Source organism: Dipteris shenzhenensis, chromosome 20 (genome assembly GCF_047967505.1).
Source record: "Dipteris shenzhenensis isolate YYH24624 ecotype China chromosome 20, Dip_SZ_1.0, whole genome shotgun sequence".
Lineage (NCBI taxonomy): Eukaryota > Viridiplantae > Streptophyta > Polypodiopsida > Gleicheniales > Dipteridaceae > Dipteris > Dipteris shenzhenensis.
This window is the reverse complement of record NC_141615.1, coordinates 35,464,393-35,740,384: the sequence shown is the minus strand read 5'-3', so window position 1 is coordinate 35,740,384 and position 275,992 is coordinate 35,464,393. Positions and strand designations below refer to the sequence as shown.

At 44.8% G+C, this 275,992-nt stretch overlaps 1 protein-coding gene and 1 pseudogene across 1 annotated transcript; both read left to right on the top strand.

The window, feature by feature from the left end:
• The first annotated feature begins 79,444 nt into the window (after positions 1-79,444).
• On the top strand, positions 79,445-233,310 carry LOC147889585 (indole-3-acetaldehyde oxidase-like). Its single transcript, XM_087391277.1, has 10 exons — positions 79,445-79,583; positions 79,700-81,442; positions 92,377-92,636; positions 92,786-92,995; positions 93,112-93,330; positions 101,093-102,058; positions 131,808-131,903; positions 132,018-132,116; positions 199,797-199,986; positions 232,978-233,310. The coding sequence occupies exons 1-10, from the start codon at positions 79,445-79,447 to the stop codon at positions 233,196-233,198; spliced, it is 4,143 nt and encodes a 1,380-aa protein (XP_087247403.1). The 3' UTR covers positions 233,199-233,310.
• Positions 233,311-250,303: 16,993 nt separating this feature from the next.
• Positions 250,304-250,969, top strand: LOC147889584 (uncharacterized; annotated as a pseudogene).
• The last annotated feature ends 25,023 nt before the right edge of the window (positions 250,970-275,992 follow it).

The following is a 275,992-nucleotide window of genomic DNA, read 5'->3' as shown; positions in this document are numbered from 1 at the left end:
TGGAAGTTACGGCTTGTCAAAGATTGTGTGAAGAAAAGGAGGGGCCTTGATGATGTGGCAGAGCCTATTCACATGCAGCTTACAAATTTGTTGCTTAGGTGGCACTTAAATAATCCTAACCCCTAACCATGGTTATTTATTTTACCATTGACCAAAGTAAGGTTAAACTAACCTTAGTAAGACCATAGACTACTTCTAACTAACCTTGGTTATAACTACCACGTGTCGATTGTGGAACCTTAGGAAAGAGAAGGATAAGGTCGGTGATGTCAGTGGTGCACTGTGGACGAAAGCCAGCTTGCTACTTGATTTTGGACCTGTTGCTTCTGCTGCTTCTTCACCCTCTGCATTGTTGCATGCCTCCGGTGGAAATCAGACGCCCTCATCTCGACCTTTACACACACAAGCGCAATTTACTCCAGCATCACCTCTGCGATGAAGCATGGTTGCAAGCCATTCGATGGAGCGCTGGCAGGTTAGAGAGGTGTTGTGTGTGGTTGTGAGGTCATTGATACGGACTCAAGTCTGCTAGTGTGGAGCGATGTCCCATCCAAACTCTGTACGACTGCAATTAATCATGCAAAGGCAGGGGTGGCCAAAACTGTGCAGGTTATTTGCATGTAGCCAAGAGCTTTACGTGCACAGAAGGTCGTTGGAGAAGCGTTGCTCATGGGCGCTGAAGCTGTTTTGAGGTAGTTGATGGGTGTAGCTTCGTTGTTGGTCATGGTGGAGATGGAGCCCATGGAGAAGCACTACTAGCAGCTATGAGGGCTGTGGACATTGTGTACTGGCAGAAGGAGCCACTACAGATCCAAGCTAGAGGTCGCTGGCAGAAACTCATTGAGTCAAGGCAGTGGGCTGGATTGAGTTTGCAGAGGTTGCCCATCAAATTACAGCAAGACAATGAAGGCCTACCTGGGATGAATAGCACCACCAATATTCATCAAGGAGGAGAGCTTGCATGCAATGAGCTGCGGTTTGAGTCTGCATGACAGCGCGAGGTTTGAGAGTCAAAGGGGGAGCATGGGTACTCTCCTGTCTGCAAGAGGGGTTCCTTGCCTGAGTTGCTTGATTCTGAATCCTGAATAAGAAGGCTGCAGGAGTGCTTCCATTGGCTGTCGACGCAACCAGAAAGGAAATTGCAAGCTTGGCAGCAGGCTATTGGCTATGTGTAGCTAGTGACCTTTAGGATAGGTCTCTTGATATGAGATGCCTTAGGTAGAGTCGTATTGAGCTGAACTGCTTGTTCGGTTGAGGCTTTGAACTGTGGGAGGATTGCTCACTGGGCCGATCATAGACTAGGATAGAGAGATATAGTCTCTCTAGAACATTCCTCACACTCTCACTAATCTCCTTCTCCAAGATCTCTCAAGAAGAAGTGCAATGAACGGAATTCTCTCAAGAAGTTGGATTTCTCTCGCTCTTTCTCTCAATGAATTGTCACAAGAACTCTCGAGATCTAAAATTAATCTTACATTCTGAAACTAATCTAGGAATGGGAGCAATCCTAGTGAACTACTAATGAGCTAAACCTATGCTCTGATACCATGACAAAGTGCAGATCGTACTAGCCTAATCTATCACTTAATGAGCATAAATATCATGGAGGATCAAACCAAATACGAAAAGCCATGGGGAGAGAGAAAGGAAGTATGAAACACTCAATCTATTGCAAAATGTGTGTGTTCAACAATACATGATAGGCTTCTTATATAGAGAGAGCCTTTACAATAGTCAAACCATGTGGGATCCTCTCATCCACATCTCTCCTTGTGGATATCCTCAATCTACATCTCCACATCATGTAGTCCACATCCTAGGGTGGCTACTTTAATTCTTTCCTATACCATGTTTTAGCCCTTTAATCTATGTGCTCATGGCACCATATCTCAACACAATGTACTTAACATTGACATAGACATAGAATGAGAGTGGAAAACTAATTGAGATTGTGGAGATTGGAACTAGTTCCATTATCCACAAATTCTCATGGATTAGGATGGCTCTGAGGGTCCAAGTTAAAATAATTCCTATGCATCCCATTACCAAAGCTCAAGGTCTAGTAGTTATCTTATAAATCCTAAAACAAAATATTGGACTAGTGACAAAATAACAAGGAGGTACATTAACAATTATATGAATTACCATTGCCAATCTCCAATTTAATATATATCATATCCAATCTCACTAGTTCAATTCTTTTAGTTTAGCATGGCACTGCTGCCAATCTACTCCTGTATGTTTTAATCCAAAATATTTTATTACATGACTTTTTTTCGAAATAAGTGAACTTGTCACATAATTTGTCCTTGCAATCTCCATTTTAATATGTATCATAGCCAACTTGTCCCATGAGAGGTAAAAGAAAATGAGAGGTGAGGAGTTCTCTCATGCATTTGTGACATGTTTCTTTAAGAATCTATTAGCTATTCTAATATGTGTTTAGCTATTATACATTCTAATTGTTCCATATCCTAACACTAGGGAACAAATTTAAATCAACACACCTTGATAAGAATAATGCACCATGGTAATGAGTGCTTCTATGTGCAGTTACTAAAGTAGATGACTTTAAATTTTGAAATGTAAGAAATTTGAAATTTTTGGTAGTAGGTGCTACCAGCATGCTGAGCGAGACCTCTTAATGTCTATAAGGAAGAATTTTTGGGGCAGCTCCTTGGAGTCTCATACAAACTTTGTATACAATGTGTTGTCAACAACTTGGTATCGTGACTATGCTAGGAGCATATGCTACAACTTGAGGGTAAACGATCAGGATGCGTATTATAGAGCATGGTACGAGATGCATGGAATCCCAAGGACATCATTTTATTGATATAGGGAGCAATTTGAGAGTGGTGTGCAATGATATGTGCATGGGAATTCTGGGATTGTGAGGAGGAGCAAGGTGCACATAGGTATGGGGAGGGCTCTCATTCAACACTGTGTGGATAATAGCACAGAGCGTATGCCTCACAAGAGTAGAACCATGTAGGATGGTTCTAGAGAGACACAACAAGTGATACCTAAATGTCATGCATGAGGTCAACACATCGCTTAATCAATGTAGTTATTAGAGCCTATCCACATACACATTTGGCAAGATTTGGAAATCAGACTTAAAAAATGTAGCCCTTGCTAAGACAAGTGAATTCTTTAAATGTAGCTTGTGCAGTCAGATCAAGGCTCAATTGATAGCCATGAAAAGTCAAGATGAGTGCAATTCATTGATGGAGGAGAGAAAGATGCATACTAATAAGGCAACAGAGTTGCAAGAACTTGTACTATGCATGTCGTAGGTACTCCAAGATGGATCCAAAAAAGTATGTATGCATAATGCATGATAAGATGGACCAAAAAAAGACGGCAATTCCAAGACTTCAAGTGAGGCCCAAGGACACTGATTCCGCATGGCAATTATAGGTTTCACTCATTGGAATGATTACCCATGGGCATGGACAAGGTCATTATGGACACCACCCTCAATGGCTTGTGGCCATCTGATCCCAATCTAACAATTGGGTCGCGCTGACATGAGCTCTGCAATAATGGATTTGCACTTGAACATATGCTGGATGCGAGGGATTATGGCAAAATGTCATAGAACCTTATGAGGCACATCCAAAGTTTTGAGATCTACTCTATATCTTGCCTTGCCAACAAGTAGGACACTCTCTTGCCTCCTTATGTGGTCCACGAAACAGAACACAATAATTAATGCACGCATGGATGCGCTTGTAATCCAACCCTCCAAGAGAGGTCACATGTTCCCTTGCCGTATCTCGAGGTCATTATTTATTCTACCTTGGAAGCATTTTAGACAATAGCCTGCATGTGAAGACCATAAATGAGAAAAAGTATTCTAGTAATTGACCCACTAGCATAGCTCACCATGTTTGCAAATAGAAATTCAAGCTTACTTGAGTAATGCATTCAAACTTGCATTTCTCCATCCATAGATGGTTTGCAAGTTTAGTAACTCAAGGGAGGCACACATAATAGAGAATGTGCACCCCTCAAACACTAGTGTTGATGCTATAGTAAAAAGATCATCTTGCTCCATGCTATGATCCCTACCTGAGGACTATGATGGGAAAATAAATCTCACACCATATCATCGCACTTCTCCTCCTCCACAAGAGGTAATGGTGGAGGGATACTATCACCATCACTCCCATGCATCCATAATGGTCCCTCTTGAAGATCCCACCGCATATTGCCAACACTTTGCATCCTCATGATGAGCATAGGGCAACATATGCGGGTGTGGCACTGCATCTTGTATCAAATTAGAGAAAGATCGTATATCAAACACTTGAACACCCCATAGGTATCTCAATCAACCTCAATGCTTTAACACATTCCATGGTGTTGACTCTGTGCCAACATGAACTTATGAAGAAAGAGAAGGTGTAACAACTTTGTGATACAACTTTGTGTTACAACTTCTAAATACAACTTTGTGTAACAACTTTGTGTTACAACTTCTACATGTAGAGAGAGAATGTGTTACAACTTTGTGTTACAACTTTGTGATACAACTTTGTGTTACAACTTTGTGATACGACTTTGTGTTACATGCAGAGAGAGAAGCTCTCCAACTTGTATAAATACCCCATAATGGAATGAAGCCCACACTCTTTGGGGCATTGTGTTGAGTCTACTTTGGTATTCCAAGCATTTGTCTCAAGTGTTTATGCTTCCTTGCACTACATGTCCAAAGCATGTCCTAACCTTGCAACTCCTCCTCCCCTCTCCTCCAACCTTGCAACCCATCCCATCCCTCCTCCTCCTTCCTCTTTCTCCTCCTCCTCCTCCTCCTCCTCTCTTCTCCTCCTCCCTCCTCCTCCTCCCTCCTCTCTCTTCTTTCACCCATGCTCTTACACCTTCTTCCTCTCCCACTCCTATGCTCCCCTAAACCCTTTGTTCCTCAACCCTTAAAACTCCATGATCTATGAGGGAGACGAGTTCTCCACCATGTACTCTACCCTGAACCCTGGAACCTCCTTCTGAACCCTGGAACCTCCTTCTAACCCTTAAACTCCTCCTAAACCCTACAACCCCCAATGAACGTGAAAGCCTTCATTACCTCAACAAAGATGATTTACGTTCCCTTTACACATGCATGCACTTTGTTTGCTTGCCACACTTAAGCCTACGTCTCTCACCGGAACATGACTCGAGGTCCTAAGCTACACGTATACTACAACTGACAATTCCAATATATCTGTAGGTGACAAAAAGCCTCGGAACCCTGCAAACATAGAATACCCAGCTCTTCCTACAAAAGCAATAGGAAAGAACAAACATTTGGCACCGCTGCCGGGGAGACTAGCGTCTCAAGTAGTGAGTAAACATACGTAGGTATGTGTAAAACAAGACACTACTTTGAACTTTCACGAACATAACACTCAAGGGCAAGGAGAGCAAAATTTTTTTCCCATTTCTAGCCAAACATATCAACCCCAAGCATCAACCTTGGGTTACTACCTTAAGAAATTTTCTTAATTTCTTAAATAGAAGCCACATGATATACAATTAGGCTAGGTAGTGGACACGGATGCATAGAGCTTGCAATTTTGATCATTTTACTTTTTTCAGAAAAGCAAAACCGAGCTCTCCATAAAGAGTTATGGCTCAGGAAGAGTTTAGGGTTAAACCCTAAACCTAAAATCAAATCCTATAAAAACCTACTCCACCCCCTCATTCTTCATCGTTTCACTTTTGGCCTCCATTCTCTGCTTCATTCTGAGCCCCACGCAAGACACTCCTCCCTCTCCATTGACCACCCCACTCCCTCGCATGTATGACTTCGAGCTCTCATGAACCTAGCCTTCCACCCCCCGTTTTTTGTTCCCCCTCCCCCTCCCCTCCATCTCCACCTCCCCTCCCTCTCCTCCTCCCATCTCCACCCCCCTCCCTCTCCCCTCCATCACCACCACCTCCCCCCTCCCCCCCTCCATCTCCACCACCACCTCCCCCCTCCCCCTCCCCCTCCATCTCCACCTCCCCCTTCCCCTCCCCCCTCCCCCCTCCATCTCCACCTCCACCTCCCCCCTCCCCCCTCCCCCCTCCATCTCCACCTCCCCCTCCCCCTCCCCCCTCCCCCCTCCATCTCCACCACCACCTCCCCCCTCCCCCTCCCCCTCCATCACCACCACCTCCCCCCTCCCCCCCTCCATCTCCACCACCACCTCCCTCCTCCCCCTCCCCCTCCATCTCCACCTCCCCCTCCCCCTCCCCCCTCCCCCCTCCATCTCCACCACCACCTCCCCCCTCCCCCTCCCCCTCCATCTCCACCTCCCCCTCCCCCTCCCCCCTCCCCCTCCATCTCCACCTCCCCCTCCATCTCCACCATCACCTCCCCCTTCCCCCTCCCCCTCCCACCTCCACCACCCCCACCACCTCCCTTTCACTCTCTCTCTTTCTTTCTCTCTCTATCCCTCCCCCTTTCTCTCTCTATCTCTCTCTCTTTCCCTCCCCCTCCCTTACTCTCTCTCTCTCATTTTCTCCCCATCCCCCTCTCTCTCTTTTCTCTCTCCTCTCTCCCCCTTCCCCCCCTCTCTCTCCTTTCTCTCTCCTCTCTCCCCCTCCCCCCTCTCTCTCTTTTCTCTCTCCTCTCTCCCCCTTTTCCCCTCTCTCTCTCTACTCTCTCCTCTCTCCTTCCTTTCCCCCCTCTCTCTCTCTTTTCCCTCTCCTCTTTTTCCCCCCCCTCTTTCTCTCCTCTCTCCCCCTTCCCCCCCTCTCTCTCTCACTCTCTCCTCTCTCCCCCCTCATTCTCTCCCCCACCCCCTCTCTCTCTCCCCCCCTTACCCCTGTCAACCCCACCCCCCCCCGCCCCCCTCTCTCTCTCTCCCCCACCCCCTCTCCTCTCTCTCCCCCTTACCCCCTCCCCCGAACCCCCTCTCCCCCGAACCCCCTCTCTGTAAACCGTCCTGCCCCCTCTCTCTAACCCCACCCCCGCCCCGCAGTGGTGCACACAGCGCCGCCCCGCCCCCTCTCTCTAACCCCCCACCTGCCCACCCACCACTCCCCCAACCCCCGCTCATTGCACCGCGGTGGCGCCCCACAGAGGCGCCACCGCGGCGCCTCCGCCCGCGGCGGCGCGCCGCAGTGCCCGCCTACGCGATGCCCTCCGCCCGGCGCCTGCACCACCGCCCGCCCGCGCGCCCCCCACGTCCCACGCTCATAGCCCCCCACCCCCTCTCTCTAACCCCCCGCCCCCGCCGTGGCACAGACAACGCCGCCCCCCCGCTCACCCCACTCCCCAACCCCGCCCTGCCAGCGGCCGAGCCGCCAGCGACGATGCCCGTGCGCCCTCCCCCATCGCAAAGCCCCCTCTCCCCTCACCCCCTCACCCCTCCGCTCACGCTGCCCCCCGCTCACCCCATTCCCTCGCCCCGCCCGGCCAGCGGCCAAGCCGCCAGCGGCGACGCCCGCGCGCCCAACCCCCTCACCCGCGCCCCCGGCCGCCGCACCCCCTCCCCCACGCCGCCCCTCCCCCCCTCTCCCCCGAACCCCTCTCAGCGCCACCCCCTCTCCCCCGTTCCCCTCGCCCTCACCGATCCCCTCACCCCTGCACAGAACCCCCCTGCGAAAAACCGCCCCCCCCGCGCAAAACCGCCCCCCTTCGCAAAAACCACCCCCCTTGCGAAAAACCGCCCCCCTGCGCAAAACCGCCCCCTGCGAAACCACCCCCCGCGTGAAACCACTCCCCCCCACGCGAAACCACCACCCCCCCAAAAAAAAAAAAAAAAAAAAACCTAACCTAAACTAACCTCCGGTTAGTTACTAACTACGGTTAGGTTAGTTAGTTAACCTAGGTTAGGTTAAGTTAGTCGATTAACCCTAGGCTAGTTAGTCTAACTCAGTAGATTAGGTTAAGCTAGGTTAGTTGGCAGCAACCTAGACTAGGTTAGTTTTGCCTTTGGTTCAGTTAGTTTAACCTAACCTCAGTTAACTTAACTGTAGTTAGTTACACTAACTAAGTTAGACTATGGTCAGTCTAACCCTCACTAGGCTAGGTTAGACTAACTGATTAGCCTCTAACTAGACAAATAGGTTAGTGAGTCTAACTAGATCAACTTGGTTTCAACCCCTCAGTTGGACTTAAAGTCCATTCACACCACCATTAGGACCCCCCAAACGCAAAATTTACCCCTACTTTAACCCCTCGAAACTCATCCGTTTGGGACCCAAATTGAACCCCGTTTGAACCCAGATTTCACACACAAAAACACCACGTTACAGAGTATTTTTCCAGCCCATTTCACACCATTTTGCATCCCTAGCACACGTTCATTCGCGCCCCCATGTGGGCCTTATTTTGCACAAATTCACTCGTATTTTCACGCCGTGACCTCCGATTAACGATCCGTCTGCACCGGCACATTTCCCTACACACGTAGGACAATCTTAGGTACATTATTAACACGATGGTCCCTACAGAAACTAACACCACTCTAACTCTCCTAACAACACCACATCCACACCCGCACTTGGGGTAGCGACACCCTTGGCAAATCACGCACAATCTGCATGCAGTTATGTTTCGGCCAACGACTTCGACTCCAACTCTCACCCCATCCGCAACTAACTCCACTGCAACAACCGCCCCCGCCAATCCTCTACCCCGAATCCCCCCCTGAGATTCAACAACTCCCTTTAACTCCTCCACGCCCCAACATGGCTGGACACCGTCATGACCATGATGGGGATATCGAGCTCGATGTAGAGGCTAACAACTTCTTCAATCGATGAAATCACAACAATCAAGGCCGACGCCGCTTGGAAAAACTGGAACTTCCCAAATATAATGGTAGGGGAGACCCAGCTCGCTTCCTCCAGCATTTTGATGCCGCATGTCGAGCAGGTGGTGATCAATCCCATGAAACCAAGGTGGCTTGGTTTCCAATGGCCTTAATTGATGAAGCGTCAGAATGGTACCTTGACCTTCTCGTGGAAGAACGCGCCACATGGGACCTACTTCAAACTGAATTCAAACGTCGTTTTCAAACAGAGAGGCTGCAAGACGATCCCGGTCTCCAACTCAGCAAGATCAAACAAGGCCGGAGGGAAGATGTACGCACATACCTGGGAAAGATGAAGAGATTGATCGCCAAATGTGACCCATGCCCAGATGCAAAGTACCTCACGGCATGGTTCATAGCAGGTCTAAGAAAGAAAATCCGCAAGGATATGAAAAAGATAAGTAGCTATGAAACATTCAGTGCTGCTCATGCGGCAGCCATTAACATCGAAGATGGCATGACAGACTCAAACACTAGCAGTGATGATGCCAGATCAAATACACGAGATAAACGCTCGAAAAAAGGTAAATCAAAGGACACTACCAAAACATCCAATGATTGCCTAGAGGCCATGACCTTGAAGCTGAAAGAAGATATGATGCAGGCCATGGATCAAAAACTCCACTTGTCTCAACCGCCAACTCAAACATATCCACGGCGAGAAAATGTCTGGTGCCCACACTGCTTGGCAAATCATATAGCAAATAAATGCCTAGTCCTAAGAGCAAGGATCACTGCACAAGCAAATCCACTGCCACGGTTGTGGTGCCATATCTGTGTTGTCGGCGGCCACGATGAGAACAGTTGCATCTTCAACATGCGCAACAATCCGCCTTGACCACCACAATACCAAGCGGCACCCATGCCAGTATACAGGCAACCGGCACTTGCATAAGCGCCCCCAGCTCCAACGCTAAATCCTGTTCCCGTTCGGACACAAGTCCCACAACTACTCAGGAGTCCGAATCCACGACCGTATCCAAGAGCACCAAATCCAGCTCCTCAGGCAGTTCCAATACATCAATTACAAGCCGAGGAAGTAGACTCACTATTTGAGTATGAAGCAGAGTACCCAGTGTACTATGTAGAAGGTGCAGAGGGTCTCATACCAGGTTATGCAAATCAAGTACGACCCAACACATATCAAGCACCAATCAAGTGTTACGGTTGTGGAGAAAATCATCGGATCGCAGAGTGCCCTCATCGTGGTAGCCCCGCTACTTTCCAACCACTCTACAGAGATTGTGGCATAGGACATGCCTGTATGGATTGTCCCATGAAAAATAAGGTCCCAGAATAAACAGAGGTTAAGCCTGACGTCCCCATCGACATCATTGGGGTGGACCATCAAAGTCTGGGTCCGGCAAGTCTAAGGTCACAACCTATCAATGTAATTACATGCCAACAGAAAGAGGCCACGAAGGACCTTATCATTCCAATCCAACCGAAGCGACTTCTGAAAAAGAAAGATCAAGTGCCTCCACCTCCGCCAAGCAATGAGCAGCCGAGCTCATCCACATCAACTCCCGAGCCTCAAATAAAAGAAGCTCCATACCCGAATGCAGAGGTGGAGAAGGCTCGTTTTCAGGTACTTCAGCAATGGGTCCAAAATGAACAAGCTCAATTTGAGGCTCAGAAACAAGCTCAAGACCCAATCCATGACTTGGGGCTTGAAGGAGCTACACTCTCTAGCATCCTGAGTTGCCCTATGTCAATTCCCATCGGAATCCTCTTACGGAATTGTCCCAATCTCTGGGAGAGTTTCAAAGGATGGATTGAACTCGCAAATCCCCCTCCACCTATGAACGACATTGAAGATATCCCTGTGCGGATGGGTGAGAGAGATGACATACGCAACATCACTGGGCCTTTGATCCACAAGGCATATAATGAAGTCCAAGCCATAGTGGATGGTGGAGCAGGTGTCAATGTCCTTTCAAAGGAGCTCTACGAAGAATGGGGTCTCCCACCAATGCAAAAGGCTAATTTCAACATACGCCTTGTCGATGATTCACGGGCTAAACCCTTGGGAATAGTGAATGGCGTGTCCACAAAGATCGCAGGAGTCCGCTTTTCCCTTCAATTCACAATCTTGGATCTCCCCAAAAAATCCTATCAAATCTTACTGGGACGTCCTTGGTTACGGGAAGCATCAGTCCTCCATGACTGTGATAGACTGACAATCCAGAATCAAGACACTGCAGTCAGGGTGAATGTGGGGACAGGAGCTATTAAACCAATTGTGCCTAGAGCATTGGATGACACATCTTCCACGACAATATCGAGCAAATCAGCTCCCTTGCAACAGTATGCCATAGCAGGTGACTCACAAAGCAATGTCAATAACTGGATACAAACATTGGCAACCATCGACAACTGCCATTCATTACACCCCATCTTCTCACAGATAGATGCTAATGCACTACAGGTCGATCCTCCATCGACACATGAAGAACCAATCGATCTAGAGATGCCATTCTTTATGGCTGACCTCGAATGGGATAATGAACCTAAAGAAGATACCCATACCGATGATGACTCAGATTTTGGGACCTTGAAACAGAGGCTGCGAATGCTGAAATTGAAGATCAAATCTTTGATAATGACCTAGCCATTCTGCATGCCCTAATGGCAGTCAAGCTCCCAAAAGTTGAACCTCCGCAGTTGAATAACAGCAGAAGATCCCGCAAGAAAGCTGCAGGAGGAAATCGTAGAAAAGCCAAGGCCGAGCACTTCAATGAATTCGAACGAGTCCAATCAAGGATCGTCGAATTGTACCTTGCAAAGTCAGCTCCCTCAAAATCAGAACCACCGCCTCTTAAATGGTCCCCTGAGCGACTAGAAGGAGTATGTGCAGCACATGAACCCTTACTTGGAAACACCTTACCAGTGGAAAAGTTACCCCACAGTTCCCAACGTAAGAAGTTTCGGAAATATAAGCCACATGTGCGGATGAAGTTCGATCAAGCGACTTCAGAAAAAGAAAGAAAAGAAGAGCCTAACAAATTAATAAATGCAACTATGCCACCCAGTACACATGACACATGTCAGGCTAGTTCAACCCCATCAGAGGCCGATCTTCGAGAAGTGCCGGAATACTTCAAGAATTATACAAGTGGCAGTGCGCCAATAGCAATGCCAAGACCACTCAGAGAATCTGAAGTTCAAGAAACCGATAGCATTGGAGAAACTCCAATCTATGAGGGACCGGCAAAAACATGCACAATAAACCTCGCCCTTGAAGGGGAGGAAGAAAAATTGGTTTTCATTGGGAAACAGCTCCGTCAAGAAGATGAAATCAAACTCAAAGAACTCGTGATGGAATACCGTGACTGCCTAGCATGGTCATACAAAGAGATGAAAGGAATTTCACCAGAAGTGGCAGTACACACGATACTATAAGGGAAGGTGCTCACCCTAAGGTATGTGGACCTTATCGCACAAATCCTAAATATGGCACCATGGTTTATGACGAGCTGGAAAAACTCCTAGATGCCGGATTCATCTACGAGATAGAACACACTGATTGGGTTTCACCCATTGTCATTGTGCATAAACGCAACAAGAAGCTCAGAATATGCGTAAACTTGAAAAATGTGAATGCCGCCACAATTAGGGATCATACCCCCTACCCTTAACGGAAATAGTGTTGGAAAAGGTGGCAGGATCCAAAATATATAGCTTCTTGGATGGCTTCAGTGGCTATAACCAAGTGCAAATTGCTCCTCAAGACTAATCAAAAATGGCATTTGCTACAGAATGGGGTATTTTTGCATATAGAGTCATGCCATTCGGCCTTTGTAATGCCCCGGCCACATTCCAGCGAATCATGTTCACAGCTTTCAAGTCATTTTTGAATAAGTTTTTATAGGTGTTCTTGGATGATTTGTGCATCCATTCAAACAAACAGACCACTTCAAATGTCTTGAAGAAGTACTAATCAAATGCACGGAGTATGGCATCTCCCTAAATCCAACAAAATGCCAGTTCATGGTCACCCACGGAGTTGTTTTGGGACACATCGTCTCTCAACATGGGATTGCAATTGACATGGACAAAATCAAAATCATCATGGAATTGCCTCCTCCTACAAATTCCAAAGGTGTACAGGTCTTTATGGGACATGCCGGCTATTATAGAAGATTTATATTGTGGTATGCCATGATAGCTAGACCACTTTACAAATTATTAGTGGAGTTCTTATGGACCGAAGAGTGCGACCAAGCCTTTGAGCTTTTAAAAAGTGGCGCCTAATCACAGCACCCATCCTTATATCTCCCAATTGGGATATTGATTTTCATGTTCATACTGATGGATCCAAGTATGCAATTGGGAGTGTGCTTTGTCAACCTGGTGAACATAAGAAAGACTACCCCATCTACTTCGCCAGTCGACAACTCAATGATGCAGAGATCAACTATACAACCACAGAAAGAGAAGCCCTAGCAATGGTGTATAGTGTAAAGAAATTTCGGCACTATCTACTCGCAAATGATTTTGTCTTCTACACCGACCATCAAGCATTGCTTTATCTTGTGAACCGTCCATGTACCACAGGAAGAATAACCAGATGGCTCCTCTTGCTGCAAGAATTCAACTTCAAAATCGTGGTCCGCAAAGGTGCCCAACACTACATTGCCGATCACATGTCTCGAGTCAAGATAGGAGAAGAAGCCACTGGAGTAGAAGACGACTTACCAGATGCCACACTATTTCAAATAGATGCTGTTCCAGAACGGTGTGGAGATATCATTGGGTACTTGATGGTAGGAAGACCACCCCCTGACATGAAAGCAGTAGATGCCAGAAAATTGATTCTAAAGGCTGCACCCTATCAACTCATTGCAGGACAACTATACAAGATGGGCAAGGACCAGATATTAAGAAGATGTGTAATGCCTCATGAGATCCTGCCAATCCTGAGTGAAGTCCATGAAGGCATTGCAGGAGGACACTTCCAAGGGGAAGCCACAGCAAGAAAAGTTCTCCTCGTAGGCTACTGGTGGCCAACACTGTGGGCAGATGCCTATGAATATGTAAAAGGCTATGATGTATGCCAACGGACTATTAAACCACAACACAAAGACTTCAATCCCCTAACACCAATTGTTGCACAACAACCATTTGAAAAATGGGGGATTGACTATGTGGGTCCCATACATCCAGCAGCAAAAGGAACACAGGCACGCTACATCATTGTGGCCACTGATTACTTTACAAAATGGGCTGAAGCTAAAGCAGTCAGAAAGGCATATGCCAAAAGCACAGCAAGATTCTTATACGAACATGTGATCACCCGATTTGGATGCCCCATTGAAATTGTGTCGGATAGAGGCACACATTTTGTCAATGAGGTAATCCAAGAACTCTTGTCTGGCTTCATGGTCATCCATAGAAAAAGCACACCCTACTACCCCCAAGGGAATGGACTAGCAGAATCCACAAACAAAATCATATGCAATATCCTCACCAAGGTAGTAGAACCACAGCGTTCTGATTAGGCAAAGAAACTGAATGCATCCTTATGGGCATACAGAACCACATTCAAGGTCAGTACAGGGAACACACCTTTTCAATTGGTGTACGGCCTTGAAGTTGTGGTCCCACTCGAATTTGTAATACCAAGTCTACGCATCGCACAGGAACGCATGGGTGATCATGAGTTTTTAAAAGAAAGGCTCTGTCAGTTGGAAAAGCATACAGAGACAAGACTAGTCGCTTATCATGCCATGACAACAGAAAAACGCCGAAGAAAGGCATGGTTTGACAGGAATCTGAAAGCTAAAGACATCAAGGAAGGCGACTTAGTCTTGTTATACAATGCCAAAGTACACAAGGGAAAACGGAAGTATCTAGGTCAAGGACCCTACCGAGTACGAAAGATGAATCCCATTGGAGCTGTGCTACTTGAAACACTAGATGGAGTCCAATTCAACACAACAATAAACGGGAGCACTACTACATCAACACGCAAGCCATCCCTGACAAAAACGAAGATTTGGGAAACCAAGTCTTCCTTAGTTAGGATTAGATTGTATCACGAGCACTCACTTGCATATGTACATCTTTGCACATATAGGTAGCATCAATCAATTTTACCTAGAGCTCAAAAGTGATGAATGAGTTCTAGCTACCCTATGAAAATCCCAGAAAAAAAAAGCATATAGTTAGTCCCTACTTAGCTACTAGGTCACGTGCACTCACACGCTTTCGCTTACACATAGATGATTGCATGAATAATTGTACCACACACTTTCATTCCACACTCTCAAAAGATGTATAAAAAAAGATCTCTCTCCCACACACACACATAGAAAGGTCATACCGGCATGCCAATCAATCTAATGATCAATGGTACACTACATGTACATGGATGCAGGTTTAGAAAAGATGCCGCCACTAAAGAGGATGCGTAGAAAAAGCCCACCGCCTCAACCACGGGACCCCCTCCAAAGTTTGTAGCCATCTACATCCTCTCAACCACGGAGACCACAGGCATTCGTGGTCCAAAGTGATAGCTCCGAAGAAGATTCAGTGCATGACCAAGCAGAAAAAATGCCACCCCAGTCACAACCGGCCTACACAACCGTTAACAAGGCCCAATCATTAGAACTTGTCTGGCCACCCACATCGACTTATGCTCTTTCCCAAGAAGCAACATCTTACTTAGAGCAACGGGGTCTAGGCAGTTTGCATGAGAGCCTCAAATCCTTGGAGGACAGTCCTATCCTAACCACCTACAGGCAACATTGATCGCTTCCTTCGCCAAAGTGCCATATTCTGTAAAACATTAGAATTCATTCTGGAGGTCCCATGTGACCTTGATTCCCATTTGCCTCCACTCAGCTTTAATCCCAATGAAAGGATTGATGCTCAGATTACCAGCCAACTCTATCAAAGAGTGATCTTCTTGGAGGCATGCCACATATCTCTGTTCGAGCAAATGGTGGATACAGGCTACCTGGAAACTCGGCAAAAATTGTATGGTGCTAAGGCTCTATAGCAGGATCGACTGGCACGACACAAGTTCCACAACCACTGGACTAAAAACATGGCAACCTAGGTACGTGATCGCAATAAGCCATAACCCGAGGACGGGTAATAAAATGGCTCCGGGAGTATGTTGACTCTGTGCCAACATGAACTTATGAAGAAAGAGAAGGTGTAACAACTTTGTGATACAACTTTGTGCTAGATACAACTTTGTGTTACAACTTTGTGTTACAAATTTGTGTTACAACTTCTACATGTAGAGAGAGAATGTGTTACGACTTTGTGACACAACTTTGTGTTACGACTTTGTGTAACAACTTTGTGTAACAACTTTGTGTTACAACTTTGTGTTACAACTTCTACATGTAGAGAGAGAATGTGTTACAACTTTGTGACACAACTTTGTGTTACAACTTCTACATGTAGAGAGAGAATGTGTTACAACTTCTACATGTAGAGAGAGAATGTGTTACGACTTTGTGACACAACTTTGTGTTACAACTTTGTCTAACAACTTTGTGTTACAACTTCTACATGTAGAGAGAGAATGTGTTACAACTTTGTGTTACAACTTTGTGATACGACTTTGTGTTACATGCAGAGAGAGAAGCTCTCCAACTTGTATAAATACCCCATAATGGAATGAAGCCCAGACTCTTTGGGGGCATTGTGTTGAGTCTACTTTGGTATTCCAAGCATTTGTCTCAAGTGTCCATGCTTCCTTGCACTACACATCCAAAGCATGTCCTAACCTTGCAACTCCTCCTCCCCTCTCCTCCAACCTTGCAACCCATCCCATCCCTCCTCCTCCTTCCTCCTTCTCCTCCTCCTCCTCCTCCCTCCTCCTCCTCCTCCTCCTCCTCTCTCCTCCTCCTCCCTCCTCCTCCTCCCTCCTCTCTCTTCTTTCACCCATGCTCTTACACCTTCTTCCTCTCCCACTCCTATGCTCCCCTAAACCCTTTGTTCCTCAACCCTTAAAACTCCATGATCTATGATGGAGACGAGTTCTCCACCATGTACTCTACCCTGAACCCTGGAACCTCCTTCTGAACCTTGGAACCTCCTTCTAACCCTGGACTCCTTCTAAACCCTGGAACCTCCTTCTGAACCCTAGAACCTCCTTCTAACCCTTAAACTCCTCCTAAACCCTACAACCCCCAATGAAGGCGAAAGCCTTCATTACCTCAACAAAGATGATTTACGTTCCCTTTACACATGCATGCACTTTGTTTGCTTACCACACTTAAGCCTACGTCTCTCACCGGAACACGACTCGAGGTTCTAAGCTACACGTATACTACAACCAATAATTCCAATATATCTGTAGGTGACAAAAAGCCTCGGAACCCTGCAAACATAGAATACCCAGCTCTTCCTACGAAAGCAGTAGGAAAGAACAAACATTCCTCCTCCTCCCTCCTCCTCCTCCCTCCTCTCTCTTCTTTCACCCATGCTCTTACACCTTCTTCCTCTCCCACTCCTACGCTCCCCTAAACCCTTTGTTCCTCAACCCTTAAAACTCCATGATCTATGAGGGAGATGAGTTCTCCACCATGTACTCTACCCTAAACCCTGGAACCTCCTTTTGAACCCTTGAACCTCCTTCTAACCCTGGACTCCTTCTAAACCCTGGAACCTCCTTCTAACCCTTAAACTCCTCCTAAACCCTACAACCCCTAATGAAGGCGAAAGCCTTCATTACCTCAACAAAGATGATTTACGTTCCCTTTCCACATGCATGCACTTTGTTTGCTTACCACACTTAAGCCTACATCTCTCACCAGAACACGACTCGAGGTCCTAAGCTACACGTATACTACAACCGACAATTCCAATGTATCTGTAGGTGACAAAAAGCCTCGAAACCCTACAAACATAGAATACCCAGCTCTTCCTACAAAAGCAGTAGGAAAGAACAAACACATGGATACAGTCGCATCCCATTCTCTGTACTTTGAGATGTGATTGAGTGTAATTCTACGTGCACGCTACATGTTTCCTTGACATCAATCACACCTACATTTGATTTTTTGCTCAACCACATTTCTCGATGGTGGATACGGAGGGATTCATCCTCACTGGAGGTACTTGTTGAAGATGAAGACGTTCTACAAATAAACAACCCAAAAAAGTGCTTGCAAATTTAATCAGAAAACTCTGTAGCACATCTGTAGGTGCCTCTGTGTTGTGGAATGCATCTATAGGTGCATCTAAAACACAGTGTCTACAGACACACTGTTAGATGCATGGACTGGTTTTTAAACCTACATTTCACTCTTCCACACATGCAAACCTTTCAATACACTCATCTCCAAGCATACACACTCATCTCTAGGCACACACACTCATCTCCAGGCATACACACTCATCCCCTCTGGGGGGTCATTCATCTTAACCCTATCACATGAGTTCAACAGAAGGATATTTTTAATTTCTAAAATTTACAGAATTTAACTTACATAATGGATTATTTAAAATGATTCCAAAATTTTTTTACAGATTTGTATAGAAAAAGGGTAGATTTTATTAATGTAAAATCTACATGTAAGGGATTTTACAAACAAGCCTTGAATGCACATGATATAGAGAGTTTATACATAGTGACCCCGCCGAGCTCATCCCCAAGCATACAAGAGAAGAGGGTAAAGAAAGAAGCCACAAGAGAAGGAGAGGAAGCTTTGAAGAAAGACAAGAAGCTTTTTATACCTCTATCCAAGGTAAGTCTCTTGTCAGTTGGTTTTCTCTCTCAATCTATGATGCTTCTTGTACACTTTGAAAGTTGTTCTCTTCATATTCGTCCTTTGTCGCATGTAGGAAAGAATGTTTTTTGGTACTTTTGTCCTTTTTGGGGTCGAGCGTCTGTCGTTATCAGCTTTTCGTCCAGATTTGTTTGTTGGAGCGCATCTAACAGCATGCCAAAAGTTTTTATAAACTATGTAGTCGCACCTATAGATGCATTGTTAGCCGCATCTATAGATGCGCTCCTATAGTACAGTTCTACATATAGCACCGATCTTTGCTTCTACTTTTGCTTTTGCTTCTCCTTCTCCTTCTCCTTCTCCTTCTCCTTCTCCTTCTCCTTCTCCTTCTCCTTCTCCTTTTCCTTCCCCTTCCCTTTCGCATCTCCCTTCTCGTTAATCCATTCTCCCTTCTCCTTCAATTCTCCCATCCCCCTTCTCCTTCCATTCTTCCTTCTCTTTCTCTTCTCTTTATTAATCCTACCTTTCTCCTTTCCCTTGCATGCATGTTTAAGTCGAATTTTCAATGCCTTAAGCATTATTGAGGAAATAAGGGATTGCATGAATGATGGAAATAAGGGATCGCATGAGGGAAATTGGACTGCAGCATGAGGGTGGGATAAAGAAAGAGGGCATGCATGATGGAAATCACGGGATTGCATGAGGAAAATTGGGAAATTGGCATAACTCTTTTATATATGCATATGGAAAGAGGGCATGCTTGATGTAAATTGGGAAATTGGCATAACTCTTTTATATATGCATATGGAAAGAGTGCATGCTTGATGAAAATTGGAAAATTGGCAGAACTCTTTTATATATGCATATGGAAAGAGGGCATGCATGATGAAAATCTTCTTCTCTTCTTTTCTATAGTTCATCACGTGGCTAGGAAGCTCTTTAGGAGCCACACCTGACCCTCGGGATGCCTTATTATAGCAGTTATATAACATTTTGGGGAACCATCCAACTCCATAGGAGCTATACACATACATTACAAGCACTCAAAACACCATCCATAAGTTGGCCGTACAGACTCCAACCACCCCACACCCACATCAACTGAGATTACTCTTGTGCTAGGCTATCTGGGAGTCCCTTCTCTGTGATCATAAGGAGTCCCTTCTTCCCTATGGTCTAGAGTCCCTTCTCCCCTATAGTCTGTAATCCCTTCTCCCCTATATTCAGGAGGCCCTTCTAGATCACAGAGCTACCAGCATAGTTCCGTGCAGTTGAGAGTCCCTTCTCCAAAGGTGAGTGCCCATCGTACTAGCTCGTCACGACAAGGAAACAGGCGTAGTAGCAAGGAGAGCTCTAGGGGATGCATGGCATAGTGCTTTGGGGGTAATGGTGGAGTGTGGAGGATTCAGATAATGCATACATGCTAGAGGGTGATGGTATGATCTTCTATGACATCACTGTGTGACGGGCGGCATCTTGATGGATGCATGGGGGAAGGACATCATGGCCTTCATGCACTCTATAGTTGCTAACAACTTTAAAAATTGCTTTATTCCATTCAAAGAGGAGAAGAAAAGTTTGGCTAGTGATACCATCAATGCTATACGCTCTAGGTATCCCAATCCCTCCAATGTTGAGTTCACATAGGAATGGACAAAGTCAAAGATTACCATTATCCTTGCCAATAAGAGATCTTTGCTTTAGAGGTAGGCACTAGCCAAGATTATCACGAGAGAGGGAGGTCAACCACCAAGGGGCCATCCCCACACTGCTCATAAGCACGAGTGGAAGAAAGCGATGAAGGCAGCGAGGGCAGACCCCAGTCTCCAACATGTGGAGGCACAAAGGATCTAGATGGAGCAATATGGAAATGTGCATTTTGGAGTAGGGGGTATTGCATCATGGAAGGCCCAATTTATAGGTATCAATCTTGAATTATATTGTGTTTATGTGGTATATTACGAGGTTGTTTCCTTGTACTAACCCCTCTGCAAATTGTGTCATCTTGCAGCTTAATATCATGGGCAAATACCCTACTCCTGCCAAGAAAGCTTACCATCATGGAAATTGCAGACATACATGGAGGCACTTCTATAATGAGGGGTTGATTACTGAGGAGCAGTATATCCAGGCTACTAGAGCGCCCCCTTGGGGTATATAAAAGTACTTAAATAATGTCAATGTTTTAAATAAAGATTTTATTTTTTATACATTGATACATGTTGTCCCTCCTTTACAGGCCCCTAGGGATATTCAGGAGGAAGAAGGCGAGGATACTAAGGACGAAGAAGGCGATGATGAAGAAGGCAATGAAGAAGGGAGTGAGGACATCGATGCCTTAGATTAGTCATAGGAAGTAATGCTAGAATTAGTGCTAGCTTCTATTTTTCGTTCTTGAAGCCCAATATTGGCTTGGCTTCATGCCTCTCTTGTATATACACTCCTCTTATTTTTTGTACTTGAAGCCACAGGTGGCTTGGCTTCATGCTATATGTATATACAAGCACTTTTTGGACTATGAATTAATATACACTCCTCTTATTTTTTTGGCATTCGATTTCCTTGTGCAATGTTCTATCAATGAATGCCTTGTGAACTAAACATTTTGGAGTTGTAATGTTTTATTCGGAATCATAATCTTTGGCTATAGACATGCATGGAATTGTGCAAATCAAAATGGGGTTGGCTGTAAGAATTGAATTGCACACTGTAGAAATGGGATTCCTGCAACCACATAGCATACACATTATTATGTTCAACCACATAGAATTCCTACATCTATTAGCACGTCTTTTCTATTTTTTTTATAAATTTCTACAGTGTATCTAATGGTGCATCTATAGGCACATCTTCAGGTGCATCTGTCTATTATATAGATGCGCCTATAGATGCGGGTCTATAGATACACAAATAGACACACAAATAGATGCACCCATCACTTTTTTAAAAATTCAAGAAACGCATTTGTTCGTGCGTCTATGGATGCATTATGTTGTTGTGTATGAGAACAATTAACCAATAGTAGGGAAAAACCATACACCACTGCTTGCATGAACAGATTTGGGAACCTCCATTTCCGCACAAGGAATCATTTGAGCCTTTAAACATATATCCTTAGCTTCAAATCCATCTTTGAAATTATTGTCTCACACACAAGAAACTTTATTGTGTTTGTCGCTTGTAAGATTCTTCATGTGAGAAGCGGACTGCAAATTATTTTCTTCTCTAATGTCTCCTCTAGCACTTATTCCCTTTTCAAAGCTTCCAGTAACATGTACGCTTCCTATGTTAGACAAAGATCCAATAATTAAACAACCTATATTTTGACAATAGAGTTTTGCGCAAATATGCCTTCAAATCCAATAGGTCAAACATTTTGACTATGTGACTATCATTATTGGGCTGACTAACAACCAAGCAACGATGCAAACGCACAGCAAAAAGTGATATAGGCACACTGTGACTAGAGAGATTCCCAACAATGAGAGATGGAGTCTGGAGGCAGGACAAAGTAGAAGATACTTCTCAAATGATTCAACGCGACTGATGTTAGAGATCTCAAATAGGTTCTCTGAATATATTGACTCAGCAGACTCAAATGATTCATCCATAAGTGAGCATTGTGAAGATTATATTTGTGTATGTGTTTGAAGATCGTTACCAATTACAATCTGGCTGCTAATTACATTTGGGACTCGAGAAATTCTCTCATGAATAATGTTGGGTATCCTACGATCTCCCATAAGCTCCAGAGAGCCATCTAAATGTGGGTATCAATATTGGGTTGAGTAACGACCAAGCAACAATGCGGATGCATGGGAAAACATGATATAGACAAACGGTGAATAGAGAGCTTGCCAATAGCAAGAGATGGAGTTTGGATGCAAAACAAAAGAGCAAGCTAAATGTGATATATACAGACGTTGGACGATGACCAAAGATATCATCCCTACCTCAAATAACTGACTTTGCCTTGTCTATGTAGGTTTTCTTTGATTTTGCCATGTTCATAAGACCTTTCAATAATAACAATCATTGTATGAACACATAGAAGGCAACAAATTATTCAATCATAGTTTTGAAAGGAATTATGAAATACCACTGACCCCTCTCAGACTCCCCACTACTGGTATCCATAGACTTGCCAGATCCTTCAGATCCATCTCTAGAAAGAACCTTCTTTGGTCGCGACATGGCTGATAGCACCTCCTCACCAAAGAAACCACGGATGAAAAAACACATGCAAAAACCAACGGATGCAAAATTGCACGGGCCAAGTATGCATGAAATCATCATTTTATAGAAGAACCAATTCGCTCCCATTTTGGACACCACATGGTCCTACCCATCACTTTCACTTTTCATCTAGGATCGTGAACCATACCTTTCCTTCTAAAGATCAAAGGACTTTGTCGTCCAAGAAGATCCCATCCCCACAACCTCATCCTTCATAAAGAAAGGCAAGCTCATCATCCATGACATCAAAGGTGCTTCCATGCTCGCTTCCATGCATCTCATTATCATTGCGTCAAATAATGTCCTCATCCACAATATCAAAACCATAATGAATTCCTAGGAGAACACAATCCACCAAGGATAAATGAGAAGAAGTTAAGACACATGGCATCGCCCCATGCAATGCACATGCACAATCCATGAAGCACATGTGGCGTTGTCATGCAAAAAATAGAAAATCCCTTTAAATAGAATTTAACTGATCATTGTTTTACACTCTCACACCTATAATTCACTTATACATACCCTCTTTCTAATGTAATGTAATTCCTTTGTTGAGTAATAATAACAATTTTCTTAATTTTCCATTCTTTTAATCATGGGTGTGGAATACCCTCGTGCTTTTGTATGGGTGCGGACTACCCCCCAATTTACAATAACTACCATTAATAACTTTCTTTCATAACGGCGTGGAATACCCCCCTTGTAATCTATATATATATATTTATCTATTTAAAATAAAGTAAATAATCTAAGTTTCTCTTGTAAGGCAGGATCCCCCCTTGTTAATTTTAATTTTTGATGGCCTAGTTTTTAAAATCAATAGAATCTTGATAGGAGTCTTGATCTATGTAGTATAAGTAATAACAAGTTGGGTTACATGCATTGTTGAGAGATATGGTGCCATGAGCACATAGATTAAAGGGCAAAGGTATGTGATAAGGAATGTATTAAAGTAGCCACCCTAGGATGTGGACTACATGATGTGGAGATGTGGATTGAGGATATCCACAAGGAGAGATGTGGATGAGAGGATCCCACATGTGTTGACTATTCAAAGGGCACTCTCTATATAAGAGGCCTATCATGTATTGTTGAGTACAAGGGAGAAATGCACATTCACTCAAGATTCTGTTTATGAGTCCAAGCTAATCTATCTTGGAACCTAATTGACTTGAGGTACATTTCATGAGCATTCTCTTCATCATGTTTCCACATAGGTTCCATCCACCTTAGAGCGCTCCATGGATCCTAAGGCATGCATGTTTTCTCATGGTATCAGAGCTTAGGTCTAGTATCCTAGATTAGTTATATGCACGCCTTATGAACTTGTGAGTTCTCCTAGGTTAGTTTTAGTTTTAGAGTGAGAGATTTATGTTCTCTTCGTGATTGAAAGATTTGTGAGGGTTCTTCTTCTTCTTCTTAGGGAGAGAGAGACAGTTTTGTACTATACTTCTCGAAAGAGGGAGAGAGATTCATCGCCTAAAAGCGTATCTACACGAAGCTTGCCTCACAAACAAAGCAAGCCGGCAGACTTTGACAAGTTCAACAAAGCAAGAAGTGCGGGACAAAACACAAGTCAAATGATTCCATCAGTGCCAATCTGTAGCAAGTGACAAGCGAGATCTGCATACGCAGCCCTCAAGACACAATCTACTATTCTTGGCCTATTTACAAACTCCAATGTACAGCGATCACGCAGGTAGCATACTACTACGTCTCAAGCAAGCAAACAACAAAGGCACACATGACTCGAGTGATAGCAGTGCAACTAAGCCGTCCTACGACCTAACAAGCAAGAAGTGCGACTAGTAAATCACCTATGCACGAGCAGCAGCCAACCAAGCGAGCAGCGAGCACAGCAGCAGAACCCGTCAGCTTACTAAGATGGACAATGGCTCTACGGCTCTTGCGATGCCATCAACACCCGTGTGCAGTGCTACTTGCTTTCGGCAGCAAAAGCCAAAACCAGCCAAGACTGGTTGCTCCGAAAGCTCCTAAGGCTGCCAAGGCCCCAAAGCCTACGTGACTATAGCTCCTGGTTTCCAACATCCAACCGACTAAGCATGGACACAGCAGCACTGACGGATTGTACGCACACAAAGGCAGACTCGGACAGTAGCACATCTAATGACAGACTTTATCACATGCAAGCAGTCCCTCTACATTGGCAGTGACTCCAGCCCGACGGCCTAGCCAACCACAACCAGTAGCGACCATCTAAGAGCAGCCAGCGCTCCTGCTTCATATATGGCTCAACAGACCTCTAGCAATGAAAAACTCCAGTAGCATACATCGGCCAACCAGCGACTGCGTCTACAGCCCAAAGCTCTAGCCTCCTTCCATAACATACCTCTCCAATCGACGTCCGCTCCAAAAGCCTCGCCAGATCAACAATTTGCAATGAACAAAGCAGCCCTACTACTCGACTGCGTGAAGCAAAGAGCAGCTAGGAGGAAGTATCTGATCGGGTCGCGGCGTCAGCGACAACGACAAAGAAATAAAAATTCACCCGAAACCTTATCCTCCTCCATGTTTCTAATTTTTTGACATGTGGCAGACTTAAATGAACCATGATTCAGTGCTTAGAACCAGGATGGTTAAGTTAGCACGGTTAGGTTCACTTGCTTGGTTTATTTGTACCATGGTTACGTTTGTGTAGTCTTGGGTTAAAGCTACCTCCTTAGCACACAGTGCCAGCAAGGAACACTTGCCTCTCCACAAGCACAGTCCTTCTTGTGCATGTGACTCCATATGCCCCCTCTTCTTCACAAAAACTTCGATAGGCTATAACTTGCAATCTAGGAGGAATTTGCACATGCTCCAAAAAAGAAAAGTGATCGTCTTTTCAAGCTCTACACGTTTGTCAAGTCATAATCATTGTATGCAATTAGACACTGCCAATATTGAAAGAAATCAATTGGTAAGACCTTTGCAACAAATGACAAATCAATGCATGAATGCAATAAGCATACCGAAAGCACAAGTGCATGAGATGACCATAGCACGAAGCATGGCATCCACACATAAAGCATTAAGGCACATGGAAGAACAAAGCATCATGCATGAAGCTACGTCAAGAGAAAAAGCGAACGCCATCGACATCAAGCATTGAGAAGCAACATCCTTTCCACCTATAGCCCATATGTTTGTAATCAAACCTGACCACCTGAGAGTAGCTATGAAAGCACCCAGGGGAGGTATTGACATGTAAAAGCCACACTTGACCACCTTAAGTAGCAATGCAAGCACTAAGGGGAGGTGATGGAATGTAACTCACATCTGACCACCTTGCAGTAGCCAAAGGATTATGGCACCAAGGGGAGGTGTTGAGAGATATGGTGCCATGAGCACATAGATTAAAGGGCAAAGGTATGTGATAAGGAATGTATTAAAGTAGCCACCCTAGGATGTGGACTACATGATGTGGAGATGTGGATTGAGGATATCCACAAGGAGAGATGTGGATGAGAGGATCCCACATGTGTTGACTATTCAAAGGGCACTCTCTATATAAGAGGCCTATCATGTATTGTTGAGTACAAGGGAGAAATGCACATTCACTCAAGATTCTGTTTATGAGTCCAAGCTAATCTATCTTGGAACCTAATTGACTTGAGGTACATTTCATGAGCATTCTCTTCATCATGTTTCCACATAGGTTCCATCCACCTTAGAGCGCTCCATGGATCCTGAGGCATGCATGTTTTCTCATGCATTACCTATCTTCCCTCACAAAACTATGAGGTTCTAACACATTGTCTTGTCTGGATGGTGGTAGGTAAGTGGGCCCTAACCTCATAGCCTCGACTCCAATTAACTAGAAAAGAATTCAATGCATGAGGCTAGATGCTAGGCATGGCGATGCTTGAGGGCCATGGAGGAAAAGGGAACGTGAGGGAAGAAGCGTTAACATAGATCGGGAAAAAATATTAAGAGGGGTGGGAATGAAGAGAGGGACTATGGCACAAGGGGGAAGGAAGAGGGGGAAGAGGAGCATGTACATGATGGGAGGTGGAATGTAGAGATGGAGACATCAAGGGAAGAGAGTCATGCTTTATTGGAAAGATGGGGGGGGAAATCAAAGTACTAGCTAGGTGGCTTTACAAGATTGAGCATGTTCCATCAAGGAATAGCCCCCTCCTTTTATAGCCAAGAGAGGGGTTCTCTCCCAATAAATGCATCCTCCCACATGCATGGTGTGTGTGGAAGAGTGTCCCATGTGGGCTAGGCGGTTACGCACTCTCAATTGTGTGCGACAACCCTTTGCCTCATTTTTCCACATACATCAGGCCCCATATCCCAAGTCTAAGATACTCCCTTGGCCTCTTCCCAATTTTATAATATGTTCAAACATCTAGGAGGACAAGTGGAGGGTTGGCACAAGGAATCTTGCCACCTCATCCTACTTTCCCATTATTTAACTTGCATTCTTGGACTTTCTACACCCCCCCCCACATGGGCCTATCCTACATGGAGGGAATAATCCAATATAATATCTATCTCCACCTATTTTATATTACTTCTCCCCTGGCCCTTGGGCCATATCTCACTAAATGCAGGCATGGGACTGCCTAGGTGGAGGGGTGGTGCATGGAGGACCCATGCCACCTTATCATTTTATATTATTACTACCATGGATTATGTACAACACACCTTATGGTTCCTCTTACATGGAAGGGTGGCACATGGTCATGCCTTGCCACCTCAACCCTGGGCCTTATGCACACCATATTTTATTATACTATTGCCACACATACAAGCACACACACATATTTATGCCTTTTACTTTGGTCAAATTTATCCATAACAATTCCCCCCCCCCCTAGGCAGAGACTATACAACATTTCCATGGCTCGGACCATCATGCACAAAGAAAGGCTTGAGACAACGCTTGTTGATCACCTTCTTGCCATATGGCTCATGCAGCTCCTGAACTTGTACAGACCCATAGCTATGTTCCTTGATGACCCAGTCCACAGTGGTAGGAACTTCTTATCCATTTGGTGGTCCAATCTATTATCAAAGCATAGCACAACATCCCCCTTAGCAAAGTATCTTTCCCATCCCTTGCGAATTTTAGCATCCATGCGGGCCTTTTGTCGGTTCTTTCGGATCTCTGTTTGATGGAGTGTAAGGCATCGGGTTTCATCTAGCTTCTCAAGTTGTACCAACCTAGCCTCTACATGTTCATCTTCTGTCATCCTCTGTTCTCGTGCCACCGGAATCTCTATCTCTAGTGGTAAAACTACCTCAGTACCATACATCAACTCAAAAGGAATGTGACCTATAGACATTTTATGAGTGATGTTGTAAGCCCACACAGCTTCAGTGACCTTCTGATCCCACTGGCTCCTATTCCTTTGGCCACTTTTCCCATGGATTTACAAAGGAGGCCATTGGTCCACTCCGTTTGTCCCATGGACACTGGATGATAGATGTTAGAAGTGCGGTGATCAATACCCATGCAATCCATGAGCAACTCCACTGCTTCATTTAAGAATGCACTCCCATGGTCAGATACTATTTCCATGGGTGTCCCAAACCTTGTGCAGATATGTTCAAATATGAAATTTGAAACTGCCTTACCATTTGCAGTGGGCAGGGTGATAGCTTCAGCCCACTTAGTGACATACTGAGTGGCTACCAAAAGATACTTCTTTTTGTAGGCAGTCATGGGTAGGGGCCCAACAAAATCTATTCCCCACTTCTGAAACGAATGGATGGACATCATTGGGTGATGTTGCCCAAGATGGATTTCCTTCCTACCAAAGAATTGGCATGGTTCACAAGTTTTGCAATACATAGTGACATCCTTGAACAAGGTCGGCCAATAGTACCCAGCGTGTAAAATCTTCTTAGCTGTATAGTCACCGGCATAGTGGCCTCCACAAAATCCATCATGATAATGCTTCAATACCTTAGGTACTTCATTTGCATCAATGGCCCGTCTTAGTACCCCATCCAGGCCTTGATGGTATAACACCCCATCAAAGAGAGTGTAGCGCCTACTATCTCTACGGATTTTATTTCTCTCATAGCTAGTACTTTTTGGAGGAAGCGGTCAGAAACCTATAGATACCACCATACAAGGGATCCCCAACTTTTATGGCCACTACAAGGGTTACATCGAGGCACTCCTCTAAATCAATCAAAGCATTCTTCAAGTTGGAACAAGCCCCTTTTACAATTTTAAAAGAAAAATCATATTCTTGTAAAACTGCCAACCATTTGGAACTGGCCCATGGGATTTGGTTATTGAAGAACCTGATTTGCAAGACCATTGCTGCAGATCATGATGAAGGACTTTCTAGCCACATAATGCTTAAATTTCTCAATGCAGAACACCAAAGACAAAGCATGCTTGTCAGCCTCAGAGTAGTGTCGTTCAGTTTCGAGCAATTGTCGAGAAGCAAATCGAATGGGATACATGAACCGATCCTCCCCTTGCTGGAGAAGAATACCCGCCAGAGTGTGCTCACCAAACCCAAGATTGATATAGAAAGTCTTTGACCAATCAGGATTGCATAGAATGGGTTCTAAAGCTAGAGCACTCTTGATTTATACAAACCCATGATCACAATCCTCATCCCAAGAGGAATCAACTCCATCTTTTAATAGCGTAGTCTTGGGTCGCATCAAAGTAGCATATTGATCAATGAAGTGGCAATAGTATCCTGCTAGATTGACAAATGAGCGTACCTGGCATTTGGTTGTTGGCGAGGAGAGCTTGAGGATAGCTTCTACCTTCTCGAGGTCAGGCTTGACACCCTTAGATGAGACAATATGTCCCAGTAACCTCCTTTGAGTGGCTCCAATGGTGCATTTATTAGGGTTGAGGCTGCCATTTGCATCATTGACCCTTTGGAAGGTCAACCTAACCTTCATGACATGATCCTTACATGCCGAGAATATACAGAAATTGTCTAAAAACACCTCCAAGAAAACCCCCAAATAAGGAGCATACACCATCTGCATAAATCTTTGAAAGGTAGCAAGAGCATTGGTCAGGCCAAATGGCATTACTTTGAATCCAAATGTCCCCCAAGGTGTGGCAAATGTGGTTTTAAGCACATCCTCCTCAACAATTCTGATTTGATAAAACTTGGAGTAACCATCATAGAAAGTATACATCTCATGACCACTTACCTTCTCAAGAATGAGGTCTTGAAAGGGAAGAGGATGATGGTCCCTCTTGGTGGTTGCATTGAGTTTCTTATAGTTGATGTAGACACGCCACTTGTTGTTTTTCTTTGGGGTGACTACCACTGGTGAAACCCATTTAGTATTGTGAACCGAAACAATAAACCCAGCTTCTACAAGTTTCTGCAACTCCGAGTGCAAAGCATTGGTCTGTAGGGGCCCTAATCTTCGATACTTCTAAGCCATAGGCTTTGCATCAAGCTTCAGCTCTATCTTGTCTCTATGGCAGTTACATGGCAAAGGCGGTGGTAGCTAGTTGCGAAGAGGTCAAGGAAATCTTTGAACATTTCTAGGAACTTATCTTTCTCACTTGGAGTGAGGTCTAGGGAAAGCATAGATTCAACCTGTTGAGGGCTAGTTGTTACCTTTTCTATAGGTGGTGGGATCATAGACACCCCCATCATGTAAACTTCCTCCCTTGAGAACTCCTCCCCCTCATCTAATTCTTCCATAGATTCAAACACCAAGGATGAGAGAGTATCACTGTCTTGCTCCTCTTCTTCTTCTGGTTCTGTGGCACCTGGTTGCTGCACCGGGATCTTCTCCTTAGAAGCACCAAAAGACATGTGTCTTGTCTTCCAATAGCTGACTGCATCACTCTTTCTCAACCGTGGTCTCTCGGGTATGGCTGGGTAACTCTTGCCTGTATCTTCGATGTCCACTATAAAGAAATTGACGGTGGTGGTCAACCCATTGACAGTGATGGGCAAATCCTCAATGACAAGGTGGCGAGTTGTCAACCATCTACTACCTTGATTCGAGTGGAGGAACGCCTTGTGCATTTCAAATTCAATTTCTTCATGATTTGAGGCACCATGATATTACATGTAGCTCCCCCATCAACACACACACTTTTGACATGGCAATTATCTATGATGGCATCTATTGTATGTGGGTGCCGATCAATTTCTTCAGAGATAGAAGAGACCTCTCGTACCTTTCCATTTTTCTTGCTCCTCCTTGTTGAGAGCCCTTGCTACAACTCACATCTCACCTTAGGGCTTAATGCTATTAGTTGAGGGAGCGTGATGCTCAAAGACCGATGAGCAAGGTCCTGAATGACCGAATAATCCTCTTGCCCTGAGCCAATGGGAAAATCCAAGGGTGACCACTTACTCCTATGAGATATTTTAGTTTTCTCTATTGGTGGGTCTGCCATCTCAGCATCTGAGGGCTCAAAGAAGGATAGCTTCTTCTTGGGGCGGCCCGATCCACGGTTTGGAGAGGGGTCCGAGGTGGTATGACTTCTTTTCTTGAGGTCAAGGATCTCTACATCAGAATCCTTGGTGCCTGATTCACTCAGAAGATTCACCCTTGGAATATTGGGACATTCTGTGCGATAAGGATCCTTATGGTGGCACTCGTAGCACACAACATTGGCACGTTCTCTGGGAGGGTGATTGGCTTGATTTCTGATGCCCACCATCTCAAGCTGAAGATCTCATTCAGGGCCTTGGCTAGGGCATTGACTCTGGGTTCCTTAGTACGAGAGGCCAGGGGAGTAGGAAGGGGGGGGGCTCATGGGCGAGGCTGGGGAAATCTTCCAGGTAGAGGTTGAGGATATACTCCTTATTGAGGGTAAGCATATAAGGGAGGACCATACATTTGAGGTGGAGGCGGTGGATACATCCTTGATGAGGGGTGGGGGTATGCCCCTGAGTTAGACCCCCCAGGTTGTTGTTGCAAGAATTGAGGGGGTTGCAGTGGGACAATCATCTTCTTTGAAGCAGGGCTAGACTGAACTTTATCAAACTTTTGAGCAATCTCATGTGCTAGCACCATAGTTTGTGGATTCTTCCATTTAAACTTGAGGTGAAATTCATCACTTGCTCCTGCTACAAGGTAGCCTAGCACATGCTGAGTCATTCCAGCTGGAAATCTAGCATTGTCCTCCTGCGTGGCAATTAAATGGTCCAAGAGCACAGTCGCTCAATCCACTTATCGACGCGCCATTTCACCTTCTAACTACTTGAAGTTTGCCACTTGCAAGTACACATTCTCTGGCTCCTCTTCTTTGCCAAAATACTCAATCATCGCTGTTGTTAACCTTGGCCAGCTTTGGCGAACATCGTCAGCCTACTTCTCATACCATACTTGAGCCAAACCCTCTAAAAATGTGGGAAGAACCAACAGCCATCTATCTTCAGTAAGAAAGTTGAGAGAAACACAACGGTGCTTGAAGGCCACAAGATACTCATTTGTATTTTCTTCAATCTGTCCACAGAACACGAGAATGTTAGCCATGCTTGAAAATTGGAAAAGAGAGAGTTGAAATGAGGCTTACCTATTGGCAAACAATGGAAAGAGGTAGCTTGAACTGAAAATCAGGTGAAGATACATCCACAAAGCACACATAAGCAGGGTAGGGTGTGATTGGTGTATTGTGAAATACTACATGGGAAGAATCTTCAGCATAGAATAGCTCATAGACAATCTTAAAAGAACCAACCCTCATGATATCACATCCATCTTTACAAGTGAGGGTTAGAGACACGGCACCGCATGAGGTTGTTCATCAAGGCAAACAAGAATGCCATGACATGTAAACAGTTGGAGAGCTTGCACATCACCTTCAGCTTCTTCCAGTTCTTGTAATCGCCATGCTATTTCTTCAAGGGGTGTGCGGTCTGGCATTCTTCTTTTGAGCAATGTCCTTGAGGACCTTTTTGATGATCTTTCAAAGTTGGTAAACTCGTATCAAATATGCCCAACACTTAGTTTCATGATGACCACAACCTTTGCATTCCTTACAAATGATCACCCTCCTTTGTGGCTTGCGGCTTTGTTGGGGTGGTGCTTCCACTCGCTTCATGCATGATTGAAGTACAAGCTTCACGTGCCAAGAAATCAGCAACTATATTTTGAGCTCGAGGGATATGCTGAATTTTTACCTCTTCAGATTGTTGGCAAAGTTCCAATGCTTGTTGATGTCATGGAACCAAGCCTTCGCTTCGCACCTTCCACCTTCCACTAACTTGTTCACACACGAGTTGAGAATCTCCTTGCACCTCAAGTTTCTTGATGTGATGTTCTTGCGCCTTTTTTAGCCCAAAAATGAGTGCTGAGTACTCAGCTTGGTTGCGAGTACTTGCTGGTGCAAACTTGCTATAACAATAGGAGCCAAGATGTCATCACACCAAGACTAAAATTTGGACATCCCAAGTTTCTCAGTAGTCCAAGATAGGTAGAAGGAGAGGGTGGGAAGAATTCAATACATGAGCAAGACATTCAGCACCAAATAAACTTGCAATCCTTTGTTGATAGTTTATCTTTAGACCAAAAATAATTACAACTTGAAGCTAAAAATAAGGCACAAAAGGTTGATTAGGTACAAAGGGATTCCTTGGTTGAAACATTACCAACCATAGCCGAGCCCTAGAAACCTTTGTAATGAGATCGAGAAGAAATCATTCAAGACGAGCTTATCCACAAGAATTAATAAGCAGATGTGCCAAATCTCCTCCCAAGCTTTCTGTTCGCAATGTACACGTGTGCCAGAAGACACAGGAACCCAGGAAAACAATCGTGATCTATCTGCGATGCACCAGAAGACGTAGGAACTTAGAAAATAGTCGCAATTCATGATCTGTTTGCGATGCGCATATGCATTAGCTGCAACCAGGGAGCATGCGGGTGTTGCAGATGTGCATGACCGGTTTTGCAGGTGCGGTCAACCAAAAGCCGCATGGCACTTCACAGAAGACGTGCAGGAACCCACAAGATGCACAGGAACCGCAAGCTAAAGGCATAGGAATCCAAAAGATGCATAGGAACTACACGCTAAAGGCATATAAACTGAGAAAATCTACAGTTGTAGAGATGGAGAACTGCGAGCAAAAGATACACGGATTGGAGGCACAGAAGCAAAGAACTACACACAGAAGGTACTGCAGAACTACACCCAGTCGTAGGAGTAACAAATTTTACACCACTAGCCATGGAGATTTTGATCCCAGCAGCCACACCAATTCTATTAACTAGAAAAGAATTCAATGCATGAGGCTAGATGCTAGGCATGGCGATGCTTGAGTGCCGTGGAGGAAAAGGGAACGTGAGGGAAGAAGCATTAACAAAGGTGGAGAAAAAAGATTAAGAGGGGTGGGAATGAAGAGAGGGACTATGGCACAAGGGGGAAGGAAGAGGGGGAAGAGGAGCATGTACATGATGGGAGGTGGAATGTAGAGATGGAGACATCAAGGGAAGAGAGTCATGCTTTATTGGAAACATGGGGGGGGGAATCAAAGTACTAGCTAGGTGGCTTTACAAGAATGAGTGTTTTCCATCAAGGAATAGCCCCCTCCTTTTATATCCAAGAGAGGGGGTCTCTCCCAATAAATGCATCCTCCCACATGCATAATCACTTAATAGATTGTATGGGTTTTGGGCTAATGCATAATCGAGTGTCACTTCTTTTTGTGATGTTTCAAGGTGATGATGGAGACAGAGAGAGGGGGGGGGGGGGATTGTATGTTCTACCTTCTTAGAATCCATGTTTCATAAGAGTGGCTTAGAATGACCATTTGTAGGGACTTTTAGGGCCACCTTATTCTACGTGAGCTCGCCCCTAGTGGACCTTGCAAATCTTCTCCGACTTGCCCATAGAGAGCTTCAAATTTGTGCACATGTAGAATTAAGAGAGAGAGAGAGGGGGGGGGGGGAGAGATAGACAAACAAAAATAGAGATGCAAATCATTTTATTCAAACTTGCACATGGATGCTGCAAATCATCTTATTCCATGAAACTGCAAAGCAAGTTTTTAATGTGTGTATAAACCCTTTTTAAGGAAGCTTTCTAGTCTTTCCTAGACATGATAGGCAATGATATTTGATGATCCTCAAATTGAGCATATATACCATTTTCTCTGTCTGTCTCCCAAAGTAGAATAGGTGGTATCTTTAGTGATATAACATTCCATCAGAGAACTAGCAGAACAAGTGGTATCTTCAGTGATATAACATTCCATTAGAGAAGAACTAACAGGTGGTATCTTCAGTGATATAACATTCCATCTTGAGTCATACAACATTCCATCAGCAGAACAGGTGGTATCTTTAGTGAACTAGCACCAACTAATAGCATAGTATTGCTAGGTGGGGATGTTGGGGAAGCATTACAGCTTCAGCCTAGCATCCACAAGTGCCTAAGTATTTGTCATTTGGCCCAAGCGTGTTGACTTTGATAAATTAATAATGCTAGACTGATTTCAGAGTTTACTCCATGCTATCCATCATTAGTTACATCAAAGGATAGAGGGGATAGAAGGCTACATAAAACTTGATAAATAACTGTGTTTTGTTCATATCTCCTTCTTGCTTGAACTTCCCTCTCCTTAGAGAGGGAAAGATTGTCGCTACAACCTCCTTTTCATCGACATAATTGGCGATTATTCCAGAATCCCTTCAATTTCAATAAGTGATACAAAACCAAGTTATAAAAAGCAATCTACTGTCTCTATCCACAATCTAAATGAAGCACCTTTTAATAAAGTTATACAATTAAAGTTATAAAAAGAAATTTACTATCTCTCTCCACAATCTAAATGAAGCACCAACAATAAAATTATGATTTCCATATTAGCACCATATTAGATAAAATGGGATTAAAGTTGCACTTTGGGAGTTTTGAAATTGGGTGGATTTCATTAAATTTGGGAAAAGATTCATTGATTGTGGGAATTTTGCCAATATTGAAATATACTGTTATTTGGAAATTCTAATCATTATGAAAAACTTCATTGGTTGTGAAACATTTCATTGGGTATAACAACTGGAACAAAGCATTTGTTGCAGAGTTTTAAAATCATGTATTTGGTGGTGTTAAGAAACACCGTTTCAGGACAACATGTATATTTTACTTGAGGTGTTAATAAACACCAATTGGTGGTGTTAACAAACACCAGGGAAAGTGAACCACTAGAAACAAAGTAGTTGTTGGTGAAAGATAGCTTCTAAAAAATTGTCATATTAATAATATGCAAATATGCATCGATAGGATAACAACGATTGAGAAATATCACATGAGAACACATATTGAAATGGAAGTTTGGGAGATCAAGAAGGAGAAAATGATCACCGATTTTTTATGCTTTGATACCAAGCAAGCTCTCCTATGCTTTGATTCATACATTCTGTGAAATCTTAATCTTCTTGGGTCTATTTATGGCTTTTGATGTCCACGACCAAGACCATCGCATCAATACACTCCCACACCTGTGGATCCAACCTATTCTTTGCCCAATACTTGTTCCAGTAGTCAACATAGGCATCTACATCACTGAGCCCCTTTCTCTTAACTGATGGTGCCCAATACTGAATTAATAATTTCTTGAAGTTAGGAGATGTAGCATCCATCTTGGCACTTGAGATGGCAACCCCAAGCCATATGGGGTATATCGGGGTTGATGGCCTCACCAAGACAAAGTCACCTTTCTTAACATCCACCATTGGTCTAAACTCTTCCCTTGGCTTACCTTTTAGAGGCCCACAATAGAGATCTTTCCATTGCTCATAGCCTTGGAACTCATTAATGCAAGTATCTATATCCTCCTCCTCACATCAAGCGATTGTGTTCTTGGCCAAAAAGCTCTATACACTCCTATCTCTAGATGTTTTCCTATTCAAGCTCATCGACCATGGTTTTCCAATAGTCTATCATTGGCCTACTGTAGGACTCATACGATGCATTATTTCCACTTGCACATCTCTCCCAAAACTTAATGTAATCCTTTAACCCTGATATTACTTGCAAGTGATCTCTCACAAATGCAGCCATTGGCAGTATATCCGGGCAACCTATAGGCAACAATGGTCAACCCTTACTATGATCTTTCTTCCACAGCTCAATTCCCCCTTCAATGGGCATCTAGTTTGGTGATTTTGGATGCACCTAATCTGCATCATAGGTCTCTCACCTTGCATGGAAAATCGAAATTGTAATGGATTTGACCAACCAACATTTCTTGCCCATGACATAGGTAGCCGTCCACATAATCCTTGAAGTCAGGAATCCGTACAAGAAGAAATGGTGCTGGAGAAGCTAATGTACATTTTTTGAATGTATTCAAAAGATGAGGGAAAGTGAACGTTTGTCCTACTTGCAAACTCTCAAAGAACCTACTGAACATTGCATCAATGTCCTCATGTGTGTGCCCTACCATCAAGAAGCCCAATTGAACTGTCTTGAAAATGCCCCTTGCTACAAGAAGAGAAAGGTATGAAAACATGTATCTATTTTGGTTCTCAGACCTACAATTATCTAGTTGGAGTAGCAAGTTCTCTAGCAACTTTTTGTATGTTGGCTCAACACCAACACATACATCTGAAGAGGATGGATTCTTGGGAGTAGCTGATGGCAACAAATTCCTACATGTGTCTGCATCCCTTGCAATGGAAGTTGTCATGGCATCCATGGAAGACTTCAAGTCACTCTTTCGTGTACAATCTCTAGATTTTCATTTGTGATCGTGGCATCTACAATTTCAACCAAGCCAGGTCCCCTTGTGGAAATATGTGCACCTTCAAAACTGTAATGGGAGTCCAAAGTGTTTCTTAAGCATAGAGCATTCAAAAGGTGAGCATGGCTTCTTGGAATCCCATTAGTAGCAAGGTCTCTGAGGTCATGCATATCCATCCTCTCTAGATTGCGCAAATGCAAGTTCCCCTTTGGTATTAGCCCCAACCAAAGAAGGTGATATTCGAAAGAGTACACAAAAAACATAGAAAAGCAAATTCAATGCGGTTGCAAATCAATCTTGTGCTGAAGGTAAAGGTTTATTGATTTTATTTTATTTTTGCAACCTTTCTATATACCTTAGAGATGTTCACTATTGATCTTGCTTGTTCAGTTCGGTAAGCAATCCATGAGAAAGGGTGCAACTTAAAGTTGAAGTGCCAAATTACTATAAATATAAGGCCACCAATTCTATAGGACTAGGGTGCTTCAGAAGTCATAGATGCCTAGCATGAACTTACTAATACCTATGCTTTTGTTTGTAGATACAGTTTCATCCCAATGAGTTACCATTGAAAAATACATGTTTATATGTGCATGTCTATCATTTACAATAAGTTTTTGAAAGTGGAGTTTCCTCACTCACATCATACCAATGTTGTTCTCTCAAATTTGGTACCAAATAATCTTCTTCTATCCCTCTTTACAAGCATGCACATTTTGATTTGAATTAGTTGGCATAGTGGTAGACCTTTTCATTTTTGAAACAGTGAATGATTTCTTTTTTGAAGGATATCAATGTCTTTGCCTCAGTGTTCTTATTTTAAAATGTTTTGGATTTTTTATTTTCCATAAAAACCAATGATCATGCAATTAATATTATGTCTTTGAATTTTGTTTAAGAAGGGGGAGACAACAATAAAGGCGTGCTTTTTCTAAGCACATGTCAAATGAATTTGGAGCAGTTGCTATCCTATGTTCGCACTAGTTGTGCAATTTATTAGAAAAAGGCAAAGAGTATCTAAATTGGAAAGCATTAAACATTTAAATTCAAATCCATGCAAATGCATCATAGCGTGTTTTGTTTCAAAACCTTTGAATTTAGAATCTATGGAATTAGCAAAGATAGTATTTAGCTTTTGGATGGATTATTTCCAAAAACTTTTCAAACCTACTCAAATATCACTCACAAAAAGCAATAATGGCTTTTTTCATCTAGTTCAAATGTGTTGTGGGTCTCAGCAGTGACTCACATGTCCTGAGGATGTTGAAGAGATGCTAATGGAGCCTCCACTCCAAGCTACTCCTTGTGACAGCAATGCAAGGCACGAGCTATCCACAAGTGTCATTCAAGCAGCCTCCAGATTGTTGCAATGTGTTTCCATGCGAGAAAGAGGGAAGGGGGAGAGTGGAGAAGAGAGGGGAGAAGGGAGGGAGAAGCAGAAGGGAAGCAGAGAGTGAAGCAGGATGGAGTGGAAAACACAAGGGCACTACAATGCAAACAAGAGAAACAATCTCTTGGAAGAGAAGAGGGAGCTTGTATTCAAACTTGTGCAAACAACAATGAAGACCAAAGTCAACACTTTGGCCTTTTATACAAGTCACCTTTTGAAGGGAGGGATAACCCTTTTCATTTTTAGCACTCTCCTTCTCTTTACAACCAAAGGCTCATGGGTCCGTAGGGTTCCAAGGCATATTACTATTCTTTCCATCTCTCCCTACTGGTGAGAATAGCACTTGTGTTAACCATATTAAAGTGCTTGGGACAAACTTGGAATTAGGAGATGGTCCTAACCGGTTCCCAAATAGTGCTTGTGTTAGCCTCATGCCTCCTAGGCTTAGGTGATTTAAGGCTCAAACTCCCTGAGCGCCCTCACGCCTTAAGACATTTGGGGCTTGAACCCCATACATGAGGCTCAAAACCTAGAGTGGTGAGGCTTAACTCCTACGAGACACTCAATGACAACCATGCATGTTGCTTGGAATCTTTTGCCTCGAGATATTTGGGGATCAAACTCCCTGAGTTTGAACTGTACTCCTTTCACGGCTATTTTTATTGGCATGGCTATTTCCATGGACGTAGACCTGAAATGTTCATGTTGCCTACAATCTTTGGTCTTGGCTGTTAGATGGAACATATAACATGTGCCTGGAATCCTTGGACTTTGGAGTTTGAGCTATACTCCTTCCATGTGCACATTGCTTGCAATCACTGATGGCCGGGGGTCAAACTCCCTGAGCTTGTTTATTGAAGTAGATCATGCATCTCGATCGCTCTAATCACTGATTACCCTGGATTCAGCAACTGTACTTTGTGGTGGATGTTAACATGCCCCCTATCCTACTGCTGATCCATCCTCTAATTAGTCGCACTGGTGGAGGAGGTCGGTGGTGAGGACTCTTTGTAGGACAACATAGTGGTCTAGCTGTCGTGGAGTGAGGCAAGCGAGGTACGAGCAATACTTCCAAAAATGGGTGGCGTGCATATCCCCGTACATGCAAATGTGATGTCCGTGGAGATTGCGAACGCTGAGGTAGAGGCGGAGGTCCTAGAAAAACGTAGGACTAATGTTGGGATTGAAGACAATCTGGTTGTTTAGACTATGGAGGCGATCGTCTATGGGGCGACTATGAGTAGGGAGATCATGGAGGAGTAAAATGAGGAGGCAGTTGAAATGTACCGCTGCTATGATGGTAGGATCTAGAACTGAGCCGTACATGTCGTTGAATGACTGGAGGCAGAAGCAAAATCCCTCCTGAGACATGTCTTTGGGAAAGTTGTAGAACACATTTGGGTCCGTCTACTGGAGTTCTCTGAATTTGGCCCAAGTCCATCGTCATTCCATTGGCCTATACAGTGGGTGGACTCAATGACCGATGTATGCACTATGGTAGTAGCACCTAAATTTCTCCAGCTTCAAGAAGGGGAGTCGCCATCATGGCTGTAGACCAACTTCTGCATCGGTCGTTGGGACTTGAGCATCACGGGCGAGGCTGTATCCTCCTCTTCTACACTTTGGATGCTCGCATCACCAATCGTCGAAGGACTACGTGGTGAATTGTGTGAGGGGGCGCACCTCAAGAATTTTGTAGGGATGGGAGGTGATAACCCTCGAGCTGGCGCTTCCAATGATGCATTAGCACACTATCTGGCAGATCTTGAAAGGATTATATGTCTAGGAGCCATTGGACATCTTCAGGGGGAGAAGTAGGTAGGGATGGTGGAGCATTGTCATCTGCAATGGGCATGGGCTCCAACTATACTGTGCCTGTTAGCATTGATGCATTAGCTTCTTGTACAAATTTGACTGCCTTGAGCAACGTGTTGAAGGCTGCGTCAGGAAGGTCGACCCTAGCAATAGAAGAGATGGACAAGGAGGTCGTGTGATGTGCGGTGGTGGTGTTAGATGCATTAGATGAATACTCGGGTAGTGTTGTTCGAGGGAGGGGAGGTTGGGTGGCTTGTTGGGTGGGTTGGGCGGGATCCAGAGGAGGTAGTGGTGGAATTGTGATAGGGGGGGGTAGTATTTAAGAGGGTGATGGCTTCGTTTTCCTCTTGCTCGGTGACTTCCTCGGGATAGGCTACATGAATTGTTTCAAAATTGCTCACCAAGGACTCAAGTGAGTCCTGGAGAGCCTATAGCACCCTATTGAAGAGGATTATTATTCGTAGGGGGTGGTAGGTTGTGGACTAGTAGGCCGCAAGGTGCCCTTGAGATTAGGTGGTAGAGGCTTGGCCATAGGTCTGCATCTAATTGATGTCTACTTGCATACTTTTGGGTGTGCAAACCCATGGTGTGAGTTCCTTGGGCTTTGCAATTTGCATCACTTCATCGTCGGTTGGGTAATTAAGGGACTCCATGATGATGCAGCACGAGGCTTGAAAATTGAGGAGGATGGGATGGGCCGCTAAGGTCTAGAGATTGGAGGGGCGGAGAAGAGATAGCGAAGTGGGCTAGAGATCTAAAGAGAAGTATGACATCACTAAGATGGGGCATCAGTGGTCAGGGTTACGAACAAAGGATAATCTAGAGGGCGTTAGGAGGAAGTGGACTAGTGATATCTAAGTGGAAAATGAGGTTTTTTGCATGAATTGCATCGAAGTGTATTTGGAGGTTTTGGGGGATGGTGCGTGGTGCAATTGTGCATGTGGCAAACTGCCTCGCTGTACATTCGAAACTCTAGTTGCTCTTGGTCTTCCAAGCCTGACTCCTCTATTTGGTCAAGAGTGCAATGGCATTCATTATCAGCTTGGAGGGAAACTGTAAGTTCCCTTTCTTATGCCAAGAGATCCTATAGAGATCGGATCTATCATTCCTAGTGCTCTTATGATCAGGCGTACTACACCTCTACCTGTGCTTTTGTTTTAGCATTGGTCATAGGCTCGACTCTACCTTGTCGGCCTGGTCCATGAGCATTTGGACCAGGGTTTCGCTTGTGGAGAGGTTGTCTTTGAGCTTTATAAGAGCTAGCTCAAGCTCCTTAGCTTTTTCTCGGTACTCCTCCGCTCTCTGTACTGTTTCTTGTCCCATGGCCTGGGCTACAAAACTATTATGGATTGGCTGTCATGTGTAGAGAGATATGCCATAAGGATACTAGCTGAGAGTTGTGAGGCATGTTCCTTCCTCCTTTGCAGAATTGTGTGGGCAACCTATGGGAGTTGTGCCAAAGATTTTTTGTTCCATCAGGTCCACACGTGATAACTGCTCGGTCGACATGTGACTATAGCCACCTGATGCCCTATATTGGGGAGTGTTGCAAAACTGTAAGGCCTCTACCAGTCCTACCCATGGAGAGGAAGAGGTGCCAGTGGCAAAAGATGTGGTCTCTTGAGGGGTTGTGGATACTGAGACATAGGGCACAATGGGGGTGGTCGGTGTGGCTTTGGCTCCTGGATGGATGCCAATGGTGACTGTTTTGTCACCCTGGAGGTCTTCGATGAGAATGTGCTCCTCGCAAGCCCATTTGCCCTTGTTTTGAGAGTTTGCTTTGCTAGATTCGTAATTGTTGGTGCATGAATTTTTGCATCTGGCAGTCCTCATATTGTCTGAGCAGCTGACTATGTCCAGTTGCACATGAACGGCCAAAGTGATATTGGCATTGTCCTCTCTCTTTTGGGCTTGACCTCAGTCTCTTCAGGCTCTATTTGTACTAGCCCAGTGGTGGATTTTTTGGCTAGCCTAAAGTCGATTGGTGGTTGCTAACATAGCAAGTAGTAGAGAACTAGCATGTATAGCATGGGATTTCCAATTCCTTCCCCATGGGTGTAGAGGTTGTCCCTCATTTGGCTACAAAAGTAGTCAGCCAATTGGTCTCCTGGGGCTCGTCCATGCACAGTACGATATTTGGCACGAGGGACTGATGGTGTGGTCTGTGAGCTTGACTTGTGTGAGCCATTGCAAGGTTCTTGCTAGCCTTTCCACCTCAGGCTTGTGAATGGCTATGAACTAGAGTTGGCCCTTGCTCTTCTAATGGTGATAGTGATAGGTCGTTTTGATCCAGCTTTTTCTTTTTGGAGTACTTCTCATCAATGACCAAGAGGTTAAAGGCTACCCGTACCAAGCCCTGATTTATTTGGTAGTGGTGGGGATTGCCTGCTGCATCGCACAAGATGCCAACAAAGGTGTTGTTGTTGTACACATGGGGGAATTCTGCCAGTAGCTTCATGTTCAAGTGGCATGGGAGCCGGTCGACCACTCTGCTCAAGGTAGCAATTCTGAGTGCATTCTCCACCGTCTTCTTCCTCCACATCATTCCTAAATGGGCCACCGAAATCAGCCACTACTTGAATGAATTACCCTTATGTTGATCTTGGTGGGGCAATCAACACTTGGTTGTAACCTAAAAATTGGTCTAGGAAGCTATACGCTTCCTTTTCAGCTACCCTTTCTAGAACATGTTCACATACCCAATACGGTCGCAGGGCTCTTGTGAAGCTTCTTCTTCCATGGACAACATGTCCTCGAAGCTGTATAGCCTCCTTCCTCTTAGAGATTCTACAACACTGGGTCTTCTTGGAACATCTTGGTGTGCCCTACTTTGACAATGTGTGCATTACAAGAAATGCTTAGAACCCCACTTTATTTAAAGAACAACGTCAAAGTGAATCACAAATGGCTTGAACACATCCATGAGCTTCATGGGGCAATGAAGCAAATCTCCAAACAATGCATGTAATCACAAGTGAAGGAAACCCAGAGCCTAAACATGAAAAAGACACCTTGGTCCATGGCATTTAAAAAGGCCAACAATTTATTGACTTTGAGAACAAACCAATAATCTTAGCCTCCTCTTAGCCTTTTCAAAGACAAACAATGTGAAGAAATGGATTTCCCAATCTCTAGAGGTAGTTACTCTGCTCATGATTAGATCATAGAGATGATGTGCATTGAACTCTTCACTATAGCTTGTAAAATCACGCACTGCATTTCATATCTAGCTTGTTTTTTAGTTCATCTAGGTATGAGCATCAGGAGGGTTCAAAAATTTATGAATGATTAACCACTATGGATCAATGTTTGCTTGGGTGTAGATGATTAATCGCAGAACTATTTTTTAGGCCATTTTGGGGCTGTGACGCGATGTGCTCCTGGGTGAATATTTGAATTTTGTGCCATCGAGACCCACGCTCTCGCGAAAAAATTTCTCAACATCATGAAGGTGCATTGATGTAATAATGAGACACAATCTATTTGTTCAAAACACCGCATAGCTCGACACACGGCATCTCTACACTGCTTCACACAGTGCAGTCTCTAGCCTATGCCACCTGATCACTTATCATCGCACATCCTTTTGCCGTAGCTTTGCCACCTATCACTAGGCACCGCACCCATGCATATCATTAAAATTGAAGGTTGGCTTGGAGCACCATGCTAGTTCTTGGCATAATAATTGGATGCAATCTATGATTATGAACACTACTGCAGTGCAATCTCTGGCCTGACCACCTATCATCGTGCAGCCTTTTGCTGCATCTTTTCCCATAACCCATGCAAATCATAGGTTGGCTTGGAGAGACCACTGTGCTAGTTTTTGGCGTAATAATAATGAGATGCAATCTATCATTTTGAGCATCGCCTCAATGCAATCTTTGGCCTGATGACATGTCTCATTGCCTAGAATTCAAGGTTGTCTTAGAGAGACCACCGCACTAGTTCTTGGAGTTATAGCTCAGTTACCTATTTTTATGTATTACAGGAGGAGGTCTATGATGACCAGCACACTGGCAAATAGAAGGAGATCTATGAAAGCCACCACGCTAGTTCTTGGAGGTATATATTTGTGTACCAAGGAAAATGTATTCCATTGTGCAACCAAGCAAAATGCAATTGATGATATGGCCCTTGAGGGGTCCCCTTTAGGGGCAAGGGCCATATCGACATGCCATTTCTGTCTAGTGGCATCCTAGATATTGTATAATACACATCGATATGGCCCTTACCCCTAGAGGGGACCCCTCAAGGGCCATATCATTAATTTCTCTTTTTGAAAGTTTAATGTATTTTTCTAGATGTACCTCCATGCAACCACAATGGTGGGGTCGTTGGAGTTATTTTAGCACTATTTTGGTCCATAAACCAAGGAAATTGTAGTCCTTCTTTCTTGGTATTTAAGTCCTTGTTGCAGTAAATATAAATGATGGCAAAAGTATAATGTATTGAGTGAAAATTGAGCAAAAGAGATTACAATGTACATCTACGTCCAATAACAGGTTCTGAATAGGTTATATCAAAATTATCAACTTATACTGAGCAAAAATTAAACAGAGGATCTTACATTTATAAAAACTCAACAATGGCTGAGAACTTTAAAGGCCAAAAGATTACAGCTAGTAGCCACAAGCATTCAAAAATAAAAGTTCACAACAGTGCATACTGAGAGCCTCAAATTGAACAAAAAGAGAACATAAATGTAATAAAAATGCAGCAATTACTAAGAACCTTAAAGACCAAAACATTAAATCCAGTGAGCCAAAATATCCTTGAGAGCCTTAAAGGCCAAAAGATTACATCTATCCATTGCTAAGAGCCTTGTTTGAGCAAGAGTCAATTTGTACAACTCAGTTTTTCACCAGTCTAGCTTATTGTATTAAAAATTTTTAAGGAGCGAAAGAAGGATACAATGGAGAGTTCGAAGACCATGCACATTGCTAGAACTCCGATTATGGCCCCCCCAACAAGTCGGGAGTACTCTGCGAAGCCTTGGTGACATTATTTTTTTGATTCGACCCCATTTCGAGGCCCGTTTGGCGGAAGTTTTCCATAGGCACTAAGAAAAGCGCCTTGTTTTTGTTGTGCGACCACTGTTCTGCAGATCGATGAAAAGTTGCCATAGAAATTGCATCGTATGCCTGTGCATAGAGATATTGGGAGCGACTGAATCATTCTTATTGCCTATTGATGCAAAATCGTCACTAGGAAGTGACTCTGTGGTCAAATACCACTTTCGTTAGTTTTGCATATTTGCCCTTGTGAGGCAGAAGTTGTGTTTTTTGCAGTGATAGAATATTTTTTTAGTGTTCTATAATGGCGTCTGATGCTCTTTCACAGGTTGTCACTGAAAAGCTTGACAAGAACAACTTCCAAGCATGGAAGTTTAGAATGACGAATTTCCTTAAGGGAAAAGGCTATTGGGAGTTCATTACTGGAGCTGAACAAGAACTAGTTATTCCTAATGTTCCCAATCAACAGGAGTTGCAGGCATTTAAAGGCTGGCATGAGAGAGCCAGAAAAGTTATGTACTGGCTGTCTATCAGTATTTTAGATTCTATGATTGTGCATATTCAAGATGCAAGCATGCCGAAGGAGGCATGGGATACTTTGACAAAAATGTATAGCACAAATACGCAAGCCAGGAAAATGCAACTCAAGCAGGAGTTGCATAATGTGCAGAGATAAAATATGAGCATCAATGACTACCACATGAAGGTGAAGAAGATTGCAGATGCACTTGCTTCCATTGGGTCGCCAGTGGAAGATGATGATTTAGTTTCTATGAACTTGAATGGTCTAGGAAAGGATTATGCATAGTTTTGGACATCCATTGCCATCCGTGAGAATTTTCCTGATTTTGGGGAGTTATTGCTCTTCTAATTTCTGAAGAGTAGAGAAATGGTGGTGCATCTTCTCCAGGAGGAACTTCAAAAGAAACTGTCTTCTACGCAAATGCTAGAAGAGGTAGAGGCAGAGGTAGAGCAGGCCGATCTGGACACCGTGGCAAAAATCAAAATATGCAGTAAATTCAGGAAAACCAGTCCTATGGAGGAGGACGTGGTAACTTTAGAGGCAGGGGGAGCCAAAGAGGTCGTGGTGGATGGTAGAGAGGCCAAATTGCAAACAACAATGTTGAATGCTACTACTATGGTAAAATGGGTCATATGGTTAAAGATTGCTATAAAAAGCAAAATGACATCATCACTAGAAAATTGCAGCAAGGCAATTATGCATCCTCTAGTAGATAGGTGGATGATAGAAATGAGCATCTGTTTATGATGTAGCACATGACCAATTCTATGACGAGTGCAAAAGAAAGCAATGATGTGTGGTAAGTTCACTCAAGTGCATCCAAACCACATGATAGGTCATGCAGAATGGATGGAGGATGCAAGGAAAATGGAAAGACTAAGATTTGTGGAGACTATTCATGATACTACACATCCTATTATGCAGATTGGTAAAATTCCTTTGTCTATGTAGGATGGAAAAAAGAAATACGTGTTTGATGTATTTCATGTCCCGAATATCACTTTTGGGGTTTCCCACAAAAAAAAAGTGTGTGTGTGTGTACTGGCTGTTGGCCTTCACATTAATTTTTAGAAATCCCGTTTGTTTCCATTGCACTCTAAGGATTGGCACAGATTGCTTTGGTTCGGGGAAATTGTTCCATCAACTCAGTTGATTTATCATCTTGGATATCCTCTAGGTTGGAGCATTACTCGCCAAAAATAAATTGATTGAGTTCTCACTAAACTGAAGAAAAAATTGGAATATTGAAAGTTGGCTACTTGGCCGTTGCATGTCCGCATTGTTCAGTCAAGGCCGAGTACAAATCTGCATGCTTTGCTTCTTGCAAAGCAGTGTGGTTGAGGAGGAATTTGGGGGACATGGGTGCAGTGCAGAACAAGCCCATGCAGTTATCATGTGACAATCAGAGTTGCATGGCGATTGCAAAGAACCCAGTGTTCCACGCTCGCACAAAACACATTGAGATTCAATATCACTTTGTACGCGAGCTCATCATGGATGGAGAGGTCGACTTGGTGTACTGTCCGACTACAGAGAATGCTGCGGACATCTTCACAAAGGCTCTTGGAAGAGACTTGCTGGAGAGGCATCTTCATCGACTTGGCATTGGACCGAAAAAGTAAGTTCACTTGCGGGTGGACATTGAGGGGGGGTGTTAGATATCAATGCTCCACTCTCATGTAACTACACGGGAACCAACTAACTCTACTTGTAAGCCCCCCATATGAGGAGAAGGCATTTGAGTAGCTCGATTATCTGGTAGGTCCTAGTATGGACACCAAATGGGGGCCATGTATGGCTTGATGGCTGGACAGCTTCAGATAGAGTTGGCACACTGCCAACTAGGCTACATGCAAGTGCGAGAAGGCATCCCTTGACTGACCGCACTGAGGGTGGACGGAGCATTTCCGGGGGCAGCCCACTCTCGAGTTGCGGGGCCCATTTGGAGCCTCAAATGATCCCGGATGGCTGTGGGCCGAACAATGACCATAGGGCAATTGCTCTCTTTTGCACACCAGTTCTATCGTATGGTCGGTGGCCTATTTCAGGACCACCGTTTTGGGCGGACTGGGTCAGCCACAATCGACTACTACTGGTGGCTATATAAGAGCAAGCCCGTGAAGCCCATTTTATCACTGGCTACAACAATCTTGATTCCTTAGCATTCAGCCTCCGTCTTCTACTGTTTCCAGCATGCCATCGAAGCTTCTTTCATAGGAGCGCACGGCTGGGAGGCAGCGCCATCTATTGTATCAATTCTACAGTAATCAAATTTTTTATTCTCCATACTATCTTGTTTTCTCTCTTGCGTACGAGATCCTGTTATCTGTTGAGCACAGACATTGTATTATTTTCTTACAAAAGCAAAGTGTCTCACTAGTCATCAAAGGGATTATAAGTGGGATTTGAAGAATTTTATCCTCCCCCATATCCTTCTCATCCCTATGAGGCCTCTTTGCGAGGGATGCCTGCACTAGTGGTAGCACATATGTATCCACCATGATTGTATCTACATCAAATGAATAACATCTTCCACTAGCTTGGCATGCCCTCATGAGAGGGCCTGTGCCACATCCCATCTCTAGAACCAGATCTCTTGGCACACATAGCAAAGCCGAAATCATAGAGACAAATCCTGAGGAGTGCTCGAGAGCACCCCTAGCACCCTGAAGCTACGAGCTGGAAGATGAGGCACCACGAGTCTGCTCTGTCTCAGGCATGTAGTGGGTGCACATGTCATCGCTCACTTGCACCCCATGCATATCAAATAGAGAATGGCTCTTGGCCTTGAAAATGGGTGTGGAGGCTCCACTGTGACATGCAAATACCAGCATGGAAGTACGAATCTACATAAAAATACTTAAATCAGCTTCATTGTTCACTTTTCCAATTGCGAAAGGCTTTCAAAAAAGTAGATGATGCATATATCGGCATGTCCTCCCTTGATTGTTTAACGAAGCAGTACTCATTCTTGTCCAACACCATCACTCTTCTTGCTATTTGACATACCTCTCCATCAATGTCAAGCAAGGGCCTGGAAATTCATTGCATTAGTTCAAATCATAGTAGAAAGCTTAACAAATGCACATATACATATCAAGAATCCTACTAACATCTCACACCACCTGCAATGGGACAAAGCATGGTAAGCCATCTGTTGTCTCCTATGGTGGCTGCGGCTAAGGCCAAACCATACTTCACATGGTCCTCAGAAAGAATATTCCAAGGAGGTAATGGATTACTGACACCCAAGCTCTATCCTATGGGAAAGTCTAGGAAAATAAAATCTACTGCCCATTTAACTTTTCTCCCCTTTTTCTTGTATTCCATAGAAGGGTCACGTGCAAACAAAAAGAACTCATGGATCTTAGCATACATATCATTTTTTCTAGCACATGCAAAGTCCTGGCCCATCAAAATGTAGTCTCCCACAGAGCATCCGTATGTAGCCAACCCTCCATAATGCATAGCATGTTCTAGCAATAGTGGTGGACAGAAGATAAATGGAGCAACAACTTTCACTATCTTTTTTCCTGTTGACAAAAACAATCCATTGCTAAACATATGCAAGAAGCTCATCCCAAGTCTTATGCACTTCAAATAAAAAAACTCAAAGATTGATGGAATTGAAATAATACCATCTATCCCATCACCAACATCAATAGAAGGCTCCATAGGTGATGGAGATGGTGTCCTCTCCACATCCTTGGCTGTCAAGAAAAAAAGGGCAAATGAGCTCAAAATTCTTTTGATTTACAACTAGTTTGTTGACTGAACCTACCCCCCTGTAGCATGTTTCAAACACACCAAATAAACCAACCTTCCTTGCAGTCTTTCTTTTCTATTTTTTGTGTTGTTCTTCTTGGATTATCCTGATCCTTACTTATTTCTATGGTCTTTTTTGTTATAGAATATTGCTTGTACAAATCAAGCTCTCATGTAAGCACATTATCACCTGAAAAATCTAACCACCAAGGGCAATTGACAAGCTCCCACTGTGAGTGTCCATGCATGGACTTAGGATACATACAAGTAGTTGGATTGGCCATCTCTATCCAACCCTTGCAATGTCTCGAAAGCTCATCAATCTTGCCCTCATTCTTCAAACATGTGAGATATCTGAGCCATTTCTTTGCTCTTCAAAAATTAGAAGAGCAAACAATTCCTCAAAATCAGGAAATTTTTCACGGACGGCAATGGATGTCCGAAACTGTGTATAATCCTTTCCTAGACCATTCAAGGTCACATAAACTAGATCATCATCTTCCACTGGCGACCCAATGGAAGCAAGTGCATCTACAATTTTCTTCACCTTCATGTGGTAGTCATTGATGCTCATATTTTCTCTCTGCACATTGTGCAACTCCTGCTTGAGTTGCATTTTCCTGGCTTGCATATTTGTGCTATACATTTTTGCCAATGTATCCCATGCCTCCTTTGGCATACTTGCATCTTGAATATGCACAGTCATAGAATCCGAAATACTGATAGACAGCCAATACATAAATTTTCTGGCTCTCTCATGCCATCCTTTAAATGCCTGCATTTCCTGTTGATTGGGAACATTAGGAAGAACTGGTTCTTCTTCATTTCCTGTAATGAACTCCCAATAGCCTTTTCCCATAAGGAAATTCGTCATTCTAAACTTCCATGCTTGGAAATTGTTCTTGTCAAGCTTTTCAATGACAATCTGTGAAAGAGAATCAGACGCCATTACAGAACACTGCAAAAAATTCTGTCACTGCAAAAAACACAGCTTCTGCCTCACACAAGCAAATCTACAAAACTGACGAAAGTGGTATTTGACCACACAGTCACTTCCTAGTGACGATTTTGCATGAACAGGCAATAAGGATGAATCTGTATCTCCCAATATCTCTGCGCACAGGCATACGATGCAATTTCTGCGGTAACTTTTCATTGACCTGAAGAGCAGTGGTCACACAGCAAAAACAGGGCCTTTTTCTCAGTGCCTGCGAAGAACTTCCGCCTTCAAAACGGGCCCCAAAATGGCCTCGAATCAGAAAAATAAAGTCACCGAGGGCTTTGCCTTACCCGCAGCATATAATGCCCTCTCACCACACTGCAAAGGGCATCTCAATCTGAGACAATGCACTCTTGCACTTTCTGGCTGTGCTACCTGCAAAGATTTGCTCCCAAACTCGAAAAAGGAAAGCAACACTGGTCCTCTTACCAGGACACCGCAAACTTGGTTTGCTTTATTGAGCTCCTTACCATGAACCAGGCTCTGATACCATGTGAAGATAGTGGGAGAGAAGGAAGGAGTCTCACTTGCAGCTTTCTCACATACACAATGTGGGAATACACACAAAGGTGGAGGCTAAAAATAGTTTTCCTCTTCTTAGTTGTGAAAGCCAAAAGAACTGTAGTACAAAGAAATAGAAGAACCCTATATGTGGGTCTCAAACCAAACTCAGCTAACTAAGGTGGCATACTAACTGAGCCACAAACTAGAGTACATAAGGATAGCTATCATCTAGCTATTATTCATGGGCGGTGTGCCAACCGCATCTGCAACTAACAAGTCGGTGACATAAATGCACAACGGTGACCCTGGCATATCACGAGTGGAGCTCGATATCTCAACAACTAGCACTATCTAGGTTTGGGTTAGTTTGTATAACTAGCTGGTTAGTTTTGAATGGCCACTCCTAGCTAAATTTGTTGACACCTCATCTTGCCATCATGAAAACAACTTGTGGGTACTGCACGTCCCATGTTTTCAATATATACGTGATCTTTGCATTTATACATGATCTTTGCACGTCCCATGTTCTCAATATAAGATTGTAATGAAAAGATGTTTAGCTGCTATGTGGTGTCTTGTTCAAAGATTTATTGGATGGTGGCTATGTAGTGTCCTGTTCAAAGATTTATTGGATGGCGGCCACCAAACCTTGGATACTCTGCTACGTCATTGAGTTGTGAGTCATTGATTTGGATACTTTGTTGAAACTCCTTGTTGGATACTCAGCTGAGTCTCCTTCTTTCGAGTCATTTGGGTCTCCTTCATGGATACTCAATTGAATCTCCTTCTAGCTAGTCATTCGTGTTTCCTTCTTTGATACTCAGTTGAATCTCCTTCTTGCCAGTCATCCTAGCTCTTAGACAACTTGGATTGCTTTTCACTTGCTATCCATACTCGTATCTAACTATGCCATCTTTCCTTGTAATCAAGCATGGAGCTCAAACTTTGGATATCAGATATGACACAAGTAAGGTTTCTCTTTTGGAGCTGAGAGATTTCTTTCAACTATAAGACAATAATATTCTTCTGCAAGAGGAGATTGGGGACTAGAGGATGTTGGTGTCATTCATCGACCCATTGAGCTTGAAGCAGGAGAGCTTGGGTTCAAGATAGAAGCAAAGTCAGAGTGTGTTTTTTCTATCGTCATAGAGCAAATTCATGCACCTGTTTTGACATGTAAGGAGACTGTAAGTGTGATGACCTTGCTCAGATAGCTCCCACTTAGTAGTGCTTTGCATGTTGCCTTTTCCTCTACTCAGACTATAGAGCAAGTATCAGAGTTGCCAGAAAACTATAATGGTTATGTTTTGTTTGAGCTCCCACCTTGTCTTGAAGGGTCTGCTATGTTTGGAATGGACCAAAAGAATGATGGTCATGCTTGGACATTGTACTCTACTAGCTCGCAAGAGTCATTCAATAGGATGGTTAGAATAAGTAGGTGTACAGGCTACTTGAGGTGTTGCAATTTGGATTGTCCATATATGGAATGGAGTGGTCTCTACAATGAGACACAATGGAGGGGAAAACTAAGAAAAATATGTCCTGTGGGTCCAGTTGAAAGGGAATGTGGTTCCTTGCTTTGCATTCATTGCTGTCAGATTCCTATCTATGTTTCACAATGTAAAGCTTATATATATTACTGCATTCCACATGATCGTGAACATACTACAAGATGTGCCATTCATGTGGGAGTACATGAGCATCCAATTGGTGAGGGAAGTAGTTGAGGTAAATGGAGAAAAGTGGATGAAATGGTATCTGACCGTGCTGGAAAGAACCCTGCACTCTCTTGCAAAAATATCGAGGTGGATGTTGCCAAAGATATTGTTATGGAAATGATGCTTGGTGGCAAAGAGGAAGCCATATAGGATATGGATGAAGCTCCAGGTTCTGGGCTTGACTTGGTGAATAGGATGAGGCCAAGTGGTAACTTGGGTTTTCAATGGTTGCACTTTGACCATGTTCATCGGGTGAAAGGATGGTCCACCATGGGTGCCCATGTGTATGACCCTTTCATTAGGGAGCTTCTCACCATTGCAATATGTGAATTTAAGCTTGAAGATGCTGGTGCACAAGTAAAGTTATGGCAACTCATGAATGAGCAAATGTTGAAGAATGGATTCCCTTTGCCTGAATTCAGAGGGTTCATGGCAGATGGTGCGGGAGCGAATTGGATTGGAGTTAGAACAATATATAATGGTGGACCAAAAAATGTCATGGAAGGTAAAGAGAGAACATGTGGTTTTCACTGGGAGATAAGCATAGTAGAGCATACTAGAAGATGCATCAGGGGGCCATTTCAGGAAGAGCATAAGCATCTGTGTAGGAATTAGAGAAGAGCAACATCAGATAGTAGTGCAAGAATTTATAAGGAGGCAATAAAGGAATTTTGGACACCTACTCATGTTAAGGAGGATGAGTTGTCTGCCCTTGAGACATGGTTGGCATGGTGGGATGTGCGGGTTTCCCAGTGGGGAGATTTCTTCATGCAACAACATAAGGACACTGGATTTGTGCCCTCTGTGAATTTAGCTAAGACCAAGCACTCTAGCATGAGGGCTACTCATGGGTATGCTAAATACATAAGCTTATATGAGGCCACTGCAGCAGATTTGGCAATGTCTGTGCTTCAAAGTGCACACTACAAAGCTTACATGGAAGGCAAACACTTGGGAACAAGACCTGCATTGGAGAAGCTGAGAGAGAGGATTTTGATTTGGGATTCTAGAAATGTGTCAACAAAGAGACTTGTTGATGTTGCCCATGGTGTTATGGAAGAGGTTGGCCTTCACACACCTGAAATGCAAAGGCCCACAATGGAGCAACCTCAAATTAGAAAGAGAAGAGGTTCTGCCACTCCAACTACAATTAAGGAACATGACAGTCATAGGCCAGAGTATATTTATGTCTCTGCAACCAATGGGAGGGAAGAGACCTCCCACTAGAATTGTAAATGGAGATGAGATTAGCTGCAAGGAGAGTGTTGTGCATGAGAAAAATTGGGCTATCAGAAGAATAGAGCCAAGGAGTGTGGTGACATGCTTTGGATTCATTTCTGAATCTAAGTCTCGTTGTGGAGCACTCATAAATACATTGGGTCGAAGTGCAACTGAGGGTGTACCTGCACCTTGCTTCAAGGGGAGAAAACATCCTAATGGTATCAAAGAACAGTTTGTGTGGTTTTGCAATACCTCTGTTGCCCATATGTGGTGTGTTGATCAGTCTATACTTGGTGTGCCTGGCCAATCCCTAGAAGTGTGGAAGGTGACCGTCCATAACGCAACATGAAAAGGTTCAATTGAAGGAGGCAGGTTTTGTGCTTGAGGAGGATGAGAGTTTTCATGTGCAAGGACCTAATTTGTAGAGGACTACAACACCAATAGTCACGATCGGGCCAGTAGAAGGGATAACAGGATAGTGAGATGGAGATCCAAGCTAAGTAAGGAGTTTCAAGACAGGATTCAAAAAGCTCAATGTTTGATTGCAGAAGTGGTGCAAGAGAAAATTATATGTCCTAATGAAATGCATTTGTTCCATGTGCGAACAAAAAGTTCTATTGCAAAGGGCCTTACCTACACCGTGACAATTGTTGGAATTATAGATATAATTCAGCAGTGACCAATGTAATATAATAAGTTAGTTAGGGGCACTTTTCCCTCATTTAGAGGTTTTTCCCCCTAACTACAGTTAGTTCACTAACTATGGTTAGTGACTACTAAGGTTTTGTCACTATGACAAAACCTTATTAACTCCACTTTGAGTTGTACTCTTTACACTCTATTTTGCAACTACAGCTTCTAAGCTTTCGACTCTCTCACTCTCTCTAGCTCTCACTCTCTCCATTTCCTTCATTTGGTATCAGAGCCAGTCCAAGAGCCTGGTGCTCCTTGCTCCCTCTAGTTCTAACCTCAGCCTCGACTTTCAGCCTACGCAAATCTGCCCGTACAGTCCGTACGACTGTACGGAATTCTTTCGCCTGCCGTACGATTTCGCCTGCCATACAGCTCCGAGCTTCCGTACTTCGCCGTACCTCGCCGTACCTCGCCGCACCTACAGCCATACCTCGTCGTACCTGCAGCCGTACTGCGCCGTACCTGTAGCCGTACCTCGCCGTACCTGCAGCCGTACTTCGTCGTACCTGTTTGTCGTGGAGCTCCTGTATCTGCTCGCTGTACCTGCGCAGGGCCGTACAAGTCGACCGTACAGCTCTTGCTTCCCGTATTGTACGGCCTGTTCCGTACTTTCCGTACAGTACGTCCAATCAGTATAGACCGTACAGCTTGGACTTACCATCTGTACTTGCAGATATAGACCGGTTGTTGACAACCTCGGGTGGTTTGGTGCAGTTGTTTTGGAGTACATTTGGGGCATTTTTTTGCATATTGCAGCCATTGCAATTATTGTGCAATTTTGGAGCTACATCTGGAGAAAAATTGGAAATATAGTCTAAAATTTGGGGCTTTTGTCTTAAAATTGCAGATTTGGGGCTTTTAGCATTATTACCCCTTTCTGGCTGCAATTTCTAGCCACAAATTGGGGCTTTTGTGTTTGGAGAGCATTTTTTGGAGTATTCAGTACATACTGCCTTTCTTGAAGTGTTTGGAACACTTTTGGCAGATTTTGGAGAGTGTTTTATGCTTGGACAGATTTCTGACAACTCAAGTGCAGAAATCTAAGTTGCATATACAGCCCGTGCTTGGGTGTGGTTTTTGGGAGTTGTGCATTTTATTCCCAGTAAGGGAATTCTGCTTTGTATCTGCTTCAATCTCTTTTTCAGATATGGCCCATCAAAATCAGAATGATTTTCAGTTCGGTGGTCTTTCTCAGGAAGACAAATTGGATGGTACCAACTACTCCCTCTGGAGTTTCATGGTACGTAATATTCTGATTTCTCGCAATTTATGGGACTATGTCAATGGGAATGAAATCCGACCAGCAGATATTGCACCTGCTACCCCTCCTCAGCAAGGAGGTGGAAGAGGTCGTGCACATGGTGCAGCTGCAGGACAAGTTGTTGGTGCAGCTACAGTCAATACTCCTGAGCAAAAGAGATGGGATTCACGGGATGCCTTAGCCTTGTCATGCATCTCTCTTTCAGTGAAAAGATCAATCATTCCGCATATCCGGTCGTGTAAGACCTCCAGGGCAGCGTGGGATATTTTGGAAAGCATGTATGCAGCACGGAATGATGCCAGGGTATCTTTTTTAAAAAGAGAGTTGAGCAATACACATATGGAGGAGGGTGACTCCATGTCAGCCCACCTCACTAAGCTACAGGATCTCAGAGAGCAGTTGTTAAACATAGATGAAATTATTCCTGATTCAGAGATGATTACAACCACTCTGAATTCTCTTCCTGAGTCTTATCTCAGCTTTCATACTTCGCTGAATTTATCATTGAGGGGGGGTGCAAATCCTCTTTCTTTTCATGAGCTGATAGGACTCCTGCTTCAGGAAGAGCAAACCAGGAAAAATTTGGCTTCACGTGCAGGTGAACAAGCCATGCTCTCAAAATTCAAATCAAAAACAAAGGGACAGGCAAAAACAGTAGCAAATCAGCCTTCCAGTGGGTCAGGACAGCCTTCACAAAAGGCTAAAAGTGATGCAAGCAAGCCCAAAAAGAAGGGTTTTTGTCACTACTGCAAAAAGCCAGGTCATCACATAGCAGAATGCAGGAAAAGGATTGCAAAGGAAAAGAAAAACAGCTCAGGAATGGCTGTTTTAGATTCAGCCCCTTGTGCATCTGACAGTGGGGATGCTGCAGCCAACTTTGTTGGTCAAGATTATGCCTTTTTATCTTGCATTTCTGATTCTAGGTTGGCTGTTCCAGATGCTCGGGATAGTACAGCTTCTTGCAGTGATGATACATATGCATTTTTGACTTGCAGTTTTGACTCTCCCTCAGATGCATCTGCTTTCAGTGTTGATGAAACACTGAACACATGGTATTTTGACAGCGGTGCATCCAAACACATCACTTCGAGGAAGTGTCTTTTTACTTCCTTGCATCCACCCCCTGTTGGTAAGAAAGTCACTTGTGCCAACAACTCCTCATATTCAGTACGTGGCACAGGAGAAGTTGAGCTCACTGCAATTGATGGCTCAATTTTCAGACTTTCTGATGTCTTATATGTGCCTGGCATAACCAAAAATCTCCTTTCAGTGTCCACTCTTAACAGAGGGGGATTTCAGGTCATCTTTGAGGATGACAAATGTGCTGTCCGGGACAGGGAAGCTAACTATGCCTTAATGTTATCTGGTACTCTGCTGCGTGGGCTTTTTCAGCTTGATATTTTTGAGAAAAGAGCAGCTCATGCTTTGGCAATTTCTACCCCTACAGTTGCCATGCAAAATGCAGAATTATGGCATGCCAGATCTGGCCACATGCATTACAACAGCTTAATGACACTTCAGAAATTTTCAATGGTTGATGCATTGCCACCTCTTGAGATACCTCCTCCACATGCCTGTGAAGGGTGCATTTTAGGTAAAATGCATAGATTTCCCTTCAAGAAGGATGGTTCAGTTAAAGCTGTTCGCAAATTGCAGCTTATACACAGTGATGTCTGTGGTCCCATGAGGACTCCGTCATTGGGTGGTCATCTCTACTTTGTCACATTTATTGATGACTACTCCAATTTTACTTGGGTTTATGGGCTGAAAAAGAAATCTGAAGTGTTCACAGTGTTTAAACACTTTTCAGCCATGGTTGAAAATGAAACCGGGCTCAAGATACAGACATTACGCACGGATAGAGGTGGGGAATACCTATCTGCAGAATTTGATGCTTTCCTCAAACAAAAGGGTATTGTGCATCAGCTCACAGTCAGGCTGACTCCTCAGCAAAATGGCAAAGCTGAGAGGAAAAATAGAACCCTCATGGAGATGGACAGATGTATGCTGAAAAGCAAACACATGCCTCATAAATTCTGGTTAGAGGGTTTGATGTGTGCCAATTACATTTTGAACAGGGCTCCCACTAAGGCTTTAAAAACAAAAACTCCTTTTGAGGTCTGGAATGACAGGAAGCCTTCAGTGGATCACTTCCGAGTCTTTGGATGCCTTGCCTATGCACATGTGCCAGTTGAATTTAGGCACAAATTGTCAGATAAAGCCATTAAATGCATATTTGTTGGATACAGTGCAGAAAGCAAGGGGTATCGTCTCTACAATCCTGCTACACGCAAAATCATTGTAAGTAGAGATGTGATATTTTCTGAAAATTCAGCTTACACTCAGGCTGATTTTCAAATGCCTTCACCTTCAGAAGATGTCTTTCAAGGGTTGCTACCCATTGATTTGGGTTCCCCTGCTGATTTTTCTGATCCAAATCAGAATTTACAGCAACCTTCAAATGCTTCAGTTCTGCCACGGGATGTCATGCCTCCTCCACAGGAAGTGGAACAAGTGGTACAGCAAGAAATTGCAGACATACATGCAGCAAAAACAGTCCCAAACTGGCTGTTACAGACTCTCCGGGAGAGTAAACTTGATGCTCCGTTACCTGGCAGGACACGCAGTGCAGCAAGGCACATGGAAGGTGCTAATTCAGTGGAATCAGCATATGCAGGTACTCTCCTTGTGCAGTCCATTGCAAAAAATCAGACTTGGGATGTTGTGGACTTGCCACAGGGTAAACATGCTATTGGCACACGATGGGTATTTAAAGTCAAACGGAAGCCAGATGGCTCCATTGACAGATATAAAGCCAGGCTGGTTGCTAAAGGCTATGCTCAGAAAAAGGGCATAGATTATGAGGAGACTTTTGCTCCTACATCCCGGATGACTACCATCCGATCAGTAATTGCAATGGCTGCACATTTTGAGTGGAATGTTCATCAATTGGACATCAAAACAGCCTTCTTAAATGGGGACTTGCTGGAAGAGGTGTATGTCAAACCACCTCCGGGTTTTGGAATTACAGCAAATGCACTTCAAGTCTGCAAGCTTAATAAAGCTTTATATGGGCTGAAACAGGCCCCTCGTGCATGGTATGCCAAGATACATGCCTTTTTGACCAGCAAGGGGCTGCACAATAGTCCTACTGAGAGCACCCTCTACATCAAGATGGATGGGGGGGAAATATTAGTCATCCTTCTTTATGTTGATGACTTACTGCTCACAGGGTCTAATGACGACAAAATTGCAGATTTCAAAACTGATTTGCAGACCCACTTTGATATGTCAGATTTGGGGCTGCTTCATTTTTATTTGGGGATCCAGTTCTCTCATGAGAGACGTGGCACTGTTATGTCTCAGTCCAAGTATGTTCAGAAACTCTTGGACAGATTTAACATGCAAGAGTGTAAGCCCATATCTACTCCTATGGAACCGGGGCTGAAACTCACAATGCATGATGCAGGAGAATCAGTTGATGCCACACTTTACAGTCAAGCTGTTGGATGCCTCATATATCTCTGCAATACTAGGCCTGATATTCAGTTTGCAGTATCTCAGGTGAGCAGGTACATGCACAGCCCCAAAACTATGCATTGGCAGGCAGTTAAGTGCATCTTCCGTTATTTGCAAGGCACCAAGTCTTTTGGCTTACTATTTCCCAGGGGGGGTGACTTGCAGATGCATGCCTACAGTGATTCAGATTGGGCTGGTGATTATGACACTAGGCAGTCCACTAGTGGCAATTGTTTCTTTTTGGGAAAATCTTGCATTTCATGGCTGAGCAAGAAACAATCTACAGTGGCTACCTCATCATGTGAAGCTGAGTACAGGGCAGCTTTCACAGCAACAGTTGAATGTGTCTGGCTGAGACGTTTATTTGCTGATCTTCATCTGTCTTTGGAGGGTCCTTCTCCAATTCTCACTGATAGTCAGAGTGCCATTGCAGTGGCAAAGAATCCAGTGTTTCATGCTCGCACGAAGCACATTGAGGTTCACTATCACTACGTCAGAGAGAAGTTGCATGCAGGAGAGATCAGTATGATCTTTGTGTCCACACATGACAACGTTGCAGATATTTTCACCAAAGCACTACCACGTGAGAAGTTCGAGGCATTTCGCAGTGCCCTGAACTTATATCAGTTTGGTGATTGATTAGCCTTGTACATGACATTGGCACTGCAGGGGGGTGTTGGAATTATAGATATAATTCAGCAGTGACCAATGTAATATAATAAGTTAGTTAGGGCCACTTTTCCCTCATTTAGAGGTTTTTCCCCCTAACTGCAGTTAGTTCACTAACTATGGTTAGTGACTACTAAGGTTTTGTCACTATGACAAAACCTTATTAACTCCACTTTGAGTTGTACTCTTTACACTCTATTTTGCAACTACAGCTTCTAAGCTTTCGACTCTCTCACTCTCTCTAGCTCTCACTCTCTCCATTTCCTTCAACAATATCAAAGTTTCCACGGTGTTCTTGCAAGGACTTCATTCAACAAGATGCAAAGAAAGGGGTGTATATTCCATGCAAACACATGTACTTTGTCTTCATTGGTGTTTTGCAATTGAGTGACAAAGTGCATCAGTTTATGCATCAGGTATCTCTTACAAAAGTTGAATTGTTTCAACCCCTTAGTTCTTGTAGAAACCAGCCAAGTGTGTCACATCCACTTGGTTGAACTTTGGGACTATTTTGCATAAGCTTACCTTTGTAGTTGTTAAGGAATCCAAGCAACTGTTTGCTGCATGCTTGGTTGATTTTTTGAGATTGGGTTTATCTTTGAAAAACCATTTTGTACAATTGGCATATCTATTGTGTCAATTTGGGACATATATACAAGTATATTAAGCTCTCGAGCGGCTTCGGAATGTATTTGGGGAAGCTTTGGATTATCTTTGGGAACTTTTGGAAGCATATTGTATGGTCAAGCTATTTTGGATAATGCTACTTAATTAATGTTATTTGGTCGATGCTGTTAGACTTGTTAAAAATTTATGCTTGTAGTATTAGTTAGATGCTTAAATCAGATGCTTAAAGGTTTCCTGTTTCCTATCTTTAAGAAAGTATTGAATATATCATGGATTGAATTGCTCTATTGAGGACATTGCTACCTTTCCTTTTTTTTGAATGCTAAGAAATAATTTTTTCATTTTCCAAATTATAAGGGTGCCGTTTCATTTCTATGTAAGAACATATTTTATTCAAAGTCAAATGATACTTTTGCAACATAAATATTTGCATTGAAATGTGGAAATCAATAGCCATGTTCGCTCGAACCTCCACCTTGCTCGAACGCAATCGCTTGAACTTTGGCAATCCTCAGAAGGTTCTAGTAGGATGGAATATTGGTAAGTTCAAGTCGTAGCAAATAATATTTGCGGAGGTCAGGTCTCTTACTCTGGCAGTATGTAAGACCATGCTAACCAATTTCAAGGGTAAAAATGAGGGTAGATCCAAATTGTCAACTCAATTAGTGAACTAAATGTATTGGGCATTAACCTTTAAAAAAACATAGAGTACCATGGAAATAGAAATGATGGTGCTAACTAGAAAAGTCAATGATGCAACATTGAATATTAAATATGAGCAAGACTGTAAGGAGGGTGAAAAATCCAAGTAAGAGTACAAATACGCCAAGAAACCACAATATAAAGCAAAGCAAGCACAAGCGAAGGCAAATCAAGAACATGCTAGGTGGTGTAGACAGGTCACAGAGAGAGAGTTCATGCCTTTATAGCCCAAACAAGTTCTATAAAAATGTTTGTCCAAATGTAAAGGTAGGGAAGCGAGGAAGTAGAGAGCCATCTTATGTAGCTAAAACATCAGCGGACACTATGTAAAGAATACAAAGGGTAAGACCAAAACTCCATGGAAAAACATTTAAAGACTCAAAAATCCAAAAGAGTAACCCTTAACCAATGGTGATAAAAGCATGTAGGATGAATGCAATTATGAAAAGATAATGAGAAGAAATTGATGAGGAGGAGAATTTGATGTGTCAAGAATAACATAGAATAGAAGGTCATACAACCCATGGTTGAGGTGGCAAGTTTTCCCTTATGCCCACCTATCCATGTTAATTTCCCAATATCAATAGGAGGTCATTCAACCGGTGGCAAGTTCTCCCTTATTACCACCTATCCATGTGGATTTCCTAATATGTGGTTGGTTTTGGCTAGTCCAAGGGATAATATTATAAATTTGGAGAAGTAGGATGAGGTGGAAAGCATCTTTGTGCCCTCCATTTGCCATCTTTTGTGTCATTTCTACATTTTTTTACTAGTAAAAGATCCATGCATATATGATCACTGTGCCGGTTCAATTGGAACTCCAAATCTTGTAATAATGTTTTTGTATAGAAATTTTGCCACACTACTGGCCTTGTTATCTATGAGGGCAATAGCTTTGACCCACTTCATGAAATTATCAATTGCAACCAAGATATACTAGTTTTGTGTGTACTTTGCTGGAGGTTTGATTGGACCAATAAAGTCAAGTCCCCCTCTTGGAAAGGGTTCGAGTGGCAGGATCACTTGGTGTGGCATCCTATCAACATTCGTGGGTCTTCCATCCCTTTGGCATGTTTGAATAATGTTGGCCACCATAGGCCAGCTTGCATAATTTTTCTTCTTGTAATATCTCCTAAGAAGTGACCCCCTACTATCCCCTTATGAGCCTCAGTTAGGAAATATTTTTGTTCATGGGTAGGTACACATCTTTTGATCACTTGATCAATGCCTCATTTATACAACACTCCTACAATCACTAGCTACTTTGTAGTACTAGTTTCTTTTTTTGATCTCGAGTCAATGATTCTAGTATGAGACCATTAGTTAGGAAGAAAAGCATCTTGTCATACCAATCTAGTGGTGCTTCCATGCAAACTAGAAAGATGTCTGCATCAGGTAGGTCATCAGAAATACCTATAGGAGGTTCTCTTTGACTACATCATGATGTCACCCAGGTGTATGAATGATGTGGTAGTCTCTTCCTCTTTGACTTGTTTGACATGATTATGATTCATCCGATACCTTTGTTGCACCACTAGCATGGCATGTTAGTTTGGGGTTGATCTTGTGCTATCAGAAGGAGGGATCAACACCCTTTACATCGGTGTAATGAAAAGCAAAGACATCCTTGAATTTCAGTAAGAGTTTGTGTAAATCTACTCTAAATTTTTGTTCCAATTCTGCACTGACATAGACTAATTTTGGGTTGTCAGGCAAGCCTAGATCGATCTCATCTAGATCATCCTCCTTCACCCTAGAGCTCTTGCTCATGTGTTCTGAAAATGCTCTTTCTGCCTCAAGAATAGCCTTACTCTCTGTTATGTCTAATGGATTTGTGAATGCACTAGTTTTAAGAACTAGTCTGTTTGGCATTAGTACCATCTGATTTCTGAGTTTGATTGGTGGACTGTTGTCCATTTTGCATCTCCCTGTGAATTTTGTTGGTCGGACTGGGTCCCGCCTGAGGATTATTATCAGTTGTGTACTGATCCATAATCTTAACTACATCTATCTCAAAAAGAGGTACTAGAGATGGGTTTCTTTGTAAAAAATACTCTTCTTCATCTTCTTTGAGCTTGATAACCATGCTAACTCCTTCGGCCTAAAGTGGCTACATCATTCTAGGGATTGGATGCTTGTGTACCAATGGAATCTTGTATTTCTTCTTACCTCTAAGGATTGTAATTTGATCTACCCCCCAGTCTTGCTTCACCTTAGCAGCTTTGAGCCATGCTCATCTGAGCAACATTGGGTAGGTGAGGAGGTAATGGGTTGAACAGTCGCCTCTTGGTTGCTAAACAGATTCCTGTGGCCAAGTGAGTCCCACAAGTAGTCTGGATGAAGACCTCAATTGGGCTGAGTGTTTCCCATGCCAGGTTCATCTTCCTAGAACTCGGAGCTCTAGATAGAATCTGATGAAGAGCTGACATCCCTAGGAATAGTAATCAAAATCCTCCGTACTATTATTGGAATATTTAGAGATTGTTCTGTCTTTTGATTTATCTTTAGCTTATGGTCGGGCTCTCTCTCAAGTGTAGTAAGATTCTGTATTTTCCTGGTGTGACATTCGATTTGAGACTTTCCATGAGAGACTGGTGATACTCTATCAAGTGTGCCATAGTGTCTTGTTGTTTGCTTTTCTACCATGGAGACTCATCAACCCAAACTGGTCAAATGCCTATAGTGATATCTTTCGATCACCTTCCGCCACCCTTGTTTAGATGAAGATGTTGTATTTCTACACCTTCTCTGTCTGATAATGGTCAATGGTGCTGTTGTATGTTGGAAGGACTTCACGCATTGTTTTTGCTCGTGAGCTTTGCAGCATAGTTGCTTGTCAGCCTAGAGTCGAAACTTGTTCTGAGCTGCTAGGTGGTTGGTCTATCACAACCAAAATAATTTTAGGTCGTTCGGAGGTAGGATCGCTAAATCTATTAAGGGAAGAACTTACCTAGAACGGAAAGATGTATCAACTATGTAAGGCAAAAACAAAAGGTAGACAAACACAAGTTGGACTGTGTATTAACTCAAAAATATATCATTCAAGGTAAAAGTAGACATAACAAAGAAAGAAAGGACCAAAAACATTTCTTCTTCCAATAACCAACATTACAAATTGCTCTTCTCCTCATAATATTCAACTAATTAAGAGAAAGAGAGTTGTTACACGTATCATATTACCATGACTATTGTTTTTAAAAGTCCAAACAGTTATAATTGCCTATATTGCTTTTTTACTTACTACTACTATTACCTATGTTGATTACAAAAGTGTGTTCCACTTGGTGTCGGGAATGAGAGCAACATTATTCATAAACAATGCAACAAAAGGACATAGTCTATGTCATAAGTGACCCATTAGGCTCTAATTTTACCAAGTTAGGGACCACTTAATCGATCCAAGGGTGGATTGGGGTGGATCTACATCAAAAAAAATCTTTCCCCTACAATGCATGATCAAGATCTATGTGACCAAATGAGGGAGACATCACCATCTGCATGACCATTTATCTCCTTGTAGTGACGTTGCAACATAATTACATTACAAGTCATTCAAATCTTTTTGGGTTAAGACAAACTCTATGTGTGTTTTTTTTAGTACACGTTCTTACTTTGAGCCTCTTGACATACAAGTCTTGAAATGTCAGAGCTCTTCTTCTAGTCCTTATGTCAAAGTTCTCAATGACAGATCTTAGCTATAGCCTCGGGGGGGTCACTTAGTGTAATTTGTCTATATCGCATGCGTTCAAGGCTTCTTTTCTAAATCCCTATGTAGCCTATTTCTAGTATTTCCTAGTATCCCCTCTGTAAATTTTGGGAAATTTTATAAATCCCCTTCTGTAAGTATATTTATTTTCCTAGAGGAATTTTAAAAGTCTTTATGTAAGTCATACACTACTACTTTTGGCATCACTTTAGGTAGGATGAGATATTTAGAATGTAAGATATCTTCATCACCTGCATTATTTGAATCTACACAAAAAATTGAGGTACCGACTGCAATAATGGGCAATGCATAAGTTTAAGCTGGGTTTGTGTCTTGATGATGCCATAAGGCAAGAGAAACAAAGAATAAAGACATATGTGCAAAAATTAAGAGGAACAAATATCAAACAAGACAAATCATGCGTGCCGTACACCAAGAGCAATGAATTGTGCAAAGTCACTTGAAACATGTAAAGAGCTCAAGAAACAACCTTTATAAAAATACTACATGAAAGATTGGGAGCCTTTATAAATGTTGTATATCTTTCAATTTTTTACAAAACCATATGTATGGGTGTTTCAGCTAGGAGAAGAGATTATAGATTAGCCAATTTTACAAAGCATTCGATGATGATATATAATATTTATTTCTTGCCAAATACAAACATCTAGAGCTTTCTTTTGTGAAAGATTGGAAACTTGTTTAAATGATGTATATCTGAGACTTAGTAATTTCTTCCATGTCTTTATTGTTAGAGAAGAGAAAACTAAAACACCATGCTTTTGGCCACATTCATGATTGGCCTTGCCACTTTTTCCATGTCTTGATTGTTAGAGAAGCAAAAGATGGAAATATCATTCTACTTTGTCACATTTATAGAAGACCTTTCCACTTTTTTTCTTCCATGAAAACCCTGACTAAGTCATATCAAACCATGGTATTAAAACCATAGAGGCTACATTCATACAACATCTTGTTGTACTCAATGCCAAAATAGCATTTTCAAACTTACTTTATGGCATTCATATAAACAAAAGTACCCAGGCGGTTGCAAAGCATCCAATTGTGTGATTCAAGGTCCTGCAAAATAGTAATTAAAAAAATCCATCAAGACAAAATCAAACTAAACTCAACGCATAGTAATAATAGTAATAAATCTAGCTTTTCTCATATCAAAAATACTACAAAGAAGAAGCCCCTACCAAGTGCGTTTAATGCCCCTTTATAAAGTCATTGAATACATTCCAATCATTCTCATCTAAAGTATACTTATTGCTATTACACTCATAGGTGAGGTTTGCCAATGCAATTATGCTCTCAATATTTATCATGTCAAGGTCTGTAAGGTCATATGTGAAGCATCTTGAACCTTTTGCCTTTTGATACCACCCAAGCTAAACTTCTACTCCAAAAGGTCTATTTGAAAGGTTGAACCTTCTCTTATATTCCACATACCCCCACCATCATTTCTCCTCATTTTTTGAACTCGTCCAAGGTTCCATATAGCTTGTGTTTTCTTTTTGTGCAAAGATCTTGGATTGCATTTCCTTTTGCTTTTCCTTGTTTTGTGTTCTTCTTGAAAGAATACGGCACAATAGGAACCTATTCCAAATAGGTTCTCATTTTATGTAGCAAGAGGTATATCTTCCTTAGAGTAGTATACTCCTTGGCGAACCCTTGTGAGTCTATCTTTAGAGAGTGTGGGATTTCCATTAAGTTGGCTTACCAATGTGGACTTGAACAAAGTTTTACCATCAATGGTAACAACTGGGCTTACTGCTTCTTGTTCATCTAGGAGATAATCCACCACATGTCTAATTTCACTTATGGAGGCATCGTTGTCATTATCATCTATTTCTGACACATGATCTGCTTGTTGGTCTTCTTCTTCAGAATTAGATTCTTGTGAATATGCATCTACAAATCCATTTGACCAAGGTTCTATCCACCACTTCATATTCTCACCCTTTCGCTTCATATGCAAACTTTCACACCTTTCTTGAGCACTTTTCAGTCCCTTCTTCAATGCTTCGATGATTTTATCATCAGTCGACACACACTCATAGTCTCCTAGATTAGCTTCTCGCATGTTCTCTTTGAGATTCAATTCTCTCCAGACATGTTCTTGCTTCTTATGTGCCCTTGTAAATAGAAAGCATCCATCCACATGAATGTCAGTACCTCCATTATTTAACATCACCTTAACATGATACTCTATAAACCAATACTTCCCACCAAGAAAGGCTTTATCTTGACATACTTGTTACCTACTTTGACCTTATGGCTCCAAAGACCGCAACATAGCAAGTCAAAATTTACAAAAAAAGATTTATTTTCTCTGTTAAAGCTTGAATCGATGGAGAAAGCACTCGTACTTGGGCTTCCAGTTTTTGTTGAAACCAAAAAGTTGCTAAGAGTTCTTTGCTTTGGATCATGCTCCTTATCCTTTCGAGGATGCCCTTGTAAGCCAGTGAGTGCTCTCTTTGGATTTTCATCTTTTCTAATGAGCGACTTGATATGAGAGTTTGACTTTGTGTGTTCATTGAGAACCATGTACAAATCTGATCTTGGAGGACATAAACACAGCCCTACATCATCATATTTGCACCGCACGTTCACCAAGCTTTTGTCCTTAAAATCATGTATTGTAGCTTCAACAACCTCAAAATCCCAACCTGTTGAAATGATAGGAGATGAGTAAGAGACTAATGTAAGAAGATGGCAGATACTAATTGAGGAATAAGGGAACAAATAATACCTTCATCTGTCGACATAAAAGAATTCATCTTCTCTATCATATCTTCTATCTCTCTTTTGTCATCCTTTGTCGGTTGATGCACTACTTTGGGCATATCTTCTTTTCGTAGTCCTTGAGCAACCATATACTTGAGCTCATGCTTTTTACTTTCTAATATGTGAAATCTCATGAAGTTAGAGAAGCAATTGTATGCTGCATGCTTGCCTTCTATCAATCCTTTACCATAAAGCTCATTACACTAATGACACCAAATTCGCACATGGGGCACCCCATTGAAGTCCTCAGAATGCAACTCAAACTTATCATCCCTTGATACTACCATTTCCTTTGGCTTTGATCTAACTCTATCAGATTCAAGTTGCCAAAGTTCAAGAATACTTGGGCTCGGTAATCTACTAGAAAGCTTTGAAGACATGTGCACTTGGGCATCAAGACTTATGTCATCAACTGGTTGAGTGCAATGTCTTTTACATGGATAAGGAGTTTCCTCTATGCGGCATAGACTTCTCCTAATGTGCACTAAGAGTTGATCATTGATTGTCCATTGTTCCTCTTGCCATTTGGTTATTGTATATTCATCCTCAACAAACTCAAAGGGTTCCAATAGAAGCTCATCACCTTCAACTTGTTCACAAATATGAGAGAATGTGGGATGACCTGTGTCTCTTGTCACCCTAGCAACACCTAATTCCTCCTTATTATCATAGTCAATCACTTGAATCCTGAAAAAAGATGCCATGATAGGAGACCGATGTACTTCAAAAGAAAATGAGAACCTTAATTATAACCTCCCCTCCACTTGTGTGTGCATGACCTGCAAAATTTAGATTGCCAATGTGTGCATGACTGGTGAGTTTAAATTTGACCATTATAATAAAAGTTTGTGTGCATGACTCAAGGGTTTGAGTTTAACCATAATAAACACAAACTCTTCCCAAGTTAATACACAAATATAAAATTTTGGAAAAAAATAAAAATACATTCTAAGACACTTTACACTTTATTAAATTCAAATACTATAAACACATATACTAGTATTCAAAATGCATTGAAAGAGTAACATTATAGTTTATAAACATAATTGTCCAAGAGTAGCTTTATAATAAAATCAGATTTAAAAAATTGAGGCATCATCTCAATTGCAGGCCGCAAATAGGCATGGGGTTGAGTGTTAAATCTTGCTAGTCGATTATTCATCTAAGCCAATGTCATTCTATTTTGTTTTTCCACAAACATATAGTTAGTTGCATTGAAATAAATCTGCCACAACTTGCCACTCCATGTTGACTATTTTGTGTAATCCTCTTTGAAGTATTATTCCTTACACTCCTTATAAAAATTAATAACCTCTTTAATCATGTATCCCATGGCAAACACATCTGATTCTTTACTGTAAGCATTGGTGTTCTCAGCGTCGATTATTTCTGGAGCTTGCCAAGGTTGGAGTCAATTTTGTCTTATTGTTGTACTCTTCTTGATCTTATAAGTCACATCATCCATATTTGAAGTACGCTTCACAAAATTAACAGCTTCTCTTGATTCACTATATCAAAGTAGCAATCCCCAATCAATGATGCCAACCCGTGGACTATGATCCTTGGTAAAATCTAGCATGACATTGAAAGGGTGTAGATCACAATGTATAATGCCTTCTTGGTGTACAGATGCTAATGCATCAACCAATGTGTGTATGATGTCTAGGTAAGCTTCCACAAATGCCTTTAATCTTGTAAGCTCTACATCACTTAGTATTGGATCTGGTTCTCTCCTAGTGACTCCATTGCCTTTCAAGCATAACACTTGCTTTCTAAAAGTCCCTTTCTCAAAGGGTAGCTACATCATCATGTCTCCAATAGTCCCTCCATTGAAGTATGGAAAAATGTTGATCCAAGGTAAGCTTCTAGTAAATCCTATGCATCTGACAATCCCTAGGTGTAATATTTGCATTCCATACTCTTTGTCAAATGACTTTAAGGTGTGAGATATGTTCCCTTTGTAGTGCTTCGCCGCATAAGTAATACTTCGAGGAAAGAAAGAGATGCCATTAAAAGTGACTTTAAAGCACATTCCAAATGAGCCAGCACCAATATTCTCACCCTCCTCTATAGCCTCATGGGGGACACCTAATACAATTGAAAAATCACCATTCCTAAATGAATGTGCTTTGTGGGAAGCATCCCCGTGACTACCCTCAGTAGCTAACCATGCCTCAGAAGTTGGATCACATGAATGTTTTAATTGCTCATATCACACTGTCTTCGAAATAGTGAAATGTGAATCTATTAGGAGCCAAGTCATCTTGCAAGTCTTCTGCACATTTCTTCATATTTCCTATGATGCCTTCATCGGGACAGTTCAAATTTCAATTGATCCCACATTTCATTTTTTATTTTTAAAACCATAATTTTTCCATATTTACATAGGAGAGCACAAGGGATCCAAGCGTTCAATCAAGAGATTTGGAATTGCAACTGCATTATCACAGGTTACCAGGCGTTGAATATCACAAAGCACTTTATAATATATATTTATATATTTATAACACTTAGCACTAGTGACGGGACATAGTCACCAGTTTCACATAACATCACATTGCTATGAAGCTCCCACCAATATGTCTCAATGTGAGTTAGTGGGTTGAAGTCGTGGGAACAATTTGGCCAAATATCTCCATCTAAATCTTTAGCCTCATTTTGCAAGAACATCAAATGCAATATGATCGGCTCCAATCTCTAGACTTTGTATCCCTCCCTACTTTTACACCTAACATCGCTACCCAAATTCCCAATGTTAGGATAGGATGCTTCTTTACAATCGATGATGAAGGCGAATTTCAATTCCTTACCAACTTGCAGAATTCGACACTTAATAAAATCTATTTGGGATGGCAGCCATTTGACATGGCAGCCCAGCTGTAGGGCTGCCTACCTTCCTTAATAGCTGCCCTCCTGCATGCTTGCAGGGTAGAGCAAGGGAAGATGCCCCAAAAACAAATAATAAATCTATTTGACATACTCATCTCAATGTATTTGGCATAGTAAGGGCTTTTTTCCATGACGACCAAGTGCAACGTGAGCCAAAGCAATGGTGGGAGTGGGGTGGTAGGATGGTTCAATCCACACGGGCATCTGGATTGTGGAGAAATATGGTGGGATGGTTCAGCGGGCATCTCAATGGTGGAGAAATAAGACCTTCATTGTTGACAAAATATGAAGAGGGGAGAGGAGAAGAGTGGAGATGAGGAGAGAGGGCATAGTTAGAGAGCACGCCACAACTGACTAATTGTACACTAGATTTAGTTGAAAATGTAGAATATATACAAACCCATTTAGGGTTAGGGTTAGGGCATCTAACCCTTTCCTTTATAGCACTCTATATGTGTTAGTGATATGCACATATAATCACCTGATGTTGAGCGTGGTCTCTCAACACCTTCCCTCAAGATCAACATCATGAAGTAACCCTTTCCTCAAGATGATGATTCTGGGGAATTGAAGAAGGACTGAGTGTTACACTCCATCACACCCCTTTAATGGGAATGTCCTTCCTCTGTGTCAAAAACCAAGAGCTTGTCGGTGTTTCTCGAAAATCTCTTTACTGAGTGGTTTGGTAAAGATGTCTTCAACATTCTCTTTGCTATCACTCTTTCTCTGATGAAGTGCTCTCTGACATCAATGTGTTTTGTCGTGGAGTGATATACTGGATTCTTGGCCAATGCTTGAGCCGATTGATTATCATAGCATATTGTTGTTGGCTTTGATTCATCAAAGTAATCTATTTCTAATAGTAGTCTTCTGAACCATATAGTCTCACATGCACCTGTAGTGAGTGCCCTATTTTTTGCTTTAGTCAAAGACAAAGAAGCAGTTGGTTGTTTGTTTGACAACCATGATATAGCACCTTGACCAAGGAAAAATGCATATCCCTATGTGGATCTCCTGGTCTCATGATCTTTGACATAATCACTATCATAGTATCCATGCAACCTTGAATGACTTCCACTATATTCTATTCCAAACTATCTCATACCTTTGATGTATCTCAAGACTCTTTGGCAGCATTCCAATGAGACTATTTTGGATTTGATCAATGTCCATAACCAACCACTATTTTTAATAATATTACCTAGAGACATCCATCTTTGATTTTTGTATCTATTTGATTAGCTCTTTATGAAAGAGAAATAAAAACCCACCTGACCAAGTCCTAACTACAACATCAATAATATTGCAATAAATACCAAGTCATGCTCATGATACATAAGATATAATTTGCTACTAACATCTATACCAAACCTAGAGGCAGTTTGCACTAGAACTATCTTTAATGTGCTTGTAATACGCTTTTACTTTGAGATCAATAGGTTTAAAATATGTAAAGTCATCACCATAAACATAAGCAATTTTCATAAAGGACTAGTGCTGACACATATCAAAATGACAAAAATGGATATGCACTAATGATGCATCAACTAGTGCAACCGATAATTAATACCTTCTTTGACTTTAATATCCATTTGATTTGTTCCCAAATGAAAGAAAAATAAAAGCCCACCTAATAATACAAGAGAAATAAAAACACACGTAATTATAACAACAATAATATTGCAATAACTACCAAGTCATGCTCATGAGACATAACACACAAACTAATGCTAAAGTAATCTAAAATGACACACAAACTTCTTTTAAAGTAATAAAGAAAGACTAACCATTATACCAAACCAAGAGGCAACTTGCATGTTATCTTTGAAGGCTAGCGGGAGGTGTAGCATATACGCTACCATGTCTCAGCAGGAGCTCGACAGATAGTATAGCATACATGCTACAACAAATATCAAACAAGCAGGGAAGAGCAACAAACAACAAATAGGAAGGGATGAGGAGGAGGACGACGACAAGATGTTGGAGTGTTCATTTAACTCAAACTTTTGTGAACTCCCTTGCAATATGGATGAGTGTTCTTACAAAACATTTTTCTCAATAGATCACAACACTTGGGTTTCAAAAATTTGAAAGTTTTTCTTTAGATTTTAACGATAAAATATAATTAAGTTGCTTAAAATTTGCAGGTTTTACAAAAACATTGAGAAAATGTATTTTACAGGTGATGATGAATGTTCATTGAATGAAGAAATGGATGCTTTGTACAAGAATAATACTTGGGAATTATGCGACCTTCCACCAGGAAAGAAGGCCATAACAAACAAATGGGTGTACAAAGTGAAGTACAATCCAGATGGAAGCATTCAATGATACAAAGCCATACTAGTTGCAAAAGGATTTGTACAACAATATGGTCAAGATTATGATGAGACTTATGCTCCAGTAGCACAGATGGATTCCATATGATTAATGATATCACTAGTGACACTCATCAGATGGAATGTGTACCAGCTCGATGTCAAGAATGCATTTCTCAATGGTTACCTAGACGAGGAAGTCTACATGCAACAACCAGCAGGTTATGTTGAACTAGGAAAAGAGAATCATGTTTGCCATCTCAACAAAAGTCTCTACAGCTTAAAGCAAGCACCCAGAAGTTGGTACAATAGAATCGACAAGTATTTTGATGATCTGGGATACATGAAATCCAATGCAGATCATACTCTCTACTACAAAGTTCAAGGGAAAGACATTACTATTGCACTTTTCTACATAGATGATCTGATTATGACCAAAAGCAAGGATAGCTTCATCAAGAAATTGAAATAAGAATTATCTGCAGAGTTTGACATGAAAGATCTTGGACTTATGCACTATTATCTTGGTATTGAGTTTTGGAGAGACTCGGACATCACCTTTATGAGTCAGCTCAAATATGTTGACAGTGTCCTGAAGAAGTTTCATATGGCAGATTGCAAGATTGCAGCCACTCCCATGGAACAGAGTTTGAAACTTACAAAAGACTCAGAAAAGCCTACAGCTAATGACAGGTACTACAAGCAACTCATTGGATCTCTTATATATATCTGACTATGACATGGCCAGATATTTGTTATGCAGTAAGTTCACTGAGCATAGTTTCTTATGTTAACCCCTTATATGGATTGCTTGTGTTTATGGTAATTACTTTTTCTTATTTCCAAGTGTACCTTCTTTCATAATATATCTTTTTTGTTCCTTTTAAAGGACCCATGATTCAACTTTCAATAAAGAATAATAATTGAATATTCTCACCCATTGGCTTACTCATATTTCATGCATTTACCTTGTGTGAATGTGATGTCACAAAGAGTGCATGTGCAAATATAAATCTAGTGAGATCCCAAGGAGTTTGAATCATGTGGTAAGGATAGTTGTGTGAGTTGAATGGGACTAGGAAGTGCACCTTGAGCGTTGATGTGCACAACGTGGTGGCGATTGGGGCAATCAATGAGGAAGGAATTCATCTTATCTTATAGACTTATTATATATCAAAAGGAAGTGAAATTGATAATATGGTATCTACACATATAGATACTCACAATGGCAAGGTAGGATAGATCTTTTAGCTACTTAATAGAATACGTGATTGGAAAAATTAGATTAAATAGGTTAACTTAGGATGGTTTTCCATCAAGGCATAAATGTTCCACTAGATTATGACACCCATAGGTAAAGCATGGTCTTAAGATAGACCACCTTCTCAGGATATTTTAAAGTCTTTAGAAATCAAGAGAAAGGGAGGACGATTTAGGACAGTTGCACTTTGACAACATTCAGACGAACATGCTGACCCCCTTTGTTCCTAGTAATATATACATATATTTTCCCAGGGATTAAAATTTAAGGACAATGGAAAATTAACATAAATAGTTCAATAGGAAACTAACCGATGAAAGTATGTCCTAAAGTGGAGGAATTGTGATCCGTGAGGGCAATCATGTCTAGGGTCTTAGCACATGCTTAGAAATAGGATAGAAATGGGAAAAGATAGTCCCATGACATATGCAAATGTATTTCTATCCTAGTCCCATCCCACCATGTGCTAAAAGTCAGAAGAACTAGGGATGGGTCAGGTGGGAGAGGACACATGGCATCAATTCATGCATTTAGGAGGACGGGACAAGCACACATATGATCATTCCATGCTTTCTAATCCCTAAAAAAGGGGATTCCATTCAAGCTAAAGGTCTATCAATGATGGCCCAAAGAGTGGTGGTTACCATCCTACTCCCATCTTAGACCACATAATTTGAGGTGGGAGTATTGATGACAATAGATTCCTATCTCCCACCATGTGCTAAAAGTCAGAAGAACTAGGGATGTGGGTTACGTGGGAGAGGACACATTGCATCAATTCATGTGTTTAGGAGGTTGGGATAAGCACACATATAATCATTCCATGCTTTTTAATCCCTAAAAAAGGGGATCCCATTCAAGTTCTAGGGTCTATCGAGGATGGAGAAAGAGTGGTGATTCCTATCCTAAACCCATTATAGACCACTTAGTTTGAGTTGACGATTGATTCCTATCCTAAACGCATCCTAATCCCATCCATGTGCTTAGGGCCTTCGTTGCTACCAATGCTAGAAGGTCAACAATGCAATGCTCAAGCTAGTATTGAAGAAACCGGTCCTTGTGAGAATTTTAGACTGGCATGGATGAAGCCTACAAGGATGTTGAATGCACAATGACTAGCATTGATGAAGCCTACAAGGATGTTGCAGGCTGTTTTATCTAGTTGCATGCAAGACCAAAGTTTGCAAAGCAACGATTCATGATGCTTAGGCATCATCATGCTATGCCAATAGACCCTCAAACAAAGTTGTTGCCTTATGTTAGAATGACATGTGTTGATGCAGCATCGTAGAAGCATGGGTTTGCTGCTAGGTAATTACTAGTGGCATGGGGTGTAGTGCTACAAGCAAGCGCGAGGAAGCCCATTGGCATGTCGCTAGGTTTCAAGGGCTATTTTTTAAATTTCTCATTTGTGAATATTATATGATTAAAAGACACCCTTGACTATACAAATCTTTAACTTTTTTCCTAAATGTTGTTTATGATGTCCCTTAGAATCCCTAGACTATTGTATGATTAAAAGACACTCCTTTTCTATACAAATCTATAAGTCTTTTTCCAAATGTTTTTAATGATATCCTCTATAACTCTTTTTTCCAAATGTTTTTTATGATATCTTTTGTAGCTATATTAAAATTATGATTGACGCAAGAGGGCTAGTGCATCAAAGGTTTTAAAAAAGAAAATGGCACCCCTCCCTCCTGTAAGAAAATAATACAATGTCTGTGCTCAATAGATAACAGGATCTCGTATGCAAGAGAGAAAACAAGATAGTATGGAGAATCAAAATTTTGATTACTGTAGAACTGATACAATAGATGGCGCTGCCTCCCAGCCGTGCGCTTCTGTGAAAGAAGCTTCGATGGCATGCTGGAAACAGTAGAAGACGGAGGCTGAATGCTAAGGAATCAAGGTTGCTATAGCCAGTGATGAAATGGGCTTCACGAGCTTGCTCTTATATAGCCACCAGTCGTAGTCGGTTAGGCTCAATTGGGTGGCCGACCCAGTTCGCCCAAAACGATCAACTGGGGGTTGGTCCCGAAATAGGCCACCGACCATACGATAGAACCGGTGCGCAAAATAGAGCAACTAACCTATGGTTTCCGTTCGGCCCACAACCATCCGGGATCATCTGAGGCTCCAAACGGGCCTCGCAACTCGAGAGTGGGCTGTCCCGGGAAATGCTCCGTCTACCCTCAGTGCGGTCAGTGAAGGGATGCCTTCCCACACTTTCATGTAGCCTAGTTGGCGGTGTGCCAACTCTATTTGAAGTCGTCCAGCCATCAGGCCACACATGGCCCCCATCTGGTGTCCAAACCAGGACCTACCGGATAACCGAGCTACTCAAATGCCTTCTCCTCATATGGGGGGCTTACAAGTAGAGTTAGCTAGTTCCCGCATAGTTACATGAGAGTGGAGCATTGATATCTAACACCTCCCTTCTTGGAGGCAGCTACTATCTGGTCATTCATAAACCTTTTAATTGATTGAATGCTTGTGGTACTCGCCTCCTCTGTAACTATATAAAAATATGATTTAAAATTTCCTTTTTGTTGAACTCACTCGAGCGTCACAAGCCTATGCAATAGACACAGCTACTATTCCTATTGCATGGTAGTCCACAATAGGTAAAAGACTTGTCCGCCGAGACATGGTAGTGTGTATGCTATACTACCCGCCAGCATTCAAAATATAATTATGTATGGTAGTGTGAAAGGACTAGCTTATGTGCGCCGTGATATTCGATGCTCGGTAATGTAGAGCTAAGGACCCATGCTCATCTGGTGCATGGGGGCTGGTTACCGGTGACAATGCACTTATGATCCATATCAGTGTTCACAGAAAACCTATAAATAATATACAATGAGCCTGCAAGATTTTCATTTCCACATGTAAAATATATTTTCCCAAATTTGTAAAATCTGTAAAATTTTAAGCTTTAAAATTTGAAGAAAAACCTTCAAAAATTTCGAAACCTCCTTGTCCTCACCTGTTTGTTTTTTGTTGCTCCTCCGCGCATGTTTACTGTTTGTTGCAGCGTGTATGCTATATCATTCGCCGAGACATGTATGCTATATCCCCAGCCTTCACAATAGTGACTACCTGGGTGGGCAGGATGGCAATATGAAAGGACTAGCTTACGTGCTTCATGATATTCGGCGCTCGGTACTATGGAGCGGGGCGGCTCATCTTGTCAATAGGTGCCCACGATGAGTTTTAATGGTCATCAGTAAAAGATGACGGGGACATGGATAAGGATACAAGGTAAGCTTAATGGCCACTAGGGGCATCTGCCCTTGCTCTACCCTACAAGCAAGCAGGAGGGCTTGAACGTGGGTTGTGGTCGAGGAAGGTAGGCAGCCCTACCACTGGGCTGCCATGTCAGATACATTTTATTAGAGGGCATTCCCATGTATATGAGTTGGAGTGTCGAGTTCTATGGGAAGGCAAGGAATAGCAATTTCCCTTGTTGTAAAGAAGCATCCTATCTTCACGCCTAACATTGGCGATTTGGGCGATGATGGGCGTGAAAGTAGGGAGGGAGATGAATTCGAGAGATTGGAGCCAGTCATATTGCATCATCCGATGTTCCTAGAGAGCAAGGCTAGAGATTCGGATGGAAGTGTTTAGGCGAATTGTTTCCCATGACGAACTCGCTTGCTCACTCACTCACTCACTCAGAGTGAGCCATATTGCAGGGAGCTTCATGAGAGTGAGCCATAATATTGGAGGGAGCTTCACGGGAATGTGGTGTGATGTGAAACAGGTGAGTACAATAGTGTTGAGTGATATGATAATGAACAAAAAAAAAAGAGAACAAGATTGAACCAGGTTCAATTGGCCCGCCTTGTAGTTTTGCTGTCAGGACAGGATGTTCTCTCAGGTAGTACGGAGCACTAGTGGGGGGGGTTGTTGCTGAAAATGTCTCACATGCATGCACAAGCGAGAGGCGGATTGGGCGACATTTGGAATGGTGTACGTGTAAGGGAACTCAAAAACTAAAGCCCCCAAAAATAATTTTCTCTTTGGTTGGAGTCGTTCACTAAGACCTACAAACGGAAGGCCAAAAAGAAAGATATTATATAAGAATATGAGGTGGTAAAAGCCTAAAGGTGACAAATAGAAAAGAGAGATTATTTATTATGATAAATAGAAATAGAAAAGAGAGATTATTTATTGTGATAAATAGAACTCCAGAGGTTAGGTAATGTTTTCTTTAAAGTTTATTGTATAATCCTTGCCTTTTAATAATGGGACTAGAATGTACTAACAACACATGGCAAGAAAAATATCATATGCATATGTGATAGAAAAAGTTTCAAATCAATATCCAAATAGGAGAGACATTGAATTGGATAACTTGTGGGGAGCAAAACTTCAAAGAATATCCTATACTTTGGAAAATCAATTTAAGGGAGAAATGTCCTTGTAAAGGTATCTAAAAGTTCGAGAGAATACTTGGACATGGTTGTTACCATGTGACATCAGAGCAGCGACAATTCAAATCCAAATTGAATCAATCCAACTGCAACTTTTGTTGTGAACTCCCGTGCAAAATATTGTGAACTGCAACGTACCTCCTCTCGTCGTCGTCGTTCTCCTCCTCCTCCGTCGCCCCTGCGTTGCTCCCCTCCCTCTCTTCTCACAATCTTCCGCCTCCATGGATCCCCCCCGCCCCCTCGTCTTCTCCCTCAATGGTTCCCGCATCGAGCTCCCGTCCGTCGATCCTTCCATCACTCTTCTCTCCTTCCTCCGATCCCGCACTCCTTTCACTGGAACCAAATTCGGCTGCGGTGAAGGTACGTACTGCCTGCGCCGCCATTCTACCTGTTTGCTTCCCAGCTACAACTCCTCCATCTCGCCGGCTCTTGTTCCGACCATCCTTGCTCTCTCTAACGCCTTGCTTTGCCCGCAGGTGGCTGTGGCGCTTGCGTCGTTCACCTCTCCAAGTTCGACGTCCACACCAAACAGATCGAGGAGTTCGGCATCAACTCGTGCCTAGCTCTGCTTTGCTCCTTGCATGGATGCGCCATAACCACGACTGAAGGGCTTGGAAGCACCAAAGATGGGTTTCATGCAGTTCACAAGAGACTTGCAGGGTTTAACGGATCACAATGCGGCTTTTGTAGCCCAGGAATGTGCATGTCGATCTATACAGGCCTGCGCCGCGCCGAGGCGAGGAAGAGACTTCGAGCAGAAAACCCCTCCACGTCAGATGACACTCTACCCGTCTACACTTTGTCTGATCTCAACATGGAAACGGCGGAAAAGATGATTGTCGGAAACATATGCAGATGCACTGGATATAGGCCCATTCTCGACGCGTGTAAAAGTTTTGCATGCGACGTCGATATGGAAGATCTGGGGTTGAATGTTTTCTGGCCGCTGGGCAAACCTGCAGATGCTCATCTCTTGCCTGCATATGACCCAGCATCCGATCCTTCCTTTCCTCGATTTCTTTTGGAAGAATTAGATAGAGAACGACTTCCAGGAAGCTTGCTACAACCACCTTCTTTGAACTTTCGTTACGTAGATGGGAATCAAGGAGAACCCAAGTACTGGGTGACTCCTTCAACACTAGAGGGTGTTTTTGAGGCCATAACCGCTCTAAAAGGAGGAGGCGAAATGAAGCTCGTGGTTGGTAATACTACTGCCGGGCTTTACAAGGCATTCAAGCCACAGATTTTTATCGACATCAGCCGGATCCCTGAGTTATTAACGTTGAGACAGACAGCAGATGGGTTGGAAGTGGGAGCTGCGGTCACGATAGAGAAGGTTATAGATCATTTAGAAGCAAAGTTTGCTTTGTCCCCTGATCAGGAAGCTTACAACGATTCTGTCTTCTATGGCATCCTTTCTCATCTGAAACTCGTTGCCAATCCTCATGTGCGTAGCAGGGCCAGCGTGGGTGGAAACCTGATTATTGCTCAGCAGTTCTCATTCGAATCTGATCTAGCAACTATATTTCTCGGTGCAGGGGTGACAATACAATGTATTTCTTCGTGTAGAGGGCCAGTCGCATTGACCATGGAAGAGTTCTTGCAAATGGGTTCACTTGAACCTGGTACACTTCTGCAATCCATTTTCATTCCATCCCACACGACGAACAGCAACCATGGTGATAGAATGTCTGTATACAAGTCCTATCGTGCGGCGCCTCGTCGGTACGGAAATGCTTTGGCATACATAAACGCAGCTTTCCTGGCAGAGATTTGTCTTGCATCACAAGAAGCCGCTAATCAACAGGGCTCGCACATTGTGACAAAAGTGACATTAGCTTTTGGTGCATTTGGTCATAAACACGCTGTTAGAGCAAAAGCCGTTGAGGAGATCCTAGTGGGAAAGGCCATCACTCCTATGCTGCTGCTTACAGCCAGTCACTTGCTTAAGACAAAAGATGTGGTTCCTGACCCAGGAACGCGCAAGGCTGCATACAGGTCAAGTGTGGCGGTGGGATTTTTTTTCAAATTTTTCGGTCCATTCTTGGGCGATTCGTTGTTACTCCCGATCACTTTGAAAGACAAAGGGTCTATGGAAGAGTCAACGACTATACAGAACCTAAACGTTACATCAGGAAAGCAAAAATTTGAGGTATCTGACGAGTTCTTTCCTGTGGGCCAGCCAACACCCAAGTTGTCTGCAGAAATTCAAGCGGCAGGTAATGAAGAAAAAGAATTCAACCCGGTCACCTTCCTCGTGTGAGGGGGTGGTCGTGGCTTTAGATTTCAAGGAATCAAGATAAAATTTTGACACTGTAGGTGAAGGACACGCCCATTGAGTGAGAATCGTTAATTATCCTTTTCACGTCAGTTTTCTTCAGTAATACCATGCGACCTTTCCGAGGTTATGCAGTGCTCCTTGGACAGAGAATTGATGATTGTGTGGCTTTTGTCGAGACCTCCCTCGTAGTGACAGAAAGTAATCTAGGTGCAAAGTCAAACAAACTTAAGGCCCAACACATCAAAGACTTAGAGATGAGACTGATTTTAGCCTTCGTCTTAGAGGGGCGCGTATATCTAAAGAACAATTTGGTCTTATAAGCGCAGCGGACCCAGAGTTCAGTCAAATGAAGGTCGAAAAGTTTTACGATGCACTTGCAAGGGGGAAATTTCCAATTTTTTTTTTTCTTTTTTCTTGTGGACTCCAAATGTTTATAAAGTATTAGACACCCATCGGGCTTTAAGCCCAAACAATTCTTCATGATGTTAGGCAAGGTTAATCATTCAAGATGCTAAGGATCAGCCTACTTTGGGGAAAACCAGGACCAGCACTCAGAAAAATCAGAAAAAGGTCAATTTTGCTTTGATGATCTCAGTGATGGAAGCTGAAAATGAGCATCAGAGCTTCAAGGATGCTCAGCATAATCTGTTGGAATATGAAGCCAAAGTGAGTCTAAAATGAGTGTTCTAGGTGTGTTTTATAGTCTAGTGAGTCTTAAACATGCCACGTGTCATATTGGGAGATATCCCAGGGTATATAGTATTGTACTTGTCTATTATCTAATACATCAGTCAACATCAAGCTATCTACATGTGAGTATTTTGGTTATCATTGCCTAGCACTTGTTCTTTCATTTTCTTTCCATTTTGCCTTTTAATTATGCTTTCCATATTTCCATTCCGTTCCTAGTTAGCTTGGCATTCTCCTACCACCATGTCTCTTCATATGGTATCAGCGCCATGTTCCTAGCCCTGCTCTCTCTTTCCCTTTCCCTTCCAAGAGGTTGAGGTGAGGGAGGCTAATGAAGCTACTCTAGCTCCTGTCCTTGGAAGGCTGCCCTCTTCTCCCTTGGGCTCTCTTCTCCATGCCATGATCTGCCACCTCTCTTCTCCTTCCTTCAGCTACATCTTTCTGTGACTTGCGGACGATGTGACGCTTCTATCCGGATCTAGAAGTAGAATCATGGCTTTGTGTCTTCCTTGCAAGAAGCGACGAAATTTGTTTCTGCGCGCGAATTTCGTTGTGGAGCTCAATGATTTGACAGCCCAAGCATGATGTAGCCAGCTCATCCATCCTCTTCATCGTTGATCTTTGCTTCAGCCCACCATTTGCTCCTTCTGCCTGATATTCTCTTGGAGCTGCTGCCCACAAGTTGGTGCCAGTATTCTGCCCGTCATTCTCTTGGAGTTGCTGTCCTTCTACTTCTGTCTGCCATGAAGAAGTTCCAGACTTGCTCCAACTCATGAAGAGCTTATCAAGGTGATCTTTCCATAGTTACACGTGCATTTCTACTCTTTTCCAGCCATGGAGCCTTCCAAACTTTGGTGAAGACTCCCGAGCTAGATGTGAATTCTCCGATACTACTCCAACACACTTCACTACAGTGATCTCTCTTATTAGTGCATTACATCGAGCTTGATGTAGACCACTCTACATCAACAAGTGACTTCTTCAACATTGCTTATTCGATCCATGCCTGAGGTACTTCGCATTGATTGACTTCTCGATTGGTCGTGGTAACTGAGCCTTCTACTTCAACATTGGTGACTCTCCTTCCGGCATTTTGAGAGTCACCAAGTAGCTGCCCCATGGACTTCACTGACATCTTTATTGGGGCATTTCTGCATAGTGCTTCATCGACATCTTCATTGACACACATGAATGGGCACTCATATGTGCCACCAGTTGCTTGGAGGACATCTCTTACTCCTAAGAGATTTATTTTTATTATTCCTACAACTTGATGTATTTTGGGGTCCTCTCCCCTGGGTAGTCCCCCTAAAATGATATGTATTGAGTGTTTGATTGTCATTGAGTCTAAAGGTCCTCTGCCTTGGATAGTCCTCTTCAAAAGATGTATTGGTTTTCCTATTTTGGTATGTGGCTTCCTAACATGTCCTGTTATGAAGCCAAGGGGGGATGTACTGTGTTTTGATAGATTTAGAGGGGGATGTATTGTGGGAGCCATGTATTGGCTTTGATAGGTCTCGTTATCAGGCTTGGCCGAGTTCCAGGATGTTGGTGTATTCCTAGACCTATGAGCTGGTCATGTAGCCATGCTATAACTTGAGTCTCTGAGCATGTTGAGTCTCAAGCCATGAGAGTGCTTGGATCAACCTCTGAACACGCTCAGACTTTAGCATCTGAGTTACATAGGGTGCACAGTTTGATGATTGTCAGTGTCATGTGCTGTTCTTGGTTCCATTCCAGTGGTCTCTCACCTTGCCTTCATGGGGGGGTGTTGGAATATGAAGCCAAAGTGAATCTAAAATGAGTGTTCTAGGTGTGTTTTATGGTCTAGTGAGTCCTAGACATGCCACGTGTCATTGTGAGTATTCCATAGACATTGTGACTTTCTAGAGTCTAGTGGCATACTATATAGTGTTGTACTTGTCTATTATCTAATACATCAGTCAACATCAAGCTATCTACATGTGAGTATTTTGGTTATCATTGCCTAGCACTTGTTCTTTCATTTTCTTTCCATTTTGCCTTTTCATTATGCTTTCCATATTTCCATTCTGTTCCTAGTGAGCTTGGCATTCTCCTACCGCCATGTCTGTTCATAATCCGGCATGGCAGAAAGCTATGGAAGTTGAGATTAAATCCATTGAGAAGAATGCCACATGGGACTTGGTTGATGCGCCCATTGGGAAAAATGTGGTTGGCACGAAATGGATTTATAAGGTGAAATACCATTCAGATGGCACAGTTGAGAAATACAAAGCCCGTTTGGTTGCTAAGGGGTATGCACAAGAGGAGGGGATAGATTATGAGGAGACTTTTGCTCCAGTGGCCAAGATGACCACCTTTCGTTTTGTCATCTCTCTTGCTGCATTTTATGGTTGGTTAGTGTACCAGATGGATGTCAAAACCGCTTTCCTCAATGGAGATCTTAAAGAGGAGGTCTATGTATATCATCCCGAAGGTTTTGAGGTGAAGGGACAAGAGCACAAGGTATGCAAGCTCAGGAAGGTTCTATATGAGTTGAAGCAAGCACCTCGTACGTGGTATCAGAAGAGACATCAGTTTTTGCTGTCCCAAGGCTTCGTAAACACTCATACAGAGAGCCAAATCTGTATGTTCTGCAGCAAAAATCAAAATTGGTTATGTTGGTACTATATGTGGATGACATCATACTCACTTGCAGGAAATTACAGCAGTGCAGTCCGCTTTATGTCACAACTTTGACATGACAAATTTGGGCCTATTGCATTATTGTCTTGGCATTGAGTTTTGGCAGAGCCATGATGGGATTTCTATGTCACAGACAAAGTATTTGCAGAAATTTAAAATGGAGAATTGTAAGCCTGTGGCTACTCCATGGGAAAAGGGACTCAAGCTGAGTAAGCATGATACTGCTGAAAAGTTGGATGGCACTTTGTACAGGCAGTTGGTTGGCAGTTTGATATATCTATGCTCCACATAGCCTGATTCAGCCACTACGGAGTTAATGTGGTTAAGGAAGCTTTTGCATGACTTGCATCATGCACAGGATGGCAAAGCAAACTCTATCTTCTGTGAGAGCCAGAGTTGCATTGCCATAGCCAACAATCTTGTGTTTCATGCTCGCATGAAACACATTGAAAATCATTATCATTATGTATGGGATTGTATTTCTGATGGCTTTATTGATCTCATATATTATCCATCTAAGGACAATGTGGTGAACTCTATCTTCTGTGACAGCCAGAGTTGCATTGCCATAGCCAACAATCCTGTCTTTCATGCTCGCATGAAACACATTGAAAATCATTATCATTATGTATGGGATTATATTTTTGATGGATTTATTGATCTCATCTATTATCCATCTGAGGACAATGTAGCAAACTCTATCTTCTGTGACAGCCAGAGTTGCATTGCCATAGCCAACAATCCTATCTTTCATGCTCGCATGAATCACATTGAAAATCATTATCATTATGTATGGGATTGTATTTCTGATGGCTTTATTGATCTCATCTATTATCCATCTGAGGATAATGTGGCGGATATCTTTACCAAAGCCCCCAGATGAATTCATGCAACTATGGTACTTTAGGTACTGTTGTAGGGTACACCTAAGACGTTTCCAGGGTACTTTCAGCCATACCTTTGAGGGGGGATTTGTAAGACATTACAAAGAGATGGTGTTGTAGGCATAAAGTTAACCCTATGGTTGACCAGTAGTACTTGGGTACTATATATACCAAGTACTTGTATTGTTTCATTTGAACATTTCTATTGGAGCTTTCTTGTGTGTGCACTCTTGCTCACTTGTATTCACAACTTGTCTCCACTTTGTTCCTACAAGAGTATCTTAGGAAAAAGGAAGATTGTTGGGGTGGCACATCTGAGCAAAAAGGCTGCAATTAATTGATGTGAGGCATATAGAGACATTGGAAGGGCTCAGGTTTCTTTAGAGGTGCTTTGATCATAGGTGATTCACAGGAGTAGATACTTGATAGCGGTGCTTCCAGGCACATGGCTTCATCCTGTGAGCTATTCACAGACCTTCGGTGAAAGTTGGGCAACATCTACATTGGACACAATTCCACAGTTCTAGTTCAAGGAGATTTAAAGCTTGAGATCATAGGGGGAAGCATTTGTCCAAAGTTTTGTGTGTTCCATCACTCGGCTTTCATTTTCTATCGGTTCATGAGGTATGTAAAGTTGGCACACGTGTAGAGTTTGAGGAAGATTCTATTTGGCCATTAGGGACAAAGAAGCTAGCTAGGTAATTTGGGATGGCATAGTGGATAATGGAATCTACAATTTCTTGGCTCTCTCTTCTTTCATGGGTACCTCTCTTGGTGACTTATGGCATTGGATACAGTAACCTAAATGTGGATGAATTGCGACAAGCCTTCCGAGAGCACATGGTCTTACCCATGTGGAAGCAAGAAAGGAAGTTATAGTTATTGCATCGAAGGGAAGTAGAATAAGGAGGCTTTTTGGAATCAGGCTAATAGGACGGCTTTAAAACCTCTAGAGATGGTTTACACGGATGTCTATGGGCCTATGTAGCTCTAACCTCTCTACTTTATGATGTTGGCTAATAAAATCAATAGGTTTGCCTGGGTGAATTTATTGGCCCAGAAGGATCTCGCATTTACAAGGTTCTACAAATGGTGTGCTATAGGGGAGAAGGAATCCCGATTACCGGTGAAGGCTCTTCAGGTTGACAATGGAAGTGAATTTTGCTTCAAAATGCTTTTGAAAGATATTGTGCAGAGAAAGGCATTAGGAGGGATCTTGCAAACATAGGGACTTCTTTCGAGAATGGAGTGGTGTGTTGGAATATGAAGCCAAAGTGAGTGTTCTAGGTGTCTAGGGGGTGTTTTATAGTCTATTGAGTCCTAGACATGCCACATGTCATATTGGGAGTTATCCCATATACACTATGGCTTTCTAGAGTCTAGTGTCACACTATATAGTGTTGTACTTGTCTTGAGTCTTTTCATATCAGTCAACATCGGAGTCGTAGTGTTGAGTTGCTTCTCTCCCCGTGAGCTACTGCCCTCCCCCTCTCCCTCTCTCAGCCAGCCCCCTCACCCTCGCTGCCCTCCCTCTCCCCCCCCTCGCTGCTCCTCCTCTCCCTCCCCTCTCGCCAGCCCCCTGTCCCTCCTCCCTCACCCTCCCTCTCTCCTTCCTCCTCCCTCACCCTCCCTCTCCCCCCCCCCACTGCCCCCTACCTCTCCCTCCCCGCTGCCCCCTACCTCTCCCTCCCTGCCCTCCCTCTCCCCCACCTGACAGCCCCCCCGCCCCCCTCCTTCACCCCCGTCCCTCCCTCCCCCTCCCTGCCCTCCCTCTCTCCCACCCGCCAGCCCCCCCGCCCCCTTCTCCTCCCCCGCCCCCTCCCCCACCATCCCTCTCCCCCCCCCGCTGCTCTTTCCCCCCCCCCCTCCCTCCTAAAACACCCTCCTTTCCTCTCCCCCCCCCTCCCTCATTCCTCTCCCCCGCCCTCCCCACCAGCCCCCTCCCTCCCTCCTAACCCCTTCTTACAAAAAAAAGAAAAAAGGGAAAAAGAAAAATCCTCGACTACCCTCTCCCTCCCCGCCCCCTTCCTTCCTAGCTCAGCTCCCCTACGCCTCCCCCTTTGACCTACCTCCATCTCCCCCCCTTAGTCTTTCCTCTCCTTCCCTTCCCCTCTCTCCTATCCTCTCTTTCTCCTCCTTCTTGCGCCCGTGTTCTAGGGCGTCTTGGGCAGTAGTTTCACGGACAGAGCTTTTTTCAGTGTTGGAATCGGCTTTTTCACATTGATTGGCGAATGGAGCCCCATTCAGCCAATCTCCTTCACTTCCACTGGCTGTGAGAACAGTCATTTTTTCAGAAGACGAGTTGAAGCAGCTCAAGAAAGATGTGGAATTAGAGAGCTCCACATCACTTTTTGCCCGAATCTTTGGGTCACACCCTTCCAGATCACAGGCTAGAGACTGGATGCTGGCGGCATTACCAGGAGATCTCGCCCCACACCTCAAGGATATTCGACTTCTGGGACGTGGATTCTTCCAAGTGGTTTTTGACTCCCACGAGTCCACAGCCCTTGTTCTCAAAGCTAATCCCCTGGCTTTGGGTTCGAGGAGGATCTTTCTTTTACAGCTTGCCACTATCGGTCGGAGTGGTCACTAAGATCCCCCCCTTCCTGGCATGCCTTCTTCCTTGGCAGAGGCAGCTAGTGCAAACGGGGTGCCTCGTGTTAGGGTCATTGTCTCTGACCCTAACATCTCAGATGACCACATCATGCTTCAGCATCCAGACAGCTCTCTCTTCCAACAGAGAGTCGAGATTTTAGGTAGACAGGACCAATTCAGGATTTGCAAGACCCTTGGGCACTTTTCTAGAGACTGCCCAAGGAAGAGAAAAAGACCCAAGAGGTCTTTTGGTGCTGCTCCTTCACGTACTACCCTGACTGCACCTCCCCCCAGCACCTTGTACCACGCAATCCAGGACCACCAAGAGCAGCAGGGTGCCCTACTTCGCAGCACACCCAGTACCACGCTGGAGAGCTATCAGAGCGGACTCCAGGACCACCGCATGGCGCCCAATGCCCGCAGCACACCTAGTACCACGTTGGAGAGCTATCAGAGCGGCTCCCTTACCTCAGGAGGAGACCTTTGATCCTGTTCAGACATACGCCTTCCAAACTCCAGAGGTTGATGTTGCTGCAGCCCCAGACATTACGGCTCCACATCAGGAGGGGCCTTCAGATGCACCAGCCCCAATCACCTTGGTTTCTGACCGCGAGGGGGCTATAGGTAACTCTTTCCCGCAGACTGTTCTTGCCACAGTCAGGACAACAGAGAAAGTGCAAGCACAGATGAGGACTCCAGATTCCTCTTGAACCCATCCACATGCCTCCTCAGCCCCCAGCTTCAGTTCTGCTGATAGAGGCCTGGCAGGTCCTTCTCCTCCATCTTCCACGAGTGCAGGTCTTCTTCGCACTCCTCAGCCCGACTTGTTTATCAGGAACTCTTTTTCGGCACTGGCAAATTCGGCTACTTTCATGGATGAGGAATTTGTGCCCTTCTCCTTAGGGGTCCCAATCATTGGGACTCCTTTTGATAGGGCCTCCCCTTCAGCAGGTGTGGGGATTCTTTCACCTGTTGGGTTTCCTGCCCTCAGCAAGAGTGTTTCAGCCTAGGCGAAGCTCGTCTCCTCTACTAGGTCGGGTAAGCCTTTCCATCCAGCATCCTCCTGTCGATGAGGATAGTCAACTGGAACATACAGGGCCTAGGTGGAGTTCCACACCGTCGCCGTAGGTAGCTGATCCAGAATCAGCTTCATCCAGGTGTCACTGGAAGTTCTATTGATATCCTTTTTATCTAGGAACACAAGTTGGATGCCAGTGATTGCTCTAAGTCTGGCAAACTGCTTTCAGGACATACCTTCTGGTCGCCTGCTATGGGCACAATGGGAGGTACTTGCATTTCAGTTTCTCCTTCTATTCTCCCCTTGGTTGCTGGTCATGGTATTATCTCCCCCTCTAGAGCTCAATGGATCATTATTTTCATTGGAGGGCGCAAGATTGGTCTTCTCAATCTTTATGCTCCCAACAATAGAGGGGAGTAGATCTTCTTTTGGAAGGAGTTACTCTCTTGGGCCCCCATTGCAGATTCTTGGATCATTGGTGGCGACTTCAACATGGTTGAGTTGCCTTCAGACAAAAAGGGAGGCAGACAAGGTGGAATTCATTCTTTGGAGAGGGCAGCCTGGAATGCCTTTCTCTTTCAGTACAGTGGCAGGGACACTTGGTTGGATGATGCCTTTCATGTTATGCCACAGTCACTCCTGTACTCTTGGTCGAACATGAGAATACACATGCCCATCCATGCACGTATTGACAGATTTTGTATAGACGATTGGGCACTTAACAGAGGAGGATCTGAATGCATTTCCATTGGGGTTTCCACCTCAGATCATTTTCCAGCGGTGTTGCAGATTCTTGAGCCTCATCGGAGAGGATGCTTTGCCAGTGTCAAGATTCCGGATGCTTTTTATGCAGAGGAGAGCCTCATGAAGGATATTTTACAGATTTGGATTTCTCACATACAGGGTGGAGCTGCCCGCCCATCTCAGGTAGCTGCAGCCTTATCCGGAATTAGTGACTTTTATCATACAGTCGCTGATCCAGGAGATGTGAGATTCTCAGACGTGAGATTGGTATACGCCAGCAGTTAGCATCCCTTCAGAGGGAAGAGCAGAAGAGGCCCATAGATGTTTGGATTCAGGAGTGCCTTGCTGCAGCAAGGGCTCATATACAGACATTGTTGGATTAGAGAGCAGAATATGCCTTTCATGCTCCTTTTGGATTCAGATGGGTGGCAGGGTCAATAAACACTTTTTCTCTACTCATTAGATGGCTATTGTTCCTATGAGAACAATGTGGCAAAAATCTTCACCAAAGTCCTATCAGCTCCTGTTTTCACACGTCATCAACATGGCTTGGGGATCAGAGACATTAAAACAATGTCAAGGGGGATTGTAAAATGACATTGTTTCTTTTCTACTCCCATAAGTTGCTATATATACAAATGGATGAATTTGTGCAACCATGGTACTTTAGGTACAAATACTTCTAAGATCATTCCAGAGTACTTCATCCATATCATTGAGGGGGGATTTGTAGACACATACAATGATATGGTGGTGTAGGATAGACTAGGTCTTGGTCTATTTTGGTGTGTAGTAATTGGTACTATATATACAAAGTACTTGTACTTCATCTTCATTGAAGATTCTATTGGAGTTTTTGTGTGACCACATTCTTGCTCACTTGTGTTCACAACCTTCTCCATTTGTTCCTTGATGTTATATTTATTTGTGGCAGCAGAGGCTATGAGGCTACGATCTTAGGCTGACATCCATAAAGTATATGTAGTGGGACCTTGGGGAGTGGGAGTGGATTGATGCAAGAAACCATGAGAAGAGCCTTCCATTCTTCCACAAGATTGTTAGGAATGCCAAGAGATTTTTTCAGCACCAGGGGTTGGAAGCCCCCTCCAAATCCTCTCACTAGGAGGAGTTTCAAATTCATACAGATTTGCAAAAAATTTGTTGGAGACGACTATAGAAGTCTCTTAGGAACATATACTAAATAGAAGTCTTTTCTTTGGAAAAAAGCAAAAGAAGTCTCTTAAGAATAGAAAACTCGCTCTTTTTCTTTTGGTTTTCTATTCATGATGGAGGGATTGTAGTAAATCAGTGGAGGTCCAAGCTTGAGACTCCTTGCTCATATGAGCCCACATTGACTCTTTGCTGAGGTTGCCATTCAGCATTGCCTATGGGATTGCAGATAGGCTAGGGTGTCTGGAAGGGGATTGCAAGATTGAGTATATTTACTCCCTTTCATTTCTTCATGACTTGGGGCTCAATGGCTGGCTCTCTCTATCTAGATCTTGCATGTTCTATGAGATGCATAGCTCTCTTGGGCTTCTTTGGTTTGACGTCATCTGATTGTGCTATGCTTTCTGGACATTGTGCCCTCCTCTCCTTACAGACTGCCACATGCCTCGTTGGACATGTGCTGGGAGATCATAGTGGGTATGTCAGCCTGCATACTTGGAGATCCAGATGCATAGAGGCACTTGATGGTTCCCAAGCACATCATGGATCTTTATTGGATAGACATTTTACACTTTGATGGTTGTTTGGTGGAGTATGCAATGGTCTTTCAAGGCTTCTTCTATTAGTAGGATTGTCTTCTTCAGTGAGTGGAGGAGATCATTACAGGTTTGAGGTGGCACTTTCAGCCTCAACCTGGATTTTTACCGGATTTTTTGTTGAGTACGGCTTGACACTCTCTGATTTTTCTCATGCTATAGGCACTTTGGCCTTGGGGCTCTTTCCAGACTTGGTAGAAGTATTATTATGAAAAAAAGAAGCAGCAAATCAATCCACAGTAAGAATCAGCATTGACTTTCCTTTTTGTTGTGCTCACATTATTCTGGTAGTAATATTGGAAATCATAATAAAAAGGACGAGTGAGATGAGTTGCAGTGGGCTCAAAAATATCATAACTTGGTACTGCTCTTCTTGTCCTTGAATAATCCTTTGTGTGAAGCACTACGTAATTCCACACCTTCAATTTCCCTTAGTAATTTATGTTCGTATGGTAAATAAACAAGAATGCAAGTCTAATTTTAAAATATAATAAGATTTATATTGCAGGGGAGGCCATATATGTAGATGACATTCCTGCCCCAGAAAACTGTCTCTTTGCAGCATTTGTCTACAGCAAAATGCCTTATGCAAAAATCCAACATGTTGATACAACCTCAGCAATAGCCTCTGTTGGAGTGATTTCATATGTCTCTGCAGAAGATATACCGGCAGGAGGGGAAAATATTGGGGTACAGACTCCGTACGGCATTGAGAATCTTTTTGCAAGTGAATTGGTGGAGTTTGTAGGTCATCCACTGGGGATAATGGTAGGTTCTAAGAATCTCTCATTTGGAAGCCTCCAATATGTATTCTCCTTTTGACACATGGATTCATTCATACTGGATTCTGTTATAATTGGTGATAAGCTTAATTGTCATTCCATAAAATTCATATGTCCTAAATAGCCTTGCTTCAGGTGGCAGATAGTCCAGAACACGCAAAAGATGCTGCAGAAAAGGTGAAAGTTCAATATGATTGTGGGACTTTGCAATCACCAATCCTGTCTATTGAAGAGGCAGTTAGCAGGAACAGTGTCTTTACAATTCCAGAAAGCATCTTACCACAACCTGTAGGAAACCTGGATACAGGATTTGCCGAAGCAGACAGAAAAATTGAACATGCTGAGGTAGATCCAATCGTGAATACTTATGTGGAAAACTAAGAATCCATAAATTTTTAAGAGAATCTAGACTAAAAGGTAAGTTTTCTCTCAACAGTTTTGAGTTCTGGTGGTGCTCATAGGTACAAACAGGAGGACAATATTTCTTTTACATGGAAAACAATACTGCACTTGTTGTGCCAGATGAAGATAATTGTATGGTTGTGTATAGCTCATCTCAAGGTCCTGAGAACTTGCAACAGTGTATTTCCACATGCCTTGGCCTTCCATCAAATAACATACGTACCATAACCAGGCGAGCAGGGGGTGGCTTTGGAGGAAAACTCTTTAGGTCCATCACTGTAAGTTATCATGATGACGAATATAAATCTATAATATTTGCTGCTTGCAAGTCTCATATAAATCTAGGTGAAATAACATATTTTGAGTATGAGGATTGTCGTTTTATTAAAACCCTATCACCAGTTTTGGTACATCCACTGCAAACTCTGAAAGAGTTGTGTTTCCTCTTCTTTGGAAGGAGTTTAATCTTTTTTCAGCAAGTTTAGGATGGATTATGCAGTTCACCTTGTTTGTGCCATCTTCCCTCTTGCAGTATTCTTTTTTTGCAAAGGACAGAGATCTTGCTCTTCGTCATGTTGTTTGAATAGTCTTAAAAATCAGAAAAATAAATCTGACTCATGCCAGTCACATTCTAATCAAGTAGTCTGCACAAAAAAGAAGATATTGAATTAAAATCTCCTGCTCACAATGATATCATTTTCTTAGACCTTGTGTGGTATTCAAAATACATGCCTAGGGCCTAGGCTTGTAAAGGATAAATGCACAGATTAGAGATATGCTAATTTCTCCATAAGTTGGAAAGATACCATCAATGACACATGGCTCCCTCTAAGAACATTACATTATTGAACAGTTTCTTCCCCCATTAAACCATCAAGTGAGATTTAGGTGAGGGAAGAAGCTTGCTAGGACAACCCCAAGCTAACATCAAAGATCACACCTCCTCCATGTACTTTTTCTTTTCTTTTCTTTCCTTTTGTTGGGGTTGGGGGGGGGGCGTCAAAATGAACTTCTATCAAGTATGGCAAAAGAAATAGCATCAAGATAAAATCTTGTAAAAGCCTCAAATAAAATCATGCAAAAAAGAAATGAGAATGTCATAACCGATCCACAGAGTAGAAGTGCCATGAAAGCAGGGTGTTGACCACACTTGGTCCATGATGATGGCCAAAGACTTGGACCATGCCAAGGACTAGACTTTGTCCATGTCGAGATGACTAGAGTTCATGTGGTCCAAGTCGGTGACTAGCATAGTTATGGCCAATGACCAATTCCGGCTCCAAAATTTTGATGACCAAACGTTGGTGGAGCCAGAAATGGGAGCAATCCGAGATAGAAGGAGTGGAAAATAGGTGGTCTATAGGGTCATCATGATGGAAGAGCCTAGGAAGAAGCGACTGATGGGCCCAAGCTGTTCAATGTAGAAGAGGACCAACACCAAGGTACCTTGGATTCCCAAAGAGTCTGCAAATGGGTGTCATCATCCACATGGAGGAGTTATGACACCGCCAAGGGAGTTGAAGCAAAAACTAGGTGCAAAAGCCAGAGCATTGTTAGGAAAAGGAGTCAAGTTGAGTCAGTTTTGGTATGTTCTAATGAGTCCTGGTGTGAGTTTTATAGTACTAGGTGTCTAAGAGTGCCACGTGTCATATTGGGAGTTATCCCATATACATTTGATACTAAGTGTGTGTGTGCCTATCCTATAAAGGCATTGTACTTTCACTTGTTAAATAAATCAAACCTCAAGCCTCTTTGGCTATGTAAGTACTTTCCTTTGGTTGTTCATTTCTTTCTAGCATTTCATGTCCATTTCATTATGGTTGCTATCTAGCCTAGCCTAGCATGCCTCCTATCTAGTTCCATCATGTGGTATCAGAGCTTCCTTTCCTGCCTTTCCCTTCTCCATGCTCAATCTAGAGGATGAGGAAGCCCGCAAATGGAATCCATCCTCTTCTCCATGATTGAGCTCCCTTCCATTCCCTCCTTTCTCCCCATCTCTTTCTTCTTGGAGAGCTTCTCTTTACCTTAGCCTCTCCATGGAGGTGTTGGATTTGTTGGAGCTGATCTATATCAACGTGTGGGTGCTGCCCACGATTACTTATGTTGCTCCTGCTGCCTGCCAGCTACAGCCCTCGCCAGCAGCCTCAAAATCCTTCCCTTTTTGCAAAAAAGAGACTTCTATTAAGAAAGAAACTCGCTAGAGCAAGCCCTGTGTGGAAACACAACATGCTAAACATGTAATAAAAAACTCCTCAGAAAAATGAGGTAGAAAGAAACCAAGGCTGAGGCTGAAAATGCCAACTCAACCCTGTAGAAGTCTCAGCAAAGAAGAGAGAGTCTCTCCAATCCCTAAGAAAAGTAACTCTCCTGGAGGAGGCTGCTCGAGAGGATCCTTGCATGGTCGCCCAAATGGCCATCAGAGTGTGTACCGTTGACTGCAAAAAAATGGTAGAGCTAAACTATGCCTTTGTACTCCCTACAGTATCTTTTTCCTGCTCACCCAAAGCACCAAACAGAGGCACCAGACTTCCTATAGACCCTGGAAGTCACTATCTCTTACTAGTTCAAAACAAAATTCATCATCTCACTCTAATCTTGCTGGCGGTGACGGCAAATCCTTCGCTCTTCCTCTCTCATATAAGCCAACACAGACCAGATATGCTTATGCACTTCTGAATACAAGATTTCAACATGAAGATTTGCTCCAAATTCTAGCCTTCTAATAGATGGACCAAGTTCCAGAGCAGATATCCAGAGCACACAAATAACAAGTCTATCTCCCACACAATGTGACTAACACACACACACACTCTTTGAAAGAGGGGAAAGACTACACAGCCCGAAATAGACTGAACTCAGAACTGAACTTCTGTTTGAGGGGAGGGGTTCCTATCCTTCCGGAGGTGTTACCGGAGGCCAAAGGCCATTGGCGTGAGAAGCATGAGTTTTGCAATGCTCTAATGCAATGGATCGTGCAGAGCACACCGTGCAGTAGTGTGCGAGTGTCGTATGCTATACTGCAGTGAACGACGACGTACGAGTGCACCATGCTAAATGACAATCACCAGTGAACTCCACAACATAAGCAAAATAAGAAAATCCTACACTGGTGAACAATCCCCATATCAGGAAGTGACAAGAGAGATGAGAAAGTGACCGAGTTGGCCAATGTACATATCACTGGATGTGTCCCCAGGTCACAAGTCGCAACTCACAAGAATACACAAGTCGCAAATCACAAGAATACACAGGTCTATCCCCATAGTAGACAAAGGGCACACACAAGTCTCTCCGCATTCTCTCCTTGGCGAGCTCGTAGCTCTAGCCTCTATCTCTCCTCACTCTCCTCTCTTTCGCTCCCGTGCCGAATGCTGAATGCCCCTTTTTCTCTCTCTCCCTTGTCCTTCATCCTCATCCCCCGCCTTGGAGGGTCCCTTCTTCGCTGAGAATCCCCCCCCTTTCTTCCCATTGGTCATCCTCTTATCTCCTTAGCTGTTGAGGATAGCCGTTGCGCCGCTGTCTCTCTTGATGGCTTCGGCGACTTTCTGACTCCCTGACTCGCCAGCCTGATGGTGTAAATTCTCCATGTGCAGGTGAGCTGGTTCACCGCACCACTGCACCACTGTATCACTGAACCACTATGTAAATATAAATACTCCTGATTGCTCCATGTGCTAAGCTCACTCTCCATGTGCGCAGCTCTTGATGAGATCACTTTGGACACGATACTCCTGGTTGTGACCTGTGGTTGACATGTGTCGACCTGTGGTTGACAGCCTCGGACAGTACTCCTGGATGAACCCGTGTGATCGCGTGGCTAACTTGTGTTGACACATGGTCAACAGATGTCGTCATGTGGTGCGGAGAGACTTGTGTGTGCCCTTTGTCTACTATGGGGATAGACCTGTGTATTCTTGTGATTTGCGACTTGTGTATTCTCGTGACTTGCGACTTGTGACCTGGGGACACGTCCAGTGATATGTACATTGGCCAACTCGATCACTTTCTCATCTCTCTTGTCACTTCCTGATATGGGGATTGTTCACCAGTGTAGGATTTTCTTATTTTGCTTATGTTGTGGAGTTCACCGGTGATTGTCATTTAGCATGGTGCACTCGTACGTCATCGTTCACTGCAGTATAGCATACGACACTCGCACACTACTGCACGGTGCGCTCTGCACGATCCATTGCATTAGAGCATTGCAAAACTCATGCTTCTCACGCTAGTGGCCTTTGGCCTCCGGTAACACCTCCGGAAGGATAGGAACCCCTCCCCTCAAACAGTTTATGACGATCACGGTGGGACACTGCTGGTATTGAGTAGCACGAGTGAAGTGGTGATCTAGGGTCCTAGAGAGAGGTCTTATGCCGAGTAGTTCTGAAACCTTTGAAGGAGCTAGTGAGAGAACTAGGAGGTACTTGAGGAGAGTGGAGAAAGACTTCCGGCAGACCAAACTAGGTACAAGAAGCATTACGTGCGACGTAAGTTTGCGAAGCCCTCAACTCGAGCACAAAGTGAGCCCACTGGAGCAGTAGCCAGAGCAAGTAACTTCATCGACACTCTCATTGACTTGGATCAACAGGAACCCTGGTGGTCTGATCCAGACTCCAGAGAAGAAGACGTGCAAAGCGGAGAATAGGTGAAAGAAGAAGAGGGTACTAAGGACGAGGGCTCCTCAAGGACTCATCAAGGTCAAGGCAGCCCCTCTCCTCCTCCTGCAACGATGTCTTCATCAACCACCTCTTCTACCAAAGTGGTGACTCCATCTACTCTCGCCTCGACCTCTTGTGGACAAGCTGCTACCTCATCTGTTATGCATAGCTCTGGGCTCCTAGCTAATCCTTCTTCTACATCTATCCCATTGGGGGATACTTTTGCTCCAGCCATGCCTTTACCTGCCATGATGGTTTCATCTCCCTTTCCATCCACACAGGTGTTGCCTTTTCCACCACCTCCTTCCTTCCCTTCTGCCTACTCATCCATGACTTCAGCTCCGTCCCTCTCTTTCCCAAATGCTCTCCCATCCTCTTTCACCCCCACATCTTCCATGTTCTCACCCTTTCCCTCTACAACACCGAGAACCCCCACTTACGCTCTACCATCTGGGTACACTCCCTCTATGACTACATCAGTAGTGACTTCCCCATTGTGGTCCTCCACAGGAAGAGTTGTCGGGGTGGTCTCCTCCTTGGGAACACCAACACTCATTACAGCCCCATCGGGACTCCCTCCAACTCTTGCATCTTCTCCAACCTCTCGGGTGGGGATGGCCGTTCTCAGTCCCCCAGACAGAGCTAGACTTCTTGAGCTACTCAACAAGGTCCACGTGAAGACTCAAAAGTTCAAAGGCCACCTCCATGAGGATGCGGAAGCTCATGTGAGGAAGTTCCTCACAGCATGTAGAGCTAAAGGTGTGGAGAATGAGCATTCCTTCCTTCACATCTTTCCCTCGTCATTGGAGGATGCCGCGGATGTATGGTACAGTCGATTTCCTCCGGACCACTTCCAGACGTGGACAGACCTAAGGGAGGAATTCTTACGTACTTTCAAGTTGGAAAAATTCGAACACATGATTGTCCAAGAGTTATCCACTGACACCATGAAGCCTGGAGAAAGGATCTCTAAGATGTACACAAGGATGAGGGTCTTGGCGGCAAAGATGTCTGTGCCACCTAATGATGCTGTCATGAAGGGATGGTTTTTGAAAGCATTACCCCCTTCCATTGCTATAAGGTTGGTAGATAAACTCCCTGAACATGCCTCACTTCAAGACTTCCTAAAAGAAGCTATCAAGATGGAACGGTCACAGTTAAGCTTTGCCTCATCAACGAATACGACCACCCAACTCCCAAGAGAGGAGGGATCATCCGCATGGCAGCAACTCAAGAAGGAGTTAGAAGAAATCAAAGAAGGCCTGAAAGATAGAATAAAGGTGGATGGCCAATTGTCCTTTGAGACCCAAATTTGAAGTGGCGTTTGGTGCACCGAATGCAAGGGTTCTAACCATGGTTACTGGGAGTGCCCCTCCAAGCAAAAGGTACCTACTTCTACCTCATTTTGTACATTTTGTGAGATCCATGGACATGATGCCTCTGAGTGTAGGTACCTCAAAGGATTAAGGAAGCTTCTTCCAGAGTATACCTCGGGGGAACCTCTAGTTGCTGCAGTCAACAGAACGGTACCCATAACTTCTGGTCCAGTAGAAGTATCTCCTGCTCCCCCTCTTGCACGAGCATCTGAGCCACCTCCTCCTCCTGTCATGCCACCTCCATTGCTTCCGATTCCCCCTTTGCTCCAAGCTCCTGCCCCCAATTCAATTGGTTTCCCTTATTTCTATCCTCAGCCATACTATGCCCCGTACCAACCTCCTATGTCAGGAGGTGGCTATGGACCCTCTTATCAACGCGGTTGAAAGGGTGGTTTCAGAGGTGGACGCGGAGGTGCAGGCAGAGGTACAAACTTTAGAAGACCCATCATGTGTTACAGATGTGGCGAGTACTGCCACTACCAAGATGATTGTACACAGCCATTCGGGGGACCCTCTTGTACACAGTGCAACACAAACGACCACTACACCAGAGATTGTCCCAATAGAAGAGTGGAACCCGCATCCCAAGTGAATATGGTTGATGTAGTAGTGGCGGGGGAGGGCAACAATCCCCATTTGATTGGCGCAGTGTTGGGCACTGTGACATGGTCACATACAAAAGGTGACAAATGTAAGGGTGACTCAGAGTCAGCACCGGAGACCTCAACACCAATGAGTTCGACAAGTGTTCCCCCACCGAGGTAATTCTCCTCCTCCAAGATACACAGTACGCCCAGGAATAGACCACCCATGTTGGCTTCTGATAGTGACTCAGAAGCAAACTCGAAGGGCCCACAGCCAATAAGGTCAACCACTCTTGGAGTGCCTCATCCTCGGGTGATCACTCTATGCCTTTGAGGTATCAGGAGGTAGTAAAGGGTGTCACGAGAGATCTTCAATCAAGTTCTGAAGATCAAGGTAGCACACCTCAGCTTCCATCCCGCAAGTCCAGAACTGTGAGGTTTGCAACAGAAGTGACAACCCTCGGACAGTACCGGGATAAGGAGGCACGAGTAGGTCCTCCCACTTTGTCCCCAACAGCACTCAACGGAGAAGAGGCTATGGGGACAAGACCTAGTTCTGCCTAGGAAAAAGGGAAAGGAGTAATGGAAGAGAAACCACTGGAGACAATGACTCACAGTTCAGACCTACATCCACATCCTCGTGTAAGCTTCGACCCTCGGCCAGAGGCTAGGAGGATGAGGTTGCAGAAGGCTATCTAGTGTCCACCACTACTCCCTGTTTGAAGATCTTATGAGTTTCAAACCCAACCTCACTCTACGACAACTTTGTCTATTGTCCCCCCAAATCAAGCATCAGACGATTACATTTCTAAATCGCCTCCCAGGAGGTCGACACAAGGGATCTACTCCGAGTGGGCCAACACCAGAGACATTACCGGCTCAGCATGGGTCTACACCGGACCACTTCTCTGCCTACGCTGCCCTCACTTGTGAACAAAGTCCCAAGCTCACCGTGGAGATCCATGGAGTGGAGCTGAAGGACGTCTTCCTCGATGGTGGGGCGGCTGTGAACATTATGCCGAAAGGTACACTCCAAAAACTAGGGTTGAAACTAATAGTATTATTGCAACACTGAATACTAACTTTAGTACTTGTGTTCTTGCAAGTTCTCCAAGTCTTTTATTCCTACTTGAAAAACTTCTCTTACAATGTGCAATTATGTGTTCTAATATGATTGAATATTTTTTACAGGTAAAAAAATAACTAAGGGAATGTACTTGTTGGCACTTTTTTAGACTTTACTGAGGTTAGAGTTGGTTTAGCTTTTTATGAGGGACTGGAAATTAATGATACTTTCTATGAGGGACTGGCAATTTAATGATTATACATAGTCTATTCCTAATGAAAGACCTTTCTATAATATTGACATGCAATCTGCCATTAAAATTCTTTGATAAAATGATTGCGAATTCCCATGTGCTTCAGGTTGCAGCAGCATGCGCCGTGGCAGCTTACAAACTCAGGAAGCCTGTTCGGATGTCTCTTGATCGCAACACTGATGCAGTTATGATGGGTGGTCGTCACCCTGTCCAAGCATTTTACTCTGTTGGATTCAAATCAACAGGAAAGGTAACAGCTCTTCAGTTAAAAATCTTCCTCGATGCTGGTTGGTCACCAGATATGAGCCCAGCAATGCCTTATTACATGATTAAAGGATTGAAAAAGTACAACTGGGAAGCACTTGATGTCCAATTTACAGTGTGCAAGACAAATTTAGCGAGCAAAAGTGCAATGCGAGCTCCGGGAACTGCCCAGGGATCATTTATTGCAGACACTATAATCGAGCACATTGCAGCAAGTTTAGACTTGGACATACAAACAGCTTATGAACGGAACATTCATACTCTAGAAAGTTCTGCAAAGTTTTACAGTGGCATTGATATTAGTGGTGATCAATCCTACCCTCTACCTTCCCTTTGGGAACAGCTAAAAAGCAGAACTCAGCCAAGAGAGGAAAGGATTCAATATTTCAATGACAGGAACAGATGGCTGAAAAAAGGCTTAGGAATTGTACCATGCATTTATGAGTTGGACACACATACCCAACCTGGAAGAGTGAGCATACTTTCAGATGGGTCTGTAGTTGTGGAGGTTGGAGGGGTGGAGATAGGTCAAGGATTATGGACAAAAGTGAAACAAACAGCTCTGTTTGGTCTCCGTCAGCTTTGGCAACATGATACAAGTGCAGATCCTCCAAGTGTGCGAATTGTTCAGGCGGATAGTATCAGTTTGGTTAACGGAGGATTTACTTATGAAAGTACTACATCTGAAGGCAGTTGTGAATCTATAAGAAGAGCTTGTAAGATATTGGTGGAAAGACTGTTGCCAACTAAAATGCAGCTGGACAAGAACACTTCAGGGAAGGTTTCTTGGAAAGCTTTGATAACAACGGTAGGATTATAGTCATGTTTGTGACTTGATATGCAATTCAAAAGTAAGATCAAAGATATAATATATTTAGCTAATTCAAAAGTAACATCATAAGGTAGAATATATAAAAGCTAGCTAATTCTTGGAAAGCAGTAAACCAGGTGTTTGAAAAGGTATTTTTAGTGGCTCCTAAGGTCAAAATTCCATACTTTGCTTATTTAGAAAGAGATATTATGAGCATCATAAAATACATGCTGTGGCTTCAGGACCCAAAAGTCTCTGTGTACAATGAAACATAAAACATCAACAGCGCTGCAGCTTTCGAAGCACCCATCCACCTGAGAATTATGTGGACAATATACAACAATACTTCTCACATAGTCTCGTTTATAGAGATCTTGGCATGGAAAAAACTCCTCCCTCTTTCTCTCCCTTGTTGCCACAGCCTGTTTTTGTCCTCTTATCCTCCATTTCACACCCTTAGTGGGCATCCCCTTCCACTCTCTTGCCACCCACATCCAGTGTCTTCCTCTCCCGGACATGGGGGTATTGTTCCCTCTAGAGCTTAGTGGATTATTTTATTGATTGGGGGACATAAGGTTGGCTTGCTAAACCTGTACGCCGCAAACATTAGAGGGGATCGTGCCCTTCTATGGAAGAAACTTCTCTCTTGGTCCTCTATTGCAGATTCTTGGATTATTGGAGGAGATAACAACACGGTGGAGATGCCTTTAGATAAAAAAGTGGGCAAAGAAGGTGGGATTCACTCTTTGGAGAGAGCAGCATGGAATGCCTTCTTATTTCAGTTCAGTGGCAGAGATGCTTGGTATGATGATGTTTCACACTCAGCCACAGCCACTCCTATTTTCTTGGTAAAAAAGGAGGGTGCAGATGCCTATCCATGCACAGATTGCCAGATTTTATGTGGATGATTGGGCTCTGGATTTGAGGTGGGTCAGTATGCATTAGCATTGGGGTGTCCACTTCATACCATTTTTTGGTTTTTTTGATGGTTTTAGAGCCTCGTATGAGAGAACACTCTACCTATTAGGATTCCAGATGCCTTTAATGCAGAGGAGGGCCTCACAAAGGCTGTTTTGCAGATTTGGGATTCTCACATATAGGATGGACAACCTCACCCATCACATGTGGCTTCAGCCCTTATGGATATTAGTGATTATTATCACTCAGTTGCTCGCACTAGGAGATGTGATTTTCTCAGGCGAGAGGTTGGCATTCGTTAACAACTAGTAGCCCTTCAGAGAGAAGAGTAGAAATGGCCTACAGATGCTTGGATTCATCAGGAGCGCCTTGCTATAGCAATGGCTCAGCATCAGACACTATTAGATTAAAGAGCAGAGTATGCCTTTCATGCCAAAGAGTCATTTTGGACTGAGATCGGAAGCAGAATCAATAAGCATTTTTTCTCTACTCCTGGCCCTAGACATAGTAGAGAAAGTGTCTCTCAGCTTATTGACTCAGACGGCGTTCTATAGATAGATCTTGATCTTGTCATGCATATTTCAATAGATTTCTATACCTCCCTTCTTACAGCAGATCTAGACATGCAGGCCAGAGATGATGCTAGGGATTCTATTTGGCAGTGTATACCTATGTTGGTGAAACCTGATATGAGAGTCTCTATTGGTGTACATTTCACCTACACATAATTCGGGACTACTCTTTCAGTCCTTCAGAAGGGCAAGTGTTTAGATGGACTGATTCCTTCTTTTTCATTGCTTTTTGGGATCATATTGGGGATCACATTACCTTAGCCCTGTAGGGCGCTTGGGACTCCGGTGAGATGCCTGACTCACTTATGGAGGATCTCATTCATCTTATTCCGAAAGGCAGTTGCAGGACTTTTGTGTCCCAATGGAGACTTATCACTCTATTGGGCACTCTGTACAAGATTTTGGCAAAAGCAATGAGCCTTCATTTGCAGACCATTCTTCCAAACCTCAGTTATGACTCACACATAGGATTTGTACATGGCAAAAGCATATTTGATAACATCTTCTCATTTTGGGAGGCTTCTAAGTGGGCCATGCTGCAAGTCCCAAAGGTGCAACTGGCTGCAAATGTGCCTGCAAATTCCAAACAAATGCTTGCTGCAAATGCAAAGTATGACTAGCTGCTTTGAAATTCCATTGACTGCACAATGCAATCACTGCAAAAATGGCATCAACCAATCACTGCACTCTGTTGCAATTTGAAGTGCAATCCCAAACTAAAAATACACAACCCAAATCTCAAATTGCGCACCCACGAGTACTTAAATTCATCCAACGTAGCTCAAAGGCATCCACAACTATAGAGTAATTGTTGGAATATGAAGCCAATGTGAGTCTAAAATGGGTGTTCTAGGTGTGTTTTATAGTCTAGTGAGTCCTAGATATGCCACCTGTCATATTGGGAGTTATCCCATACATACTATGGCATTCTAGAGTCTAGTGTCACACTATATAGTGTTGTACTTGTCTATTGTCTATTACATCAGTCAACATCAAGCTATCTACATGTGAGTATTTTGGTTATCATTGCCTAGCACTTGTTCTTTGATTTTCTTTCCATTATGCTTTCCATATTTCCAATCCGTTCCTAGTTAGCTTGGTATTCTTCTACCACCATGTCTCTTCATATGGTATCAGAGCCATGTTCCTAGCCCTGATCTCTCTTTCCCTTTCCCTTCCAAGAGGTTGAGGTGAGGGAGGCCAATGAAGCCTAACTCCTCCTCCTTGGAAGGCTGCCCTCCTTTCTTGATCTCTCTTCCCTACACCATGATCTGCCACCTCTCTTCTCCTTCAACTACATCTTTCTGTGACCTGCGGACGATGTGACGCTTCTATCCAGAGCAAAATTAAGAATCATGGCTTTGTGTTTTCAAAAAAGTTGTAGAGACCTTAAGTACTACAAATTTCGTTTTTATATCATTGCAATCCGAGTTTTCTGTGAAAAGCTACAGCCCTTGCAAGAAGTGACGAAATTTGTTTGTGTGTGCGAATTTTGTTCTGGAGCTCAATGATTTGACAGCCCAAGCATGATGCAACCAGCTCAACATGGAGCTGTCCATCCTCTTCATCGTTGACCTTTGATCCAGCCTGCCATTTGCTCCTTCTGTCCGACATTCTATTGGAGCTGCTCCGAGCTTGTTGTGAGCTTTCCTGACTTCTCTGATTATTGCCCGATTGTCCTTGGTGCCCGAGCTTCACTTTTGACCGACTCTCCGAGTGCTCGTGACACCTCGAGCCTCTACTTCGATATCGGTGACTCTCCCTTAGCCATTTTGAGAGTCACTATGTGAGTGCTCCATCTAGCTACCCCATGAACTTCACCGACACATCTTTTGGGATATTCTTGCCTAGCGCTTCTTCGACATCGTCATCGTCTCACAGGGATGTGCACACGTTGATAGGACAAAACCTGTATCAAGTTTTTGAGCACTGTATCTACCTGTGGGTAGGCATTTTTTGAGATAATAAAGTATGTTTTGTAGGGACTTCATGGAAAATGATGAAATGCAATGTGGTTGTACCAGACTTCTAGAGCAAGGGTGTCTAGTGTGTGGTCAAGTGAAATGTTTTTGGGGTCATGTAAAGTCAAGTCATGAAGGGTTTTTTTATATTTTCCAGAGTCAATGTGCACTTGCATGTTACAGGAATTTGATATGTTATGGTGTCCATGTCAAAGGGCTTTTCATGTGTGTGTACGAGGGTGCATGCAAGTCTTACTGTGCATGCTAATGTGTGTAGGAATTGTGTGACTAAAGGTCCAAAATGTGCATTTAATGTGATTTGGGGGGAAATGTCTTGAGAGTGGTAAAATGTCACTGATGAGGTGGCAAATTATGCTGAGGTGGCTGGACTGATTAGGAAGGCATCTTGCTCATGCAAAGGTGGCTAGGTGATGGATGAAGGGATGCTTCTAGTCGATGAGCTGGACATAGATGAAGGTGACAACTTGCAAGAGGAGGATCGCAGGCTTGGGAGCACTCAAGCATGGAGAAAACACTGCACCGAGGGGTGTATGCTAATTGTCGTATGGACGATGCCTAAGGGTAGCCTTGCATCGGGTGAAGTGCGTGGGTTGAGGGTTGGAAAGAGCCGTACGGGCTGCAAAGGAGCTTTGTACGGGCTGATGCAGGGTACCGTGTACAGGAGGAGCAATGGAATGCCAGCTAATGTTGCAGATACGGCGACGTACAGACGAGCATTAAATTCTACGTACAGGCTGGTACAGAACCTCAAGCGTGGGCTTGTACAGGCTGCAAGTACGAGCTTGTTTGGGCAGTGTTAAATGCTAACTACCTGGGAGTGAGCAAAGCAATGATTACAGAAGAATGCACACAGAGGTTATGCTTGGGGGTCTTGCTAGCCATTGAGCAGTGGGCTGTGGGTTCATAGTATTCTAAGGGACTGCTTTCTGAGTTTTTTTGGGGGAAGTTCAGTTCTAAGTTCAGTCTGTTTCGGGCTGTGTAGTCTTTCCCCTCTTTCAAAGAGTCTATGTGTTCCTGTATGTGTGTTCTAGTCAGATTGTGTGGGATATTGACTTGTTATTTGTGTGCTTTCCATTTTTTCCTTATCATCTTTTTTGGCGATCCTGCTAGGGATAGGAGGAGTTTTGAATTGAGATTGGGTACTCAAGACAAAACGGCCCAGAAGAATTGGTTGGGGAATGTTGCTTGAATTTTTTTGTGATTAGGGATTGAAACTATGAAGATAAAGCCTCGCATGAGAGTGATTCATTGTGAATTATGTGGGGAGTGTGGACACAGGACAGATAGATGCCTTGATGTTGAACTTCGGGTGATACGTCTCCGTGGTAAGGTTCAAAAGGCTTTGAAAGTGATTGCTCTTAGGAAGAAGAATGCCAGTCAGATGTAGGGTAAGCTTTCTTCAGTAGAGTGATTATTTTTGCTTTCTTCCCAGAAGAGGTTGGGTGGTATTTCTGGTTGGAAGTGTGTTTGAGATAAGTAAGTTAAGAGGAGAGAGAGCTTATGAATATCCTTGATTTCACGGGTTGCCCAATGAAGACCCAAAGAGGTTTTTAGAGTGCTTGGAGTTCACAGCTCTTATTAAAGATATGAATGCTTCAGAAGTCCTTCTTCAGATTCTATCCTTTTGTCTGTTGGGAGAAGCGAGAACTTGGTTGCAAACTTTCTCTGCAAGGATGCGTGATGATCAGGGTGCTCACAGAAACCCAACTTATCCAGAGGTGAGGACAGCTTTCCTGGACAGGTTTATGTGTGTTAGAGATCCTGATGGCATTTGGAGAGAGCTATGTTTATTGCAGCAACAGCCGACTCAGTTAGCGGATGAGTATGTCGGTAAGTTCACTGTGTTGTGGAATAAATGGCAGGTGGCCTTATTACCTGAAGTTCCTTCCACAGTCATAAAAAAGGATAGGTTTGTTGCTGGTTTGAAGCCGGAGATTAGGATAAAGATTGAATGTAAAGAGCTGGTCACTTATGAGGATGCTCTCAAGGTAGCAAAAGAGAAGGAGAGGAAGCAGATAAGATTATCACAAATGATGCAAGAGATGCCAATGGTTCAGCATGTGCCTGAAATTATCTCTCATGTGAAGCCAGAAATACAGAAGCCTTGTTCTTACTTAATAGAAGTCTTTTTCATGGAAAAAAAAAGAAATACAGAAGCCTGAAGTCAAGAAGGAGGAGAATATAAAAGAAGAAATTCATGAAATGTCGGAGCTTATGAAGAGTTTGAGTTTGAATTTGATGAACGGTAGGGGAAGAGGTAGATCATCGGGTGGTTATGGTAGAGGCAGCATGCCTTCTTCAAATACTTCAGGCCCGTGGCAGGTAGGACGAGGTCAAGGGTCATTTGCACCTTGTGTCCAGTGCTTTAATTGTGGAGAGTGGGAACATTACAGCACACACTGTGATAAGCCTCCTCGTGCTGGAGGTGATGTTTATCCATTGCCAACAGGGTTGAATAATAGGGTTAGACACCTGATATATGCAATGCATAAGAGAATCCAACCTGTGATCCCCTAGCCATAACCAGATTGCCTCTAGCAATCTTCCATGCATGATCACCCAAAGAGACATGATAACCTAACCAACTGTCGAGTACTGATCTTGCTCATAGCAAGTCCTGGGATATGTCTAACCCTTTGCAAAACAAGAATAGAGCCATTAGGCATAACAAGGCGGATATCCCCATAACCATAGACATCCATAGAATGATCAATGCCCATCAAACCACTCTCCACAATGCATTCCTGATATGCATTGAACCATGACCTATGAGGGGTCATATGACATGAAGCACATGGATCTAACATCTAATCACCGAGAATGAGTACATCAGTGGCCAAGGAGGAGGTGTCAGACATAGACAAAAGAATGCCTTCATCACCGCTACTGTCAGTGGAAACCCTGGCATCCACGCCTTGAAGCTCAACATGCTTCTTCTCCTTCTCCCTGTCATTCTTAACCTTGCTCTTCTTCTTGCATTTTCTTGGCCATTTCCAGCAATACTTTTTCATGTGGTTATACTTTTCACAATAGAAACGTCTAACACAAGTCCGAGAGCTAGACTTGCTCTTGGAATTCCCCCTTGAACATGACTTGTTTCTACCAATTGATCTACCTCTAGAGTGCATATCAAGGCTGTATTTCAGCACATCAGGGCATTTCAACCCATCATGCTGTAACATAACACTATCATGGTCATACATCCAGCATATACGAGTATAGAACTCATATGAAAGCAGGCTAGACCATGTACACCATCCTGTACCTGCAAGTAGACTGACTTCGAGAGTGATGACTGAATGATAGAGCATGCTTGCTCATCCATGTCATCCCAATCACTCTGTTTAATGCTATTAGGCTTAACACCTTTGCATTGAATGGGCTTATGCTGCCTCTTCTACACTAACACATCATAAATCTGCACTTTCCAATACTGAAAGTTTGATCCATCCAACCTCTCAATATCAAAGAGGGCACTACCAGCTATAGATGCCATATCTGTGGCACAATAGCTCACAACCAAAGAGCAGTATAGTGCAATAGGCAACCCAAATGACAAAAAAATATAGTGTTGTCCAAACCAATCAGGTCTCCAAATAAACTGGCTGATCCAATGCTCAAAAGCACTCAGCCATAAAGAGGCATAAACAAGAATATATGTAGCCCAGTAACCTGCCAATGCTTGGCAATCCAAGTAAGAAATGCACTGAACCAAATGAGCAATGCCTGCTCAATCAATGGCAATAGGAGCCCAGCTCAACTATCCATAAACATCAGTGCGGCATCCACCAATGCAAATCCATAATATATCGAAATGGCATTTACTGCATCACCAATGCATCACCTCAAGTGTGCAATCCTTTGGCAACAAAATCAAGCATTCACCACTTGCCAAATGTGCCAAAGTGACTTGCCAAAATGCCAATAATGCCCTTGGACTGAAGTGAGATCCCAATCACTTTTTGTAATGTACTGTTGTGCAAGAGAAATCACATCCACTTTGGGCAAGATAACATGCTGTCCTTGTTTTTGAACAGTGATATCTTTTCACCGAAAGACCGGATGCCAAAGCTGCAAACAGCAAAGTTGTAGCTTATAAAAATATCTACAACTTGTCAGTTGACCTCAAGAGCCAAATCTTTGTGGATTCTCAGATATTCTCACCTGAAAAACAGTTTCCTCATTGGGAGACTTTTGGTATTACTGAGGATCAGCAGAGGTGCTTCTGGAGGAGACTCTGGAAATCCCACAGGAATAGAAAGATCACTATATTCTTTTGGCTTTCTATCCATGGAGGGATTGCAGTGAACCTTTGGAGGTCCAGGTTCGGAGCCGACCCTACATGCCCTCGATGCCTTTCTACTTCGGAGTCTATTCAGCATTGCTTATGGGATTGCAGACAGGCGAGGATGATTTGGATGGGGGTAGCCAGGATTTTCAGTCACTTTGCCCATTCACCATTTTTTATGACATGGGGCTCGGTGGCTTGGCTTTCTCTTACAGGACCTCAGGTTTTCTATGAGGGAGTTGACTCCTCTCGGGCCATTTCGGTTCGACGTCATCGGATTGAGTCCTGTTCGTTGGATGTGGTACCACACCTTCCTTTTACAGCTGTACATGCCTCTGTGGATACTTCTTGGGAGATTCTAGCGAGCATAGCATCCTGGCATATGTGGAGAGCCAGATGCACAGAGGCTTTGGAGGGTACTCAGGTTCATCCCTCGCACACATTGGCTAGTATCTGGACAGACATCGTATATACTTTGATGGCCGTATGGACGGGTATGCAGGGGGACTCCCGTGCAGCCTCAGCTAGGAGGGCTTCTTTCTTCAGGGAATGGAAGGATTCTCCTTTCTTCTCTGAAACTACTACAGGGTTGAGGTGGCACTTTCAGCCTCAGCCTTGGTTGTTTTCCACCTCACTCTGACGGGGTTTTTTATTTATCCTCATGATTTCATGATGTATTCCGCTTTGAGCTTGCTCTCGTGGATTTTTTCTCTTACTTAATAGAAGTCTTTTTCTTGGGAAAAAAAAAAAAAAACAGTTGCACATTGGTCACAAATAGACAGTAGACTGCAACTTTTTGTGGTTTTGCAGAGGCTGTAACTCCTGCAGCTTATACCGGATCAACTTGCTTCCAAAAGCAAAGTTGTAGTATGTTCTGTGAACTACAACTTTCCAGTTCAGCACAAAGTGCAATTCCGCACCAGGAAAGAGATATTCAGTCCTGAAAATGACTGTTTTGTCATAAAAACAGCAACAGCAGCAATTGTAATGTCCTGACCAATGGCAAACACAATGCCATAAAATCAGCCCCGAATACGGTAACAAATCAGCCCCAAAATGCTGACAAACCAGCCCTGAAACAGCTCCAAACAATGCTAATCTGACAGGATCTCAATACATCACCGTACCACCGTATGTATCCAACATAGGCAAATAACCATGCATCCAACGAACTGTCAATGTATCTCAACCAGGCATGTACCACTGTCAAAGCATGTGTCACTACCACTGTCAAAGTGATGTACCTGCAAGAAAGATATGCAACCCACTGACTAGAAAGAGAGAGCCGAGCTCTATGACAAGGGAATGAGAAAGAGAGAAACTATCTAGCATTACACCTTCGTGCTGCATTTTTCCTTTTTTTTTTTTTTTGAGAAAGACATATCTCTATTCATTTAGAGAGAGCTCGAGGACCCCCTACAGCAAGCTTAGTTGACTTCTACAACAAGCACTTCAAGCATTCACAACTACGGAGCTCATGGGAATCTTCATCGAAACATAGGCAGCAGAACAACTCTAGCTGCCCATCGACCAAAAAATGCCGAACGAGCTTCAGTGTAGCCAAGCTTTCCACAGCCTACTCTCACGACACCAGACGAACGTGGCAGCCCGCAACCTCTGCAATCAATCCTTCTGCAGCTCATCCATCAACACCTCCACCAGCCCTACTGCAGTCTTCATGGCTCACAAGCTCCAAGGCTGCACGTAGCTCCTGGCCCTGCATAGCACTTGCTACCATGGCTCCTCTACGGGCTCCAGCGACCTCAATGCCAATAGGGATGGCTACCACACAGCGATCGGTTGGCTAACTACGTCATACCGACTGTACCTCTAGCACCAAGCAGTAGTGGCTCAAGGATTCCTCGACGAAGCAGCGACCTTCAGTCCGCTCTTCAACAACCCTTAGCTCCTCATACACGGTCTTCAGTTGTCCACCATTTTCAATGGCTCACGCCTCCTTGCCCGGCATGCATCCACAGCCAATCGCCAACCGTTCATAGTCAGCAGCTACCTCAACTACAACCTCTCCACCTAGACTTTCTACAGCCAGTGCCTGTGACGCCTCAGCTCCAGCTGCAACACTTCTAGCTCCCGGCCAATGGGCCTCTCCACCATACTGGTCCACTAAGCGCCTTCCTCAAACAGGACTACAGCGACCTGCTCAGCCAACCAACACAATCTGCTCGGTCGCCTTCATCAATGATGGACTCCGACTGCCTCTATGCCTTGGAGCATTTAGTCCAACGAGCCAAACGACCTCATCCAAACAATGAGCTGCAGTGGCAATTGACGGCCAGCGTCTCTACCTCGATGGCTCATCTCTCCACGGTCTTACACAGCTGCTCCACGACCTTCTACAGAGCCAACAAAGAGTTTTACAAGGGCAGTGACAATAACAAACGAGGGCAGCTCCCGGCTCCTACACTGCATAAATTGAACAACAATCTCTACGACCTTGCTCTGATACTAGTTGAGGGGGAAGAGGGAGCACTCAGGAAGGGATAAGAGACACCGTATATGGTGGAGCAAAAGCTACTCCAGCTTATTCCTCTATCATATATATATAACTATACATGGGCAGTGTACAAGTGGGTGGGCACACTGCCCTTTACCCCAACAAGTACTACTAGTCAACCATAGGCTTGACTTTATGCCTACAATACCATATCTTTGTAATCTCTTACAAATCCCCCCTCAAAGATGTGGCTGAAAGTACCCTGGAAACGTCTAAGGTGTACCCTGTAGTACCTAAAGTACCATGGTTGCACGAATTCATCTAGATGGATATCCAACCTATGGGAGTACATGAAAACAACGTCATTGTGAATCACTTCACAACCCCCCCTGACATTGTGAGAATGTCTCTGATCCCCAAGCCATGTCGATGTCGTAAGAAAAGATCTGTTGACAAGGATTCGATAAAGATATCTACCACATTGTCCTCAGATGGACAATAGATGAGATCAATGAAGCCATCAGAAATACAATCCCGTACATAATGATAATGATTTTCAATGTGTTTCATGCGAGCATGAAAGACAGGATTATTGGCTATGGCAATGTAACTCTGGCTGTCACAGAAGACAGAGTTTGCTTCGCCATCCTGTGCATGATGCAAGTCATGCAAAAGCTTCCTTAACCACATTAACTCCGTAGTGGCTGAATTTGCAGCTCTATACTCTGCTTCACTGGAGGAAAGAGAGACTCACTCTTGCTTCTTACTAAGCCATGAGATACAAGCTGAACCCAATGAGAAGCAATAGCCAGTAGTGGACCATTTGTCGTCAATGTCCCCTGACCAATATGAGTCGGTGAAACCACTCAGCTCTAGATCACAATTTGAAGCATAATGCAAGCCAAGAGAGAGAGTTCCATGGACATATCTGAGAACCCTCTTTGCTGCATTCCAATGTGTGATCGTGGGACAATGCATGAATTGGCTCAAAAGCCGTGTGGCGTAGGTAATAGCAGGCCGTGTGGAGCATAGATATATCAAACTACCAACCAACTGCCTGTACAAAGTGCCATCAAACTTTTCAGCAGCATCGTGCTTACTCAGCTTGAGTCCCTTTTCCAATGGAGTAGCCAAGGCTTACAGTTCTCCATCTTAAATTTCTGCAACAACCCCTTCAAATACTTTGTCTGATAGAAATCCCATCATGGGTCTGCCAAAACTCAATGCCAAGACAATAATGCAATAGGCCCAAATCTGTCATGTCAAAGTTGTGACATAAAGCGGACTGCACTGCTGTAATTTGCTGCAAATCATTGCTAGTGAGTATGATGTCATCCACATATAGTACCAACATGACCAATTCTGATTTTTGCTGCAGAACATACAGATTCGGCTCTGTATGAGTGTTTACGAAGCCCTGGGACAACAAAAACTGATGTATCTTCTGATACCACGCAGGAGGTGCTTGCTTCAGCCCATATAGAGCATTCGTAGACCTCCTCTTTAAGATCTCCATTGAGGAAAGCAGTCTTGACATCCATCTGTACACTGACCAGCCATAAAACATAGCAAGAGAGATGATAGAACGAATGGTGGTCATTTGGCCGCTAGAGCAAAAGTCTCCTCATAATGTATCCACTGCTCTTGTGCATACCCCTTGGTAACTAAACGGGCTTTGTATTTCTCAATTGTGCCATCTGAATAGTATTTCACCTTATAAATCCATTTCGTGCCAACCACATTTTTCCCAATGGGCGCATCAACCAAGTCCCATGCGGCATTCTTCTCAATGGATTTAATCTCAGTTTCCATAGCTTTCTGCCATGCCGGATTATGCTAAGCATCCTTGAAGCTCTGAGGCTCATTTTAAGCTTCCATCACTGAGGTCATCAAAGCAGAAATTACCTTTTTCTGATTTTTCTGAGTGCTGGCCCTGGTTTTCCCCAAAGTAGGCTGATCCTTAGCATCTTGAATGGTTAACCTTGCCCAATGTGGAATAGATTTCTCTGCTGTACCACTCAGGGCTGCATCAACATCTTTAGTGGCCTCACGACATTGATAATTCCTCCAAACACGAGGCTGTCTATTCTCATTAATTGGCTGCAAATCTAAAACATTTGAGGGAGAGCCATCCTAAGCGCTCTGATACCAAATGTAGGAACAAAGTGGAGACAGGTTGTGAATACATTTGAGCAAGAGTTCACACATAAGAAAGCTCCAATAGAAATGTTCAAATGAAACAATACAAGTACTTGGTATATATAGTACCCAGTTACTATTGGTCAACCATAGGGTTGACTTTATGCCTACAACACCATATCTTTGTAATCTCTTACACAGGGTACAGATTCATGGTGGTACCTAGATCCGGACCCCTTCTTCTAGCTCTGGGTTCATGGAGACTTTGGCTCTATGGAGGTGTCCCTATCAGATGTTTGTAGTGGGACCCTATAGAGTGGGAGTGGATTGATGAAAGCCACCGAGAGAAGAGCATTCCCTTCTTTCCTTACACGGTTAGAAATGCCAAGAGATTTCAGCTTAGTTGTAGAGGTTGGAGGCCTCTAGAGCTCCTCATTGGGACAGCTTTTACATTTATGCAGATGTGTAGAAAAATTTTTGGAGGAGACTTTGGAAATCCATCAGAAATAGAAAAATCACTCTCTTCTTTTGGATTTCTATTCACGGAGGGATTGCGGTGAACCTGTGGAGGTCCAGGTTTGGGGCTAACCCTACATGTCCTCGTTACCATTCTGCTATTGAGACAGTTCAACATTGTCTTTGAGGGTGTAGACAGGCGAGGATGATCTAGAAGGGTGTTGCGACGATATTATGTATTTTCCATACTTCGCCCTTCTTCATGACCTGGGGTTCAGTGGCTGGGCTTTCTCTTATGGGGCCTCATGTCTTTTTTTGGGATATGATTCAGATGGGGGTTTTTTGGTTCGCCAAAACTTAGTAGAGTAATGCTTTCTACAGGATGTTGCTTTTGCTCCTTTCGGAGCTGCACATGCTTTGGTAGACATATTGGAGAGTCTTGGGAGAGAAGAGAGACATCACGACAAGAGTTGAGAGCACAAGAGAAGAACAAATTGTGTATTCTATTGATTGTGCAGATAAGTCTCTAATTTATAGAGTGGGAGAGAGGGTGTCCTAGATCATAGGCACCTCTCCTACATCAAAGGCAATCAGCCCTACATCATAGGGACTTCCTAAATCTTTGGCACCTCCTCAAGAGGGTGCCTTGTAGTGCATCACCACCTGTGTCATGGTCCTAGACACCTCATAGCACTAGGTGTGCTATACTACACACACACACACACACACACACACACACATGTGATTGTTAGATGCCCACATGCACCTTATGTTGGAATATGAAGCCAAAGTGAGTCAAAAAATGAGTGTTCTAGGTGTCTAGGGGGTATTTTATAGTCTAGTGCCACGTGTCATATTGGGAGTTATCCCATATACACTATGGCTTTCTAGAGTCTAGTGTCACACTATATAGTGTTGTAATTGTCTTGAGTCTTTTCACATCAGTCAACATCAAGCTCTTTGGTATCATGTGAGTACTTGTCCATTGCTTTCATTTCCTTTCCATTTCATTTCCATTATGCTTGTTATCTTTCCTTTCCATTCGTAGTGTTAGCTTGCTTCTCTCCCTACAACTATGATTCTTCATATGGTATCAGAGCCATGTTTCTAGCCCTGCTCTCTCTTTCCCTTTCCCTTCTAAGAGGTTAAGGTGAGGGAGGCCAATGAAGCTGCTCTACCCCCTCCTCCTTGGAAGGCTGCCATCTTCTCTCCTTGGAAGGCTGCCATCTTCTCTCCTTCCTTGAGCTATCTTCTCCTCCTACCCAAGCCTCATCAACGGGAGCTGACTTGGAGCTGATTTACCTCGCTATCAACTAGCCCCTCTTCAGCCACCTTAGTAGCCTCGCTTCCAACTGCTCCAGTCCGTTCCAAACAGATTGTACAGGTCGTACAGACTGATCTGTACTGCACGAGGGCCATACAACAGGTCGTACAAACCCTGTACCAGTCCTTGGGACTGCCGCCAACAGCTGCTGCTTCTGCCATTGCATACCAGCCCTCCGTACTGATGTGACATGCCCACCATTTGCTCCTTCTGCCCGACATTCTCTTGGAGCTGCTGCCCGCAAGTTGGTGCCCATATTTTGTCCGTCATTCTCTTGGAGCTGCTCTGCTGATTTTACAGTTTCTGTCCTTCAACTTCTATCTACCATGAAGAAGTTCCAGACCTGCTCCAGCTCATGAAGAACTTACCAAGGTTATCTTTCCATAGTTACACTTGCATTTCTACTGTTTTCTAGCCATGGAGTCTTCCAAATCAACTACCATTTCGTTCGAGAAGTTTTCTGGTAAGAACTTCCCTACATGGCAAACAAAGATGTGTCTCGTACTTATAAAAGATGGAGTATGGAATGTTGTGAATGGCAAGGAGAAAAAGCTACAATCAGATGAAAATAAAATTGCACACTGGGAGAATCTGAATGACAAAGCTCTTTCTCTCATTGGTTTGGGGTTGGGTGATGAAGTTATTCACCATTTTGATTTTGACTCCACTGCTCACGAATTATGGGCTAAGTTTGAAGAATTGTTCGGCAATAAAATCATCAATTCAAATTCTTCAAGCTGCAAATGAAGCATGAAGATTCTCTTCTTACTCACTTGAATCATATGGAATCTCTCACTCAGCTTGCTAGTCTGAAGGCCCCTATAGGAGAAGATGATCAAGTTGTTGTGCTCCTCTCGAGCATTGAGAAAAATTCTAAGTACCGAGAGATCATACCAGCATTGCATGTGACACAAATGGGTTATCATGATATGGTTGCTATGCTCATTGATCATGATAGACGGTATGCAGACACTCCGGACTCCACTATATTGTACTTCAAGGGCAAAGACAAAGGCAAATTCAAGCCTTTCAAATGCAATCACTGTGGGGAGCTTGGTCACACCGAGGATCGCTGCTTCTAGAAGCTTGCCAAGCAACAACACAAGGATCATTTTAACTTGGTTGAGGCTGCAACAAGTGAAGACGAAGAAGAAGATGATGCTTCGACACCGACTCATGCTCTTACTGCCGACATGAGAGATCTCTCTCTTTATTCAGAGGTCTATGTACTTGATGATCAAGAATTTTGTTTCTGATCTATTCTATGTGTTCTTGGGTACTTTGTCCTGGGTAGTCCCCCAAAAATGCTTGTAATAATGAGTCTTGTGTCCTTCAGTCAATAAAGGTTCTCAACCTTGGATAGTCCTCCTCAACTCTGACCCTAACAGACCACATCATGCTTCAGCGTTTAGATGGCTCTCTCTTTCGACAGAGAGTCGAGATTGCAGGTAGACAAGACCAGTGTAGTATTTGCAGGACCCTTGGGCACTTTGCTAGAGATTTCCCAAGGAAGAGAAAAAGACCCAAGAGGTCTTCTGGTGCAGCTCCTGCACGTACTACCCCGACTGCACCTCCCCAGCACCCTGTACCATGCACTCCAGGACCACCAAGAGCAAAAGGGCACCCTACTTCATGCACCCCAGGACCACTAGGGGCAGCAGGGTGCCCAAAGCCCACAGCACACCCAGTACCACGATTTAGAGCGATCAAAGCGGCTCCCTTACCTCAGGAGGAGACCTTTGATCCGGTTTAGACAGACACCATCTAGACTCCAGAGGTAGATGTTGTTGCAGCCCTAGACACTATAGTTCCACATCAAGAGGGCCCTTTAGATGCACTAGTACCAGCCCCAGTCACTTTGGTTTCTGATCATGAGGGGGCTACCGATACTTCTTCCCCACAAACTGTTCCTGCCACAGTCAAGACGACCGAGGGAATGTATGCACAGATGAGGACTCCAGATTCCTCTTCAGCCTAGCCACAGGCTTGCTCAGCCCCCAGCTCCAGTTCTACTGATAGAGGCCTGGCAGGTCCTTCTCCTCCATCTTCCATATGTGCAGGTCTTCTTTGCACTCCTCGGCCAGACCTGCTTCTCAGAAACTCTTTTTTGGCACAGGCAAACTCGACTCTCCATGGGAGGTTTTAGCTAGCATTGCAACATGGCACATTTGGAGAGCCAGATGCACTGAGGCTATGGAGGGTTCTCAGGTTCACCCTTTTGAGACCTTAGCTAGTACTTGGACAGATACGGTACACACTCTGATGGCCATATGGGCGACCATGCAGGGATCCTCTCGAGCAGCCTCCTCTAGGAGAGTTACTTTTCTCAGGGATTGGAGAGACTCTCCCTTCCTTGCTGAGACTTCTATAGGGTTAAGTTGGCATTTTCAGCCTCAGCCTTGCTTTCTTTCTACCTCATTCTTCTGAGGTGTTTTTATTACCTGCTTAGCATGTTGTATTTTCGCACAGAGCTTGCTCTAGCCAGTTTCTTTCTTACTTAATAGAAATATCTTTTTTGCAAAAAAGAAAAAGAAAGCAGGGGATTTAGGCTTTATAATCCCGCTACCAAGAAAGTAATAATCAGCAGAGATGTTCTCTTTGCTGAGAATGAGTGCATGCAGCCCGCTAGTGCAGACGTGCCACCATACGATGACACCTCTTTGGACATCATCCAGTTTGAGGATGATGAGACGGAGTCTCTTGATGCTTCCCCTTATACTTCTCATAGTTTAGATGGCTTGCCACATGTTGAGGATGGCTCTCCCTCAAATGTTTCAGATTTGCAACCAATTAATAAGAATAGACCGCCTCATGTTTGGAGGCATTATCAACATCGTGAGGCCACTAAAGATGTTGATGCAGCTCCAAGTGGTACAGCAGAGAAATCAATTCCACGTTTGGCAAGGTTGACCATTCAAGATGCTAAGGATCAGCCTACTTTGGGGAAAACCAGGGAGCAATTAAAAAAAACAAAAAAAGCTCAATTTTGCTTTGATGACCTCAGTGATGGAAGCTGAAAATGAGCATCAGAGCTTCAAGGATGCTCAGCATAATCTGGCATTGCAGAAAGCTATGGAAGCTGAGATTAAATCCATTGAGAAGAATGCCACATGTGATTTGGTTGATGCGCCGATTGGGACACGAAATGGATTTATAAGGTGAAATACCATTCAGATGGCACAGTTGAGAAATACAAAGCCCATTTGGTTGCCAAGGGGTATGCACAAGAGGAGGGGATAGATTATGAGGAGACTTTTGCTCCAATGGCCAAGATGACCACCATTCGTTCTATCATCTCTCTTGCTGCGTTTTATGGTTGGTCAGTGTACCAGATGGATGTCAAGACCGCTTTCCTCAATGGATATCTTAAAGAGGAGGTCTATGTACATCAGCCCCAAGGTTTTGAGGTGAAGGGACAAGAGCACAAGGTATTCAAGCTTAGGAAGGCTCTATATGGGCTGAAGCAAGCACCTCGTGCGTGGTATCAGAAGATACATCAGTTTTTGCTGTCTCTAGGCTTCGTAAACACTCATACAGAGCCAAACCTGTATGTTCTGTAGCAAAAATCAGAATTGGTCATGTTGGTACTATATGTGGATGACATCATACTCACTGGCAGTGATTTGCAGCAAATTACAGCAGTGCAATCCACTTTATGTCACTTCTTTGACATGACAGATTTGGGCTATTGCATTATTATCTTGGCATTGAGTTTTAACAGACCCATGATGGGATTTCTATGTCACAGACAAAGTATTCGAAGGGGTTGTTGCAAAAATTTGAAATGGAGAACTGTAAACCTGTGGTTACTTCATTGGAAAAGGGACTCAAGCTGAGTAAGCATGATGCTGCTGAAAAGTTTGATGGCACTTTGTACAGGCAGTTGGTTGGCAGTTTGATATATCTATGCTCCACACGGCCTGATATTGCCTACGCCACATGGCTTTTGAGCCAGTTCATGCATTGGCCCACGATCACACATTGGAATGCAGCGAAGAGGGTTCTCAGATATGTCCATGGCACTCTCTCTCTTGGGTTGCATTATGCTTCAGATTGTGATCTGGAGCTGAGTGGTTTCACCGACTCAGATTGGTCAGGGGACATTAACGACAGACGGTCCACTACTGGCTATTGCTTGTCATTGGGTTCAACCTGTATCTCATGGCTCAGTAAGAAGCAAGAACGAGTCTCTCTTTCCTCCAGTGAAGCAGAGTACAGAGCTGGAAATTCAGCCACTATGGAGTTAATGTGGTTAAGGAAGCTTTTGCATGACTTGCATCATGCACAAGATGGCGAAGCAAACTCTATCTTCTGTGACAACCAGAGTTGCATTGCCATAGCCAACAATCCTGTCTTTCATGCTCGCATGAAACACATTGAAAATCATTATCATTATGTATGGGATTGTATTTCTGATGGCTTCATTGATCTCATCTATTGTCCATCTGAGGATAATGTGGCGGATATCTTCACCAAAGCCCTGTCAACAGATCTTTTCTTACGACATCAACATGGCTTGGGGATCAGAGACATTCTCACAATGTCAAGGGGGTTGTGAAGTGATTCACAATGACATTGTTTTCATGTACTCCTATAGGTTGCATATCCATCTGAATGAATTTGTGCAACCATGGTACTTTAGGTACTGCAGGGTACACCTAAGATGTTTCCAAGGTACTTTCAGCCATATCTTTGTGGGGGGATTTGTAAGAGATTACAGAGATATGGTGTTGTAGGCATAAAGTCAACCCTATAGTTGACCAGTAGTACTTGGGTACTATATATATTAAGTACTTGTATTGTTTCATTTGAACATTTCTATTGGAGCTTTCTTGTGTGTGCATGCTTGCTCACTTGTTGGGATGCCAGGTTGGGTTGGGCATAGCAATTCGCTCCCGTGTTGGAGAATATCAGGAGGAAACTCATCTTTTGGAGTTCAGCCAGACTTGACCTTGCATCCAGAGTTGTGGTTGTGAACCAAGTATTGTTGGCCACTGCTTGGTTTGTTTGCTCATGTTGGTGCAGATCTAGAGGTTGTATCGCTTAGCTCATGAGACCTATGAGGAACTTCCTATGGAGCGGTTTAGATGGCACCTCAGATGTTGTAGCCAGGGTGGCTTGGGAGACCCTCATTCTCCCCACAGGAGAAGGGGATCTCAATATTATTAACCCGAGCTTGCAGTGTATGGCCTTGCTCTACAAGTTCGTAGTACGTGGATTCATGCTTGGACAAGAGCCCTTGAAGGATTTTTTCTCATGCAGCATTCAGTCTTGTGCCCCTTCTCATGGGGGAGATTGGTTGGACAGCAGCAGATGGATCTTTCCTTCAGCCCATCTCAAAACCCCACCTTCCGGAGCTCCCCGTCTGAGCTGCTCCCTGCTGCCCCTCCGTCCCGCACCCCTCTCCCCTCCCTCCCCTCCCTTCCCTTCCCCTCCCTCTTCCTCTCCCTGCCAGCCCCTCCTCCCAGGCTGCTGCTCCCTCCCCTGCTGCCCTCTCCTGCTGCCCTCCCTCCCTCCCTCTCCCGCTGCCCTCTCCCTTGCTGCCCTCTCCCGCTCCCCTCCCTCCCTCTCCCGCTGCCCAATCCCCTCTCCCCCTCCCCCTCCCCTCCCCTCCTGCCTACCCCCCGCTGCCCCTCCCTCCCTTCCTGTCAACTGAGGTTTGGTCTCCTCTGGAAGCCTATGGAAAGCTTTCCATGACCCCAATGATAACATATTCTCATTTTGGGAGGCTTCTGAGTGGGTTATGCATGAGGGCCATAGACTGGCAATTCCACTCTTGGACTTCGAAAAAGCATATGACAGGGTAAATTGGGGTTTTCTAGAGGGAACCCTTCTTCGCTTTGGATTTTCAGATTTGTGGATTAGAGGGGTTTCTGCTGTTTACAGGTCAGCCCATAGCCAGGTACCAATTGGTGGAGTCAGGGGAGACAAGGTTCAGATTTCCATGTCACTCCGCTAGGGATGCCCTCTAGCCCCCTTTCTATTCTTATTTGTGGCTGAAGCTATGACCCTCTATATTAGAGATCAAGCTGATATCTTTGGGCTGAGACTTCCGTTGAGACAGAAAGAGGAGTTGCTGGACAGTGAGCTAGCAGATGACACAGCTATTTTTTGGGATGCCACTCCACAGACACTCACCTCTTTCAAGACAGCCTTGGATTTGTTTTGCATTGTAGTAGGGGCCCACATTAACTGGAACAAATCCAATGGTTTCTGGATTAATGATGAGGACACCCCAGATTGGAGTGCTGATATCGGCTTTACTTGGATTCAGAGGGGTGTCTCCATCAGGTATCTTGGATGCCAGGTTGGGGTGGGCATTTCTCCAGCACAGCATTTCACTCCCGTGTTGGAGAGCATCAGGAGGAAACTTCTATTGTGGAGTTCAGCCAGACTTGACCTTGCATCCAGAGTGGTGGTTGTAAACCAGGTATGTTGGCTACAGCCTGGTTTGTTTGCTCTTGTTGGTGCCGATGTACAAGCAGTATCACTCAGTTCAAGAGAGCTATCAAGAATTTTTTGTGGAGTGGATTAAATGGCACTTCAGATGTGATAGCCAGGGTGGCTTGGAAGACTCTTATTCTACCCACTGAGGAAGGGGGTCTCGATATTATTGATCCAGACTTGCAGTGTACAGCCTTGCTCTGCAAGATCGTGGTTAGAGGTTTGATGCCTGGTCAGGAGCCATGGAAGGATGTTTGCTTACGCAGTATACAGACATGCACATCTTCTCAGGGAGGAGATAGGATGGACATCCCTAGATGGATCTTTACATCAGCCCATCTCAAATCTCCTACCTCCCCTCTCATGGCTGCCATTTTGAAAGCTTGGGGCAGCTTCAGAAGTACTCTTCGGAGAGTTCCACCCTCCTCTCGTAAAGAAATTGACAGGCAGCCTGTCATGTGGAATGATTGCATACTAGATGAGCATGGCAGATCACTGGGCATGTCACACCACATGCAGTGGTCTAGATGGGAGTTGGACCTTGCATCCACGGTGGATGCTTGGAAAGCTTTCAGGATGCTTCCAAAGGATCAGATAGTTCGTTCAGTTAGTCACCTCAAAGGAAGTGCAGCCAAGATGCAGCCATACCAGTGGAGTGGATGGATATAGACCATTTGCCTATCTCGGAGTCCACTTGGTTGGGGGCTTTTACGAGGACAGGTATCCCTCTGCAGGTTATAGCCTTGCAAGATGCACATGAGGATACCCTTGTCTTGCTCTTGGAGGCTCCTTTTCAGCCTGTCAGGATTGCATGATACATTGAGATGGGTAGAGACTCACAGTGGTCTCTTGATCCAGACCCCATTCTCGTGGCTCTTGGATCTTGGAGGCTTTGGTTGTATGGAGGTTCCCCTACTAGATCCTTGCAATGGGATCCAGGAAAATGGGAGTGGATAGATGAAGGGCACCGAGAGAAGAGCATTCCCTTCTTTCGTTACATGGTCAGAAATCCCAGGAGATTCCAGCTCAGTTGTAGATGTTGGAGGCCCTCTAGAGCTCCTACTTTTCAGATTTCTGCAAAGATGCAAAAAAACTTTTGGAGGAGACTTTGGAAATCCCTCAGGAATAGGAAAATCACGTTATTCATTTGGCTTACTAATCATGGAGGGATTACAGTGAACCTGTGGAGATCCAGGTTCGAGGTTGACTCACGCTCCCAGTAGATGCGCAAAGTGAAGATGATGTCGTACCAAATGGTTACCAGTATGGCCGCCAGTGGAACCTGATGCCCTCCCATCACCTGATTACAACGGGCAACCCAAATGTTCCAAGCAGTGATGTTGGCCACTATCTCCCACACACTATCCCCTTGTAGTGGCTACAGGTGAGTGCGGGATGGTGGTACGGCATCAAGGAACTCCATTCGAAAGACCTATTCACTGTGAATCCTGTACGATGGTGAGATCGGATCAATAGCAAAAGCATGCCGTCCCTCTGTGAGCCAAGCCACCATCTCCCACGTAAAGTCTCTCTGCATCCTCTGTGTCCTGGCCATAATGTAGAGCACTACCGTACAAATGCTCTGTGCCATAGAACAGCTCTATAGGTAGTGTGGGATCGTCTCTATAGCTCTGCCATCAACCCTCGTTTGCTCTAGCCGGGGTCCAATGGGTAGGCCCCCGTGAGCCACCATCCAAAAGAAGGAGACCTTTCGTGGTCAAAGACTAGACTATAATCGTGGCCAAAAGCGGCGGCTGACCACCTCCCTAGGGACATCGTGCTCCTGCCAATGTCGCTCGTTGGGTATTTTAGGTCCCCTCCTTTTATGTGTGTGTTTATTTGAATCAATAAAGGTTCTCTGCCTTCAGTAGTAACTCTAAAATGATTGCATTTGGAGCCAATAAGGGTACTCTTCCCTGGATTGTCCCCCAAAATTGATTGTATTGTTTGTATAATTCTATTGTCAATCCATTTCAGAGTAAAGGGAGTGACGAGTGATGGTCTACCCTTGCCAGTCGCAAGCTGATTGAGAGGTCAATATCATACGGGAGGTGTTGGATAGTTGGACTTGCTCTTTGCAATATTGTGTTGGAGGGGGGATTTGTCTACTCCTTGCGTGTTGGGTCTCACACTCTTTGCTCTGAGGGGGGATGTTGGAGAAATCATAGCCAAAGAGTGTGTTCTAGTGTGTACTAGGAACTAGTTCATGTGTCTATGTGTGAGAGGGTGCCATGTGGCATCTTCGGACTTATCCCATATACATATGGTACTTGAGTGTGTGTGTCCACTCTATATGAGTGCTGTACTTTCACTTGTCAAATCAATTAACTCAAGTGGAGATTTTGGTCATGTAAGTGATTTCCTTGATTCTTGCTTTTCTTTCCATTTCCATTTCCTTTCATTTCTATTTCAAGTTATGTTTCCTTACTTTTAGCGCCCTTGCCTCCTTTCCACCATCTTCTCATTCCTTTACTCTAGGTCTATAATCGTCAAGCTGCCTCGGGCTTGTGGAAGGATCACTGTGTGCGACGCCACTCTAGCCTTGGTGTTCCGTGTGCCATCGGAACCCGCCCAGAGGAAGTTACGCACCAGTCTTCTGAGCTGTCCCATGCCCCTGTGTGGAAGCACCAAGAGGAGGCAATATACCAGGACGTAGCAAGCAAAACCTGGCTGGCCACAACATCCCTGTCTGCTAAGGAGAGTTTGGCCGAGCTCCAATATAGAAGCTTACACCGAACGCTCTCTGAAATTGGGTCAATTTGATGCTCTGTCATGATATCCAGCCCCACGTGCAGCCTAGATACCTCCATGTCTTTCTGTGTGGGATCCACCTAAAGCCGAGACCAATTCCCCAGTCTTAGATCTCCTGTATCTCCTCCATGCTTGTGAAGAAGCCTACGGATTTGGTCCAGTTGATACGTGCCCCCGGATGCCTCTCACAGGAAATGCTAGAGCTCCCCTAACATTTCTAACCGTGTAACAAAAGAAGGATGCTCTTCTCTCGGTGCCCTTCATCAATCCACCCCCACTCTCTATGGTCCCACTGCAAAGTCTGATAGGGACACCTCCATAGCGTCAAAGTCTCCATGAATCCAGAGCTAAAAGAAAAGGGTTGGGATCTAGGTACCACTGTGAATTTGTACCTTGCTCCATAAAACTCACAATCCTGATCGGCTGGAAGAGAAACCCCTGAAGGATATCATCACAAGACATATGTAGCCTCCCTCTAGACTGAACATATGGCAGGGAAACCCCTGAAGGATAGCAGGATAAAGGATCCAAAGAAAGGGTATGAGGTTATAGCAACAGGCACATATGACAAAGGATTATACAAGCTTGATGCTCAGCCTTATGATCAGAAGGTATTGGCTGTAGCAAACACTTCCCAGGCTGATTTATGGCATGCCAAGTTTGGACATGCCCATCATAGGGCATTATCCTACTTGTACAACAATAATATGACTCAGGGAATGCCAAAATTACAGCAACCAGCACATAAAGTGTGTGAGGAGTGTGCACTTGGCAAATTGCATCACTTGACATTCAGTAAATAAGGCAAGAATTGGGTCAAGGCAACTAGAGTGTTGCAGATAGTGCACAGTGATGTATGTGGCCCCATGACATTCCCACATATAGAGGAGCAAGGTACTTTGTGACCTTTATAGATGACTTCCCCAGATTCACATGGATTTTTCTCATGAAGGAAAAATCTAAGGTGTTCTACTGGTTTCAGGAGTTCAAAGCTATGGTTGAGAACCAAACCAATTCTAGAATTGGAACACTCAACTCAGATAGAGGGGGAGAGTACATGTCACATGCATTCCAGGGATTTTTTAAGCAGCACGGGATTAAACATCACTTGACATCCCCTGACATACCATAGCAAAATCCACTCCCTAAGAGGAAGAATCATACTCTCATGGAGATGACGGGATGCATGCTGAAATTCAAGAGAGTCTCAAAGGCTTTTCGAGAAGAAGCAATTGTGACAGCCACTTATATTCAAAACAGATGCCCTACCAAATCTTTGGTTAATGTGACTCCATTTGAAGCTTTGTATGGCTTTAAGCCAAAGGTTAGTCATTTCAGAATTTTTGGCTCAATGGTATATGCTTTGGTTCCAAATGCACATCAGACAAAGCTTGATGACAAGAGTGTCAAATGCATTTTCGTGGGGTATAGCACTGAAAGCAGGTGATTTAGGCTTTATAATCCCGCTACCAGGAAGGTAATAATCAGCAGAGATGTTCTCTTTGCTGAGAATGAGTGCATGCGCCCACTAGTGCAGACTTGCCACCTTACGATGACGCATGATGAGGCCGAGTCTCCTGATGCTTCCCCTTCTACTTCTATGGCTTGCCACATGTTGAGGATGGCTCTCCCCTCCCTCAAATGTCTCAGATTTGCAGCAAATTAATGAGAATACAGCCTCATGTTTGGAGGCATTGTCAACATTGTGAGGCCACTGATGATGTTGATGCAGCCCCAAGTGGTACAGCAGAGAAATCTATTCCACGTTGGGCAACGTTGACCATTCAAGATGCTAAGGATCAGCCTACTTTGGGGAAAACGTGGGCCTGCACTCAGAAAAATAAAAAAAAGCTCAATTTTGTTTTGATGACCTCAGTGATGGAAGCTGAAAATGAGCCTAAGAGCTTCAAGGATGCTCAGCATAATCCGGCATGGCAAAAAGCTATGGAAGCTGAGATTAAATTCATTGAGAAGAATGCCACATGGGACTTGGTTGATGTGCCCATTGGGAAAAATGTGATTGGCACGAAATGGATTTATAAGGTGAAATACCATTCAGATGGCACAATTGAGAAATACAAAGCCCATTTGGTTGCCAAGGGGTATGCACAAGAGGAGGGGATACATTATGAGGAGACTTTTGCTCCAGTGGCCAAGATGACCACCATTCGTTCTGTCATCTCTCTTGCTGTATTTTATGGTTGGTCAGTGTACCAGATGGATGTCAAGACCACTTTCCTCAATGGAGATCTTAAAGAGGAGGTCTATGTACATCAGCCCCAAGGTTTTGAGGTGAAGGGACAAGAGCACAAGGTATGCAAGCTCAGGAAGGATCTATACGGGTTGAAGCAAGCACCTCTTGCGTGGTATCAGAAGATACATCAGTTTTTGCAGTCCTAGGGCTTCATCAACACTCATACAGAGCCAAATCTGTATGTTCTGCAGCAAAAATCAGAATTGATCATGTTGGTACCATACGTGGATGACATTATACTCACTGGCAGTGATTTGCAGCAAATTACAGCAGTGCAGTCCGCTTTATGTCACAACTTTGACATGACAGATTTGGGCCTATTGCACTATTGTCTTGGCATTGAGTTCTAGCAGACCCATGATGGGATCTCTATGTCACAAACAAAGTATTCGAAGGGGTTGTTGCAGAAATTTAAAATGGAGAATTGTAAGCCTGAGTAAGCATGATACTACTGAAAAGTTTGATGGCACTTTGTATAGGAAAATGGACTCAAGCTGAGTAAGCATGATACTACTGAAAAGTTTGATGGGCTTTTGTACAGGCAGTTGGTTGGTAGTTTGATATATCTATTTTCCACACGGCCTGATATTGCTTATGCCACAGGGCTTTTGAGCCAGTTCATGCATTGTCCCACGATCACACATTGGAATGCAGCAAAGAGGGTTCTCAGATATGTCCATGGCACTCTCTCTCTTGGCTTGCATTATGCTTTAGATTGTGATCTAGATCTGAGTGGGTCAGGGGACATTGATGACAGACGGTCCACTACTAGCTATTGCTTCTCATTGGGTTCAGCCTGTATCTCATGGTTTAGTAAGAAGCAAGAGCGAGTCTCTCTTTCCTCCAGTGAAGCAGAGTACAAAGCTGCAAATTCAGCCACTACGGAGTTAATGTGGTTAAGGAGGCTTTTGCATGACTTGCATCATGCACAGGATGGCGAAGCAAACTCTATCTTCTGTGACAGCCAGAGTTGCATTGCCATAGCCAACAATCCTTTTTTTCATGCTCGCATGAAACACATTGAAAATATCATTATGTATGGGATTGTATTTCTAATAGCTTCATTAATCTCATCTATTGTCCATCTGAGGACAATGTGGCAGATATCTTCACCAAAGTCCTATCAACAGATCTTTTCTCATGACATCGACATGGCTTGGGGATCAGAGACATTCTCACAATGTCAAGGGGGGTTGTGAAGTGATTCACAATGACATTGTTTTCATGTACTCCCATAGGCTGCATATCCATCTGGATGAATTTGTGCAACCATGGTACTTTAGGTACTACAGGGTACTTTCAGCCATAACTTTGAGGGTGGATTTATAAGAGATTACAAAGATATGGTGTTGTAGGCATAAAGTCGACCATATGGTTGACCAGTAGTAATTGGGTACTATATATACCAAGTACTTGTATTGTTTCATTTGAACATTTCTATTGGAGCTTTCTTGTGTGTGTACTCTTGGTCACTTGTGTTCACAACCAGTCTTCACTTTGTTCCTATATTTGGTATCAGAGCGCTTCCGTGTCTAGAGCCCATGCCCACGCTTGCTTCCAGACATCCACAAGCTTGGTGCTCCAGTGTGCATTCCTGGTTCTCACATTGATAGAAGTACTTGGTATATATAGTACCCAAGTACCACTTGTCAACCCTACGGTTGACTTTATGCCTAGAACACCATATCTTTGTAATCTCTTACAACTCTCCCCTCGAAGATATGGTTGAAAGTACCCTGGAAACATCTCAGGTGTACCCTACAGTACCTCAAGTATCATAATTACACAAATTCATCAAGATGGATTTGCAACCTATGGGAGTACATGAAAATAATGTCATTGTGAATCACTTCAGGCACTCTCCGAAGTGTACTTCTGAAGCTCTCCCAAGCTTTCAGAATGGCAGCCATGAGAGAAGAGGAGGGAGGTCTAGGCGAGGTTGATGTAAAATTCCATCTAGTGACACCCCGGATTGGGGTAATGATATTGGCTTCACTTGGGTACAGAGGGGCTTCTCTGTCAGATATTTGGGCTGCAAGGTTGGGGTGGGCATCTCTCCCTCACAACAGTTTGCTCCGGTGTTGGAAAGCATAAGAAGAAAGCTCCTTTTTTGGAGCTCAGCCAAACTTGACTTGGCCTCCAAGGTGGTTTGTATGCTCTTGGTGCCACTCTAGGGATTGTATCACTCAGCTTAAGAGGCTTGTACGAAACTTTTTATGGAGTGGTCTAGATGGCACAACTGATGTTACAGCCAGGGTGGCTTGGGAGACCTTGATTCTTCCTACAAGAGAAGGGGGTTTGAATATCATCGACCCAGATCTACAGTGCAGAGCTTTACTCTGCAAGTTCGTTGTGAGAGGGCTTATGCTAGGACAAGAGCCTTGGAAGGATTTTTTAATCAGATGCATACAGTCTCGCACACCCACTTCAGGAGAGGATTGGACACACAATACTAGATGGGCTTTCACCTCAGGTCTCCCTCTTCCCCTCTTATGGTTGCTATCTTGAAAGCATGGGCCAGCTTCAGGAGTACTCTTTGCAGGATTCCCCCATCCACCCGTGAAGAGATTGAAAGGAAGCCTATCATGTGGAATGACAGGATTTTGGATGAGCTTGGCAGACCACTTGGAGCTTCTCCTTACATGCAGTGGCCAAGATGGGAGAGGGGCCTTGCATCTACAGTGGGAGCATGGAAAGCCTTCAGGAAGCTTCCTGCAGACCAACAGGCCCAGATGGTTCTTAATCTTAGAGGGAGTGCAGGGAGAGTCCAACAGATTGATGCAGCCTTGCCCTTGGATTGGGTGGACACAGATGACATGCCTATTACTTGCTCCACCTAGATGGGGGCATTTTCCAGATTGGGAGTTCCTTTACAGATGATTGCTTTTCTTGGCCCACATGAGGATGCCTTAGTATTTGATGTTTCTTCGGGGGGCAGGCTGTCCAGATCCACAGACGATATCTTGTTGGAGGTACCATTTCAGCCAGTTAGGATAGTGGGCTTCATGGAGCATGGCTCTCTTTCATAGTGGTACTTGGATCCTGACCTGCTTCTCCTCGCCCTTGGCTCATGGAGGTTGTGGCTCTATGGAGGTGTCCCAACTAAGTTTTTGTAGTGGGCCTGGGGAATGGGAATGGATAGATGAAGGCCACTCTATTCAGGGCTGCTCACTCCTCGGTCGACTCTCCATAGGAGATCCTAGCTAGCATTGCAACATGGCACATTTGGAGAGCCAGGTGCACTGAGGCTTTGGAGGGTTCTCAGGTTCACCCTTCTCAGATCTTGGCCAGTACTTGGACAGATACGATACACACTCTGATGGCCATTTGGGTGACCATGCAAGGATCATCTCGAGCAGCCTCCTCCGGGAGAGTTAGTTTTCTCATAGATTGGAGAGACTCTCCCTTCTTTGCTGAGACTTCTATAGGGTTGAGATGGCATTTTCAGCCTCAGCCTTGGTTTCTTTCTACCTCATTCCTTTGAGCTGTTTTTATTACATGCTTAGCATGGTGTATTTCCGCACAGAGCTTGCTCTAGCGGGTTTCTTTCTTACTTAATAGAAGTCTCTTTTTTGAAAAAAAAAATAAATCCATCTAGTGATCCATCTAGTGCTGTCCATCCAGTCTCCTCCCCCGAGGAGGTAATCCATGTTGACGATTTCTTTGCTCCAAAAACATAAGCATGCTTTTTTGGGGTTACCTGTATTGACAAGAAGACTCAGGCATGTCGTTCAAATCTATACACATTCCTACTTATCCTGCTCTGCTTTGTGTAGTATGTACACCCTCTCATTTTGTGTACAATTATGCTTAGAAAGATCCAAATATTTTGTTGCACATTTAATGATTTTCCAGCATATAGGAAAAAGACTAGGGGATGATCATGTCAGTCCCTTTTGTATGATACAGCACTAAAATTTGCAAAAAGTATTTCTGATTTTGCTTTTGTATATGGTTGGCACTCCATAGCATTTAATGCATTCCATGTGTTTTATAGATTTTAATACTCTTGCACGCAACACTTGGTGGGGTTTTATTGTCCCTGGCATTCTTTATCTAAGAGGAAAGTGTTCTATTTTCCTTGGGGAAGAAAGTATCTTCATATTTGTGATTATTCACAGGCTTACAATCTGATTTGCTGGTTTTCTGTCATATCCCTTTAGGCAAGGTCTGCAGAAATTGATCTCTCAGCACAGATACGCTGGCCCCCACTTGAAAAGACTTGGAAATACTTAAGTTGTGCTGTTGCAGCAGCAGAGGTATAGTATTTTCTCCATGCAAAATATTAAAGATCCACACTAAAATCAAGATGTCATTATCTCTGTAAGGCCAGTAATAACGCATATACTAAATGTTTCGATTTTGTAAGACAGGTCCAAATTGATCTGTTGACTGGAGAATTGATGGTCCTTCAAGTAGATATTATTTATGATGGTGGAAAGAGCCTCAATCCTGCCATCGACATTGGCCAGGTTTCTCTTGCAAAACTCCCTGTTTTTATTCCTGGATAAGTCCTTCAGCCAGGGTGCTAGTTTGCTAAGTACCACTTGTACCTGTTCTTGAATTTTCCATTTGTCCAATTTCTACTGTGAGACATCAATGTCAGTTATCGTGATATATATATTTGGAAATATGGAAAGCCTGAAATTATTCAAGAGTAACAATCGCTACTGCTCATGCTGCTGCTCCCTGCTCCTCCTGCTGCCCTTCCTCCTTCCTGCTCCCCTCCTTGCTGCCCCCTCCCTCTCCTTCTTGCTGCCTCCTCCCTCCCCTCCCCCCTACCTGCTGCTCCCCCCGCCTCCCCTCCCTCTCTCCCCTTCACTACCTCCTGCGCTGCTGCAGCCCCCCCGCCCGCACTGCTGCCAGCTCCTCCCCCGCGCGCTGCCTGCCTGCGTGCCCCCCCCCCCCCCCCGGGCGCTATTTCTTTGCTTCCCCCCCCCCCTCTCCTCCACTCCTCCTCTCCTCTACCCTCCCCTCCTCTCCATTCCTCCTCTCCTCCTCCTGCCCCCTTCCCTTCCCCTCTCCCTCTTGCTGCCCTCCCTTTCTCCTTGCTGACTCCTCCTCCTCTCCTTGCTCAATCCTCTCTCTCCTTCCTTCCTTTCACCCTCTCCCTTCATCTGGTGTACCCCTATTTTCTTTTGTGGGTCTCCTGGGCTTCAGGAAAGTGGACGGAGTTTTTTGTGTGTTTGAATCGGCTTTTCCCACCTCGATTGACGAATGGGTACCCATTCAGTCAATCCGTTACCGCACACACCGGCCGTGAGAATCGTCACTTTCTCAAAAGACGAGCTGCAGCAGTTGCAAAAGGGTTTGGAGCATGAGTGTTCCACGACTCTCTTCGCACGCATCTATGGCTCCCACCCCTCCAAGTCACAAGCTAGAGATTGGATGCTTGCGGCGCTTTCTCAGGACCTCGCTCCCCACCTTAAGGATGTACGTTTGTTGGGACGAGGTTTTTTTCAGGTGTGCCTAGATTCCCCGAACATCACGAGAGACTTGCTACAGACTGGGTTTCTCTTTCTGGACTACAGGAGGATTTTTGTTTTTCCCTTTCAACTGGACTTTGACCCAGTTGAAGAGGACAAGCACGGAGTTTTTGTCTTCATCAGGTTCCCTGGTCTACCTTCAGTTTATCACCGGCTTCTTTCACTTATTGGCGAGAGATTTGGTGTGGTAGCAGAGATCCCTCCTCTTCCTGGCAAGCCTTCGTTGGCTACTAAGGCGGTTAGGATGGATGGGGTACCCAGGGTTAGGGTCTTTGTCGAGGACCCTAACATTTCAGATGACCACATCATGCTACAGCGACCCGATGGGTCATTCTTTTGTCAGAGGTTTGAGGTTGCAGGTCATCAGGACCAGCGCAAGATTTGCAAATCCTCTGGGCACTTCGCCAGAGATTGCCCAAAGAAGAAGAAGAGGCCAAAAAAGCAACCAACTTGTACCAGGTTACGACAGAGATCAGGAGCAGGACCTATCGCTCCACGGGCACCGCCTCAGACATGGCTCCCCCCTCCTCCTAGGGCTGCCCGAGTCCTTCCTGCACACCGCACTACCTCTGGCCCCCGGTGGGTTCTGGTCGCGGTTAGGCCCTCTACTTTAGATCATACTTTCGCTGCTCCAGAGACTACCCCTCAGGAGCCTCCGGAGGCTACCTCCGTGGAGCCTATTGTTTAGGAGCCTTCTTCTGCTCCACCACAGGATCAGTCTGTGCCTCCTTCAGCAACCCAGATTGTTTTTCTCTATGTTTGATAAGAGTTTGAGTATCAAGTGATAGCCTAGCGACTCTCACTTATTTCTATTTTCTAAGATATTGTGTGGGATTGAGAGGATGAGTGGAATGGATCATTGTAAATACCATGTGTATGAATGATAATTACCTTGGTATGGGGTGAGAGTTATTTGTGTATGGGATATTATGGGGTTTTTAGAAAAACAGGAAGAGTGAGTCATATAAAGAAGTGGGCTCATGTCCATGTGTTCCAATAATATAAGAGAGACCACATGCCAAGCATGTGGAAGGCATGTGGAGGAGTGTGGAGTCAAAAGGAATCCTTCTAGAATTCCTATGTGGAATAAGAAGGATGTGGACATATGGAAAAGAGACCCTATGGGCTCCATGTGGGGAGACTCTTGACTTTCTCAATATTTGAAGAGTCTAGAGCATCTTTTGGTGGGACACATGGCAAGAGTAGCCAAAAAGGACATGGATGGTGACATACGGGCTTATGTGATTGATGGGGAAAGGAATCTACAGGCAGCAATTGTAAATGGGTGAAGGAGGGTGACAAAATCTCTATAAAAGGAACCCTTCTCTCCCTTGTTCATCATCTCTTCCACCATTAGGCCTCATGTTGCTGTAGCTCTAGTCTCCTCAAGCCTCTTCCATGAGCCTTCTCTCCCTCTTGTGGATATTCTCTTATGTAAACTCTTGAGTCCATCTCTCTCTAGTTCATTCTCTCTCTATGAGCAGTCTTGGAGCTTCCGCTCCCTCTTGTACATACGAAACCTCTTCTTCTCCCTTGTGTTTGTAGTATTTTGAGTTGCATCGGAGTGGAGTCTCACTCTATTGGTAATGAAGGTCACTTTAGATTCTCTCTCTTGAATGTCTCTTCTCTTTTTCCATTGCTTTCTCTTCCAAAGTGCTCCTCCCCCACTTCTCCCTGATCTTATCCACGACACTCAAACGGGATTTGTGCATGGCAGAAGTATTTTTGATAACATTTTTTCTTTCTGGGAAGCTTCAGAGTGGGCCATGCAGAGTGGCCAGAATCTTGCCATTCTACTGTTGGATTTTGAAAAAGCTTATGACAGAGTAGATTGGAGTTTTTTGGAGGGCACCCTTCTACGCTTTGGATTCACTGATGTTTGGATCAGAGGTGTTTCCTCTTTGTATAGATCAGCCCATAGCCAGGTACTTATTGGTGGGGTAAGGGGTGAGAGATTTCAGATTTCGAGATCAGTCCGTCAGGGATGCCCCCTTGCTCCTTTCCTTTTTTTATTCGTGGCTGAAGCTATGAGCATCTATGTTAGATCTCAAGCTGACATCTTTGGGCTGAGACTTCCTATCAGAAGAGAAGAGGAGCTGCTTGACAGTGAGTTGGCTGATGACACAGCGATTTATTTGGATGCCTCTCCACAGACATTGACTTCTTTCAGGACAGCATTGGATTTATTTTGCTTGGCGGCAGGAGCGCAGATAAATTGGCATAAATCCAATGGCTTTTGGATCAGTGATGAGGACACTCCAGTTTGGGGACTTGACATAGGGTTCACTTGGGTTCAGAGGGGTGTGCCTATCAGGTATTTGGGCTGCCAGGTCGGCTTAGGTATTTCTACCTCGCAGCAGTTTGCTCCCGTGTTGGAGAGCATCAGAAGGAAGCTTCTCTTTTGGAGCTCAGCCAAGCTGGATCTTGCCTCTAGAGTTGTGGTGGTCAACCAGGTCCTCTTGGCCACGGCCTGGTTTATTTGTTCATGTTGGTGCCGTTCTAGGGGCTGCATCATTCAGCTCAGAAGACCGATCAGGAACTTTCTCTGGAGTGGGCTTGATGGCACAGCAGATGCCTTAGCCAGAGTGGCTTGGGAGACCCTCATCCTCCCTACACAGGATGGGGGTCTCAATATTATTGATCCAGATTTACAGTGCAGAGCCTTACTTTGCAAGATAGTGGTGCGAGGACTTATGCCAGGACAGGAACCGTGGAAGGACTTTCTTATCAGCAGCATACAGAGGTGCACACCTTCCTCAGGAGGAGACTGGATGAGCAGTGTTAGATGGATTTTCACCTCAGCACACCTCAGATCACCTTCATCCCCTCTCATGGTTGCCATTCTGAAAGCTTGGGCTAGTTTCAGAAGCTCTCTTCGGAGGATTCCTCCTTCCTCCCGGGAAGAGATTGATAGGCAGCCCATCATGTGGAACGACAGTATTTTAGATGATCGTGGCAGACCACTGGGTGCCTCACTCTACATGCAGTGGGCCAGGTGGGAGAGGGGACCTGCTTCTTCTTTGGGATCTTGGAAAGCCTTCCGTAGGCTTCCAGAGGAAACCAAGTCAAGGTTGACAGGACATCTCAGAGGGAGTGCAGGGAGGATCTTGCAGATTGAGTCAGCCCTTCCAGAGGCTTGGATAGACACAGATGATATGCCTCTCACTACCTCCACTTGGGCAGGTACTTTCTCGAGAGGCGGGGTTCCACTTCAGGTCTTAGCCTTCCGAGGTGCACAGGAGGATGCTTTGGTTTTCAGTGTCCAGGATGGTGGCAGATTGCTCAGATCTACAGATGATATATTGCTTGAGTCTGCTTTTCAGCCTATCAAGGTCGTAGGCCTTTTGATGCAGGGATCAGATTCAGAGTGGTTCTTAGACCCTGACCCCCAGTTACTCTCCACCGGGTCTTGGAGACTTTGGCTCTATGGAGGAGTTCCCATCAGGTATTTACAGTGGGACCCCGGAGAGTGGGAGTGGATTGACGCGGGGCATCGAGAGAAGACCATTCCCTTCTTTCGTTACACGGTCAGTAATGCCAGGAGATTTCAGCTCAGTAGTGGAGGCTGGAGACCCTCCAGAGTTCCTCATTGGGAGACTTTTGGTATTACTGTGGATCAGCAGAGGTACTTCTGGAGGAGGCTCTGGAAATCCCACAGGAATAGAAAGATCACTATCTTCTTTTGGCTTTCTATTCATGGAGGGATTGCAGTGAACCTTTGGAGGTCCAGATTCGGAGCCGACCCTACTTGCCCTCGTTGCCTTTCTGCTTCGGAGTCTATTCAGCATTGCTTATGGGATTGCAGACAGGCGAGATTGATTTGGATGGGGATAGCCAGGATCTTCAGTCACTTTGCCCATTCCCCACTCTTTATGACTTGGGGCTCGGTGGCTTGGCTTTCTCTTACAGGACCTCAGGTTTTCTTTGAGGGACTTGACTCCTCCCGGGCCATTTCGGTTCGACATCATCGGGTTGAGCTCTGCTCGTTGGATGTGGTTCCACACCGTCCTTTTACAGCTGTACATGCCTCTGTGGATACTTCTTGGGAGATTATAGCGAGCATAGCAGCCTGGCATATCTGGAGATCCAGATGCACAGAGGCTATGGAGGGTACTCAGGTTCATCCCTCGCACACATTGGCTAGTATCTGGACAGACATCGTACACACTCTGATGGCCGTATGGACGGGTATGCAGGGGGACTCCAGTGCAGCCTCAGCTAGGAGGGCTTCTTTCTTCAGGGAATGGAAGGATTCTCCTTTCTTCTCTGAATCTACTACAGGGTTGAGATGGCACTTTCAGCCTCAGCCTTGGTTTCTTTCCACCTCACTCTGAGGGGGTTTTTTATTATCCTCATGATTTCATGATGTATTCCGCTTTGAGCTTGCTCTCGCGGGTTTTTGTTCTTACTTAATAGAAGTCTTTTTCATGGAAAAAAAAAGTGCTCCTCCCCGTCCTCCCTTCTTCATCACCCGCCAGCCCCCTCTCCCTCCTCGCCTTTCCCCTCTCCCTCCTCCCTCACCCCTCCGCTCCCCTTCCTCCTCCTCCCTGCCCTCCCTCTCCTTCACCCGCCATCCCCCCCGGTCCCCTCCTCCACCCCCGCCCCCTCCCTCCTTCTCCCCCGCCCACCCTTTCCCCCTCCGCCAGCCCCCTCTCCCTCCTCCCTCACCCCCCCGCTCCCCTTCCTCCTCCCTGCCCTCCCTCTCCTCCACCCGCCAGCCCGCCCACCCCTCTCCTCCTTCCCCGCCCCCTCCCTCCTTCTCCCCTGCCCACCCTCTCCCCCTTCCCGCCTTCCCTCTCCCCCTTGCCAGTCCCCTTACCCGCTCTCCCACCCGCCCCCTCCCCCGCGTCCCGTCCCCTCCTTTCCCCTCCCACGCCCACCCTCTCCCTCCCAGCCAGGCCCCTCCCCCCCTCGCTCCCTTCCTAACCCGCAGCTCCCCTCCGCCTCCCCTCGCCCCCTCCTCCCCCCCCCTGCTGCCTCCCTGCCTCCTCTCCTCCTCTTCCCCTCTCTCCTACCCTCTCCTGTTCTCCTTCCTCCAGCGCCCGTTGTGTGGATAAAAATGAAAAAATATTTTTCACTTGTTGCATGCTGATGGGAAGGTGCATAGCTTTGTACATAGCTAGTTGGTGGTGGAAATGAGCTATGGACACTCTCATAAAGGACTCTACACTGATGATATACTTCCTTGAGATGGTAGACATTTCTACGGGGACGTTTAGGAAATGATGAAGTGTAGTGTAGGTGCACTAGACAATCTAGAGCAGGGTTTCCAACATTGTCTATGTGATGACATGTGCTCTTCATGGTTGTCCTATGCCATATGTGCATGAAAGCATGAGAGTTTTTTTCGTTGAGAATGCCTTGCTTCTAATGTGTGAGGATTGGATTCATCATGTGTGATAGTCTATGGAAAACCAAGCATCAAATGCTTGCTTGAAGGTCATGTGCAAAGGTGGTGTGCCTAAGGTTGGAATATAGGCACTAATTGCCTTGGTATAGTTTTTGTGAAGGGTGGAAGAGTGGTGAAAATAAGGTGATGACGTGGCTATGATAAAAAAGGAAGCATGCAACGTGGCTACATGATTGGAATCTTGGATGTTTTGGATTGTGAGAGCTGGGTGTACATGGGATGACGGCTTGTAGGAAAGGTGACAAGGGGGACTTCACGTAGAGCTGGGGGGCTGGCAGGAGCATGGGAGGAGGAGTTCGTGGCCACACAGTAGATCGCGCTGTTGAAGGGGAGCTCGTGGAGGGATATTGGGCCGGGAGCTCAGTGAAAGGAGGGGTTTGTGGTACACAACACCTCGCACCCTGAGCTGCTGCTCCTCCCCGTGAGCTACTGCCCTCCCCTCTCCCTCTCTCAGCCAGCCCCCTCTCCCTCTCCCTCTCCCTCTCCCTCGCTGCCCCCCCCTCTCCCCCCCTTGCTGCTCCTCCTCTCCCTGCCCTCTCGCCAGCCCCCTCTCCCTCCTCCCTCACCCTCCCTCTCCCCTTCCTCCTCTCCGCCCTCCCTCTCCCCCCCCGCTACCCCCTACCTCTCCCTCCCCGCCCAACCTCTCTCCCACCTGTCAGCCCCCCCGCCCCCCTTCTCCTCCCCCGTCCCCTCCCCCGTCATCCCTCTCCCTCGCCATCCCCCCCCCGCTGCCCCCCTCCCCACTGCCCCTTTCTCCTCTCCCCTCCCCCGCTGCCCCCTTCTCCTCCGCCCTCCCTCTCCCCCGCCAGCCCCCCCGCCCCCTTCTCCTCCCCCGCCCCCCTCCCTCCCCCACGCTCCCTCCCCCCCCCCCCCCGCTACTCTCCCCCCCAAGGTGATCCCCCCCCCCCCCGCCCCGCAAAAAAACAAAGGTGGTATTCACTCCCTTGAGAGAGCATCTTGGGATGCCTTCTTGTTCAGATTCAGTGGCAGAGATGTTTGGTCAGATGATGCATTTCATATTCAGCCTCAGTCACTCTTGTTTTCGTGGTCGAACCGTAGGGTGCAGGTGCTTATCCATGCTCGGATTGTCAAATTCTATGTGGATGATTGGGCTCTTGATAGAGGGGGGACAGTTTGCATTGCGCCTAGTGTTTCCACCTCCGACCATTTTCCGGTAGTTTTGTCCATCTCAGAGCCCCATCTGAGAGGACGATCTTTCAATATCAGGATCTCTGACTACTCTTGGCCCTAGACATAGTAGAGAGAGTATATCCCAGCTTATTGACTCACACGGGGTTTTACATACAGATCCAAACGACGTCATGCGCATAGCTTCAGATTTCTATGCCGCCCTTCTTACTGCAGATCCTGACACACAGGATAGAGAGGATTCTAGAGAGGTTATTTGGCAAAGCATCCCTAAGTTGCTGAAACTGGATATGCATGTTTTGCTTGATGCACCTTTCATAAACATAGAGTTCAGGACTGCACTTTCAGCCCTTCACAAGGACAAGTGCCCAGGTTCGGATGGCCTCACCCCTTCTTTCTTCGTTGCATTTAAGGATAAGATTGGAGACTACATTACATCAGCCCTGCAGAGCATTTGGGACTATGGCGAGATGCCCCGGTCGCTCACAAATGGTCTCATCCACCTTATCCCAAAAGGGGGTTGCAGAAATTTAGTGTCCCAGTGGAGGCCTATCACACTTTTGGGGACATGTTACAAGATTCTGGCCAAGGCAATCAGCCTTCGATCATAGCCCCTTCTCCCAGATCTTATTCATGACACTTAGATGGGATTTGTGCATGGCATAAGCATTTTTTATAACATCTTCTCCTTTTGGGAAGCTTCAGAGTGGGCCATGCAGAGCGGCCAGAATTTAGCCATTCTACTCTTGGATTTTGAGAAAGCTTATGACAGAGTAGATTGGGGTTTCTTGGAGGGCACCCTTCTACGTTTTGGTTTTACAGATGCTTGGATCATAGGTGTTTCCTCTTTGTACAAATCAGCCCACAGCCAGGTGCTTATTGGTGGGGTAAGGGGTGAGAGATTTTAGATTCAGTCCGTCAGGGATGCCCCCTTGCTCCTTTTCTTTTTTTGTTCATGGCTGAAGTTATGAGTATCTATATTAGATCTCAAGCTGACATCTTTGGACTGAGACTTCCCATCAGACGGGAAGAGGAGTTACTTGACAATGAGTTGGCAGATGACACAACAGTTTACTTGGATGCCACACCACAGACGCTCACTTCTTTCAAGATAGCATTGGATTTATTTTGCTTGGCAGCGGGGGTGCAGATAAATTGGCATAAATCCAATGGCTTTTGGATTAGCGACGAGGACACTCCAGATTGGGGGCTTGACATAGGTTTCACTTGGGTTCAGAGCGGTGTGCCAGCCAGATATTTGGGCTACCAGATCACCTTGGATATTTCTTCCAAGCAGTAGTTTGCTCTCATGCTGGAGAGCATCAAAAGCAAGCTCCTTTTTTGGGGCTCAGCCAAGATGGACCTTGCCTCTAGAATTGTGGTGGTGTGACGCCAAAAATTGATATTTTTTATTTGGCATTGGTATTGCTTTTCTCTATGTTTGATAAGAGTTTGAGTATCAAGTGATAGCCTAGCGACTCTCACTTATTTCTATTTTCTAAGATATTGTATGGGATTGAGAGGATGAGTGGAATTGATCATTGTAAATACCATGTGTATGAATGATAATTACCTTGGTATGGGGTGAGAGTTATTTGTGTATGGGATATTATGGGGTTTTTAGAAAAACAGGAAGAGTGAGTGATATAAAGAGGTGGGATCATGTCCATGTGTTTCAATAATATAAGAGAGACCACATGACAAGCGTGTGGAAGGCATGTGGAGGAGTGTGGAGTCAAGAGGAATCCTTCTAGAATTCCTATGTGGAATAAGAAGGATGTGGACATATGGAAAAGAGACCCTATGGGCTCCATGTGGGGAGACTCTTGACTTTCTCAATATTTGAAGAGTCTAGAGCATCTTTTGGTGGGACACATGGCAAGAGTAGCCAAAAAGGACATGGATGGTGACATACGGGCTTATGTGATTGATGGGGAAAGTAATCTACAGGCAGCAATTGTAAATGGGTGAAGGAGGGTGACAAAATCTCTATAAAAGGAACCCTCCTCTCCCTTGTTCATCATCTCTTCCACCATTAGGCCTCATGTTGCTGTAGCTCTAGTCTCCTCAAGCCTCTTCCATGAGCCTTCTCTCCCTCTTGTGGATATTCTCTTATGTAGACTCTTGAGTCCATCTCTCTCTAGTTCATTCTCTCTCTATGAGTAGTCTTGGAGCTTCCGCTCCCTCTTGTACATACGAAACCTCTTCTTCTCCCTTGTGTTTGTAGTATTTTGAGTTGCATTGGAGTGGAGTCTCACTCTATTGGTAATGACTATTGGTAATGAAGGTCACTTTAGATTCTCTCTCTTGAATGTCTCTTCCCTTTTTCCATTGCTTTCTCTTCCAAAGTGCTCCTCCCCGTCCTCCCTTCTTCACCCGCCAGCCCCCTCTCCCTCCCCGCCTTTCCCCTCTCCCTCCTCCCTCACCCCTCCGCTCCCCTTCCTCCTCCTCCCCGCCCTCCCTCTCCTTCACCCGCCATCCCCCCCGGCCCCTTCCTCCACCCCCGCCCCCTCCCTCCTTCTCCCCCGCCCACCCTTTCCCCCTCCGCCAGCCCCCTCTCCCTCGTCCCTCACCCCCCTGCTCCCCTTCCTCCTCCCTGCCCTCCCTCTCCTCCACCCGCCAGCCCCCCCACCCCTCTCCTCCTTCCCCGCCCCCTCCCTCCTTCTCCCTGGCCCACCCTCTCCCACTTCCCGCCTTGCTTCTCCCCCTTGCCAGTCCCCTCACCCGCTCTCCCACCCGCCCCCTCCCCCGCGTCCCGTCCCCTCCTTTCCCCTCCCACGCCCACCCTCTCCCTCCCAGCCAGGCCCCTCCCCCCCGCTCCCTTCCTAACTTGCAGCTCCCCTCTGCCTCCCCTCGCCCCCTCCTCCCCCCCCCTGCTGCCTCCCCGCCTCCTCTCCTCCTCTTCCCCTCTCTCCTACCCTCTCCTGTTCTCCTTGCTCCAGCGCCCGTTGTGTGGATAAAAATGAAAAAATATTTTTCACTTGTTGCATGCTGATGGGAAGGTGCATAGCTTTGTACATAGCTAGTTGGTGGTGGAAATGAGCTATGGACACCCTCATAAAGGACTCTACACTGATGATATACTCTTGAGATGGTAGACATTTCTAGGGGGACTTTTAGGAAATGATGAAGTGCAGTGTATGTGCACTAGACAATCTAGAGCAGGGTTTCCAACATTGTCTATGTGATGACATGTGCTCTTCATGGTTGTCCTATGCCATATGTGCATGAAAGCATGAGAGTTTTTTTCGTTGAGAATGCCTTGCTTCGAATGTGTGAGGATTGGATTCATCATGTGTGATAGTCTATGGAAAACCAAGCATCAAATGCTTGCTTGAAGGTCATGTGCAAAGGTGGTGTGCCTAAGGTTGGAATATAGGCACTAATTGCCTTGGTATAGTTTTTGTGAAGGGTGGAAGAGTGGTGAAAATAAGGTGATGACGTGGCTATGATAAAAAAGGAAGCATGCAACGTGGCTACATGATTGGAATCTTGGATGTTTTGGATTGTGAGAGCTGGGTGTACATGGGATGATGGCTTGTAGGAAAGCAGTCTGGCAAATTGCTTTCAGAACATACCTTCTGGTCATCTGCTATGGGCACAAGCGGAGGTGCTTGCATTTCGGTTTCTCTTTCTATTCTCCCCTTGGTTGCTGGTCATGGTATTATCTCCCCTTCTAGAGCTCAATGGATCATTATTTTGATTGGAGGGCATAAGATTGGTCTTCTCAATCTTTATGCTCCCAACAACAGAGGGGAGCGGATCTCCTTTTGGAAGGAGTTACTCTTTTGGGCCCCCATTGCAGATTCTTGGATCATTGGTGGCGATTTCGACATGGTTGAGTTGTCTTCAGACAAAAAGGGAGGCAGACAGGGTGGAATTCATTCTTTGGAGAGGGCAGCCTGGGATGCCTTTCTCTTTCAGTTCAGTGGCAGAGACACTTGGTTGGATGATGCCTTTCATGTTGTGCCACAGTCACTCCTGTACTCTTGGTCGAACAGGAGAATACACATGCCCATTCATGCACGGATTGATAGATTTTATGTAGACGATTGGGCACTTGACAGAGGAGGATCTGTATGCATTTCTACTGGGGTTTCCACCTCAGATCATTTTTCAGTGGTGTTGCAGATTCTTGAGCCTCATCGAAGAGGACGCTCTGCCAGTGTCAGGATTCCGGATGCTTTTTATGCAGAGGAGAGCCTCACGGAGGATATTTTACAGATTTGGGTTTCTCACATACACGGTGGAGCTATCCATCCATCTCAGGTAGCTGCAGCCTTATCCGGTGACTATTATCATTCAATCGCTGATTCTAGGAGACGTGAGAGTCTCAGATGTGAGATTGGTAGATGCCAGCAGTTAGCGTCCCTTCAGAGGGAAGAGCAGAAGAGGCCCATAGATGCTTGAATTCAGGAGCGGCTTGCTGCAGCAAGGGCTCATTTGCAGACTTTGTTGGATCAGAGAGCAGAGTATGCCTTTGATGCACGGGAATCCTTTTGGATTCAAATGGGTGGCAGGGTTAACAAACACTTTTTCTCTACTTATGGGCCCAGACATAGTAGAGATAGTGTTGCGCAGCTTGTTGACTCAGACGGATGCTGTCATGCATGTAGCTTCAAATTTTTTTGCATCCGTTCTTACTGCAGATTCAGGCACACAGGCCATTGATGATGCCAGAGAGATTATTTGGCAGTGTATCCCTATATTGGTGAAGGATGAGATGTATGTTTCTCTGGATGCACCTTTCACCAATGCAGAATTCAAGACTGCATTACTTGCCCTTCACAAGGGCAAGTGCCCAGGTTCAGATGGACTTACCCCCTCCTTTTTTATTACTTTTTGGGAGTAGATTGGTGATCACATTACATCAGCTGTGCAGGGCATGTGGGATCTCATTCATCTCATCCCAAAGGGGGGTGATAGGAATCTTGTGTCTCAATGGAGACCCATCACTCTTTTGGGCACTTTTTACAAGATTCTGGCGAAAGCCATCAGTCTGCGGCTACAAGTTTTTCTTCCAGATTTGATTCATGACACGCAGATAGGGTTTGTGCATGGCAGAAGTATTTCTGATAATATTTTCTTATTTTGGGAGGCCTCAAAATGGGCCATGCAGAGCCGCCAGAGATTGGCCATTCTACTCTTGGACTTTGAGAAAGCTTACGACAGAGTAGACTGGGATTTCTTAGAGGGTACTCTATCTCGCTTTGGTTTTTCAGATGCATGGATTAGAGGAGTATCCTCTCTCTACAGATCAGCCCATAGCCAGTTGCTCATTGGGGGGGTAAGAGGGGACAGGTTTCAGATTTTCAGATCCGTCCGCCAGGGATGTCCTCTTGCCCCGTTTCTTTTTCTGTTTGTGGCAGAAGCTATGAGTATCTACATTAGATCTCAAGCTTTTATTTATGGGCTGAGGCTTCCTATCCGCCGGGAAGAAGAGCTCGTGGATAGTGAGTTGGCAGATGACACGGCTGTTTTTTTGGATGCCTCCCCCAGCACACACTTCCTTTCGGACAGCCTTGGATTTGTTTTGCACGGCTGCAGGTGCACACATTAATTGGCATAAATCCAGTGGTTTTTGGATTTGCGAGGATGACACCCCGGATTGGGGTAATGATATTGGCTTCACTTGGGTACAGAGGGGCTTCTCCGTCAGATATTTGGGCTGCCAGGTTGGGGTGGGCATCTCTCCCTCACAATAGTTTGCTCCGGTGTTGGAAAGCATCAGAAGAAAGCTCCTTTTCTGGAGCTCAGCCAAACTTGACTTGGCCTCCAGGGTGGTGGTGGTTAACCAGGTTCTTCTAGCCACAGCATGGTTTGTATGCTCTTGTTGGTGCCACTCTAGGGATTGTATCACTCAGCTTAAGAGGCGTGTACGAAGCTTTTTATGGAGTGGTCTAGATGGCACAACTAATGTTACAGCCAGGGTGGCTTGGGAGACCTTGATTCTTCCTACAAGAGAAGGGGGTTTGAATATCATCGACCCAGATCTACAGTGCAGAGCTTTACTCTACAAGTTTGTTGTGAGAGGGCTTATGCCAGGATGCCCACTTCAGGAGAGGATTGGACACACAGTACTAGATGGGTTTTCACCACAGCTCACCTCAGGTCTCCCTCTTCCCCTCTAATGGTTGCTATCCTGAGAGCATGGGCCAGCTTCAGGAGTACTCTTCGCAGGATTCCCCCATCCACCCGTGAAGAGATTGAAAGGCAGCCTTTCATGTGGAATGATAGGATTTTGGATGAGCTTGGTAGACCACTTGGAGCTTCTCCTTACATGCAGTGGCCAAGATGGGAGAGGGGCCCTGCACCTACAGTGGGAGCATGGAAAGCCTTCAGGAAGCTTCCTGCAGACCAACAGGCCGACACAGATGACATGCCCATTACTTGCTCCACCTGGATGGGGGCATTTTCCAGAGTGGGAGTTCCTTTACAGATGATTGCTTTTCTTGACCCACATGAGGATGCCTTAGTATCTGATGTTTCTTCGGGGGGGCAGGCTGTCCAGATCCACAGACGATATCTTGTTGGAGGTACCGTTTTAGCCAGTCAGGATAGTGGGCTTCATGGAGCATGGCTCTCTTTCACAGTGGTACTTGGATCTTGACCCGCTTCTCCTCGCCCTTGGCTCATGGAGGCTGTGGCTCTATGGAGGTGTCCCAATTAAGTTTTTGCAGTGGGACCCTGGGGAATGGGAATGGATAGATGAAGGGCACGGAGAGAAGGGCATCCCCTTCTTTCGTTGCACGGTCAGTAATGCTAGGAAATTCCAGCTCAGCTCTAGGGGTTGGAAGCCTACTAGAGCTCCTCATTGGGAGAACTTTTAGATTTCTGCTGACTTGCAGAGAATTTTTTAGCAGAGGCTCTGGAAATCCCACCGGAATAGAAAAATCACTCTCTTCTTTTGGCTTTTTATTCATGGTGGGATAGCAGTGAACTATTGGAGGTCCAAGTTCGGAGCTGACCCTTCTTGCCCTCGCTGCCTTTCTGCTTTGGAGACAATACAACACTGCCTAAGGGATTGCAGAGAGGCGAGAATCATATGGAAGGGGATTGCAAGACTTTTTAGCACTTTTGTGCACCTACCTTTCTATATGACTTGGGGATCAGTGGCTTGGCTTACTCTTTCAGGGCCCCAAGTATTTTTTGAGAGACTTGACTCCTCTTGGGCTCTTCACATCTGACGACACCTTGTGGAGTCGTGTTCTCTAGAGGATGTTCCGGCCACTCTTTTCAGGGCTGCTCACTCCTCGGTCGACTCTCCATGGGAGATCCTAGCTAGCATTGCAGCATGGCACATTTGGAGGGTTCTCAGGTTCACCCTTCTCAGATCTTGGCCAGTACTTGGATAGATATGATACACACTCTAATGGCCATTTGGGTGACCATGCAAGGATCATCTGGAGCGGCCTCCTCCAGGAGAGTTACTTTTCTCAGAGATTGGAGAGAATCTCCCTTCTTTGCTAAGACTTCTACAGGGTTGAGATGGCATTTTCAGCCTCAGCCTTGGTTTCTTTCTACCTCATTCCTCTGAGGTGTTTTTATTACATGCTTAGCATGGTGTATTTCCGCACAGAGTTTGCTCTAGCGGGTTTCTTTCTTACTTAATAGAAGTCTCTTTTTTGGAAAAAAAAAGAAAGGAGGGGTTTGCTGGATGGAAGGGGAGTGCTGCTTTTGGTAGATTATGAGGAGCGGTGGTTACAAGATCTAGAAGAGGACTTGGGGAAGGAAGCTGAAATACCAGGGAGAGCGAAGGGTGGCTCGAAAAGCTCGGGAGGAAAAGCCTACACCAGGAGTTGCGCGGGGGAGGAGCAGGTGGAGATTGGAGATAGGAATACGGGAGTTCGGTGAGCAAGGAAGGCTGCATGTGAACTCGAGGAGGTTCAAGGAAGCAAGAAGACTAGGTGGAGGTGGGAAGGTTGATGGAAGCTTGAAAAAGGGAGGCTGCATACGTGATGGGAGGGGGATTTCCAACTGCATGCTTGGCTCAAAGGGACTCAGGTTTGGAAAGGATAAGCTCTGGGTGCATCAGGATTACAGCTACATGGTGAATTCAGATCGAATGGGAGAGAAGGGCGATTGTGGACGCTGCTGGTTATCTTCACGTAAGGGAGTTTTGTGAACTTGTGTGTGCTGAGAAGACCTTGGCACTGAAGGTCTCAAAAAATAGTGAGCTGTTTGTAGTTGGCTGAGCATGGCTCCCACACAGGCAAGACGGTCGTCATTTGCACGTGAGCTGATGCAGAGAATGCATGGTCTGGCTGGAGTTTTTTGGAAGGGAGCTAGGTGAGTAGGAGAGGAACCGGGAGCCATGATCGTCATGTAGGGCAGAGGCTGACGGGTGTGGAGGCTCGTAGAAGGAGTTTGAAGAGCTGAAAGCTTGGGAGGGTTTTGGTTGTGGCGTCAATAATGCGTGGGTAGGGAGCCTTGAAAGAGTTCTGTCGGAGGTCCTGCTCAAAGGTTTGATGAATGTAGTTACAAGGAGTTTGGGCTAGGCGTGTCCATTGAGTGGATGGAGGTCCTTTAGGAGAGGAAGTCCAAGGTTTCTGAGATGAAGGAAATGTGTGCTTCGTGAGCATGGGAGTAGCCACTACGCTGTGACCACTATATAAAGGATAGATAGGTGCCATCAATCCAGATGAGTCGTGAGATTTGATGCGCTTGAGAACCCATGCACTACTACAAGGAGTACCTTTTGTAGAAGATCTCCAAGGGTCGAGATTATCAAAGGGCCAAAGCATTCTCAAAAGGCCACAAAATGCATGTTGGAGAAGAATATTACTTATTGACATGCTTGATGAACATGGCAGGCAAATCAGAAGCAATCATGATATGGGATTCCCTGGTTTGACACAAAGGGAGATCGAGCTTGCTTGTTTGCTGAGCTGCAATGAGAATTGCATGGAGTTGATAGGGCTATCTCTCTGTGAATATGCAATTATCAAGATGTTTTGTTGCTGATGTAGTGCTAGAATTAATTTGCAGATTTCAGTTCTATATAGTTGGAGAGCTTATCTTGAGCTGTATATTCCACTGGGTTTTTTTTAGGTTGTTAGGCTTCCGGAGGAAATGTGGCCAGAATATGAGTTGTATCCGGAGGGGTGTAGAGACAAGGATGCTGAATGAATTCCTTTTACCTTCTGATAGTGTTGTTCACTTACTTTAAATGTGGATGAGGGTAGGCGGATTAGGCTCTACTGTTTTTGTCCATCCACCGTGTTCCAAGGCGTCTTGGCAGCAGTTTCATGGATGGAACTTTTTTAGTGTTTGAATCGGCCTTTTCACATCGATTGGCAAATGGATCCCCACTCAGCCAATCTTCGTCCACTTCCACCGGCCGTGAGAACCGTCACTTTTTCAGAAGACGATTTGCAGCAGCGCAAGAAAGATGTGGAACTAGAGGGCTCCACATCACTTTTTGCCCGCATCTTTGGGTCACACCCTTCCAAATCATAGGCTAGAGACTAGATGCTGGTGGCGTTACCAGGAGATCTCGCCCCACACCTCAGAGATGTTCGACTTTTGGGACGTGGATTCTTCCAAGTGGTTTTCGACTCCCACGAGTCCACAGCCCTTGTTCTCAAAGCTAATCCTCTAGCTTTGGGTTCAAGGAGGATTTTTCTTTTGCCCTACACCTTGGTCTTCGATCTAGTCAAGGAGGATAGTCAAGTCACATCACTATTCATTAGATTTCTTGATCTTCGTCAGGTCTACCATCGACTTCTTACTACTATCGGAGCCACATTCAGAGTGGTCACTGAGACCCCCCCCCCCCCTTCCTCGGCAGAGGCAGTCAGAGCGGATGGGGTGCCTCGAGTTAGGGTCATTGTCTCTGACCCTAACATCTCAGATGACCACATCATGCTTCAGTGCCCAGATGGCTCTCTTTCCACAGAGAGTTGAGATTGCAGGTAGACAGGACCAGTGCAGGATTTGCAGGACCCTTGGGCACTTTGTTAGAGATTGCCCAAGGAAGAGAAAAAGACCCAAGAGGTCTTCTAGTGCGGCTCCTTCATGTACTACCCCGACTGTGCCTCCCTAGTGCCTTGTACCACGCACTCCAAGACCACCAAGAGTAGTAGGGCGCCCTGCTTTGTGCACGCCAGGACCACCAGGGGCAATAGGACACCCAAAGCCCGCAGCACACATAGTACCACGATGGAGAGCGATCAGAGTGGCTCCCTATGTTCTCACCCTTTCCCTCTGCAACACCGACACCGTCCGCATATGCGCTACCATCTGGGTACAGTTCCTCGCCACATCAGTAGTGACTTCCCCATTGTGGTCCTCCACAGGAGGTGTTGTCGGTGTGGTCTCCTCCTTTGGAGCATCGACAGTCATTACAGGTCCATCGAGACTCCCTCCAACTCTTGCATCTTCTCCAACCTCTCGGGTGGGGATGGCAGTTCTCAGTCCTCCAAATAGAGCTAGACTTCTCGAGCTACTCAACAAGGTCCACATGAAGACTCAAAAGTTCAAAGGCCACCTCCATGAGGATGCGAAAGCTCATGTGAGAGAATTTCTCACAGCAGGTAGAGCTAAAGGTGTGGAGAATGAGCATGCGTGCCTTCACATCTTCCCCTCGTCATAAGAGGATGCCGCGGATGTATGGTGTACAGTCAATTTCCCCCGGACCACTTCTAGATGTGGATAGACCTAAGGGAGGAATTCTTACGCACTTTCAAGTTGGAAAAATTCGATCACATGATTGTCCAAGAGTTATCCACTGACACCATGAAGCATGGAGAAAGCATTTCTGAGATGTACACAAGGATGAGGGTCTTGGCGGCAAAGAGGTGTATGCCACCTAATGATGCTGTCATGAAGGGATGGTTTTTGAAAGCATTACCCCCTACCATTGCTATAAGGTTGGTTGATAAACTCCCTGAACATGCCTCACTTCAAGACTTCCTAAAAGAAGTTGTCAAGATGGAACGGTCACAACTAAGTTTTGCCTCATCAATGACTACGATGACCCAACTCCCAAGAGAGGAGGGATCATCCGCATGGCAGCAACTCAAGAAGGAGCTAGAAGAAATCAAAGAAGGCCTGAAAGATAGAATAAAGGTGGATGGCTAGTCGTCCTTTGAGGCCCAAATTTGAAGTGGTCTTTGGTGCACAGAATGCAAGGGTTCTAACCATGGTTACTAGGAGTGCCCCTCCAAGCGTAAGGTACCTACTTCTACCTCATTTTGTACATTTTGTGCGATCCATGCACATGATGCCTATGAGTGTAGGTACCTCAAAGGATTAAGGAAGCTTCTTCCAGAGTATACCTCGGGGGAACCTCTAGTTGCTGCAGTCAACAGAACAGTACCCATAACTTCTGGCCCAGCAGGAGTACCTCCTGCTCCCCCTCTTGCACGAGCATCTGAGTCACCTTCTCCTCCTATCATGCCGCCTCCATTGCTTCCAACTCCCCCTTTGCTCCAAGCTCCTATGCCCAATTCAATTGGTTCCCCTTATTTCTATCCTCAGCCTTACTATGTACCATACCAACCACCTATGTCAGGAGGTGGTTATGGACCCCCTTATCAACGTGGTCGAAGGGGTGGTTTGTGAGGTGGACATGGAGGTGCAGGAAGAGGTACAAACTTCAGAAGACCCATCATGTGTTACAGATGTGGTGAGTATGGCCACTATCAAGATGATTGTGCAGAGCCATTTAGGGGACCCTCTTGTACACAGTCCAACACGAATGACCACTACACCAAAGATTGTCCCAATGGAAGAGTGGAACCCGCATCCCAAGTGAATATGGTCGATGTAGTAGTGGCGGGGAAGGGCAACAGCTCCCATTTGATTGGCACATTGTTGGGCACTGTGACACGGTCACATACAAAAGGTGACAAATGTAAGGACGACTCAGAGTCAGCACCGAAGACCTCAGCACCAATCAGTTCGACAAGTGTTCCCCAAGGTCATTCTCCCACTCCAAGGTACACAGTACGCCCAAGAATAGACCACCCATGCTTGCTTTTGATAGTGATTCAGAAACAAACTCGAAGGGCACACAGCCATTAAGGTCAACCACTAACTCTAGAAGTGCCTTATCCTCGGGTGATCACTCTATGCCTTTGAGGTATCAGGAGGTGGTAAAGAGTGTCACGAGAGATCTTCAAACAAGTTTTGAAGATCAAGGTAGCACACCTCAGTTTCCATCCTGCAAGTCCAAAACTATGAGGTTTGCAACAGAAGTGACAACCCTCGAACAACACCTGGATAATGAGGCACAAGTATGTCCTTCCACTTTATCCCCAACATCACTCAACAGAGAAGGGGCTATGGGGACAAGACCTAGTCCTGCCTAGGCAAAAGGGAAAGGAGTGATGGAAGAGAAACCATGGGAGACAATGACCTACTCAATACTGATTCGGAAGATGCTTTTCACTAAGCATTGCTCTAGCACTGTCTGTAAAGTCCCATTCTTCCTTTCAGTTATTGCATTCTGCTGAGGAGTATCTGCACATGTGAATTGTCTTCGAATGTCGTGATTTTTGCAAAAGTTCATGAATGCTGAAGACATGTATTCACCTCCTCTGTCTGATCTCATGACCTTGATCTTTCTGCCTGTTTGGTTTTCTACCATGGCTTTGAATTCTTGAAATCTGGAAAACCCTTCAGATTTCTCTTTCAAAAAGTAGACCCAACAATATCTGTTGTAGTCGTCGATGAAGGTCAAGTATAAAGTGAACCATTGATGCTGCGGGTCTGGGCATAACCCCATACATCTGTATGTATCAAATCAAGAATACCTCGTGCACGAGAGGTACTTCTGACAAAGTTGATTCGCTTTTGTTTGCCGAAGCAGCATGCTTCACAAACTGTTCCAAGAAACTGTAGCTTCGGAATCCCAATTGCCATATTTTGATTCCTGAGATCTAACAAGTACTTGAAATTGACATGACCATATCTTTTGTGCCATTTTGCAAATAGTGGCATCTGTTGCATTTGAGCTGACATGGCATGCTTATCTGGTAGTATAGCTAGCATTCTGTATAAGCGTCCTTCGTTGACACCTTTTGCTACTAGCTGACATCTTTTGGATTTGTCTCTGATAGTGCATTCATCATCATCGAAGATGACTTTGTAATTGTGTTCCGTCATTTGACCTACTGACAAAAGGTTCTTGCTGAGCTTCGGAACATAGAGCACATCTTTGACTAATCCTTTTGTACCAGTGAAATTGTTCATAGGGATAACACCTGTCCCTTGAACAGGATTCGGTGTATTGTCTGCTGTGTAGATGACATTTTTCTGTCCTTCTAATGGTTTCATCTCTGTGAACCATTCCTGATGATTTGTCATATGAGATGATGCACCGCCGTCGATGTATCAAGGATCCTATTCCACTTGGTCGACTTGATAACTGAAATCCTCTTTGGGATTGAAATCACTGTCTGAGTACACTGTGTCAGTCTGATGCAATTCCTCGCTTGCAAGAAACATATTTCCATGTTCATTTGCAAAATGACTATGACTAGAATGTCCACCACGATGATTTCCTCTGCCTCGGGAATTTCCCCGATTACTGCTGGATTGATCGCCTTGGTCGTACTGCTTCTTGTGGCAATCTCTTTCATAGTGTCCAAACTTGTCCAAACTTGTGACAGTAGTTGCACTGAATGTTTGACACATTGATGGATGCATTCCCTTGTCCTTGGAATCTTCCTCGATTGGAATGATTTCCTCTTTCCTGTTGCTGAGGATGATGCTGATGCTGATGCTGATTCTGACTTTGATTTTGTTGCTGATGACCACTTTTCTGGTATGATCTACCTCTGCCTTTGCCTTTGCCTTTGCCTCTGCTTCTATCTGAAGCTGTGAATGCCTGATCATTAGAATGACCTTTACGTGCTTGAATGGCCTGAGTCTTGAGTTCTTCACCAAGTAGGACTGATTGAAGTTCTTCCAGTGTTGGAATTTGCCGTTGGATGGCAATACTCTGGACTAGATTCTCATATCCCTCTCCTAGTCCATTCAGGATTACTTGAACCATTTCTGCGGGGTTCATATTCTCTTTTGCTGCTGCAAGTTGATTGTTGTAGTCTTTTATGCAGAGTACATAAGCATGACCGGTTTCACTGCTATTGCGGAAACTCTGGTTGATCTGGTTTCTCAGGGTGAGAATCCTAGATGTGTTCTTGGACTCGTAGAGAGTTGTGAACATATCCCATGCTTCTTTTGATGTCTTGACTTGAGTTTTCCTAGCATGACATCTTGCACATTCTGCTTGATCAGGTGATAGGCATACTTGTCTTTCTTATCCCATTCTTCTTGAGCTCAGGCAATGGTAGCATCTGATACTGGTGCGGAAACTATTTGTGTAGATGTAGATCCTGATGTAGATCCTGTTGCTGGTGCTGTGACAATAGATGGAGTAGAGCTACTGATGGCTGGATTGTCCAATGGTCTAGGTGTAGACCAATCGACATACTCCCATTTGTCCTGAAGTACAAGAATGGTCTCCATTCGGTATTTCCATGTACCGTAATTGGAGTTGTCTAACTTAGCAGATGCCTCCAAATTGAGGTTGCTAGTCGACATGGTGCAAGAAATGTACTCAAAAGTGTCGTGAATATCTCTGTATGAATCAATTGCAAATACACTGAATATGCCAAGTGAAATCTCTGAACCGTCGGTGAAGATAGAAGTGCAATATATAAAATCTGATCTATATTACAAGGCTTGTGGCAATGATGCCGGGGATAGCCAAGAGGCTTTACAAGGCTGAAATGATGTGCACGATGTCAAATAGGCTTTACAATGGTTGCATGTGTGTGTGAAATCAAGTGCTATCTACCCACTGAATCAATTTGCAATGCCTCTGAACTCTAAAGTCTGCTCACTGAACTGATGAACGTAAGGTTTCAGGTAATGTAATGATGTGAAACCATATGTGAGCATATGGATTGACTCCGAGTAGGTACTAGTCGGGAATTTCGGGCATGGCTTAGATTGGCAACTTGGGAAAATTCAAAGCGTCCCCTCTATGGCGATCTAGTCTACTTTGATCTAGACCTAAACCAACCGTCGATTGATGAAAGAACAGCAAATAATTCCTTTTCTTTTGTTCTTTTTAAGTGCTGGGTCAGATGCATCGATGTAGAGGCAAAGGAAGTGGTTTTGTCGGTGAGGCTCAAATGTGAGTGTAACTTGCACCGAAATGTGCATAGAATGTGATGAGCGTGTAGAGCACAAAAAAACGAGCGACTTTTCTTTTTGGAGTGCCCTCAAATTCTTCCTGGATCAAGAGATACGACTTGATCTAGGTGGAGGGGCAAAAGGAGTGCAAATGGTGCTCAATGATGATGTGTCACTGTGAGTCACATGCAAGGATGATGTGGCACTATGCCTAGCAAGAGGTGTGCCTGTGAAGCTTGTGCTGAGGTGGCAGGAATGGTCACATGAAGTGACTGTGAAGTACTGTGTGTGCCTGCAGAGGTCAGTGTTGACTGGACTATTGAGGTGGCACTGATGAGGTGGCTTGCTGACGTGGCACTGCTTAGGTGGCAGATAAGGATTGCCACGTGGCAAAATTTTAACCGAAGACCAAACCCAGGGTCCACTGACCTAACCCGGGTCAAAGCCTATCTACCACGTGTCACAACTGTGATCAAACCACCTAACTAGGGGTTGACTGTACCTAACCCTGGTTAGGTCCTATCTGCCATGTGTCAAGTGACTGACCACTGGTGGCTAACCAAACCTAGGGTTGCTGACCAACCCTATCTGCCACGTGGCTTTTTCAAGGTGCACCTTTGGATGTTGGAGATCTGGTCACAGGAGCGTCGCGCCTGTATCGTGAAGGTCTCTGGCTTTGCAAGAGAGTTGCTTGGAAGCCGTTTGCTGGAGAGAGTCATTTCGCAGGAGCTGCTTAGAGGCTCCACACAGTCGTGTAGATTTGCAAGGTGCCGCGGCTATGGGACTTGTTGTAGTCAACCTCTATGGAGTTGCTGAGGCGCAGGTGGCTCTGTGGCGTAGAAGCTCGTTGAGGGAGCTTTGGAGCTTCCGTTCGGCTGAGCGGATCATTGGTCGAGTTATTGCCTGCAGGTGTGGGCTAGCTGCAGAGATACTTGGAGATTCTTGAGTTCGTGGACTGCGGGCGATACTTGGAGATACTTGGAGATTCTTGGAGTCGAGCACTGCGGGCGCCTGTGGAGATGGCCCGTAAGGACTTCGTTGTAGGAGTGAGCTCGATTGCATCACTTGTTGGCAGTGGTAGATCAGAAGCGACTCGTTGCAGCCATCTATTGAGGTGGTTGGAGCAAGGAGCTACGGAAGACCTCCATTGGTGGCAGTTGGAGATGCCAACAAAGCTGTTATCTCATTGAGAAGCAGCTAGAGTTCGTGTATTCTGGCACTGAGAGAGTCGGGTATTCCAGTAGGGAAGTCGTGGAGGTAGATGGCGACTGCAAGGGTCGCCTTAGTTGTAGCTGCTCGTTGGTTGAGTAGCTGCACGGGCTCTGGTGGAGAGGCGAATGGCTTGCGAGGGGCTCGTTGGCGGAGCTTGGAGACCATTTGCAAGCTTAGACTGTCGAGAAAGTCTATCCTCTCGGCTCACGACTCTAGCCCTGCATGCATCAACTATGACAATGCACACAGCATGCTTTGAGGCAAAGCCTACGGCTTCCAGTTACCTCTTCAACAGCAGCAAAGCGTGCGCAAGGCTTGCTTCATGGGGGTGCGCAAAGCATGCTTTAGAAGAGAGGCTGTAGAAGATCGTATGGAGCAGCCTGCTAGCGTTGAAGACTGGAGCCAGTTGTTGAGGTCGTCCGAGCATTGCTAGAAGCTGTGTTTTTTTGCAGTGACAGAATTTTTTAGAGTGTTCTGTAATGGCGTCTGATTCTCTTTCATAGATTGTCACTGAAAACCTTGACAAGAACAACTTCCAAGCATGGAAGTTTAGAATGACGAATTTCCTTATGGGAAAAGGCTATTGGGAGTTCATTATAGGAAATGAAGAAGAACCAGTTCTTTCTAATGTTCCCAATCAACAGGAAATGCCACAAATCCGCAATGTCAGCCCACGAGAGCAACTCTTTCTAAAACAAAACACGGTCCCCTCTGTTATTCGGAGCATAAAGGTTGAGGAAACCAACCTTACATCCGTCAATCAGAAGTAACACCCACTGGGCCCTGGAGGGGGTTATGGTACCGTGTCCAATGACCACAGGGAGAATAGAGTCTGAAACTGAAATGCATGTACCTCCTCTGGTTCCCAAGGTAGGAAGCCAAAAAGTCGGGCTTGAGAGCAGCTTACCTGACTTGGAGCAATCTCTGATATCCAGTTTGTGTTCTTGAAGAAAAAGAATGTCTAGGGAACCACCGGAAACATCTGGATGGAGCTTATTCCTGATCAGCTGTCTGCGATGGCGATGAGGGATGCCACCCAATCCCTGTATATTCCAACTGGCTATCCTCATCGGTGGAAGGAAGTGGGTTGGAATACCTTACCCGACCTGGTGGCGGAAACTAAAACCTCTACCGGAGCAGACCTCCTGCCATACACACGAGGTCCAAGGGGAGGAAAGTCCACAGGTGAGAGAGAGAAGGATCTCTCAAGAGGGATGCCGATAAGTGGCTCTCCAAAAGTAGAGGGTACAAAATCATCATCTGGGAGGCTAGAGAGGTCCTTCAAAGCGGAAAAAGAGTTCCGCTGAGCCAGTCCTGGGGAGGGGTTATGAAGGATTCCTACCAAAGCAAGAAGAGAATGTAAAACCCCCTTCCCTCTGTCCAAAGAGGGAGGCACCTGTACTGGATCCTGATCAAAAAGTGGTGCGGACGAGGTGCCAACAATCTGCGCTGCTGAGGAAGGTACAGCCTGATCCAAGGGTGGAGTCGAACAAGGCTCCTGAACAGTAGTCTCCTCCTGAGGCTCCAAGGGGGTAGCCTCCGAAGAGGTGGAGGAGTGAACTAAAGTAGAGGGCTTAGCCGCAACCGGAACCCACCATGGGCCAGAGGTGGTGCGGGGTGCCGAAGGGACTCGAGTAGCTCTAGGAGAGGGGGGAGCCCGTGTCTGAGGCCGTGTCTGTGGAGCGGTAGGTCCTGCTCCAGGCTCTCTGTCATAAGCTAGTACGAGCTGGTTGCTTTGTGGGCCTCTTTTTCTTCTTTGGGCAATCTCTGGCAAAGTGCCCCGAGGATCTGCAAATCCTGCACTGGTCGTGCTGACTTGCAACCTCAAATCTCTGGTGGAAGAAGGACCGATCGGGTCGCTGTAGCATGATGTGGTCATCTGAAATATTGGGGTCTTGGACAATGACCCTAACCCTGGGTACCCCGTCCATCCTAACCACCTCAGCAGCCGAAGAGGGCTCGCCAAGGAGAGGGGGGATATCTGCCACCACACCAAACCTCTCGCCGCCAATAACTGAAAGAAGCCGGTGATAAACTGAGGGAAGACCAGGGAACCTGATGAAAACAGAAACTCCCTGCTTGTCCTCTTCAACTGAGTCAAATCCCAGTTGAAAAGGAAACAAAAAGATCCTCCTGTAGCCTAAAGTAGAAACCCGGCCTGTAGCAGGTCTCTCGTGACGTCCGGGGAATCTAGGCACACCTGAAAGAAACCTCATCCCAACAAACGTACATCCTTGAGGTGGGGGGCGAGGTCCTGAGGAAGGGCCGCCAGCATCCAATCTCTAGCTTGTGACCTAGAGGGGTGTGAGCCATGAATGCGTGCGAAGAGAGTCGTGGAACACTCATGCTCCAAATCCTTTTGCAACTGCTGCACCTCGTCTTTTGAAAAAGTAACAGTTCTCGCGGCCGGTGTGAGCAGAGACGGATTGACTGAATGGGAACCCATTCGTCAATCGAGGTGTGTTGGCCGATTCAAACACAAAAAATAGAACTCCGTCCACTTTCCTGAAAACCCAGGATACCCCTATAAGAGAATAGGGGTACTCCAGATAAAGGAGTGGGTGAAGAAGAAGGGAGAGAGAAGAAGAAACCAAGGGGAAGGAGGGGAGAGGAGGGGAGGAAAGAGGAGAGGAGGAGAGGAGGAGAGGGGGAGAAGAGGAGTAGAGGAGAGGGGAAGGAGAGAGGAGGAGAGGAGAGGGGAGGAGAAGCAAGGAAGAGCAGGGGGGGAGGGGAGGGGATAGGCTGCAGCGGGGGGGGGGGGGAGCAGCAGGCTGCAGCGGGGAGGTAGCAGCAGCAGGTGTGGGGGGGGAGCAGCAGCAGGTGCGGGGGGGAGCAGCAGGCTGCAGCGCAGGGGGAGCAGCAGCAGGCGCGGGGGGGGAGCAGCGCAGGAGGCTGCAGCATCAGGGGCAGTGCGCAGGGTAGAGGGCAGCGTGGGGGAAGGGGCCAGTGCAGGGGGAGGGGGCAGCGAGGAGGGAAGGGATGGGGCAGCGAGGAGGGAGCAGGAGGAGCAGCTGGGAGTGGGGGGAGAAGCAGCAGGAGGAGCGGGAAGAGGAGCAGCAGCAGGGAGGAGGAGCAGCAGGAGGGAAGGGAGGGGGCGTTGAGCAGGGAGAGGAGGGGAGCAGCAGCAGCTGCCAAGGACTTGTTTTCAGGAGAATATCGCAAGCTTCGTGAGGTATTTCTAGATGACTTCTCTGTTTTTAATGGTAAATCGGCCTCCCATCTTGATCCGGCCATACAAAATGATCATCTACATAAGTTGAGATGGGTCTTTGATAAGTGCAGAGAAGTGCGCTTGTGCTTGCACTCTGAGGTGTTCTCCTTGGTCATATTGTTTCTGTTGAGGGCATGACTACGGACCCCGCAAAGGTAGAGGTGATCATCTCATTGCCTATCCCTCGTACACCCAAAGAGGTGAAGTCCTTCTTAGGGCATATCGGATATTACGGAAGGTTCATACCTTTCTATGACGACATTGCTGTTGCACTGACAGAACTCCTACATCAAGACCGAACTTTTGTTTGGGCCACCCCACAACAACTAGCCTTTGATGATCTGAAGCATCGCCTCGTGAAGGCCCCCATCCTCAGGCAGCCCGATTGGGATGTAATTTTTCATGTCCATGTGGATGCTAGTGGGTGGGCAGTAGGTGCTATACTGGCTCAACCTAACCAGGATACCAAGATTGATTTGTCCATCTACTTCGCCAGTCGACAACTCAATGGAGCAGAACACAATTACAGTACCACAGAAAGGGAGGGCCTCGGCATGGTTTATGCCATGAGCAAGTATCGTCACTACCTCTTGGGCAACAAGTTTGTGATCATCACTGATCATCAAGCTCTTAAGTATTTATTGAATAAGCCTACTCTTGGTGGCCGGTTAAGCAGATGGATTCTTCTTTTTCAAGAATTTGAATTCGACATTGTGGTGAGGGTTGGGAGACTGCATCAACTTGCAGACCACTTGTCCAGGTTACATTTCGGGGAACCAGCCAGTGGTATCACGGATGAATTACACGATGCGGGCTTGTTCGGGGTGACGGCACTACTTGATGAATGCCTGTTTGTGGTGGACTGCTTCCCACCATGGTATGCCAACATAGTACACCTCTTGTCTACAGGTGGCTTTCCTCCAGCTCCAACAGAGAAACGCAAGCGGATCCTTCAAGCTGCTCCTTTTAAGTTGGTTGCAGTTCAATTGTACAAGCTCAGGAAGGACCAGTTCTTGAGACGGTGTGTGCTTCCCCACGAGACACAATCCATTCGTGAAGAGGCACATGCTGGCATAAGTGGAGGACATATGGCCTCATATGCTACTGCTAAGAAGATCATGCGTACGGGGTTTTGTTGCCCAAGCTCGTGGCCCAAGCTCTTCCGCGACTGCCATGCTCATGTGACAAGATGTGATTCATGTCAACGAGTAGGCCCAAGGCCTACAAGGCGCGAGTACCTTCCTCTCAAACCATTCACTCCGGTGCCCCCCTTCTATTGTTGGGGATTGGATTTCATTGGACCCATCTGTCATGCCACACGCCAAGGGAACGAGTATGCTCTGCTTGCCACCGACTATGGAACCAAATGGGTCGAAGCCAAGGGAGTCAAGAACTGTACAGCCCAGGTAGTAGCCACATTTCTATATGACCAAATCATCTCTCGGTTTGGCTGTCCTGTTGAGTTGATGAGTGATAGAGAGTCTCACTTCCTAAATAACACCATTGTTACAGTGGTTCACCTGCTACAAATAGTTCACAAATTTTCATCTCCCTATTACCCACGTGTCAATGGTCTAGTTGAGAGCTCAAATCGCACAATGTGCAGGATCATGCATCTTCTTTGCCTTAGTTATTTAGCAGATTGTGATGACATACTTCTAGGTGCTTTATTCGCCTATCAAACTGCTTACAAGGCGAATACTAGGTATTCACCCTTCGAGTTGGTTTATGGACTGGAGGCCATCATGCCTTATGAATTTCATCTTGACACCCATAGGGTTCTTCTAGACAAAAATGACAACTTTGAAGCCTGCACAATGGAACGCTTGTGGGAATTGGAGGGACTAGCAGAGCATCGATGTGAAGCAGTTTTTGCTCAAGAAGTGTGGCAGAAACGACAAAAAGCTTGGCATGACCGAAACCTCAGCAAAAGAAATTTCAAAGTTTGTGATTTGATACTCTTGTATTCCAGTAAGTTTCTCAAACACAAACCTAAGTTTGTAAGTGGTTGGACAGGCTCATTTTTCATTGCCAAGCTTATCCCAAGTGGTGGAGTCTACTTGACCACTTTGGAAGGCAAACTCCTACGTGCACCAGTGAATGGGTCACGCATCAAGAGGTACCATGATCAATGAGGAAACACCCTCCTAGTCCTTCTATATATACTCTTACCTTCTCCTTCCCTGGTGACATCTTCTCCTTCTGAGTAACTTTCTCTCTCTACATGGGTTCTCCTCTCTCCCCTTGGTGCCACTTTCTCTCTCTACATGAGTCCTCTTTTCACCCGAGTGTCAATTTCTCTCTCTAAGTGAGGCCTCCCCTTTTCACCCCATGCCAGTTTCTCTCTCTAAGTGCGACCTCCCCTTTTCATCCCGTCCCACTTTCTCTCTCTAAGTAAGGCCTCTCTTTTTCACCGCGTGCCACTTTCTCTCTCTAAGTGTGACCTGCCCTTTTCATCTCGTCCCACTTTCTCTCTCTAAGTAAGGCCTTCCTTTTTCACCCCGTGCCTCTTTCTCTCTCTAAGTGAGGCCTCCCTTTTTCATCCCCTGCCACTTTCTCTCTCTAAGTGAGACCTCCCTCTAAATGCGGCCTCCCTTTTTCACTCCGTGTCACTTTCTCTCTCTAAGTGCAGCCTCCTCTATTCATCCCGTGTCACTTTTTCTCTCTAACTACGGCCTCCCCTTTTCATCATGTGTCACTTGCCCCTTCTCTTTCCACCCTATGTCCAACCCCCTACCTCTCTCTTACAAACTACTCCTCTTTCCACTCTCTGTCCACCTCTATCTCTCTCTTACAAAACCCTTCCCTTTCCACCCTATGTCCACCCCTACCTCTCTCTTACAAAACCCTTCCAATTTAATACAAATTTTGGAATTAGTCGCACGGCCAGCCACATGGTCTATACCATTTTCTTTTCCTACTCCATCACCATATCAATGGTTTGTAAGTTCTTTTTTCTTTTGACGGGTTCCCTCCTCCATTTCTATTCACCGGGACGGTGAATGATAGTGGCGGGGAAACTATTACAATAGAAACAACCCTGACAACATGACGATAGGCGTTGACCACATGTCAACATGTGTTGACCACGTGACGATAGGTGTTGACCATGTGTCAACACAAGTCAACCACACGACACGAGGAGTTGATCACACAGGTTTATCCAGGAGTACTATCCGAGGCAACCACGCCTCGACACATGTCAACCACAGGTCAACTAGGAGTATCATGTCCAAGGCGATCTCATCGAGATCTGCGCACATGGAGAGTGAGCTTAGCACATGGAGCAGTCAGGACTATTTATAGCTACACAGTGGTTTAGTGGTTCAGTGGTGTGGTGATCTAGCTCACCTGCACATGGAGAATTTACACCATCCTGACTAGAAGAGACTGGAAGTCGTCGTAGCCATCAAGAGAGCCAGCGATGCAACGGCTATCATCAACATCTAAGGAGATAAGAGGATGACCAATGGGAAGAAAGGGGGGGATTCTCAGCAAAGAAGGGCCCTCCAAGAGGATGAAGGCTAAGGTGAAAAGGGGAGGGGGGAGAGAGCATTGGGCATTCAGCATTCAGCACTGGAGCGGAAGAAAGGAGAGTGTGAGGAGAGATAGAGGCTGGAGCTACGAGCTCGCCAAGGAGAGAGTGTGGAGAGACTTGTGTGTACCCTTTGTCTACTATATGGATAGACCTGTGTGTTCTTGTGACTTGCGACTTGTGACCTGGAGACATTGGTCAAGTGATATGTACTTTGGCCATCTTGGTCACTTTCTCATTTTTCTTGTCTCTTCCTGATATGGGGATTGTTCACTAGTGTATGACGAGATTTTCTTATTCTGCTTATGTTGTGGAGTTCTCAGGTGATTGTCATTTAGCGTAGTGCACTCGTACGGTGCACTCGTCCGTCGTTGTCCCCACTGCAGTATAGCATATGGCACTAGCATACCACTGCACAGTGCACTCTGCACGATCCATTGCATTAGAGCATTGCAACACTCATGCTTCTCACGCGAGCAGCCTTTGGCCTCTAGTAACACCCTCCCCTCAAACATTCCCATTAGGTATTTTCAGTGGGACCCTGGAGAGTGGGAATGGATTGACACAGGGAATCAAGAGAAGAGCATCCCCTTCTTTTGTTACACGGTCAGTAATGCCAGGAGATCCCAGCTCAGTAGTAGAGGTTGGAGAGCCGTTCAGAGTTCACTGCGGATTTGCAGAGGTGATTTTGGAAGAGACTTTGGAAATCCCATAGGAATAGATCACTCTCTTCTTTTGGCTTTCTATCCATGGTGGGATTGCAGTGAACCTTTGGAGATCCAAGTTTGAAGCTGACCCTACTTGCCCTCGTTGCCTCTGTGCTTTGGAGAATATTCAGCATTGCTTATGGGATTGCAGAAGCCGAGAATGATTTGGATGGGGGTAGCCAGGATTTTCAGTCACTTTGCCCACTCCCCATTCTTTATGACATGGGGCTCAGTGGCTTGGCTTTCTCTTACAAGGCCTCAGGTATTCTATGAGAGACTTGACTCCTCTCGGGCCATCTCGATTCGACATCATGAGGTTGAGTCCTGTTCATTGAATGTGATACCACACCTTCCTTTTGCAGCTATACATGCCTCTGTGGATACCTCTTGGGAGATTCTAGCTAGCATAGCATCCTGGCATATCTGGAGATCCATATGCAGAAAGGCATTGGAGGGAACTCAGGTTCATCCCTCGCATACATTGGCTAGTATCTAGACAGACATTGTACATACCTTGATGGCCGTATGGACGAGTATGCAGGGAGACTCCCGTGTAGCCTTAGCTAGGAGGGCTTCTTTCTTTAGGGAATGGAAGGATTCTCGTTTCTTCTTTGAGACTCCTACAGGGTTGAGGTGGCACTTTCAGCCTCAGCCTTGGTTTTTTTCCACCTCACTTTGAGGGGGTTTATTTATACTCATGATTTCATGATGTATTCCACTTAGAGCTTGCTCTCGCGGGTTTTTTCTCTTACTAATTAGAAGTCTATTTCTTGGGAAAAAAAAAAAAAAAGCTCAAAAGTGTTGTCTATTCGGCCGCTCATTGCGCATACATGGTTTATCTATTTCCCAAGCCACGAAGGGAGCTCTTCCTTCCCTCCTAGACTACCTCTATGGGACTTGGATCGTTGATGAAGTCTAAGCATGGAGGTGGTATTCTCCCAAGTCGGCACCAATAGAAGGAGTAGGTGTTTTTGCTCGGTGGTCCGATTTGGACGAAACTTATATCAACGCAAAGCTCTCTTCAAGGAGCATATCCTAGTCTTCAGTTATTGTATTAGATGTCAAACCAAAAATCTATGACTCTCTGTGTGTGACTGTTTCTTTTCAGATAGTTTTTACCATCTTCAAGAGGAGAATTGCACACCTTCTTCAGCAGCATACAGACTTGCACACCTTCTTCAGCAGGAGACTACATGAGTAATATTAGATGGATCTTCACCGCAGCACACCTCAGGTCTCCTTCGTTCCCTCTCATGGTTGCCATCCTGAAAGCATGGGCCAGCTTTAGGTGCACTCTTCGGAGGATTCCCCCTTCCTCTCGTGAAGAGATTCATAGGCAATTGGTCAGGTGGAATGACAGTATTTTGGATGATCTTGGCAGACCGGTGCTTCACACTACATGCAGTGGTCCAGATGGGAGAGGGGACCTGCCTCATCTCTGGGGTCATGGAAAGATTTCCAAAGGCTTCCAGAGGAGACTAAATCTTAGTTGACAGGACATCTCAGAGAGAGTGCAAGGAGGATCTTGTAGATTGAGGCAGCCCTTCCAGTGGATTGGGTAGACACAGATGTTATGCCTCTCACTTGCTCCACTTGGGTAGGTGCTTTTACGAGAGGGGGTATACCTCTTCAGGTTTTGGCCTTTCGAGATGCGCATGGAGATGCCTTGGTTTTTGATGTGCATGATGGTGTCAGAGTGTTTAGGTCCACAGAGGACATCTTGCTTGAGTTTGCCTTTCAGCCTATCAGGGTTATAGGTGTTTTGGAGTAGGGATCAGGTTCAAAGTGGTTCCTTGACCCAGACCCCCGGCTTCTCTCCACTAGATCTTGGAGGCTTTTGCTCTACGGGGGACTTCCCATTAGGTATTTGCAGTGGGACCCTGGAGAGTGGGAGTGGATTGATATAGGGCATCGAGAGAAGAGCATCCCCTTCTTTCGCTACACGGTCAGTAGTGCTAAGAGATTCCAGCTCAGTAGTAGAGGTTGGATACCTTCCAAAGTTCCTCATTGTTTGGGAGGCATTTGAGGTCACTGCGGATTTGCAAAGGTGCTTCTGGACGGACTCTGGAAATCCCACAGGAAGAGAAAGATCACTTTTTTCTTTTGGCTTTCTATCCATGGTGGGATTGTAGTGAATCTTTGGAGATCTAGATTCGGAGCCGACCCTACTTACCCTCATTGCCTCTCTGCTTTGGAGACAATTTAGCATTGCTTATGGGATTGCAGACAAGCAAGGGTGATTTTTTTTTTTTGCAAAAAAGAGACTTCTATTAAGTAAGAAAGAAACTCGGTAGAGCAAGCTCTGTGCGGAAATACAACATGCTAGGCATGTAATAAAAAACACCTCAGGAGAATGAGGTAGAAAGAAACCAAGGCTAAGGCTGAAAATGCCAACTCAACTAAGGCGAGGATGATTTGGATGGGGGTAGCCAGGATTTTCAGTCACTTTGCCCACTCCCCATTCTTTATGACATGGGGCTCAGTGGCTTGGCTTTCTCTTACTGGGCGTCAGGTCTTTTATGAGAGACATGACTCTTCTCGGGCCATTTCAATTCGACATCATCAAGTTGGGTCCTGCTCTTTGGATGTGGTACCACACCTTCCTTTTGCAACAATACATGCTGTGGATACCTCTTGGGAGATATTGGCGAGCATAGCAGCCTGGCATATCTGAAGAGCCAGATGCACAGAGGCATTGGAGGGAACTCAGGTTCATCCCTCGCATGCATTGGCTAGTTTCTGGACAGACATCTGGACAGACACCATACATACTTTGATGGCCGTATGGACGAGCATGCAGGGAGACTCCCGTGCAGCCTCAGCTAGGAGGGCGGCTTTCTTTAGGGAATGAAAGGATTCTCCTTTCTTCCCTGAGACTCTTACAGGGTTGAGGTGGCACTTTCAGCCTCAGCCTTGGTTGTTTTTCACCTCATTTTGATGGGGTTTATTTATCCTCATGGTTACTTCTCTTACTTAATAGAAATCACTTTCTTGAAAAAAAAAAAAAAGGACATGTCGACAATGGACTACAACAGTGACCTGAGCACAAGTTGGTGCACATGGTGGCACACATGGAGAACTTGTGTCACCAGTCCACTAGCTCACTACCAACTACTATCAAATGCACTAGGAGGTAAACTTGGAGTAGACAGAGAGCTGCACATGGAGTACTTAAGTCACCAACTAGGAGGAGGCTGGCGAATTAAGAAATCGCCAAATCCATTAAGAGATGAAGTAGGATGGCTAAGGGAGATATGACTAATAGCAAGAAAGGGGATTTCCAGTTAGGAGGAAGGTCTAAGTGAAGAGGAGCTGAGGGGGATCGAGGGGGGCATTCTATCATTGAGCATGAGTGGAGATAGAGGTGGTAGTGTCACGAGCTCGCCTGGTGTATGTCCCATTTGGATTATCTTCCATTTGGTGTATCTTCCATTTGGTGTATTTTCATTTTGTCCTTATATACTATGCTCCCTAGCACCTCTGTTCACTGCACCAACAATTCTTCATTTCGTATCTCCCTCCGTTCATCTTCCTTTACTTGGTACAATGGACCCTGTGTTATGTGGCTTATGTTCCACATTATATGTTGAGATATCGAGCTCCACTCGGGATATGCCAGGGTGACTGTTGTGCATTTATGTCACCGACTTGTTAGCTGGAGATGCGGTTGGTACACTGCCCACGAATAATAGCTGGATGATAGCTATCCTTATCTACACTAGTTCGTGGCTCAGTTAGTATGCCACCTTAGTTAGTTGAGTTTGGTTTGAGACCCACATATAGGGTTCTTCTATTTCTTTGTACTAGAGTTCTTTTGGCTTTCACAACTAAGAAGAGGAAAACTGTTTTCAGCCTCCACCTTTGTGTGTATTCCCCCATTGTGCATGTGAGAAAGCCTCAAGTGAGACTCCTTCCATCTCTCCCACAATCTTCACATGGTATCAGAGCCTTGTTCGTGGTAAGGAGCTCAAGAAAGCAAGCCAAGTTCGTGGTGTCCTGGTAAGAGGACCAGTGTTGCTTTCCTATTTCGAGTTTGGGAGCAAATCTCTGCAGGTAGCACAGCCAAAAGTGCAGGAGTGCACTGTTTCAGATTGAGACGCCCTTCGCGGTGTGGCGAGAGCGCAGTATATGCTGAGGGATCGGGCAAAGCCCTCAGTGACTTTATTTTTCTGATTTGAGGCTGTTTCGGAGCCCGTTTTGAAGGCGGAAGTTCTTCGTAGGCACTCAGAAAAAGGTCCTGTTTTTTGCTGTTGCGCGGCTAGTCGGTGGAAAGGTGCCGTAGAAATTGCATCGTATGCATGTGTGCAGAGATATTGGGAGTTGCAGATTCATGCCTGTTGCCTGTTGATGCAAAATCGTCACTAGGAAGTGACTGTGTGGTGCAATACCACTTTCGTCAGTTTTGCAGTTCTGCCCGTGTGCGGCAAAAGCTGTGTTTTTTGCAGTGACAGAATATTTTGCAGTGTTCTGTAATGGCATCTGATTCTCTTTCACAGATTGTCACTGAAAAGCTTGACAAGAACAACTTTCAGGCATGGAAGTTTAGAATGACGAATTTCTTGATGGGAAAAGGCTATTGGGAATTCATTACAGGAAATGAAGAAGAACCTGTTCTTCCTAATGTTCCCAGTCAACAGGAAATGCACGCATTCAAAGGATGGCATGAGAGAGCCAGGAAAGTTATGTACTGGCTGTCTATCAATATTTCGGACTCCATGATTGTGCATATTCAGGATGGAAATACGCCAAAGGAGGCATGGGATACTTTGGCAAAAATGTATAGCACAAATACGCAAGCCAGGAAAATGCAACTCAAACAGGAGTTGCACAATGTGCAGAGAGAAAATTTGAGCATAAATGACTACCACATGAAAGTGAAGAAAATTGCAGATGCACTTGCTTCCACCATTGGGTCACCAGTGGATGATGAGGATTTGGTTTCTGTGACCTTGAATGGTCTAGGAAAGGATTATGCACAGTTCCGGACATCCATTGCCGTCCGTGAAAAATTTCCTGATTTTGAGGAGCTGATTGGTCTTCTAATTTCTGAAGAGCAGAGAAATGGTGGTGCATCTTCTTCAGTAGGAACTTCAAAAGAAACTGTCTTCTACTCAAATATTGGCAGAGGTAGAGGCAGAGGTAGAGGAGGCCGATCTGCAGGCCGTGGTAGAAATCAGAATATGCAGCAAACGCAAGAAAACCAGTCCTATGCAGGAGGACGTGGTAACTCTAGAGGCAGGGGGAGCCAAAGAGGCCGTGGTGGATGGCAGAGAAGCCAAAATGCAAACAGCAATGTTGAATGCTACTATTGTGGCAAAATGGGTCATATGGCTAAGGACTGCTACAAAAAGCAGAATGACATTATGAATGGAAAATTGCAGCAAGGCAATTATGCATCTTCTAGCAGGCAGGGTGATGACAGAAATGAGCATCTATTTATGGTGCAACATATGACCAATTCTGTGACAAGTGCAGAAGAACAAAATGATGTGTACTATGTTGACTCAGGTGCATCAAACCACATGACAGGTCATGCAGAATGGATGCAAGATGCAAGGAAAATGAAAAAGCCAGGATTTGTGGAGACTGGTGATGATACTGCACATCCTATTATGCAGATTGGCAAAATTCCTTTGTCTATGCAGGATGGGAAAAAGAAATACTTGTCTGATGTATTTCATGTCCCGAACATCACCAAGAACCTGGTTTCTGTTGGTCAGATGGTTGAGTAGGGCTTGCAGGTCAGATTTAATCCTCATGGATGCTTTGTTGAGGATATGAAAAATAATGGTCGCTTGATAGCAAAAGGAGAGAAGAAGGGCAGGATGTTGACGTTGGATGCAGACATGCCTGAATTGAGTGCAGCAATGTTTGCACATGGTACCGGTGTAGTTGCAGATATTGATATCTGGCACAAACGCATTGGTCATGTTAATATACAGCGACTTAAATCAATGCAAGCCCAAAATATTGTTGCAGGATTGCCTAAATTCAAGGTTGCAGAAATGCACAAGGTTTGTGAAGCCTGTCAATTTGGGAAACAGGCAAGGAAACCTTTTCCTAGGCATGTTCAAGAGAGTAAAAAACCATTGGAATTAATCCACTCTGATGTGTGGACTACAAAAGCTGCATCTATTGGAGGCTGTCACTATTTTGTCACATTTATTGAAGACTTCAACAGAAAACTATGGGTGTATTTTATGAAAAAGAAAAGTGAAGTGTTTGGGCACTTCAAAGCTTTCAAAGCTATGGTTGAAAAAGAAACAGGCCTGCAAATAAAATGCCTAAGGTCAGATGGAGGGGGAGAGTACCTCTCAAATGAGTTTGCAAGGTTCTTGCAAGAGCATGATATAAAGCAGCAATATTCATGCAGTCATACCTCACAGCAAAATGGAATTGCAAAAAGAAAAAACAGGCATATTGGAGAGGTATCTCGGGCTATGCTAAATGAAAAAGATCTACCAGATTATTATTGGGCTGAAGCAGTTGCTACTGCAGTCTATATAATGAACAGGACTCCCACTGCAGCAATACATGGCATGACGCCAGAGGAGATGTATACTGGTAGGAAACCAGATATTTCTCATTTGAAGATTTTTGGTTGCATTGCTTATGTCCATGTGCCAGATGAGTTGAGGTCCAAGTTGGATCCAAAAGCTGAGAAGTGCGTCTTTATTGGTTATTCTCTGCAGCAGAAAGGGTATAGATGCTATAACCCTTCTACACGTAAGTTCACAGTGAGCAGAGATGTTGTTTTTGATGAGATGAGCAGCTGGTATAAACTAGTAAATATGATGATTGATGTAGATGCACAAAATGGTAATGCTGCACAGAATGCACAGCAGCAATCACAAAATATCAATGGACCTGGAGTGTCCTCTACCAGTGGTTCACATACTTCGCCATGGACAGGCAGAGTGAGATCAGGAGAATCCCCTCAAAGCAATGCAGAGAGTGGTACGCAGGTATCACGAAAAGGAAAAGAGAAGGTAGGTCAGCCCATGTTTGATGTGAATGCAGGTCACTCTTATGTGGATGGTGAATCCAGTGGCTCAGAACAGAGCATTGATGATGAGTTGGGTATTCCTTTTGTTGTTACACCTGGAGTAAGGAAGACCAGGGATGTTTTGAGAGCACCTGGAAGTGAGCCTATTTTGCGCAGGTCTACCAGGGTTAGGTATCCTGTGGATAGGCTGAAATATGATGGATTTACAGCCATTCACTATGCCTATATGTTCAAAGTGATACAGGAACCAGAACCCACTTCTTTTGAGCAAGCCATGGGAAATGAAAAATGGGAGAAAGCCATGGATAAAGAAATGGATGCCTTGGATGCTAATGCTGTTGAGATATTGAGCTCCACTCGCGATATGCGAGGGTGACTGTTGTGCATTTATGTCACCGACCTGTTAGCTGGAGATGCGGTTGGTACACCGTCCACGAATAATAGCTGGATGACAGCTATTCTTATCTACTCTAGTTTGTGGCTCAGTTAGTATGCCACCTTAGTTAGTTGAGTTTGGTTTTGAGACCCACATATAGGGTTCTTATATTTCTTTGTACTAGAGTTCTTTTGGCTTTCACAACTAAGAAGAGGAAAACTGTTTTCAGCCTCCACCTTTGTGTGTATTCCCCCATTGTGATTGTGAGAAAGCCTTAAGTGAGACTCCTTCCCTCTCTCCCACAATCTTCACATGGTATCAGAGCCTTGTTCGTGGTAAGGAGCTCAAGAAAGCAAGCCAAGTTCGTGGTGTCCTGGTAAGAGGACCAGTGTTGCTTTCCTATTTCGAGTTTGGGTGCAAATCTCTACAGGTAGCATAGCCAGAAGTGCAGGAGTGCACTGTTTCAGATTGAGATGCCCTTCGTGGTGTGGCGAGAGTGCAGTATATGCTGCGGGACAAGGCGAAGTCCTTAGTGACTTCATTTTTCTGATTTGAGGCCGTTTCGGGGTCCGTTTTGAAGGCGGAAGTTCTTTGCAGGCAATTAGAAAAAGGCCCTGTTTTTGGCTGTGCGACCACTGCGCGGCTAGTCGGTGGAAAGGTGCCGCAAAAATTGCCTCGTATGCCTATGTGCAGAGATATTGGGAGTTACAGATTCATGCCTGTTGCCTGTTCATGCAAAATCGTCACTAGGAAGTGACTGTGTGGTGAAATACCACTTTCGTCAGTTTTGCAGATCTGCCCGTGAGGCAAAAAGCTGTGTTTTTTGCAGTGACAGAATATTTTGCAGTGTTCTGTAATGGCATCTGATTCTCTTTCACAGATTGTCACTGAAAAGGTTGACAAGAACAACTTCCAGGCATGGAAGTTTAGAATGACGAATTTCTTGATGGGAAAAGGCTATTGGGAATTCATTACAGGAAATGAAGAAGAACCTGTTCTTCCTAATGTTCCTAGTCAACAGGAAATGCACGCATTCAAAGGATGGCATGAGAGAGCCAAGAAAGTTATGTACTGGCTGTCTATCAGTATTTCGGACTCCATGATTGTGCATATTCAGGATGCAAATACGCCAAAGGAGGCATGGGATACTTTGGCAAAAATGTATAGCACAAATACGCAAGCCAGGAAAATGCAACTCAAACAGGAGTTGCACAATGTGCAGAGAGAAAATTTGAGCATAAATGACTACCACATGAAAGTGAAGAAAATTGCAGATACACTTGATTCCATTGGGTCGCCAGTGGATGATGACGATTTGGTTTCTGTGACCTTGAATGGTCTAGGAAAGGATTATGCACAGTTCTGGACATCCATTGCCGTCCGTGAAAACTTTCCTGATTTTGAGGAGTTGATTGCTCTTCTAATTTCTGAAGAGCAGAGAAATGGGGGTGCATCTTCTTCAGCAGGAACTTCAAAAGAAACTGTCTTCTACTCAAATATTGGCAGAGGCAGAGGTAGAGGTAGAGGTAGATGAGGCTGATCTGCAGGCCGTGGTAGAAATCAGAATATGCAGCAAACGCAAGAAAACCAGTCCTATGCAGGAGGACGTGGGAACTCTAGAGGCAGGGGGAGCCAAAGAGGCCGTGGTGGATGGCAGAGAGGCTAAAATGCAAATAGCAATATTAAATGCTACTATTGTGGCAAAATGGGTCATATGGCTAAGGACTGCTATAAAAAGCAGAATGACATTATGAATGGAAAATTGCAGCAAGGCAATTATGCATCCTCTAGTAGACAGGGTGATGACAGAAATGAGCATTTGTTTATGGTGCAGCATATGACAAATTCTGTAACAAGTGCAGATGCATCCTCTAGTAGACAGGGTGATGACAGAAATGAGCATTTGTTTATGGTGCCGCATATGACAAATTCTGTAACAAGTGCAGAAGAAAGCAATGATGTGTGGTATGTTGACTCGGGTGCATCAAACCACATGACAGGTCACGCTGAATGGATGCAGGATGCAAGAAAAATAGAAAAACCAGGATTTGTGGAGACTGGTGATAATACTGCACATCCTATTGTGCAGATTGGCAAAATTCCTTTGTCTATGCAGGATGGAAAAAAGAAATACTTGTCTGATGTATTTCATGTCTCGAACATCACCAAGAACCTGGTTTCTGTTGGTCAGATGGTTGAGCAGGGCTTGCAGGTCAGATTTAATCCTCATGGATGCTTTGTTGAGGATATGAAAAATAATGGTCGCTTGATAGCAAAAGGAAAGAAGAAGGGCAGGATGTTTACGTTGGATGCAGACATGCCTGAATTGAGTGCAGCAATGTTTGCACATGGGACCGGTGTAGTTGCAGATATTGATATCTGGCAGAAACGCATTGGTCATGTTAATATACAGCGACTTAAATCAATGCAAGCCCAAAATATTGTTGCAGGATTGCCAAAATTCAAGGTTGCAGAAATGCACAAGATTTGTGAAGCCTGTCAATTTGGGAAACAGGCAAGGAAACCTTTTTCTAGGCATGTTCAAGAGAGTAAAAAACCATTGGAATTAATCCACTCTGATGTGTGGACTACAAAAGCTGCATCTATTGGAGGCTGTCACTATTTTGTCACATTTATTGATGACTTCAGCAGAAAACTGTGGGTGTATTTTATGGAAAAGAAAAGTGAAGTGTTTGGGCACTTCAAAGCCTTCAAAGCTATGGTTGAAAAAGAAACAGGCCTGCAAATAAAATGCCTAAGGTCAGATGGAGGGGGAGAGTACCTCTCAAATGAGTTTGCAAGGTTCTTGCAAGAGCATGGTATAAAGCAGCAATATTCATGCAGTCATACCCCACAGCAAAATGGAATTGCAGAAAGAAAAAACAGGCATATTGGAGAGGTGTCTCGGGCTATGCTAAATGAAAAAGATCTACCAGATTATTATTGGGTTGAAGCAGTTGCTACAGCAGTCTATATAATGAACAGGACTCCCACTGCAGCAATACATGACATGACGCCAGAGGAGATGTATACTGGTAGGAAACCAGATATTTCTCATTTGAAGATTTTTGGTTGCATTGCTTATGTCCATGTGCCAGATGAGTTGAGGTCCAAGTTGGATCCAAAAGCTGAGAAGTGCGTCTTTATTGGTTATTCTTTATAGCAGAAAGGGTATAGATGCTATAACCCTTCTACACGTAAGTTCACAGTGAGCAGAGATGTTGTTTTTGATGAGATGAGCAGCTGGTATAAACCAGTGAATGTGATGATTGATGTAGATGCACAAAATGGTAATGCTGCACAGAATGCACAGCAGCAATCACAAAATATCAGTGGACCTGGAGTGTCCTTTACCAGTGGTTCACATACTTCGCCATGGACAGGCAGATTGAGATCAGGAGAATCCCCTCAAAGCAATGTAGATAGTGGTACGCAGGTATCACGAAAAGGAAAAGAGAAGGTAGATCAGCCCATGTTTGATGTGAATGCAGGTCACTCTTATGTGGATGGTAAATCCAGTGGCTCAGAACAGAGCATTGATGATGAGTTGGGTATTCCTTCTGTTGTTACACCTGGAGTAAGGAAGACCAGGGATGTTTTGAGAGCACCTGGAAGTGAGCCTATTTTGCGCAGGTCTACCAGGGTTAGGTATCCTGTGGATATGCTGAAATATGATGGATTTACAGCCATTCACTATGCCTATATGGTCAAAGTGATACAGGAACCAGAACCCACTTCTTTTGAGCAAGCCATGGGAAATGAAAAATGGGAGAAAGCCATGGATGAAGAAATGGATGCCTTGGATGCTAATGCTACATGGGAATTGGTGCCTTTGCCTAAAGGCAAGAATGCAATTGGCTGTAAGTGGGTTTATAAGATCAAGCACAATGCAGATGGTTCTGTGAATAGATAGAAGGCAAGATTAGTTGTCAAGGGGTATGCACAGACATATGGCATTGATTATGAAGAAACTTTCAGCCCGGTTGCAAGGATGGCAACCGTAAGAGCAGCCATTGCTATGGCTGCATCAAAGGGATGGTGTTTACATCAGATGGATGTAAAGAATGCCTTCTTGCATGGTGATTTGCAAGAAGAGGTCTTTATGGAGCAGCCAGCAGGTTATGTTCATGCTATTCATCCTGAGTTTGTTTGCAGGTTGAAGAAAGCCTTGTATGGCTTGAAGCAAGCACCTAGAGCATGGTCTGACAAGATAGGACAGTATCTTGTCACTATTGGCTTTCAGATTTCCAAGGCAGATTTCTCACTCTATGTGAGAAAAACAGAGAAAGGGATTATGCTGCTGGTCATTTATGTTGATGATTTGATCATCACAGGTGATAGTAATGAAGATATCCTTCATGTGAAAATGCTATTGAGGCAGAAGTTTGAGATGAAGGATTTGGGAGAGCTGCGTTATTTCTTGGGCATTGAGGTGATTAGATCACCAAGTGGGATACAGCTCTTGCAGAGGCAGTATGGATTGGACATGCTGTCCAAATATGGGATGACAGGCTGTAAGCCTATTTCAGTTCCTTTGGAGCAGAATGTGAAGCTGAGCACAGATGCAGGTGAGCTTCTGGAAGACCCTACTATGTACAGACGCATAGTAGGAAGTTTGATTTACATGACTATTACCAGGCCAGATTTGAGCTATGCTGTTGGGTTGGTAAGTCAGTTTATGCAGGCTCCAAGGAAATCGCATTTGGATGCGGCTAGACGCATACTCAGGTATGTGAAGTCCACATTGCAGTATGGACTATTTTATGAGGCTGGGGTTCAGATACAGTTGCATGGATACGCTGATGCTGATTGGGCTGGTAGCATTTCAGATAGACGATCTACTAGTGGATATGTGTTCTCTTTTGGGAGTGCTGCAATCACTTGGAGCAGCAAGAAACAGCGTACATTTGCCTTGTCGAGCACAGAGGCTGAGTACAGGGGTGCAGCAATGGCTGCATGTGAGGTAGCTTGGTTGCATAAGCTACTCTATGATATGCATCAGTCTACAGATGGGCCAGTTGTCATTTATTGTGACAACATGAGTAGTATACATTTGGCAAAGAACCCAGTCTTTCATGCCAGAACAAAGCACATTGAAGTGCATTATCACTATGTGCGGGAGAAGGTTTTACTAGGTCTCATTGATCTAGTTTATGTTAGCACAGAGGATCAGGTAGCTGACATCTTCACGAAAGCATTGGGCGCAGAGAAGCTGCGTAAGTTCAGAGACCTGCTTGGTGTGCAAGAATTGGGATTGAGCTCGAGGGGGAGTGTTGAGATATCGAGCTCCACTCGCGATATGCCAAGGTGACTGTTGTGCATTTATGTCACCGACCTATTAGTTGGAGATGCGGTTGGTACACCGCCCACGAATAATAGCTGGATGACAGCTATCCTTATCTACTCTAGTTTGTGGCTCAGTTAGTATGCCACCTTAGTTAGTTGAGTTTGGTTTTGAGACCCACATATAGGGTTCTTCTATTTCTTTGTACTAGAGTTCTTTTGGCTTTTACAACTAAGAAGAGGAAAACTGTTTTCAGCCTCCACCTTTGTGTGTATTCCCCTATTGTGATTGTGAGAAAGCCTTAAGTGAGACTCCTTCCCTCTCTCCCACAATCTTCACAAATGCTACATGGGAATTGGTGCCTTTGCCTAAAGGCAAGAATGCAATTGGTTGTAAGTGGGTTTATAAGATCAAGCACAATGCAAATGGTTCTGTGAATAGATACAAGGCAAGATTAGTTGTCAAGGGGTATGCACAGACATATGGCATTGATTGTGAAGAAACTTTCAGCCCGGTTGCAAGGATGGCAACCGTAAGAGCAGCCATTGCTATGGCTGCATCAAAGGGATGGTCTTTACATCAGATGGATGTAAAGAATGCCTTCTTGCATGGTGATTTGAAGAGATCTTTATGGAGCAGCCAGCAGGTTATGTTCATGCTATTCATCCTGAGTTTGTTTGCAGGTTGAAGAAAGCCTTGTATGGCTTGAAGCAAGCACCTAGAGCATGGTCTGACAAGATATGACAGTATTTTGTCACTATTGGCTTTCAGATTTCCAAGGCAGATTTCTCACTCTATGTGAGAAAAACAGAGAAATGGATTATGCTGCTGGTCATTTATGTTGATGATTTGATCATCACAGGTGATAGTGATGAAGATATCCTTCATGTGAAAATGCTATTGAGGCAGAAGTTTGAGATGAAGGATTTGGGAGAGCTGCGTTATTTCTTGGGAATTGAGGTGATTAGATCACCAAGTGGGATACAGCTCTTGCAGAGGCAGTATGGATTGGACATGCTGTCCAAATATGGGATGACAGGCTGTAAGCCTATTTCAGTTCCTTTGGAGCAGAATGTGAAGCTGAGCACAGATGCAGGTGAGCTTCTGGAAGACCCTACTATGTACAGACGCATAGTAGGAAGTTTGATTTACATGACTATTACCAGGTCAGATTTGAGCTATGTTGTTGGGTTGGTAAGTCAGTTTATGCAGGCTCCAAGGAAACCGCATTTGGATGCGGCTAGACGCATACTCAGGTATGTGAAGTCCACATTGCAGTATGGACTATTTTATGAGGCTGGGGTTCAAATACAATTGCATGGATACACTGATGCTGATTGCGCTGGTAGCATTTCAGATAGACGATCTACCAGTGGATATGTGTTCTCTTTTGGGAGTGCTGCAGTCACTTGGAGCAGCAAGAAACAGCCTACAGTTGCCTTGTCGAGCACAGAGGCTGAGTACAAGGATGCAACAATGGCTACATGTGAGGTAGCTTGGTTGCATAAGCTACTTTATGATATGCATCAGTCTACAGATGGGCCAGTTATCATTTATTGTGACAACATGAGCAGTATACATTTGGCAAAGGACCCAGTCTTTCATGCTAGAACAAAGCACATTGAGGTGCATTATCACTATGTGCGGGAGAAGGTTTTACTAGGTCTTATTGATCTAGTTTATGTCAGCACAGAGGATCAGGTAGCTGACATATTCACGAAAGCATTGGGCGCAGAGAAGCTGCGCAAGTTCAGAGACCTGCTTGGTGTGTAGGATTTGGAATTGAGCTCGAGGGGGAGTGTTGAGATATCGAGCTCCACTCGTGATATGCCAGGGTGACTGTTGTGCATTTATGTCACCGACTTGTTAGCTGGAGATGCGGTTGGTACACCGCCCACGAATAATAGCTGGATGACAGCTATCCTTATCTACACTAGTTCGTGGCTCAGTTAGTATGCCACCTTAGTTAGTTGAGTTTGGTTTGAGACCCACATATAGGGTTCTTCTATTTCTTTGTACTAGAGTCTTTTGGCTTTCACAACTAAGAAGAGGAAAATTGTTTTCAGCCTCCACCTTTGTGTGTGTTCCCCCATTGTGCATGTGAGAAAGCCGCAAGTGAGACTCCTTCCCTCTCTCCCACAATCTTCACATTATACACGTTGGGTTGGCTTTTATGACTGTGTTTTGCTTTTTTGTTTCCTTGTTTACACCACCCTCCAAGGGCATTCTTTCACTTCTTCTTGTTTGTTCCGTGCTTGCACCATCATTGGCACCACCGTCGACTTTGCACTCGTCGTTCCGTGCCGCGTCCTACACCATCACCGGTACCACAGTCACTTGCACCATCATTGCGTGATTCACATCAACTCCCATAGTTGCAAGTATCATGCACTCCTTGCATCTCATACCAGTGACCTTAGCCTACGGTTAGAACTCTAGAAGAGACCAGACCTCCCCTCAGACAGTATTCCAATAAGTTTCTCAAATACAAGTCTAAGTTCATCAATGGATGGATAGGCCCATTCTTCATCACCAAATTAATTCCGAGTGGAGGGGTTTATTTGGCTACTTTGGAGGGCAAGATGTACATAGAGACTACACCTGGAGGATGGTGGCTTGGTTGACAGAGGGAGGACACGTGTTTCAGATTGATGAGATCTCCCCAAGCCTATCGGATACAGGGTCAGAGCATCTAGAGGATCTCACTTGATGAGGCAATCCCCCCTAATAGTCTAGCTCCTCCTTGTCCTAAGGAGGACAATGTTTGGGAGGTAGTAGCCAGCATCACGGCTTGGAACATTTGGGTGGCTTGCTGCATTCATGTGATGGGTGAGCACCCGGTTCCACGCGCGGCTACCCTAGCTACCATATGGCAGGATATCGTCTACACTCTATGGTCCACCTGGGAGCGTGGAACTCCAGGCTCCAAGGCGACTATCAAGAGGCGTGCTCGTTTCTGCAAGGCTTGGCCTGCAAGTGTTTTCTACATCTTCACTTCACGAGGGATTCGCTGGTTGTATAGTCCCCCCACTTGGCTGTTAGCCCCAGTTCCAGAGATCCCCTAGGCAGTGAGCTGGGGTTTCTCAAGAACAGGCTGGTTTTTCTTTCAGCCTTTTTCGGTTTTTTCCATACTTAGCACCTTTGGGGCTCCTGTCTTGTATGATATCTTTCAAGCATTAATAGAAGGTTCCTTTCTTTAGGGGAAAAAAAAAGATGTAACATGGACCAGCTAAATGGCTCACGTGTAAAGCGGTATCATGTTCACTAAGAACCCCTCTCTGTGAATCTTATGGATACTATAAAAATAAACAGAGTGCATTTGTCTTCATTTGTTTCAGACAAGTTGTATTTTTGATTTTGTGTGACCATCACATTCTCAAAAGATGAGTTGTAGCAGCTCAGAAAAGATACAGAGTAGGAGAGCTCGACATCACTCTTTACTTACATCCATGGGTCCCACTCTTCTACCACTCTTCTAGGTTACATGCTAGGGACTGGATGCTCGCCGCTTTACCAAGAGACCTCGTAGGGCACCTCACAGATGTTCGTCTTCTTTGTCAAGGTTTCTTTCAAGTTGTTTCTCGATTCCCCGGATGTAGCAGGTACAGTGCTTCAGGCCACTCCTTTGGCACAGAGCTCCAGGAGGATTTTCTTGACACCTTTCTTGTTGGGCTTTGATCCTATGGAGGAGGATGGCCAGACGTTTTCACTCCTCCTCAAATTTCATGGCCTCCCTCAAGTGTACAATCAACTCTTATCTTGTGTATCATCAACTCTTATCTTACATTGAAGCCGTTTTCAGGATGGTCACCGAGATCCCCTCCCTTCGTGGGGTGCCTTCTTCGGCAGCAGAGGCAGTTAGGTCGGACGGGGTACCATCTATTAGGTCGTTGTCTCTGACCCTAACATTACGGATCACCACATCATGCTCCAGCGTCTAGATGGCTCATTCTTTAGGTAGAGAGTCGGGATCATTGGGAGACAGGATCAATGTAGGATCTGTAGGACCCCTAGGCATTTTGCCAAAGATTTCCCAAGGAAGAGAAAAAAGAAAAGGCCTAAAAGGTCCACGGGTAGCTACTGATGGTGGGAAGAGGAACTGTGAGCTAGGCCGTTGATAAGAAAAAAAAAAGGGAAGACAACCAGGAGTTATGTAGTTCACCACGTCAGATAGGTGAGACTTCATAGGGATCAGCTGCAATGTGGGCTTGTAGATGATGAGCTTATGAACCAGGTTCCAGAGCAGATATCCAGAGCACACGAATAACAAGTCAATCTCCCACACAATCTAACTAGAACACACACACAGGAACACACAGACTCTTTGAAAGAGGGGAAAGACTACACAGCCCGAAACAGACTGAACTTAGAACTGAATTTCCCCCAAAAAAACTCAGAAAACAGTCAGCCTCAGAATACTATGAACCCACAGCCCACTGCTCATTGGTCAGCAAGACCCCCAAGCATAACCTCTGTGTGCATTCTTATGTAATCATTGATTTGCTCACTTCTAGGTAGTTAGCACTTAACACTGCCCAACCATGAGTACACAACTTGAGGCAATGGCCAGCCTATGACCCTCGTGCCCACAAGCTGTCCAAAAGAAGAACTAGCGGATACAATCATCTGTAAACCTGCAGGTATGTTCACCGTACAAGCAGTCGTACAATCATACATACGACAGCAGGTACTTACACCCCGTACAACCATGCACCGTAGTCCGTACAGCCTGCATTTAATGACGACCATCCTCGGTACAGCTCGTAGAAGACATCTTTAATGACCCGTACGTGTCCATACAGCTGCAATCAAGGCACCATACTACCAGCCCGTACCAATCAGCAATTAAGGCCCGTACAAACTCGTACTGCAGCCCGTACAAAGCCCACGCTTGAGATTCTGTACCAGCCCGTACATAGAATTTAATGCTCGTCTGTACATCGCTGTATCAGCAGCATTAGCTGGCATTCAAGTGCTCCTCCTGTACACGATCCCCTGCATCAGCCCGTACAAAGCCCGTAGGACTCTTTCCAGCCCTCAACCCACACATGTCACCCAATGCAAGGCTACCCTTAGGTATCTTCCAGACGACTCGCATACACCCCCCAGTGCAGTGTTTTTCCATGCTTGAGTGCTCTTTAGCCCACGATCCTCTTCCTGCAAGTTGTCACCTTCATCTACGTCCAGCTCGTCGACTAGAAGCATCCCTTCATCCATCACGTAGCCACCTTTGCATGAGCAGGATGCCTTCCTTAGTCCAGCCACCTCAGCCTAGTCTACCACCTCATCAGTGACATTTTACCACTCTCAAGACATTTCCCCCAAGTCACATTAAATGCACATTTTGGACCTTTAGTCACACAATTCCCACACACATTAGCATGCACATTAAAGCTTGCATGCAACCCCGTACACACACGATTTTCCTTCTCCTCTTTTGCCCTCAACTGGCAGGCCATGCTGACTCTAGCCAAAGCCCTCTCTACCCACATCAACCAGCCCTGATCCACAGGAGTGTCCTCTGACAACCAAGCCTCTCTCAACCGTTCCACGAACTCTGCGTCCTGAAAAACAAAGTCCAGAACTCTCACAGAGCCTGTGCTCTCCAATCGAGAGGTAGGAAGAATGTGCAATATAGAACTAGAGTATGGTCGGATAAAACAAAACCCGGGCGGATCCCAATCTATCCTCCTCTGGCCTGGCCCAATTGGCCAATATAAAACCTGTCAATTCTGACCAAAGAAAGAGAGCCATGGAAAACCCCGGAGCAAGAGAACTGAAGACTATCAGCCAAGTGACGAAAGTCATCCAATCGGGCTGCATCGTGAAGTCCAGCATGCAAAACAAAACTATCCCACTCCACTCTCTGCCTGTCAAAAAGGCCACCCTCTGTCTGGCCCGACTTGTCTTGAGAGAATTCAACCATGTTGAAATCTCCTCCAACAATCCAAGTGTCTGCCTGAGGAAGGGACTCTCTGAGCTGTCTCCAAAAAGCACGTCTGTGGGCTGGATCCGTGGGAGCATACACATTGAGAACACCAACTGCTGTGCTCTCAATCTGAAGAATAACATAACATGCCTTGCTCTCCACTAGTGTACCCTCTTGGGTGATCTATGAGGCCCACCTGGCTGAAATTGAAATGCAAACTCCTCCCCTCGTGCCATCTGCTGGGCTCCAATATGTCTGGCTCTGTCCTCTGAGTAAGGATCTGCATCTGTCAATCCTGTCCTGGGAGAGCTTATGCTCCTGGATAAGCACAATGTCTGGAGGGGACCCTGAGGAAATAAACCAAAGTGTGAGGGGGTGCCAGTGGCAACGACACAAATCTCTCTCTTTGATGCAATCCAAAGTTGGTCTCTGATCAAACTCCAAATCTGCCCCAACTCATGTAAAATGGCTCCATCTAAGGGAATAGTACTCTGGCGCGAATTGAGGAGCTGAAAGTCAAACCGACCAGCACTCCTGGGCAAATCAAAGTCTCCTTGAACCTCAAAGAACAGAAACAGAAAGGCCCTGCCACCGAAGCCAGGTCGAAGAGTCCTAGTTTATGAATGAATTTGCAAGCCGACAATACGGTGAACCAATGAAAACTGAGTCATGCTCATGAGCTGTCTAGCAATCTCGCTGTCAAGTAACTCAGCTGACCAGCTTTCGCTCCCCCGAGATCGAAAGCTGCCTGCGGAGAAACAAAGAATGTGCCCCTCTCTGGAGAGAGTAATAGATCCCAAGTACTCCTCTACCTCCTCTGACCATCGGCAAAGCACCGGGAGAAGTTCCAATCCAGTGAGGGAGTCTGTGGTAACCCCTCGAGCCAAAAAGGGCCAAAACTCAACCGGCAGATTTCTGTCAACCATCCTGGGGCCAGGTCTAGGAGCCAGAAGAGCTGAAAAGGGCTGAGCCATCCTAACTCTACTCCTGGAATAGGTGAGAGGGAGAGGAAGAATCTGCGACGAGGTGCCTGTCAATGTGGGTGACTGATAATCTCGCTCAATCTCATCTGCTAGGATCTCCCAATCCTCATGCCTGTCTGGGTCGCCTGTCTGGGTACTGAGCAAAATCTATGACCGCACTCGCAAAAGATCTGGATAAACTAGGAGTGAAAAGCTGCGAGGACGAGGCTGTATTGGGAGGAGTGTCTAAAAGGACGCTCCGCATAGCAACAAAGGAAGGTACTGTGCGACGGGGAAGAGAAAGAGGTCTCGAGGGAACCTCGTGCAAGTGCATGAGATCCTAAAACGGGTTCTGACTCTGACCTGTGTCGTAAAATACCACTCTCTCAATCGACTGCTGGGAAGAGGCATCCATCACAGTAACTGCAGCCTGAGCAGTCTCTTGCTGGATAATTGTCTCAGGAACAAATATCTAAACCTCCGGGGTAGTAGTGTCAAGAGTCATCAAATCCTGAGCTACAGTCTCCTGCACAGTGTCATGACCTGCCTGCGGATGGTCCTCTGCATCTCCCCTTTCTGGGATCTCCTGCACATGTGTCTCGACTCCCTGAGCTACCGTCTCCTGCACAGTGTCATGACCTGCCTGTGGATGGTCCTCTGCATCTCCCCTTTCTGAGGCCTCTTGCACATGTGTCTCAACTCTCTGCCATCTCTGAGCTCGTACCTGGGGCTGCTCGTGCTGCTGGCTCTCCCTCTATCTGCATCTCCTTCGAGCTCTCCGTGAAAGCTGTTCCACTGGAGGCACCTCCAAGTCCTCTGAGTCCACTGGAGGCTCCCCCACAGGAGTTTCCTCTCGCTTTGCAGAATGAGTCGAAGCAGGCTCAGAGACCCCTGGAGGCTGAACTGTAGGCTCTGGGTCACTCGAAGGATGAGATGGATTTGGAGTCTCTGATCGAGATCGACGACTGGGACAATCCCTAGTAAAGTGACCTCTCTTCTGATAGAAAAGACACTGATCAGGAAGACCCTCGTACAAAACCCTCTGCTGAATCTGGACCCCATCTCCCATGGAGTACGAAATTAAAGTAGGCAAAGATCGAGGAGGGGGGAACTCTGAAGTGAGTCTGACCCTCGTAACACGTGTACTAGCAAGTGACTGAGCATAGGAAAGTCTAGCACTTGATGGGATGACTGTACCTGCCACACTAGCCATATGCTCCACAACTCTACGACAAGAGCGGACCTCGTCAGGAAGTCCAGGGAAAAGCATCCAAAAAGAGACCTGTCGCGGTCTCGGGGAAGTAGTACAAGTGCTTCCGCCAAGGCCACAAATGGATGACTCTGCTCTAAAACTGAATCGGTGAGCTCATAAGTACTCTTTGAGCCTGCTCTGCAGACTGAAGGCCAAAAGAAAAGTACCCTCTACCAAGCAATCAGAAAACCGTAACTGAGACACCCAATGAGGCCATGCTGGTGTACACCCAATCACGTAACTGTTGGCCTCTACCGGGTAGAAAGCCAATGATGTGCGTCAAATGAAAACCCTCCTCTGCTACCTCAATCATCTGCATGATGTCGAGAGGAAAAGAAACTGTGACTTCAATCTCCTCAGGTTCGGTGATGGGAGTGGCATTAGTGCCCTCCATTGTCTCAGCTTGCGCTATCCTGTTGACTCTGTGCCAACATGAACTTATGAAGAAAGAGAAGGTGATACAACTTTGTGATACAACTTTGTGTTACAACTTTGTGTTACAACTTCTAGACACAACTTTATGTTACGACTTTGTGTAACAACTTTGTGTTACGAGTTTGTCTACATGAAGAGAGAGAATGTGTTACGACTTTGTGATACAACTTTGTGACACAACTTTGTGTTACAACTTTGTGTTACAACTTTGTGTAACAACTTTGTGTTACATCTTCTACATGAAGAGAGAGAATGTGTTACGACTTTGTGATACAACTTTGTGACACAACTTTGTGTTACAACTTTGTGTTACAACTTTGTGTAACAACTTTGTGTAACGACTTTGTGTTACATGCAGAGAGAGAAGCTCTCCAACTTGTATAAATACCCCATAATGGAATGAAGCCCACACTCTTGGGGCATTGTGTTGAGTCTACATTGGTATTCCAAGCATTTGTCTCAAGTGTCCATGCTTCCTTGCACTGCACGTCCAAAAGCATGTCCTAACCTTGCAACCCTTCTCCCCTCTCCTCCAACCCTGCAACCCATCCTCTCCCTCTCCTCCTCCCTCCTCCCTCCTCCTCCTCCCTCCTCCTCCCTCCTCCTCCTCCTCCTCCTCCTCCCTCCTCCTCCTCCTCCTCTCTCCTCCCTCTCCCTCCTCCTCTTCCCTCCTCCTCCTTCCTCCTCTCTCTCTTACTTCACCCATGCTCTTACACCTTCTTCCTCTCCCACTCCTATGCTTTCCTAAACCCTTAAACTCAATGATCTACGAGGGAGACGAGTTCTCCACCATGTACTTTACTCTGAACCTTGGATCCTCCTCCTAACCCTGAACTCCTTCTAAACCTTGGAACCTCCTTCTGAACCCTGGAACTCTTTCTAACCCTGAACTCTTTCTAAACCCTGGAACCTCCTTCTGAACCCTTAAACTCCTCCTAAACCCTACAACCCCCAATGAAGGCGGAAGCCTTCATTACCCCAACAACAATGGTTTACGTGCCTTTTACACATGCTTGCATTATGTTTACTCACCACACTTAAGCCTACGTCTCTCACCGGAACACGACTCGAGGTCCTAAGCTACATATATACTACAACGACAATTCCAATATATCTGTAGGTGACAAAAAGCCTCGGAACCCTGCAACATAGAATACCCAGCTCTTCCTACGAAAGCGGTAGGAAAGAGTCAACATTTGGCACCATCCTCTCCTCTCATCTCCACCTCCCCCTCCACCACCACCTCCCCCCTCCCCCTCCACCATCCTCTCCTCTCATCTCCCCCTCCCCCTCACCCTCACCTCCCCCCTCCCCCTCCACCATCCTCTCCTCTCATCTCCCCCTCCCCCTCCACCACCACCTCCCCCTCTCCCCCTCCCCCTCACCCCCACCTCCCCCCTCCCCCCTCCACCATCCTCTCCTCTCATCTCCCCCTCCCCCTCCACCACCACCTCCCCCTCTCCCCCTCCCCCTCACCCCCCCCCTCCCCCTCCACCATCCTCTCCTCTCATCTCCCCCTCCCCCTCCACCACCACCTCCCCCTCTCCCCCTCCCCCTCTCCCCCTCCCCCTCACCCCCACCTCCCCCCTCCCCCTCCACCATCCTCTCCTCTCATCTCCCCCTCCCCCTCCACCACCACCTCCCCCTCTCCCCCTCCCCCTCACCCCCACCTCCCCCCTCCCCCTTCATCTCCCCCTCCCCCTCCCCCATCCCCCTCTCTCACTCCCTCTCTACTCTCTCACTCCCTCTCTCCTCTCCATCTCCCCCTCCCCCTTCATCTCCCCCTCCACCACCCCCTTTCCCCCTCCACCACCATCCTCTCCTCTCATCTCCCCCTCCCCCTCCCTCTTCATCTCCCCCTCACCCCCCCCCTCCCCCTCCACCATCCTCTCCTCTCATCTCCCCCTCCCCCTCCACCACCACCTCCCCCTCTCCCCCTCCCCCTCACCCCCACCTCCCCCCTCCCCCTCCACCATCCTCTCCTCTCATCTCCCCCTCCCCCTCCACCACCACCTCCCCCTCTCCCCCTCCCCCTCACCCCCACCTCCCCCCTCCCCCTTCATCTCCCCCTCCCCCTCCCCCATCCCCCTCTCTACTCTCTCACTCCCTCTCTCCTCTCCATCTCCCCCTCCCCCTTCATCTCCCCCTCCACCACCCCCTTTCCCCCTCCACCACCATCCTCTCCTCTCATCTCCCCCTCCCCCTCCCTCTTCATCTCCCCCTCTCCCACCTCCCCCCTCTCCCTCTCCCCTCCCCCTCTCCCTCCCCCCCACCCCCTCACCTCCCCCTCTCCCACCTCCCCCTCTCCCCCTCCCCCTTCATCTCTCTCTCCCCCTCCACCTTCTCTCTCCTTTCCCTCTCCTCTCTCCCCTTTTTTTCCTCTCTCTCTCTTCTCTCTCTCCCACCCCCTCTCTCTCTCACTCTCTCCTCTTTCTCCCCCTTACCCCCTCCCCCTTTCCCTCGACCCCTCCACCCCCTAACCCCCCCTCTACTCTTTCTCCCCCTTACCCCCTCCCCCTTATCCCGCCCCCTATCTCTAACCGCCCGCCACCCCCAGCCCCAACCCCCCAGCCCCGCCCGCCCCCCGCTCACGGCACCGCGGCGGCGCCCAACAGAGGCGCCCCCGCAGCGCCTCCGCCGGTGGCGGCGCGCCGCAGCGCCCGCCTGCGCCGCGCCCTCCGTCCCGGCGCCGGCACCACCGGCCGCCCTCGCGCGCCACCGGCCGCCGCCCGCGGCGACCCCGCGCCACCCCGCCGCAGCCCAAGGCCCGCCCCGCGGCGGCGCGCCCCGTGCCCCGCGCGCGCCGCCCGCGCCGCCCAACGTCCCGCCCGCGCCGCCCACCGCCCCGCCCCGCGCCCCTCCAACCCTCGCCGCCCCGCCCTACCCCGCGCCGCCCCTACGCGACCCCCTCCCCCTCCCCCGCCACCCCACTCGCACCCCCCTCATACCCCCTGCGCGACCCCCTCCCCCTCCCCCTGCGCTCTCCCCTCCACACCCCCCTCACACCCCCTACGCGCACGCCCCTTCCACCTCCCCTCACACCCCTCCCCCGCCCCCCGCGCACCTCCCCCTCGCCCGCCCCTCACCCCCCTGCCGCCACCTCGGGCAGCCCCCCAGGGCGCCGCCGTCGGACAGCCCCCCTCAGAACCAAAAATAAAAAATAAAAAAAATTTAACTACACCTAACCTAAACTAACCTCCAGTTAGTCCTAACTACGGTTAGGTTAGGTTAGGTTAGTCGATTAACCTTAGGTTAGTTAGTCTTAACTACAGTTAGGTTAGGTTAGTTAGGTTAGGCCAACTAAGTTAGTTAGTTAACCTAAGTTAGATTAGTTACGTAGGTTTGGTTAGTAGGAACTGCGGTTAGGTTAGTTTAGTTAGCCCTCGGTTACGTTAGACTAACTCTTCAGTTAGTATCTAACTGCAGTTAGTTTAACCTCCCAGTTACAATAACTGGGAGGATCTAGGTTAGTTAGTCTAACTAGTGTCACTTGGTTTCAACCCCTCGGTTGGACTTAAAGTCCATTCACACCACCATTAGGACCCCCCCAAACGCCAAATTTACCCCTCCTTTAACTCCTCGAAACTCATCCGTTTGGGACCCAAATTGAACCCCGTTTGAACCCAGATTTCACACACGGAAACACCACGTTACGGGGTATTTTTCCAGCCCATTGCACACCATTTCGGCATCCCTCGCACACGTTCATTCGCGCCCCCGTGTGGGCCTCATTTTGCATTAATTCACTCGTATTTTCACGCCGCAACCTCCGATTAACGATCCGTCTGCACCGGCACATTTCCCTACACACGTAGGACAATCCTAGGCACATTATTAACACGACGGTCCCTACACAAACTAACACCACTCTAACTCTCCTAACAGCACCACCTCCACACTCGCCCTTGGGGTAGCGATACCCTTGGCAAATCACGCACCATCTGCATGCAGTTACGTTCCGGCCAACGACTTCGACTCCAACGCTCGCCCAATCCGCAACTAACTCCACTGCAACAACCGCCCCCGCCAATCCTCTACCCCGAATTCCCCCCTGAGATTCAACAACTTCCTTTAACTCCTCCACGCCCCAACATGGCTGGACGTCGTCCTGAGCATGATGGGGACATCGAGCTCGATGCCGAGGCTGACAACTTCTTCAATCGACGAAATCACAACAATCACGGCCGACGCCCCTTGGGAAAACTGGAACTTCCCAAATATAATGGTAGGGGAGACCCTGCTCGCTTCCTCCAACATTTTGATGCCGCATGTCGAGCAGGTGGTGATCAGTCCCATGAAACTAAGGTGGCTTGGTTTCCAATGGCCTTAACTGATGAGGCATCAGAATGGTACCTCGACCTTCTTGTGGAAGAACGTGCTACATGGGACCTACTTCAAACCGAGTTCAAACGTCGCTTTCAAACGGAGAGGCTACAAGATGATCCCGCTCTCCAACTCAGCAAGATCGAACAAGGCCGGAGGGAAGATGTACGCACATACCTGGGAAAGATGAAGAGATTGATCGCCAAATGTGACCCACGCCCAGATGCAAAGTACCTCACGGCATGGTTCATAGCAGGTCTACGAAAGAAAATCCGCAAGGATATGAAAAAGATAAGTAGCTATGAAACATTCAGTGCTGCTCATGCGGCAGCCATTGACATCGAAGATGGCATGACAGATTCAGACACTAGCAGTGATGATGCCAGATCAAATACACGAGATAAGCGCTCGAAAAAAGGTAAATCAAAGGACACTGCCGAAACATCCAATGAAGATCGCCTCGAGGCCATGACCTTGAAGCTGAAAGAAGATATGATGCAGGCCATGGATCAAAAACTTCACTTGTCTCAGCCGCCAACTCAAACATATCCACGGCGAGAAAATGTCTGGTGCCCACACTGCTTGGCAAATCATACAGCAAATGAATGCCCAGTCCTAAGAGCAAGAATCCATGCACAAGCAAATCCACCGCCACGGTTGTGGTGCCATATCTGTGTCGTCGGCGGCCATGATGAGGCCAGTTGCATCTTCAACATGCGCAACAATCCGCCTCGACCACCACAATACCAAGCGGCACCCATGCCAGTATACAGGCAACCGGCACTTGCACAAGCGCCCCCAGCTCTGAGACTAAATCCTGTACCCGTTCGGACACAAGTCCCCCAACTACTCAGGAATCCGAATCCACGACCGTATCCAAGAGCAGCAAATCCAGCTCCTCAAGCAGTTCCAATACATCAATTACAAGCCGAGGAAGTCGACTCGCTATTTGAGTATGAGGCAGAGTACCCAGTGTACTACGTCGAAGGTGCAGAGGGTTTAATACCAGTCTATGCAAATCAAGTGCGACCCAACACATTTCGCGCACCAATCAAGTGTTACGGTTGTGGAGAAAATCATAGAATCGCAGAATGCCCTCATCGCGGTAGCCCAGCCACTTTCCAACCACTCTGCAGAGATTGTGGCATAGGACATGCCTGTATGGATTGTCCCATGAAAAATAAGGTCCCAGAACAAACAGAGGTTAAGCCCGACGTCCCCATCGGCATCATTGGGGTGGACCATCAAAGTCTGGGACCGGCAAGTCTAAGGTCACAACCTATCAATGTAATTACACGCCAACAGAAAGCGGCTACGAAGGACCCTATCATTCCGATCCAACCGAAGCGACTTCTGAGAAAGAAAGCACAAGTTCCTCCACCTCCGCCAAGCAATGAGCAGCCGAGTTCATCTACATCAACTCCCGAGCCTCGAAGTTCATCTACATCAACTCCCGAGCCTCGAATAAAAGAAGCTCCATTCCCGAATGCAGAGGTGGAGAAGGCTCGTTTTCAGACACTTCAGCAATGGGTCCAAAATGAACAAGCTCAATTTGAGGCTCAGAAACAAGCTCAAGACCCACTCCATGACTTGGCCCAACAAAGTATTGATACTGTACTCGAGCCTTTGTTCCAACAACAGACTCCACAACAGAATGTACCGCCACGTCAACTTGAAGGAGCTGCACTCTCTAGCATCCTGAGTTGCCCTGTGTCCATTCCCATCGGAATCCTCTTACGAAATTGTCCCAATCTCTGGGAGAGTTTCAAAGGATGGATTGAACTCGCAAATCCCTCTCCACCTATGAACGACATTGATGATATCCCTGTGCGGATGGGTGAGAAAGATGACATACGCAACATCACTGTGCCTTTGATCCACAAGGCATATAATGAAATCCAAGCCATAGTGGATGGTGGAGCAGGTGTCAATGTCCTATCAAAGGAGCTTTACGAAGAATGGGGTCTCCCACCAATGCAAAAGGCTAATTTCAACATACGCCTTGCCGATGATTCACGGGCTAAACCCTTGGGAATAGTGAATGGCGTGTCCATAAAGATCGCAGGAGTCCGCTTTTCCCTTCAATTCACAATCTTGGATCTCCCCAAAAAATCCTATCAAATCTTACTGGGACGTCCTTGGTTACGGGAAGCATCAGTCCTCCATGACTGGGGAACGGATAGATTGACAATCCAGAATCGAGACACTGCAGTCAGGGTGAATGTGGGGACAGGAATTATTAAACCCATTGTTCCTAGAGCATTGGATGACACATCTTCCACGACGATCTCGAGCAAATCAGATCCCTTGCAACAGCATGCCATAGCAGGTGACTCACAAAGCAATGTCAATAACTGGATACAAACATTGGCAACCATCGACAACTGCCACTCATTAGACCCCATCTTCTCACAGATAGATGTTAACGCACTACAGGTCGATCCTCCACCGACGCATGAAGAACCAATCGATCTAGAGATGCCTTTCTTTATGGTTGACCTCGAATGGGATAATGAACCTGAGGAAGGTCCCCATACCAATGATGACTCAGATTTTCCTTGGGATCTTGAAACAGAGGCTGCAAATGCTGAAATTGAAGATCAAATCTTTGATAATGACCTAGCCATTCTGCATGCCCTAATGGCGGTTGAGCTCCCAAAAGTTGAACCTCCACAGTTGCATAACAGCAGACGATCCCGCAAGAAAGCTGCAGGAGGAAATCGCAAAAGAGCCAAGGCCGAGCACTTCAATGAATTCGAACGAGTCCAAACACGGATTGTGGAATTGTATCTTGCAAAGGCAGTCCCCTCAAAGTCAAAACCACCACCTCTTGAATGGTCCCCTGAAGGACTGGAAGGAGTATGTGCAGCACATGAACCCTTACTTGGAAACACCTTGCCAGTGGAAAAGTTACCCCACAGTTCCCAACGTAAGAAGTTTCGGAAATATAAGCCACATGTGCGGATGAAGCTTGATCCAGAGACTTCAGAAAAAGAAAGGAAAGAAGAGCCTAACAAATTACTAAATGCAACTATGCCACCCAGTACTCATGACACATCTCAGGCTAGTTCAACCCCATCAGAGGTCGATCTTCGAGAAGTGCCGGAATACTTTAAGAATTATACAAGTGGTAATGCACCAATAGCAATGCCAAGACCAATCAGAGAATCTGAAGTTCAAGAAACCGATAGCATTGGAGAAACTCCAATCTATGAGGGACCGGCAAAAACACGCACAATAAACCTCGCCCTTGAAGGGGAGGAAGAAAAGTTGGTTTTCATTGGGAAACAGCTCCGTCAAGAAGATGAAATCAAACTCAAAGACCTCCTAATGGAATACCGTGACTGCCTAGCATGGTCATACAAAGAGATGAAAGGAATTTCACCAGAAGTGGCAGTTCACACGATCCCTATAAGGGAAGGTGCTCGCCCTAAGGTATGTGGACCTTATCGCACAAATCCTAAATATGGCACCATGGTTTATGACGAGCTGGAAAAACTCCTAGATGCCGGATTCATCTACGAGATAGAGCACACTGATTGGGTTTCACCCATTGTCATTGTACCTAAACGCAACAAGAAGCTCAGAATATGCGTAAACTTGAAAAATGTGAATGCCGCCACAATTAGGGATCACTACCCCCTACCCTTAACAGAAACAGTGTTGGAAAAGGTGGCAGGATCCGAAATATATAGCTTCTTGGATGGCTTCAGTGGCTATAACCAGGTACAAATTGCTCCTCAAGACCAATCAAAAATAGCATTTGCTACAGAATGGGGTATTTTTGCATATAGAGTCATGCCATTCGGCCTTTGTAATGCCCCAGCCACATTCCAGCGAGTCATGTTCACAGCTTTCAAGTCATTTTTGAATAAGTTTCTACAGGTCTTCTTGGATGATTTGTGCATCCATTCAACCAAACAGGACCACTTCAAATGTCTGGAAGAAGTACTAATCAAATGCAGGGAGTATGGCATCTCCCTAAATCCAACAAAATGCCAGTTCATGGTCACCCACGGAGTTGTTTTAGGACACATCGTCTCTCAACATGGGATTGCAACTGACATGGACAAAATCAAAATCATCATGGAATTGCCTCCTCCTACAAATTCCAAAGGTGTACAGGTCTTTATGGGACATGTCGGCTATTATAGAAGATTTATATTGCGGTATGCCATGATAGCTAGACCACTTTACAAGTTATTAGTGGAGTTCTTATGGACCGAAGAGTGCGACCAAGCCTTTGAGCTTTTAAAGTGGCGCCTAATCACAGCACCCATCCTTCTATCTCCCAATTGGGATATTGATTTTCATGTTCATACTGATGGATCCAAGTATGCAATTGGGAGTGTGCTTTGTCAACCTGGTGAACATAAGAAAGACTACCCAGTCTACTTCGCCAGTCGACAACTCAATGATGCAGAGATCAACTATACAACCACAGAAAGAGAAGCCCTAGCAATGGTGTACAGTGTAAAGAAATTTCGGCACTATCTCCTTGCAAATGATTTTGTCTTCTACACCGACCATCAAGCATTGCTTTATCTTGTGAACCGTCCGTGTACCACAGGAAGAATAACCAGATGGCTCCTCTTGCTACAAGAATTCAACTTCAAAATTGTGGTCCGCAAAGGTGCCCAACACTACATTGCCGATCACATGTCTCGAGTCAAGACAGGAGAAGAAGCCACTGGAGTAGAAGATGACTTACCAGATGCCACACTATTTCAAATAGATGCTGTTCCAGAATGGTGTGGAGATATCATTGGGTACTTGATGGCAGGAAGACCACCCCCTGACATGAAAGCAGTAGATGCTAGAAAATTGATTCTAAAGGCTGCACCATATCAACTCATTGCAGGACAACTATACAAGATGGGCAAGGACCAGATATTAAGAAGATGTGTAATGCCTCATGAGATCCCGCCAATCCTGAGTGAAGTCCATGAAGGCATTGCAGGAGGACACTTCCAAGGGGAAGCCACAGCAAGAAAAGTTCTCCTCGCAGGCTACTGGTGGCCAACACTGTGGGCAGATGCCTATGAATATGTAAAAGGCTGTGATGTATGCCAACGAACTATTAAACCACAACACAAAGACTTCAATCCCCTAACAACAATTGTTGCACAACAGCCATTTGAAAAATGGGGGATTGATTATGTGGGTCCCATACATCCAGCAGCAAAAGGAACACAGGCACGCTACATCATTGTGGCCACTGATTACTTTACAAAATGGGCTGAAGCTAAGGCAGTCAGAAAGGCAGATGCCAAAAGCACAGCAAGATTCTTGTACGAACATGTGATCACCCGATTCGGATGCCCCCTTGAAATTGTGTCGGATAGAGGCACACATTTTGTCAATGAGGTAATCCAAGAACTCTTGTCTGGCTTCATGGTCATTCATAGAAAAAGCACACCCTACTACCCCCAAGGGAATGGACTAGCAGAATCCACAAATAAAATCATATGCAATGTCCTCACCAAGGTAGTAGAACCACAGCGTTCTGATTGGGCAGAGAAACTGCATGCAGCCTTATGGGCATATAGAACCACATTCAAGGTCAGTACAGGGAACACACCTTTTCAATTGGTGTACGGCCTTGAAGCCGTGGTCCCGCTCGAATTTGTAATACCAAGCCTGCGCATCGCAATACAAGAACGCATGGGTGATCATGAGTCCTTGAAAGAAAGGCTCTGTCAGTTGGAAAAGCATACAGAGACAAGACTAGTCGCTTATCATGCCATGACAACAGAAAAACGTCGAAGAAAGGCATGGTTTGACAGGAATCTGAAAGCTAAAGACATCAAGGAAGGCGACTTAGTCCTGTTATACAATGCCAAAGTACACAAGGGAAAACTGAAGTATCTAGGTCAAGGACCCTACCGAGTACGAAAGATGAATCCCATTGGAGCTGTGCTCCTTGAAACACTAGATGGAGTGCAATTCAACACAACAATAAACGGGAGCCGACTGAAGCGCTACTACATCAACACGCGAGCCATCCCCGACAAAAACGAAGATTTGGGAAACCAAGTCTTCCTTAGTTAGGATTAGATTGTATCACAAGCACTCACTCGCATATGCACGTTTTTGCACATATAGTTTGCACTAGATTGTTACACGCACACTCACTGCATACGCACATTTTTTGCACATTAGGGATGTTTGAGTCTTAGTTTCCCTATCAAATCCCACAAATAAGCATATAGTTAGACACATCACATGCACTCACATGATTTTGCATAGGCACATAGATTGCATAAAAAATAGTATCACACACTTTCATTCCATACTCTCAAAGCATGCAATGAATTCACAAGCAGTACACGAAGCTATGCCAAAGCTCAAGATGAATTGGCAACAGAGTCTGCAGCCTCCGCAACGAGACCCCCGCCAAACATGACAGCCGTCTCCTATATGCAAAAATATCAAACTTGCAAGCTCAATGCTACGGGTGCAATCGCATCCAACATGTATGCAAGATAACAAGAAATGACAGCCTCAACAACGAGACCCCCGCCAAACCTCTTCCCAAGAAGATTCGATGGCAGCGTCCGCAACCTCAGCAACGAGATCCCCTCTGACATTCATAGTCATCTACCCCTCCTTAAGAAGAGATAAGTTTCTTGACTATTGACTACAAATTGTGTGATGCAAAAGAATTATAGCAGGAACGACTCGCATACCACAAGCTAAATAGCCACTGAATTACACACATGGCATCCCAACTCTGAAATCAAAATAAGCCATAACCCGAGGACGGGTAATAAAATGGATCCGGGAGTATGTTGACTCTGTGCCAACATGAACTTATGAAGAAAGAGAAGGTGATACAACTTTGTGATACAACTTTGTGTTACAACTTTGTGTTACAACTTCTAGACACAACTTTATGTTACGACTTTGTGTAACAACTTTGTGTTACGAGTTTGTCTACATGAAGAGAGAGAATGTGTTACGACTTTGTGATACAACTTTGTGACACAACTTTGTGTTACAACTTTGTGTTACAACTTTGTGTAACAACTTTGTGTTACATCTTCTACATGAAGAGAGAGAATGTGTTACGACTTTGTGATACAACTTTGTGACACAACTTTGTGTTACAACTTTGTGTTACAACTTTGTGTAACAACTTTGTGTAACGACTTTGTGTTACATGCAGAGAGAGAAGCTCTCCAACTTGTATAAATACCCCATAATGGAATGAAGCCCACACTCTTGGGGCATTGTGTTGAGTCTACATTGGTATTCCAAGCATTTGTCTCAAGTGTCCATGCTTCCTTGCACTGCACGTCCAAAAGCATGTCCTAACCTTGCAACCCTTCTCCCCTCTCCTCCAACCCTGCAACCCATCCTCTCCCTCTCCTCCTCCCTCCTCCTCCCTCCTCCTCCTCCTCCCTCCTCCTCCTCCTCCTCTCTCCTCCCTCTCCCTCCTCCTCTTCCCTCCTCCTCCTTCCTCCTCTCTCTCTTACTTCACCCATGCTCTTACACCTTCTTCCTCTCCCACTCCTATGCTTTCCTAAACCCTTAAACTCAATGATCTACGAGGGAGACGAGTTCTCCACCATGTACTTTACTCTGAACCTTGGATCCTCCTCCTAACCCTGAACTCCTTCTAAACCTTGGAACCTCCTTCTGAACCCTGGAACTCTTTCTAACCCTGAACTCTTTCTAAACCCTGGAACCTCCTTCTGAACCCTTAAACTCCTCCTAAACCCTACAACCCCCAATGAAGGCGGAAGCCTTCATTACCCCAACAACAATGGTTTACGTGCCTTTTACACATGCTTGCATTATGTTTACTCACCACACTTAAGCCTACGTCTCTCACCGGAACACGACTCGAGGTCCTAAGCTACATATATACTACAACGACAATTCCAATATATCTGTAGGTGACAAAAAGCCTCGGAACCCCGCAACATAGAATACCCAGCTCTTCCTACAAAAGTGGTAGGACAGAGCCAACATATCCTGAGGGGAGGAGCTACCTCTACTGAAAATACCCACCAAGAACTCGCAACCAACCACTAGTCAATCCCCAAAAAATTGGTTAATGAATGCCCCAAACTTCAGCCTGTGTGGGATGAAAACAGGCCGCTCAATGCTGAAGCAAAAAAGCTCCGCCAATGCCTTGGAATCAGCCCAGGAACTCAGCTTGAAGACCCTGGAACAAGAGCAACAACAGCCTTGGAGAAAGCCTCGAAGCAGCCCAGCTTGAAGTGCAATGAAGGGAGGGGCGAACAGTAGCTAGAACATCTGCGCAGGAATGGCGGCTTGGATGGCGGCCTGAAGGGGGGTGACCTGAAGGGCAAGGGGGGCGTGGCCAAGAGAGTAGGGTGCGGCCAAACGAGCTAGGTGATGGCGATGGGATGGTGGCGGGCAGCTACAGATGGGAGCTCCTCCAAGATCGCGCTTTTAGGACTTATCAAGCCGATTTTGTTCGCACTTCTACGGGATAGGAGGGGGATCTCTCATCACAGCCCTTGTGGGCTAGCTCTTGTAGCCTCCTTTCGACTATCAACACTCGTGTTTGTTTGGAGTTGTTTGTTTGGAGTCTTACTCAGGGTCATGTGTGGGCTGTTGGAGTCTTTGAACAGCGTGCTAGGTTTGGTGGGTTCAGAGCTTCTCTCTCTAGAGGAGCCTTCAGCTCACTTTGCTTGCTTGGGGCTCCCATGCAGTTCGAGTAGGTGTGGGTGGGGAAGCAAGCTTTTTGAGCGACCCTTTCTCCAGCGCATTATTCATTCTGTTGAAGGTCAAGCCTCGCACTGATCAGCAGCTCTTTCTAGAGACTGTACCTGGTCGGTGATGTGATCATAGCATTCTGGGCGTACCTCCTTACGAGCGCTTTCCTTCCTTCTCTCTTTATCTTATTCTTTTGATTTCTCGCCTTTTAGAGGGCGGTGCAGCTTATTACTTATCCCAGTGATTCGATTCTTTGGTGGCGACTGGCCAGAGGGGCTCTATGGCAGCACACTCGATCCCACAGCTGTCAAAGTTCTTCTTTTACCGTCGGATTAACAACATGTACAGTAGGCAATGAATCTTCTTCAAGACAGGGCAGTGTTAGGTAGGTTTGTTGGCCTCACCCCCTCGAGGAGATAGATCAAGGATTGGCAGCCTAGCACTAGATGGTGACCACATTCAAGAGGTTAGTATCTATAGATGCGATGTTTTCCTCCTCTAGCTAGGCTCCCTGGATACCGCTCTGTCTCTCATGGAGCATAGCCCTATCCTCCTGTGACCCCACTTGGTCTACCTTATGCCTTGGTATCATGGCTTCACGGTGGAGGACATGGGCTTGGCTCACCATGTTCCTCACTTCCTAGTGACGATTCGATTCTCAAACTTGGACGAGCGTTTGGAATAGTTTTGGAGCACCGACTCAAACTTGTGGTAGAGAGCCTAAATACCCTCCTAGACATGATTCTCTTGGATACTCTAGAGGGGGCTACTTTACATCGGCGCCTGGAGGTTTCAGGCTTACCAAGTGTGTCGTCTCGACGGTGACTCACGTGTCATGGGGATCTTGAAGGAATGCCGATGGAGCCTCCACTCCAAGCTACTCCTTGTGAGAGCAATGCAAGGTATATGGTGGTCCCCCCTTTAGGTTCTTGCAGTGGGATCCGAGGGAGTTGGAATGGATTGATAAAGAGCATCGAGAGAAGAGCATAATGCCAGGAGATTTCAACTTAGCAGTAGAGTTTGGAGGCCCTCCAGAGCTCCTCATTGGGATAGTTTTTAGATTTCTACAAAGGTGCAGAAAACCTTTTGGAGGAGGCTTTGGAAATCCCTAAGGAATAGAAAGATCACTCTCTTCTTTTGGCTTTCCATTTTGGGAGGGATTGCAATGAGCCCGTGGAGCTCCAAGTTCAGGCTTTCCCTACTTGTGCTCGATGCCATGCAGCAGTTGAGTCAGTTCAGCATTGCCTTTGGGAGTGTAGAAAGGCGAGAACGATCTAGAAGGGTGTTGCTAGGATATTTACTATATTTCATAGAGCACCATTCTTCATGACATGGGGATCAGTGGCATGGTTATCTCTTATTGGCCCTCAGGTGTTTTTCAATGGACATGACTCAGAGTCGGCATTCATTATACGACGACACTCTATGGAGTGATGTTCTCTCCAGGATGTTCCCTTCACTCCTTTTAGATCTGATCATGCCTCGATAGACACATCATGGGAGATTCTGGCTAGCATTGCAGCTTGGCACATTTGGAGGGCCAGGTGTACGGAGTTGATGGAGGGTTCCCAAGTTCACCCTTCCCAGTCTATGGCCAGTATATGGACTGCTACTATACACACACTGATGGCCATATGGACGAGCATGCAGGGATCCTTAGAGTAGGTACAGCCAGGAAAGATATATTTTTCAGAGTTTGGAGAGGGTCTCCTTTCTCCTCTGAGTCTTCTTTAGGGTTGAGGTGACATTTTCAGACTCCACCTTAGATTTTTGTTACCTCTTTTTAAGCTATTTTTTTTTCTCATGCATGGCATGATGTACTGTCACATTAGAGCTTGCTCTTGCGGTATTCATTCATACTTGTAATATTTTTGAAAAAATAAATAAATCATCCTATGTGTGCTTCAACTAACTTTTGTCCGTCTTGCCATCGTGCTAACTGATGTGAGCTATAATGAGTTTTTGGCTTCTTGCCTTCAAGAATGCTACTTTTTGTGATAGATTCAAGCTTAAATTTTTTTTATGACTGCTATGCAGATCGAAGGTGCATTCATGCAAGGGGTTGGATTTCTTATGACTGAGGAGTATGAGCTGGATGATAATGGAAAAGTTGTGTCAGATGGGACTTGGAATTACAAGCCACCAACCTTGGATAACATACCACGACAGTTCAACATCGAACTATTGAATGGAGTCACAAATCAAAACCGCATATTATCTTCTAAAGGTCTCTCTCTCTCTCTCTCTCTCTCTCATAAATGGGTTAAGATGTGTACAAGAACCCTTGCAAAAAACCCATCTATCATGCTGTGACATGAAGTAGAAGGTTTATAAATTTCTATGACACACCAAAGGATTTTATGTTATTTTCCTGAGTAATGGCACTTCTATTCTTAATGTCCACAAAATATTCAAACTACAATTTAGCACAGCCACTCCCTAAACTCATTTGTAGAATGCCAAGCTTCTCTTATTCTCTTAAACCAGGACCTCAATTTATCAATCTAAGTTATGATGTGAGCCTTATTTGTATGCTGTTTGATTTCTTTCTTTCTCACTCCTTTTTTCTTTTCAAGAAAGAGACTTCTATTAACTATGAAAGAGACCGACAAGAGCTAGCTCATAGGAAAAATACATCATGCATGGCATGAACAAAAAACCCACTTGAAACAGGTCGATAGAAACCCTTAGTACAAATGGGAAAGATACCAAGCAAGAGGCTGAAAATGCCCCCTCAGTCTTGCTATAGTCTCTGAGAAGAAGGGAGAGCCCCTCCATTCCCTAAGAAAAATATCCCTCCTAGTAGAGGCTGCCCCAGAGGAGCCCTACATGGTCACCCAACTAGCCATCAAAATATGTATGATATCAGTCCATATATAGTCCATTGTGTGAGAGGAATGGACGTGAGATCCATCAAATTCCTTTGTGCATCTGGCTCTCTAGACATCGCATGTTGCAATACTCACCAGTATCTCCCAAGAGGTATCCACGGAAGCATGTACATATCTGAAGGAGAATAAGGGAACATCATTTGGAGAGCAGCACTCAACTAAGTATTGTCATACCCAGATAGTTCAAGAAGATTCCTGCCTCTCAAAGAAGACTTGAGGCCCCAAAAGAGAAAGCCAAGCCATTGAACCCAAGTCATATAGAAATGGGAAGGAGAAAAGTATTGAATATCCTAGCAATCCCCCCAACAATCCCATAAGCAATTATGATTGGTATCCTTAGCAGACCTGCAGCAGGAAGAACACGTAGAGTCTACCTTGAGCCTAGACCTCCACAGGTTCATTGAAATCCCTCCATGAATACACAGCCAAAAGAATAGAGTGATTTTTCTATTCTTGAGAGATTTCTAGAGTCTCCTCCAAAAGACTCTCTGCAAATCAGGAGAATTATGAAAGTTTTCCGAATGAGGGGCTCTAGAGGATCTCCAAGGTCTAGAACTGATTTGAAATTTCCTTGCATTACTTACCATTTAACAAAAGAAGGGAAGACTCTTCTCTTAGTGCCTTGCATCAATCCATTCCCACTCTTCAAGTTTCAAGTGCAAGAATTGAAGAGACATGGAGGCTAGCTAGGAACGGAATGGAAATATGGAAAGCATAATGAAAGGCAGAATGGAAAGGAAAGAAAGAACAAGTGCAAGGCAATAACCAAAATACTCACAATGTATTGATAGCTTGATGTTGACTGATATTTTAGACAATAGACAAGTACAACACTATATAGTGTGCCACTAGACTCTAGAAGGTCACAATGTCTATGGGATATCTCCCAGTATGACACGTGGCATGTCTAGGACTCACTAGACTATAAAACCACACCTAGACCACCTAAAACACTCATTTTAGACTCACTTTGGCTTCATATTTCAACATCCCCCCATGAAGGCAAGGTGAGAGACTACTCGAATGGAACCAAGAACAGAACATGACAATAACAATCATCAAACTATGCACCCAATGTAACTCAGAGGCTTAAGTCTAAGCATGTTCAGAGGTGTTGATCCAAGCACTCTCATGGTTTGAGACTCAACATGCTCAGAGGCTCACGTTATAGCATGGCTACATGACCAGCTCATAGGTCTAGGAATATACTAGCATCTTGGAACTCAGCTAGGCCTGATAACGAGACCTATCAAAGCTAATACATATGGCTCCCACAACACATCCCCCCTTGGCTTCATAATAGGACATGCTAGGAAGCCACACACCACAACCAATACATCCTTTTAGGAGGACTATCCAAGACAGAGGACTTTTAATCTCAATGAAAACCAAAACCTCAATACATATCATTTTAGGGGGACTACCCAGGGCAGCGGACCCCAAAAGTTGTAGGAATAATAAAGTTAGATCTCTTAGGAGTAAGAGATGTCCTCCAAGTAGCCACTGCACAGGTGTGCACATCCCTGCAAGATGATAACAATGTCGATCAAGCGCTAGGCAGGAATGCCCCAAGAGATGTGTCGATGAAGTCCCTGGGGTAGCTAGATGGAGCACTCACATAGTGACTCTCAAAATGGATAAGGGAGATAGACCTAGACCCCCGACTACTGTCCACCGGGTCTTGGAGGCTCTGGCTCTATGGGGAAGCTCCCATCAGGTATTTGCAGTGGGACCCCGGAGAGTGGGAGTGGATTGACGTAGGGTATCGAGAGAAGAGCACCCCCTTCTTTCGTTACACGGTCAGTAATGCCAGGAGATATCAGCTCAGTAGTAGAGGATGGAGACCTTCCAGATTTCCTCATTGGGAGACATTTGATATCACTGCGGATCTGCAGAGGTGCTTCTGGAGGAGACTCTGGAAATCCCACAGGAATAGAAAGATCCCTATCTTCTTTTGGCTTTCTACCCATGGTGGGATTGCAGTGAACCTTTGGAGGTCCAGGTTCGGAGCCGACCCTACTTGCCCTCGATGCCTCTCTGCTTCGGAGACTATTTAGCATTGCTTATGGGATTGCAGACAGGCGAGGATGATTTGGATGGGGGTAGCCAGGATTTTCAGTCACTTTGCTCACTCCCCATTTTTTATGACATGGGGCTCAATGGCTTGGTTTTCTCTTACAGGGCCTCAAGTATTCTATGAGAGATTTGACTCCTCTCGGGCCATTTCGGTTCGATGTCATCGGACTGAGTCCTGTTCATTGGATGTGGTACCACACCTTCCTTTTACAGCTGTACATGCCTCTGTGGATACTTGGGAGATTCTAGCGAGCATAGCATCTTAGCATATTTGGAGAGCCAGATGCACAGAGGCTTTGGAGGGTACTCAGGTTCATCCCTCGCACACATTGACTTGTATCTGGACAGACACCGTACATACTTTGATGGCCATATGGACGGGTATGCAGGGAGACTCCCGTGCAGCCTTAGCTAGGAGGGCTTCTTTCTTCAGGGAATGGAAGGATTCTCCTTTCTTCTCTGAGACTACTACAGGGTTGAGGTGGCACTTTCAGCCTCAGCCTTGGTTGTTTTCCACCTCACTCTGAGGGGATTTTTATTTATTCTTATAATTTCATGATGTATTCCGCTTTGAGCTTGCTCTTGCGGGTTTATTCTCTTACTTAATAGAAGTCTTTTTCTTGAAAAAAAAAAAAAAAAGATGTGCATACACTTGTATGTGAAGATGCAAGACATGGAATGGAATGGAATGGAAAGGAAAAGCAAGACTAGAAAAGCATAAAGGAAATGAAATAATGAAAGAAATGTACAACCAAGCAAAGTACTTACATGATAAAGAAAGGCATAAGGCTTGATGATTATAACAATGAAAGTACAAGGTCTTTATACGATAGGCACACACACTCTAAGTGTCAAATATATATGGGATAAGTCCCATAGTGACACGTGGCACTCTAGGATATAAAGTAGTATAGTACTACTCTAGAACACACTAAAAGTCACTCAAATTGACTCCATTTCCTACCACCCCCCCATGGAGGAAAGGTGAGGGACTACTAGAATGGAACCAAGAACATAACATGACGATGATGGTCATCAAAACTGTGCATACATGGCTCCCACACAATCTCAGAGGCAAGTGAGCATGGCTTAGAGGCTAGTGAGCATAACATAGAAATCTCATCTAGCATGGCTCAAAGGCTCATCATGCATGGATGCATGATTAATCAGAGGTCTAGGAGACCAATGGATCAACAAATAGACCTATCAAAGCCAAAAAAATACATGGCTCCCACAATACATCACCACCTGGCTCCAAAGACTAATGAGGAACATGGAGCCACACACCAAAAATATAAAAGAAATACATCGTTTTAGGAGGACTATCCAAGGTAGAGGACCTTTATTGACTCAACACACATGATTTATTGCATTCATTTTTTGGAAACACCCCTAGAGCAGAGTACCCAAATATATTATGCTTTAGAAAGCAAAATCATGATCTCCATCATCCTCTAGATGTGGGAGACAGACTGTAAGAGCATGATCTTGTGTCGGCAGGTCATCTTCGTCTGCATCATCACTAGTGGCAGATGCCACCCAATTGGCATGATCCTTCGATTGTTGTTGAGCAAGAGCATAATGCAAGCCAAGAGAGAGAGTGCCATGGACATATCTGAGAACCCTCTTTGCTGCATTCTTTTTTTTTTTTTTTTGGCAAAAAAGAGACTTCTATTAAGTAAGAAAGAAACTCGCTAGAGCAAGCTCTGAGGGGAAATACATCATGCTAAGCATGTAATAAAAACACTTCAGAAAAATGAGGTAGAAAGGAACCAAGGCTGAGGCTGAAAATGCCAACTCAACCCTGTAGAAGTCTTAGCAAGGAAGGGAGAGTCTCTCCAATCCCTCAAAAAAGTAACTCTTCTGAAGGAGGCTGATCGAGAGGATCCCTGCATGGTCGTCCATATGGCCATCAGAGTGTGTACCGTATCTGTCCAAGTACTGGCCAAGATCTGAGAAGGGAGGTGCTATTGATATCCTTCTTATCCAGGAACACAAGTTGGATGCCAGTGATTGCTCTAAATCTGGCAAACTTCTTTCAGGACATACCTTCTGGTCGCCTGCTATAGGCACAAGGGGAGGTACTTGCATTTCGGTCTCTCCTTCTATTTTACCCTTGGTTGCTGGTCATGGTATTATCTCCCCCTCTAGAGCTCAATGGATCATTATTTTGATTGGAGGGCATAAGATTGGTCTTCTCAATCTTGGATTGGGTGGACACAGATGACATGCCTATTACTTGTTCCACCTGGATGGGGTCATTTTCTAGATCGGGCATTCCTTTGCAGGTGATTGCTTTACGGAACATACATGAGGATGCCCTAGTCTTTGATGTTTCTTCGGGGGGCAGGCTGTCCAAGTACACAGATGATATATTGTTGGAGGTACCGTTTCAGCCAATCAAGGTAGTGAGCTTCATGGAGCATGGCTCTCTTTCACAGTGGTACTTGGATCCTGACCCGCTACTTATTACCCTGGGCTCATGGAGGCTGTGGCTCTATGGAGGTGTCCCAATTAAGTTTTTGCAATGGGACCGTGGGGAATGGGAGTGGATAGATGAAGGGCACCGAGAGAAAGGCATCCCCTTCTTTTGTTACACGGTCAGTAATGCCAGGAAATTCCAGCTCAGCTATAGGGGTTGGTGGAGGCCCATCAGAGCTCCTCATTGGGAGAATTATCAGATTTCTGTAGACTTGCAGATAAATTTTTGGCAGAGGCTTTGGAAATCCCACTGGAATAGAAAAATCACTCTCTTCTTTTGGCTTTCTATTCATGGTGGGATAGCAGTGAATCATTGGAGATCCAGGTTTGGGGCTGACCCTACTTGCCCTCGTTGCCTTTCTACTTCGGAGACAGTACAACACTGCCTTCAAGATTGCAGACAGGCAAGAATCATATGGAAAGGGATTGCAATACTTTTCAGCACTTTTGTTCGCCTCCCCTTCTATATGACCTGGGGATCAGTGGCTTGGCTCAGTCTTTCAGGGCCCCAGGTTTTCTTCGAGAGACATGACTCGTCTTGGGCTCTACACATCTGACGATACCTTGTGGAGTCGTGCTCTTTAGAGGATGTTCCGGACACTCTCTTCAGGGCTGCTCATTCCTCGGTTGACTCTCGATGGGAGGTTTTAGCTAGCATTGCAGCATGGCACATTTGGAGAGCTAGATGCACTGAGGCTATTGAGGGTTCACAGGTTCATGCTGTACTGGAAAGGAGGTAGTCTATCCATGTGGAGCCCCAGTCACTCAAGCCATCTCTCTATGCTGCATAACAGCACCTTTGGTCCCCTCCTGCTGCTAGCTCCATAGAAGAGGACAGAGGTAGCTTGCTATGCCCAGAGGTGTAATCCCCATATTCCCTGACTCGGTACAGATATGTGATGACCTGAAATACAGCATCTAACTATAAAGGGATGACCGAAAGTCAGCCTGAATGATCTAGTGAGGAACGGATGTCTTACCACGAATCAACCGTGATAACATGAGAACCTGTAGCCGCTCCACATGGGCCCACTCTGTATCTGACAAGTCTGGCCCCCAACATGGGCTGCTATACATCCCCACTGGGCGAACCAAGGAGACAAAAAGCAACCCCTTGGTATGTGGATCTTGAAAGTGCGAGCAGAAGCACTGCCTCTCTAGTCTAGCCAATGAAGCATACCCTCTGCTCAAGCATGCCTGCATCACGGGTCTCATAGTAGTGAAGATGGGTCCGGAAAAGATAAACCCAAGATAAGTGTATGATGAAACTATGTCAATGAGTGACCCATCAAATGTGAACTACTCCTGGCGGATGATGGCTCGAGATGTATTGAAGATCATGACCTTGGTTTTACCCAGTTTGACGTTCAAATCATGAGACTCACAAAAGGACTGTAGTGTGCCAAGGTGTCTCTAGAGCCCCTCTCTTCTTAGGAAGACAAGAGAGCCACGTCATCTACATAGAGCAATATCCGGATCAGGGTGTCCGCAAGAGAGCAACCTACCCCCCTTGTGTTTGCATCACTATCTCAAGCTCGTCAATGTAGAGGCCAAACAAGGTAGGCGATAAACGACACCCTTGTTTGACCTTGATAGTGCTCATGATCTCATCTGTCCACCCGATCCTGCCCAAACTCTGACTGAAACTCTCTTGTAAAGTGCCATGATAGCCCAAATGATCTCCTGGTCATAACCCAAGTCCTATAGGCGCCGTATGAGATGGGCTCTTAGAACCATGTCAAATGACTTGCGGAAATCTACAAAGCAACAATAAACCCTCTACTTCCTTGCCCTCGCCTCCTCGATGATACATCTGAGCATGAGAATGTGGTCCATGGTTCCATGATCACGCCGGAATCTAGTCTATCTTGTTGCTCTAAGTCCTCAACACTCTGCAAATTTGCTAACCTCGGAATCAAGTACTGACGCATAAACCTTGGACATGACATGTCCAATCATAGTTCTTCAGGCTCATGGTCCAGGTGCGTGGAAACCCCAAACAAACAGCTTCATTAAAGAGTTTTGCTAAGATCGGGGCTAGGAGGTTAATCCCATATGCAATGAACTTAGTGCATAGCCCCTCATGAGCTCGGCCATTATGAAGTTTCATTACAGCATTCTTTACCCCTTCTCTAGTGAAGAGGGTGTAGGATGTGGGGTGTGGCATGTGTGAGAGGTTAGGGACTGGCTGATTTGGGATGTCATAAAGTGTGCGTGCATAATCAAACCAGATCTGAGTGTCAGTGAGTGGTGAGGTGGACCGTCCTTCTAGATATCTCCACCAGAAGTCCTTAGAGTTGTTATTGAACAGAATGTTCGGTAGCTCCTCCTTGTTCCCACGAACGAAATCTAGTTTCTTTCTCCATACCAGTCTACGTACTCGTGTAGCGTATCTAGTGCACTTGGAAGACTATTTTTGGTTTTGAATATGAGCTGACGGCATAAAGCCTTACACTCATCATTGTACCAGCTATTACAAGGTATGGTCCCAGGGGGTGGTGGGCGGGTGGAGCGGGTGGTGTGGGGGAAAGCGTGAAGGGTAGCCTCGTGTAGTGAGCGGGTGACCAAGGCAGCACGATCCTCTAAAAGGGGTATGAAGTCAATATAAGCGAGAAGTATGTACAGATGGCCAGAGTAAGTAGGTGAGTGATCATGGTCAAGGCGCATATCGTGGTAGGTGGAGTAAGAACTCAGTGGGGTGGAAGGTGCTATGCGAAGGGGAGTGGAGATGCTAAAGAAAAGATAGGTATGATCAGCCCTTGGAGAGAGAGGTGCTACAGTGAAGTCAGTGATGCGAGATCTGAAGGCAGGGGATCCCATGATGTAATCAACAACGCTGGAGCCTCCCCCATGTGGAAAGCACGTGAAACCCCATAATGTGGGCCATCTCTCAACACCATTATAGATAATGAGATCATGCATCTTGCCGAGGTCTAATAGGGCTTGCCCATAAGATGTGAATGGACCTTGTCTGTCAGCCAAAACTCGTAGCATACTTGTCTCCTCAAGGTCAATGTCTGGCAGTAGAGTGGAATCATCATTGAAGTTGAGTGGTACCTGACGGGTGCCTGTCCTCGCGTTGAAGTCCCCCACTAGGAGGACTTCTTTGTAGCTAGAGAAGTCAACGATGGACTAATAAAGAGAATCAAATGGGGATGTCTCATCCTCACCTCGGATATCTTTGGCAAAGTGGGAGGTCTCAGGGAGAAAGTAGCAAACTGCAACAAACAGATCCCGACTGTCCATGTGCGGAAGCCGGATCCAAAGAAACCTGGAATGTGCATCTCTCTACTCTATTGAAATGGTCCACGGATGATCACATTATGCTCCAGCATTCAGATGGCTCATTATTTAGGCACAGAGTCGAGATCGCTCAGAGACAGGATCAATGTAGGATTTGCAGGATCCTTGGGCACTTTGCTAGAGATTACCCAAGGAAGAGAAAAAAGAAAAGGCCTAAAAGGTCCATGGGTGTAGCGCCTCATAGCACCACCTCGATTGGACCTACTTCACGTTCTACCGCACATCCTACCACTTCTCGCACCATTGGATCTTCCACCTCTCACCCAGGACCGTCGGCTACAACCTCTCGTTCAGGACCTTTGTTTACAGTGCGAACAAGACCTTTAGCACGTCCTATTCCAGTCGTCCCTCGTTGGGTGCTAGTCAGAGTTGTTGAGCCGGTTCCACCTCAAGAGGCTACTAATGGTGCTACGAACCCTCTCTTACAGGTAGGAGATATTCTTGTTTTAGTTCCTTGTGCTAATGAAGTTGCTCCTGTCCCTTCAAATGTTCATGTGAAGGGGCTTTCTCCTATGGAGCAAGCCATTGCTGAAGCTCATGCCCTACTCCAAGCTAATGCTACTCTTTTGGCCGAGATCAATCACAAGCAACAGCAGTCCCCTTTCTCTCTTGTTCCTACTTCTTCACCTCTTAATAGACCCAAGGGGATTATTGCTTCTACTCCCTCATCCACAGGAATCCTCTGCACACCTATGCGAGGAGCATCATTCAAGAATTCTTTTACAATTTTGGTAGACATGGCAGAGTTTGAGTTAGAGGAATTTGATATCAATGGCTCATATCAATTGGAACAAATCCAATGGCTTTTGGATTAGTGATGAGGACACTCCAGAATGGGGAATTGACATAGGATTCACCTCGATTCATAGGGGTGTTTCCATGAGGTACGTAGGATGCCAGGTTGGGGTGGGAATCTCTCCAGCACAAGAGTTTGCTCCCGTGTTGTTGAGCATCAAGAGGAAACTCATTTTTTGGAGTTCTTCCAGACTTGACCTCACATCCAGAGTAGTGATTGTGAACCAAGTATTATTGGCTATTGCCTGGCTCATTTGCTCATGTTGGTGTAGACCTAGAGGTTGTATATCTCAGCTCATGCAACCTATCAGGAACTTCCTTTGGAGTGGGTTAGATGGCACCTCAGATGTTGTAGCCAGGGTGGCTTGGGAGACCCTCATTCTCCCCACAAGAGGAGGAGGTCTCAATATTATTGATCCAAACTTGTAGTGTATGGACTTGGTTTGTAGTGAGAGGATTGATGCCTGAATAGGAGCCTTGGAAAGATTATTTCTTGCACAACATTCAGTCTTGTACACCTTCTCATGGGGGAGGTTGGATGGACAGATCGAGACGCATTTTTACTTCAGTCCATCTTAGATCTCCCTCTTGGCTGCCATTCTGAAAGCTTGGGGAAGCTTTAGAGACACTCTTTGAAGAGTTCCATCCTCCTCTCGCGAAGAAATAAACAGGCAGCCAATCATGTGGAATGACTATATTTTGGATGTACATGGTAGATCACTAGGAGTGTCAAATTATAGCAGTGGTCTAGATGGGAGAGGGGAGCTGCTTCCATGGTAGGTGCCTAGAAGGCTTTCAAGAAGCTTCCAAAGGTTCAGAGACTCTTATCAGTTGGCCACCTCAGAGGGAGTATAGTCAGGATGCAGTAGATAGATGCAGCCATACCAGCAGAGTGGATAGATACAGATGACATGCTGGTCACAGAGTCCACTTGGTTGGGAGCTTTCACATTGGGGAGTTCACCCTAAAAAAATTTAGTGTACCGCATGTATTCAAAAGGAGAGATAATTTATTTTAACTTTTGGGAAAATTTTAGTAGGGTTACAATAACAAGAGGGGTTTTGAATGAATTCAATTTTAGAAAAAAATCCATTAGCTCATAAGTAAAGAGGGGTGGTTTTATTAGGGACAAAATTTTAGTTGAGGGGTTTTTTTAATACCCCATGAACGTACGTGATACGAGTTTCTTTAGCATTGCACCCCCTGAGGCTTTCACAGGGATGAGTATCCCTTTAGAGGTTATTTCCTTACGGGATACACATGAGGGGACCCTTGTCTTTGATGTTCAATCGGTGGGAGTCAGACTCTTGGAGGTTTCCTTCGAGCCTGTTAGGATTGTAGGTTACATGGAGTGGGGCACAGACTCACAGTGGTATCTTGATCTTGACCCTGTTCTCCTGGCACTTGGGTCTTGGAGACTCTAGTTATATGGTGGTTCCTCCATTAGGTTCTTGCAGTGGGACCCAGGGGAGTGAGAGTGGATTGATGAAGGGCACTGAGAGAAGATCATCCCCTTCTTTTGTTACACAGTTAGAAATGCCTGGAGATTTCAACTTAGTAGTAGAGGTTGGAGGCCCTCCAGAGCTCCTCATTGGGATAGTTTTTGGATTTCTACAGAGGTGTAGAAAAACTTTTGGGGTGTTGGAGGTGGTGGCCTTCACCCCTTGGTTGGCTAAAATGGAGCATGGTTTGTGTGTGGAGCTAGCGCATTGTCGAACATGGCAATTTGATGGGAGACTAATCCCATATGCATTGGTGCCCCCTCGGGGGGCTTAAATATAAAAAGACTTGTTTGTCCTCTCTCTTTAATCCCTCTCGAGACTTTTTAGGAGGAGAGAGAGGCTCTATTGCATGTCTAGGGATCGGGGTTTGGGACCCATCGTACCCGGTACACATGTGGCAACTTCTACGCCAACATGGTATCAGAGCAGTCGATTAGACTTTGGACTGTGTGGAATTTTAAGACGGCCAATGCGTGGGCAACACGTGGTGGTCATGGGCTCTTTGGGGGTGGATTGTCACGATCCGTGTGGCGACTTGAAGTGCGACTTCATGATCAGTGTGGTGGCGGTAGCTCTTCATGACTCCTAACACGTGTACCTCCTTGTGGACTTTGGCACATACACTACTCATGGAGTTTGGTGGCAGTTAGCCTTTGTTTGGTGGTTTGGTCTTGTGTTTGTCTGTGACCAAGATTGGTCAGCTCCATGGTTTGTTTACTTCGAGGTTTGTCCATGGGGGGTTGTTGGAGGTGGTGGCCTTCACCCCTTGGTTGGCTAAAATGGAGGATGGTTTGTGTGTGGAGCTAGCACGCTGTCAACACATGGCAATTTGATGGGAGACTAATCCCATATGCATTGGTGCCCCCTTGGGGGGCTTGAATATAAAAAGACTTGTTTGTCCTCTCTCTCTAATCCCTCTGGGGACCTTTTGGGAAAAGAGAGAGGCTTTATTGCATGGCTAGGGGTCGGGGTTTGGGACCCCCCATACTCGATGCACACGTGGCAACTTATGCGTCAACATGGAGGAGGCTCTAGAAATCCCTCAGGAGTAGAAAGGTCACTCTCTTATTTTGGCTTTCTATGCATGGAGGTATTCCAGTGAACTTGTGGAGATCCAGGTTTGGGGCTGACTTGTCCTCGATGCCACGCAGCAGTTGAGTTAGTTCAGCATTGCTTGTGGGAGTGTAGACAGGCAAGGACGATCTAGAAGGGTGTTGCTAGGATTTTTCATAGAGCACCATTCTTCATGACTTGGGGGTCAGTGGCATGGTTATCTCTTACTGGCCCTCGTGTTCTTTGAGGGACATGATTCAGACTCAACCTTCATCATACAACGACACTCTATGTATGGAGTCTTGTTCTTTCCAGGATGTTCCCTTCACTCCTTTTAGAGCTGCTCATGCCTCGGTGGATACTTCATGGGATATTTTGGCTAGCATTGCAGCTTGGCATATTTGGAGGGCTAGATGTATGGAGGCGATGGAGGATTCTCAGGTTCACCCCTCCCAGTCTATGGCTAGTATATGGACGAATACTATACACACCTTGGTGGCCATCTGGGAGAGCATGCATGGATTCTGCAGAGCAGCTATTGGCTGGAGAGGTAGTTTTTTCATAGTTTGGAGAGGATCTCCTTTCTTCTCTGAGTCTCCTTCAGGGTTGAGGTGGCATATGCAATGTCGGTACACCTGTATGAATCCCCAAATCTCCCACTAGCCGATCAAGCCATATAGCCTCCTTGCAACCCTCTATGGCTGCAACATACTCAGCCTCTGTGGTAGACAAAGCAACACACTTCTATGCATGAGACATCCACGACATTACACCACCTGCAAAGGTGAACACATAACCAGAAGTGGATCTCCTACTATCCACATGCCCATCCACATGCCCTGCATAGTCTGAATCTGTGTACCCAAGTACACGCATGTCTCCTCTACCAAAGCGGATGCACATCTCCTTGGTACCCTTCATGTACCTCATGATGCACTTAACTGCCTCCCAATGCCTCTTTCTTGAATTAGCCATATACCGACTAACAACTCCCAGTGCAAATGCAATGTCTGGTCTAGTAGCTATCATAGCATACATAAGAATCCCAACCGCTGATGCATAAGGAACCTTGGCCATCATGGCCCTCTCCTCATCTGATTTGGGACTATCTGTATGACTCAGTTTCACATATGGAGGCAATGGAGTACTCACTGCCTTCCCCCCCTCCATATTGAAACGCTGCAATACTTTTGTAACATACTCCTTCTATGAAAGCCAAAGGAGTTTCCTACTCCGATCACGCGTGATGCGCATACCAAGAATATGACTTGCAAGTCCCAAATCCTTCATATCAAAGGCCTCATGCAACTTGGCCTTTAATGCATCTAGCTCATAAGTATTCTTGCTAGCCAATAGCATATCATCCACATATAGCCAATAGCATATCCAATAGCCAGGATTATCAGGCTATTATCCTTAGCGCTTTTAGTGTAGAGGCAGTGATCAATTTCACTCCTTCTAAAACCCTGGGACCGAATGAAAGCATTGAACTTCTGATACCATTCTCTAGGTGCTTGCTTAAGACCATAGAGACTCTTCTTCATCTTATAAACTAAATGCTCTTTGCCCTTTTCTTCAAAGCCTTCCGCTGCACCATGTAAATTTCCTCATGCAAATCCCCATGTAAGAAAGCTGTCTTGACCTCCATCTGCATAAGCTCCATATCCTCTGATGCACTAGTCTAAGCATGCATCTAAGTATGGTCATCTTCACAACTGGAGAGAATATTTCATCAAAGTCCACACCCTTCTCTTGCTTGAACCCTTTAGCAACCAAACGGGCCTTGTACCTAGGCACATCATCACCTATGACCTTCATCTTGTAGACCCATTTACATGGCAATGCTTTCTTTCGATGTAGCAAAGAAACCAAGTCCCAAGTCTTATTCTTCATAAGTGAACTCATCTCTGATTGCATAGCATACTCCCACTTGCGTTGATCCTCGCGCATCATAGCCTCTCTGTAGCAAGAAGGCTCCCCGCAATCAGTAAGCATCACATAGTCTACCCCTGGAACAAACCTATCAGGCAGTCTAGACACTCTAGATGATCTTCTTAAGGGCATTTCAGCTTGCTGTCCCACCTGCATATCAGCCACATTTGGCTCATCATTTCCACCAATAGATGATCCATCATCTACCCTTGATTGTATAGCTATGGGAGTATTTGTTGGTACCATTTCTTGCACGTTTGGTGCATGGACAGCTTGCTGTCTATCAACATATGCAGGTGGATTCACATCCTGGAAAGTGATTCTCCTCATTTCAACATCCCTCATGGGTGCCTTATGCATCTTCTTCTCATTGAAGACTACATCATGGCTACGTATGATCTTCTTTGCTTCTGGATCCTAGAGACGATAGCCCATCTCTCCACTTTCACCATAACCCAGAAAGATGCATTTCCTAGACTTAGGATCTAGCTTCTTTCGAAGCTCTTTGGCCACATGTGCATATGCCTCACACCCAAATATACGCAAATGAGAGTAAGAGGGCTTCTTGCCACTCCATGTCTCTTCAGGAATACCACCATCCAAATTCTTACTAGGTGATCTATTGATCACATGCACTACAGTATTCATTGCCTCAGCCCAAAAACCACCAGAAAGACTTGCATTGGAAAGCATGCATTGCAACCTTTCTTGAATGGTATGGTTCATCGTCTTTGCAACTGGATTTTGCTTTGGCATACGAGGAAATGTGAGCTCCCTCTTAATCCCACGTGTATCACAGAAATGCTGAAAGTCATGAGAGAGATACTCTCCACCATTGTCAGTCCGTAGGCATTTAAGCATTCTACCTGACTGATTCTCAACCAAGGCCAGCCATTTTTTAAATACGCAGAACACATCACTCTTCTGAGCTATAGCATAAGCCCACACTTTCCTAGTTGCATCTGTTGACTCTGTGCCAACATGAACTTATGTAGAAAGGAAATGTGATACAACTTTGTGTTACAACTTTGGCTCTTTCGTACTGCTTTCGTAGGAAGAGCTGGGTATTCTATGTTTGCAGGGTTCCGAGGCTTTTTGTCACCTACAGATATATTGGGATTGTCGGTTGTAGTATATGTGTAGCTTAGGACCTCGAGTCGTGTTCCGGTGAGAGACGTAGGCTTAAGTGTGGTAAGCAAACAAAGTGCATGCATGTGTAAAAGGAACGGAAATAATCTTTGTTGAGGTAATGAAGGCTTTCGCCTTCATTGGGGTTTGTAGGGTTTAGGAGGAGTTTAAGGGTTCAAAAGGAGGTTCTAGGGTTTAGAAAGAGTTCCAGGGTTTAGAAGGAGGTTCCAGGGTTCAGAAGGAGGTTCCAGGGTTCAGAAAGAGTTACAGGGTTTAGAAGGAGGTTCCAAGGTTCAGAAGGAGGTTCGAGGGTTTAGAAGAAAGTTCCAAGGTTAGGGTGATGTACATGGTGAAGAACTCGTCTCCCTCGTAGATCATGGAGTTTTAAGGGTTGAGGAACAAAGGGTTTAGGGGAGCATAGGAGTGGGAGAGAAAGAAGGTGTAAGAGCATGGGGGAAAGGAGAGAGAGGAGAGAGGAGGAGGAGAGAGGAGGAGGAGGAGGAGGGAGGAGGAGGAGGAGAAGGGAGGAGGAGGAGGAAGGAGGAGGAGAGAGGAGGAGAGGGAGAGGATGGGTTGCAAGGTTGGAGGAGAGGGAAGGAGGAGTTGCAAGGGTAGGACATGCTTTTGGATGTGCAGTGCAAGGAAGCATGGACACTTGAGACAAATGCTTGGAATGCCAAAGTAGACTTAACACAATGCCCCAAAGAGTGTGGACTTCATTCCATTATGGGGTATTTATACAAGTTGGAGAGCTTCTCTCTTTGCATGTAACACAAAGTTGTAACACAAAGTTGTATCATCACAAAGTTGTAACACAAAGTTGTATCACAAAGTTGTAACACATTCTCTCTCTACATGTAGAAGTTGTAACACAAAGTTGTTACACAAAGTTGTAACACAAAGTTGTGTCACAAAGTCATAACACAAAGTTGTATCTAGAAGTTGTAACACAAAGTTGTATCTAGAAGTTGTAACACAAAGTTGTAACACAAAGTTGTATCACAAAGTTGTAACACAAAGTTGTATCACATTCCCTTTCTACATAAGTTCATGTTGGCACAGAGTCAACATACTCTCGGATCCATTTTATTACCCGTCCTCAGGTTATGGCTTATTTTGATTCCAGAGTTGGAATGCCATGTGTGTAATCCAGTGGCTGTTTAGCTTGTGGTATGCGAGTCGTTCTTGCTGTAATGCTTTTACACCATATCTGCGTAGTCTATAGTTAAGAAGCTTATCTCCTCTTAAGGAGGGGTAGATGGCTGTGAATTTCAGAGGGGATCTCGTTGTTGAGGTTGTAGACTCTGCCATCGAATCTTCTTGGAAAGAGGTTTGGCGGGGGTCTCGTTGTTGAGGCTGGAATTTCTTGCTATCTTGCATACATGTTGGATGCGATTGCACCCGTATCTTTGAGCTTGTAGATAATTAGTATGCAAGTTTGATATTTTTGCTTATAGGAGACGGATGTGATGTTTGGCGGGGGTCTCATTGTGGAGGCTAGCATTTCTTGCTATGTTGCATACGTCAGATGCGATTGCATCCTTATCATTGAGCCTGTAGAGAATAAGTATGCAACTCTGATATTTTTGCATATAGGAGATGGCTGTGATGTTTAGCAGGGGTCTCGTTACGGAGGCTACAGACTTTTTTGCCAATTCATCTTGAGTTTTGGCATAGCTTCATGTATTGCTTGTGAATTCATTGCATGCTTTGAGAGTATGGAATGAAAGTGTGTGATACTATTTTTTATGCAATCTATTATGTGCCTATGCAAAATCATGTGAGTGCATGTGATGTGTCTAACTATATGCTTATTTGTGGGATTTGATAGGGAAACTAAGACTCAAACATCCCTAATGTGCAAAAAACATGCATATGCAGTGAGTGTGCATGTAACAATCTAGTGCAAACTATATGTGCAAAAATGTGCATATGCAAGTGAGTGCTTGTGATACAATCTAATCCTAACCAAGGAAGACTTGGTTTCCCAAACCTTCGTTTTTGTCGGGGATGGCTTGCGTGTTGATGTAGTAGCACTTCAGTTGGCTTCCGTTTATTGTTATGTTGAATTGGACTCCATCCAATGTTTTAAGTAGCACAGCTCCAATGGGATTCATCTTTCGTACTCGGTATGGTCCTTGACCTAGATACTTCAGTTTCCCCTTGTGTACTTTGGCATTGTATAACAGGACTAAGTCACCTTCCTTGATGTCTTTAGCTTTCAGATTCCTATCAAACCATGCCTTTCTTCTGCGTTTTTCTATTGTCATGGCATGGTAGGCGACTAGTCTTGTCTCTGTATGCTTTTCCAACTGACAGAGCCTTTCTTTCAAGGACTCATGATCACCCATGCATTCCTGTACTGCGATGCGTAGACTTGGTATTACAAATTTGAGTGGGACCACGGCTTCAAGGCCGTACACCAATTGAAAAGGTGTGTTCCCTGTACTGACCTTGAATGTGGTTCTGTATGCCCATAAGGCTGCATTCAGTTTCTCTGCCCAATCAGAATGCTGTGGTTCTACTACCTTGGTGAGGATATTGCATATGATTTTGTTTGTGGATTCTGCTAGTCCATTCCCTTAGGGGTAGTAGGGTGTGCTTTTTTTATGGATTTCCATGAAGCCAGACAAGAGTTCTTGGATTACCTCATTGACAAAATGTGTGTCTCTATCCGACACAATTTCAATGGAGCATCCGAATCGGGTGATCACATTTTCGTATAAGAATCTTGCTGTGCTTTTGGCATCTACCTTTCTGACTGCTTTAGCTTTAGCCCATTTTGTAAAGTAATTAGTGGCCACAATGATGTAGCGTGCCTGTGTTCCTTTTACTGCTGGATGTATGGGACCCACATAGTCAATCCCCCATTTTTCAAATGGTTGTTGTGCAACAATTGGTGTTAGGGGATTGAAGTCTTTGTGTTGTGGTTTAATAGTCCGTTGGCATACATCACAGCCTTTTACATATTCATAGGCATCTGCCCACAGTGTTGGCCACCAGTAGCCTGCGAGGAGAACTTTTCTTGCTATGGCTTTCCCTTGGAAGTGTCCTCCTGCAATGCCTTCATGGACTTCACTCAGAATTGGCATGATCTCTAGAGGCATTACACATCTTAATATCTGGTCCTTGCCCATCTTGTACAGTTGTCCTCTGCAAAGAGTTGATAGGGTGCAGCCTTTAAAATCAATTTTTTGGCATCTACTGCTTTCATGTCAGGGGATGGTCTTCCTGCCATCAAGTATCCAATGATATCTCCACACCATTCTAGAACAGCATCTATTTGAAATAGTGTGGCATCTGGTACACAAATCATCCAAGAACACCTGTAAAAACTTATTTAAAAATGACTTGAAAGCTGTGAAATGACTCGCTGGAATGTGGCCGGGGCATTACAAAGGCCGAATGGCATGACTCTATATGCAAAAATACCACATTCTGTTGCAAATGCTATTTTTGATTGGTCTTGAGGAGCAATTTGTACTTGGTTATAGCCACTGAAGCCATCCAAGAAGCTATATATTTCGGATCCTGCCACCTTTTCCAACACTGTTTCTGTTAAGGGTAGGGGATAGTGATCCCTAATTGTGGCGAGGTTTATTGTGCATGTTTTTGCCGGTCCCTCATAGATTGGAGTTTCTCCAATGCTATCAGTTTCTTGAACTTCAAATTCTCTGAGTGGTCTTGGCATTGTTATTGGCGCACTGCCACTTGTATAATTCTTAAAGTATTCTAGCACTTCTCGAAGATCGGCCTCTGATGGAGTTGAACTAGCTTGACATGTGTCATGTGTATTAGGTGGCATAGTTGCATTTTTTAATTTGTTAGGCTCTTCTTTTCTTTCTTTTTTTGAAGTCGCTTGATCGAGCTTCATCTGCACATGTGGCTTATATTTTCGAAACTTCTTACGTTGGGAACTGTGGGGTAACTTTTCCACTGGTAAGGTGTTTCCAAGTAAGGGTTCATGTGCTGCACATACTCCTTCCAGTCCGTCAGGGGACCATTTAAGAGGTGCTGGTTCTAATTTTGAGGGAGCTACCTTTGCAAGGTACAATTCGACGATCCTTGATTGGACTCGTTCGAACTCATTGAAGTGCTCGGCCTTGGCTTTTCCGCGATTTCCTCCTGCAGCTTTCTTGTGGGATCTCCTACTGTTATTCAACTGCGGAGGTTCAACTTTTGGGAGCTCGACTACCATTAGGGCATGCAAAATGGCTAGGTCATTATCAAAGATTTGATCTTCGATTTCAGCATTCGCAGCCTCTGTTTCAAGGTCCCAAGGAAAATCTGAGTCATCATTGGTATGGGTACCTTCTTCAAGTTCATTATCCCACTCAAGGTCAGCCATAAAGAATGGCATCTCTAGATCGATTGGTTCCTCATGTGTTGGTGGAGGATCGGACCTGTAGTGCATTAGCATCTATCTGTGAGAAGATGGGGTCTAATGAATGGCAGTTGTCGATGGTTGCCAATGTTTGTATCCAGTTATTGACATTGCTTTGTGAGTCACCTCCTATGGCATGCTGTTGCAAGGGAGCTGATTTGCTCGAGATTGTCTTGGAAGATGTGTCATCCAATGCTCTAATAGATTGACAATCCAGAATCGAGACATTGCAGTCAGGGTGAATGTGGGGACAGGAGCTACTAAATAAATTGGTGGGACTCTGGATCTGTCTCTCTTGTATTGTGTCCATAGTTTCGGATGGAAATATATATATTTTGGTGTTTTCTCTATCTGGTTGGTTCATTGTCTATTGATGAGTCTGCACATATATTGAATGCACATAAGTAAAGAAGTTTGTGATTCCACACCCACACCACACTGTGTGAGCTCCTGGGCATTACTATAAGTCTTCCACTGTGTGTACCCTCTGTTGGGTCATTTCTAACATGGTATCAGAGCCCAATTAGGAGGCTCATAGGTGTGGGAGCCTGAAGGCAGGGACCTTGCTGAAGGATGACCTTGATTTAGAAGCTCTAGGGAATCGACTTCCACGACTGGAGGATTGTGCCCTTGCCCTTGCGAGAAGGAGGGTGACTCAGGTTCAGTCATGTCCGTTCATAGTTCTGGTTTACTGAAATTGAGTTTGGTTGACTTTGCTGTGTGGTATAAACAGCAGAGATGTCGACCTCTACAGCCTCTTCAGCCCCTGCTTTCCCTTCCTCCTCCCCCAGTTTTCTCTCTTTCACTATCCCTAACTTTGGAGAGTCTAGGAACCTGGACAGGACTAATTACCCGATCTGGAAAGTGAAGATCCGGAGTCATTTAGTGGCTCGAAAGTTGTGGAAGCTGACCAGGGGAGTGGAGTTGAAGCCGGAGGACATGGTGGATAGGAAAGGGGAGATTCTCATGGCAGTAGACAGAGAGGAGCTTGAAGCTTGGGAAGACAGAGATGCCCATGCCTTGGCAATAATCATAGGGACTACGGCGGACTCCGTGCTTCCACATATCTAGTTGGCCGAGACGTCAGTAGAGGCGTGGGCCACCCTGAAGGATCTGTACGAGACGGACAACACCTCCCGGATTGTGCTTCTTCAGCATCAACTCTACAATCTTGATATGGAAGAAGGAGATACGGTACATAGCCATTTGATGAAGGTCAAGGTGGTGAGGGATCAACTGGTAGCAATTGGTCAGAAGACAGACTCATGCCATTTGGCCTTGATGGTACTGAGGAGATTGCCTCAAGAGTTTCAAGAGCTTTGTTACGGCTATGACAGCAGGACAGAGGACCAAACCTCTGACGTTTGAGGAGTTGTGTCCATTATTGCTCCAGGAGGAAGCTCGGGAGAAGCTCTACAACGAGGACAAAGACGACAAGGCGATGCTAGCAAAGGATTCCACTGGCAAAGGAAAGGGCAAGCCTAACGGTGGCAAGTCCAAGAAAGACGACTCTGATGACGAGGGGACTTGGAAGAGGAAGCATAAGAAGAAGTGCTTCTACTGTGATACGCCAGGACATTTTGCAAAGGACTGTAGAAAGAAAAAGGAGGATCTGAAAAACAAAAAGGAGTCTGACTTAGATTCAAAGGGAGAGGCCAAAGCAAATGTGGTAATCGAGGAGTTGTTCCTGGTGACATCACCGAGTGTTACCGAGGTCAGATATGTTGATCCAGAAATCATAGTGAGGATTTCTGACATAGAGATATGGGTCGACGAGGAGTCGGATGCCTTTGTGAAGGTGAAGGACAGCATGGAGCGCTTGGTACCTTCCAGGTGTGTGGCTGTTGACACTGACACGAGGGTGGATTCCATGGAAGGCCTTGGGGTCTCATGGTCAGATGAATGCTAGAGTTCAGAAGGGGACAGTACAGGATTACACAAGCGCTTGGTGGGTGCCTCAATGAGAGTTTGCTTTCAGAGCAAACATTTAGCCAATACAACAGTCTGGTATGTATTTGATATTTTGCATTTGAGCCTTTATAGCATGCTGTGGAGAGACTCTGCTCTTCATTTGTCTCAGATGATAAGAGATTGGAAGGAATTGGCCTTTTTCGAAGGCAGAAGGGGAAGTATTGATGCTTCTTCAAATCTCGGACGCAGATTGCTAGAAGGTGATGGACAAAGAGAATTGAAGCTAGAAGAGTACCTGCTTGAGAACTCAGCGAGAGTTCATGGTCCAGGTTATCTGGAAATATTCATTGGTTGCAGACCTTGCCAAAGGAAGGAAAGGTTGAAACAGACCCTCAGAGCATGGTGCCTGGAAGACTCCAGGTTGTTCACTCATTATGAGGGGGACGACTGGAAAATCGTGATGGTTGGATTGCTCGAGTTTGAAGGCGGGAACGTGACTGAAGGAGGTGGTACCAGGAGGTGCTACCAAAGATGGACCTGTGTACCAGGATGGTGTGCAGAAGCGGAACCGGACCTGGTGGATCAGGAGCCACTCGATGAAAAACCAAGAAAAGATTTCGACACCGAAAGGTTCCAGAGGACTACGACCAGGGAGTTACTAGAGCATCGACATCGATGTGTTGGCATTGGGCTGAGATGTGTCGGTGAGAGGGGGTATTGGAAAGCTCACCTCCCCATCTGTAAGCCCCCAAATGAGGAGTGCGTGGGGGAGAGAGACCCAGGGCAGGATGTGCCCAAGAGAGAAAAAGGAAAGTACCTGGACGCATCAAAGTGGCTGCAACACATGGCGTTGAGACCATGGCACATGGCATAGATCTGGTTTGGAAGAGACATATCTGGAGCAGCACGAGATGGCGGGGTATCCCGGTGTACAGGCGCCTACATGGCAAGCTATCTGGCAAGGTGTGTGGGTAGGCACATGGCCTGCAGCATACCCTAAAGATGGCGCAGGAATATGGCGGGACAGATCAGCAGACAGGTCGGCCAACAGTAGAGCTGGTTGGGGCTGGTTGAGCCAGCCAACCAGGCTTTGGTTAGGCTGGTCAAGAGGGCTGGGTCGCTGCATGGAACAAAGGCTGAAAAGGGCCTAGTGAAGTCCCTTATATAGGGCCCTGGTTGGGCTGGTAGGGACAGCCAACCAAGTCGGTTTTCAGTCAGACTGAGTCGGCCAAAATAGGGCTGACTAGTCGGTATTTTTGCCAGGGCTCAGGGCCTTGGGGCCTACATCCAGAAGCTGAAGGAGTACCAGTAGACAGAGAGGAGCTTGAAGCTTGGGAAGACAGAGATGCCCATGCCTTGGCAGTAATCATAGGGACTACGGCGGACTTCGTGCTTCCACATATCCAGTTGGCCGAGACATCAGTAGAGGCGTGGGCCACCCTGAAGGATCTGTACAAGACGAACAACACCTCCCGGATTGTGCTTCTTCAGCATCAACTCTACAATCTTGATATGGAAGAAGGAGATACGGTACATAGCCATTTGACGAAGGTCAAGGTGGTGAGGAATCAGCTAGTAGCGATTGGTCAGAAGACAGACTCATGCCATTTGGCCTTGATGGTACTGAGGAGACTGCCTCGGAGTTTCAAAATCTTTGTTACGGCTGTGACAGCAGGACAGAGGACCAAACCTCTGACGTTTGAGGAGTTGTGTCCATTATTGCTCCAGGAGGAAGCTCGGGAGAAGCTCTACAATAAGGACAAAGACGACAAGGCGATGCTGGCAAAGCATTCCGCTGGCAAAGGAAAGGGCAAGCCTAACGGTGGCAAGTCCAAGAAAGACGACTCTGACGATGAGGGGACTTCGAAGAGGAAGCATAAGAAGAAGTGCTTCTACTGTGACACGCCAGGACATTTTGTAAAGGACTGCAGAAAGAAAAAGGCGGATCTAAAAAACAAAAAGGAGTCTGTCAGATTCAGAGGGAGAGGCCAAAGCAAATGTGGTAATCGAGGAGTTGTTCTTGGTGACATCACCGAGTGTTACCGAGGTCAGATATGTTGATCCAGATATCACAGTGAGGATGTCTAACATAGAGATATGGGTCGACGAGGAGTCGGATGCCTTTGTGAAGGTGAAGGACAGCATGGAGCGCTTGGTACCTTCCAAGTGCGTGGCTGTTGACACTGACACGAGGGTGGATTCCATGGAAGGCCCTGGGGTCTCATGCTTAGATGGATGCTGGAGTTCAGGCAGTACAACAGTCTGGTATGTATTTGATATTCTGCATTTGAGCCTTTATAGCATGCTGTGAAGAGACTCTGCTCTTCATTTGTCTCAGGTGACAAGAGATTAGAATTGGCTTTCTTCGAAGGCAGAAGGGGAAGTATTGGTGCTTCTTCAAATCTGAAACGCACATTGCGAGAAGGTGATGGAAAAAGAGTACTGAAGCCAGAAGAGTACCTACTTGAGAACTGAGCGAGAGTTCATGGTCCAGGTTATCTGGAAATATTCATTGGTTGCAGACCTTGCCAAAGGAAGGACGGGTTGAAACAGACCCTCAGAGAATGGTGCCTGGAAGACTCCAGGTTGTTCACTCATTATGAGGGGGACGACTGGAAGATCGTGATGGTTGGATTGCTCGAGTTTGAAGGCGGGAACATGACTAAAGGAGGTGGTACCAGGAGGTGCTACCAAAGATGGACCTGTATACCAGGATGGTGTGCGGAAGCAGAACCGGACCTAGTGGAGGAGGATCCACTGGATGAAAAGCTAGGAAAAGATTTCGACACCGAAAGGTTCCAGAGGACTACGACCAGGGAGTTACTGGAGCATCGTCATTGACGTGTTGGGCCGAGATGTGTCGGTGAGAGGGGGTGTTGGAAAGGTCACCTCCCCATCTGTAAGCCCCCAAATGAGGAGTGCCTGGGGGAGGGAGACCTATGGCAGGATGTGCCCAAGAGAGAAAAAGGAAAGTACCTGGATGCAGCAAAGTGGCTGCAACACATGGCGTCGAGACCATGGCAGATGGCGATGCATACATGGCATAGATCTGGCCTGGAAGAGACATATCTGAAGCAGCACGAGATGGCAGGGTATCCTGGTGTACAGGCACCTACATGGCAAGCTATCTGGAAAGGTGTGTGGGTATGCACATGGCCTGCAGCATACCCTAAAGATGGCGCAGGAATATGGCGGGACAGATCAGCAAACAGGTCGGCCAACAGTAGAGCTGGTTGGGGCTGGTTGAGCCAGCCAACCAGGCTTTGGTTAGGCTCGTCAAGAGGGCTTGGTCCCTGCATGGAACAAAGGCTGAAAAGGACATAGTGAAGTCCCTTATATAGGGCCCTGGTTGGGCTGGTAGGGACAGCCAACCAAGTCGGTTTTCAGCCAGACTGAGTCGGCCAAAATAGGGCTGACCAGTCGGTATTTTTGCTAGGTCTCAGGGCCTATAAAAGGAGAGGCTCTTGCCTCATTTCAGTATCCAGCAGTACAGCTTCCAGCAGAGCAGAAAGGAGCAGCAGAGCACAAACCTTGGGGCCTACATCCAGAAGCTGAAGGAGTACCAGTGTTGCTGCAGACTTAGCTCAGTGTGAGGCTGAGAACTTGGCTGTCTTCTAGGGCAGCAAGGAGCTGAGGTCAAAGGACAGAAAGTCTTCAGAAGCTCCAGGTGGAGCATGCAGGTGTAGAGATAGCCAGCTGATAGGAGAAGGACCTTGTGGTAAGATCAGAGGACCACACCATTGGTGGGACTCTGGATCTGTCTCTCTTGTATTGTGTCCATAGTTTTGGACGGAAATATATATTTTTGGTGGGTTCTCTATCTGGTTGGTTCATTGTCTATTGATGAGTTTGCACATCTATTGAATGCACATAAGTAAAGAAGTTTGTGATTCCACACCCACATCACACTGTGTGAGCTCCTGGGCATTACTATAAGTATTTCCACTTTCTGTACCCTCTGTTGGGTCATTTCTAACACTCCCTTGGACTCTCTTTCTTTTGTTTTGCACCCCAATTTGCATTCTTTTTCTTATCCTTTTGCTCTCTTTTCAGCTTGTAGCAATCCTTTTTCATATGGCCCTTCTTGCCACAGTGGTAACACTCAATGTTCTGTGCCCTGGATTTGCTACGAGACTCCCCTCTTTCTTGGGACTTCCCCCTGATTTGTGATCTGCCCCTTTGCACATTTAAGGCTGCATCTTGCTTTTTGCCATCCATAGACTTCCATCTAATCTCTTGGCCAACAAGCTACCCACAACATCATCAAATTTCAGTACTCCACAAGGTGCAGAGTTACTCACGGCTGTATGGAAGGTATCCCATGAGGATGGCAATGAACATAAGAGAAATATTTCCTTAGTCTCCGCATCAAAATTCATCTTCTGAGCCTGAAGCTGGCTGAAAATAATATTGAATTCGTTCAAGTGAGAAGCAATGGAGACCCCTTCCTTCATCTGCAGCTCAAACAACCTCTTCATGAGGTAAACTTTATTAGAGGCAGTTTCCTTCTCATAAGTGGCCCATAGTTTCTTTCACAAATCTTCCGTAGTCTGCTCATTTATACTACTGTGAAATAAACTGACTCTGCAAGATAAAGTCTAATAGTAGACTTTGCTAATGCATCCAACTCATTCCAATCATCCTCAGACATATTTGCAGGCTTAGCTTCAATTCCTGCCAAGGGTTTAATCTGCTTCTTTTGAATAAGCACATCCCTTATCTGTTCTTTCCACAAAGAAAAGTTTGTCCCATCGAACTTTTTAATGTTGAAAAACTCCTTTTCAGACATGGAAGAGGATGCCATGATACAAGTAAAGCAAAATCCCAAATGCTAGTGCCTGTAAGAGAGAATCACACCAAATACCAGGTGCACCCAAATGTGTATTCCACAATAGACTGAAATATCACCAAAACTCAAAGCTCAAAGCATCAAAAGATGCAGTTGACTCATGTGCATGTACTATGCATCCATATGAGCAAATCTAGCCCAAAAGAAAATGCCAACTGCAATGGTAATCCAAAATGCCAATAAGTGTCAAATGGCTCAAGCATAAACATCGTCCATGGGCATATGCATCAATAATATCTCATCCAAGAGAGCATAATACTATCAGTGCATCACCTGCAATGTGTCAAAGCTGTCCCTCAGCATAATGTAGCATCCATGTGCAAAGCGTCCATAAAAAATAGCATCCCACAAGGCAATCTGGGCCTATCAGCGCATCCAATAAGGATCACAATGCATCCAAATGGCCTATAAATCATCCACTGCAACCCAATGCATATCACGAATGAGCCCACATGGCTCAAACTACAACCAGAGTGATCTGCATAAGGTATGCTCAAGAAATCATGGTCCCACGGAAAAGACCGCTTCTAAAATAGAACCTGAGATGCCTCAAAACATGGACGCCATTGCATAATCGAACTCAACAAGAAAATCTGCAAATATCTCTCTTCTATCGGAACTGCAAAATCCCAACCGATGAGTGAGAAATGGGAGTCAACACTTATCCACTGCCATGTGGCATAAATCTAAGATTTCAAAACCTTAGAATGAAAAATGCATAACAGAGAGATAAAATTGAATACACAGAGATCTATAACTCTGAAAATACTCCATCGAATCATGCAAGAACTGACAGGCAGGGGTTTTGGTCGTCCGGAATGCAATGGGACAACGGTTTTGAAAACTGTGGTCTCAATCACTGGGTCCAACACACGGACTAAAAAACGTTTTTGGAAACAGAGCTGTTTGTAAACTCCATCAGAGTGCGAATGATGAGCAACATAGAAGTTTTAGGACCTCCTGAGTCCACCGGACCTGATAGATCTGCAAATGGTTGCTCCAAACTTGAGTTTTAACACTCGGGCAAAAAAACGTAGGAACTGATACAGTGAGTCAGAAATCCTATGAAATTATCCCAGATTCAAGAATGAAGATGTTTCCAAGCTCCTAAAGTAAAGTGGACACCAAAAGCAAGCAATAGTTACCTCTACAAGTCAATACGGAGTCTCTGTCATCGAACGGAATAGGGAAAAGCACAAAAAACGACTTCTTCTTTGAAAACACTTAATAGGCTCTCAAAACCACTTCGCAAAGCCAAAGTGACTTTTCCAAAGGTTCCTCTAAGATCTCTACACACTTGAGTGCAAGTAAAGTCACCCACAAAGCTTTCCACAGAGCTTCTCCTTCCTCCCACAGAGCTGCTGAGCTTCCAGGCATTCACGCACGCTCAGCTAGATCACCCGAGCTCTGATACCAGTTGAGAGTGCTCTCAACAGAAGCAAGATTGGAAGAGGGAGAGAGAAACAGAGAGCCACACAAGTTTTGGTGGGTGCAGAACCACCCTAATCTTCTTTTTTTATTCATTTATATATGTGTTTGAGTATTGTACATAATCGGGATAAAGGCATAGTAATCTTTAACCCCCACACACCTTTCATTTGTGACAGCTCCCAATACTGTACCAATCAAATGGGGTTTGTCATCCTCTCCCGCCACTACTACATCAATCATATTGACTTGGGATGTTGATTCCCCTCTACCATTGGGATAATCTCTAGTGTAGTGGGGTCATTTGTGTTGCAATGTGTACAAGAGGATCCCCTAAACAGTTGTGTATAGTCACCTTGGTAGTGGCCATACTCGCCACATCTATAGCACATGATGGGTCTACAGAAGTTGGTAGCTCTACCTCCTACATCTCCACGTCCACCTCAGATCCCATCCCATCGACCACGTTGATAAGGGGATCCATATCCACCCCTTGACATAGGTGGTTGATATTATGCATAGTAGGGTGGAGGATAAAAGTATGGAGTCCCAATTTGATTGGGAGTAGGAGCTTGGAGCAAAGGAGGATTAAGAAGTAGTAGAGGTGGAATGGTAGGAGGGGTAGGTGGTGGTGCAGCTCCATTGATTGTAGCCACTAGAAATTCCCCAGTTAGATACTCCGATAGAAGCTTTCTCAATCCCTTAAGATACCTACACTTGGAGGCATCATGTCCATGAATTTCACAAAATGTGCAAAAGAAGGTCGGAGTGGGCACCTTATGCTTTTATGGACATTTCCTGTAGCCATGGCTAGAACCCTTGCGGTTGGTGCACCAGAGACCACTTCTTATCTAAGCTTCAAAGGTTGACTATCCATCAATCCTTGTTCTATCTTTCAGACCTTCTTCGATTTCTTCTAGCTCCTTCTTGAGTTACTGCCATGCTTGTTAGCCCTCTTCTCTCGGAAATTAGGTGGTCTGAGTGTGTGTTGAGGCGAAACTTAATTGGGACCATTCCGCTTCCCTTAAGAAGTCTTGTAGTATGGCATGCTCAGGGAGTTTGTTGACCAGCCTTATGACAATGGTGGAAGGTAACGCCTTCAAAAACCACCCATTCATAACGGCATCATTGGGTGGCACAGACATCTTCGTGGCTAGGATCCTCACCCTTGTGTACATCTCCGAGATACTTTCGCTAGGCTTCATGGTATCAGTGGACAACTCCTGGACAATCATATGTTTGAAATTTTAAACTTGAAAGTGCATAAGAATTCCTCCCTTAGGTCTATCCAAGTCTGTTAGAAGTGGTCAGAGTTGGAAGGAGTCCTGATGGAGCTATAACAAGTGTGGGTGCTCCAGAGGAGGAGACCACACACCGATAACACCTCTTGCGGAGGACCACAATGGGGAAGTCACTATTAATGTAGCCATAGAGGAAGTGTACACATATGATGCTGCATACATGGAGGGCCTCGGTGTTGCAGAGAGAAAGGGTGAGAACATAGAAGTTGTGGGGGTTAAAGAGGATGGGAGAGCAGTTGGGAAAGAGAGGGACAGAGTTGAAGTCATGGATGAGTAGGCAATAGGGAAGGAAGGTGGTGGTCGAAAAGGAAGCATACTTGTAGATGGAAAGGAGATGAAACCTTCATGGTTGGTAAAGGCATGGCCAAAGCAAAAGTGCCCCTGAGTGGGATAGATGTGGAAGTAAGATTTGCGAGGAACCAGGAGCTATGCATTATAGATAAGATAGCAGCTTGATTAGCAGAGATCGAGTCGGGAGCAGAGCAAGTCACCACTCCTGCAGAAGAGGTTGTTGATGAAGACATCGATACAAGAGAAGGAGAGGGGTTGTCTTAACCTTAATGAGTCCCTGAGGAGCCTTCATCCTTTGTAATCACCTATTCTCTACTTTGTACTTCTTTTCCGGAGTCCGGATCTGACCACCAAGGATCTTGTTGATCCAAGTCAATGAGAGTGTCGATGAAGTTTCTTGCTCTGGCTACTGCTCCAACAGGCTCACTTTGTACTCACCCTGAGGACTACTGTGACATGAAGTTGGGGGTAATAAGCTTCACGCATCTCTTCACTTCCTACTGCTTTCAAACTGAGTGATAGAGATATTTATCACTGGGAAAGGCACATTAAAAAGAAGCTTTTATACCAAGAGACCACACCATCCTTTCCTCCCTTAGATGAGAATGAAGATGGTAACATCCCAAGTGATGTTGTACTCAAGCATAGGGAGAAGGAAAGGATTAACAGAGGCCATAATCTCAGCAAGCCGGTCTGCACCAAAGAGAAGAGCGATATGTTGTTGAAAGAAGATCTTGTGGCTCAACATGACATGAACTAATATATATTGAGGACTTTAAAGGGGCTGATTGGGTCGGATGGGTAGGTTCTGGAAAAACATTGCACCTCCTTCATAGATACCTTTATAATTAGCTCAAAACACTCTGCAAACTATCATTAGACATAGAGGCCTATAACTTTCAGTAGAGACATGGTATCAAAGATTCAAACACATATAGAGATGCACTTTGAGATGGGCTTCACTCTGATATAAACACGCTTTGCATGTGATCTCTCTTATATTATAGGAACACATGGACATGAGCCCACCTCTTTATATGACTCACTCTTTCTATTTTCTAAAAACCCCATAATATCCCATACACAAATAACTCTCACCCCATACCATGGTATTTACAATGATCCATTCCACTCATCCTCTCAATCCCATATAATATCTTAGAAAATAAAAATAAGTGAGAGCCGCTAGGTTATCACTTGATACTCAAACTCTTATCAAACATAGAGAAAAACAATATCAATGCTAAATAAGAAATATCAAAATTTGGCATCACACTACGCAAAACATGAAGGCAAGAGATCTCAAGCCACATGACACAGGGACCGTTATACCAAGTGAAGGGGATGAAGAGGGAAATACATGGGGTGAAGGAGAGCTACAGTTGCAAACAAAGATGGAGGGAAGCATAGTATTCAGAGTAGAAGAGTACACCAGTAGGACAACACACTGTTACACTAGGAGAGCTCTTGACTCAAAACCTCCTTGTCACTCTCCTGTTCCCCTTACAATCATAGAATGCCCCTTACCCTCCTTTCCCTACCCCTTCAGCCCCTTTGCTCCCATGGAGGGTCCCTTTCTCTAGCTGAGAATCTTATCCCCTTCTTCCCATTGGTGGTGGCTCTGTGTCTCTTAGCCGTTCCACCCCTCAGATTCTTCATGGCTTCAACCACTTCTGACTCGCCATCCTCCTCCTAGTTGATGATATAATTACTCCATATGCACCTCTCTGTGGTCCATTATGTGCCGCTTAGCCCTTTGACTCCTTCGGTGTGCATCTATCTTCTCCATGTGAGCTCCTGGCTGGCTGCCCCTCTACACCACCATTGACATAGTTCTAACATGACCACTTAGGTGGAGTCATGAGAGATCTTGCCGTGGTACACAAGTGACCACGGTTATCTCTAGTTGACATAGTTGTCACCCGTTTAACATGCAGACATTGTTGTCACCTTGTTCGCTCACCGACGTAGTTGTCACCTAGTCAGCTTGTTGACATAGTTGTCACTTAGTCAGTTCGCTGTCATAGTTATCACCGGATTAGAATGGCTTGAACTTGAATTCTTGAACTCGAATATCTAAAACAAATATCATTGAGATATATTTCTACCATTGACCTATCAAAATTGGGAAAATCCTTGAGGCATTAACTATGTACGGATTCCTTGGGACAGAAGGAAGGAACTCTATATAATTTTGGATGTGCACACTTTCTAAGCAAAAACCTACGAGCAGAAAAGTTCGACTGATAATTTTTAACACCAACCATGCTTGAATATTTCTTAAAGGAATATATAATTCTTTCTTAATTTCTCATTTATGGAACCATATACTTACTTATTTTTCATTATAACCCTTATTTTAGAAAACATAATCTATATATGAACAATTAGTGAACACTTTAGAAACTCCTATAAATACCTCCCTACCATACTCTCTTTTGAGGATTATGGTAATTAAGTCAATTTAAAAGAGTTTCCCTAATCTTTAGCAATCCCATATTTGAAGCTCTCATATAAAAATGTATACCATATTCCTTGGATGAGTAGGAAACAGATATTGGAAACCTCATACTTGAGGCCATTATAATCGATCATAAATTAATCTCTAATACATTATCAAATATGGAAAGGCAAGGAACGAATTTTTAAAATATTCCCAATTCTCTAAACCTAAGTACTTTTAAGGAAATGTGGTCTCTATTGAACTCCTTCCTACCATAATATGAATTAGGGAGAAGTTATAACTCTTATATATATCTTGAAATTTTTACTTTGTATCTTTTATAACTATCAAAAGGATAATTTTAAGCCTACCATTGCATAGATCATGAAATTTTGAACATTTTTTCTTTTTACATCTCCTCAATCTGAGATAAGGAGCAAAAGTTATGATCCCTTTTGTGTAGGCTCTCCAAGGGTATTCTGCCGGCGGAATAGGGTTGGGGGCAAGCTCTTCAAACCATATTCCTTTGGAAAAATACACTTAGAGGGTCTATTAAAAAAGTATTATATTATTTTCTTAGGTCATCCTGAGGAACTATAAAGAGGATATTTGCTCAAAATTTCATGATCCAACCAATGGTGAAAGGAAAAGAAAGGATTTTTGAAAGTGATAAAATAAGTCACCACTTGGACATTATATATGTATATTATATAAAGGTATATTTATATCTATATCTATTTATTAGTATTTCATATTTACTTACATATTCCTTGAAATAATTTGGATTTTTTGGCTCCTAAAAAATGACTTGAGCTTATATATTTTGACCCCTCCTACCTTTTGTCCGCTCGTCGCTCGGGGGTTTTTGCTTGGAAAATGGAAACCCTCATATAATTTTAAGCATTTCAAGGATTTTACTTTGTAACTATGCCCAGATTGATTTGTAATCCTTTTGTCGCTCGGGGGTTTTTGCTTGGAAAATGGAAACCCTCATATAATTTTAAGCATTTCAAGGATTTTACTTTGTAACTATGCCCAGATTGATTTGTAATCCTTTTGAGTACTTTTTAAAATTCCATGCTTGTTTCCACCATAGATTTATGTTCTAGCATACTTAGGAGAACGACTATAATATAGGTGTATCATCTAGTCTGATTTGGATTGGAATTAGTATGTGACTTTTGTTGTTTTTACTATTTTTGTCATGGAAGTCTCTTTGATACATTAGAGAAATATACTTATGAGACTTTGGATTTCTTTTATGTTGTGTATTTCCTTTTTTTTTTAAATATATGAATACATAATGTCTATATTTATGTATGGACATGTATTCTAGGAGATAATTATCGTGTACAATGAAAGGGAAACAATGAACAAAAGAGGAAGAGAGAAGTAAGAGCCTATGAACACTGCAAGAATGATCATATAGTTTGTAATACTGATGTTACAGCAAGTGGAGAACCTCCACTGTTACTTGCTAAATGTGTGCACACTGCCACAAGGAGAGCTATCGAAGCTGCTAGGAAGGATCTTTACAAAAATGGACGAGATAAGGGAAGCACATTCATGACACTCAATGCCCCAACTACATTTGACAAAGTAAAGTTTTATTGTGGTTTGGATAATGTGGAGCAATACTTAGAAGTTCTTGCCCATGCTGAGAAGAGTTGATCTATTGAAAACCATGGACCCAGCCAGAAAATTCAATTGAAATATTTTTTGGCTTAGTATACAACCTAACAACATTTGAAAATAACATGAGAGCTATATTTTCTTACAAACAGAGATAGATACCTTGTGGTTTCAACAAATGACATATACATCTAGCTAAATGCAGGAACATTCCCAAATTCGTCCTCTAAAAACAGAACAAATACAGCATTTTCAACCTGAAGACAATAACCCAAATCCGTAGCAAGGATTAGCTACTATGATATTCCGCGAGGTTAGTAGTGCACAATGTTGGGTGTAGAGAACAGTATCAACATATGCTCTCACACATTCGTGCATACATATCTATGCACCCATGTGCACTTGAGCATCCAATTCCATATCTGATTCCCTAGTCTCTTTTTCATACTTTCAATAAGCCCAACATAAAGTATTGGCATGCTTCCTTTTGTCTTGTGGTTTCTATTGTCTATTTATTTCTACAAATTTTTCCTTGCATTGCATGTACAGGTAGGAATTATTCAAAGAAAAAAGTGACATCTTGGATTTCATCCCCCCTTGGTCCCCCCACCTACACACCCTTGAAGATGATTCAAAGCATTTGCACCAGTGGAAGGAAAAAAGGAGCCATAGATTTAACTTACATTACCAACAAGCAATGAATGGTTAATCTACCACTTGACTTTATAGGCTCAAAACCTTGTTGTATTTAAACACATACCATAGTAGCTAATCCCTACTATGCATGATGGATTTTATGGTTTTAAACCTTGTGACTATCATGAGATTGAAACCACACTATGTCTTCTAACTTTGGTCATGTTCCTAGATTCATCTATCTATATGTGCATGTGTGTGTATACTGTTGAATTCTCAATGGTGGGTAAATGGTTGAGGCAAATTCGGGATTGCAAACATCCGCTTCGTTCAATAGGTTTTCTTTTGGAGGGTTCTCCTTGGGGTTCTACCATCAGAAAAATATTGGCTTGTCATCACATTGCTCTTGCTATTTGCCATCGATGTCTATCCTTGTGAGAATCTATGAATCATTTCCCTAATTCTTGCATTTTTGCTATAGCAACGACTTACAGCTCGTTTTACTATAGCTATTCTGGATTTCTAGATCTTTGGTGGTCAACAAGGATTTGATATTTTCATTGATGTTCATCCTGTCAGATAGGGATTTGAACGTTTCTTTCATTGGATTCGTTATTGGGCACTGTGGACTCTATGAAAGAACTATAATCATAGAGTGTTTAGTGACCCTTCTCTATGGGAAGTATCATTTCTTCCGTGCTTCCCTATGGCAACCATTCTTTTATTTTTTGCATGCACGAGATTTGGATTATCTTGTCTTTTTGTCTTGTAATGAGATCTTTTGATGTTATAATTACTAGTATCCTCTTTTTTGGGGTATAGTTTTACAATTTCATGAAATATAATACAAATGGATTTCACCCCAAAAAAAAAGTGTGTACTATGGAAAGAAAGAATCATAGTCTTTGGAGATTCTATGTTTTTCAAAATTCACTACTTTTGGATGTCAATCAAGCAATCTTTCTATGATTGTTTGTGTGTTTGTCAGATAGATTCCTTTGTTTACTTGCCTTACACTCGAATCTTTTGATACTATAATTGTGTGCCTCTTTTTTAGGGATTGCTTCTTGTAATATAAAAATACATGGATTTCATACAAAAAAAACAGTGTGTGTGCACGAGTGTGACAATAGGACCAAACCCTTAAAACTTTAAAAGTGAATCTAGGAATAATATCTCAAAAATATCCTCACACAAATCCTACATATGATTCTTGTATGGAGAGAGAAAAGCATGTAATCATACATACAAATTTCTAGATGGAGAAAGAAAAAGTCATACTATGCTTACATGCAAAGAAAGAAGTCATGCAATTCCTACACACAAAGAGAGAAAGTCGTGTAATTCCTAGATATAAAGAGAGAAATCCATGTGATTTCTAAAGGTAGAGATAGAAAATCATGCGATTCCTACATGCAGAGAGAGAAAGTCCTACAGTTTCTACATATGGAGAGACAGTCCTACAATTCCCATGCGATTTCTATAGGTAGAGAGAGAAAATCATGTGATTCCTACATGCAGAGAGAGAAAGTCCTACACTTTCTACATATGAAGAGATAATCCTACAATTCCCATAAGCAAAGAGAGAAGATCTTAAAATTTATATGTTGAGATATCAAGCTCTACCCCCGATATATCTCCTGGATGACTATCATTTATGTCACCGCCTATGTTAGTTGTACTCGTGGTGTAGTTAGACTACCACGTATGTTTTTGGTTTGGGTTCACATATGAACCACGTATTCTAGGGTTTGACATATAGGGTATTTTCCTCTTCTATTGTATTGTTGTTGTGTGCAAAAGTGATGATAGGCTTCACCCTCCAACCTTGTGTCCTCTCTTTTTTGTGTGTTGTGAAGAAAGCTGAACTTGAGTCTCCTATCTCTCTCCCTTATTCTTTACATGGTATCAGAGCCTTGTTCGTGGTAAGGAGCTCAAGAAAGCAAGCCAAGTTTGTGGTGTCCTGGTAAGAGGACCAGTGTTGCTTTCCTATTTCGAGTTTGGGAGCAAATCTCTACAGGTAGCACAGCCAGAAGTGCAGGAGTGCACTGTTTCAGATTGAGAGGCCCTTCGCGGTGTGGCGAGAGCGCAGTATATGCTGTGGGTGAGGGCAAAGCCTATGGTGACCTTATTTTTTCGATTTGAGGCCGTTTCGGGGCCCGTTTTGAAGACTATCAAATCTTGTACCAGCATTCAAGGAACAATTGTTTCAAGGTTTGGAAGGAGACAATCAACCCAAGGCACCAATGACTATGATAGAAGAAAATGAAGAGTAGTCTCAAAAATGTATACATCAACAATAGGTCGATTACAGAGTTTCCATAATTAATGTTGAATACAAAAGTCAACAAATACCAGATATCCTGATTGATGGAGTATCAGAGGTTAACATATTATCTTAGGAGTTATTCAAGAAATATTATTGCAATGAGTTCGCTCCAACATTATTCCAGGAGAGAATGGCTGATTAAAGAAGAATCCAGTCACTTGGTAACCTCAGAGGCCAAGAAATTAGAATTTGGGGATTAAGTTTCCCTATTACATTTGTTGTACTCAGAATGGAAGAAAAAGACAGTCCCTACTCCATGTTATTAGGTAGACCTTGGCTGAGAGCTACAAGAGTAAAAAACGATTAGAGAGTTAAGAGAATCACGATAAAAAAAGGTAAGAAAAAATTTAAGATTTGCCTAACATCTAAAAAAAGTTTCCCTCGGCACATGCAGCCATTGGAAGCAGAAGGTGTAAACATGGTAAACATGGTGGGGTTGAACTTGAGGAGGATGAGGAAGAAAGCTTCCTAAGAAGAAACCCATCTATAATACCTATATTTGAGGTAGATGTGGCAAAGATAGTCAAACAATACATTACTCAAGAGAGGAAACCACAAGCTACTGATCCACAAAACACAATCATATAGAATCTGTAAACCTATATTTGAGGTAGATGTGGCAAAGATAGTCACACAATACATTACTCAAGAGAGGAAACCAGAAGTTACTGATCCAACTGCAAACAAAACATAGTCAGATGAAATTGGACAGAAGTTGGATGCACAATTAGAAAACAAAAATGCCAACACAGCAAAAGAGGTAGACAATGAGGAAGGTACATTAGAGGAAAACTAAAAAACAAATATACAAGCCATCACTGAGGTAGAAGCCAATTTGAAGAGCATATGAAAAGGAGTGCTAGAGTCAAAAAAGATGATCTAGAAGAAATGAATCTCGGTGACTATGACAACCCTAAAATAATGCTTACAAGCACTGGCCTCAACAGTTCATTCAAAGAACAACTCAAGCAATTGTTGGTTGAATACAAAGATGTCTTTGCATGGCACTATATAGACATGAAGGGTGTAGACCCAAGATTTTGCCAACACAGAATCAACCTCAAAAAAGATGCAACACAAGTGATCTAGCATAGATATAAGATGTGAGCCCCAACTGTGCCAGACAAGTGAAGGAGGAACTAGACAAGCTACTCAAAATTGCATTCATATATCCCTTGGACCAGTTATCCCCAATTGTAATTGTACTAAAAATAATGGGAAACTCCGAATATGTGTGGATTACAAGAAATTGAATGCTTCCACCATCACCAATCCATTTCCACTCCCATGAGCATGGGATAAAGTAGCAATATTCACGCAATCATACCCCACAACAAAATGGACTTGCAGAAAGGAAAAACAAGCATATTGGAGAGATATCTCATGCCATGCTGAACAAAAAAGACCTGCCAGATTATTATTGGGCTGAAGCAGTTGCTAAAGTAGTCTACATAATGAACAAGACTCCCACTGCAGTAATACATGGCATGATGCCAGAGGAGAGGTATACTGGTAGGAAACCAAATATTTCTCATTAGAAAGTTTTTGGTTGCATTGCCTATGTTCATGTGCCAGATGAGTTGAGATCCAAGTTGGATCCAAAAGCTGAGAAGTACATCTTTATTGGTTATTCTCTGTAGCAGAAAGGGTATAGATGCTATAACCCTTCTACTCGTAAGTTTACAATGAGCAGAGATGTCTTTGATGAGATGAGCAGCTGGTATAAACCAATAAATGTGATTGATGATATAGATGCACAAAATGGTCATGCTGCACAGAATTCACAGCAGCAATCACAAAATATTAGTGGACCTATACTGTCCTCTAGCAGTGGTTCACATACTTTGCCATGGATAGGCAGATTGAGATCAGGAGGATCTCCTCAAAGCAATGCAGATAGTGGTATGCAAGTATCACAAAAAGGAAAAGAGAAAGTAGATCAGCCGATGGTTGATGTGAATGCAGGTCACTCTTATGTGGATGGTGAATCCAGTGGCTCAGAATAGATCCTTGATGATGAGTTGGGAATTCCTTCTATTGTTACACTTGGAGTAAGGAAGACAAGGGATGTTTTGAGAGCACCTAGTAGTGAGCCTATTTGGTGCAGGTCTACCAGAGCTAGGTATCCTATGGATAGGCTGAAATATGATGGATTTACAGCCATTCACTATGCCTATATGGTCAAAGTGATACATGAACCAGAACCCACTTCTTTTGAGCAAGCCATGGGAAAAGAAAAATGGGAGAAAGCCATGGATGAAGAAATGGATGCCTTGGAAGCAAATGCTACATGGGAATTGGTGCCTTTGCCTAAAGACAAGAATGCAATTGGCTGCAAGTGGGTTTAAAAGGTGAAGCACAATGCATATGGTTCTGTGAACAGATACAAGGCAAGATTAGTTGTCAAGGGGTATGGATAGACATATGGCATTGATTATGAAGAAACATTCAGTCCGGTTGCAAGGATGGCAACCCTAAGAGCAGTCATTGCTATGGCTGCATCAAAGGGATGATCTTTATATCAGATGGATGTAAAGAATGCTTTCTTACATGGTGATTTGCAAGAAGAGGCCTATATGGTGCAACCACCAAGTTATGTTCATGCTGTTCAGTTTGCAGGTTGAAGAAAGCCTTGTATGGCTTGATGCAAGCACCTAGAGCATGGTTTGACAAGATAGGACAATATCTTGTCACTATTGGCTTTTAGATTTCCAAGGTAGATTTCTCACTTTATGTGAGAAAAACAGAGAAAGGCATTATGCTGCTTGTCATTTATGTTGATGATTTGATCATCATAGGTGATAGTGATGAAGATATCCTTCATGTGAAAATGCTATTGAAGCAGAAGTTTGAGATGAAGGATTTGGGAGAGCTGCATTACTTCTTGGGCATTGAGGTGATTAGATTCACAAGTGGGATATGGCTCTTGCAGAGGCAAGATGGATTGGACATGTTGTCCAAATATGGGATGACAGGCTGTAAGCCTATTTCAGTTCCTTTGGAGCAGAATGTGAGGTTGAGCGCAGATGTAGGTGAGCTTCTGGAAGACCCTACTATGTACAGATGCATAGTAGGAAGTTTGATTTATATGACTATTACCAGGCCAAATTTGAGCTATGCTATTGGGTTGGTAAGTCAGTTTATGCAGGCACCAAGGAAATTACATTTGGATGCGGCTAGAAGCATACTGAGGTATGTGAAGTCCACTTTGCAGTATGGACTATTTTATGAGACTGGGGTTGAGACTGGGGTTCAGATACAGTTGCATGGATACATTGATGTTGATTGGGCTGGTAGTATTTCTGATAGATGAGATATATGTTCTCTTTTGGAAGTGCTGCAGTCACTTGGAGTAGCAAGAAACAACCTACAGTTGCCTTGTCGAGCACAGAGGCTAAGTACAGGGGTGCACCAATGGTTGCATGTGAGGTAGCTTGGTTGCATAAGCTACTTTATGATATGCATCAATCTATAGATGGGCTATATGTCATTTATTATGACAACATCAGTAGTATACACTTGGCAAATATTCGAGTCTATCATGCTAGAACAAAGCACATTGAGGTGCATTGAAGGTTCTAGTAGTTTTTATTGATTTAGTTTATGTCAGCACAGAGGATCACGTAGCTGACATATTTCAAAGGCATTGGGTGCAGCTACTTGGTGTGCAGGAATTGGGATTGAGCTCAAGGGGGAGTGTTGAAATATCGAGCTCCACTCGTGATATGCCAGGGTGACCGTTGTGCATTTATGTCACCGACTTGTTAGCTGCAGATGCAGTTGGTAGATCGCCCATAAATAATAGCTGGATGATAGCTATCTTTATGTACTCTAGTTAGTGGCTCAGCCTCAAAGTCTCTTAGGGATGGAGCACTTAAAAATGAGCAAATTTGTTATGGCTTTGGAGCCTCATCTTCACTCAAAAGTAATGAGTAAAGATCCAACAACATACATGGAGGCACTTCACATTGCGACCAAGAAAGAAGCTTCTCTAAAGACCAAATCCTCTTTTGTGTCTTCAATAGCTTTAAATCCTAAGGTGGAGGTAATGGGCACTCCTCAGGTACCAAAGTCCTCTGAATTAGATCATAATATCTCCTAATTGATGGCAGAGTTTGCTCATTTGAAATTGCATTTGGTTAATGCACGACAACCTAGAGCACCAAAAAGTGAAGATAGGCCTTGAGATAAGAGTGGGGTCACTTGCTATGAATGTAATGAAAAAGGTCACTATCGCCCCGAGTGTCCTAGATTGAGAAAGAAAGAATAAAAACAAGTATTCTTGTTAGAAGCTTCTTCAGGGGATGAGGAAAGAGAGGTAATGATGGCTAAACTAGGACGTGGTAAAGCAAAAGAAGAAGAAAAAAGCAAGGAAGAAGTAGATGAGGAACATCGGGAAGAGGAATGCTGTAGTAAGAAAAAGAAGGCATCTAGAAGGAGAATTAGCCAATCAGACTTTCCTTTAGGACAAGGCATTGGAAGCTATGACTTGTTGTCCGACCTTAAAGAAAAGGAAGCTCATATCACCTTTGGTCAATTACTTTCTTTGTCTCCAAAACTACGAAAAGAATGGGGAAAGCTAGTAAGCACAAGAGTGTCAAAGAAGAAAAGTTCCATTCCTATTGTTCAAAAGGTAGATATAGATGTTGATGATGATGTCCCTGTGGTTGATGTGATCAATTTCTAATGTTTACATTGATGGAGGTGCATCAATTAATGTCATGAGTGAGAAGATCATGCTAGATGCTGGTTTAAAATACTCTACTACTATTTCTCCTTTGTGAAGATAGTGGGAGAGAAGGAAGGAGTCTCACTTGTGGCTTTCTCACATACACAATGGGGGCACACACACAAAGGTGGAGTTTGAAAACAGTTTTCCTATTCATGTAAGCCAAAAGAACTCTAGTACAAAGAAATAGAAGAACCCTATATGTGGGTCTTAAACCAAACTCAGCTAACTAAGGTGGCATACTAACTGAGCCACGAACTAGAGTACATAAGGATAGTTGTCATCCAACTATTATTCATGGGCGGTGTACCAACTGCATCTGCAGCTAACAAGTCGGTGACATAAATACACAACGGTCACCCTGGCATATCACCCTGACATAAACTAGATCAATAAGACCCAGTAAAACCTTCTCCTGCACATAGTGATAATGCACCTCAATGTGCTTTGTTCTAGCATGATAGACTGGGTTATTTGCCAAGTGTATACTACTCATGTTGTCACAATAAATGACAACTGGCCCATCTATAGACTGATGCATATCATAAAGTAGCTTATGCAACCAAGCTACCTCACATGCAGCCATTGCTGCACCCCTGTACTTAGCCTCTGTGCTCGACAAGGCAATTGTAGGCTGTTTCTTGCTGCTCCAAGTGACTGCAGCACTCCCAAAAGAGAACACATATCCACTGATAGATCGTCTATCAGAAATACTACCAGCCCAATCAACATTAGTGTATCCATGCAATTGTATCTGAACCCCTACAAAAGAGAACACATATCCACTGGACTTCACATACTTGAGTATGCGTCTAGCCGCATCCAAATGCGGTTTCCTTGGAGCCTGCATAAACTGAGTTACCAATCCAACAGCATAGCTCAAATCTAGCCTGGTAATAGTCATATAAATCAAACTTCCTACTATGCATCTGTACATAGTAGGGTCTTCCAGAAGCTCACCTGCATCTGCGCTCAGCTTCACATTCTGCTCCAAAGGAACTGAAATAGGCTTACAACCTATCATCCCATATTTGGACAGCATGTCCAATCCATACTGCCTCTGCAAGAGCCGTATCCCACTTGGTGATCTAATCACCTCAATGCCCAAGAAATAACGCAGCTCTCCCAAATCCTTCATCTCAAACTTCTGCTTGAGTAGCATTTTCACATGAAGGATATCTTCATTACTATCACCTGTGATGATCAAATCATCAACATAAATGACAAGCAGCGTAATACCTTTCTCTATTTTTCTCACATAAAGTGAGAAATCTGCCTTGGAAATCTGAAAGCCAATAGTGACAAGATACTATCCTATCTTGTCAGACCATGCTCTAGGTGCTTACTTCAAGCCATACAAGGCTTTCTTAAACCTGCAAACAAACTCAGGATGAATAGCATGAACATAATCTGGTGGCTGCTCCATAAAGACCTCTTCTTGAAAATCACCATGCAAGAAGGCATTATTTACATTTATTTGATGTAAAGACCATTCCTTTGATGCAGCCATAGCAATGACTGCTCTTACAGTTGCCATCCTTGCAACTGGACTGAATGTTTCTTTATAATCAATGCCATATATCTGTGCATACCCTTGATAACTAATCTTGCCTTGTATCTGTTCACAGAACCATCTGCATTGCACTTCACCTTATAAACCCACTTATAGCCAATTGCATCCTTGTCTTTAGGTGGAGGCACCAATTCCCATTTAGCATTTGCTTCCAAGGCAACCATTTCTTTATCCATGGCTTTCTCCCATTTTTCTTTTCCCATGTCTTGCTCAAAAGAAGTGGGTTCTGGTTCCTGTATCACTTTGATCATATAGGCATAGTGAATGGCTGTAAATCCATCATCTTTCAGCCTATCCACAAGATACCTAGCTCTGGTAGACCTGCGCAAAATAGACTCTCTTTCAGGTGCTCTCAAAACATCCCTGGTCTTCCTTACTCTAGGTGTAACAACAGAAGGAATACCCAACTCATCATCAATGCTCTGTTCTGAGCCACTGGATTCACCATCCACATAAGAGTGACCTGCATTCACATCAAACATGGGATGATCTACCTTCTCTTTTCGTTTTCGTGATACCTACATACCACTATCTGCATTGCTTTGAGGAGATTCTCCTCATCTCAATCTGCTTGTCCATGGCAAAGTATGTGAACCACTACTAGAGGACACTGCAGGTCCACTAATATTTTGTGATTGCTGTTGTGAATTCTATGCAGCATTACCATTTTGTGCATCTACATCATCAATCACATTTACTGGTTTATACCAACTGCTCATTTCATCAAAAACATCTCTGCTCACTGTAAACTTACGAGTACAAGGGTTATAGCATCTATACCCTTTTTGCTGCAAAGAGTAACCAATAAAGATGCACTTCTCAGCTTTTGGATCCAACTTGGACCTCAACTCATCTGACACATGAACATAGGCAATGCAACCAAAAATTTTCAAATGAAAAATATCTGGTTTCCTACCAGTATACATCTCCTCTAGCGTCATGCCATGCATTGCTACAGTGGGAGTCCTGTTCATTATGTAAACTGCTGTAGCAACTGCTTTAGCCCAATAATAATCTGGTAGGTCTTTTTCATTTAGCATGGTCCGAGATACCTCTCCAATATGCCTGTTTTTCCTTTCTGCAAGTCCATTTTGCTGTGGGGTATGACTACATGAATATTGCTGCTTTATGCCATGCTCCTGCAGGAACCTTGCAAACTGATTTGAGAGGTACTCTCCCCTTCAATCTGACCTTAGGCATTTTATTTGTAGGCGTTTTTCTTTTTCAACCATAGCTTTAAAAGCTTTGAAATGCCCAAACACTTCACTTTTATTTTTCATAAAATACACCCAAACTTTTCTACTATAGTCATCAATAAAAGTGACAAAATAATGATAGCCTAATAGATGCAGCTTTAGTAGTCCACACATCAGAGTGGATTAATTCCAATGGCTTCTTACTCTCTTGAACATGTCTAAGAAACGGTTTCCTTGCCTGTTTTCCAAATTGGCAGGCTTTACATACCTTATGCATTTTTGCAACCTTGAATTTAGGCAATCCTACAACAATATTTTGGCTTGCATTGATTTAACTCGTTGTACATTAACATGACCAATGCATTTATGCCAAATATCAATATCTGCAACTACACCGGTCCCATGTGCAAACATTGCTACACTCAATTCATGCACGTGTGCATCCAACGTAAACATCCTGCCCTTCTTCTTTCCTTTTTCTATCAAGTGACCGTTATTTTTCATATCCTCAACAAAGCATCCATGAGGATTAAATCTTACCTGCAAGCCCTACTCAACCATTTGGCCAATAGAAACCAGGTTCTTGGTGATATTCGGGACATGAAATACATCAGATAGGTATTTCTTTTTCCCATCCTACATAGACAAAGGAATTTTACTAATCTGCACAATAGGATGTGTAGTATCATCACCAGTCTCCACAAATCCTGGTCTTTCCATTTTCCTTGCATCCTGCCTGTGTTCTGCATGACTTGTCATGTGGTTTGATGCACTTGAGCCAACATACCACACATCATTGCTTTCTTCTACACTTGTCACAAAATTGATCATGTGCTGCACCATAAACAGATGCTCATTTCTGTCATCACCCTTTCTACTAGAAGATGCATAATTCCCTTGCTGCAATTTTCCATTCATGATGTCATTCTACTTTTTATAGCAGTCTTTAGCCATATGACAAATTTTACCATAGTAGTAGCATTCAATATGGTTGTTTGCATTTTGGCCTCTTTGCCATCCACCATGACCTCTTTGGCCCCCCCTACCTCTAGAGTTACCACATCCTCCTCCATAGGACTAGTTTTCTTGAGTTTGCTGCATATTCTGATTTCTACCATGGCCTCCAGATTGACCTGCTCTACGTCTGCCTCTACCTCTTCCAGCATTTGTGTAGAAAATAGTTTTTTTTGAAGTTCCTCCTAAAGAAGATGCACCACCATTTCTCTGCTCTTCAGAAATTAGAAGAGCAAACAATTCCTCAAAATTAGGAAATTTTTCACGGATGGCAATGGATGTCCGAAACTGTGCATAATCCTTTCCTAGACCATTCAAGGTCACAGAAACTAAATCATCATCTTCCACTGGCGACCCAATGGAAGCAAGTGAATCTACAATTTTCTTTACCTTCATGTGGTAGTCTTTGATGCTCATATTTTCTCTCTGCACATTATGCAACTCCTGCTTGAGCTGCATTTTCCTAGCTTGTCTATTTGTGCTGTACATTTTTGCCAAAGTATCGCATGCCTCCTTTGGCATACTTGCATCCTGAATATGCACAATCATAGAATCTGAAATACTGATAAACAGCCAGTACATAACTTTTCTGGCTCTCTCATGCCATCCTTTAAATGCCCACATTTCCAGTTGATTGGGAACATTAGGAAGAACTGGTTCTTCTTCATTTCCTATAATGAACTCCCAATAGCCTTTTCCCATAAGGAAATTCGTCATTCTAAACTTCCATGCTTGGAAGTTGTTCTTGTCAAGCTTTTCAGTGACAATCTGTGAAAGAGAATCAAACGCCATTACAGAACACTACAAAATATTCTGTCATTGCAAAAAACACAGCTTCTGCCTCACAAGGGCATATCTGCAAAACTAATGAACATGGTATTTGACCACACAGTCACTTCCTAGTGACGATTTTGCATGAACAGGCAATAAGGATGATTCTGTAACTCCCAATATCTCTGTGCACAGGCATACGATGCAATTTCTGCAACAACTTTTCACTGACCTGTAGAGCAGTGGTCGCACAGCAAAAACAAGGCCTCTCCAAGGCCTTTTTCTCAGTGCTTGCGGAGAACTTCCGCCTCCAAAATGGGCCCCGAAATGGCCTGGAATTAGAAAAAAAAGTCATCGAGGGCTTTGCTCATACCTGTAGCATATATCACCCTCTTGCCACACCGTGAAGGCATCTCAATCTGAGACAATGCACTCTTGCACTTTCTGGCTATGCTACCTACAGAGATTTGCTCCCAAACTTGAAAAAGGAAAGCAACACTGGTCCTCTTACTAGGACACCGCGAACTTGGTTTGCTTTCTTGAGCTCCTTACCACGAACCAGGCTCTGATACCATGTGAAGATAGTGGGAGAGAAGGAAGGAGTCTCTCTTGTGGCTTTCTCACATACACAATGGGGGAATACACACAAAGGTGGAGGCTGAAAACAGTTTTCCTCTTCTTAGTTGTGTAAGCCAAAAGAACTCTAGTACAAAGAAATAGAAGAACCCTATATGTGGGTCTTAAACCGAACTTAGCTAACTAAGGTGGCATACTAACTGAGCCACGAACTAGAGTACATAAGGATAGCTGTCATCCAGCTGTTATTCATGGGCGGTGTACCAACCACATCTGCAGCTAACAAGTCAGTGACATAAATGCACAACGGTCACCTTGGCATATCACGAGTGGAGCTCGATATCTCATCATCCTTATCGCATCAAATTGGCTTACAACACTAGGGTAAAGACCTTGGGAGTTGTGAAGAATCTAGAAGTGGATGTGTGTGGAATTTCTGTGCTGACTACTTTTCAGGTGATCTCTACCAAGCTAGATGTATGAGCATATCCATTGATTTTGGGAAGGCTTGAGCTATGCAACATGAAGGCTGTTCAAAAGTGGGATACAGGAGAATTGATTTTGTAGGGAAATGATAATAAGAAGGTGCACTACAACATTAGAAGTCGCAAAAAGGAAGTTATCAAGGAGGAGTCTTCAACATTAGAGAGTTCGAGCTCTGACTTAACCGATGAAGAAGAAGAGAGAGGGTGTAGCTCCAAGGATTCCAGCTCAGAGGGTGAGGTGGAAGGAGTGGCCTTTGGTCTTTATCTTAGTGCTGATCGGGATGAGTCAAGAGGGAACAAGGTAGTGGTACAAGAAGATTCTGTAGAGACACTTCATGTGGAGGATGTGGTGTTGCGATATCAAGCTCCACTCGTGATATGCCAAGGTGAACGTTGTGCATTTATGTCACTGACTTATTAGCTGCAGATGCAGTTGGTACACTACCCATGAATAATAGCTAGATGACGGCTATCTTTATGTACTCTAGTTAGTGGCTCAGTTAGTATGCCACCTAGGTTAGCTCAGTTTGGTTTGAGACCCACATATAGGGTCTATTCCTTTTGTACTAAGAGAGAGTCCTTTTGGCTTTCACAACTAAGAAGAGGAAAATTGTTTTCAGCCTCCACCTTTGTGTGTATTCCCCCATTGTGTATGTGAGAAAGCTGCAAATGAGATTCCTTACCTCTCTCCCACTCTCTTCACATGGTATCAGAGATCAGTTCATGGTAAGGAGCTCAAGAAAGCAAACCAAGTTCATGGTGTCTTGGTAAGAGGATCAGTGTTGCTTTCCTTTTTCGAGTTTGGGAGCAAATCTCTACAGGTAGCACAGCCGAAGAGTGCAAGAGTGCACTGTCTCAAATTGGGATGCCCTTCACAGTTGGGCGAGAGGGCACTATATGCTAGAGGGGGCGAGAGGGCACTATATGCTAGAGGCGAGGGCGAGGTCCTCGGTGACATTATTTTTTTGATTTGAGGCCATTTTGAGACCCATTTTGGTGGCGGAAGTTTTCCATAGGGACTCAAAAAGGTGCCTTGTTTTTGCTTTGCGACCATTGTTCTGCAGGTCGATGAAAAGTTGCCATAGAAATTGCATCATATGCCTATGTGCAGAGATATTGGGAGTGACAGAATCATTCTTATTTCCTATTGATGCAAAATCGTCACTAGGAAGTGACTGTGTGGTCAAATACCACTTTCGTTAGTTTTGCAAATTTGCACTTGTGAGGTGGAAGTTGTGTTTTTTGTAGTGACAGAATATTTTTGCAGTGTTCTGTAATGGCGTCTGATGTTGTTTCATAGATTGTCACTGAAAAGCTTGACAAGAATAACTTCCTAGCATGGAAGTTTAGAATGATGAATTTCCTTAAGGGAAAAGGCTATTGGGAGTTCATTACTGGAGATGAACAAGAACCAGTTATTCCTAATGACCTCACCTCACTTCACCTACCCTCTCCACTCGTTTCCCATTCCTCCCCCTTCATCTTCCTTTCCTTCCCCACCTTGGGAGTTCGTAGTTAGTCAAGCGATATGGCAGCTACGTGCCCGGAACCGGTGGCCCAGACGGACCCCCCCCTCCATCAGCCTATCGCATCACTTTGACAGAGCACCAGGTCTCCTTGGTGAAGCAGGCCGCCACGGACTTCTCCCGGACATCAGTTTATGGGAGGGTCATTGGCTACTCCCCTTCACGAGCAGACATCAGGGACTGGTTGCAGTGTCCACCCTCTACCTCGAGGACAATCACATTGAGGAGGTTGCACTCATGGGACATGGCATTTTCTGGCTTAAGCTCTCCTCAGCACAGGCTGCGAGCGACATGGTTAGACGATCCCCTACCTCTATGGGTGGGAAGATCATTCTCATGGTCCCTTGGTACAGGGGCTTCAGTGTAGCGGACTTCGATGCTCGCTTTCATATTCCTCGACACCCAGTTACCCTTGTCTTCCCAGGTCTCGCAACCGAGCTTCACCCGATCATCAAGGACCTGGGGGCGCACTTTGGTTGGCCTATGCAGGACACCTACATTGATGCGGTGGCAACCCAAGGAGTGCCATGTGTCAAAGTGGCAGTCCTTGATCTGCAGAGCATCCCCTCGGAGTTCGAGATAGAGACAGACACAGGTGTGGTGACGCAGTGCATTCTGGTCAGTGGCGCCCAAACCAGTGTCTGAGATGCCACGGCTTCGGGCACCAGGCTCGCTCATGTCCTCGCTTCACGGGTACGGAACCTCAGAAGACCCCCAGTCAGGCAGTTCAGGATACTCCACTCCAGTCAGCGACATCCCCTCCCGAAGGGGAAGGCTAGATGGAAGTCAAATGAAACGGAAGGGCAACAAAGCAGGCTCCAAAAAACCTTCCCAGCCACAGCAAGAGCCCCCTCAGATGATCCCTACCCATCAGTAGCTCGGTAAGGGGAAGGAGAAGGGTAAGGAGAAGGTCAGCCAGCCTCCCCCTCAGCCCTCATCCTGCCCTCCCCCCTCCTCCTCGATTCTCCGACCCCACCCCCTCCAGGTTCCCTTCCTGCACTAGCGGCTTCCACGCCTCTCTCTTCCTCGAGCATGATACAGAAGGAATCCCCCCCCCCTCCTCCACCTGCACCACCTGTAGCCCTGAAGCCAGCACAGACCTCATCCTCGTCCATGCCTCCGGGCCCGACGATGGGGAGAGGCTCTTCCCCATAGGTGGCCAGCAGCTCCCCTCCCTCTGGTTCAGACTCCTCATCTTCATCCCCAAGCCCAAGGGCTGCTCCTAGAGCTCTTCCATTGGAGTTCTACCGAGCAGGTCCTTGGGACTACTTGGATGCAGCGGGTATTGGCTCCTTTCCCACATGCCTAGACATCAGCATCTTCTTCCTCCGCAAGGGGGTGGAGGGTAAGGTGTCCATTCTAGCTCCGCACGATGGTCCTAGCTATTCCTTCACTATCTCCAGTGAAGGGAGTGAGCAATGGATGAATGAAAATGTTTGGGAGACGATACGAGACCAGACCCAGGAGCAGGTGCAGGACTGGATTGGTAGCAGAGCAGTGGAGCTTCTTCAGCAGCAGTGGCAGGAGGGTGATGTTTGTATGCATTGGCACCACAGCGCCAAACGTTTCCGACTCCTGGTCATTATTAGGCCACCGCTGGAGTGGGCCTACGCGGATGGGCTTCATCCCTGGAGGACTTCAGAGGTTGCGGGCTTCTACGGCATCTCCTTGCTAGAGGCATCGAGCTGGTTAGAGAGAGCTTACCACCACAGGACGAAGGGCCTTTCCCCTCTGCTGAAGGTTTTAGAGGATGGGTCCGATGATCCGACATCCCCTTCGAAACCTTCATAGAAGCGCCTCCGCCTCCACACAGGACATCCCCCGACCACTTTGACCTCGACCACAAGCAGACAGCTATTTGTGGCCCACCTTCCCTCCTCATGAGTTTATGCATTATCTCTTGGAACGTTAACAGGTTCCACTCATCAGGCACCCGTGGCCCCAGGAAGATGGTGCTCAGACAGGAGCTCCAGCTAGCCATGGTGGGAAAGGTAGATGTGCTCCTACTATAGGAACACAAGCTTTTGGCATCACAGACCAGTATTTGTGGGAAGGTCCTCACAAGACGCTCCCACACTTACTGGGAACCTTTGATTGGTGAGCAGGGGAGAAGCGGGGGTGTCTGCACCTCCATCGACGCTTCTCTAGTTCAGCATGTGTTTGGTTTTGGCACTTTGATCCCAGGACGTGCGCTTTGGGTGGGCCTGCATATTGAGGGATCCCGCATCGATATCCTCAATGTCTACGCACCGACTGATCTCAGACGTAGATCCGTTTTTTGGAGATCCTTGACAGACCTGTTGCCAGAGATGGACTCTTGGATTGTAGGAGGGGACTTCAACAACCTTGATACCTTAGAGGATCAGAAGGGAAGGGGCCCAGAGTTCCTCGGTATAGCTCAGGCAGAGCAGGCAGATTGGGACTCCTTCCTCTTTGCAGTGGGAGGTTGGGACAGCTGAAGGGAGCCATCCTTTCGCAGATGGCCTCGGAGTCTGGACTTCTCTTGGGGCTACAGGAGGGAGGGAGGCAGACTCCTGGAGTAGCTGGACCGTTTTTATGTTAGTGATTGGGCGCTTGGCAGAGGAGGAGAGCCAAGAGTGGTTCCAGGGATGACACTTTCAGACCATGCCCCAGTCATCCTAGTCGACCTCTCAGTCCTCACCTCCACGCTCATGTCGGATCCCAGATTCCATCTACACCAGAGCAGCGGTTCACAGTAGGGGTTCACAGTAGGATAGTGGACCTTTGGAAGCAGGAGTGGGACCCCACCAGGGATTTGGCAGCATAGGTAGCTCAGGCGTTTACTGAGTCTAGCTGCATTTTCTAGTAGGAGGCGATTCAGGTCAGACAGCGGTGTTGGGCATAGGAGAGGGGTCTCAGACATGATCTCGCCTCGATTTAGAGGATGCAGCAGTCCTCTCCTGGCTCTGAGGAGCTCAGACAGCAGGAGGTTCGGCGGGCCTAAGCCATGCTAGAGGAGATTACCCAGCATCGATCAGAGTTTTCATTTCATGCTTCCAAGTCCTTCTGGGCTAGGAAAGGCGACAGGATGTGCAGCGAGTTCTTTAGGACTCATGGACAGAGATCAGCAGGGGAGCAGCTCCGTTCCCTTAGGACGTAGGATGGTAGTGTCAGGACAGCAGATCCAGATGAGGTCCGAGACTTGGCGATAGACTTTTACAGATCATTATTCCAGCAGGAGCCCCCAAACCCTCGTGGCCGCATTTGCAGAGAGGAGGTGTGGAGGTCTATACCGAGACTCGTGGTGCCCAACATGAGCGACACCCTTCTCGCTCCTTTCATTGTTGTAGAGTTGCAGGATGTGGTGAGTGCTATTGATGGGCAGAAATGCCCAGGTGAGGATGGCCTCTCTAGAGCTTTCTTCACCACCTTTTGGGAGTAGATCCACCGACCCTTGCTCGCAGCCTTCCAGCACATCTTCTCTAGTGGGCAGATGCCAGCAGAGAGCCTTGCGACAGGCCTGATTTGCCTCATCCCCAAAGGGGGGGACCGCCAGGAGATCCGACAGTGGCGCCCAATCACCCTCCTTCCGACCGCCTACAAAATCCTCGCCAAGATGATCAGCAGTCGCATCTGCCCCCTGCTACACGACTTGATTCATGACACCCAAACTGGTTTTGTCCAAGATCGTAGCATCTTGGACAACATCTTCACTTTCTCAGAGGTGACAGAATGGGCCCAGCACAGTGGCCAGCACCTTGCCATACTCCTCCTCGACTTTGAGAAGGCATACGATAGGGTAGACTAGTCCTTCTTGGAAAATACACTCACTCAGTTCGATTTCTCGGACGAGTGGATCAAAGGTATTGCTAGCCTTTATAGATCGGCCTCCAGTCGGGTTATCATTAGCGGCAGGATGGGGGAGAGATTCACACTCGAGTGCTCGGTGCGACAAGGCTGTCCATTAGCGCCTTACCTTTTCCTATTTTTTGCGGAGGCCATGACACACTTCCTTCGAGCTCATACTACTAGTCTTCACGGGATGCGTCTCCCTATTCGAGAGGATGCCGAGTTGTTGGACTCCGAGTATGCAGACGACACAGCTCTATATGTGCAGGATGATGTCGAGTCACTAGAGCGAGTGAGACTATCCCTAGAGATTTTTTATCGTGCGACTGGGGCGAAAATCAACTGGCATAAGTCAGTTGGTTTTCTTATAGATCCGAGAGCCGAGCTCACAGTGGGGTATTTTCTTGGGGTTTCGCTGGATCCCTAGAGGACAAACAATATGTTACTTGGGATTCCAGGTAGGCCTGGACATCACACCGGCTCAGTAGTTCTTGCCAGTCCTAGCCTCCATACGACGGAAGATTGCTTTCTAGAGCACGGCTCGGCTTTCCTTGGCAGGCGGGGCCCTTGTGGTCAACTAGGTCCTTCTTGCCACTGCTTGGTATGTGGCCTCTTGCTGGTGCTTTTCGAGGTCTTGTGTAGCCCAACTGAGGAGATTGGTGCGGAACTTCCTATGGTCAGGTTCAGACGGTTCCGGCACCACCAGAGCTAGGGTCGCCTGGCAGACGGTCATTCTTCCCCAGGCAGAGGGTGGCCTTGGCATTATAGATCCATAGCTGCAGAGTCAGGCACTTCTTGGCAAGCTAGTCATTCGTGGTCTGACCCCAGGAGGATAGACGTGGAAGCTCTTGCTACAGCATGGTCTCAATGGGTGTACTCCAAAGAGAGGGGGTGTTTGGCAGCCTTCCATTAGATGGATCTTCACTTCAGCTCCTTTGACTCAGCCCCGTTCCCCTTTCCTCCGTAGCCTCATCTCGGTATGGAGGAAGTTGCGGCATAGCCTTTCTCAGGTTCCCCCTAGCTGCCGAGAGGAGACAGACAGACAGCCTTTGATCTGGAGCAGCCAGGTGACAGATGATACAGGTCGTCAGCTTGGAGAGAGATCCCATATCCCTTGGGCACTCTGGGCACATGGGCTCGCATGCTCATTCCGGGTTTGGAGGGATGTCTACAGTAGGATGAGCCCAGACGAGCTGGCAGCAACAGTAGCTATGGCACGTGGGATCCAGGCTCGACGAGCGGAGATTGATGCTGCCATCCCTGCATGTTGGAGGACTCCTGTAGGCACCGGACAGCTTCTCTCGGGAGATGAGAGGTGGCTAGGATAGTTCACTCCACGAGGCATTCCTTTGGTGGTGGTAGGTCTCTTCTCGGATTCTTCGATACATTTCTTCTCCATCACTGATGACAGTCGCCTACAGAGCAGAGAGGCCGTGATCGACCCCCAGCTTCCCTAGCAGCGCCTTCGCATTGTAGGGCTACAAGGGAAGACTTGGCATATAGACCCCCTGATTATGCAGGACCAGGATTGGAGACTCTGGATATGGGAGGGCCATTCCTTGTCAGAGGTGGAGTGGGACCAAAGGAGTGGCTTTGGCCACCGTTGGAGACCTCAGAGAACCCTACCCCCTTCTTTTCTTATAGTACATGCACAGGCCGCTCTTGGGGCTCTCCAGCGTGGGCTACCCACACAAGCACATAGGTGGTATGCCCAGGGGATATCCTTGGTCTTTCTTCGCACCTTTTGGAAGACTCTTTGGGCCAGTTGGCATCCGAGGAAGATCTCCTACTTCCTTTGGATGGTGGCACACAAGGGGCTTCTAGTTGGTAGCTGGTTGAGAGAGATGGGGCAGGAGGGGCATTGTCAGATGTGTCTTCAGGAGGAGGAGTCCCTAAAGCATTGCCTTTGGAGCTGCTCACATGCGCAGATGGTTTGGAAGGGAATCATGGGGATCTTAGCTAGGGCTACACCCGAGCTAGGACCGATCACTTGGGGAGCCGTTTGTTGGTGCAACACTGAGCCGAGACATCACTTGGCCTATGAGTTCTCTAGACAGGATCCCATCTTTTTCATCATGCAAGCCACTTGGGCATACATGGACAGCTTCCCGTGGCATTTGATAGAGACAGATGCAGGAGCGACACCTCGGCACCCAGTTTGGGAGATCATAGGGAGCATCACAGGCTGGCATATCTGGACTTCCAGATGCGCGTAGACTGTAGGAGCTCAAACTTCTTCTACCACCTAGAACCTCGCAGATATCTGGAGCACGATCATTCACATGCTCAAGGGTCAGTGGGATCAGATTTAGGGAGAATCCCAGGTAGGGAAGGAAAGGAGATGACGTTTCCTTCGCGACTGGGACCACCGGGAACTATTCTTCCAGCACTCCACTCAGAGTCTTCAGTGGCATTACGCCCCTCCACCGTGGCTGTTTGTCCACTCTCCGATGATTATGCCCTAGGAGGCTTGTATTTAGCTTTTTGACTTCTCGAGCTGAATCCGTTTTGTGATTACAACCCGTTGGCCTTCAGGCCTTCTTGTACTCTCGCTTTCAAGTAATATAACTAGCACTACTTTTTGCGCAAAAAAAAAGAGTTATTCCTAATGTTCCCAATCAATAGAAGTTGTAGGCATTTAAAGGCTGGCATGAGAGAATCAGGAAAGTTATGTACTGGCTGTCTATCAGTATTTTTGATTCTATGATTGTCAAGCATGCCGAAGGAGGCATGGGATACTCTGACAAAAATGTATAGCACAAATATGCAAGCCAGGAAAATGCAGCTCAAGTAGGAGTTACATAATGTGCAAAGAGAAAATATGAGCATCAATGACTACCACATGCAGGTGAAAAAGATTACAGATGCACTTGCTTCCATGGGTCGCTAGTGGAAGATGATGATTTAGTTTCTGTGACCTTGAATGGTCTAGGAAAGGATTATGCACAGTTCCAGACGTCCATTACCATCCATGAGAATTTTCCTGATTTTGGGGAGTTGATTGCTCTTCTAATTTCTAAAGAGCCCAGAAATGGTGGTGCATCTTCTTCACGAGGAACTTCAAAAAAAGTTGTCTTCTACTCAAATGCTGGAAGAGGTAGAGGCACAGGTAGAGCAGGCCGATCTGGAGGCCATGGTAGAAATCAAAATATGCAGCAAATTCAAGAAAACCAGTCCTATGGAGGAGGATGTGGTAACCTTAGAGGCAAGGGGAGCCAAAGAGGTCGTGGTGGATGGCAGAGAGGCCAAAATGCAAAACAGTAATGTTGAATGCTACTACTATGGTAAAATGGGTCATATGGCTAAAGACTGCTACAAAAAGCAAAATGACATCATGAATGGAAAATTGCAGCAAGGCAATTATGGATCCTCTAGTAGACAGGGTGATGACAGAAATGAGCATTTGTTTATGATGCAGCACATGACAAATTTTGTGACAAGTGAAGAAGAAAGCAATGATGTGTGGTATGTTGACTAAGGTGCATCAAACCACATGACAGGTCATGCAGAATGGATGCACGATGCAAGGAAAATGGAAAGACTAGGATTTGTGGAGATCGGTGATGATACTGCACATCCTATTGTGCAGATTGGTAAAATTCCTTTCTCTATGCAAGGTGGGAAAAAGAAATACATGTTTGATGTATTTCATGTCTCGAATATCACCAAGAACCTAGTTTCTGTTGGTCAAATGGTTGAGTAGGGCTTATAGGGTAGTTTAATCCTCATGGATGCTTTGTTGAGGATATGAAAAATAAAGGTCACTTGATAGCAAAAGGGAAGCAGAAGGGCAGGATGTTTACATTGGATGCAGACATTGTTACACAAAGTTGTAACATTTACAACTTTGTGTTACAGACATGCCTAGATTGAGTGCAGCAATGTTTGCACATGGGACTAGTGTAGTTGTAGATATTGATATCTGGCATAAATGCATTGGTCATGTTAATATACAGTGACTTAAATTAATGCAGGCCCAAAATATTGTTGCAGGATTGCCTAAGTTCAAAGTTGTAGAAATGCATAAGGTATGTGAGGCCTGTCAATTCGGAAAACAGGCAAGGAAACCATTTCCTGGACATGTTCAAGAGAGTAAGAGGCCATTGGAATTAATCCACTCTGATGTGTGGACTACTAAAACTGCATCTATTGGAGGCTGTCATTATTTTGTCACTTTTATTGATGACTACAGCAGAAAAGTTTGGGTGTATTTTATGAAAAAGAAAAGTGAAGTATTTGGGCATTTCAAAGCTGTCAAAGCTATGGTTGAGAAAGAAATAGGCCTGCAAATAAAATCCTAAGGTCATATGGAGGGGGAGAGTACCTCTCAAATGAGTTTGTAAGCTTTCTGCATGAGCATGGCATAAAGTAGCAATATTCATGCAATCATACCCCAGAGCAAAATGGACCTTCGTGCCATGCTCAATGAAAAAGACCTACCAGATTATTATTCGACTGAAGCAGTTGCTACAGCAGTCTACATAATGAACAGGACTCCCACTACAGCAATACATGGCATGACGCTAGAGGAGAGGTATACTGGTAGGAAACTAGATATTTCTCATTTGAAAGTTTGTGGTTGCATTGCCTATGTTCATGTGCCAGATGAGTTGAGATCCAAGTTGGACCCAAAAGCTGAGAAGTGCATCTTTATTGGTTATTCTCTGTAGCAGAAAGGGTATAGATGCTATAACCCTTCTACTCGTAAGTTTACACTGAGTAGAGATGTTGTTTTTGATGAGATGATCAGCTAGTATAAACCAATAAATGTGATTGATGATGTAGATGCACAAAATGGTCATGCTGCACAGAATTCACAATAGCAATCACAAAATATTAGTGGACCTATAGTGTCCTCTAGCAGTGGTTCACATACTTTGCCATGGACATGCAGGTTGAGATCAAGAGAATCTCCTCAAAGCAATGTAGATAGTGGTATGCAAGTATCACGAAAGGGAAAAGAGAAAGTAGATCAGCCCATGGTTGATGTGAATGTAGGTCACTCTTATGTGGATGGTGAATCCAGTGGCTCATAACAGAGCCTTGATTATGAGTTGAGTATTCCTTCTGTTGTTACACCTAGAGTAAGGAAGACAAGGGATGTTTTGAGAGCACCTGGTAGTGAGCCTATTTTGCACAGATCTACCAGAGTTAAGTATCTAGTGGATAGGCTGAAATATGATGGATTTACAGCCATATGGTCAAAATGATACATGAACCACAACCCACTTCTTTTGAGCAAGCCATGGGAAAAGAAAAATGGGAGATAGCCATGGATGAAGAAATGGTTGCCTTGGAAGCAAATGCTACATGGGAATTGGTGCCTTTGCCTAAAGACAAGAATGCAATTGGTTGCAAGTGGGTCTATAAGGTGAAGCACAATGCAGATGGTTCTTTGAGCAGATACAAGGCAAGATTAGTTGTCAAGGGGTATGCACAGACATATGGCATTGATTATGAAGAAACATTCAGTTCGATTGCAAGGATGGCAACCATAAGAGCAGTCATTGCTATGGCTGCATCAAAGGGATGGTCTTTACATTAGATGGATACAAAGAATGCCTTCTTGATGGTCATTTGCGTGAAGAGGTCTACATGGAGTAGCCACTAGATTATGTGCATGCTGTTCATCCTGAGTTTGTTTGCAGGTTGAAGAAAGCCTTGTATGGCTTAAAGCAAGCACCCAGAGCATGGTCTGACAAGATAGTACAGTATCTTGTCACTATTGGCTTTCAGATTTCCACGATAAATTTCTCACTTTATATGAGAAAAATAGAGAAAGGTATTATGCTGCTTGTCATTTATGTTGATGATTTGATCATCACAGGTGATAGTGATGAAGATATCCTTCATGTGAAAATGCTATTGAAGTAGAAGTTTGAGATGAAGGATTTGGGAGAGCTGCGCTACTTCTTGGGCATTGAGGTGATTAGATCCACAAGTGGGATATGGCTCTTACAAAGGCAGTATGGATTGGATATGCTATCCAAATATGGAATGATAGGCTATAAGCCTATTTCAATTCCTTTGGAGTAGAATGTGAAGCTGAGCGCAGATGCAAGTGATCTTTTGGAAGACCCTACTATGTATAGACGCATAGTAAAAAGTTTAATTTATATGACTATTACCATGCCAAATTTGAGCTATGTTGTTGGGTTGGTAAGTCAGTTTATGTAGGCTCCAAGGAAGCTGCATTTGGATGCGGTAAAATGCAACTTCCTTGGAGCCTACATAAGATGAACCCTATATGTGGGTCTCAAACCAAACTCAGCTAACCTAGGTGGAATACTAACTGAGCCACTAACTTGAGTACAAAAAGATAGCTGTCATCCAGCTATTATTCATGGGCGGTGTACCAACTGCATCTACACCTAACAGTCGGTGACATAAATGCACAACAGTCACCTTGGCATATCACAAGTGGAGCTCGATGTCTCAACACTCCCCCTCGAGCTCAATCTCGATTCCTGAACACCAAGTAGGTCTCTGAACTTGCGCAGCTTCTCTGCACCCAATGCCTGAGTGAATATGACAGCTACCTGATCCTCTGTGCTGACATAAACCAAATCAATAAAACCTACTAGAACCTTCTCCCGCACATAGTGATAATGCACCTCAATGTGCTTTGTTCTAGCATGATAGACTGGGTTATTTGCCAAGTGTATACTACTCATGTTGTCATAATAAATGACAACTGGCCCTAGATTGATGCGTATCATAAAGTAGCATCACCGCATCCAAATGCAGCTTCCTTGAAGCCTGCATAAACTGACTTACCAACCCAATAGCATAGCTCAAATTTGGCATGGTAATAGTCATATAAATCAAACTTTTTACTATGCGCCTGTACATAGTAGGGTCTTTCAAAAGCTCACCTGCATCTGTGCTTAGCTTCACATTTTGCTCCAAAGGAACTAAAATAGGCTTATAGCCTGTCATCCCATATTTGGACAGCATATCCAATCCATACTGCCTCTACAAGAGCCATATCCCAATTGTCGATCTAATCACCTCAATGCCCAAGAAGTAATGCAGCTCTCCCAAATCCTTCATCTCAAACTTCTACTTCAATAGCATTTTCGCATGAAGGATATCTTCATCACTATCACCTGTGATGATCAAATCATCAACATAAATGACAAGCAGCATAATACCTTTCTCTATTTTTCTCACATAAAGTGAGAAATTTATCATTTGAAAGCCAATAGTGACAAGATACTATCCTATCTTGTCAGACCATGCTCTGGGTGCTTGCTTCAAGCCATACAAGGCTTTCTTCAACCTGCAAACAAACTCAGGATGAACAGCATGCACATAATCTAGTGGCTACTCCATGTAGACCTCTTCATGCCAATGACCATCAAGAAGGCATTCTTTACATCCATCTAATGTAAAGACCATCCCTTTGATGCAGCCATAGCAATGACTGCTCTTATGGTTGCCATCCTTGCAATCGAACTGAATGTTTCTTCATAATCAATGCCATATGTCTGTGCATACCCCTTGACAACTAATCTTGCCTTGTATCTGCTCACAGAACCATCTGCATTGTGCTTCACCTTATAGACCCACTTGCAACCAATTGCATTCTTGTCTTTAGGCAAAGGCACCAATTCCCATGTAGCATTTGCTTCCAAGGCAACCATTTCTTCATCCATGGCTATCTCCCATTTTTCTTTTCCCATGGCTTGCTCAAAAGAAGTGGGTTGTGGTTCATGTATCATTTTGACCATATATGCATAGTGAATGGCTGTAAATCCATCATATTTCAGCCTATCCACTGGATACTTAACTCTGGTAGATCTGTGCAAAATAGGCTCACTACTAGGTGCTCTCAAAACATCCCTTGTCTTCCTTACTCTAGGTGTAACAATAGGAGGAATACCCAACTCATCATCAAGGCTCTGTTATGAGCCACTGGATTCACCATCCACATAAGAGTGACCTGCATTCACATCAACCATGGGCTGATCTACTTTCTCTTTTCCCTTTCGTGATACTTGCATACCACTATCTACATTGCTTTGAGGAGATTCTCCTCATCTCAACCTGCATGTCCATGGCAAAGTATGTGAACCACTGCTAGAGGACACTATGGGTCCACTTATATTTTGTGATTGCTATTGTAAATTCTATGCAGCATGACCATTTTGTGCATCTACATCATCAATCACATTTACTGGTTTATACTAGCTACTCATCTCATCAAAAACATCTCTACTCTGTAAAATTACGAGTAGAAGGGTTATAGCATCTATACCCTTTAATAACCAATAAAGATGCACTTCTCAGCTTTTGGGTCCAACTTGGATCTCAACTCATCTGGCACATGAACATAAGCAATGCAACCAAAAACTTTCAAATGAGAAATATATCTGGTTTCCTACCAGTATACCTCTCATCTAGTGTCATGCCATGCATTGCTACAGTGGGAGTCCTCTTCATTATGTAGACTGCTGTAGCAACTGCTTCAGCAGAATAATAATCTTGCAGGTCTTTTTCGTTGAGCATGGCGTGAAGGTCCATTTTGCTATGGGGTATGACTACATGAATATTGCTACTTTATGCCATGCTCACGCAAAAAGCTGGCAAACTCATTTGAGAGGTACTCTCCCCCTCCATCTAACCTTAGGCATTTTATTTGTAGGCCTATTTCTTTCTCAACCATAGCTTTGACAGCTTTGAAATGCCCAAACACTTCACTTTTCTTTTTCATAAAATACACCCAAACTTTTCTGCTGTAGTCATCAATAAAAGTGACAAAATAATGATAGCCTTCAATAGATGCAGTTTTAGTTGTCCACACATCAGAGTGGATCAATTCCAATGGCCTCTTACTCTCTTGAACATGTCTAGGAAATGGTTTCCTTGCCTGTTTTTCGAATTGACAGGCCTCACATACCTTATGCATTTCTACAACCTTGAACTTAGGCAATCCTACAACAATATTTTGGGCCTGCATTAATTTAAGTCACTGTATATTAACATGACCAATGCATTTATGCCAGATATCAATATCTAAAACTACACCGGTCCCATGTGCAAATATTGATGCACTCAATTCAGGCATGTCTGCATCCAATGTAAACATCCTGCCCTTCTGCTTCCCTTTTGCTATCAAGTGACCTTATTTTTTATATCCTCAACAAAGCATCCATGAGGATTAAATCTGCCCTATAAGCCCTACTCAACCATTTGACCAATAGAAACCAGGTTCTTGGTGATATTCGAGACATGAAATACATCAAACATGTATTTCTTTTTCCCATCCTACATAGACAAAGGAATTTTACCAATCTGCATAATAGGATGTGCAGTATCATCACCGATCTTCACAAATCCTAGTCTTTCCATTTTCCTTGCATCGTGCATCCATTTTGCATGACCTATCATGTGGTTTGATGCACTTGAGTCAACATACCACACATCATTGCTTTCTTCTGCACTTGTCATAGAATTTTTCATGTGCCGCACCAGAAACAAATGCTCATTTCTGTCATCACCCTGTCTACTAGAGGATGCATAATTGCCTTGCTGCAATTTTCCATTCATGATGTCATTTTGCTTTTTGTAGTAGTCTTTAGCCATATGACCCATTTACCCATTTTATCATAGTAGTAGCATTCAACATTATTGTTTTGCATTTTGGCCTCTTTGCCATCCACCACGACCTCTTTGGCTCCCCCTGCCTCTAAGGTTACCACATCCTCCTCCATAGGACTGGTTTTCTTGAATTTGCTGCATATTTTGATTTCTACCACGGCCTCCAGATCGGCCTGCTCTACCTCTGCCTCTACCTCTTCTAGTATTTGAGTAGCAGACAGCTTCTTTAGAAGTTCCTCCTGAAGAAGATGCACCACCATTTCTCTGCTCTTCAGAAATTAGAAGAGCAATCAACTCCCCAAAATCAGGAAAATTCTCACGGACAGTAATGGATGTCTGGAACTGTGCATAATCCTTTCCTAGACCATTCAAGGTCACAGAAACTAAATCATCATCTTCCACTAGCGACCCCATGGAAGCAAGTGCATCTGCAATCCTTTTCACCTGCATGTGGTAGTCATTGATGCTCATATTTTCTCTTTGCACATTATGCAACTCCTACTTGAGCTGCATTTTCCTGGCTGGCATATTTGTGCTATACATTTTTGTCAGAGTATCCCATGCCTCCTTCGGCATGCTTGACAATCATAGAATCTGAAATACAAGGGTGACCGTTGTGCATTTATGTCACTGACTTGTTAAGTGTAGATGCAGTTGGTACACCGCCCATGAATAATAGCTGGATGACAACTATCTTTATGTACTCTAGTTAGTGGCTCAGTTAGTATTCCACCTAGGTTAGCTGAGTTTGGTTTGAGACCCACATATAGGGTTCATCTATTTCTTTTGTACTAAGGGAGAGTTCTTTTGGCTTTCACAACTAAGAAGAGGAAAACTATTTTTAGCCTCCACCTTTGTGTGTATTCCCCCATTGTGTATGTGAGAAAGCTGCAAGTGAGACTCCTTACCTCTCTCCCAGTCTCTTCACATGTGGAGCACACTAAACAATGCCAACGCAATGAATAGCTTCTTGGTGATTCTCTAACAAGTAGTGAGAAGCTCCAGTACTTGGATATGTTAGATGATTTTCCATGTCTCTTTGCAAAACAAGCTATTCACAAGTTCGATCAGTCTCTCTTGTGGAACACAAGATTGAGTTGAAGCCAGAAAGCAAGCCAGTTGTGCAACGCTTAAGGCGATTGGGGGTGATCCAAGCTAAGGCACTAAAGAAAGAGGTAACACAACCTCTTGAGGCAAGATTCCATCATTTTAGTTGATGAGTGTTACCACTATGGCAAGAAGGGCCATATGAAAAAGGATTGCTACAAGCTGAAAAGAGAGCAAAAGGATAAGAAAAAGAATGCAAATTGGGGTGCAAATCAAAAGGAAGAGAGTCCAAGGGAGGACAAAGGAAAAGTGAAGATCGAGGAGATCAATGCAGTCACACATGATAGTGACAATGACGTTCTCTTCATGTCTAGTTTATCTACAGAGTTGCTTACCACCTCAAATGATGCATATTCCCAGGATTGGATTTTGGATTTTGGTGCTTCATTCCATGTTACTCCCCATAGGGAATGGTTCTCCACTTATGATTGTGGAAAGATAGGTTGTGTGCATCTTGGAAATGACTATGCATGTGACATAGTGGGAGTAGGTGACATAAAGTTTTCTTTTGCAAATGGGTCTGCATTTATTTTGAAACATGTAAGACATGTGCCTAAGTTGACCAAGAGTCTTATTTCAGTGGGTCAGCTAGATGATGCTAGCTTTCACACCACTTTTGGTTTTCAGAGTTGGAAAATTCAAAAGGGCTCTATGCTTTTGGCCAGGGGTGCCAAGTGTGGGACTTTGTATCCCTTACATGTATCAGGGGTATTTGATCATGTTGTTACAATAACCAAGCAGCCAAGCACTTCTTTGTGGCATTGCAGGTTGGGGCACATGAGCCAAAATTGAATGAAACTCTTATGCCGTTTGGGTTATGTACGGCGTTTGAGTTTCTCTGATTTTGAATTTTGTGAGCACTGTCTCTATGGGAAGCAAACTAAATCAGCCCATAAAAGAAGGGGAAAGAAAGAGTTTCAAAAGCTTGATTGGTGCATTTAGACGTATGTGGTCCCATGCCTACACGGTCATTAGGCAGGGCTGAATACTATGTGACATTCATTGATGATGCAACTAGCAAAGTGTGGGCTTATGCTATAGCTCGGAAGAGTGACGTGTTCTAGGTATTTCAGAAATGGCTGGCCTTGGTTAAGAATCAGTCAGGTAGAACGCTTAAATGCCTACAGACTGACAATGGTGGAGAGTATCTCTCTCATGACTTTCAGCATTTTTATGATACACGTGGGATTAAGAGGGAGCTCACATCCCCTCGTACTCCAGAGCAAAATCCAGTTGCAGAAAAGATGAACCGTACCATTCAAGAAAGGTTGCAATGCATGCTTTCCAATGCAAGTCTTTCTGGTGGTTTTTGGGCTGAGGCAATGAAGACTGCAGTGCATGTGATCAATAGATTACCTAGTAAGAGTTTGGATGGTGGTATTCCTGAAGAGGCATGGAGTGGCAAGAAGCCCTCTTACTCTCATTTGCGTATATTTGGGTGTGAGGCATATGTACATGTGCCAAAAGAGCTTCGAAAGAAGCTAGATCCTAAGTCTAGGAAATGCATCTTTCTGGGTTATGGTGAAAGTGAAGAGATGGGCTATCGTCTCTGGGATGTAGAAGCAAAGAAGATCATACGCAGCGATGATGTAGTTTTCAATGAGAAGAAGATGCATAAGGCACCCATGAGGGATGTGGAAATGAGGAGAATCACTTTCTAGGATGTGAATCCACCTGCATATGTTGATAGACAGCAAGCTGTCCATGCACAAGTACTCCCACAGGTATACAATCAAGGGTAGATGATGGATCATCTATTGGTGGAAATGATGAGCCAAATGTGGCTGATATAGATGTAGGTGGGACAGCAAGCTGAAATGCCCTTGAGAAGATCATCTAGAGTGTCTAGACTGCTTGATAGGTTTGTTCTAGGGGTAGACTATGTGATGCTTACTGATTGCGGGGAGCCTTCTTACTACAGAGAGGCTATGATGCACGAGGATCAATGCAAGTGGGAGTATGCTATGCAATCAGAGATGAGTTCACTTATGAAGAATAAGACTTGGGACTTGGTTTCTTTGCCACATGGAAAGAAAGCATTGCCATGTAAATGGGTCTACAAAATGAAGGTCACAGGTGAGGATGTGCCTAGGTACAAGGCCTGTTTGGTCGCTAAAGGGTTCAAGCAAGAGAAGGGTGCGGACTTTGATGAGATATTCTCTTCGGTTGTGAAGATGACCACACTTAAATGCATGCTTGGACTAGTGGCACCAGAGGATATGGAGCTTATGCAAATGGATGTCAAGACAACTTTCTTGCATGGGGATTTGCATAAGGAAATCTACATGGTACAGCCGGAAGGCTTTGAAGAAAAGGGCAAAGAACATTTAGTTTTCAAGCTGAAGAAGAGTCTCTATAGTCTTAAGCAAGCACCTAGAGAATGGTATCAGAAGTTTGATGCTTTCATTCGGTCCCAGGGTTTTAGAAGGAGTGAAATTGATCATTGCCTCTACACTAAAAGGGCTAAGGATAATAGCCTGATAATCCTGGCACTATATGTGGATGATATGCTATTGGCTAGCAAGAATACTTATGAGCTAGATGCATTAAAGGCCAAGTTGCATGAGGCCTTTGATATGAAGGATTTGGGACTTGCATGTCATATTCTTGGTATGCGCATCATGCATGATCAAAGTAGGAGACTCCTTTGGCTTTCACAAAAAGAGTATGTTAAAAAAGTATTGCAGCATTTCAATATGGAGGGGGGGAAGGCAGTGAGTACTCCATTGCCTCCATATGTGAAACTAAGTCATACAGATAGTCCCAAATTAGATGAGGAAAGGGCCATGATGGCCAAGGTTCCTTATGCATCAGCAGTTGGGAGTCTTATGTATGCTATGATAGCTACTAGACCAGACATTGCATTTGCACTGGGAGTTGTTAGCCAGTATATGGCTAATCTAGGAAAGAGGCATTGGAGGCAGTTAAGTGCATCATGAGGTACATGAAGGGTACCAAGGAGATGTGCATCTACTTTGGTAACGGAGACATGCGTGTACTTGGGTACACAGATTCAGACTATGTAGGGCATGTGGATAGTAGGAGATCCATTTTTGGTTATATGTTCACCTTTGCAAGTGGTGTAGTGTCGTGGATGTCTCGTGCACAAAAGTGCATTGCTTTGTCTACCACAGAGGCTGAGTATGTTGTAGCCACAGAGGGCTACAAGGAGGCTATATGGCTTGATCAGCTAGTGGGAGATTTGGGGATTCATACAAGTGTACTGACATTGCATAGTGATTTCATGAGTGCTATTCAGCTAGCACAGAATCCGGTCTTTCATGCAAAGACCAAACACATTGAGGCCAGGTATCATTTCATCAGGGAGGTACTTGAGGACAAGCGCATAGAGCTTGTCAAGGTTCATACAGATGATAACCCTGTAGATATGCTGACGAAGAGTCTACCTAGTCAGCAGTTTGAGTATTGTCGTGTATTGATGGGCATTGGATAGTATGCTCACTGGTTGTTCTCCCTTAAAGGCACATTGTCCTTTAAGTGGGAGGTTGTGGGGGTTAAAGGTCACTGTGCCTTTATCCCGGTTATGTACTATTAATACTCAAACACATATATAAATGAATGAAAAAGAAGATTAGGGTGTTCTGCACCCACCAAAACTTGTGTGGCTCTCTGTTTCTCTCTCTCCCTCTTCCGTTCTTGCTTCCGTTGAGAGCACTCTCACAATCCAATCTCAAGGGCACATTGAAGCATTGTAGTCCACAACTTATAAGCCCCTCGGAATAATAATCCTCTTCAATAGGGTGCTATAAGCTCTCCAAGACTTGCTTGAGTCCTTGGTGAGAAATTTTGAAACAATTCATGTTCACTGAGGAAGATGGCCAAGAAGCCATCGCCCTCTTTAATGCTACCACCTCCCCTGCCAAAATTCCACTACCACCTCCTCTGGAGCCTGCACAACCCATGCAACAAGCCACCCAACCTCCCCTCCCTCCGACAACATTGCCCGAGTATTCATCTAATGCCTCTAACACCACCACCGCACAACACAAGACATCCCCATCCATCTCTTCTACTGCTCCGGTCGACCTTCCTGACACAGCCTTCAACACGCTACTCAAGGCAGGCAATTTTGTATAGGAAGCTGATGCAATAATGCCAACAAGCATAGCACAGTCAGAGCCCATGACCATTGCAGATGATGACGCTCCACCATCCTCGCCTGCTTCCCCCCTGAAGATGTCCAATGGCACCAAGACTTACAATCCTTTCAGGAGCTGTCAAACAGTGTGCTAATGCATCATTAGAAGTAACAGATCGAGGGCTCCTACCTCCATCTCTATGAAATTCTTGAGATGCACCCCCTCACACAATTCATCATGCAATCCTTCGATGACTCACGATGCGTGCATCCAAAGCACACAAGAGGAGGATACAACCTTGCCTCCGATGCTCTAGTCCCAACAATCGATGCAGATGCCAGTTTACAGCCATGATGGCGACTCCCCTTCTTGAAGTTGGAGAAATTTTGGCACTACTACCCTAGTGCCCACGTCGATCGTCGAATCCACCCACTATATATGCCAATAGAACAACGATGGACTTGGGGCAACCTTAGAGCTCTAATAGAAGGACCCAAATATGTTGTACAACTTTCCAAAGTACAACTTACCCAAAGAGATGAATCAGAAGGGATTTTGCTTCCGCCTTCAGTCATTCAATGAGACGTTCGGCTTAGTTCCAGATCTTTCCGTCATAGCAGCCGTACATTTCAATCACCTCCTCCTCTTACTCCTCTGCGATCTCCCCGCGCACAAGTGCCCCAACCACCTCCACAATCTGAACAACCAATTGTCTTCAATCCCGACATTGGTCCTAAGAAATTCTAGGACCTCTGCCTCTACCTCCACATCCGCAATCTCCACGGACATCACATCTGCACGTACGAGGATATGCATGCCACCCATTTTTGGAAGTATTGCTCGTGCCTTGCTCACCTCACTCCACAACAGCTAGACTGCTACGCAGTCCTACTGATAGTCCTCACCACCTACCTCCTCCATGGCTGACTCGAGGATGGGTTAGCAAGAGGAAAGGGGGCATGTTGACATCCATAGAGTACAATCACCAAATGTAGGGTAATCAGTGACTAGAGGTGACCAGGCTGCATGATCTACTTCAACGGACAAGCTTAGGGAGTTTGACCCCAAATACCCCAAGAGCCTTTGGTTGTAAAGAGAAGGAGAGTGCTAAAAAGGAAAAGGGTTGGCCATCCCTTCAAAAGGTGACTTAAATAAAAGGCCAAAGTGTTGATTTTGGTCGTCATTGTTGTTTGCACAAGTTTGAAGACAAGCTTCCTCTTCTCTTTCAAGAGAGTGTTTTGGGTGTAGTTCCCTTATGTTTCCACTCCATCCTTCTTCACTCTCCTTCTCCCTCCCTTCTTCCCTCTCTTCTCCCCTCTCCCCCTTCCCTCTTTCTTGCATGGAAATACATTGCAACAATCCGGAGGCCACAGTGACACTTGTGGATGACTCGTGCACTGCATTGCTCTCACAAGGAGTAGCTTGGAGTGGAGGCTCCATTGGCATCTCTTCAACATCTCCACGAGTCACCACCGAGACCCACTACACACACACACACACACACACACACACAGAGTTGACACTCTAGTTCTGTCAGCTTATTAACTCAGAGCTGCCCAGTGAAACCCAACCCAGTGCTGCACTCAGTGAAGATGCTCACTCTTGCAGTCCTAAGGTGAACGTGCTTGGGTGCAGAACAAGTGCCAACATATAAAAACACTCAGAGGTTAGGAGTTCGCTATTGTAGGAGAACCATGTGATGATAGGAGAATACCGAGTCATGTACACACTTCAAACACTTAGACAATGGAGTATAAAACAACAGAGTGAATAGACAATCAATTACTCACTTGTATTGAATCAATCTATCTTGATTACAACCAAGCCATGTCGTCTTGCAGTGAATACTCCCTATCCTAGCAAACTCAAGTCAAAGGAAGAGAACTTGGCACACTGCTTTCTTATTCTCTTCTCTACCTATTATAACCATATCACAACCTAAGGAACTGCCTTCTAAAGGGGTATGCTCTTGTGTGCCAACCTCTATCTACTGATTGGTCTTGACATTGCGATCATCTACACCTCCAATACAAAACTAGTGCTCAATTGACTCCACTTCTTCCAATCGAGGTCGACACCACTCGGTGACCACGTGCGAATCCATGTTAGCCTAACATCTTACCTCAGCTACCCTTGGTTGTGTCCTCATAGACTAATACAGACAAGCCAATGTTGGAATGTAGAAGCTCTAGGGTTGAAGCCTCATGGACATTGATGACGCTTTCAACAGAGCAGAGGTCACGGATGGGGACTGGTTATTGCTATGGACCAGCCTCGTCTGTGGTAGAAGCGCAGGGAGGGGAACATGGTGGCTCAGCTTCAAAACAATGCCCCCTTGGTAGCCAAGGATAAAATTCACTAATATCTACAGGAAGCTGCTCAAGATTTCCATTGTCCAAGCTTTGGCTATTGAGTCTTTAGATGGCTCATAAATGTCCAAAACCATTGCAAAATTGGTCTTGTAGCATTGGACTAGGCTAACTCGCTCTTGCCACTTCACATTGGGATCCTTACGTAGGTCGCGTATATTGTTGCGCATGGACTTGGCTTCTGTCACATGGCTACTGATTAGTCTCTTGAGCTCCTGCAAAAGATTGCCATAATATGTTTGTAGCTTGGGGAAAGATGGCTACTAATTAGGCTCTCGAGGTCCCACAAATGATTGTCGTAATATGTGGGTAGCTCAGGCATAGATGGCTTCGAGAGCTGGCGTACCCTAGTGAGAATCAACCTGTGCTCGGTTTTAAAGATGTTATGTTGGCGTTCAGCATGTTCCTCGACAAAATGGTTGAATGCCCTTATTGCTCGATCATACATCAAGCCTACCAATTGCACGGGTTCCAAAACATTTCTATCTCTTCGGACAAATAGACATCTTGGTGTATAGAATGGGGGAGAGCAAACATTTCTATCTCTTCGGACAAATAGGCATCTCCTCCCAACCCGAAACTCAATGCAAAACTTCCATGATTGGAACTGCAATGTGGGGACCCTAAGATGGCAAAATGGGCTTGCCATCAACTATTTGCTTTGTTTGCACCCCTACATTAGTTGTGTCTGCCAAAATTTTGACATGCACTGTAACCTGTTCAGTGCCATCTACTTGGCCTCCTGAATGTAACATCAGGAGAGCCTATGCCGAGATCTCTTCTACTACCTTTGTTTTGTTTGTGAAGCACCTGCCCCTTCAATGACTTTTGTCCCGAGTGCCCACTTGCTCGCTTGAATTTGAGGAGTTGCACACATTGTCCTGGCCATTGGTGCCATTGTTGTTTGGGGGTATTGGCAAGGTAGGTTATTCGGGTGCTCGTCATGGACCTGGAGGAGATGAATCAAGTTTTGGAGCTAGTTGTATCTCTCCAGAATAGCCTATAGTTGCACATTCTCCTCATTTACTGCTTGGCCTTCTGTGGCAGCCTCCCTTAGGCATGCATTCTCTTGCTCTAGGGCCTCAAGTTGGCTCCAAGGTACATGCTGCTGCCTAGCCTTTGAGGTGTTCTAATGCAAGCACTACAAGACATGCTCCAGCTTCATGTTCTTCGTGACAAAATTTTCTTGGGCCTTGGTCGACGAGATTGTATTTAGACATTTTACTTTGCATTACAAGCTGCCAAAGTCCCTCTTAACCTCATTGTGAGCCTACTGCAACTCTTCATAGACCACAGCCTTGCCCTCTAGCTGCTCCTGCAGTAGTGAGTTGCATTCTGCTGACACGTCTTCCTTAGCTTGACACAGGTCAATAGTCTTCTCCTCAAAGAATCATGTTACCTCCTCTTGGTACTTCATCTGTAGAAATAAGTTGTGTTCTGGTACCTGGGGAGGGATCCAGTGATTGGTCGAAAAGTTCAAGGCATGTGCCACATGCACCATGTTTTCCCTTAACACCTTCCACTGGCTCTCGATGGCAGCCTGATCATGACGATCGTTCTTTGTAAGGATAAGGTCTAAGGGAAATGGATCCATATGGGCGAGGCCCTGAAGAGGCGAAGGAGGTGGAGGTAGAGTAAGTGGGGTCAATGATGAGCCACCTTTCTATTGCTTGGCCTTTTGCGAAGGCTCAGCATCACCTTTCGCTCTAACTTCCCTCTGCTCATCATCGCAGGGCGTGACTGCACTAACCTGTTGCTTGAATGTCCTATTGCCCTCCATTTCATTGCGCTTGGAGTTGCCCTTCTGGCTGTTCCCCTCCGGATTCTCCTGGTATCTTGTGTTGACACAATTCGAGAGGAACTCCCCTTAAATCTAAGTAACTCCATGAAACACATCCTTGTATTTGACAAATAAATCTCTTATCATTCCGAGTTGCTTGCAGAAAGGTTAGCACTCACCACTACCATAGTAGCATGGTCTTGTGTTCCAAGGTTCAATTCTTGTGTAGGCTCTAGAATCAATTGTTTAGTATCGAGTCAAGTGATAGTAACTAGTACCTCAACTATCTCCCTTTCTCCTTCAATGTCCACACTAAAATTGCTCAAAAAAAGATCTTTCTGCTTAGCAAATCTGATCATCCTTTAAATTTTAATTGATGTCTACAGCCACTTGAAAAATGTCTATCTCAGCTATAGGTAGGATGTGCAACTCCATCAACTGTGACTCAACATCTTGAGGAAATGGATCTTTGATTTCCAGGTTCTTAGGTCGACAACAACTCGGGACCTTCTGAGGGTTGGTCGGTATACAAACATCTTGACCATCCATCTTAATAATCATCTTTTTAGTACCCCAATCATGGAGTGCTTTTGCACTCTTCAGCCAAGGTCTTGCCAATAGGATTGGGTAGGCATGTTGTTCCATAGCAATCACAATGAAACTAACTATATAATAGATGCCGCCTATGGAAATGACTACATCTTGTGACATACCTTTGGGGTCAACTAGTCATTGGTCTATCATGCAAACTCGGAAAGGTGATGGCTTATATGATTTAAAATTCAACCTCTATACAATCTCTTCAGAGATAATATTCACTCTTGAATTTCTATCCACTATTACACCCAATATCGTTTGTTTCTTAACCTTAATAGTAATCAATGGGATGACTTCATCGTCAACTACTGGAGTATCAACCACCGGCATAGTGGCTAAAGATTATACTTCCTCTAATTGCTCAAATGACTCCTTGATCTATTGAGCAAAGAAACCATGACAATACGGAGCTATTCGCATTAGCTCTACAAATGTTAAACTGACTTGGATATTCTTAAACGTTTCCCATGCTCGGGATAGCTCTGAGCTAGTTTCCTATGAAGTGCTTGATTCCATTTCTTTGAACTCAGATTTTGAGGATTCCCCTCTCTCAGTAATAGAATATTGAGTCTACTCAGGCATTTCTACTACTGGATCTTTTCCCTTGCAATTTTGGCTGCCAATTCGTTCTGTGCTCACCAATTGATGACTTTACTTGAAGCATTTGTGTCTTTAGTGGTTGTCACTGGTCCTTTCAACCAAGTGATCTCTTGAGCATCAATCGTATATGGCAGCTCGGCTATAATTGCTTGGCATTCTGGATCCACTTCTTTTTTTTGCATGTTATTCTTAAGGAACTTCAAATGTTTTGCCCGAATTGCACAATTAGAACACATATGATTTTGTCCACAACAAAAGCACTTGATTTTAGATGGATTGGCCTCCTTCTCTTTGCCATTCTTCCATGTCCACTTCTAGGCATTTATTACACCATTTCTCATTGTTACTTGGCTTATCTCAAATGCGCAATTCTTTTAAGGGCTTATTGAGCTTGGTTTTCAATTTTCCTTTCTTTGCTGGTGTCTCCTTGGTGTCACTGTCTGCATCTTTCTTCTTTACCTTATTTTTTGAGCCTTTACTCTTCTTGAAGGAGACGACTCGGCTAGGTTCTAGTCTGGTTGACTATCTCTAGCTTGCACAAATCTACCTGGGTACAACCTATGATTAACCAAGCTCGCATAGACTTGTCATCTAGAACCGTACTCAATTGAGCTCTCATCCTAAGCACAAAGTCTTCGACATATTCTCCTTTGTTCTCCTTTAGTTCACTAAGCTTTGTGCTCACATCTTCCTTGTTGATCTCCTACCGGAACCTTCACAACAATGCTTCGGACATTGCATACCAATTGGGGAAATACCCAATTGAAAACTCACTGAACTATCTTTGAGCATTTTTAATTAAGGTACATGGAAAATAATCCATATACTCTTCATCTATTATTGCACCATTGATATGATATACACATAAAAATTCTGCAAGTGATTGTAAGGGTCTTCATCTATGCCTTTGAAATTTTGAAGCTTTACCTTGATGTTGGAGCTAGACTTAAACTATTCTGCTCTAAAACCCAAGTAGGCAGGTCTTCCACTTAGAGGGATAGAGTCACTATCTTTCCACCTGTCATAACCACTTCCATGGTTGTAATGTCGCAGTAGACTCTCCCTGACTCAGTTGGTTCTATCTTCAGGCCTTAAGGGTACAACTTTACATATGCCTCTCGATCCAGTAGTATTTCTGTTTCTTGTGAGAGGAACTCGGACAAGCTACCTTAGTTGCTCTTCATTTACCTCAAGTCTTTGATGGTGCCTCTCTCAGTCAGAAGCACACTTGTCTTCCTGACGATGGTTTCTTTGTCCATCAGCCATAGCCGGTCTTCTATCTTCATACCTTTCTCAATGCAATCCTTTTGGAATGATAGCTTAGTGTCGAAGACATTCTCGTCGCCCTTTGAGTTGGTCTTTGTGTTCATTTTAATAGGAAATGGCCATCTGCTAGAAATCCAAACTCTCCGCAGATGAGTGTTTGGACTCCATTTGCCATGACAGAACTTTATCCACCAATCTTCTGGGTTGCCTCGGCCCAACACCATCATTGTGAGCTTCTAACTGCATAGTAGTCAACTTCCACCCCTAGGGTAGCGTAGCCGAGTTGCTCTCCTTGCGCTTGTCGCTCCTCTTGGATAGTTGCTTTTGCCACCCTCCTTCGAGCATTGACTTTGGTTTCAAGACCCTCCACTTCTCATAGTTAGATGTAACCAATGCCTCTGGCTTGAATAGTCCTCACACCTGGCTGCGTATCTTCTTTGTCTTTTTGAGCGCATGTCAGCCGTTGCTTAAGGCAAAAAGTAGTCAAATAGCAATCCGAGTACTCTTTGTATTCCACATCAGTCTTCAAGCACACTACCAATCGACACCACTCATTCAAAGTCACTTGAATAAATTTTTTGTAGTAGCCCACGATTCCCAACCACTATTTTACTTCGTCACTGGTTTTTAACATGAGCTCTCTTCTTGTTCTACCTTGACACTAAGCTTACCAACTCGGTTCTCTAAATCTCCTATCCTGATAGCTCATCAACTCGAAACTCAATTGACCCTTCCCCAGTAGGATTGCCATAATATTGACACTCCGGTTCCCTCACCTGATTAACTCTGAGGTTCTCGGTGACAACCGAACCTGATGTTGCACTCGGTGAAGATGCTCACTCTTGCAGACCTAAGGTGAATGTGCTCGGGTGCAGAATAGGTGTGAAAATAGAAAAACACTCGGAGGTCGGGGTTAGCTATTGTAGGAGAATTGTGTGATCACGAGAGAACACCGAGTCATGTGCACACTTCAAACACTTAGACAATGGAATATAAAACAACAGAGGTGAATAGACAATCAATCACTCACTTCTATTGAATCAAACCATCTTGATAACAATCAAGCCACCTTGGCCTAAAGTGAACACTCCCTATCCTAGCAAACTCAGGTCAGAGGAAGAGAACTTGGCATATTGCTCTCTTGTTCTCTTCTCTACTTGTTACAACCATGTCACTGCCCAAAGAACCACCTTCCAAAGGAATATGCACTTGTTGCACCAAACTCCATCTATTAATTGGTCATGACACCGCAATAATCTGCACCTCCACTACAAAACTAGTGCTCAGCCAACTGCACCACTTCCAACCGAGGTCAACACTTGGTGACCACGCACGACTCCTAACCCAACGGCCAACACACACACACACACACACACACACACACACACACACACACAGAGAGAGAGCTACATAATATATTTATTATATATTATTTAAAATATATTATATATTATAATACATAATATATTGCATAATATTGCAAACTACTTACCAATCACCTATTTTTGGGTTTTCCATTGATATATGACATTACCCAAGCTTTACATTCGATACTAAGATGAGACATAATCCCAAAAAACAAAAGTCCCCAAGGGGAAGGGGGTGTGTGTGTGTGTGTGTGTGTGTGTATGTGTGCACGCGCACGCGCGTGTGTGTGTGTATATACATATATATATATGTATATACACACACACACGCGCGTGCGCGTGCACACATACACACACACACACACACACACACACCCCCTTCCCCTTGGGGACTTTATATATATATATATATATATATATATATATATATACCCTTCCCTAGTAGGATTGCCATAATATTGACACTCCGGTTCCCTCACCTGATTAACTCTGAGGTTCTCGGTGACAACCGAACCTAATGTTGCACTCGGTGAATATGCTCACTCTTGCAGACCTAAGGTGAATGTGCTCGGGTGCAGAATAGGTGCAAAAATAGAAAAACACTCGGAGGTCGGGGTTAGCTATTGTAGGAGAATTGTGTGATCACGGGAGAACACCGAGGAGAACACCGAGTCATGTACACACTTCAAACACTTAGACAATGGAATATAAAACAAGAGAGTTGAATAGACAATCAATCACTCACTTCTATTGAATCAAACCATCTTGATTACAATCAAGCCACCTTGGCTTAAAGTGAACACTCCCTATCCTAGCAAACTCAGGTCAGAGGAAGAGAACTTGGCACATTGCTCTCTTGTTCTCTTCTCTACTTGTTACAACCATGTCACTGCCCAAAGAACCACCTTCCAAAGGAATATGCACTTGTTGCACCAAACTCCATCTATTAATTGGTCATGACACCGCAATAATCTGCACCTCCACTACAAAACTAGTGCTCAGCCAACTGCACCACTTCCAACCGAGGTCAACACTTGGTGACCACGCGTGACTCCTAACCCAACGGCCAACACACACACACACACACACACACATAGAGAGAGAGAGAGAGAGAGAGAGAGCTACATAATATATTATTTAAAATATATTATATATTTATAATACATAATATATTGCATAATATTGCAAACTACTTACCAATCACCTATTTTTGGGTTTTCCATTGATATATGACATTACCCAAGCTTTACATTCGATACTAAGTTGAGACATAATCCCAAAAAACAGAAGTCCCCAAGGGGAAGGGGGTGTGTGTGTGTGTGTATGTGTGCACGCGCACGCGCGTGCGCGTGCACACATACACACACCCCCTTCCATATATATATATATATATATATAT

Bases quoted from the DNA above. Each gene is read 5' to 3' on its own strand.
- LOC147889585 (XM_087391277.1), top strand. From the start codon at position 79,445: ATGGATCCCCCCCGCCCCCTCGTCTTCTCCCTCAATGGTTCCCGCATC. The intron at 79,584-79,699 runs GTACGTACTGCC...CTTTGCCCGCAG, and splicing joins CAAATTCGGCTGCGGTGAAG to GTGGCTGTGGCGCTTGCGTC. The intron at 92,996-93,111 runs GTAGATCCAATC...TGGTGCTCATAG, and splicing joins GAAAAATTGAACATGCTGAG to GTACAAACAGGAGGACAATA.